Source organism: Mustelus asterias, chromosome X (assembly GCF_964213995.1).
Source record: "Mustelus asterias chromosome X, sMusAst1.hap1.1, whole genome shotgun sequence".
In the NCBI taxonomy this organism is placed as follows: domain Eukaryota; kingdom Metazoa; phylum Chordata; class Chondrichthyes; order Carcharhiniformes; family Triakidae; genus Mustelus; species Mustelus asterias.
Window position 1 is genome coordinate 14,004,110 of NC_135834.1, and position 259,063 is coordinate 14,263,172.

General features: G+C 42.0%; 4 protein-coding genes across 20 annotated transcripts; 3 read left to right on the forward strand and 1 right to left on the reverse strand.

The window, feature by feature from the left end:
• Positions 1-62,000: 62,000 nt before the first annotated feature.
• Positions 62,001-75,121, forward strand: LOC144481965 (lens fiber major intrinsic protein-like). The gene is made up of 4 exons (XM_078201170.1): positions 62,001-62,363; positions 71,363-71,527; positions 72,901-72,981; positions 74,936-75,121. The coding sequence occupies exons 1-4, from the start codon at positions 62,001-62,003 to the stop codon at positions 75,119-75,121; spliced, it is 795 nt and encodes a 264-aa protein (XP_078057296.1).
• zc3h10 (zinc finger CCCH-type containing 10) lies at positions 62,517-102,020 on the reverse strand. Of its 2 annotated transcripts, XR_013495816.1 has the most exons (3): positions 101,957-101,989; positions 64,817-64,890; positions 62,517-64,538 (listed from the first exon to the last, which is right to left on the reverse strand). XR_013495816.1 is itself a non-coding variant. In XM_078201159.1 (2 exons), the coding sequence occupies exon 2, from the start codon at positions 96,823-96,825 to the stop codon at positions 95,623-95,625; it is 1,203 nt and encodes a 400-aa protein (XP_078057285.1). In that variant the 5' UTR covers positions 96,826-96,872; positions 101,957-102,020; the 3' UTR covers positions 92,731-95,622. The 2 variants fall into 2 exon arrangements, 1 of the variants encoding a protein (XP_078057285.1); XM_078201159.1 differs by lacking the exons at positions 62,517-64,538; positions 64,817-64,890 and adding an exon at positions 92,731-96,872 and having other exon boundaries at positions 101,957-102,020.
• Positions 102,021-109,884: 7,864 nt separating this feature from the next.
• On the forward strand, positions 109,885-242,900 carry LOC144481960 (zinc finger CCCH domain-containing protein 10-like). 7 transcript variants are annotated; one of them, XR_013495812.1, is made up of 4 exons: positions 109,885-110,005; positions 110,930-110,996; positions 235,739-235,819; positions 242,568-242,900. XR_013495812.1 is itself a non-coding variant. In XM_078201156.1 (3 exons), exon 3 carries the CDS (start codon positions 114,292-114,294, stop codon positions 115,936-115,938), a length of 1,647 nt encoding a protein of 548 aa, XP_078057282.1. In that variant the 5' UTR covers positions 109,885-110,005; positions 110,930-110,996; positions 114,244-114,291; the 3' UTR covers positions 115,939-120,515. The 7 variants fall into 7 exon arrangements, 3 of the variants coding, with proteins under 3 accessions (XP_078057282.1, XP_078057284.1, XP_078057283.1); XR_013495814.1 differs by lacking the exons at positions 235,739-235,819; positions 242,568-242,900 and adding an exon at positions 191,053-194,860; XM_078201156.1 differs by lacking the exons at positions 235,739-235,819; positions 242,568-242,900 and adding an exon at positions 114,244-120,515.
• LOC144481963 (zinc finger CCCH domain-containing protein 10-like) lies at positions 148,773-226,988 on the forward strand. 10 transcript variants are annotated; one of them, XM_078201161.1, is made up of 5 exons: positions 185,942-189,110; positions 214,981-215,029; positions 217,405-217,483; positions 219,620-219,733; positions 223,322-226,988. In XM_078201161.1, the coding sequence occupies exon 5, from the start codon at positions 223,357-223,359 to the stop codon at positions 224,194-224,196; it is 840 nt and encodes a 279-aa protein (XP_078057287.1). In that variant the 5' UTR covers positions 185,942-189,110; positions 214,981-215,029; positions 217,405-217,483; positions 219,620-219,733; positions 223,322-223,356; the 3' UTR covers positions 224,197-226,988. The 10 variants fall into 10 exon arrangements, with proteins under 10 accessions (XP_078057291.1, XP_078057292.1, XP_078057293.1 ...); XM_078201165.1 differs by lacking the exons at positions 185,942-189,110; positions 214,981-215,029; positions 217,405-217,483; positions 219,620-219,733 and adding exons at positions 148,773-148,856; positions 164,126-164,180; XM_078201166.1 differs by lacking the exons at positions 185,942-189,110; positions 214,981-215,029; positions 217,405-217,483; positions 219,620-219,733 and adding exons at positions 148,780-148,875; positions 164,126-164,180.
• Positions 242,901-259,063: the final 16,163 nt, after the last annotated feature.

Consider the following 259,063-nt stretch of genomic DNA (forward strand, 5'->3'; position numbering starts at 1 on the left):
AGGTCTATCTGTATGTAACGTGCACTGTTATTTCACACCTGTATGTATGTACCGTGCACTGTTATTTTAGGTCTATCTGAGTGTAACGTGCACTCTTATTTCAGGACTATCTGTATGTAACGTGCACTGTTATTTCAAGTCTATCTGTATGTAACGTGCGCTGTTATTTCAGGACGATCTGTATGTAACGTGCACTGTTATTTCAGGTCTATCTGTATGTAACGTGCACTGTTATTTCATGCCTATATGTATGTACCGTGCACTGTTATTTTAGGTCTATCTGAGTGTAATGTGCATTGTTATTTCAGGTCTATCCAAATGTAACGTGCATTGTTATTTCAAGTCTATCTGTATGTAACGTGCACTGTTATTTCAGGACTATCTGAGTGTAACGTGCACTGTTATTTCAGGACTATCTGTCTGTAACGTGCTCTGTTATTTCAGGACTATCTGTATGTAACGTGCACTGTTATTTCAGGACTATCTGAGTGTAACGTGCACTGTTATTTCAGGACTTTCTGAGTGTAACGTGCACTGTTATTTCAGGACTATGTGTATGTAACGTACATTGTTATTTCTCGACAATCTGTGTGTCACGTGTACTGTTATTTCAGGAAGATCTGTATGTAACATGCACTGTTTTCCGGCACTATCTGGATATAACGTGCACTGTTATTTCAGCACTATCTGTTTGTAACGTGCACTGTTATTTCACAACTATCTGGATGCATCGTGCATTGTGTTTTCAGGACTTTCTGTAGGTAACGTGCACTGTTATTTCAGGAGTATCTGAGTGTAACGTGCATTGTTATTTCAGGACTATCTGTATGTAACAGGCATTGTGATTTCAGGACTATCTGTATGTAACGTGCACTGTTATTTCAGGAGTATCTGAGTGTAACGTGCATTGTTATTTCAGGACTATCTGTATGTATCGTGCACTGTTATTTCAGGACTATCTGCATGTAATGTGCACTGTTATTTCAGGACTATCTGAGTGTAACGTGCGCTGTTATTTCAGGACTATCTGTATGTAATGTGCACTGTTATTTCAGGACTATCTGAGTGTAATGTGCACTGTTATTTCAGGTCTATCTGTATGTAACGTGCATTGTTATTTCGGGACTATCTGTATGTAACGTGCACTGTTATTTCGGGCGATGTGAGTGTAATGTGCATTGTTATTTCAGCACTTTGTGCATGTAACGTACATTGTTATTTTCGGTCTATCTGTATGTAACATGCATTGTTATTTCAGCAATACGTGTATGTCACGTGTACTGTTATTCCAGGACTGTCTGTCTGTAACGTGCACTGTTATTTCAGGACTATCTGTATGTAACGTGCACTGTTATTTCAGGACGATCTGTATGTAACGTGCACTGTTATTTCAGGATTATCTATAAGTAACGTGCACTGTTATTTCAGGACTATCTGTATGTAACGTGCACTGTTATTTCAGGACTATCTGTATGTTACGTGCACTGTTATTTCAAGTCTATCTGTATGTAACGTGCACTGTTATTTCAGGACGATCTGTATGTAACGTGCACTGTTATTTCAGGACGATCTGTATGTAACGTGCACTGTTATTTCAGGACGATCTGTATGTAACGTGCACTGTTATTTCAGGACTATCTGTATGTAACGTGCACTGTTATTTCAGGACGATCTGTATGTAACGTGCACTGTTATTTCAGGATTATCTATAAGTAACGTGCACTGTTATTTCAGGACTATCTGTATGTAACGTGCACTGTTATTTCAGAACTATCTGTATGTTACGTGCACTGTTATTTCAAGTCTATCTGTATGTAACGTGCACTGTTATTTCAGGACGATCTGTATGTAACGTGCACTGTTATTTCAGGACGATCTGTATGTAACGTGCACTGTTATTTCAGGACGATCTGTATGTAACGTGCACTGTTATTTCAGGACTATCTGTATGTAACGTGCACTGTTATTTCAGGACGATCTGTATGTAACGTGCACTGTTATTTCAGTATTATCTATAAGTAACGTGCACTGTTATTTCAGGACTATCTGTATGTAACGTGCACTGTTATTTCAGGACTATCTGTATGTTACGTGCACTGTTATTTCAAGTCTATCTGTATGTAACGTGCACTGTTATTTCAGGACGATCTGTATGTAACGTGCACTGTTATTTCAGGACGATCTGTATGTAACGTGCAATGTTATTTCAGGACGATCTGTATGTAACGTGCACTGTTATTTCAGGACTATCTATCATAACGTGCACTGTTATTTCAGGTCTATCTGTATGTAACGTGCACTGTTATTTCAGGACGATCTGTATGTAACGTGCACTGTTATTTCAGGACTATCTATCATAACGTGCACTGTTATTTCAGGTCTATCTGTATGTAACGTGCACTGTTATTTCAGGAGTATCTGAGCGTAACGTGCACTGTCATTTCAGGACTATCTGTATGTAACGTGCACTGTTATTTCAGGACTATCTGAGTGTAACGTGCACTGTTATTTCAGGACTATCTGTATGTAACGTACATTGTTATTTCTCGACAATCTGTGTGTCACGTGTACTGTTATTTCAGGAAGATCTGTATGTAACATGCACTGTTTTCCAGCACTATCTGGATATAACGTGCACTGTTATTTCAGGACTATCTGTATGTAACGTGCACTGTTATTTCAGGACTATCAGTATGTAACGAGCACTGTTATTTCAGGACTATCTGTATGTAACGTGCATTGTTATTTCAGGTCTATCTGTATGTAACGTGCACTGTTATTTCAGGACTATCTGTATGGATCGTGCACTGTTATTTCAGGACTATCTGCATGTAATGTGCACTGTTATTTCAGGACTATCTGAGTGTAATGTGCACTGTTATTTCAGGACTATCTGTATGTAACGTGCACTGTTGTTTCAGGTCTATCTGTATGTAACGTGCATTGTTATTTCAGGACTATCTGTATGTAACGTGCACTGTTATTTCAGGACTATCTGTATGTAATGTGCACTGTTATTTCAGGACTATCTGAGTGTAACGTGCACTGTTATTTCAGGTCTATCTGTATGTACCGTGCACTGTTATTTCGGGCGATGTGAGTGTAACGTGCACTGTTATTTCAGCACTTTGTGTATGTAACGTACATTGTTATTTTCGGTCTATCTGTATGTAACATGCACTGTTATTTCAGCAATACGTGTATGTCACGTGTACTGTTATTTCAGGACTGTCTGTCTGTAACGTGCACTGTTATTTCAGGACTATCTGTATGTAACATGCACTGCTATTTCAGGTCTATCTGTATGTAACGTGCACTGTTATATCAGGTCTATCTGTATATAACGTGCACTGTTATTTCATGACGATTTGCATGTAACGTGCACTGTTATATCAGGACTATCTGTATGTAATGTGCACTGTTATTTCATGACTATCTGTATATAACGTGCACTGTTATTTCATGACTATTTGTATGTAACGTGCATTGATATTTCATGTCTATATGTATGTACCGTGCACTGGTATTTTAGATCTATCTGAGTGTAACGTGCACTGTTATTTCAGGACTATCTGTCTGTAACTTGCACTGTTATTTCAGGACTATCTGTGTGTAACGTGCGCTGTTATTACAGGACTATCTGTGTGTAACGTGCGCTGTTATTTCAAGTCTATCTGTATGTGACGTGCACTGTTATTTCAAGTCTATCTGTATGTGATGTGCACTGTTATTTCAGGTCTATCTGTATGTAACGTGCACTGTTATTACAGGACTATCTGAGTGTAATGTGCACTGTTATTTCAGGACTATCTGTATGTAACGTGCACTGTTATTTCAGGACTATCTGTATGTAACGTGCATTGTTATTTCTGGACTATCTGTATGTAACGTGCACTGTTATTTCAGGACTATCTGTATGTACCGTGCACTGTTATTTCGGGACTATCTGTATGTACCGTGCACTGTTATTTCGGGCGATGTGAGTGTAACGTGCACTGTTATTTCAGCAATTTGTGTATGTAACGTACATTGTTATTTTCGGTCTATCTGTATGTAACATGCATTGTTATTTCAGCAATACGTGTATGTCACGTGTACTGTTATTTCAGGACTGTCTGTCTGTAACGTGCACTGTTATTTCAGGACTATCTGTATGTAACATGCACTGCTATTTCAGGTCTATCTGTATGTAACGTGCACTGTTATTTCAGGTCTATCTGTATATAACGTGCACTGTTATTTCATGACTATCTGTATGTAACGTGCACTGTTATTTCAGGTCTATCTGTATGTAACGTGCACTGTTATTTCAGGTCTATCTGTATGTAACGTGCACTGGTATTTTAGATCTATCTGAGTGTAACGTGCACTGTTATTTCAGGACTATCTGTCTGTAACTTGCACTGTTATTACAGGACTATCTGTGTGTAACGTGCGCTGTTATTTCAAGTCTATCTGTATGTGACGTGCACTGTTATTTCAAGTCTATCTGTATGTGATGTGCACTGTTATTTCAGGTCTATCTGTATGTAACGTGCACTGTTATTACAGGACTATCTGTGTGTAACGTGCGCTGTTATTTCAAGTCTATCTGTATGTAACATGCATTGTTATTTCAGGTCTATCTGTATGTAACGTGCACTGTTATTACAGGACTATCTGGATGTAACGTGCACTGTTATTTCAGGACTATCTGGATGTAACGTGCACTGTTATTTCAGGACTATCTGAGTGTAACGTGCACTGTTATTTCAGGACTATCTGTCTGTAACGTGCACTGTTATTACAGGACTATCTGTGTGTAACGTGCGCTGTTATTTCAAGTCTATCTGTATGTGACGTGCACTGTTATTTCAAGTCTATCTGTATGTGACGTGCACTGTTATTTCAGGTCTATCTGTATGTAACGTGCACTGTTGTTACAGGACTATCTGTGTGTAACGTGCGCTGTTATTTCAAGTCTATCTGTATGTGACGTGCACTGTTATTTCAGGTCTATCTGTATGTAACGTGCACTGTTATTACAGGACGATCTGGATGTAACGTGCACTGTTATTTCAGGACTATCTGTATGTAACGTGCACTGTTATTTCATGTCTATATGTATGTACCGTGTACTGGTATTTTAAATCTATCTGAGTGTAACGTGCACTGTTACTTCAGGACTATCTGTATGTAACGTGCATTGTTATTTCAGGACTATCTGTATGTAACGTGCACTGTTATTTCAGGACTATCTGTCTGTAACGTGCACTGTTATTACAGGACTATCTGTATGTAACGTGCACTGTTATTTCAGGACTATCTGTGTGTAACGTGCACTGTTATTTCAGGTCTATATGTATGTAACGTGTACTGTTATTTCAAGTCTATCTGGATGTAACATGCACTGTTATTTCACAACAATCTGTATGTAACGTGCACTGTTATTTCAGGACTCTCTGAGTGTAATGTGCATTGTTATTTCAGGTCTATCCAAATGTAACGTGCACTGTTATTTCATGACAATCTGTATGTAACGTGCATTGTTATTTCAGGACTATCTGTATGTAACGTGCACTGCTATTTCAGGACTATCTGTATGTAACGTGCATTGTTATTTCAGGACTATCTGAGTGTAACGTGCACTGTTATTTCAGGATTGTCTGTATGTAATGTGCACTGTGATTTCAGCTCTATCTGTCTGTAATGTGCACCGTGTTTTCAGGTCTATCTGTATGTAACATGCACTGTTATTTCAGGACTATCTGTATGTAATGTGCACCGTGTTTTCAGGTCTATCTGTATGTAACGTGCACTGTTATTTCAGGTCTATCTGTATGTAACGTGCACTGTTATTTCAGGTCTATCTGTATGTAACGTGCACTGTTATTTCAGGTCTATCTGTATGTCACGTGCACTGTTATTTCAGGTCTATCTGTATGTAACGTGCACTGTTATTTCAGGTCTATCTGTATGTAACGTGCACTGTTATTTCAGGTCAATCTGTATGTAACGTGCCCTGTTATTTCAGGTCTATCTGTATGTAACGTGCACTGTTATTTCAGGACAATCTGTGTGTAACGTGCACTGTTATTTCAGGTCAATCTGTATGTAACGTGCCCTGTTATTTCAGGACTATCTGAGTGTAACGTGCACTGTTATTTCAGGACTATCCAAATGTGAAGTGGGAAAAAATATACAGATGAGTGCACTTGAAAATTGACTGCCTGGCACATAAACAGTCACCTGGGAAAGAGACATTAAACAGGCACTGACCTTTAGGACAGACAGCCACTTGAGATTAAAACATAAAGAATAGACAGCTATTCAAAGTTAAACATGCAGGAATCAGATCCTGCAGGAAGCCAGCCAGGGCTTGAGGCATTCTTTAGGAAAAGGACAATAGGGTTGGGTAAAGAGATTGGCTGCAGGTGGGATTGGGAATACATAAATGCAGGAAAACCAATTTCTATAAATTACTGTATGAACAGACTGAAACTAAAACTATTGATGGTCACTGACGTCGGAAATGTACCCATCCTATGAAACAATGCGATGTTAACATGCTTATGTCTGTATCTGTCTGTATTTGTCTGTAACAATGTGTTAACGATCGATCACCTACTTGATTACAACGATGTGATAATGGCTAGATGTCCGGTCCATCTATTGTGTAAAGGGTATAAAGATGGACCGCTCCTCTTGTCTCATTGAGAGAAGGTTTGCTGCTTGTTGGTGTCTTTTCTCCACGAAGCTTCATTAAAATAAAACTGTTTTCTTGAAACCTTCAAGCCTGACTCAGTGGTACATTTCCCACAACAATTGGCGTAGTCGGCTGGGATCCTATTACTGGTGTGATCGATTGGTCATGATCAGAGCCGGGGTAGAGATCACTGAATCTGTGAGAGTCAGACAAGGTCAAGAATACAGTTTGCAAGGGGTTAAACATAAGGGGTTAAACTTAAGGGGTATTTGTAGTAATGAGTATTGTTGTATATGATATAGTGATAAGTACTAACTGCTGATAGTGATAAGTAACTTGCTTGTGCTGACCGACAAGAGGACAAGGTAGTGCCTGTCTCAAAACCCTGCCTTAGACCGGCTGTTAAGAGGAGGAACCTCCCACGTGAAGGTCAGGAGATTGAAGTGGGTAAAGAGACACCAAGGGCACTGAGGATTGTGAAGCACAAGTGGCAGAGGTCGGTTAACATCAAACTCTGTAGTGGCGAACAAACGCAGAGTTGCTATCTGATTGCATGAAAGTTTGAAAAGTTGGGAACTGTACTGTCAATGTTGTGAAATGCAGGGGGGAAAAGGAGCTTAATCAACTCTGACCTAAACCGGACTCCGGTGGAGAAGCACATTGCCGAGGTGGTAATAGTGGAAGCCGTGAGTATAACTTGAAACCCTGTAACGGTAGTGAAACACGGTGCTAGCATAGTAATAGTGGCCGGGGGTAGTGAAGTCCCTACGGTAGAGAGCACACTTTACTGGGGAGTAATCGTGGCCGGGGTTAGTGAAGTCTGCAAAATAGCAGATAATGAAGTTAAAAGGGGACCTGCAGGATCTCTCATTGAAGTTTACATGACAGACAGGAAAGAGTTAATAAAGAGAATGCAAAAGGATGGCTGGGATACTTCTCACACCTTAGAGCAGCAGAGAAAGTGGATAGATAAGGAAAAGAGAAACAAGACAAAGAAGATAGGAGTAATGTTAATACATCAGTTAGCTGGTCTAATTGAGCAAGTAGTCGCCTCGACTAAGAAGTGGAGTGAAGATAAAGAAAGGATTAGAGAATTAGAATCGCGAGTGAGGGAACTGGAGAAGCAAAACCAGGTTTTAGAAGAAAAGCAATGGAGAGCGGTGACTGTTCCTCTACTTCCTTCTGAGTCCACACAGCAGGGACCAACCGCTCCTCCAGAGGAGTGGGAAGCACTAGAAGACAACTTAGCGCCAGTCACCTGAGGGGGAACAGATGTGCGACCAAAGGCAACTTATCAACCATTCACCCCAGGTGAGAGACAACAGATAATGGCTTCAGGGCAGCCTGTCCAGCGGGTAAGTGGAGGCAGGTAGCAGGTGGACCCGCTGTTCCTCCAGCATAGGATTATAATGGGGGACGGTGGACACATGCAGTCACCCTAACATCAGAGATAGATGCCCAACAGGCACCCTTCACCCAGGTTAAAGCAGAGATTCAGAGGGTATAAGGGAATGCTCCCACTAACTGGAGCAGAATTACCACAACAAAACAGTTAAAAGGGGAAGGAGCTTCTGAATACGGGGAACGGTTGTTCCAGGTATATCAAGAGTGCTCAGGACAAGGGAACCCAGGTCGAGGGGATCGAGCGTTCATCCAGGCTTTTAAGGATGGACTCTCTAGTGCTCACCAGGTCATCCTAAAAATGGGAGTGATTATGTCCCAAGATTACGATGAATTGGTAGAATGGGCTAGTGGCATACCTGGAGGTGGATAGGAGAGATCTTAGTTTTTGTATTTCAATGTGTTTGTGAGATCTGGTAGCTTGTCGAATGTTGGTGGTTGTTGTTGTATTAGATTGAGAGCAGGGAGCTGTCGAAGCCTGTTTGTTCCTGTGGAGTGTTTGTTGCAGGCAGTGGGTGCAGTGGTTTGCACCTTGGTTTAGCCTCAGGGGGGCTGGGGGAGTGTTAAAACTGTTAAAGATTAAAGTGATAAGATTTCTTGAATTTACTTCTGTTTTTGACTTTAATTACAGTTTGGAAGAAAGAAGAATAAAAGCGACTGTCTTAATCAACGTTCTGTATTCTCTTTAAATGTTTTACTTACATCCCAGTTTGAATGAAAAAGGATGTGCTGTGGAATGACTGTTGGAAGCTTCCATGTGTGTCTGTGTGTGTTTAAACAAAGTGGTTGCGTGGATGTTTTGTTGTTGTTTGCTTTAATGTTTTAATGTTAAGAAAGGATTTAAACCTTGGAAGGAACCATGTGCTCTTTCCTTCGTCTTGAAGTAGAAATTATAAGAGTTAGTTGAGAAGTTAAGAGAAGAAAATAAGTAATTTTGTGGAAAGGTAGAAAAGCAGGAACAAAAGAATGAGGTAAATATATTGTCTATGAGTCAGTTTAAAGTATATCAAGTCAGGGAAATGCAGTATTAAGGTCCGCAGAATATCGCGATTTACGAACGTCAGACAGTTTAGTCTTCTGTAACTGGTTAAAATTATGTACTGCCATCGGAATTTCATGTGCCATCTGTTGTTCAAGGTTTGCCAAATATAAAAACACTACAAAGCTTAAAATCTTGCCAGTTAAGAATCAAACCAAAACGTTTCTAATCAATTAACTAGTATGTATTGTACCTACTTTGATTTTGATTCGGCGCCTGTTATTTTCCTAGAGTGCGGGGGCTTTGATCTGGAGCTCAGTTTAAAAATAGAAACGGCTTGAATTAAAAGGGTTTGGATATCACGGTTACGATGTGTGAAGTGGTATGATTATAGACCCGAGAATAACATCAAATCCTGAAAAGCCTTAAGCAACTTTGTATGATATATTTATATACTATATATTGTGTATCAAATTAGAGATAATGTAAGTGTACATCATATAAAGATTGGAGCTGTATGGCATGTGATTTTAATGGGGAAAGTGATGTCTTTTGATAAGATTACATACAAATGAGTGGATGTCCAGCTGCAGCCAAAACAAAAAGCCAGTACAAAGTGTTATTTAATTCACACTAAGCTTTCTCTGGAAGGGGGATATGTAATTAAATGTATAATGCACTAGCTAAAGCCATACAAACATCGGGGAAAATGTGGACAGAGGTATTGCCCACTATACTAATGAGATTAAGAGCTACCACAAACCGGACAACCGGATTAACCCCTTCTGAGCTAATGACAGGACGGGCGATGCAATTACCAGAAAGCATCATAACAGGTGGGACCGATGTAGGTCCATTAAAAGATAAAATCAGGAGATACGTTCTGGACCTGAGCACCCAACTAAAAGGGATGTGCAAATTGGTAAAAGACAATCAGGAAATAAAAGACGCAGAGAGAGAGCTTGAAATGCTCCCTGACGTCCCAACAGCGGGAAGTCGCGTCCTAGTAAAAACATTACCCGACAAACCAGGGTTTGCACCAAAATGGAATGGGCCATATGAAGTTATAATTAGTGGAGACACCTGTGCCTGTATAGACATAAGAGGGAAAGGTGTCTGGAAACATTGGACACAGCTTAAACTATACAAGGGGACAAATAAATAATTAAATTGATGAACTAACAGAACTGCTTTCCTCAACACAGGCAAAGACTGCAAGCAAGAACGACTGGCGCGCGTGGGTTGATAGATAATATAACTCGTAAAGATTATATGAATTATAGTGTTAGGTTTGATATTTGATCGTTGCGAATATGTATGTAATCGCGTATGTAACTGTACTACTTTGCGTTGTCGTGACTGTAAATTTAACTGGATTGGAGGATAACATGTTTTACAAAGCGCACGTACATTTACACGGGAATCGAACTGTATGTTACCCGTTAGCACAATCGGTAGAAGCCCTATTTGTAGCCACCCCTGGGTGGACCCCTCATGACTTATATACTGCAGATACATCAGATACACCCTGTAAGGGACAAATTGGCAAATATAAAAGAGGTTTACAGGGGAGATGTGTGGGACTTGTAAACCCCACAGATCCTGTGTGCAGGGGGTTCCAACAGGTGGGAGGAAAAGCTTGTTCAGATACTGCAAGCTATCCGCTTTGTTTTACGGGGCAGGGATGGGGATGTGCCGATGCCTTGGTCCCTAAGAATGATGTCGGGTTAATAAGGGACAGTTTACTTGCACTTGTGATGAACAGAAATGTCTGAATATAACCGCGGGAAGACAGTTTATTTGTGGACAATGCAATGGAACTCACGTAAGCTCAGCCAAATGGACATACCCATTTGATACTTACCAAGTGGTGGGATCAAACGGGGAGTCAAGTAAACCGAACAATTGGCAATATGAACAAACTCATAATCAAGACACTAAATGTTACCGAGCTAAGAAGGGATATGTGTTCCTCTGCAATGGTACTTACACGACAGAAACTCCAAACCTCCCAAACCGTTTTGCAGCAGGAACAATCGGACCACTGACTGTTCCATGCCCTCAGAAGGGGCATATTCGGAGGAGAATAGTAACTCGGGCTATCAGCAAAGAATTCTGCGCTGATTGGGAAGCCCCGGGCACAATGCGATCCTCACTGGGACATGGGTTCCTTGGAGCCTTATCTCTGGGGGGGGGGCAGCAGGAGTGATTAGTGCAAAGAATAGGAATCATATTGTTTGTGGACTAACAGTCCTGGGAAACAGCACTTCAAAAGCACTGGAGGCTGTTAACCAAGAAATGGCTGAACTGAGATTATATGCACAACAGACACGATACGCAGTGGACTATCAGTTCGCACAACAAGGGGGAGTGTGTACAATTATAGGCAATAAATGCATAACCCATGTCACAGACGAGTCCTATAACATTACACAGATCATCAATAGCATCAGAGAACAACTTGATAGCTTCAGACAGGGACCCAAGAAAGGAAGTAACTGGCTGGAATGGCTAGTGGGGGGGTCCTGGGAATCTTACTTATTACATGGATTGGTCATACTCATTTCAATTGTAATTGTCTGTTGTCTCATTGTTGGATGCCTAAAAGTCTGTTGCAAGGTGATGGTGACTAGAATTGTGCCAGGAGCCAGTGTATCCATCGAAGAAGAAACCCCGATGAAGATCCCCGAAGACATCAGAAGAAATGAAGAAGGAAAGAAGAAGAACAAAGAATTATACATATAAAACTGTTGGTCGAGGGATTATTAAACTCATAATCCGACCAGAAGTGGGGACTGAAGTGGGAAAAAATATACAGATGAGTACACTTTAAAAAATGACTGCCTGGCACATAAACCGTCACCTGGGAAAGAGACATTAAACAGGCACTGACCTTTAGGACAGACAGCTACTTAAGATTAAAACATAAAGGACAGACTGCTATTCAAAATTAAACATGCAGGAATCAGATCCTGCAGGAAGCCAGCCAGGGCTTGAGGCACTCTTTAGGATAAGGACAATAGGGTTGGGTAAAGAGATTAGCTACAGGTTGGATCGGGAATACATAAATGCAGGAAAACCAATTACTGTAAATTACTGTATGAATAGACCGAAACTAAAGTCATTGATGGCCACTGACGTAGAAAATGTACCCATCCTATGAAACAATGCGATGTTAACATGCTTATGTCTGTATCTGTCTGTATTTGTCTATCACGATGTGTTGACGATCGATCACCGAATTGATTACAACGATGTGATAATGGCTAGATGTCCGGTCTATCTATTGTGTAAAGGGTATAAAGATGGACTGCTCCTATTGTCTCATTGAGAGAAGGTTTGTTGCTTGTTGGTGCCTTTTCTCCACGAAGCTTCATTAAAATAAAACTGTATTCATGAAACCTTCAAGCCTGACTCAGTGGTACATTTCCCACAACAGATGTAACGTGCATTGTTATTTCAGGACTATCTGTATGGAACGTGCACTGTTATTTCAGGACTATCTGTATGTAACGTACATCGTCATTTCAGGTCTATCTGGTTGTAACTTGCATTGTTATTTCAGGATCATCTGTATGTAACGTGCAGTGTTATTTCAGGACTATCTGTATGTAACGTGCATTGCTTTTTCATGTCTATCTGGATGTAACATGCACTGTTATTTCAGGACTATCTGTAAGTAACGTGAACTGTTATTTCAGGACTATCTGTATGTAACGTGCACTGTTATTTCAGGACTATCTGTAAGTAACGTGAACTGTTATTTCAGGACTATCTGTATGTAACGTGCACTGTTATTTCAGGACTATCTGTAAGTAACGTGCACTGTTATCTCAGGTCTATCTGTATGTAACGTGCACTGTTATTTCAGGTCTATCTGTATGTAACGTGCACTGTTATTTCAGGACAATCTGAGTGTAAAATGCATTGTTTTTTCATGTCTATCTGGAGGTAACGTGAGCTGTTATCTCAGGACTATCTGTATGTAACGTGCATTGTTATTTCAGGGCTATCTGAGTGTAACGTTCACTGTTATTTCAGGTCTATCTGTATGTTACATGCACTGTTATTTCAGGGCTATCTGTATGTAACGTGCATTGTTATTACAGGAATATCTGTATTTAACATGCATTGTTATTTCAGGTCCATCTGTATGTAATGTGCACTGTTGTTTCAGGAATATCTGTATGTCACGTGCACTGTTATTTCAGCACTATCTGAGTGTAACGTGCACTGTTATTTCATGTCTATTTGCATGTAACGTGCACTGTTATTTCAGGACAATCTGAGATTAACATGCATGGTTATTTCAGGTCGATCGAAATGTAATGTGCACTGTTATTTCAGGACTATCTGTATGTAACGTGCACTGTTATTTCGGGACTATCTGTATGTAACGTGCACTGTTATTTCAGGACTATCTGTATGTAACGTGCACTGTTATTTTGGGACTATCTGTATGTAACGTGCACTGTTATTTCAGAACTATCTGTATGTAACGTGCACTGTTATTTCGGGACTATCTATATGTAACGTGCACTGTTATTTCAGGACTATCTGTATGTAACGTGCACTGTTATTTCAGGTCTATCTGTATGTAACGTGCATTGTTATTTCAGGTCTATCTGTATGTAACGTGCATGTGTTTTCAGGACTATCTGTATGTAACGTGCACTGTTATTTCAGGACAATCTGAGATTAACATGCATGGTTATTTCAGGTCGATCGAAATGTAATGTGCACTGTTATTTCAGGACTATCTGTATGTAACGTGCACTGTTATTTCAGGACTATCTGTATGTAACGTGCACTCTTATTTCAGGTCTATCTGTATATAACGTGCACTGTTATTTCATGACTATTTGCATGTAACGTGCACTGTTATATCAGGACTATCTGTATGTAATGTGCACTGTTATTTCAGGACTATCTGTATGTAACGTGCATTGTTATTTCAGGACTATCTGTATGTAACGTGCACTCTTATTTCAGGTCTATCTGTATATAACGTGCACTGTTATTTCATGACTATTTGCATGTAACGTGCACTGTTATATCAGGACTATCTGTATGTAACGTGCATTGATATTTCATGACTATTTGTATGTAACGTGCATTGATATTTCAGGACTATCTGAGTGTGACGTGCACTGTTATTTCAGGACTATCTGTATGTAACGTGCACTGTTATTTCAGGACTATCTGTATGTAACGTGCATTGTTATTTCAGTATTATCTGTATGTCACGTGCATTGTTATTTCAGGACTATCTGTATGTAACGTGCACTGTTATTTCAGGACTATCTGTATGTAACATCCACTGTTATTTCAGGACTATCTGTATGTAACGTGCATTGTTATTTCAGTATTATCTGTATGTCACGTGCATTGTTATTTCAGGACTATCTGTATGTAACGTGCACTGTTATTTCAGGACTATCTGTATGTAACGTGCACTGTTATTTCAGGAGTATCTGCATGTAACGTGCACTGTTATTTCAGGACTATCTGTCTGTCATGTGCACTGTTATTTCAGGACTATCTGTGTGTAACGTGCACTGTTATTTTAGGACTATCTGTATGTAACATGCATTGTTATTTCGGGACTATCTGTATGTAACGTGCACTGCTATTTCAGGACTATCTGTGTGTAACGTGCACTGTTATTTCAGGACTATCTGTATGTGACGTGCACTGATATTTCAGGACTTTCTGAGTATAACGTGCACTGTTATTTCAGGACGATCTGTATGTAACGTGCACTGTTATTTCAGGACTCTCTGTATGTAACGTGCACTGTTATTTCAGGACTATCTGCATGTAATGTGCACTGTTATTTCAGGACTACCTGTATGTGACGTGCACTGATATTTCAGGACTATCTGAGTGTAACGTGCACTGTTATTTCAGGACTATCTGTATGTAACTTGCATTGTTATTTCAGGACTATCTGTATGTAACGTGCCCTTTTATTTCAGGACTATCTGAGTGTAACATGCATTGTTATTTCAGGACTATCTGAGTGTAACGTGCACTGTTATTTCATGACTATCTGTATGTAACGTGCACTGTTATTTCAGGACTATCTGTATGTAATGTTGTGGTGAACCATCGTTGGTTCACCACTGGGGTTTGTTACTATGTTACTGTTGGGCTAGGGTGTTGTTACTGTGGGGGTTGTACTATGTTGTTGGGTTAGGGTGTTTACCTGTTATAAGAGTTATCATGGCACATTCCAGTGGGGTCCCGCCTCCGGTGGCGAGGTATAAGACCCCCTGCTCCGGCAGGACCCCTTCAGTCTGAACTGGTGTATTCGTGTTAGTAGTTCCATTGTTACTTTATTAAAGCCTTCAATACCGAAGCCTTGGTTCCATGTGCTTATTGACGCGCATCAATTTAATAAAGTAAACAGAAAACTCACAACTGTGCAACAAGAAGAAAAACAGAGAGTATGGAACAGATTCTAAAACCGGATCGTCTGACACTGGACCCACGTGCGGTCGGTGCAGCTAACACATTCGCCCATTGGTGGAAGTGCTTTGAGGACTACCTGGCAGCCTCGGTAGCTATCACTACGGACAGTGATAGACTCCAGGTCCTCCACGCAAGGGTAAGTGACACGATTTACCTAGCCATTCGTGCAGCTCCCACTTACCAGGGTGCCGTCGAGCTCCTAAAGAAAAGATACACTATGCCACCCAACGAGATACATGCTCGTTACCTCCTCGCTACACGACGTCGGCAGTCGGGCGAAACCATGGAGGATTATGCCAATGAGCTCCTGCAGCTTGCCAGGGGTTGCGACTGCAAGGACGTCTCCGCCGAACAGTATATGTACGACCTCGCCCGAGACGCGTTCGTAGCAGGGGTAGGGTCCTCGTACATCAGGCTTAAATTGCTAGAAAAGGGGAAACTCAACTTGACCCAGGCAATGGAGATGGCCGTGAGGTTGGAGGCGGCGTCGAAGAGCTTGGCGCTGTACCCCGAGGACCACGTGCAGTCAACGTGGTTGGAGCAAGCTCAGCTCCCTCCTCGCCCCGCGAACCCGCGCTCCCAGATCGATTCGACGACGGCGGCAGCTCCAGGTGGCCAGCGATGCTATTTTTGTGGAGGGGCCAAGCATCCACGGCAACAGTGTCCGGCAAGAACGGCAATCTGCAGCCAGTGCGGTAAAAAAGGCCACTATGGCAAAGTCTGCAGGTCCAAACCTAAAAACGGCAGTGTAGCTTGGTCTAAGTCTAAAAACGGCAGTGCAGCTTGTAACCCTCCAGAACGGAGACAATCTCCTTCGGCATCGCAGTACCCACGAGGTCCGACCACGTGCGAATCCAGGACGGCGCCATTGTGGCTGACGGAGGAGGAGGAAGACCACCAGGAGTCGCTGCGCTTGGCGCCCTCGCCCACATGCGATTCATGGGGGCGGCCATCATGGTCCACGACGACTAGGAGCGACCAGCAGGGGTCCTCAGCATCCACATCGGCAGCATGCAGCAGCGACCAGCAGGGGTCCTCAGCATCCACATCGGCAGCATGCAGTGACACCCAGGGGCCAACGGTGGCGTCGATCTCTCTGGATCAGACCAGGCATTACAGACTGGAACATTCTATGATGGAGGTAAAGGTTAGTGGCAGAACTGTGAATTGTCTGTTTGACAGTGGGAGCACCGAAAGTTTCATACACCCTGAAACTGCTAAAAGGTGTGGACTCCGGGTTCTCCCTGCCAAGCAGACAATTTCCATGGCATCACGGTCCCGGTCTGTACCGATCCAAGGACGATGTATGGTAACTCTTGAGGTACAGGGCACAATTTACGAGCAATACAGGCTCCTTGTGTTACCTCACCTTTGCCCGCCAATTCTCCTCGGACTAAACTTTATGGCCCACATGAGGAGTGTGATCCTACAGTACGGTGGGCCACTCCCTTCACTGGCAGTAGGGAATCAGCCGCAGCCTCCAAATTGCCCAAAGCGCCCCGCATGTAATCTATCCACCCTGAAAATTACTACACCATCCCTTTTTAAAAATCTGGTACCTGGCTGCAAGCCCATCGCTACTAAAAGTAGGCGTTACAGCGCTGAGGACCGGATCTTTATTAGATCTGAGGTTCAGCGGCTCCTCAAGGAAGGGATCATACAGGCCAGTGCTAGTCCGTGGAGAGCGCAGGTCGTGGTAGTCAAAAGCGGGAACAAACCTCGGATGGTCATCGACTATAGTCAGACCATTAATCGTTATACGCAGCTGGATGCGTATCCTCTCCCGCGCATTTCTGATATGGTCAATCAGATTGCGCAGTACCGAGTGTTTTCTACCATAGACCTTAAGTCCGCCTACCATCAACTCCCCATCTGCCCAGAGGACCGACAATATACGGCTTTTGAGGCGGATGGTCGTCTATACCAATTCCTCAGGGTTCCATTTGGTGTCACCAATGGGGTCTCGGTCTTCCAGCGTGCTATGGACCGAATGGTGGACCAGAACGTGTTGCGGGCTACCTTCCCGTACCTGGATAACGTCACCATCTGCGGCCATGACCAGCAGGACCACGACACGAATCTCCAACACTTTCTGCGCACTGCATCTCGCCTGAATCTGACCTATAACAGGGAGAAGTGCGTATTCCGTACGCGTAGGTTAGCCATCCTCGGATACGTGGTGGAAAACGGGGTCATTGGCCCTGATCCAGACCGTATGCGCCCACTCACTGAACTTCCCTTGCCCGCTAGCACGAAAGCACTGAGGAGATGCCTCGGGTTTTTTTCGTATTATGCACAGTGGGTCCCCAACTACGCGGACAAAGCTCGTCCGCTCATTAAGTCCACGACTTTTCCACTTACGCCGGAGGCCCAATTGGCCTTCAAGGTTTTGAAGAGCGACATCTCGAAAGCCACGATGCACGCGGTGGATGAATCCATCCCTTTCCAGGTGGAGAGTGATGCATCTGACTTCGCCCTAGCCGCCACACTAAACCAGGCAGGCAGGCCCGTCGCGTTCTTTTCCCGCACCCTTCAAGGCCCAGAAATTTGGCACTCAGCGGTGGAGAAGGAGGCTCAGGCCATTGTGGAGGCAGTCAGACACTGGCGCCATTACCTGGCAGGGAAGCGGTTCACCCTGATCACGGATCAACGATCCGTGGCGTTTATGTTCAGTAACACGCAGAGGGGCAAGATCAAGAACGATAAGATCTTGCGGTGGAGAATTGAGCTCTCCACCTATAATTACGATATTATGTATCGTCCAGGGAAGCTCAATGAGCCCTCGGATGCCCTCTCGCGCGGAACATGCGCCATCATGCAGGAGGACCGCTTGAAGGCTCTCCACAATGATCTGTGTCATCCTGGAGTCACCAGACTCTACCACTTCGTCAAAGCCCGCAACCTGCCTTACTCGGTGGAGGATGTCAGGTCAGTGACTAGAAGCTGTCGGATTTGCGCAGAATGCAAACCACACTTTTATCGACCAGACCGGGCACAATTGGTCAAGGCCACTCGCCCTTTTGAGAGGCTGAGTGTGGATTTTAAGGGCCCCCTTCCCTCAACGGACCGGAATGTCTATTTTCTCAACATAATAGACGAGTATTCCCGGTTTCCGTTTGTTTTCCCCTGTGCGGACACGTCAACTGCCACCGTCATCAAGGTTTTCAGCGAACTTTTTACCCTGTTCGGGTACCCCTGCTACATTCATAGCGACAGGGGCTCGTCGTTCATGAGCAACGACTTGAGGCAATTCCTGCTCTCATTCGGGATTGCCTCTAGTAGAACCACGAGCTACAACCCTAGGGGTAACGGACAGGTGGAAAGGGAGAATGCTACAGTCTGGAAGGCTGTCCTACTGGCACTGAAATCCAGGGGCCTTCCAGTCTCCCGTTGGCAGGAGGTCCTTCCAAATGCGCTCCATTCTATCCGCTCCCTCCTGTGTACGGCAACCAATGCTACTCCCCACGAGAGGATGTTCTCATTCCCTCGGAAGTCGTCCTCGGGGACCTCATTGCCAGCCTGGTTGACGTACCCAGGACCCGTCCTTCTGCGGCGCCATGTGAGGGCTCGCAAGTCCGACCCCTTGGTCGAACCGGTCCAACTCCTCCACGCCAACCCTCAGTATGCCTATGTGGCATATCCTGACGGGCGAGAGGACACTGTCTCCATTAGAGACCTGGCGCCCGCAGGGGACGTAGCAACTCCTGTCGCTCCTATTCCCCCAGTCACGAATCCACTACTCCTCATGACTTCCCCAGACGTGGCGCGGTCAGCACCGGGACCAGTGCATAACACTTTTACTCCCATGTACAGCTTGCCTGAGACTCGGAGATCGGCGCCACCATCATCATCACCACCACCACTACGACCAAACGTTCCAGGATCCCCTGCACCATCGCCTCACCAGGGCCGGCCGGCCCGGGAGTCCTTGAGGGGACAGCCAGACGTTGCTTTGGAAAGAGCGCCACCACAAGCACCTGCTCCGGTTTCGCAACCGGTGTTGAGGAGATCGGCACCTGCTCCGGTTTCGCAACCGGTGTTGAGGCGATCGGCACCTGCCCCGGTTTCGCAACCGGTGTTGAGGAGATCGCAGCGTCGGTGCGGTCCTCCAGACCGTCTGGACTTGTGAATCCTGTGATTTTTCTGTTATTGTCTGTTTATATGACCTGTTTTTCGTCCACCCCGCCACCTTTTGTTCTTAAAGGAGGGGTGAATGTGGTGAACCATCGTTGGTTCACCACTGGGGGTTGTTACTATGTTACTGTTGGGCTAGGGTGTTGTTACTGTGGGGGTTGTACTATGTTGTTGGGTTAGGGTGTTTACCTGTTATAAGAGTTATCATGGCACATTCCAGTGGGGTCCCGCCTCCGGTGGCGAGGTATAAGACCCCCTGCTCCGGCAGGACCCCTTCAGTCTGAACTGGTGTATTCGTGTTAGTAGTTCCATTGTTACACAATAAAAGCCTTCAATATCGAAGCCTTGGTTCCATGTGCTTATTGACGCGCATCAAATGTGCACTGTTATTTCAGGACTATCTGTATGTAACGTGCATTGTTATTTCAGGTCTATCTGTATGTAACGTGCACTGTTATTTCAGGAGTATCTATATGTAACGTGCACTGTTATTTTAGAACTATCTGTATGTAACATGCACTGTTATTTCAGGTCTATCTGTATGTAACGTGCACTGTTATTTCAGCACTATCTGTATGTAACGTGCACTGTTATTTCAGCACTATCTGTATGTAACGTGCACTGTTATTTCAGGTCTATCTGTATGTAACGTGCACTGTTATTTCAGGACTATCTGTATGTAACGTGCACTGTTATTTTAGAACTATCTGTATGTAACGTGCACTGTTATTTCAGGTCTATCTGTATGTAACGTGCACTGTTATTTCAGGACTATCTGTCTGTAACGTGCACTGATTTTTCAGGACTATCTGTATGTAATGTGCACTGTTATTTCAGGACTATCTGTATGTAATGTGCACTGTTATTTCAGGTCTATCTGTATGTAACGTGCATTGTTATTTCAGGTCAATCTGTATGTAACGTGCACTGTTATTTCAGGACTATCTGTCTGTAACGTGCACTGATTTTTCAGGACTATCTGAGTGTAATGTGCATTGTTATTACAGGACTATCTATATGTAATGTGCACTGTTATTTCAGGTCTATCTGTATGTAACGTGCATTGTTATTTCATGACTATCTGTATGTAACGTGCACTGTTATTTCATGACTATCTGTATGTAATGTGCACTGTTATTTCAGGACGATCGGTATGTAACGTGTACTGTTATTTCAGGACTGTCTGTAACGTGCACTGTTATTTCAGGACTATCTGTCTGTAACGTGCACTGTTATTTCAGGACGATCGGTATGTAACGTGCACTGTTATTTCAGGACTGTCTGTATGTAACGTGCACTGTTATTTCAGGTCTATCTGTATGTAACGTGCACTGTTATTTCAGGACTATCTGTATGTAACGTGCACTGTTATTTCAGGAGTATCTGTATGTAACGTGCACTGTTATTTCAGGACTATCTGTATGTAACGTGCACTGTTATTTTAGGTCTATCTGAGTGTAACGTGCACTGTTATTTCAGGACTATCTGTGTGTAACGTGCGCTGCTATTTCAGGTCTATCTGTATGTAACGTGCACTGTTATTTCAGGACTATCTGTGTGTAACGTGCACTGTTATTTCAGGTCTATCTGCATGTAACGTGCACTGATTTTTCAGGACTATCTGAGTGTTACGTGCACTGTTATTTCAGCACTATGTGAGTGGAACATGCACTAGTATTTCCGGACTATCTGTATGTAACGTGCACTGTTATTTCAGTATTATCTGAATGTCACGTGCACTGTTATTTCAGGACTATCTGTATGTAACGTGCACTGTTATTTCAGGTCTATCTGTATGTAACGTGCATTGTTATTTCAGGACTATCTGAGTGGAACATGCACTGTTATTTCAGGACTATCTGTATGTAACGTGCATTGTTATTTCAGGACTCTCTGTATGTAACGTGCACTGTTATTTCAGGTCTATCTGCATGTAATGTGCACAGTTATTTCAGGCCTATCTGAGTGTAACGTGCACTGTTATTTCAGGACTATCTGTTTGTAACATGCAGAGTTATTTCAGCACTATCTGCATGTAACGTGCACTGTTATTTCGGGACTATCTGTATGTAACGTGCATTGTTATTTCAGGTCTATCTGTATGTAACGTGCCCTGTTATTTCAGGACTATCTGTATGTAACATGCACTGTTATTTCAGGTCCATCTGTATATAACGTGCACTCTTATTGCAGGACTATCTGTATGTAACGTGCATTGTTATTTCAGGAGTATCTGTATGTAACGTGCACTGTTATTTCAGCACTATCTGTATGTAACGTGCACTGTTATTTCAGGACTATCTGTATGTAACGTGCACTGTTATTTCAGGACTATCTGTATGTAACGTGCACTGTTATTTCAGGTCTATCTGTATGGAACGTGCACTGTTATTTCAGGACTATCTGAGTGTGACGTGCACTGTTATTTCAGTATTATCTTGTATGTAACGTGCACTGTAATTTTAGGAGTGCCTGAGTGTAACGTGCACTGTTATTTCAAAACTATCTTTATGTAACGTTCACTGTTATTTCAGGTCTATCTGTATGTAATGTGCACTGTTATTTCAGGACTATCTGTATGTAACATGCAGTGTTATATCAGGACTATCTGAGTGTAATGTGCATTGTTATTTCGGGACTATCTGTATGTAACGTGCACTGTTATTACAGGTCTATCTGTATGTAACGTGCACTGTTATTTCAGGACTATCTGAGTGTAACGTGCACTGTTATTTCAGGACTATCTGTCTGTAACGTGCACTGTTATTTCAGGACTATCTGTATGTAACGTGCATTGTTATTTCATGACTATCTGTATGTAACGTGCACTGTTATTTCAGGACGATCTGTATGTAACGTGCACTGTTATTTCAGGACTATCTATAACTAACGTGCACTGTTATTTCAGGACTATCTGTATGTAACGTGCACTGTTATTTCAGCACTATCTGTATGTAACGTGCACTGTTATTTCAGGACTATCTGAGTGTAACGTGCACTGTTATTTCAGGACTATCTGTGTGTAACGTGCGCTGCTATTTCAGGACTATCTGTATGTAACGTGCACTGTTATTTCAGCACTATGTGAGTGGAACATGCACTAGTATTTCCGGACTATCTGTATGTAACATGCACTGTTATTTCAGTATTATCTGTATGTCACGTGCACTGTTATTTCAGGACTATCTGTATGTAACGTGCACTGTTATTTCTGGACTATCTGTATGTAACGTGCACTGTTATTTCAAGACTATCTGAGTGTAACGTGCACTGTTATTTCTGGACTATCTGTATGTAACGTGCACTGTTATTTCTGGACTATCTGTATGTAACGTGCACTGTTATTTCAAGACTATCTGAGTGTAACGTGCACTGTTATTTCAGGACTATCTGTATGTAACGTGCACTGTTATTTCAGGAATATCTGTATGTAACGTGCACTGTTATTTCAGGACGATCTGTCTGTAACGTGCACTGTTATTTCAGGACTATCTGTGTGTAACGTGCACTGTTATTTCAGGACGATCTGTATGTAACGTGCACTGTTATTTCAGCACTATGTGAGTGGAACATGCACTAGTATTTCAGGACTATCTGTATGTAACATGCAGTGTTATATCAGGACTATCTGAGTGTAATGTGCATTGTTATTTCGGGACTATCTGTATGTAACGTGCACTGTTATTACAGGTCTATCTGTATGTAACGTGCACTGTTATTTCAGGACTATCTGAGTGTAACGTGCACTGTTATTTCAGGACTATCTGTCTGTAACGTGCACTGTTATTTCAGGACTTTCTGTATGTAACGTGCACTGTTATTTCAGGACTATCTGTATGTAACGTGCATTGTTATTTCATGACTATCTGTATGTAACGTGCACTGTTATTTCAGGACGATCTGCATGTAACGTGCACTGTTATTTCAGGACTATCTATAACTAACGTGCACTGTTATTTCAGGACTATCTGTATGTAACGTGCACTGTTATTTCAGGACTATCTGTATGTAACATGCAGTGTTATATCAGGACTATCTGAGTGTAATGTGCATTGTTATTTCGGGACTATCTGTATGTAACGTGCACTGTTATTACAGGTCTATCTGTATGTAACGTGCACTGTTATTTCAGGACTATCTGAGTGTAACGTGCACTGTTATTTCAGGACTATCTGTCTGTAACGTGCACTGTTATTTCAGGACTTTCTGTATGTAACGTGCACTGTTATTTCAGGACTATCTGTATGTAACGTGCACTGTTGTTTCAGGACTATCTATAACTAACGTGCACTGTTATTTCAGTATTATCTGTATGTCACGTGCACTGTTATTTCAGGACTATCTGTATGTAACGTGCACTGTTATTTCTGGACTATCTGTATGTAACGTGCACTGTTATTTCAAGACTATCTGAGTGTAACGTGCACTGTTATTTCTGGACTATCTGTATGTAACGTGCACTGTTATTTCTGGACTATCTGTATGTAACGTGCACTGTTATTTCAAGACTATCTGAGTGTAACGTGCACTGTTATTTCAGGACTATCTGTATGTAACGTGCACTGTTATTTCAGGAATATCTGTATGTAACGTGCACTGTTATTTCAGGACGATCTGTCTGTAACGTGCACTGTTATTTCAGGACTATCTGTGTGTAACGTGCACTGTTATTTCAGGACGATCTGTATGTAACGTGCACTGTTATTTCAGCACTATGTGAGTGGAACATGCACTAGTATTTCAGGACTATCTGTATGTAACATGCAGTGTTATATCAGGACTATCTGAGTGTAATGTGCATTGTTATTTCGGGACTATCTGTATGTAACGTGCACTGTTATTACAGGTCTATCTGTATGTAACGTGCACTGTTATTTCAGGACTATCTGAGTGTAACGTGCACTGTTATTTCAGGACTATCTGTCTGTAACGTGCACTGTTATTTCAGGACTTTCTGTATGTAACGTGCACTGTTATTTCAGGACTATCTGTATGTAACGTGCATTGTTATTTCATGACTATCTGTATGTAACGTGCACTGTTATTTCAGGACGATCTGCATGTAACGTGCACTGTTATTTCAGGACTATCTATAACTAACGTGCACTGTTATTTCAGGACTATCTGTATGTAACGTGCACTGTTATTTCAGGACTATCTGTATGTAACATGCAGTGTTATATCAGGACTATCTGAGTGTAATGTGCATTGTTATTTCGGGACTATCTGTATGTAACGTGCACTGTTATTACAGGTCTATCTGTATGTAACGTGCACTGTTATTTCAGGACTATCTGAGTGTAACGTGCACTGTTATTTCAGGACTATCTGTCTGTAACGTGCACTGTTATTTCAGGACTTTCTGTATGTAACGTGCACTGTTATTTCAGGACTATCTGTATGTAACGTGCACTGTTGTTTCAGGACTATCTATAACTAACGTGCACTGTTATTTCAGGACTATCTGTATGTAACGTGCACTGTTATTTCAGCACTATCTGTATGTAACGTGCACTGTTATTTCAGGACTATCTGAGTGTAACGTGCACTGTTATTTCAGGACTATCTGTGTGTAACGTGCGCTGCTATTTCAGGACTATCTGTATGTAACGTGCACTGTTATTTCAGCACTATGTGAGTGGAACATGCACTAGTATTTCCGGACTATCTGTATGTAACATGCACTGTTATTTCAGTATTATCTGTATGTCACGTGCACTGTTATTTCAAGACTATCTGAGTGTAACGTGCACTGTTATTTCAGGACTATCTGTATGTAACGTGCACTGTTATTTCAGGACGATCTGTCTGTAACGTGCACTGTTATTTCAGGACTATCTGTGTGTAACATGCACTGTTATTTCAGGACGATCTGTATGTAACGTGCGCTGCTATTTCAGGACTATCTGCATGTAACGTGCACTGTTATTTCAGCACTATGTGAGTGGAACATGCACTAGTATATCCGGACTATCTGTATGTAACATGCACTGTTATTTCAGTATTATCTGTATGTCACGTGCACTGTTATTTCTGGACTATCTGTATGTAACGTGCACTGTTATTTCAAGACTATCTGAGTGTAACGTCCACTGTTATTTCAGGACTATCTGAGTGTAACGTGCACTGGTATTTGAGCAATATCTGAGTGTAACGTCCACTGTTATTTCAGGCCTATCTGAGTGTAACGTGCATTGTTATTTCAGCTCTATCTGTATGTAACGTGCACTGTTATTTCAAGACTATCTGAGTGTAACGTGCACTGTTATTTCAGGACTATCTGTATGTAACGTGCACTGTTATTTCAGGAATATCTGTATGTAACGTGCACTGTTATTTCAGGACGATCTGTCTGTAACGTGCACTGTTATTTCAGGACTATCTGTGTGTAACGTGCACTGTTATTTCAGGACGATCTGTATGTAACGTGCACTGTTATTTCAGCACTATGTGAGTGGAACATGCACTAGTATTTCAGGACTATCTGTATGTAACATGCAGTGTTATATCAGGACTATCTGAGTGTAATGTGCATTGTTATTTCGGGACTATCTGTATGTAACGTGCACTGTTATTACAGGTCTATCTGTATGTAACGTGCACTGTTATTTCAGGACTATCTGAGTGTAACGTGCACTGTTATTTCAGGACTATCTGTCTGTAACGTGCACTGTTATTTCAGGACTTTCTGTATGTAACGTGCACTGTTATTTCAGGACTATCTGTATGTAACGTGCATTGTTATTTCATGACTATCTGTATGTAACGTGCACTGTTATTTCAGGACGATCTGCATGTAACGTGCACTGTTATTTCAGGACTATCTATAACTAACGTGCACTGTTATTTCAGGACTATCTGTATGTAACGTGCACTGTTATTTCAGGACTATCTGTATGTAACATGCAGTGTTATATCAGGACTATCTGAGTGTAATGTGCATTGTTATTTCGGGACTATCTGTATGTAACGTGCACTGTTATTACAGGTCTATCTGTATGTAACGTGCACTGTTATTTCAGGACTATCTGAGTGTAACGTGCACTGTTATTTCAGGACTATCTGTCTGTAACGTGCACTGTTATTTCAGGACTTTCTGTATGTAACGTGCACTGTTATTTCAGGACTATCTGTATGTAACGTGCACTGTTGTTTCAGGACTATCTATAACTAACGTGCACTGTTATTTCAGGACTATCTGTATGTAACGTGCACTGTTATTTCAGCACTATCTGTATGTAACGTGCACTGTTATTTCAGGACTATCTGAGTGTAACGTGCACTGTTATTTCAGGACTATCTGTGTGTAACGTGCGCTGCTATTTCAGGACTATCTGTATGTAACGTGCACTGTTATTTCAGCACTATGTGAGTGGAACATGCACTAGTATTTCCGGACTATCTGTATGTAACATGCACTGTTATTTCAGTATTATCTGTATGTCACGTGCACTGTTATTTCAAGACTATCTGAGTGTAACGTGCACTGTTATTTCAGGACTATCTGTATGTAACGTGCACTGTTATTTCAGGACGATCTGTCTGTAACGTGCACTGTTATTTCAGGACTATCTGTGTGTAACATGCACTGTTATTTCAGGACGATCTGTATGTAACGTGCGCTGCTATTTCAGGACTATCTGCATGTAACGTGCACTGTTATTTCAGCACTATGTGAGTGGAACATGCACTAGTATATCCGGACTATCTGTATGTAACATGCACTGTTATTTCAGTATTATCTGTATGTCACGTGCACTGTTATTTCTGGACTATCTGTATGTAACGTGCACTGTTATTTCAAGACTATCTGAGTGTAACGTCCACTGTTATTTCAGGACTATCTGAGTGTAACGTGCACTGGTATTTGAGCAATATCTGAGTGTAACGTCCACTGTTATTTCAGGCCTATCTGAGTGTAACGTGCATTGTTATTTCAGCTCTATCTGTATGTAACGTCCACTGTTATTTCAGGCCTATCTGAGTGTGACGTGCACTGTTATTTCAGTATTATCTTGTATGTAACATGCACTGTTATTTCAGGACTATCTGTATGTAACGTGCATTGTTATTTCAGGTCTATCTGTATGTAACATGCACTGTTATTTCAGGAGTGCCTGAGTGTAACGTGCATTGTTATTTCAAAACTATCTTTATGTAACGTTCACTGTTATTTCAGGTCTATCTGTATGTAACGTGCACTGTTATTTCAGGGCTATCTGTATGTAACGTGCACTGTTATTTCAGGACTCTCTGTATTGAACACGTATCGTTATTTCAGGACTATCTCTATGTAACGTGCACTGTTATTTCAGGACTATCTGTATGTAACATGCAGTGTTATATCAGGACTATCTGAGTGTAATGTGCATTGTTATTTCGGGACTATCTGTATGTAACGTGCACTGTTATTACAGGTCTATCTGTATGTAACGTGCACTGTTATTTCAGGACTATCTGAGTGTAACGTGCACTGTTATTTCAGGACTATCTGTCTGTAACGTGCACTGTTATTTCAGGACTTTCTGTATGTAACGTGCATTGTTATTTCAGGACTATCTGTGTGTAACGTGCACTGTTATTTCAGGACTATCTGTATGTAACGTGCATTGTTATTTCATGACTATCTGTATGTAACGTGCACTGTTATTTCAGGACTATCTATAACTAACTTGCATTGTTATTTCGGGACTGTCTGTATGTAACGTGCACTGTTATTTCAGGACTATCTGAGTGTAACGTGCACTGTTAGTTCAGGACTATCTGTATGTAACGTGCACTGTTATTACAGGTCTATCTGTATGTAACGTGCACTGTTGTTTCAGGACTATCTGAGTGTAACGTGCACTGTTATTTCAGGTCTATCTGAATGTAACGTGCACTGTTATTTCAGGACTTTCTGGAGGTAACGTGCACTGTTATTTCAGGAGTATCTGCGTGTAACGTGCACTGTTATTTCAGGAATATATGTATATAACGTCCACTGTTATTTCAGGACTATCTGAGTGTAACATGCACTGTTATTTCAGGACTTTCTGTATGTAACGTGCACTGTTATTTCGGGACTATCTGTATGTAACGTGCACTGTTATTTCAGGACTATCTGTATGTAACGTGCACTGTTATTTCAGGTCTATCTGTATGTAACGTGCCCTGTTATTTCTGGGCTATCAGTATGTAATGTGCATTGTTATTTCGGGACTATCTGTATGTAACGTGCATTGTTATTTCAGGTCTATCTGTATGTAACATGCATTGTTATTTCAGGACTATCTGTATGTAATGTCCACTGTGATTTCAGGACTATCTTAGTGTAACGTGCAGTGTTATTTCAGGACTATCTGAGTGATATGCACTGTTATGTCAGGTCTATCTGTATGTTACGTGCACTGGTATTTCAGGACTATCTGTATGTAACATACATTGTTATTTCAGGACTCTCTGTATGGAACGTGCACTGTTATTTCAGGACTATCTGTATGTCACATGCACTGTTATTTCAGGACTATCTGTTTGTAACCTGCACTGTTATTTCAGGAGTATCTGTATGTAATGTGCATTGTTATTTCAGTATTACCTGTATGTCATGTGCACTGTTATTTCACGACTATCTGTATGTAACGTGCACTGTTATTTCAGGATGATCTGCATGTAATGTGCACTGTTATTTTAGGACTTGATGCGCGATTAAATCACTCGGGAGGCTAGATTGTACCCGCGAAATAAAGGCTTTTATTACTAACAAGAATGGAGCACACTATATACAATACAAGCCCAGACTAAAGGGTCACCAGGCAGTGCAGTGACTTTTATACTTCTCCAGGTAGGCGGAGCCAACTGGAGTGTACCACAGATCAATATCAACAGGTAGAACAGCCCAACCCTAACCCCAACAGTGACAACAGTAACATATCTACAAATACCCATCGTGCTGACCATCTATGGTTCAGTACTCATAGTGGTAACCAACTATGGTTCACCACATTTACCCCTCCTTTAAAACAAAGGCCGGCGGGGCAAAAAAAAACAGAACAACTGTTCATATATTCACAAGTTCAGTCGTATTGGAGGACCGCACCGTCTCTGCGACCTCCTCAACACTGGCGGTAACGCCGGTTCTGGTGACCGTGGTGACCTTCTCTCCAAGGCGGTGTCCAGTGACTCCTCCAGTTCCTCATGGACGGGTGGACCACGAGGTGGCGACAACCTGCTGGACTCGAGCACACCTCGAGGTGGCGACAATCTCCTGGACTCAGGCAAGCTGTACACGGGAGTAAGAGGATTAAGTGGTGGTCCCGATACTGCCCGCGCCGTGTCAGGAGGGGAGATAAAGGTCAAGGGGTCCCTAACTAGGGGTGTGGGAGCGACTGGGGTTTCCAAGTCCCCTGCAGGCGCCAGATCTCTAATAGAGACCGTGTCCTCTCGCCCGTCAGGATATGCCACATCGGCATATTGAGGGTTGGCGTGGAGGAGATGGACCTGTTCAACCAAAGGGTCGGACTTGCGGGCCCTAACATGCCGCCGCAGGAGGACAGGTCCTGAGTACGTCAACCAAGACGGTAATGAGGTCCCAGAGGAAGACTTCCTCGGGAAGGAAAACATCCTCTCATGTGGAGTAGCGTTGGTTGCCGTACACAGGAGGGAGCGGATGGAATGGAGCGCATCAGAGAGTACCTCTTGCCAACGGGAGACTGGAAGACCTTTAGACCTCAAAGCCAGTAAGACAGCCTTCCAGACTGTCGCATTTTCTCGTTCAACCTGTCCATTACCCCTAGGGTTGTAACTCGTTGTTCTACTTGAGGCAATCCCTTTTGAGAGCAGGTATTGCCACAAGTCGTCACTCATAAATGACGAGCCCCTATCACTGTGGATATAGCTGGGGTAACCGAACAGGGTGAAAAGATCCCGTAATGCTTTGATAACCGTGGCAGCGGTCATATCTGAACAGGGAATGGCAAAAGGGAATCGTGAGTACTCGTCAATCACATTGAGGAAGTACACGTTCCGATCTGTCGAAGGGAGGGGGCCCTTGAAGTCCACACTCAGTCTTTCAAAAGGGCGAGTGGCCTTAATGAGGTGTGCCCTGTCAGGTCAGTAGAAGTGCGGTTTGCATTCAGCACATACCTGGCAGCTTCGGGTTATGGACCTGACATCATCCACTAAGTAGGGTAGATTCCGGGCCTTTACGAAATGGAAGAGCCAAGTGAACCCCGGATGGCAGAGATCATTGTGAAGGGCCTGTAATCGATCCTCCTGCACACTAGCGCATGTTCCACGCGACAGGGCGTCTGAGGGCTCATTGAGCTTCCCTGGACGGTACATGATATCATAGTGGTAGGTGGAGAGTTCGATTCTCCACCTCAAGATTTTATCATTTTTGATCTTACCCCGTAACGTGTTGTTGAACATGAACGCCACGGACCGCTGGTCGGTGAGCAGGGTGAATCGTTTTCCCGCCAAGTAATGGCGCCAATGCCGAACGGCCTCCACAATGGCCTGGGCCTCTTTTTCCATCGCGGAGTGCCGAATTTCAGGGCCTTGGAGGGTGCGAGAGAAAAAGGCGATGGGCCTGCCCGTCTGGTTAAGTGTGGCGGCCAGGGCGAAATCAGATGCATCACTCTCCACCTGAAAGGGGATGGACTCATCAACAGCGTGCATCGTGGCTTTCGCGATGTCGGCTTTTATCCCTTCAAAGGCTAAGCGAGCCTCTGTTGCTAGGGGAAAAGAGGTAGACTTGATGAGCGGACGGGCTTTGTCCGCATAATTGGGAACCCACTGTGCATAGTATGAAAAGAAACCTAAGCATCTTCTCAGTGCTTTGATGCTAGTGGGCAGGGGAGGTTCGAGGAGGGGACGCATACGGTCTGGATCAGGGCCAAGGACCCCGTTTTCCACCACGTATCCGAGAATTGCGAGGCGGTGCTTGCTAAATACGTACTTCTCCCTGTTGTAGGTCAGATTCAGGCGAGATGCAGTGCGTAAAAATCTAAGGAGGTTGGCATCGTGGTCCTGCTGGTCATGGCCGCAGATAGTGACGTTATCCAGGTACGGGAAGATAGCCCGCAGCCCATTCTGGTCCACCATTCGGTCCATTGCATGCTGGAAGACCGAGACCCCATTCGTGATGCCAAAGGGAACCCTTAAAAAGTGGTAAAGACGACCATCCGCCTCAAAGGCCGTGTATTTTCGGTCCTCTGGGCGAATGGGGAGCTGGTGGTAAGCTGACTTCAAGTCGATGGTGGAGAACACCCGGTACTGCGCAATCTGGTTGACCATGTCAGATATGCGCGGGGAGGGGATACGCATCCAGCTGCGTGTATCTATTAATGGTCTGACTATAGTCTATGACCATCCGGGGTTTGTTTCCAGTTTTAACTACCACGACTTGCGCTCTCCATGGACTAGTGCTGGGTTGAATGATCCCTTCCCTGAGGAGCCGCTGAACTTCAGATCGAATAAAGATCCGATCCTCAGCGCTGTAACGCCTGCTCTTGGTTGCGATGGGCTTGCAGCCTGGCACGAGATTCTCGAATAAGGATGGTGGGGTGATTCTGAGTGTCGAGAGGCTACACGTGAAGCGCGCTGGGCAATTTGGAGGCTGCTGTGCTCCCACTGAAAGTGGAGGGAGTGGCCCATCGTACTGCAGGGTTACACTCCTCAGGTGGACCATAAAGTCTAGTCCCAGGAGTATCGGATCACAAAGGTGTGGTAACACGAGGAGCCTGAAGTTCTCGTAAACTGTGCCCCGCACCGTTAGGTTGACCATGCAGCTCCCTAGCACGGTAACAGACCGGGACCTCGACGCCATCGAAATTGTCTGTCTGACAGTCCGTACTCGGAGACCGCACCGTTTCACGGTGTCAGGGTGAATGAAACTCTCCGTGCTCCCGCTGTCAAACAAACAATGAATTTGGCGTCCATTTACCTCTATGCCCATCATGGACTTGTCGAGTCTGTGAGGCTTGGCCTGGTCCAGGATGATTGACGCCACCGTTGGGTCTTGGGTGCAACTGCAGGCAGCTGAGATGGTTGATGATGATGACCCCTGCTGGTCGTCTGCGGTCGGTGCCGACCAAAATGGCTGCACCCATGGATCGCACGTGGTCGGTGGTGCTAAAAGTGGCGGCCCCTGCAGGTCGCACGTGTCTTGCGTCTTCGTCGTCAGGAATGGCGGCGCTCTGGAATCGCACGTGGTGGAAGACCTCGAAGACGCTGGAGACAAGGAGACAGGCTCTGGAGAATCACACGCCGCGCTGCTATGTTTGGAGGGTGGTTTGGTCCTGCAGACTTTGGCATAATGCCCTTTCTTCCCACACACGGAGCAAAATACAGTTCTAGCTGGACATCGCTGCCGAGGGTGTTTCGCCAATCCACAGAAGTAACACCGCGGGCCTCCTGGAGCTGCCGCCGTCGTCAGGTCCGAGGTTGAAAGCACAATCGCGCAGTTTTTCGGAGCCGCTGGGTAAAGTTGAGTCAGTGGCTGTACTTGCCACGATGTTCCCACGTGGTCGGTGGGGTACGTTTCTAGACTTCTGGAGGCCGTTTCCATTGTGTCAGCCAATTCTACCGTCTTAGCGAGGTCTAGGTTACCTTGCTCTAGCAGCCGAAGGCGAATATACGATGAGCCGATTCCCGCCACGAACGCATCTCAGATCAAGTCAATGCGCGTTACATACAGATAGTCCTGAAATAACAGTGCCGTGACATACAGGTAATACTGAAATAACAATACACATTATGCTCAGATAGTCCTGAAATAACAGTGCACATTACATACAGATAGCCCTGAAATAACAGTGCACATTACATACAGATAGTCTACTGGGCCGCCGACACTGGCTCGCAGTTGCAGGCTCTGGCTAGCTGCTGAAGTTCGCGCAGCTACTGTCCTGTCGTTTCACCGGGCTGCCGCCGTCGAGTGGCTAGAAGGTGTCGAGCATGGATCTCGTTTGGCGGTTTGTTCTACAGTTTCTTAAGTAGTTCGATGGCCCCTTTGTAGTCTTGGGCATCGCGGATTGATGAGTATACAGTGTCGCTTACCCTCGCGTGGAGGACCCGCAGTCTATCGGCGTTGTTTTGAATGGCTGTTGAGGCATCGATGTAGTCTTGAAAACACTTTAACCAATGGTCAAAAGTGTTCGACGCTCCTGCCGCACGTGGATCTAAAGTAAGCCGATCGGGTTTCAACATTTGCTCCATGGTTTTTATTTTACCAAAATTTTGTTAGTAATAAAATTGATGCGCGATTAAATCACTCGGGAGCCTAGATTGTACCTGAGAAATAAAGGCTTTTATTACTGACAAGAATGGAGCACACTATATACAATACAAGCCCAGACTAAAGGGTCACCAGGCAGTGCAGTGACCTTTATACTTCTCCAGGTAGGCGGAGCCAACTGGAGTGTACCACAGAACAATATCAACAGGTAGAACAGCCCAACCCTAACCCCAACAGTAACTACAGTAACATATCTACAAATACCCATCGTGCTGACCATCTATGGTTCAGTACTCATAGTGGTAACCAACTATGGTTCACCACAGGACTATCTGTATGTAATGTGCATTGTTATTCCAGGACTATCTGTATGTAACGTCCACTTTTATTTCAGGTCTATCTGTATGTGACGTGCATTGTTATTTCAGGACTATCTTGAGTGCAACGTGCATTGTTATTTCAGCTCTACCTGTATGTAACGTGCACTGTTATTTCAGGACTATCTGCATGTAATGTGCACTGTTATTTCAGGACTATCTGTATGTAACATGCACTGTTATTTCAGGACTATGTGGATGTAACGTGAACTGTTATTTCAGGACTTTCTGTAGATAACGTGCACTGTTATTTCAGGAGTATCTGAGTGTAACGTGCATTGTTATTTCAGGACTATCTGTATATAACATCCACTGTTATTTCAGGCCTATCTGTATGTGACGTGCACTGTTATTTCAAAACTATCTGTATGTAACGTGCACTGTTATTTCAGGACTCTCTGTATGTAACGTGCACTGTTATTTCAGGACTATCTGTATTTAACGTGCATTGTTATTTCAGGACTATCTGTATGTAACGTGCACTGTTATTTCTGGACTCTCTGTATGTAACATGCACTGTTATTTCAGGACTATCTGAGTGTAACATGCAGTGTTATTTCAGGACTATCTGTATGTAATGTGCATTGTCATTTCGGGACTATCTGTATGTAACGTGCACTGTTATTTCAGGACTATCTGAGTGTAATGTGCATTGTTATTTCGGGACTATCTGTATGTAACGTGCATTGTTATTTCAGGTCTATCTGTATGTAACGTGCACTGTTATTTCAGGACTATCTGAGTGTAACGCGCACTGTTATTTCAGTATTATCTGTATATCACCTGCACTGTCATTTCAGGACTATGTGTGTGTAACGTGCACTGTTATTTCAGGACCATCTGAGCGTAACGTGCACCGTTATCTCATGACTATTTGTATGTAACATCCACTGTTATTTCAGGACTATCTGTGTGTAACATGCAGTGTTATTTCAGGACTATCTTTATGTAATGTGCATTGTTATTTCGGGACTATCTGTATGTAACATGCATTGTTATTTCAGGACTATCTGTATGTAACATGCATTGTTATTTCAGGACTATCTGAGTGCAACATGCACTGTTATTTCAGGACTATCTGTATGTAACGTGCACTGTTATTTCAGGACTATCTGAGTGGAACATGCACTGTTATTTCAGGACTATCTGAGTGACATGCATTGTTATTTCAGTATTATCTGCATGTCACGTGCACTGTTATTTCAGGATCATCTGTATGTAACGTGCACTGTTATATCAGGACTGTCTGAGTGTAACGTGCACTGTTATTTCAGGACCATCTGAGTGTAAAGTGCATTGTTATTTCGGGACTATCTGTATGTAACGTGCATTGTTATTTCAGGTCTATCTGAGTGTAACATGCATTGTTATTTCCGACTATCTGTATGTAACGTGCACTGTTATTTCAGGACTATCCGAGTGTCACATGCACTGTTATTTCAGGACTATCTGTATGTAATGTGCATTGTTATTTCGGGACTATCTGTATGTAACGTGCATTGTTATTTCAGGTCTATCTGTATGTAACGTGCATTGTTATTTCAGGACTATCTGAGTGCAACATGCACTGTTATTTCAGGACTATCTGTATGTAACGTGCATTGTTATTTCAGGACTATCTGAGTGCAACATGCACTGTTATTTCAGGACTATCTGTATGTAACGTGCACTGTTATTTCAGGACTATCTGAGTGCAACATGCACTGTTATTTCAGGACTATCTGTATGTAACGTGCACTGTTATTTCAGGACTATCTGAGTGCAACATGCACTGTTATTTCAGGGCTATCAGTATGTAACGTGCATTGTTATTTCAGGACTATCTGTATGTAATGTGCAGTGTTATTCCAGGACTATCAGTATGTAACGTGCATTGTTATTTCAGTATTATCTGTCTGTCATGTGCACTGTTATTTCAGGACTATCTGTATGTAACGTGCACTGTTATTTCAGGACTATCTGAGTGTAACGTGCACTGTTATTTCAGGACTATCTGTATGTAATGTCCATTGTTATTTCAGGACCATCTGAGTGCAATGTGCATTGTTATTTCGGGACTATCTGTATGTAACGTGCATTGTTATTTCAGGTCTATCTGAGTGTAACATGCATTGTTATTTCAGGACTATCTGAGTGTAATATGCACTTTTATTTCGGGACTATCTGTATGTAACGTGCACTGTTATTTCGGGACTATCTGAGTGTAATATGCACTTTTATTTCGGGACTATCTGTATGTAACGTGCATTGTTATTTCAGGACTATCTGTATGTAACATGCATTGTTATTTCAGGACTATCTGAGTGCAACATGCACTGCTATTTCAGGACTATCTGTATGTAACGTGCACTGTTATTTCAGGACCATCTCAGGGCAATGTGCACTGTTATTTCAGGACTATCTGTAGGTCATATCCACTGTTATTTCAGGACTATCTGAGTGTAATGTGCAATGTTATTTCGGGTCTATCTGTATGTAATGTGCATTGTCATTTCAGGTCTATCTGTATGTAACGTGCACTGTTATTTCAGGACCATTTAAGCGTAACGTGCACCGTTATTTCATGACTATTTGTATGTAACATCCACTGTTATTTCAGGACTATCTGTGTGTAACATGCAGTGTTATTTCAGGACTATCTTTATGTAATGTGCATTGTTATTTCGGGACTATCTGTATGTAACGTGCATTGTTATTTCAGGACTATCTGTATGTAACGTGCATTGTTATTTCGGGACTATCTGTATGTAACATGCATTGTTATTGCAGGACTATCTGAGTGCAACATGCACTGTTATTTCAGGACTATCTGTATGTAACGTGCACTGTTATTTCAGGACTATCTGTATGTAATGTGCAGTGTTATTTCAGGACTATCTGTATGTAACGTGCACTGTTATTTCAGGACTATCTGTATGTAACGTGCATTGTTATTTCAGTATTATCTGTCTGTCACGTGCACTGTTATTTCAGGACTATCTGAGTGTGACGTGCACTGTTACTTCAGGACTATCTGTATGTGACGTGCACTGTCATTTCAGGACTATGTGTGTGTAACGTGCACTGTTATTTCAGGACCATCTGAGCGTAACGTGCACCGTTATTTCATGACTATTTGTATGTAACATCCACTGTTATTTCAGGACTATCTGTGTGTAACATGCAGTGTTATTTCAGGACTATCTTTATGTAATGTGCATTGTTATTTCAGGACTATCTGTATGTAACGTGCACTGTTATTTCAGGACCATCTGAGCGTAACGTGCACCGTTATTTCATGACTATTTGTATGTAACATCCACTGTTATTTCAGGACTATCTGAGTGCAACATGCACTGTTATTTCAGGACTATCTGTATGTAACGTGCACTGTTATTTCAGGACTATCTGAGTGGAACATGCACTGTTATTTCAGGACTATCTGAGTGACATGCATTGTTATTTCAGTATTATCTGCATGTCACGTGCACTGTTATTTCAGGACCATCTGAGTGTAATGTGCATTGTTATTTCGGGACTATCTGTATGTAACGTGCATTGTTATTTCAGGTCTATCTGAGTGTAACATGCATTGTTATTTCAGGACTATCTGAGTGTAACGTGCACTGTTATTTCAGGACTATCTGAGTGCAACGTGCACTGTTATTTCAGGACTATCTGAGTGCAACATGCACTGCTATTTCAGGACTATCTGTATGTAACGTGCACTGTTATTTCAGGACCATCTCAGGGCAATGTGCACTGTTATTTCAGGACTATCTGAGTGTAATGTGCAATGTTATTTCGGGACTATCTGTATGTAACGTGCATTGTCATTTCAGGTCTATCTGTATGTAACGTGCACTGTTATTTCAGGACCATTTAAGCGTAACGTGCACCGTTATTTCATGACTATTTGTATGTAACATCCACTGTTATTTCAGGACTATCTTTATGTAATGTGCATTGTTATTTCGGGACTATCTGTATGTAACGTGCATTGTTATTTCAGGACTATCTGTATGTAACGTGCATTGTTATTTCGGGACTATCTGTATGTAACATGCATTGTTATTTCAGGACTATCTGAGTGCAACATGCACTGTTATTTCAGGACTATCTGTATGTAACGTGCATTGTTATTTCAGGACTATCTGTATGTAATGTCCACTGTTATTTCAGGACCATCTGAGTGTAATGTGCATTGTTATTTCGGGACTATCTGTATGTAACGTGCATTGTTATTTCGGGACTATCTGTATGTAACGTGCATTGTTATTTCAGGACTATCTGAGTGCAACATGCACTGTTATTTCAGGACTATCTGTATGTAACGTGCACTGTTATTTCAGGGCTATCAGTATGTAACGTGCATTGTTATTTCAGGACTATCTGTATGTAATGTGCAGTGTTATTTCAGGACTATCAGTATGTAACGTGCATTGTTATTTCAGGACCATCTGAGCGTAACGTGCACCGTTATTTCATGACTATTTGTATGTAACATCCACTGTTATTTCAGGACTATCTGTGTGTAACATGCAGTGTTATTTCAGGACTATCTTTATGTAATGTGCATTGTTATTTCGGGACTATCTGTATGTAACGTGCATTGTTATTTCAGGACTATCTGTATGTAACATGCATTGTTATTTCAGGACTATCTGAGTGCAACATGCACTGTTATTTCAGGACTATCTGTATGTAACGTGCACTGTTATTTCAGCACTATCTGAGTGGAACATGCACTGTTATTTCAGGACTATCTGAGTGACATGCATTGTTATTTCAGTATTATCTGCATGTCACGTGCACTGTTATTTCAGGATCATCTGTATGTAACGTGCACTGTTATATCAGGACTATCTGAGTGTAACGTGCACTGTTATTTCAGGACTATCTGAGTGCAACGTGCACTGTTATTTCAGGACTATCTGAGTGTCACATGCACTGTTATTTCAGGACTATCTGTATGTAATGTGCATTGTTATTTCGGGACTATCTGTATGTAACGTGCATTGTTATTTCAGGTCTATCTGTATGTAACATGCATTGTTATTTCAGGACTATCTGAGTGCAACATGCACTGTTATTTCAGGACTATCTGTATGTAACGTGCACTGTTATTTCAGGGCTATCAGTATTTAACGTGCATTGTTATTTCAGGACTATCTGTATGTAACGTGCATTGTTATTTCAGGTCTATGTGAGTGTAATATCCATTGTTATTTTAGGACTATCTGAGTGTAACATGCACTGTTATTTCGGGACTATCTGAGAGTAACATGCACTTTTATTTCGGGACTATCTGTATGTAACGTGCATTGTTATTTCAGGACTATCTGTATGTAACATGCATTGTTATTTCAGGACTATCTGAGTGCAACATGCACTGTTATTTCAGGACTATCTGTATGTAACGTGCACTGTTATTTCAGCACTATCTGAGTGGAACATGCACTGTTACTTCAGGACTATCCGAGTGACATGCATTGTTATTTCAGTATTATCTGCATGTCACGTGCACTGTTATTTCAGGATTATCTGTATGTAATGTGCACTGTTATATCAGGACTATCTGAGTGTAACGTGCACTGTTATTTCATGACGATTTGTATGTAACGTGCATTGTTATTTCAGGACTATCTGTATGTAACGTGCACTGTTATTACAGGGCTTCTGAGTGTAACGTGCACTGTTATTTCAGGACTATCTAAGTGTAACGTGCATTGTTATTTCAGGAATTTCTGTATGTAATGTGCACTGTTATTTCAGGACTATCAGTCTGTAACATGCACTTTTATTTCAGGACTATCTGTATGTAATGTGCACTGTTATTTCAGGACTATCTGTATGTAACGTGCACTGTTATTTCAGGACTATCTGTATGTAATGTGCACTGTTATTTCAGGACTATCTGTATGTAATGTGCACTGTTATTTCAGGACTATCTGTATGTAACGTGTACTGTTGTTTCAGGTCTATCTGTATGTAACGTGCACTGTTATGTCAGGATTATCTGCATGTAACATTCATTGTTATTTCAGGTCTATCTGTATGTCACCTGCACTGTCATTTCAGGACTATGTGTGTGTAACGTGCATTGTTATTTCAGGACTTCCTGAGTGCAACGTGCACTGTTATTTCAGGACCATCTGAGTGACATGCACTGTTATTTCAGTATTATCTCTACGTCACGTGCACTGATATTTCAGGATTATCTGTATGTAATATGCACTGTTATATCATGACTATCTGAGTGTAACGTGCACTGTTATTTCAGGACTGTCTGAGTGTAACGTGCACTGTCATTTCATGACTATTTGTATGTAACATGCATTGTTATTACAGGGCTTCTGAGTGTAACGTGCACTGTTATTTCAGGACTATCAGTATGTAACGTGCATTGTTATTTCAGGACTATCTGCATGTAATGTGCAGTGTTATTTCAGGACTATCAGTATGTAACGTGCATTGTTATTTCGGGACTATCTGTATGTATCATGCAGTGTTATTTCAGGACTATCAGTATGTAACGTGCACTGTTATTTCAGGTCTATCTGTATGTAACGTGCACTGTTTTTTCAGGACTATCTGTATATAACGTGTACTGTTACTTCAGGACTATCTGTATGTAACGTGCACTGTTATTTCAGCTCTATCTTTGTGTCACGTGCATTGTTATTTCAGGACTATCTGTATGTAACGTGTACTGTTATTTCAGGACTATCTGAGTGTAATGTGCACTGTTATTTCATCTCTATCTGTATGTAACATGCATTGTTATTTCAGGACTATCTGTGTGTAACGTGCACTGTGTTGTGGGAAATGTACCACTGGGTCAGGCTTGAAGGTTTCATGAATACAGTTTTATTTTAATGAAGCTTCGTGGAGAAAAGGCACTAACAAGCAGCAAACCTTCTCTCAATGAGACAATAGGAGCGGTCCATCTTTATACCCTTTACACAATAGATGGACCGGACATCGAGCCATTATCACATCGTTGTAATCAAGTAGGTGATCGATCGTTAACACATCGTTATAGACAAATACAGACAGATACAGACATAAGCATGTTAACATCGCATTGTTTCATAGGATGGGTACATTTTCCCTATCAATGACTTTAGTTTTGGTCTATTCAGACAGTAATTTACAGTAATTGGTTTTCCTGCATTTATGTATTCCCGATCCAACCTGTAGCTAATCTCTTTACCCAACCCTATTGTCCTTATCCTAAAGAGTGCCTCAAGCCCTGGCTGGCTTCCTGCAGGATCTGATTCCTGCATGTTTAATATTGAATAGCTGTCTGTCCTTTATGTTTTAATCTCAAGTGGCTGTCTGTCCTAAAGGTCAGTGCCTGTTTAATGTCTCTTTCCCAGGTGACGGTTTATGTGCCAGGCAGTCATTTTTTAAAGTGTACTCATCTGTATATTTTTCCCCACTTCAGTCCCCACTTCTGGTCGGATTATGAGTTTAATAATCCCTCGACCAACAGTTTTATATTTATAATTCTTTGTTCTTCTTCTTTCCTTCTTCATTTCTTCTGATGTCTTCGGGGATCTTCATCGGGGTTTCTTCTTCGATGGATACACTGGCTCCTGGCACAATTCTAGTCACCATCACCTTGCAACAGACTTTTAGGCATCCAACAATGAGACAACAGACAATTACAATTGAAATGAGTATGACCAATCCATGTAATAAGTAAGATTCCCAGGACCCCCCCACTAGCCATTCCAGCCAGTTACTTCCTTTCTTGGGTCCCTGTCTGAAGCTATCAAGTTGTTCTCTGATGCTATTGATGATCTGTGTAATGTTATAGGACTCGTCTGTGACATGGGTTATGCATTTATTGCCTATAATTGTACACACTCCCCCTTGTTGTGCGAACTGATAGTCCACTGCGTATCGTGTCTGTTGTGCATATAATCTCAGTTCAGCCATTTCTTGGTTAACAGCCTCCAGTGCTTTTGAAGTGCTGTTTCCCAGGACTGTTAGTCCACAAACAATATGATTCCTATTCTTTGCACTAATCACTCCTGCTGCCCCCCCCCCAGAGATAAGGCTCCAAGGAACCCATGTCCCAGTGAGGATCGCATTGTGCCCGGGGCTTCCCAATCAGCGCAGAATTCTTTGCTGATAGCCCGAGTTACTATTCTCCTCCGAATATGCCCCTTCTGAGGGCATGGAACAGTCAGTGGTCCGATTGTTCCTGCTGCAAAACGGTTTGGGAGGTTTGGAGTTTCTGTCGTGTAAGTACCATTGCAGAGGAACACATATCCCTTCTTAGCTCGGTAACATTTAGTGTCTTGATTATGAGTTTGTTCATATTGCCAATTGTTCGGTTTACTTGACTCCCCGTTTGATCCCACCACTTGGTAAGTATCAAATGGGTATGTCCATTTGGCTGAGCTTACGTGAGTTCCATTGCATTGTCCACAAATAAACTGTCTTCCCGCGGTTATATTCAGACATTTCTGTTCATCACAAGTGCAAGTAAACTGTCCCTTATTAACCCGACATCATTCTTAGGGACCAAGGCATCGGCACATCCCCATCCCTGCCCCGTAAAACAAAGCGGATAGCTTGCAGTATCTGAACAAGCTTTTCCTCCCACCTGTTGGAACCCCCTGCACACAGGATCTGTGGGGTTTACAAGTCCCACACATCTCCCCTGTAAACCTCTTTTATATTTGCCAATTTGTCCCTTACAGGGTGTATCTGATGTATCTGCAGTATATAAGTCATGAGGGGTCCACCCAGGGGTGGCTACAAATAGGGCTTCTACCGATTGTGCTAACGGGTAACATACAGTTCGATTCCCGTGTAAATGTACGTGCGCTTTGTAAAACATGTTATCCTCCAATCCAGTTAAATTTACAGTCACGACAACGCAAAGTAGTACAGTTACATACGCGATTACATACATATTCGCAACGATCAAATATCAAACCTAACACTATAATTCATATAATCTTTACGAGTTATATTATCTATCAACCCACGCGCGCCAGTCGTTCTTGCTTGCAGTCTTTGCCTGTGTTGAGGAAAGCAGTTCTGTTAGTTCATCAATTTAATTATTTATTTGTCCCCTTGTATAGTTTAAGCTGTGTCCAATGTTTCCAGACACCTTTCCCTCTTATGTCTATACAGGCACAGGTGTCTCCACTAATTATAACTTCATATGGCCCATTCCATTTTGGTGCAAACCCTGGTTTGTCGGGTAATGTTTTTACTAGGACGCGACTTCCCGCTGTTGGGACGTCAGGGAGCATTTCAAGCTCTCTCTCTGCGTCTTTTATTTCCTGATTGTCTTTTACCAATTTGCACATCCCTTTTAGTTGGGTGCTCAGGTCCAGAACGTATCTCCTGATTTTATCTTTTAATGGACCTACATCGGTCCCACCTGTTATGATGCTTTCTGGTAATTGCATCGCCCGTCCTGTCATTAGCTCATAAGGGGTTAATCCGGTTGTCCGGTTTGTGGTAGCTCTTAATCTCATTAGTATAGTGGGCAATACCTCTGTCCACATTTTCCCCGATGTTTGTATGGCTTTAGCTAGTGCATTATACATTTAATTACATATCCCCCTTCCAGAGAAAGCTTAGTGTGAATTAAATAACACTTTGTACTGGCTTTTTGTTTTGGCTGCAGCTGGACATCCACTCATTTGTATGTAATCTTATCAAAAGACATCACTTTCCCCATTAAAATCACATGCCATACAGCTCCAATCTTTATATGATGTACACTTACATTATCTCTAATTTGATACACAATATATAGTATATAAATATATCATACAAAGTTGCTTAAGGCTTTTCAGGATTTGATGTTATTCTCGGGTCTATAATCATACCACTTCACACATCGTAACCGTGATATCCAAACCCTTTTAATTCAAGCCGTTTCTATTTTTAAACTGAGCTCCAGATCAAAACCCCCGCACTCTAGGAAAATAACAGGCGCCGAATCAAAATCAAAGTAGGTACAATACATACTAGTTAATTGATTAGAAACGTTTTGGTTTGATTCTTAACTGGCAAGATTTTAAGCTTTGTAGTGTTTTTATATTTGGCAAACCTTGAACAATAGATGGCACATGAAATTCCGATGGCAGTACATAATTTTAACCAGTTACAGAAGACTAAACTGTCTGACGTTCGTAAATCGCGATATTCTGCGGACCTTAATACTGCATTTCCCTGACTTGATATACTTTAAACTGACTCATAGACAATATATTTACCTCATTCTTTTGTTCCTGCTTTTCTACCTTTCCACAAAATTACTTATTTTCTTCTCTTAACTTCTCAACTAACTCTTATAATTTCTACTTCAAGACGAAGGAAAGAGCACATGGTTCCTTCCAAGGTTTAAATCCTTTCTTAACATTAAAACATTAAAGCAAACAACAACAAAACATCCACGCAACCACTTTGTTTAAACACACACAGACACACATGGAAGCTTCCAACAGTCATTCCACAGCACATCCTTTTTCATTCAAACTGGGATGTAAGTAAAACATTTAAAGAGAATACAGAACGTTGATTAAGACAGTCGCTTTTATTCTTCTTTCTTCCAAACTGTAATTAAAGTCAAAAACAGAAGTAAATTCAAGAAATCTTATCACTTTAATCTTTAACAGTTTTAACACTTCCACAGCCCCCCTGAGGCTAAACCAAGGTGCAAACCACTGCACCCACTGCCTGCAACAAACACTCCACAGGAACAAACAGGCTTCGACAGCTCCCTGCTCTCAATCTAATACAACAACAACCACCAACATTCGACAAGCTTCCAGATCACACAAACACATTGAAATACAAAAACTAAGATCTCTCCTATCCACCTCCAGGTATGCCACTAGCCCATTCTACCAATTCATCGTAATCTTGGGACATAATCACTCCCATTTTTAGGATGACCTGGTGAGCACTAGAGAGTCCATCCTTAAAAGCCTGGATGAACGCTCGATCCCCTCGACCTGGGTTCCCTTGTCCTGAGCACTCTTGATATACCTGGAACAACCGTTCCCCGTATTCAGAAGCTCCTTCCCCTTTTAACTGTTTTGTTGTGGTAATTCTGCTCCAGTTAGTGGGAGCATTCCCTTATACCCTCTGAATCTCTGCTTTAACCTGGGTGAAGGGTGCCTGTTGGGCATCTATCTCTGATGTTAGGGTGACTGCATGTGTCCACCGTCCCCCATTATAATCCTATGCTGGAGGAGCAGCGGGTCCACCTGCTACCTGCCTCCACTTACCCGCTGGACAGGCTGCCCTGACCAGCTGGTGTACGTCTCTCAGGTGTAATTGGTGTCCTACCCAGATTGTGTCTAATTCTTCCCAGAATTTAGTGTTTGCGCTTCTAGTTTGTAATTTACTCAGGGAAGCCATGATCTGCTGTCTCTCACCTGGGGTGAAGGGTTGATAAGTTGCCTTTGGTCGCGCATTTGTTCCCCCTCGGGTTACTGGTGCTAAGTTGTGTTCTCGTGCTTCCCACTCCTCTGGAGGAGCGGTTGGTCCCTGCTGTGTGGACTCATAAGGAGGTAGAGGAACAGTCACCGCTCTCCATTGCTTTTCTTCTAAAATCTGGTTTTGCTTCTCCAGTTCCCTCACTCGGGATTCTAATTCTCTAATCCTTTCTTTATCTTCACTCCACTTCTTAGTCGAGGCGACTACTTGCTCAATTAGACCAGCGAACTGATGTATTAACATTACTCCTATCTTCTTTGTCTTGTTTCTCTTTTCCTTATCTATCCACTTTCTCTGCTGCTCTAAGGTGTGAGAAGTATCCCAGCCATCCTTTTGCATTCTCTTTATTAACTCTTTCCTGTCTGTCATGTAAACTTCAATGAGAGATCCTGCAGGTCCTCTTTTAACTTCATTATCTGCTATTTTGCAGACTTCACTAACCCCGGCCACGATTACTCCCCAGTAAAGTGTGCTCTCTACCGTAGGGACTTCACTACCCCCGGCCACTATTACTATGCTAGCACCGTGTTTCACTACCGTTACAGGGTTTCAAGTTATACTCACGGCTTCCACTATTACCACCTCGGCAATGTGCTTCTCCACCGGAGTCCGGTTTAGGTCAGAGTTGATTAAGCTCCTTTTCCCCCCTGCATTTCACAACATTGACAGTACAGTTCCCAACTTTTCAAACTTTCATGCAATCAGATAGCAACTCTGCGTTTGTTCGCCACTACAGAGTTTGATGTTAACCGACCTCTGCCACTTGTGCTTCACAATCCTCAGTGCCCTTGGTGTCTCTTTACCCACTTCAATCTCCTGACCTTCACGTGGGAGGTTCCTCCTCTTAACAGCCGGTCTAAGGCAGGGTTTTGAGACAGGCACTACCTTGTCCTCTTGTCGGTCAGCACAAGCAACAGTTCCTTATCACTATCAGCAGTTAGGACTTTTCACTATATCATATACAACAATACTTATTACTACAAATACCCCTTAAGTTTAACCCCTTATGTTTAACCCCTTGCAAACTGTATTCTTGACCTTGTCTGACTCTCACAGATTCAGTGATCTCTACCCCGGCTCTGATCGTGACCAATCGATCTCACCAGTAATAGGATCCCAGCCGACTACGCCAATTGTTGTGGGAAATGTACCACTGGGTCAGGCTTGAAGGTTTCAAGAATACAGTTTTATTTTAATGAAGCTTCGTGGAGACAAGGCACTAACAAGCAACAAACCTTCTCTCAATGAGACAATAGGAGCGGTCCATCTTTATACCCTTTACACAACAGATAGACCGGACATCTAGCCATTATCACATCGTTGTAATCAAGTAGGTGATCGATCGTTAACACATTGTTATAGACAAATACAGACAGATACAGACATAAGCATGTTAACATCGCATTGTTTCATAGGATGGGTACATTTTCCCTATCAATGACTTTAGTTTCGGACTATTCATACAGTAATTTACAGTAATTGGTTTTCCTGCATTTATGTATTCCCGATCCCACCCCATCTCTTTACCCAACCCTATTGTCCTTTTCCTAAAGAATGCCTCAAGCCCTGGCTGGCTTCCTGCAGGATCTGATTCCTGCATGTTTAACTTTAAATAGCTGTCTGTCCTTTATGTTTTAATCTCAAGTGGCTGTCTGTCCTAAAGGTCAGTGCCTGTTTAATGTCTCTTTCCCAGGTGACTGTTTATGTGCCAGGCAGTCATTTTTTAAAGTGTACTCATCTGTATATTTTTCCCCACTTCAACTGTTATTTCAGGTCTATCTGAGTGTAACGTGCACTGTTATTTCAGGACAATCTGTATGTAACGTGCACTGTTATTTCAGGACTATGTGTATGTAACGTGCATTGTTATTTCAGGACTTTCTGTAGGTAACGTGCACTGTTATTTCAGGACTTTCTGTATGTAACGTTCAGTGTTATTTCAGGACTATCTGAGTGTAACGGGCATTGTTATTTCAGGACTATCTGTATGTAACATGCACTGTTATTTCAGGACTATCTGCGTGTAACATGCCTGGTTATTTCAGGCGATCCAAATGTAATGTGCACTGTTATTTCAGGACTATATATATGTAATGTGCACTGTTATTTCAGGACTATATATATGTAATGTGCACTGTTATTTCAGGACTATTTGTATGTAATGTACATTATTATTTCAGGTCTATCTGTATGTAACGTGCATTATTTTTTCATGTCTATCTGGATGTAACGTGCATTGTTATTTCAGGATTATTTGTATGTAACGTACATTGTTATTTCAGGACAAACTGTATGTAATGTACATTGTTATTTCAGGTCTATCTGTATGTAACGTACATTGTTATTTCAGGACAAACTGTATGTAATGTACATTGTTATTTCAGGTCTATCTGTATGTAACGTACATTGTTATTTCAGGTCTATCTGTAAGTAACGTGCACTGTTATTTCAGGACTATCTGTATATAACGTGCATTGTTATTTCAGGACTATCTGTATGTAACATGCACTGTTATTTCAGGACTATCTGAGTGTAACATGCCTGGTTATTTCAGATGCCGTCATCTCCTCCGGAGCCTTCAACATGTCATTGATGAAGACGAACATCTCGCCAAGGCCATCCCCACACCCCACTTCTTGCCTTCAAACAACCACGCAACCTCAAACAGACCATTATCCGCAGCAAACTACCCAGCCTTCAGGAGAACAGTGACCATGACACCACACAACCCTGCCACAGCAACCTCTGCAAGACGTGCCGGATCGTCGACACGGATGCCATCATCTCACGTGAGAACACCATCTACCAGGTACACGGTACCTACTCTTGCAACTCGGCCAACGTTGTCTACCTGATACGCTGCAGGAAAGGATGTCCCGACGCATGGTACATTGGGGAAACCATGCAGACGCTATGACAACGGATGAATGAACACCGCTCGACAATCACCAGTCAAGACTGTTCTCTTCCTGTGGGGGAGCACTTCAGCGGTCACGGGCATTCAGCCTTGGATCTTCAGGTAAGCGTTCTCCAAGGCGGCCTTCACGACACACAACAGCGCAGAGTCGCTGAGCAGAAACTGATAGCCAAGTTCCGCACACATGAGGACGGCCTAAATCGGGATGTTGGATTTATGTCACATTATCAGTAACCCCCACAGCTTGCCCCCTGGACTTGCAGAATCTCACTAGCTGTTCTGTCTGGAGACAATACACATCTCTTTAACCTGTGTTTAAAATGCTCCCTCCACCCACATTGTCTGTACCTTTTAAGACCTGGCTGGCTGTAGGGTTTCGCATTCTAATTAGTATTCTGTAACTTGATTTCTGTGTCTGAGCACTGTTTGAGAGCACATTTCCACTCCATCTGACGAAGGAGCAGCGCTCCGAAAGCTTATGGTATTTGCTACCAAATAAACTTGTTGGACTTTAACCTGGTGTTGTGAGACCTCTTACTGATTTCAGGACTATCCAAGTGTAACGTGCATTGTTATCTCAGGACTATGTGTATGTAACGTGCATTGTTATTTCAGGTCTATCTGTATGTAACGTGCATTGTTATTTCAGGACTATCTGTCTGTAACGTGCATTGTTATTTCAGCATTATCTGTATGTAACGTGCACTGTTATTTCAGGACTATCTGAGTGTAACGTGCACTGCTATATCAGGACTATCTGTATGTAACGTGCACTGTTATTTCAGGTCTATCTGTATGTAACGTGCACTGTTATTTCAGGACTCTCTGAGTGTAACGTGCACTGTCATTTCAGGTCTATCTGTATGTAACGTGCACTGTTATTTGAGGACTATCTGTATATAACGTGCACTGTTATTTCAGGACTATCTGAGTGTAACGTGCACTGTTATTTGAGGACTATCTGTATATAACGTGCACTGTTTTTCAGGACTATCTGAGTGTAACGTGCACTGTTATTTCAGGACTATCTGTATGTAACGTGCACTGTTATTTCAGGACTATCTGTATGTAACGTGCACTGTTATTTCAGGACTATCTGTATGTAACGTGCACTGTTATTTCAGCACTATCTGAGTGTAATGTGCATTGTTATTTCAGGACTATCTGTATGTCACGTGCACTGTTATTTCAGCACTATCTGAGTGTAATGTGCACTGTTATTTCAGGACTATTCTTATTTAACATGCACTGTTATTTCAGGTCTATCTGTATGTTTTGTGTTGCAATTTGTCAAGGTATCAGCAAATGCATGCCGTGACAATTATGTTTCCGCTAATTACCTTATTAAAGGCAGTTAATGGTTTTCATTGGCTCAACTACCAAAAGATTATAAATGGACACAGTTGTTGTGGGGCAATTATATGTAAATTGTATCTCTGCCAAGTTGGGTGCAGAATAAGCTTGATGAATGTAAATGACAAGCTGCTGTATTATTGCTGCATCATATTCTGACATTTAATATTAACATGGCAGCAGAGGATGAACATTAATAGTTGGTGATTGGTTGCTGTGAAAGAGGGTTTGTGTCTTTGTTCTATGAAGGAAACAATGTATACTGCTATTGCCAAATTTACAACAGGATGGCGGAAGGAAAATGCAAAATCTCAAACTTTGATTATCCACCGATTTTCAGTGAAACTGAACCATATCAACAATGGAAAAACAAGGTGGAAATGTGGACACGGGTTACAGTTTTGCCCTGGAGGAAGCAAGGTGTGGCTTTGGCTTCATCATTAGTGGAAAAAAGCAAGATTCGTAGTAAAGTATTTTCAGAAATAGAAGCGAATGATTTGAATAGTGAAGAGGGATTGGACCTTCTATTAAAGCTTCTGGATACATTCTGCAAAAAAAGTTATTGGAAGCATATGAAGCATGGTCAATCTTCGATAGATTTAAAAAAACAGATGATCAGTACCTGGAGGAATATATTATGGATTTTGACAAATGATATTAGAGACTGAAAAGATTTGAGCTTGAAAGCCCGGAGCCTGTGTTGGCATTTAAGGGACTCGATTGTGCACATATTTCTCATGTTAATAGACTTTTGGTATTGACAGAGGTTCAATTTCACACTCCTCAACCAAATGGCAACTGCTCTGAAAAATATTTTAAGAAGATAGCCATTTCCAGGAACTTGCTATTGAATACAGGCGACTCTGTGGTCAAGCAAAGGATGGAGGATTCAATGGTGGCTGAGTTTCGAGATTGACAAAATATTAAGCACAGATTCCAATATAAAGATAGGGTTACTGATAGGCATTCTGAAGATGGTCGTACTTTTAGCCAATATGAGAATCGAGACAAAATGTGGGTCTGGGATGGCGACTGTTGACTCTTAAACCCCCAAAATACACGAGGAATGGGAAATCGATGTTATCAGTGTGATTCCTAGTATTATTATACAATGCACTGTCCACAGCAAAAGAATCGTGTTTTTGAAAGAATGCATGAACCAAATAATTACGAGACCGAAAATTATGATGGGGACTGCCATGAAGGAATTGTGTTGATCACTGAGAATTTGAATCCAGTGATGAGTATTTTGACGGCTGATTCATTCAACTGTGCAGTTTTGGATAGTGGTTGCACTTGCACAGTTTCTGGGGTGCACTGCTGTAACTGTTACCTGGAGTCTCTTGATGAGGCAGAGCGGCAGAAGGTCAATGAGTATGAAAGTTCGATGTGCTTCAGGTTTGGAGATGACAACGCACTAATATTTTCCAAAGGGGTAGTCCTCCGTTGCAGGATAGCTGGGATCAGCCTTCTCGGCAGTACAGATTTGGTTTGCAGCGACATGCCTCTCCTGTTAATCAGGTCTTTGATGAAGAAAGCACTGATGACAGTTGGACATGAAAAATGACAGAGCGATCGTGTTCAGGAAAACTGTGGACCTACGTTTTACTAGATCGGGCCGTTACTGTCTGCCGTTAAGGAAACCGGAAATTTCTCAAAGAATCCATGAAGTCTTGTTAACTTCTGGGAAGCAAAATCTCGTAGACAAAAAAGAAGATTGTTTGGAAGTTGCATAGACAGTTTGCACATCCGAGGCCACAAAAACTGAAGGCTTTATTGCGAGGTGCTGGAGCGCTTGATAAAAAATACAATGACCTTATTGAGCAAATTACGGCTCAGTGTGAAATTGTATAAAATATCGGAAGACATCACCGTGTCCTGTTGTGAGCTTGTCGCTAGCCAGGGAATTTAACGATGCAGTGGCATGGACTTAAAAATATGGGACCAAAAAATAGGAGTTTTGTTTTGTTACACTGTTTAGATAGCGCAACCAGATTTAGCATATTCGCTGTAATATATGGTCAGGAAAACAAACCATATCGAAAAGATGACTGAGAAATGGGTGGGAACAGGATTCGGTACACCAGTGAAATTCCTGATGGATGATAATGGCAGGGAATCTGCCAATGAGGAAGTTTGAGGGGTGTGACAATTTAAACATCATAGTTATGCACACTGTGGCTGAGGGCCCGTTTAGTCATGGTGTGTGTGGGAGAAACCATGCAGTGATAGATGACATGTTACATAAAATAGTGGCTGATCAACCAGATTCTTTTGGCCATTTTGGCAACATACGTGTGGGAGTGCAGATGGGTAGATATCAAGGCAGTGGTTTTGCAGGGTGAGCGATTTCAAAGTGAAGTATTTTTGAAACCGCCAAAGAAGCTTCTGAGAGAGAAGGGAAATTGTGGAAATTAAACAAGTGTGTTTATGGATTGAATGATGGATCAAGTCTTTTTCCGTGAGGTCGGTCTTGTTGAAAAATGGGTTGTTTCCTGTTAAAGCCAGACCCTGTGACATTCTATTAGTATAATAAAGAGAGATTAGGATGAATCTTCATTACACACGTGGATGATTTTTTGTGGGGTGGTTTGGTAGAATTTGAAGAATGGGTGATTGATAAAAGCAAGAAGGAATTCAAGATTGGAAGCCAGGCTTCAGGGGCTTTTAAACACATAGGTTTAAATATTAAGCAAAACAAGTCAGGGGTGACATTGCACCAACAATCCTATCTCAAAAATGTTGGTCACATCCCAATAAATCGGGTCAGATCTTCACAAAAAGAGAAGCCAGCGTCCAAGGAAGAAACTGATCAAATGGAGAAGTTTAAATATTCAGATTAGACCTGGAGCTGAGAGGACCGTGATGAAGCATGCCATGGGAGTGGAACATTGAAGAAACTAAACTTGGAGAAATGCACACTCAAGTTCCCGGCCCTGGGCTAATCAGCTGATAGGAGATTGGTCATCTTTAGCAGTGTCCTTCGATTGCCAATCCTCTGGATGGGTTCCTGAGCACCACAGGGTTCATCAGATTATTGGTAGGAAAAAGTGATAACTGTTGTCCTTTGGCTTGGGAAGCCAAGAAAATTAAATGAGCAGTAAAAAGCACTTTAGCTGCAGAAACCCGGGCGTTGGTTGAAGCGATAGATATGGGGATTTACTCATCCAACATACTTTGATTTGATTTATTATTGTCACATGTATTAACATACAGTGAAAAGTATTGTTTCTTCCACACTATACAGACAAAACACCGTTCATAGAGAAGGAAATGAGAGAGTGCAGAATGTAGTGTTACAGTCATAGCTAGGGTGTAGAGAAAGATCAACTTAATGCAAGGTAGGTCCATTCAAAAGTCTGACAGCAGCAGGGAAGAAGCTGTTCTTGAGTCGGTTGGTACGTGACCCCAGACTCAGACTACTGACAGAAATGTTGTACAAGGGGCAAGATGAGAAAAGCATGCACATAGAGTGCTACTTGATAACCAATCCCTGTGGGATAATGTCCATTCAACAAAATGTGTCACTGAACAAAGGCTAAGAATAGACCTCGATAGCATAAAAGAAATGTTAGAAAGAAGGGAGATTTCTGAGATATGATGGATTGACACAAATAAGCAATTACCAGACAGTTTTACAAAAAGAGACGCCTGCTCTAAGAAATTGCTGAGTATATTGGAAGAGGGGCATCTTATGTTATAAGATGGGGGCGGCACGGTGGCACAGTGGTTAGCACTGCTGCCTCACAGTGCCAGCAGTGGACCACAGGGACCCGGGTTTGATTCCCGGCTTGGGTCACTGTCTGTGTAGAGTTTGCACGTTCTCCCCGTGTCTGCGTGGGTTTCCTCCGGGTGCTCCGGTTTCCTCCCTGAAATCTGAAAGACATGCTGGTTAGGAGCATTGACCCGAACAGGCGCTGGAATGTGGCGACCAAGGGAATTTCATAGTAACTTCATTGCAGTGTTAATGTAAGCCTTACTTGTGACTAAAAAATAAACTTTAAACTTAAACTTTAATAACAGAACAGAAACTAATCTTTGTTTAGTAATTATGTGAATATAAAAATAGTAAAGGGAATAGGGGATTTATAATGTTAAAACACATACATTTGTTTCTGGTTGTTTAGATGAAAAATTGTGTTCTTGAATTTTTTTTCTAAAGCAAAGAAAAGGAGAGGAATCTGTCAATGTTGTCAACAAGTCCATGCTGTGACAATTACGTTGTTAGGCTAATTTCCTTATCAAAGACAGGTAATGGTAATTGGCTCAACCTCCAAAAGGGTGTAAGTGGGCACAGTTGGAACAGTTGCTGTGAGGTAATTATATGGAATTTGTATTTCTGCTGAGTTGGATGCAGGTAAAAGACAGGTTGCTGTATGATTCCTCCATCAGATACTGATATTCAATATTAACAATGTGCACTGTCATTTCAATACTATCAATTGTGTGATGTGCACTGTTATCTCAGGTCTATCTGAATGGAATGTGCATTGTTATTTCAGGTCTATGAAAATGTAATGGTCACTGTTATCTCAGGTCTATCTGAATGTAATGAGCATTGTTATTTCAGGTCTATCCGAATGTAATGTGCACTGTTATTTAGCAGAGAGGGCTTCAAACTAAACAAAGAGGGGTGGACGGTTCTGGAGAGGGGATATGTCGGCTTACATAGCAAAAGCACATGGCAGCATTACAAGGCAGCTATTGAGGTAATGATACCCAGAGTGTGACAGGAAGGGACAGAGTCTACAAACTTAGAGAAGCAACAAATAGGGTCAAAATGGGAAAAAATGATAACAAGGCAAAATTACTTAAAAATACTTAAATGTATGTAGTATTCAGCTCAAAATAAATGAATTAACTGCACAAATTGAGGTTAATGGGTAAGATCTTACAGAGATTACAAGGAGATCAAAACTGGGAACTAAATATTTAGGGGTATGTGATTTTTTTTTGTACGGACAGGCAGGAAGGAAAGGGTGGTGGGTAGCTTTGTTAGTATGAGATGGAATAAGTATGATAGCAAGAAATTATCTCGGATCGGAAAATGTAGAATCCATATGGGTAGAGATAAGAAATAATAAGGGGAAGACGGCAACGGTGGGAGTAGTCAATATGCCTCCTAACAGTAGCTATACTGTAGGGCAGAGGATAAATCAGGAGATCACTAGGGCATGTAAAAAAGGCAGTACTTTAATCATGGATGATTAATCTTCTTGTAATATCAAATTGGCAGAGGCAGCCATGAGGAAGAGTTCATAGGGCGTATTCGGGGTAGTTTCCTGTTGTGGATCCAACCAGGGATCAGGCTATTTCGGATCTGGTCATGTGTAATGAAGCTGGTTTAATAAACAGTCTCAGAGTGAAAGATCCCCTAGGAAACAGTGACCATAACATGGTAGAATTTAGCATTCAGTTTGAGAGTGAGGAACTTGGGTCAGAAACAGCTATGCTACACTTAAATAAGGGTAATTATGAAGGAATAAGGATAGAGTTGGCTGGAGTGGACTGGGAAAGGAGTTTAGCAGAAAAGACAGTTGATCAGTATTGGCAGACTCTTATAAAAACAGTTCATAGCTCACAACAAAAGTATATCCCAGTGAGGAAAAAGGAATCTAGGAAGGTGATAAATCAAGCATGGTTAATCAAGGAAGTTAAGGATAGTATTAAACTGAAAGAAAAAACAGACAATGTGGCAAAAATTAGTGGTAAGCTAGAGGGTTGGGAAAGTTTTAAAGACCAACAAAAGATGACCACAAAAAAAAATAAAGGAAGAGAAGATAAACTATGAGGGTAAACTAGCAAGTAATATAAAAACGGACAACAAGAGCTTCTATAAATAGAGAGGCCAAAGTGAACATGGGCCCCTTAGAGAATGAGACTGGGGAAATAATAATAAGGAACCAGAAAATGGCAGAGCAGTTGAACGAATACTTTGGGCGCAATCTTACCAGCCAATCACGTCATACACTCGTTGCAGCAAAGAAAGAGAATTTGGCGCCAAACTGGCATGAACGGTTGGAAAATTTTGGCCTTTGCATCAGTCTTCGGGTGGAAGACACTAATAACATTCCAAAAATACTAACTAACCAAGGAGCAGAAGGGGGGAGGGGGAGGAAATAAAGACAATAACTATCATTAGAGAAAAAGTACTAGGAAAACGAATGGGGCTAAAGGCCGATAAGTCCCCTGGAACTGATGGGTTGCATCCCAGGATATTAAAGGAAGGAGCTACGGAGATAGTGAATGCACTGGTAGTAATCTTCCAAGAATCCTCAAATTCTGGAGAAGTCCCACAGGATTGGAAAATTGCCAACGTAACTCCTTTATTCAAAAAGGGAGGGAGACAAAAAACAAGTAACTATCAGCCAGTTATTTTAACTTCTGTCATTGGGAAGGATTATAAAGGATGTGACAGCAGAACATTTAGAAATGCATAATATAATCAAGCAGAGTCAGCATGGTTTCGTGAAGGGATAATCATGTCCGACAAACTTATTAGAATTCTTTGAAGTGGTAACAATCAGGACAGATAAAGAGGAACCAGTAGATGTAATATACTCGGATTTCCAGAAAGCATTCGATAAGGTACCGCACAAAAGGCTACTTAATAAGATAAGAGCCCATGGTGTTGGGGGTATTATATTTGCAGATGGCACAGAAATAGGTGGGAAGGCAAGTAGTGAGGGTGACAGAGTCTACAGAGGGATATGGACAAGTTAGGTGAGTGGGTAAAAACTTGGCAGATGGAATATAACATAGGAAAATGTGAAGTTATGCACTTTGATAGGAAGAGTAAAGGAGCTGAATATTGATTAAATGGAGAAAGACTGCAGCACAGAGGGATTTGGGAGTACTTGTGCATAAATCACAAAAAGCTTGCAGGTTCAGCAGGTAATTAGCCTTTATCCCAAAGGGGATGGAGTATAAAAATAGGGGAGTCTTGTGAAATTATACAAGTTATACCACACCTGGAACACTGAACAGTTTTGGTCCCCTTTTCTGAGGAAAGATGTACTGGTGTTGAAGGCAGTCAGAGAAGGTTTGCTAAGTTGATTCCGGGTATGGAGAGATTTTCTTATAAGAGGTTAAGTAAGTTGGACCTGTACCGATTGAAGTTCAGAAGTATGAGACATATAGGATTCTCAGGGGGCGTGATAGGACAGATGCTGAGAAGTTGTTCCCCTTGTGGGAGAATAGGATCAGAGGACATAATCTCAGATTAAGGGGACTGCCCATTTAAGACAGAGATTATCAGAAATTTCTTCTCTCATCGACGGTAGTGAATCTGTGGAATTCTTTACCGCAGAGGACTTTAGAGGCTGGGTCATTAAATATGTTCTAGGCTGCGATAGACAGATTTTTAATCAGTCAGGGAATCAAGGGTTATAGGGATAAGGCAGGAAAGTGTTGAGGATTAAGTGTTGATCTGATGATCAATCATGATCTCTGAATGACAGAGCAGACTTGATGGGCTGAAAGGCCTACTTCTGCTCCTATGTCTTCTGGTCTAGGTCTATCTGAATGTAATGTGCACCGTTATTTCATGTATCTGAATGGCTTGTGCTGTAATTACAGAACTCCAACATATTTATTTAGTGCCTATGAAACACCCAGGGTACTTTATAGGAGCATTATAAAACAAAATTTGACACCAAGACACACAAGACAACATTAGGGCAGATGGTCAAAAGCTTGGTCTATTGAGGAGCATCTTAAATAAGGAAAGTGAAGTAGAGAGACAGAGAGGTGGGAATTCCAGAGCTTTGGGTCGAGCCAACTAAAGACATGGCTGCCAATGGTAGAGCAATTAAAACTGGGGTTGCTCAAGAGTCTGGAATTAGATGAGCGTAGATATCTTGGAGTGTTGTGGGGTTGGGGGAAGATTCCAGAGATGGGGAGGGGCAAGGCCATGGAGGAATTGGAAAAGAAGGATGTGTCATGGTGGAACAGTCGCTGAAGGTTGGTATGCAGGTACAGCAGGCGGTGAGGAAAGCTAATGGCATGCTGGCCTTCGTAGCAAGAGGATTTGAGTATAGCAGTAAAGATGTCTTGCTGCAGTTATACAGGGCCATCGTGAGGCCACACCTTGAGTATTGTGTGCAGTTTCAGTCTCCTAGTCTGAGAAGGACATTCTTGCTATTGAGGGAGTTCAGCGAAGATTCACCAGACTGATTCCTGGAATGGCAGGACTGACATACGAAGAGAGACTGGATCGACTGGGCTTGTACTCACTGGAATTTAGAAGAATGAGAGGGGATCTCATAGAAACATATATAATCCTGGTGGGACTGGACAGGCTAGATGTGGGAAGAATGTTCCTGATATTGGGGAAGTCCAGAACTAGGGATCACAGTCTAAGAATAAGGGGTAAGCCATTCAGGACTGAGATGAGGAAGAACTTCTTCACTCAGAGAGCTGTGAACCTGTGGGTTTCTCTATCACAGAAAGCTGTTGGGGTCAGTCCGTTAGATATATTCAAGAGGGAGCTGGATGTGGCCCTTGTGGATCGAGGGAGTATGGAAAGAAAGCGGGAGTAGGATACTGAAAGTGCATGATCATATTGAATGGTGGTGCAGGTTCGAAGGGCCGAAAGGCCTACTCCTGCACCTATTTTATATGTTTCTATGTTTCTTGACCAGCAGCCTGTATGTCAGTGTGCACAGAAATGTTAGGGTAATTGGACTTATTGCAAGTTATGGGCAGCAGACGTTTAGATGTCTTAGAGTTTATGGAAGATAGAATATGAGAAGCCAGCCAGTACTGTATTTTCTTTGATATTCATTTGTGGGATGTGGGTGTTGCTGCTTAGACAGCATTCATTGCCCATCCCTAGTTGCCCTTGAGAAGGTGGTGGTGACTGCCTTGAACCTCCACAGTACCGTTAGGGAGTTCCAGGATTTTGACCCAGCGATAGTGAAGGAATGGCTGATATATTTCCAAGTCAGGATGGTGAGTGACTTGGAGGAAAACTTGCAGGTGATGTTCCCATGGCATCTGCTGTCCTTGTCACAGTCACACAGCATGTCATTTGTGTCAGTTTGGTACTGTGGCAGGGGAAGAAATCTGATTTGAAGGGATTCAAACAAGGAGTTCCGAAAAAGGTGGGAACAGATTTGGGAGGCAACACATTAAAGAAATTGGGAGAGGAAAGGGAGGTTGAGATGTGGTGGTAGTTTGCAAGGACAATGTGGTTAAGAATTTTTTTGAGGAGAGAGTGATTGGCAGATTTAAAGAGAGGAACACCTGGAGAGAGAGAGAACAATGTCCTCCTCTCAATGTAATGTGTAAAACAATACTGTATTTTGTACTTCCAAAATCCCCTGCCTCGATATACAAACACTTTCAAGGCTTCTGCACAGTATGCAAAGCTATATTCACATTAGCTTGACACTACTTTGCATTCACAATCTCCCAAACATACAATGGAATATTTGAATCCATGGCTTGAAATCCATCGTTCGAAGCGTTTCCAGTTGGAGCTCCAAAAAATGAAATTACTTTTTCTGGGCTAATGTATCAAATCCTACTAAATCCGCCAGGACAATGGCAGTATTAACCAGAAAAGTTTCCAATTGTTATGTAACCGTGTGTGTGAGCAAATCCCCGCCTCCCACAACACATCACAGTATTAACCCTGCAAGCAAAGGTGCACTAGATGGTTAATTGCTATTAAGGGATAGGGGTTGTCTGTCATCGATCATTAGCATGCAGGCTTGTTTATTTACATTTTTCAATGCTGAAAGTTTGTGTTATTTGGCATTTTTTGATTAACCTGTTGTTACAAGAATATTACAGTAATTAAAAGAACAGAAATTGTGCCCATAAATATCCACTTGTTCACACCTCAGTATGTACTGAGGATTATTTAACAGAGTTCAGATGGGAGTGTATGTAAAGATTACTTAACAGTTCATAGTGCAGTATGTCAAGATTATTTAACAAATCAAAGATAGACTTGAAAGAGTTGCTTTATATACTACCTTCCATGACCACCTGATGTCTCAAAGTGCTTTACAGCTGATGAAGTATTTACAAAGTTCAGTCACTGTTGTAATGTAGGAAATATGGCCAATTTGCACATTGCAAACTCCCACAAAAAGTCCTTCAGTGCTACACTGGAATGTCAGCCTTCAAATTTGTGTTCAAGTTCTGGAATGGGACTTGAACCCACAATCTTCTGACTCAGAGGCGAGAGTGCTGCCCGCAGAACCATAGCTGACATAAATTCAGAGTGGAGTATATGTAGGGGTTGAATTCCATCCCAATTAATTTCTCCTCAGTTCCTTATTGGATGCATCAGTGACTATTTTATATTAATTGCACCTGGTTTTGAATACCCCCAGAAGTGGAAAGAGCATCTTTACGTCTATCCTATTAAACCCCTTCATAACGTTGATGACCTCATATAGAGAAAAGAAGCCCATGTTCAATTTTCCTGACCATTATAACCTCTTAGCTCTAATGTCTTATTTTAAAATCCTTTTTGCATCTTCTTCGTTGCTTCTATTTTTTGCAAAATGGAGGCTAAAACTGTGCATTCTATTATAAATGTGGTCATATTAAGGTTTTATGTAAGTTTGATATAACTTCTCTGCCTTTGGATTCTATTTTTCTAGAAATGTATTCCAGTGCTATGTTAGCAATTTTATGGCTTTGTTGAGCTGTGATGCTACTTACAACATGAATCTCTACCCTTTCATCACTTTGACCTTCTACCCCATTGGAGTATTATTTTTCAAGGAGCATTTGCCTTTCTTATTTCTCCTGTGACAATGTACCACCTTGCGTTTATCTATATTGAATCTAATTTTCCATTTAAACACCCATTCTGCAAGTTTGTTAATGTCTTCCTATATCTTGTTGCTGTCTTCCTCAACATTAGCTATGCCACCCAATTTGGTGTAATTTGCGAATTTGAATATAGTGCTTCTGATTCCTGAGTCCAAATCATTGACATCAATGGCAAACAGCAGTGGGCTCAGCACCATCCCTATAAAAGACCACTTCCCACCTTTTGCCAATCTGAGTCACTATCTTCATACCTGCTCTCTGCTTTTGGTTTTGTAGCCAGTTTGCTATCCCTCCTGTTACTTGTCCTCTAACTCCATATGTTCTGACCTTAAGTCAACCATGCTGTACCTTATTTTGAAAGTCCAGTTAGATAGTACCCTTGTCTATTCTTTGTTACTACTTCAAATAATTCAATAAGGTTGATCAAGCATGACCTTGCCTTTTGAAATTTGTGGTATTCCTTGTTGCATTTTCATTTTCAAGATGTTTTCCTATTAAATCTTTGTGTATAGGTGGCAATATCTTTCCTATCACCAACATTAAGCTAACTGGTCTGTTGTATCTAGGATTTGTTCCATCTCCCTTTTTGAATAAAGTAACATTCCCTGTCCACCATCCTCTGGCACTATTCTGTAAAATATATATCATATCTCTTCCCTAGCTTCTTTTTGTATGATTGCAATACAATTAGGGGCTTTATCCTTTTTTAAGTTTGTCTATTTTATCAATTATTTTCTTCCTTGCTATCTTAAATGTCTTTATTTTTGCCATTTCACTGTCATTATCTGTGAGTTTATCTTGTGCATCCCTTAATAACCATATCTCTATATCAACTGTTATTTTGCTATTGTGTCTCTGTGGAATACTTAGAATATTTATTTTCACATTTGATCATTTCATTCTGTGGCCCCTGTTGCCTGCCTTGTATTTTTGACACAGTTATCAGGTTTACAGTCGACTGCAGACAGAGGATGCTAGAAATATAAACCATTGGAATATGCCTAGTGTCCTGAGGTGAAACAGTTAAATGCAGTGACAAACTGGACAGGTCCCTCCCCCAGATAATGTTGTCAGATTCAGAGTCCCCTATAAATACTTCATTCTGTGCAATTAAATTTTGGGGGGAACGTTTGAGGAGTCCGGAGACAACTTCATCACTTTTTTATTTTCTGTTTTGTTTTAATAGTCTGCTCTTAGGAAGACCGGGAATGATGTGGGAGCTGAAATCTATCTCCTTTTGGAGGGCAGTCTTTGCAGAGTTTTTTGCCACAATGCTCTTCGTGTTTTTTGGACTGGGCTTCACCATGCGATGGTCTCCGGGCCCCATGAACGTGCTGCTGGTGTCTTTGGGTTTTGGCTTTGTCCTGGCTGCCCTGGTACAGGCGGTTGGACATGTCAGCGGGGCGCACCTCAACCCGGCCGTCACCTTCGCCTACCTGCTGGGGGCGCAGCTGAGCATATTCCGCTGTGTAATGTACATAGTAGCTCAGCTCCTGGGGGCAGTGGCGGGGGCAGCTGTGCTGTATGGGGTCACCCCTCCCTCGGTACGGGGCAACCTGGGGCTCAACACGGTAAATATGTTGGCAAACGTGTACTTATGAAGAAAAAGAAAGTTAAGCTATGAATCTGTGCAAACTAAAATATTAAAGTGGTAAGCCCTGGAAAATCAAAGTTCGAAGAGAGTAAACGAGGCGTTTAAAAATATAATGGGTGCAAAGAGTTTTAAAAGTATCGTTTATTGAAACTATGGGCTTGAGGATCTGAAATATCTTTGAGAATGGATTGAGGTAACATTAACGCATTGGATATAAGACACATTAATCGAAAATCTATACAATTAAATTGCTGTAAAAATTAAACATTATCTAACTAGCAACTTCATGTTTGACAGAAAGTACATTTGGAACGCTGTTCAAACGTTTTTTTGGAAGTAATAAATGCAGGGGTGTTTAAAATATATTTGACTTCAATAGGAAAATAAAGTATCATGGAGTAATATTCCCGCCAGCGTATTAGGAAGGAGGATGTAGGAATTAATGTAGTGACAGGAAAAATAACAGAGTGAACAAGCTCGGTAAACTGGCAAAAAACCTTTCAAAAACAATATTAACGTGAAGTGCCGCCGTTTACTGTTCATTTAAACGGGATTGTTACACTTTAAATAGATATTTGTTTAGTCTACTGTCAGTCAGAGCGATGCATGTATACAATTAATCTGTAAATACAGCATCTCTGCGGTTTAAACACTTTTGAAGGCGGAGAAGTCTTTTTAGGGAGAAAACGAGAATAAAAGCAAAATATTGAGGATGCTGGAAATGAAACAAAATGCTGAATAAACTCAGAAGGTCTGGCAGCAGCCGCGGAGAGAGAGAGACAAATGAACGTTTAGAGTCCAGTGTGACTCTGGAGAAGAGCTATCCTGACTCGAAACGTTAACTGCTTCTCTCTCCACAGAAGGGAGTTGTTGCTCTCGGGAACATTTTCAAGAAGCTTCCGAATTCTGAGTCAGTCTGAACTTTAGGATTTAAACATTCATCCAAAGTTAGAGCCCAGAGCAAGAAAATTAGCGCGGCTTGCCGCCATTGAGAGTTAAACGAAATAGCGTAAATCAATCATTCCAAATGATAAAAGTTTCCCTTTACCTGAAAACCTGTCAAACCACTGCAATAATTGCGTGACAGTCTCAAAAAGGCTGATTCCATATATCCTTGAGCAAGCAATTCCAAGTACACGTCATTTTTGAAATGTAGGAATATTTATCAACAGTTTTCATCTCTGGGGCTATGTATTTACAGTACTCAATTCAGCCATAATTTAAGATTAATTTTAAAAAATGCGGAACAAGAGGCCAGAATTTCTCTCGGTGGAGCTCCTTGGCTGGTCGATCCCGTTTAATTCAGTGAAGTTCATTGAGCCATGAAAATCCCAATGGTCAGATACTGGAAACATTAAGGTGAAATTGGAGAAAACGGGCCATGAGATTTAATGGGAGGGTTACGTCTTGTCTTTGGTTAGACTTCGGTTCCATTTACCGTTCTCGTTTGAATCTGTCAGTTTCGGTATGTATCAAGTTAGCCTTGCATTTAGCAAACTACATCAAAAACCTGGATTTGTGCCCTCCCCCACTTTGTTTCCATGAGCGGTGTCCACTTTGTAGAAAATGCAGTCCAACCCCAGGCTTTATCTCGGCTCCAATGTGACAAAGGGGAAATATGTGCCTAGTATTTAATGGGTTAACCCTTGCAGACCGATGCACGTTTTTCTTTTTACGAACTTATTTATGGAAATTAGAATCAGGAATCTTTCGTGATTTATTGCTTTACAGTGTAAACTGAATATCTGACCCGTCTTGAGACGTTAGCTGGTGTGAGTGGTTCTGAGATTAGCATTTATTCGATAAAGGCAGCCTTAAGTACTCCATCGATGAGATGTCAAACGATAGACCGTTTTCAGGAGGAAGTCTTTATTTCTGCTTCAATTCGTATGCACCATGTTTGAATCTGTTCACTTGTGGTTTGATTTGGAGTGTTGCTTATACCAGGCGCGGTTACATTACTGAGGAATGTTATTTCAAATAAAGGTCTTGTGGGTTAAATGTATCACTTTACAGCCCGGACTTTTAGAGGGTCTTCGAAATCGATCCAACGGTTTATCAAACTCTCGAGTTTGCTTGAGATATTGGAAAGTGTGAAAAGGGAGCACGCGGTGCTTTCCATGTTGTATACATTGGTTATCCTTGTAAATTGCTGGAAAATAAAGTTGGGGATCAAAACAAGAGACAAAAGCAAAGGTTCACTCAGCTGTAAATTCGTGTTAGTTCTGGCGATATAGCGGATTGAATTCAAAGCTCCCTATATAGTGTTCACGTTCGCATTGCGCGTTGGAGTGATCCTGGTGTGGCTCTGGGATCTGCCTGGGTTACAGTGGGGACCTTTAAAGTTTAGTGACATGGTCGCGATGAACAGATGCCAGTAGTTACAGGTAAGATTTTGTGCCTCTAAGGTAGACAGATATAAAACCTTACCGGTCGGCAGGATCTCTGAACACTCCAGTATCACTTCAGAGAGAAGACTCCAATCGTCCAGTCTGGTATCAAGTCTACAAAAAGATATTCGATATGTTGCCCAGGTTTGCAGCATGAATGTTATGGTTCGCTCAGTTGTGGGTATCGGAATAAATTGGGGAAAGCTCATGTTTCAAGCAGAACCACATTGTGTCCACCCTTTGCAGTGCTACAAAGCAAATGTAGTTGAATTCTCCCAGAATAAAGGCTGCAAAACCAATAGGGTCTCTGACAACATCTGGTTAAGGTAAACATCAAATTGTGCAAACAATCTGATCTTCAGAAATGAGAACTCCCCCGCAAACGCTAGTGTTATGTCTCCGTGTCCAGCATAGCCAACAGATCCAATGCTGCTATTTGAAGTTCTCCTTGTGATTCGATCAACATTACACCCTTAAACATTCAAGGAAGGAGGAGCGGCTCACTAACCTCACTGGCACTGGTGGAATCTTGCTGAATGCAAACTGGCACCAAAAACAAACTAAATGGTCACTGATTCATTCCTGTTTATGTGATGTTGATGTGCGCAAAAAACACCAAAGCGGCTTACTGGCCATATTGCTGTTCGTGGGATCTTGCTGTGCGCAAAGCAGACTTGAGTGGTCGTTGATCAGACTTTGTGGGATCTTGCTGTGCGCAAAGCAGACTAGATTGGTCGTTGATCAGACTTTGTGGGATCTTGCTGTGCGCAAAGCAGACGAGAGTGGTCGTTGATCAGACTGTGGGATCTTGCTGTGCGCAAAGCAGACTAGAGTGGTCGTTGATCGGACTGTTGGATCTTGCTGTGCGCAAAGCAGACTAGAGTGGTCGCTGATCAGACTATGGGATCTTGCTGTGCGCAAAGCAGACTAGAGTGGTCGATGATCGGACTGTTGGATCTTGCTGTGCGCAAAGCAGACTAGAGTGGTCGTTGATCGGACTGTTGGATCTTGCTGTGCGCAAAGCAGACTAGAGTGATCGCTGATCAGACTATGGGATCTTGCTGTGCGCAAAGCAGACTAGAGTGGTCGTTGATCAGACTATGGGATCTTGCTGTGCGCAAAGCAGACTAGAGTGGTCGTTGATCGGACTGTGGGATCTTGCTGTGCGCAAAGCAGACTAGAGTGGTCGTTAATCAGACTGTGGGATCTTACTGTGCGCAAAGCAGACTAGTGGTCGTTGATCAGACTGTGGGATCTTGTTGTGCGCAAACATCACTGAAACAGATCATAAATCTCGTCATTGTTTATGGGATCCTGCTGTGCGCAAAACACCAGAGCAGACCAGCCAGTCAGTGATCTCATGGCTGCTCCTGGGATCTTGCTGTGCGCAGAACGCCACTGAAACAAGCTAGCTGGTCATTGATCTAATTTCTGCTTATGGGAGCTTGCTGCGCGCCATACACCACCAAAGCAGTCCAGCTGCCTCAACTGATCTCATGGCTGCTCCTGGGATCTTGCTGTGCACAAAACGCCACTGAAAAACAGACGAGGTGACCATAGATTTCACTATTGGTTCTGGGATCTTGCTATGCGCAAAAGCCCAAAGCAATCGAGCTGATGGTTGGTCTCATTGTTAGTTTTGGGATCTTGCGCTGCACAAACCGCCGCCAAAACTGTGCAATTGGTCAGGACTTTGATTTCCGTTTGTTGAGTTTTATTGTGCGCTAATCACTGGTCTCATTGCAGTTTATGGGGTCTTGCTGTGCCGCCAAAATGAAATGCATTGGTCATTCATCATATTGTTTTTTAGGATTTTGATGTGTGCAAACTTGCTGCGGCTAAGTCTTCAGAGTACTTCATTGTACATGAAGCACTTTGAACGGTCTCTAAAAGACATAAGGCGCAAGATACAATGGTCTCTTTTAAAAGAAGCAGTCCAATTATATCAGGTGTTATCTTTCAGTGTTACCTTTCAGTAAGAAATATTCAAGACGCTTTCAGGATTTGATTTTGGTGTCCTAAGCTTTGAACATTTGGGGATTGAAAGTGTAAGTTGTAAACCTGTATATTGAGAGTCTTTCTTGGCTACCGGAAATAATGGGTGGAGCTTCTCGCCTTCCCCACTTCCCAGGATTCACATGGATATCCACTACCCTTCCATAGGCTACTGCCTAAGTTTCAGATGAGGAGATGCCGGCATTGGACTGGGGTAAACACAGTAAGAAGTTTAACAACACCAGGTTAAAGTCCAACAGGTGTGGGATAGAGGGAAAGTTGGCCGATTGGATAGGTAACTGGCTGTCTGATCGAAGACAGAGGGTGGTGGTGGATGGAAAATTTTCGGATTGGAGGCAGGTTGCTAGCGGAGTGCCACAGGGATCAGTGCTTGGTCCTCTGCTCTTTGTGATTTTTATTAATGACTTAGAGGAGGGGGCTGAAGGGTGGATCAGTAAATTTGCTGATGACACCAAGATTGGTGGAGTAGTGGATGAGGTGGAGGGCTGCAAAGAGACATAGATAGGATGCAAAGCTGGGCTGAAAAATGGCAAATGGAGTTTAACCCTGATAAATGTGAGGTGATTCATTTTGGTAGGACTAATTTAAATGTGGATTACAGGGTCAAAGGTAGGGTTCTGAAGACTGTGGAGGAACAGAGAGATATTGGGGTCCATATCCACAGATCTCTAAAGGTTGCCACTCAAGTGGATAGAGCTGTGAAGAAGGCCTATAGTGTGTTAGCTTTTATTAACAGGGGGTTGGAGTTTAAGAGCCGTGGGGTTCTGCTGCAACTGTACAGGACCTTGGTGAGACCACATTTGGAATATTGTGTGCAGTTCTGGTCACCTCACTATAAGAAGGATGTGGAAGCGCTGGAAAGAGTGCAGAGGAGATTTACCAGGATGCTGCCTGGTTTGGAGGGTAGGTCTTGTGAGGAAAGGTTGAGGGAGCTAGGGCTGTTCTCTCTGGAGCGGAGGAGGCTGAGGGGAGACTTAATAGAGGTTTATAAAATGATGAAGGGGATAGATAGAGTGAACGTTCAAAGACTATTTCCTCGGGTGGATGGAGCTATTACAAGGGGGCATAACTATAGGGTTCGTGGTGGGAGATACAGGAAGGATATCAGAGGTAGGTTCTTTACGCAGAGAGTGGTTGGGGTGTGGAATGGACTGCCTGCAGTGATAGTGGAGTCAGACACTTTAGGAACATTTAAGCGGTTATTGGATAGGCACATGGAGCACACCAGGATGATAGGGAGTGGGATAGCTTGATCTTGGTTTCAGATAAAGCTCAGCACAACATCGTGGGCCGAAGGGCCTGTTCTGTGCTGTACTGTTCTATGTTCTATGTTTATTTGGTAGCAAAAGCCACACAAGCTTTCGGAGCTCCAAGCCCCTTCTTCAGGTGAGTGGGAATTCTGTTCACAAACAGACACAGACTCAATTTACATGAATAATGGTTGGAATGCGAATTCTTACAGCTAATCAAGTCTTTATATGCCCTGTTTGTGAACAGAATTCCCACTCACCTGAAGGGGCTTGGAGCTCCGAAAGCTTGTGTGGCTTTTGCTACCAAATAAACCTGTTGGACTTTAACCTGGTGTTGTTAAACTTCTTACTAAGTTTCAGATAGCAGAGACACAGGCTGCTATTAGTCTTCCAACAACTGGATGCATTATTCACCCATAGTCTGGTGTGTCAACAGTCAAGACACAATCCAAAACAGCTAGGCAGAACTGGCACTAACCTGACATGGATTAATTGTACAATTGGCCATTAGACCAAGGACCGGCTGCAAAATCCATTCAGGCTCTACTGCATATTTTACCACTAGGATGTAAAGGGACCAAGGCATAATCCATCACTAGGACTTGCGCACCTTCCACAAGATCACTGAAAATTACTTGGAATCTATTTTCTTTCCCAAGGATCAAACACGCAGTTCAGCAGCAAGCTTGTAGGATCCCTACCAGATTTAATTACCATAAATAGGACAATTCTTAGAGATCTCCAAATTTGAAAAGTTCAAATAAAATAACAACATAAATACAATTTTGTTTTTACTTCCAGCAATAAGCTACAAATTCAAGTGTTACAAAAAATAATGTATTTTGCCCTTCTATGCAGACCAATTAATAGTTCTGGTAAAACATGGAAAATATGCGTTGCTTCTCAGTCTGCATGCTATCAGGTTGTGTTCAGATCAATGTCGTTTAAAATAAAGCAAATCTAAATATTTACGATTGAGCCTGCAATGTCCCATCTACCTGTTCTGGTGGTTGAAGTGGATGCTAAAGATTCCATGGCAATATTCAAAGAGCAGGGAGTTTCCCCACATCCTGTCCAAATTCTCCCTCAACCAACTCCACCCAGAGCAGATGAACTGATCATTCATCGCATTGTTGTTCGTGGGATCTTACTGTATGCATTTGCTTGTGCAATATGTCGCTGAACTTCAAGGTAGTTCATTGTATCAAAGTAATTTGAGATGTTTTTTGAGGTATAATAAAAGTGTGAGCCTTTATTTTCATATCTATTTTGATCACTTTGGATTTCCAATTCAACTTGCCACTGATTCCTGCAGCAACACATTTGTTAGAATAAAGTGTCTTAATGAGGGGGTAACAAAACATCAGGCATCTCAGGTGTATCCCTCAGCCAAGAAAACAGAATGTGTCAAAATGGGGTGGGTCTCCTGTCGAAATGAGATAACATTGCTGCATGACATACAATAGACAGAAATGTTACTGTTTATATGCTGCAACATAGAGTGCATATGCAAAGAGAGAACTATATATGCCTTACTAATTAATCTTTGACCATCTGGTTTTTACAAACAATAATAAGTGTTTATGGTTCAATTTTCTATTCTTAAAATGTTACATATTGTAGAATGCACAATAGAATGAGGAATGGGCAAATTGTAATGGAGAATAATTAGTCATAATGGACCTTTGATATCAATTGCAAGAAAATGTGATTTTTTAATCATGATTAGACATCAATGCAACCTTTCCTCGAAAATATTTTGTTGCAACTATATGGGTAAATGGAAATTAGGAAGTGGCTAGGATTTCACAGAGGACAGATATGGAAAAAAGTTAAGCATAAAAGTTCTTAGATATTTGGCAAAATCTCATTGTGATTGTGATTTAATTCTAGGATATTATAAGTCTCCTACATGCTGAAGAAAACCCTAGTTTATTATGTAACATATTATTCCAGTGTTAAGTTCACAGGCATAGATTTTTCTTGACAGTTGTGGAAGGAGATCATAATCCAACTCTTCATGACGGGAGGTAGGTTAAAGCATTGTTTTTTAATTATTTAACTTTTCCCCCCCAAAATAAGGCTTTCTTCTCCCTGAAATCATGACCCATTGCAGTTTTAGCTGCAAGGATCTTATATGAAAGAAGTTTGGGGCAGTTTCAATCCAGTTCCACAACTCTAAACTACACCTCGTTTAGCACAAGTTGCCATTCTCACTCAGAGGCCGTGCAAAGGTAGCGTATGGAAAACATTTTTAAAAATTACAATTGGTGTATTACATGGTGCTCTTCTGAGCTTGAAGGTTAATACTATTAGGGCAAAGTAGAGAGAGCTTTGGTTTCACCCAGATGTTTGACGCTAACACTCGTTTTAAAAGTGGAACAGTTCCATTCTCTATCCAGCACCAACATCCCTCAACTTGATAAACACTAAAATTCAAAGTAAATTCTCAGCCCGATAGACAGACTTGTTTAGTAGTGATTTGATTCACAGAGGGGTGGGAATGAGATGTTATGGAGATTGGTGTAAAGAAAACTGAGTGAGCTCAATTCAAGTGGTCAGAATATACTCAATTTATTTTAGTAATTTTAAAAAATTTGTTCTTGGGATGTGGGCTTCGCTGGCTAGGCTAGCATTTATTGTCCATCCCTAATAACCCCTTGAGAAGGTAGTGGTGAGCTGCCTCCTTAACTGCTGTTTTCCATACACTACCTTTGCATAGTCTGAGTGAGAATGGCAACTTGTGCTAAACTAGGTACAGAGTTGTGGAACTGGATTGAAACTGCCCTAAACTTCTTTCATATAGGATCCTTGCGGCTAAAACTGCAGAAACACCCACAGTGCTGTTAGGAAGGGAATTCCAGGACACAGCAACAGTGACGGAACGGCGATATAGCTCCAAGTCAGGTGGAGGGGTGGCGGTGTTTCCATGCATCTGTTGCCCTTGTGCTTCTAGACGGTAGAGGTCGGGGGTTTGGAAGGTGCTGTCGAAGGATCTTTGGTGAGTTCCTGCAGTACATTGATTCTTAATGAGTTAGATCTAGCAATGGTTGGTCACCAAGTCACTTTTCTAAAGTTTGTACTCCTTTCTGCCATGTAGCATCCACTAAATGTTAAAATACCTATGGTTAAGATGGATTTCAAACTCGAGAATGAGCTCGTCCTAGGTACAGAAGGGAAGAGGGAACTGTAGAATTTTGTGGGCCTGTGTGGTTCATTGATTTTGTCAGCAGGCAAACATATTCTAAGACGTGCATAAATATTTCCCTCCCAATTTATTTCTGGTCTATTATGATTTTCCATTTCTCTTTATTCTTTAGCTGCATGCTGGAGTGGGTCTTGGCCAGGGTACAGCTGTGGAGATATTCCTTACTCTTCAGTTCGTTCTCTGTATTTTTGCCACAACTGACATCCGCAGGAATGGATTCATGGGCTCAGCAGCTATCATCATTGGTTTTTCTCTCACTGTGGGTCACTTCTTTGGGGTAAGTCTACAAATTTCTACCTCAACTTTATCAAAAGGACTAGATTTTAAAATAAAGTACAGAGTCAACACTGGGCTAAAAGGTAATGAGCAGTCTCCTAACATCATGCTTGGTGCAGCACTGAGCTATACAGACCAAAAGGATACCCAGTGTGTATGGAGTTAGCCCTTCTTGGCCAGGGCACAACTGAGGTGCTAAAATTGGCCATCAGAACTGCCACTCAACCCTGGACTAGGAAGGGGAAATAAATTACACAGGGCTTATTGCCCTGGATCACTGTTTAGCAACTCATGCTGCAAAGTACACAAGTATGAACAAAGACAAGTATCACACCCAGTTGGTCATTCTACTCGTGTCAGCGTCTTTGGGGCAAATTTGATTGATTTTTACTGTGTCAATCCAAATCCTGATTCTGTTATGTTGCAAGTTCTGCCCATTATTGTACGCCAGACAGATAAATAAACTTGGGAGAAGTTATGACAGAATGGACAGCTGCCAAAAAGTCAAATCTACTGAAAGAATCAGGTTTGATTGGCAGATGGACTTTTCTCCTTTCATACTTGCTCAGCACTGACTGAAATCAAAATGGGAATTAAACTTGATTGTCAAGCGATGCTGAGCTGTAATTAGCACCACAGAATCAAGAGGGTAGAATGAGGCCATTCAGCCCATAGAGTTTGCAATGGCTCTCTGAAAGAACATTGTACTGAGTCCCACTCCCCTGTCTTATCCCTGAAACCTTTGCACATTCTTTCTTTTCAGATAGCAATCCAATTCCCTTCTGAATACCTCGATCGAACCTGCCTCCACCACCCTCTCAGGAAGTTTGTTCCAGACTCCAATCACCCTCTGGGTGAAATACATTTTCCTCACATCACTTTTATTCCTTTTGCCAATGATTTTGAATCTGTGCTCCCAGTTTTGAACAGTTTCTCACCATTTCACTGTCCATCCCCCTCAGGATCTTGAATACCTCTGTCAAGTTTCCTCTCAATCTTCTTTTCTCCAAGGAAAACAGTTCCAATCTATCCTCAATCTATCTATCCCTCAATCAATCTATCCCTGGGATCATTCTTGTGAATCTCCTCTGTACTCTCTGCAATGCCTACACATCCTCCCTCAAGCAAGGCACCCACACCTGGATGCAGTCCTCCAGATGAGTGTGTAATACAAGTTCAACATGACCTCCTTACTCTTGTACTTAATGTCCCTATTAATCAATCCCAGATACTATACGTTTTACTAGCTGCTCTCTCAACATACCCAACCATCTCTAATGACTTGTATAACCACTTCCAAATTGATTAACAAGTATTTTTATTTGAAATTATTTCTGACGGGAATAATACCAGCCTATCTTCTGTTTTCTTCAGCTGTATTACACAGGATGTGGAATGAATCCAGCCCGATCCTTTGCACCAGCCGTGCTTACTAGAAACTTTGGAAATCACTGGGTAAGAACAAATTGAATTCAGCTAACATACTGTGGGCGGCTGAACAAATGTGAGACTGTTATAAAATGCAACAAAACTGCTTGAATCACCAGCCAGTTAACCAGAACACACCAAGTTAGGAACCATGGGGATCTTGTACCCCAAGAACCTTTCAGGAGTAAATTACTCTTCACGCTAACCTATGACCCAGAGTTCCTCAAATACAGCTCAAAGATTTTGATTTATTACAATGAGGACGAGGGTAGTTATTTTATGCAGTTGTGTCCTAATATGCAACTGATTTTGTGCTCAGTTGTGAAGCTCTTTAAAAACTCACATTTAACTACTGCAGTTTAGAGAATGCAGCCAATCAGAAATTTCAAAAGTTCTAAGTCTCGATAAACTAGATAGCAATCCATCTAAATAAAGTCTACTCTTTAGTGGGGCGGCACATGGCACAGTGGTTAGCACTACTGCCTCACAGCGCCAGGGACCTGGGTTTGATTCCTGGCTTGGGCTGTCTGTGTGGAGTTTGCACGTTCTCCCTGTATCTGTGTGGGTTTCCTCCGGGTGCTCCGGTTTCCTCCCACACTCCAAAGATGTGCGGGTTAGGTGGATTGGCCATGCTAAATCGGCCCTTGGTGTCAGGGGACTAGCTAGGGTAAACGCATGGGGTTAAGGGGATAGGGCCTGGGTGGAATTGTGGTCGATGCAGACTTGATGGGCCAAATGGCCTCCTTCTGCACTGTAGGTTCTATGAAATGTCTATAAATGTCTTTAAGCATACTCTCAATTCTCAAGTAACCTGAAAGACAAATTTAAAAGGCTTAATGGTCTCCTCCTGGGCTTTAAACTTCTAAAGAGGAATTTATGTTTTAACTGAAAAAAAGCAAAATTCTCCATAATTCAGCGTAAATTGTCATTAAGTTAGCAATCTCATTTAGAGAATTCATAAAGATACAAAAGTCTGAGGTCACGTACCAACCGACTCAAGAACAGCTTCTTCCCTGCTGCCATCAGACTTTTGAATAGACCTACATCATATTAAGTTGATCTTTCTCTACACCCTAGCTATGACTGCAACACTACATTCTGCACCCTCTTTTCCTTCTCTATGTATGGTATGCTTTGTCTGTATAGCATGCAAGAAACAATACTTTTCACTATGTTAATATATGTGACAATAATAAATCAAATCAAAGAAGCCTGTCATGATGAATGAAAAATCTCACTAGACCACTAAAGGGGTCTAGTAGAAGGTAACCTTCTTTATTAACGTTAAAAAAAAAGTTCTAAAGCAGTGGAAAGGGTAGATGTTATTGTAGAGACTGCACTTGGAAAGCAAGCAGAAATTGGGGAAAATCTTACTTAAGCTGGATGAGGGAAGGAACAAAGGACTGACCTGATTTTCACAGCCACTTCTTTTCAATGTTCTACCAAATTGATGCAGTTACACAGTGCTGTACCATGCCAAACCTGTGTAAAATATACTTAAAATGTTCAAATCAGGATGGCTACTGAACCATCAGATCATTAAGTTCTTATGGTTTCAGTCAAGTTAGCTGATTGCAGCCAGAACATTAAGTATCCTCAAACTATGATGAAAAAAAAATTAAACCAGATATTTCTGTGAATCATGAGGAGTGACCCTTGCATTACCGCCTCGTCCGCCCCAGAATCGGGTCGGGCGTTGCTCGCAAAACGGCATTCTCCGTTGGCCTCAGGCGGGATCTTACGAGTCTCGGGTGGGCGAGGCGGTAAAATTCCGGCAGTGCACAGGATTTGACTTGTCTGTAAATGCTTCCATAGTATAATAGCCTGGTACCTTCATTGTCTACATTTACACACAAAAATAGCCACTTGGGAGAGTTAGTCATAAGCTTTATGAAAATAAAAGATGGAGAGAAAGACCTCAATTCAAATGAGATAATATTAGTCATGACTCAATGTTGTTCTTATTTCTTTATTTTTGCAGGTGTTCTGGGTAGGTCCTCTGATAGGAGGTGCTATAGCAGCACTACTGTACGATTTTATCCTCTTCCCCAGGATGAGAGGTCTCTCAGAGAGACTGGCTATTCTTAAAGGAGCTCATCCCCCAGAAGCTGAAGGACAACAAGAACCTAGGAGCGATCCCATCGAACTCAAAACACAAGCCTTATAAATAGTTTTTAAGAAAGGAGTTTACAACACAAGAACTATCCTATCACCAAGTGACATTGTGAAATTTACTCTGTTGTTACTGAAGGTGTGCTTGAAAGAATATGAATGCTGTTAATGTCCCTGAGCAGTGAATTATAGATCAGAGGCTATATCTACAATTGCTGTACAGACAGGAAGGTATCTGGGGGAAAAAAAAAGCAAATGAAGATTAATTACTCCAATTTGTTCCTAGGATTCTTCAAATTCAGGGGTTTGAATGTAATAATCCACTCATTAATTGGCCAAAAAAAATCCTATTTCGAAATGGGTTCTCAGCATGAGCTTATTTGACTATGCTTTACAACAGTTACATTAAATTTATAACCTGCTTTTTAAAATTGTTTGTTAATTATAGAATCATATGCTTGAAATATCATCTAATGGGTTGTTTTGGTTGAAAAAGAACATTGGTAATTTTTTTTTAAGTCTTGAAGTTCATGAAAAAAAAATGTAAGCAAGTTTAATATTGGTGAAGACCAGCAGTAAGAGTCAGATATAGCTGGTTAAATCTACCATTTGGAAGTAGAATGGATTTTTATGGAAATTCTTTTAACTTGCTTTTTTAAAATGCCCCCCCCCCCCACCCCCACCCAATTCCCCAACATGAACAGGATGCTTACTTTGAAAAAATATTGGTTAAGGAAAAATGCAAAAGAGCAAAGTCACCATGTTGGGGAATTTTGCTAATAAACCTATTTCTTGAATTGTTTTTCTTCCTGGCAAATAGATCATATTACAGCCAGTGCTTTGTCACTCGCAGCACAATTTCAGCCCCTTCCCTACCATGGCAAATATATAAGCTTCTGAAATATTTTTTCAAATATTCCAAATCCAAAATGTAACGGCACCCTCACAAAATATTTACAGATCAGAACAACATAACTCCTTTACCATTATAAAAAGGCAGCAAAATTACTGTGCAACTTGGATGATAATCTTTCAGTAGATGAAAAGTTGTATGTACAACAGTCTGATATTATTATTCTATTGTTACTTTTGCAAATCAAAAAAAAATGCACCACTAAGAACTTCAGTAATTTATTTTAAAATCTCAGATTGGATTTGCTAATTATTTTGCCTTGCCCCAGCATTAGCTGATTTTGAACAATGTTCCCTCAGTTTTGGTATCATGTGCCCATTAGGCTTGAGAGTCGTGAGGATCTGAAATTTGAATATGGATTTCTCAATGAAAGAAGAGTCATTTTTATGGCATGGGTGCCAGCGCTTTTCGTTCTGCTGTGCTTGTTGCTGCACTCACCTGAAAATGGGTAAATTGTTGTCTGAACCAATCTAAATTTGGAACCGACCAAGGCTGGTCGCATCACATTCAAAACCCTCACAACTCTCAGTAAGTTAGCAAAATTCGACATAAATCAGATGAAAAATAAACAGACAAAAGGAAACAAATACATCATTTTACAGCCCCTTCATTTTGGACAAAACACAATTATGAATATTTATAGCTAGGGATGAGCATTTACGCCTTTAGATTTGCAGGGCTGAAGCCAAATGTCTGATGGTTTTAGATGATTCAGAAACCAGAGTTTCACAAGTTCAGAGCAAGTTCTGAATGGTCATAATCATTTGTAAAACTCTTAAGTATATGAATTAATAATGCCACACAATCCATCATTAAAAACTTAGTGTAAACAAAGTTTCATCAAATCCGCTAACAAATCCTTTACTACTTATTTGTAGGGTTGTTTGAATTGTCAATTTAATGCTTGGTATAGCAAGAAACATAACTGTAGTCCATTGGGGTGGGGGGGGGGGGGGGGCAGCAGCAACAACAGCACCTCAACATCCTCTGTGTATTCAAGCCCAAACAAGTGGACAACACTGCAAAAAAAAGTATCTACTTTTTTCCCCCTTGTTGTTGGCCTATTTTTTAAGCCCCAGACTAAAACCCAACATGTTTTGAAAATTAAGTAATCACAACACCAGCATTATTGGGAGTGCAGGCTTTTTAGTGGCGGAGCATCGGACTCCCAACCCCAAGAGTTGCAACTTCAAATTCCACTTTAACATACAAACTCATCTGTCCTCAATGGGTAAGTTCTGTCACTTCTTGCTGAAGCTGCTAGTTGAGACCCGTGAAGGATGTGCAAATATATTGCATGGTGGAGGAAGGGATGAATACTTCTACCTCACAAAGTGCACCTCCCATTAGCCAATCACTGGGACAGCACTGATGGCACCCATGAAGTCGCCCAAACCGTTCTAACCTCTTGGGTGAAGTAAAAAGCAGCAGCAGAAGGAAGTAGGGAGAGGAAAGAAATAAATATATTAAAATAGATCTGATTAGCGTCCAAATTTACACTCCACATTACTTTGTACTATACCTAATAGAGTAAATTCCACTGATAAACCTTTGCCATTTTGTTCCTTATCATGAATTCCTTGGGCTGGAGTGAATGCTAACTGGGAAACAAAAGTGATCAGGGGAATATTTAAAGAAAGTTTAGAGCTAGAGTTGATCAGCATTACTATAAACGGTTTTATCTGTAACATACCTCTGGGTTTCCACATGTGGATTTCTTACAAGCTGTGTGAGATTTGTGCTTTGTGGTGAGGCTCTAGGAAGTTGCTTTTAGAAGGACGAATACTGCCCTCATTCATTTTAGAATAAATATTTCTTCCCCCCCTGCACCACTCATTCCACCGCCCCCACCCCCCCCCCCCCAACCACACACCACCTCCCCAAAATCCTAGTCACTTGAAATAAAACATCAATTTAAACACTGCCACTGTTACTAGGATTAGTTCTTGTATTCATGGGTAAACAGTTTGGACTTTTCTTGCCCCTTTGAGAGCAACTCCTTGCGTGTAAACACTTTGGTCTTTTCAACCTAACTTTTTTGAATTGGGAGTGATGCTACAGTTAACAGTGCATTTTTGTGGTATCATCATTAAGGCAATATCTTTTGAATGAGTACATTTTGAAAAGTGGCACAGCGGTATTCTAATGAAAGTTTACATGAATTCTAATTACATTTGTTGAAGTCATAGCAGATCAAATGGAGGTATATTTAAAATGGCAAGTGAAATAAAACTCTTTGCTCAAAGTACTCGAGATGCAATTAGGGATCCAGGATGCCTCCTAACCTCAATTTGCACTGAATTGACAATGCTTTAACCATCTAAGTGAGTCATTCATTTGAATTTCCTTAAATTGCTCAATGTTTAAACTTCCTTTTTCAGTCTTTGCAGATTGCTTTAGAAAGGAATGTATCTTGTTCAAAGGCACCATCACTGGAGGTGTTTCAATATGGCACACTTATTAAAAACCTGCAGCTTTAACTCTTCAATATGGCCTGTCCATTAAAAATAAATCATATGTGGACCAATTATGACTTAAGCTGTTCAAATATCCCACTACAATAATTCATTTTCTCATCTTCTCGAGTAGGATGTCAAAGGAGTGAGAAGTCTATGAAAAATATTAAACAGACTATACAGATTTGCTGAAATTCTCATGAGCTATGTACGAAAGGTGGTTAATGAGATGCTGCTATAGAATTTCCTCATCCAACCCAGTACTTGGAAAAGAATTTGGCAGTTAATTCGATTGTGTTGCCTGTTGTGAATGTGGAGCATTATTAAATTCAAGCCCAAGTTAAATTTATAGTATGGGATTTTTTGAGTCTTATTTTACTCTTTTGTCTGCTTTTAAAAACAAACCTGCTCACAGACACTTGCTCTTACCCATTATTGCTAAAGTCACCAAATTGGATTTCTTTCTACAAGTTACAGAAACACACTACCAACTCTAAGCACCACACAATTATGTATGTACCAGGCTTTACAATCTATATTACTTTGTGTATATTTTTAGTTGTTACTAGACAAATGTAAAGGTTCAACCTGCCTTCATGTTTACCAGTGTTTGTAACTTGTAGACATCAGCAAAAAGAAAGGAAAAAATAAATCCTACACAACTTGAATTGTGGCATTTTTCCTTTTGAGCCAAGTGGACCACCAGTGAAGTGACTTATATTTGACCCACTTCAGGTACCAACCCCAAATTAGATTGAGGAAGTCCAAAGTCTACACTGGCTTTTGCCAAAAATCAAAAAGGGAAAAAAAAAGATTTGCATCAAATCCTCAATAACGGATTTATATTTTATTCCTTCTACCTCTCCCTCCTCTTACCCACTCTCCACAATTTCCCAGCCTATAGGGTCAGTAAGCAGGTGACCTGCTGCAATTTGTGCATCTTGTCTTGCAACCAACTACTAGAATCTGGGATAACTTCTCAGCTTTCTCTCTCTGTCAAGACATTCTTCAAGAAAATATAATCAAGATCCAGTCTCCAACCACTGCAATTCACTGAGGAATTACACTAACCCCTGGCTCCACTCACAGCTAAAACATCTTTCAGTGGTACTAGGTATTGTCCTTTTATCTCGAGTATCTTGATTTACATCTATTTTGAAGGGATTCATATCAATTTTCTAGTTTGGAATGGAGGGAAACAATCGTGAGGGAAACAAATCTGGCCAGTATCAATCCTAGTAAGCACGAGCCCAAAGATGCTTAGACTGCTGCACAAGTAAGCAGACCTGGTGCTGGAAATAAAAATGTGACACTCACACAGTAGAGCTTGTGTTTATGAGATTGGGAATGGAAGCACATTGTAAAGGGGCCATTCCCCTGCATCTTTCCTATGCTTTACTGGAGTGTAAATGACCAAGATATAGCAACTTAGCCAATGTACTGCCACCCTGAAACCAGCTACTAGCAAGTGTAGGACACTCTATTGCAGGGGTCTCCAAATTACGGCCCGCGGGCCACATCCGGCCTGCAGCCAGTGGGGCGGGACGGGATTCCCGCTGCCGAAAACACTCCCACGTCCGGAACCCCGCCGCTGACTCAGGATCCGGACGCAGGGATGGAAGCCACAAACCGGACATTTTCTGCCGCTCCGCGCGATGTCTGATGGACCCATGGGAATCCCCGCCCTCTTTACCGGCCTATTGTCCAATCAGAGCTGCCGTCCTGTGACTGACAGTTCATTAAACGAATCAGCAATTGAGACATCTGTTATCCAATTGCCGCTCTGCATTGACTGAGTGACAGCTGCTTTATCCAATCCGTAAGCTCCATCTGTCCGAAATGAGCGAGAACAATGACAATGATGGCGGCAATTCAGACCAATTCAGTTATGGAAGGAAAAAAGAAAAGTGGACAGTGAGTGCCGCCTGTTTAATGAAGAATGGGGTGTAAAGTACTTCTTTGTACAAGCAGGTGATAAAGCCTTGTGTGTCATATGCAATGAAACTGTTGCAGTTTTGAAGGAGTACAATGTACGTCGGCACTATGAGACCAAACATGAACCAGGTTATTCCCAATTCACAGGAACACAGCGTTCGGAAAAATTTGAATCAATACAACGCAGGTTGCTTTCCCAACAAGCTTTTTTTACGCAGAAGATAACTGAAAATGAAGCTTTAACCAGAGCCAGTTACAAACTAGCTGATGTGTTGGCTAAAAGAGGAAAGCCATTCACCGATGGAGATCTCATCAAAGAGTGTATAATGGAAGCAGTGGAAGAGTTATGCCCAGAAAAAGCAAATCTGTTCAAAATCATCAGTCTTGCGCCAAATACTGTTGCTCATAGAATTGAGGATATAGGAAGCAATATATTTCATCAAATTGCAGACAAAGCAAGAAATTTTCAGTTGCATTCTCTCGCACTTGATGTGTGTGACACATCACAACTCCTAGTATTCATCCGTGGCATCAACAGTGAATTTAATGTGACACAAGAATTAGCATCAGTGCATAGCATGCACAGCACAGTAACTGGAGAAGACATCTTCAAAGAATTGCAAAAAACTGTGTTAGAATATAACCTGGAGTGGAATAAACTGCAATGCATGACAATTGATGGAGGAAAGAACATGTCTAGGGTGAAGAAAGGTTTGGTTGGACAAATCACAAAAGCTTGTGAGGTTGGTGGATTCTCAAAGCCCATGTTTCTGCATTGCATTATCCATCAACAAGTATTGTGCGGAAAATATGTGGATATGTCTTGCGTTCTGAAAGCTGTTGTTTCAACAGCGAATTTCATTCGATCTCATGGGCTTAATCATCGCCAGTTTTGTGATTTTCTGAAAGAAACTGATTCTGAGTTTGGTGACTTGCCTTATTATACAGCAGTTCGATGGCTTAGTTGTGGAAAGGTTCTATCACGGTTCTTTCAGCTCAGAGGGGAAATTGATTCCTTTCTCACAGAGAAGAATCGACCCAAACCACTTTTATCAAACACTGACTGGCTTTGGAAATTGGCATTTTTTGCAGACGTGACGGGCCATGTGAATCAATTAAATCTGAAGTTGCAAGGTGAAACAAATTTGATTTGTGATCTATTCGCGCATGTCAAGGCATTCAGGGCAAAACTGATGCTATTTCAAGGACAGCTGAAAGTTCATAACTTGGTTCATTTTCCATGTTGTGAAAAATTTCATGAAGAAAGTGAAGCAGAATTTCCTTCTTCATTTGCAACAGAAATCATTAAGGACTTGCAAAAACAAAGAACAATACAGCACAGGAACAGGCCCTTCGGCCCTCCAAGCCTGCGCCGCTCCCTGGTCCAAACTAGACCATTCTTCTGTATCCCTCCATTCCCACTCCGTTCATATAGCTGTCTAGATAAGTCTTAAACGTTCCCAGTGTGTCCGCCTCCACCACCTTGCCTGGCAGCGCATTCCAGGCCCCCACCACCCTCTGTGTAAAATATGTCCGTCTGATATCCGTGTTAAACCTCCCCCCCTTCACCTTGAACCTATGACCCCTCGTGAACGTCACCACCGACCTGGGGAAAAGCTTCCCACCGTTCACCCTATCTATGCCTTTCATAATTTTATACACCTCTATTAAGTCTCCCCTCATCCTCCGTCTTTCCAGGGAGAACAACCCCAGTTTACCCAATCTCTCCTCATAACTAAGCCCCTCCATACCAGGCAACATCCTGGTAAACCTCCTCTGTACTCTCTCCAAAGCCTCCACGTCCTTCTGGTAGTGTGGCGACCAGAACTGGACGCAGTATTCCAGATGCGGCCGAACCAACGTTCTATACATCTGCAACATCAGACCCCAACTTTTATACTCTATGCCCCGTCCTATAAAGGCAAGCATGTCATATGCCTTCTTCACCATCTTCTCCACCTGTGACGTCACTTTCAAGGATCTGTGGACTTGCACACCCAGGTCCCTCTGCGTATCTACACCCTTTATGGTTCTGCCATTTATCATATAGCTCCTCCCTACATTATTTCTACCAAAATGCATCACTTCGCATTTATCAGGATTGAACTCCATCTGCCATTTCTTTGCCCAAATTTCCAGCCTATCTATATCCTTCTGTAGCTTCTGACAATGCTCCTCACTATCTGCAAGTCCTGCCAATTTTGTGTCGTCCGCAAACTTACTGATCACCCCAGTTACACCTTCTTCCAGATCATTTATATAAATCACAAACAGCAGAGGTCCCATTACAGAGCCCTGCGGAACACCACTAGTCACAGGCCTCCAGCCGGAAAAAGACCCTTCCACTACCACCCTCTTTGTCTTCTGTGACCAAGCCAGTTCTCCACCCATCTAGCCACCTCCCCCTTTATCCCATGAGATCCAACCTTTTTCACCAGCCGACCATGAGGGACTTTGTCAAACGCTTTACTAAAGTCCATATAGACGACATCCACGGCCCTTCCCTCGTCAACCATTTTGGTCACTTCTTCAAAAAACTCCACCAGGTTAGTGAGGCATGACCTCCCTCTCACAAAACCATGCTGACTATCGTTAATGAGTTTATTCCTTTCTAAATGCGCATACATCCTATCTCTAAGAATCTTCTCCAACAACTTCCCCACCACGGACGTCAAGCTCACCGACCTATAATTACCCGGGTTATCCTTCCTACCCTTCTTAAATAACGGGACCACATTAGCTATCCTCCAATCCTCTGGGACCTCACCTGCGTCCAGTGACGAGACAAAGATTTGCGTCAGAGGCCCAGCGATTTCATCTCTCGTCTCCCTGAGCAGCCTTGGATAGATTCCATCAGGCCCTGGGGATTTGTCAGTCTTTAAATTCTCTAATAAACCTAACACTTCCTCCTTTGTAATGGAGATTTTCTCCAACGGTTCAACACTCCCCTCCGAGACACTCCCAGTCAACACATCCCTCTCCTTTGTGAATACCGACGCAAAGTATTCATTTAGGATCTCCCCTACTTCTTTGGGCTCCAAGCATAATTCCCCACTTTTGTCCCTGAGAGGTCCGATTTTTTCCCTGACAACCCTTTTGTTCCTAACGTATGAATAAAATGCCTTGGGATTCTCCTTAATCCTGTCTGCCAAGAACATTTTGTGACCCCTTTTTGCTCTTCTAATTCCCCGTTTGAGTTCTTTCCTACTTTCTTTGTACTCCTCCAGAGCTCCCTCCGTTTTTAGCTGCCTGGACCTACCATACGCCTCTCTTTTCTTTTTGACCAGTACCTCAATTTCCCTGGTTATCCACGGTTCTCGAATCCTACCCTTCCTATCCTTTTTAACAGGCACATGCCTGTCCTGTAGCCCTAACAACTGTTCCTTAAAAGACTCCCACATGCCAGATGTGGATTTACCCTCAAACAGCCTCTCCCAATCAAGAGCTGCCAATTTCTGCCTAATCCCACTAAAGTTAGCCTTCCCCCCAATCCAACACCTTACCCTTGGGACACCACTCATCCTTCTCCATCACTATCCTAAAGCTAACAGAATTGTGGTCACTATTTGCCACATGTTCCCCTACCGAAACTTTGAAGACCTGACCGGGCTCATTCCCCAGTACGAGGTCCAGTATAGCCCCCTCTCGAGTCGGGCTATCTACATATTGTTCCAAAGAACCCTCCTGTACGCATTTTACAAATTCCTCCCCATTCAGAGTCCCTGCTCTCAGCGATTTCCAGTCTATACCAGGGAAATTGAAGTCTCCCACTACAACAACCCTATTTTTCCTGCACCTATCCAGTATCTCCTGACATATCCGTTCTTCCACTTCCCTTGGGCTGTTGGGGGGCCTGTAGTACACCCCCAACATAGTGACTGCGCCCTTCCTGTTTCTAAGCTCCACCCAGTCCCACAATTTCAGGAACGATTTTCTGATCTTGATGGAAACACAGATGAAATAAAGCTGTTTCAAAATCCATTAGGCTGCAATGTTGAAACACTCCCAAGTCAGTTTCAAATAGAAATTATTGATCACCAATCAGATGACATGCTGAAAGACAAGTATAAAGAAGGAAATCTGATCCAATTTTATAAATCTTTGCAACCTGAGCAGTTTCCAAATTTGAAGCAATTTGCTTGTGGGTTTGTTTTTGGTACAACGTACCTGTGTGAACAAACATTTTCAATAATGAAGTATGTCAAGTCCAAATATCGAGCAAATTTATCTGATGAGCATTTGAAGTCCATTCTAATAATTGGCTCCTCAAGCTTGAAACCTCAGTTCAGCAATATTTTGAAATTAAAAATGCCGTTCCATCATTCCCATTAATCTTGTGCAAAACTTCATGATTTGTTGGTTACGATTGAAAACTCCAATTGCCAGAATTGTGTAGAAAGGTGCAGACTGGATTTATTTTTGTTTGATCTTTATTAATGGTTCAAGTTTATTTTGAATTTCTTTGCTTTGTTTTACTGAAGTTCTTTCTTGGGGCGTGTTTATTTTTCTTATTGTGTACCACAAAATTGGGCAAATTCTCATTTCAAGTAAACATTTGTAAAATTTCAGTAAATAAAATTAATTAAAAAATGAATAGCCTGCTTTTCTCATCTGCAGTTCAGTAATTGATTATTTTGTCAGAGCGTTTGCTAATGTTTGACATTTTTACTCATTATATATCATTTCTCAGTGTAAGCGCGGCATTGTTTCTTTGTAATTGTCACATTTCTCTTTTGTTCTGAATCATATCATGCTGATTACAAAGATGATCCAAATAAAACTTATTCATTCATTTAAATTTTATTCATTCATTTATAAAACTAATTTTTTTTCTTTGGCCCCCGAAAATGTGTAAAATATACGATGTGGCCCTCGTACTGAAAAGTTTGGAGACCCCTGCTCTATTGCTATGGTTCTTCCACTAACTACTGGCAGTTAAAACTGGAAACAATGCAGTGTATTGCATACCACTTATTAAATTTTGTCAAAAAGGTTTCTTTCCATCAAGCAGGTGGATAGTAGGAAAGGTCATCCAGTAGCACAACTTAGTTGCTTCCCATCCAAAAGCATACTGAGCACCTTCTCAACAGCAACTTGAATTTATGCAGCACCTTTAAGAACCAAGAAAATTACAGCACAGGAACAGGCCCTTCGGCCCTCCAAGCCTGCACTGACCATGCTGCTCGATTGAACTAAAACCCCCTACCCTTCCAGGGACCATATCCCTCCATTCCCATCCTATTCATGTATTTGTCAAGATGCCCCTTAAAACTCACTATCGTATCTGCTTCCACTACCTCCCCCGGCAGTGAGTTTCAGGCACCCACCACCCTCTGTGTAAAAAAACTTGCCTTGTACACCTCCTTTAAACCTTGCCCCTTGCATCTTAAACATATGCTCCCTAGTAATTTACTCTTCCACCCTGGGAAAAAGCTTCTATCTTAACATAGTAAAATATCCCAATGTCCTTCAAGGGAGTTATGAAACAAAACTGAATTCAAGTCAAACCAACATGGGCAACAAAAAGTCAGACTTACATATGTTTAGACACAAGAAGCACAGTCAACTGATCCCTTAGCAGTGACAATACTTGCCTCAAAATGCAACTTCAACAAAACTTTCAAAAAACTCTTCTAAATGTGTGCTTCAAAAATAAATGAGGATTAGACAGGAAGCTTTACTCTTAAATTAAAATGCTCTTTATTGTTCTACATTTGACAGGACTCCATACAAATCAATGCAGAGTCTTTTATCTCATTTTAAACAAAGTATACACTTGGACTGTGCAAGTTCTACTATTCTGGAGACCTGTATCGGTTGAAACATTAACCTACTGCTTGGAAGAATATTCTAAGGGCAAATCACATTTTATTTCAAATGCCCATCACAGCATAGCAAACAATATGTACAATATATATAATCCATTCAATTTACAACAGAAGCTGTTTGCAACACTGGTTTCCATTTTGCTAAGAGTCTTCAAAATATTGAGCCAAGTGTAAGAATGTCAAAATAGTCTGTGCTTTGGGTTCTTACCACTGACAGATCAACTGATTTAGGAGCGGCAGAAAAATAATTGGCTAACTGGGCATTTCAAGTACTGGAAATTGAAAAGGACATAAATGGAGTTCAGATTATAGAATAATGTTAATGTGACAACTTGCCTCTTTGTGAGGAGGTACTAAAGGAGGTGGCCATGGAAATAGTGGATGCATTGGTTGTCATCTTCCAAGATTGCGTGTGTTCTGGAGCAGTCTCAGCAGACTGGAGGGTGACAAATGTAACCCCATCTTGATGGGGTGTCTTTGAGATAAATAATGTAACAGGAGATGGATTACAGGTTGCAACATTCTGTAGCTCTCCATAGCCGTTAACATACTGCGCCACTCAGGAATTCATGATGCAAAACACATTATGAAAAAAAAAATCAGTTTGAAGTTTTAAAATTGATTTTTTAATAGGATATTAAACACCTTCAACTAGGCTCAGAGATTTGATTACAAGCACCAGAAACCTTTGCAAAAACGTTTTATAATTGAAGAGTAGTCATGTGCCACATATGAAAAGAATAAGTAAGCATTGGCATAGTTATGGGCTTAGTGTATGTTACATACGCAGTTATGTTCTGAAAGAGAGATTCTTTCATCTAGCTGATCTTTCTGTTGTACATTGTTAAGCAAGTGGAGGGGTGGCGGGGAAATATGTTACCATGGATAAAGCTCTGGCTAACTAATAGGATGATGTGGAGATGCTGGCGTTGGACTGGGGTAAACACAGTAAGAAGTCTCACAACACCAGGTTAAAGTCCAACAGGTTTATTTGGTAGCAAAAGCCACTAGCTTTCAGAGCGCTGCCCCTTCGTCAGGTGAGTGGGAGTTCTCACTCACACTCGACACTTCACTCGGCAGCACGGTAGCACAGTGGTTAGCACTGCTGCTTCACAGCTCCAAGGACCTGGGTTCGATTCCCGGCTTGGGTCACTGTCTGTGTGGAGTTTGCACATTCTCCTCGTGTCTGCGTGGGTTTCCTCCGGGTGCTCCGGTTTCCTCCCACAGTCCAAAGATGTGCGGGTTAGGTTGATTGGCCATGCTAAAATTGCCCCTTAGTGTTCTGGGATGCGTAGATTAGAGGGATTAGTGGGTAAAATATGTAGGGATATGGGGGTAGGGCCTGGGTGGGATTGTGGTCGGTGCAGACTTAATGGGCCGAATAGCCTCTTTCTGTACTGTAGGGTTTCTATGAATTTCTATGAAGGAGCAGCGCTCCGAAAGCTAGTGGCTTTTGCTACCAAATAAACCTGTTGGACTTTAACCTGGTGTTGTGAGACTTCTTACTGTAACTAATAGGAAGCAGAGTCTGGATAAATGGGTCATTTTCAGGCTGGCAAATTGTAATTAGCAACCTGCAAGACATTTTGTTGACCACTGCCCATGCACAGGGTTGCCAGGCTCTGCTGATTTCCTTCCGTGTAGTTTTGTTTTCCTACTGACATCACTAAAGTGATACAGATGTAATTCACAGGCAAGTGAAGGAAGGAGCATATCGATTGCACAATGACTGTGAGAGTCATCCAAACAAAGCGCTGGCATGGTTCAATTGGCATGCCTCACAAATTCTACATACGCAGACAGCAAAATTACCCTATCCCAGGAGACCGTCTTGGTCACAACACCAGTGGATGTGGGAGGTTGTGTTTTTTTTGTTACTTTTGTACTTTAAGACAAGTGTAAATATTTAGTTTGTTTTTACCATTTGATGTCGATGACTATTCTATTAATATATGAATGATTAAGCATTTCTTATAACTCGTTATGAAATATTTGGCACATATTAAATATTAAAGGGCGACACAAGTGATTAGCAATGTTGCCTCACTGCACCAGGGACCGGGTTCAATTCCAGCCTTGGGTCACTGTCTGTGTGGAGTTTGCACATTCTCCCCCATGTCTGTGTGCGTTTCCTCCGGGTGCTCTAGTTTCCTCCCACAGATGTGCAGGTTAGGGGGATTGGCCATGCTAAATTGTTCTTTCGTGTACAAAGGTATGTAGGCTCGATGAATTAGCTATGGTAAATGTGCAGGGTCACACAGATAGGACAGAGGGATGAGCCTGGGTAAGAAGCTCTTTCAGAGAGTCAGTGCAGATTTGATGGGCCGAAAGGCTTCTTTCTGCACTGTAGGGATTATGGTTCTATTTAATCTTATTGATGGGGTCATGACTAGTGCATATACCCAATTTCATACTTGCAGCCCACTGAGATGAAGGAGGGCCACTCATGTGGCCCACTCACTAGCCTAGGTTGCCTATCACTGGCTTAAACTGTCAACAATCTATATCAACGACTTGGTGAAGGGACCAAATACGCTGTCGGCAAATGTGCTGACGATACAAAGATGGGTAGGAAAACAATCTTTGTGGGTAGGGCGGCACGGTAGCACAGTGGTTAGCACTGCTGCTTCACAGCTCCAGGGTCCTGGGTTCGATTCCCGGCTCGGGTCACTGTCTGTGTGGAGTTTGCACATTCTCCTCGTGTCTGCGTGGGTTTCCTCCGGGTGCTCCGGTTTCCTCCCACAGTCCAAAGATGTGCGGGTTAGGTTGATTGGCCAGGTTAAAAATTGCCCCTTAGAGTCCTGAGATGCGTAGGTTAGAGGGATTAGCAGGTAAATATGTGGGGATAGGGCCTGGGTGGGATTGTGGTCGGTGCAGACTCGATGGGCCGAATGGCCTCCTTCTGCACTGTTGGGTTTCTATGATTTCTATGACAAGTTGTGAGGAGAATACACAGGGTCTGCAAGGGATATAGATAGGTTAAGAGTGTGAGCAAAAATCTGGCAGATGGAGTATAATGTGGGAAAATGTAAGGTTGTCTACTTTGGCAGGAATAGAAAAGCAGAACATTATTTAAATGGAGAGAGACTACAGAACGCTGCAATGCTTGCACATGAATCACAAAAATAAAATTAACATGCAGGTATAGCATTTTAATTAATGAGGAAGGCAAACAGAATGTTGGTCTTTCTTGCAGAGGAGAGTATAAAAGTAGGGAAGTCTTGTTACAACTGTACAGAGCTTAGAGCACATCAAGAGTCGAGTACTGTGTACAGTTTTGATCACCTTATTTAACGAGGGACATTAGAAACAGCTCCTAGAAGGTTCACTAGGCTGATTCCTGAGATAAGACCCATTGGAATTTAGAAGAATGGGGTGATCTTATTGAAACACAAGGGGGCGATTCTCCCATCCCCTGTGCTAATTGTTTAGTGCAGTGGGCTGGGAGAATCTTGCAGCGGGCGACGCGCGGGATTCGCGCATGTGCTCCCGCCGAGATAGCGTCTCCCAGCACTGAATTTCCGACGGTGTCTGCCCCGCACTGGAAATCGGCGGGGAGACGTGGAAATGATTTAAATAATCGTTTCCATATAATTTAAATGCTATTAGTGGGCCCGGGACTGAAGTCTCCAGGCCCGCTAGCCTCTCCCACCCAGCCAGAGTGCTTCACTCCAGCGGAGATTACACTAGCTCCCCACTTTTGGGGAACTAGCAGCCCGACCTCGCTAGAGTGAAGGAGGGGGCATGGGCACCCTGTCAGTGGCAGCCTGTGCCCCCTGGCACTGCTCAAGGGGCAAAGTGCCAATGCCCGGGAGCACTTTGGCACTGCCCAGGCACCCCGCTGCAACTCTGCATAGGGATCGGTGGAGGAAGGAGAGGGGCCAGGAATTGGGAGGGCTGGAGATTGCCAGGTGGGGGTGGGGGTTTGGGGCTGGCAGAGAGCAGGCGTCGCAGGGCTGGCCAGCAATCAGTGAGGCTGTCAGTGCGGCGCTACGTGCATGCGCTGATCTCGGCACTGACAGATTGGCGCATGCACAGTGGCCCGCTCAGCGCGCTGGTTTCAGCCTCTCCAGTGGGGATAGGTTCCACCCCCAAAAATGTAATGATATTCACATCGGTGGCCTCTGTAGTGCACAGTGTGGGAGATTCTTCTCTGAACTCCCACTGAAAAAAAACAGCCTGAGTTACTCCAGTTTTCATGTGGATTCGACACTTAGAATTTTTTTGGGAGAATTCCGCCCAAGATTCTGAGGGGAGGCTTGACAGGGTTGATGCTGAGAGAACATTTCCTTGTGACGGAATCTAGAACTAGTGGGCACAATTCAAAAATAAATGGGTCTCCCATTTAAGACAGAGATAAGGGGGAATTTCTTCTCTCAGAGGGTCGTTACTCTTTGGAATTCTCTTCCTCAGTGAGCAGTGGGTCATTAAATATATTCAAGGCAGAGTTGGACAGATTTTTGATTGACAAGGAAGTCAAATGTTATGAAGGGCAAGCAAGGTGGAGTTAAGACCACAACCAGATCAGCCATGACTGACTGAGCAGGCTCGTGGGGCTGAATAGCCTACTCTTGCTCCTTTTCCTTATGTTCTGATCCATGTAGCTGATGCTGGAGTCAAATTCTCCTTTATAAAGCCATTTTCCAGGAACAGAATATTGTAAAAAATGTGATCAATAATGACAATGACACTACATTCAATGTGAAAATAGTCTACCAGGAATCAGAAAGTCAAATCTGAAAATGTGATGCAGTCTAAGCAAACTACTATAAATTTCAAACTGATCCCAACTTATCTCTTGTGAAGAGGAAGAACGAGACTTATGTAAAGATGAGACGTGAAGACTCAGTTAGGGAGCTTGAGAGTTACAAGTTAGCCAGGAAGGACCTAAAGAAAGAGTTAAGAAGAGCCAGGAGGGGACATGAGAAGTCTTTGGCAGGTAGGATCAAGGAAAACCCTAAAGCTTTCTATAGGTATGTCAGGAATAGAAGAATGACTAGGGTAAGATTAGGGCCAGTCAAGGACAGGAGTGGCAAGTTGTGCGTGGAGTCTGAAGAGATAGGAGAGGCACTAAATGAATATTTTTCGTCAGTATTCACACTGGAGAGGGACAGTGACGAGGGGAGTACTGAGATGCAGGCTGTTGGACTGGATGGGATTGATGTTCATAAGGAGGAGGTGTTAACAATTCTGGAAAGGGTAAAAATAGATAAGTCCCCTGGGCCGGATGGGATTTATCCTAGGATTCTCTGGGAGGCTAGAGAGGAGATTGCAGAACCTTTGGCTTTGATCTTTGGGTCGTCATTTTCTACTGGAACAGTGCCAGAAGACTGGAGGATAGCAAATGTTGTCCCCTTGTTCAAAAAGGGGAGTAGGGACAACCCTGGTAATTATAGACCGGTGAGCCTTACTTCTGTTGTGGGCAAAGTATTGGAAAGGATTATAAGAGATAGGATTTATAATCACCTGGAAAGGAATAATTTGATTAGGGATAGTCAGCACAGTTTTGTGAAGGGTAGGTCGTGCCTCACAAACCTTATTGAGTTCTTTGAGAAGGTGACCAAAGAGGTGGATGAGGGTAAAGCGGTTGATGTGGTGTATATGGATTTCAGCAAAGCGTTTGATAAGGTTCCCCATGGTAAGCTTTTGCAGAAAATACGGACACATGGGATTGAGGGTGATTTAGTGGTTTGGATCAGGAATTGGCTAGCTGTAAGAAAACAGAGGGTGGTGGTTGATGGGAAATATTCATCCTGGAGTTCAGTTACTAGTGGTGTACCGCAAGGATCTGTTTTAGGGCCACTGCTGTTTGTCATTTTTATTAATGACCTGGATGAGGGCGTAGAAGGATGGGTTAGTAAATTTGCGGATGACACTAAAGTCGGTGGAGTTGTAGACAGTGTGGAGGGAAGTGGCAGGTTACAGAGGGACATAGATAAGCTGCAGGGCTGGGCTGAGAGGTGGCAAATGGAGTTTAATGCGGAAAAGTGTGAGGTGATTCACTTTGGAAGGAGTAACAGGAATACAGAGTACTGGGCTAATGGTAAGATACTTGGTAGTGTGGATGAACAGAGGGATCTGGGTGTCCATGTGCATAGATCCCTGAAAGTTGGCACCCAGGTTGATAGGGTTGTTAAGAAGGCGTATGGTGTGTTAGCTATTATTGGTAGAGGGATTGAGTTTCGGAGCCAGGAGGTCATGTTGCAACTGTACAAAACTCTGGTGCAGCCGCATTTGGAGTATTGTGTACAGTTCTGGTCACCGCATTATAGGAAGGATGTGGAAGTGTTGGAAAGGGTGCAGAGGAGATTTACCAGGATGTTGCCTGGTATGGTGGGAAAATCGTATGAGGAAAGGCTGAGGGGCTTGAGGTTGTTTTCGTTAGAGAGAAGGTTAAGAGGTGACTTAATAGAGGCATACAAGATGATCAGAGGATTAGATAGGGTGGATAGTGAGAGCCTTTTTCCTCGGATGGTGATGGCTAGCACTAGGGGACATAGCTTTAAATTGAGGGGTGATAGATATAGGACAGATGTTAGAGGTAGGTTCTTTACTCAGAGAGTAGTAAGGGCGTGGAATGCCCTGCCTGCAGCAGTAGTAGACTCGTCAACATTAAGAGCATTCAAATGGTTATTGGATAAACATATGGATGATATTGGAATAGTGTAGGTGAGATGGGCTTTAGATTGGTTTCACTGGTCGGCGCAACATCGAGGGTCGAAGGGCCTGTACTGCGCTGTAATGTTCTATGTTCTATGTAGCCAGTACCAATTTGGCAATTCCATGTTTATGCCAGTTTTGTTACATTTTGACTCGTTACATAACAGGAATACACTGCACATGTAATATTGCTTATTTTCTCTCATGTATGGTAATGCTGTACTGAAATAAAAACTAGTTTGAACATCCCTTAAAGATATACTGTTTTAACTGCTGACCTCATAATTGCATGGTGGTACTAGTTTGTGATATATTACCACACTGTCATGTCCTTAGAGCGCTTTGTGAAGAAGCAGTTTACATAATTAGATCAAACTCTAAAGGAATTCCCTTTGGTTTGGAAGCGCTCTTGAATATTCATGGTTTGGCAAGTATAAATTGTCTACACGGTATTGTAATTGGGTAAATTTTCAGCCAGAGGGAATCCTGGAAGTTCATAACTACAGTATGAAGAAAGGAGGAATTGCAGGGGAAAGGCTATACAATGATAGGAAAATTCCCCTTCCCACCCACAAAATATAAAAATTGTGGCACAGCTAAATAGTTTTTATAAGTATTGAGCAGGACTTCCAGTTATGTGGGTTACAATGAAAACACTACAAATAAAAACACACTTGCTCAATTAAACTTTGTTTCAATTGTGCAAGATAATTGGTGCTGAATTCCAGATCCCACAAGAACCTGACAAACATCACAGATTTCAAAGGACAGCTACTATATACAAGTTGTAGGCATGGTTAACAGAAAAACAACTGAGACTAAATGTCCTCAATAACTAGTTGATTAAATAGCACAAGTATAACCAACCTTAGGGTTCCATATCACAGTCACCCCTTTTAAAAAAAAACAAGCACCAGAATCAATGAAACTAAATAACCACAGTTACATCAGGGGGGTTTAACAGTGAATACAAAAGCCTATTTTACCATTAACATTGTTAATTGTGTTGCAAGGTCATTTTGTCAAGCTTGAAGAAAATGCAGACAAAATCAATCAGCTACATGTGGATTTAGGAAAGATTTGCACAAAAAGTTTTAAAAATGAATCAGGATACTGGGCTCAAATTCCCAATAGGTTTTACTTCAATTTTCTGCAGTCTTCCATTGATCCTGGTTATGGACTTCCAGGAGTTAATCAAGACATGCATTTTTTAAAAAACATACACCGTATTCAAAAAGCCTTTGAAAGATCTTTTCTGTTTTGAAGACAGCTGGAGTCGGATATCGGTCACTTTTAAAGAAACGGGATAACATTCACGTGCCCAAATTTGTTACAGCTTGGCTCACCATACTTCAAAGGCTGCATGCAAACACTTCCATTCTGGTCCCAAATAAGTCAGCAGTTAAGCTGCCTTAGATGCAATTCCATACATTTTAACCAAGTTATACAATGCTTGTATTTATATACAAATTACAATATTTGGTGTGAAAACTTTATGCATTCCACTTCAAAAAGGATTTGCAAAAGGTTTGCATTTCCTGTGTTGCTGACCCAAACTACATGCAGGAGTAACCATCATTGGCTTTTGTTCTTTAACCACTTTTACCAACCCCACTCTTGATTTCCTTTATTGCCATTAATGCCAAGGAAACAAAAAAACCCTTTGTCATATTTTGGTGAAATCACAGCCTGAGGATAAGTGGTATCGGTGCATCAAGCAGTGAGAGGCTAGATGCAGAGTAACGTTCTCTCTCCACCAGGGCTTGACTTCAATTTTAAAAGAGCTTTCCCTACAGAATCTGTGAGATCCACCCCGACCCCACCCAATTATTCCAGCAAACTGGCCAGAGCAATTTACGGGCAGTTCTGTGTCATAGAAAAGGCCCATCAGAAACTGAATTCAGATTATTTTAACTCAGTTTATGTATCATCCTTGCAGCTGGCAAAGAACAAAGATTTTAATCCCATCGACATGGCAGAATTCGAACAGTCTAATGTTACACACTGGGCATCCAATGTTCCAAGAATGACCAAGTTGAAAGTACACTTCAGGTTCATTCATAAATAAAATTATTGTAATGGCTTTCAAGTTAACTAGACACTTTGGTAAAGCAATGTAACGAGTGACACCAAAATTGTGAGGGTTAAATTGTAATAACTGGATGGTTTAGATTTAAAATGTACTTATATAGCACCCCATCGCATCATCAAAACATCCGACAAAGATTCACCCAGAGAATTACTTTTCGTTATGCAGTAAAATGCAGCAATCATTCAGTGCCAGCAACGTCCACAATAAAAAGATTTCAAAATAATTTTCTTTTGCTTGTTAAGGTCAGGAAAATGTACAATTTCATTTGCTATGAAACATTTTTGCGTCAAGAATGCAAATAGCCAAGCTTGGGAGACACAGTTGGTTTGAATATTTTGCGCAGCACCACAGCCCATTGATTTATTTATTCCAAATACAAAACTTTTTAGAAGTAAATGCTCCTCTGTCATGTGCAGTTGTCTTTGTTATGTTAGGCGACGGATTTACGAAGCTGGCAAGCTGAGCACTAAAACAGGAGAAGTTAAACAAGTATTCAGAAATAACATATAAATGGACTGAAGAGGAATAGTTCAGGCACAAATAGAACTAAATGCTGGATCAGAATTCTATTTGGCTTTGGTGTGCGTATTTATGTAACACACGATATGGGAAGCAACATAGGAATACACAACTTTTTCTCAAGCCTTTGCGTAACTCTTACTTCAAAGATCGTCAGTGAGGAATTGCTGTTATCCTCATACTCTGTGATGCAATTGGATAAGTAACCATTGGAGTGGTGGCATGGCTAATGGTAATTCCTGGCAGTGCTTGTGCAATTGATACTGCCACTGGCGCAACAGAGACAGCCACTGGGGCCATGGAAACTGGAGGTGCCATCCCCTGGGCAATGGTCTGGGCAAGTGCTGCAGGCAGAGAAGCAATCTCAGGATTAAGATGCTGTGCTGTTGGCGCAGCATTGGTAGGTGGCGCAGCTGAAGCTCCAGCAGTTGCCACTAAATCTTGCTGGGTGACAGGTCGTGGTTGAAGTGCTTGGCTGCTCAAAGTGGTGTGAGTCTGCGCTATACCATGGTTGTAATTGGTGATTGCACCCACAGTTGGTGCTGCCAGTGTTTGCTCTGTCGCTGTGGGGGTGGAAGTCAGTGTGACCACCTTAGTTTGGTTACGGAAATGTGCATTTTGCTCCAAAAGTACCTCATTAGTTGCCATCAAATTTGAGATCTGCTTTTTGAGTTCCTCAACACGCTTTCGGAGCATCAGATTCTCCTCCTCTAGGAAGCGATAGTCAACTGGACGTGAATTGGGGATATTAAAATCATAAGTTTCAAATCTCAAGCTATCAACTCTTCGTCGCTTTAGAACATGGTCGTAATCAGTATAGCGATCGGTGTCATAGAGGTCATCGAATGGATCATATCGACGCACTACAGGAGAAAGCACTTGGTCTCTTGACAATCTCTCCAAAGTTCTGTTTTCATACTCATATTCGTCACGTTTTAAATGTCGGAATTTGCACTTAGATCCTCTTTGACAGTCACCTTTCAGGTAGTCTCGGCAGATTGGGACCTCACCTTTTTTAAAAGAGAGGTCAGAAGGTGAAAGGCCAAGACCCATGGCCACTGTAAGGCGCAGGCGTGGGGGAAGCTCTCCTGACTTTTTGTAATGTTCCTCATCCTCCTTTGTACCGTGAATAAACTTGCAGTTAATGCGAGTGCATTCCTTGTTCTGATAGTCATGACAAAAGACAAATTCATTCTTTTTTACGCCCAAGTCGGACACCTCATTAATGTCAGGGTGGTAGAACTTGCAGCGCTTACCACGTTTGCAGACATTGCGCAGGAAGTCTCGGCAAATATCATCCGAGCTGTGGCCAGCCTCGTCATTACCACTGTTAAATAAATTATCTTTATCCGGCATCTTCACAGACTATTTCTGTGCTTCTCAGCCACTGTACACAAAAACATCTGAAAAAGAAAATCAAGGTATATCTTTACAGAGAAGGAGGAATTCGTCCACAAGCTAAGTGTTACTTGAACCACTGCATTTTGTGCTCAGCAAGCTAAGCGATAATTGTGGTGCAAATGAAAAAGGTTTCCAAACTTGTGCGTGCAGTGTCAGCAACAAACATTACGAGCTTAGTTGCACCACATGCTTCTCCACAGTTTGTTTTCACTATCCCAACTTCAGAAAACTATCTCCCACTGTATTCGTGTCACACCTTTATTTCCCCAATCATTGATCTTTGGGGTCCGAGTTGGGGAATGATGAGCATAAATGAGCAACCTACTGAATTGTAGGTTGTTTTGTGCTCTTGATTTATGTTCATTAAGGGCTCTCTTGAGATTTGCCAAACTTATTTCATTTTGGATATCACCACCAGCAAAGAAAGAGAGACCATTTGTTTCATCAGTCTGGGATACGTTAAACCACTGCATCTATAATGCAGGCCAATATAAAATTCTGGAAAAGTATTTTTTAAGATTAAGGATTTTCACTGTGGATTACTTATTTAGATGCAATGTACATGCATGCTTCCAAAAGTATCAGGGAGCTAGTCACCCCATGGTGTTTTCACACACCTACCACTGCTAGAGGTAAAGTGGGGGGTTCAGATTCCAGCATCCGCAGTAATTTGCTTTTATAAAGTGGGGGGTGTATATTTTTCAGCTGAGTAACGATTTCTGACACTGGGAGAGGAGAAATCTGCAAAAAGGAATGAAAAATAATAGTATCTGAATCACAGACCAAGGCAAAAATGTATCTACTTGAAAACCCTTGGCACCCCAGGCTAAAATAAGAAAACCAAAAAGGACAGAGTTCCCATTTCCGATTTCAATTCTGTGACCTCTGCTGGAAAATGTACATCTGTGAATATTGGTTGCATGTAGACTGGGATCAAATGTGATGTCACACTTGGTAAAAATAATTATTGGCAGGCTCATTTACGAAGTCAATGAAAGGATGGGCAAAATGGGCTGAATTGCTTCCCTCATCTGTACTTACTTTGAGATAGCTAAATCAGTGCAAAACATTGTCTGAGTACATTGCAAGGAGCCTTTGCACAGAATACAAATGAGTATTCTCCCATGATGTGGAGCTGTTGTTGCTTCCCCATTTCGGATTGTAGTCAAAACAAGTCAACCCAAGTCTGATCCTGACACAGATCAGCCATTATGAATTCAATGAAATGCATAACATAATTAATTCTGCATTTCTTTTCTGAAATGACTGACTAGAGTGCCTGCAGAGCCTCCACATTCACTCTTGTCAAAATAAACAGCACTCATCAAAATGATCAGACCCAGCAAAAAGTTAAAAGACATAATGGAAAACATAATATCCAAAATTTGCAAGATTTAGCATGACTGCTGCTCATTTCTGGTCTGTTCTGACTGCAATCTATAAACCAATAGTGGAATGCACACCTACAGCAGAATAGAAAATTATTGATCCTTCTTCTCAAATGAGTGCAGGGCAAACACTCTATCCCTTGTAGCATAATATCAACTAGGATGAAAGTTTACCAAAAGGTTTTTCAATATATCATTTTGGAACTGTTAAGTGTCAAGACTGATTAGCCACCAACCCACGCATCCCCCGGCCCCCATTATATCAAAATTACAGGATATCTGCTTTCAATATGATGAACTGCAATTCTAGTTTTGCAAAGAAGAGTTTCAACAGCAGCACTTGTCTGACAAGTGGAACCAATTGGATGCTCATGAACAACCATATTAGGCAGTTCTTGCATGCAAATTTGGATGGGAAAGACAAGTTACATTGATGTTTAGCGCCTTGTGCTGAATCTAGAGTTAAACAGCAAGCCATGAGATCCACAATCAGTGAAAGTATAGAAACTGTTGCCTTTAAAATAAAGCAGCCGCATGAGCATGAGATATTAATGCATAAAACCCATAATAGCCAGCCTGCATTTTGAATAATCTTGCTAAATTTAGACCAGAATTGCTTTGATATAAAGAAGAGAAATCAGAAGCAACTGCACTCTAGAGTACCATTTTTAAAAAAGATAATTTTATACATCCAGATACCTCTCACTCAGCATATCACAAACAGCAAACAAGTTGCACACCACCCAAAGGTGGTAGGATTGCCAGTTTTCAGCCTTTGCCCAACTACCCTTCTTCCACATAGCGACCAATAAAATATCATAAATTGGAAGCCAGTAAAACTAAACAATTAAATGACAACTGGTGCATTGTATCAAGGTATGATCTGAAAATGCCATGTAAACAAATAAACCATTGCACCAGAATAAACTGGCGTGGAATTCTGGAAAAACAGAATTATTGGAAAGACTCAGGGCTCCTCCAATGCTCAAGGGTTTTAATCCTGAGTACTACCAGATCAGCAAAGACAGTTTAGCCCCGGGTATCTGCTGGGTTAGCCATTTCCAGCTCGGGCAGCAATAAGGATGCTACAATTGACTTTAGTGACCCTCAAATTAACTACAGATTGATACACTAACCCTGCATGGCAATATACTGTGCTACAGAATTCTAGAATACAAGCTCACTCCTGCAACTGCTCCAAAAAATCAAGTTTTTAAAAACTCAGTGACATCATCAAGCAAAAGCCAGGATTTGCCTCAGTGTAGGAAGCAGAAAAAAAGAACTGGAAAGCAAACCATTGTCACATACTTCCGAGCAAACAGTTACATCATAGCATAAGCAGAAGCCTGGGGACTTATAATATTGCTGTCCACAACTACCTAATCTCAGAACCATTTGGACTTGCACTGTTTTCCACTAGCCTCCTAGCAAACATCAAACCATCACTTTAGGAGCAAGGAGCAGAGGACAGTGACATGAGCAGAAATTGCAACTTTCCCAAAAGTATATTAAAATGTTTCCACTCTCAGCAGCTCAGGAGAAAAATGCTCCCCGTCATCAAGCACACAACCTATTGGCTGTACTGTTTCTCGTTTGCGAGAGGCTGATACTATAACAGCCATCAACACTGTCAGAGTGATGACATTGTGTGGCTGATTCTATTAAACTGCTGGAAATGTGCCTATGTGGACACGAGGAGGCTGCAATACTCTTCGTGGTCAAATAGCTTACTGGCACTCACCGCTCTGGTTTGCAAATGATGAATGTCCACTTGGGTGAGACACAGGAGTTATCAACAGTTGTGGAACTATAAGACCACGTGAGTCACTATTTTCAGAAAAGAATCAGCATAAGGGAGAAAAAGAAAGTCGTTCAAGAAACCTTGTTACACAATTGTTGTAAAATTTTTCAGTTACCAATTTCAGGATGTCGATTAAGGATTCAGCTTTTTCTTTTCTAAACTTGCATCAGAGCAATTCCACTGGTGACATATTAAGCACATTTTCAAAATTGCATAGTGTCTGAGAAACAGATATTCAGGGTCATTTTCATCCCCGCCATTTTTCTTTTTTTAAATTCTTTCATGGGATGTGGGTGCCACTGACAAGGCCAGTCTTTGTTGCCCATCCCAAATTGCCCCTGATTTGAATGGCTTGATAGGCCATTTAAGAGTCAACTACATTGCTGTGGGTCTAAAGTCACATGTAGGCCAGACCAGGTAAGGATGACAGATTAGTGAATCCGGTGGATTTTTAGAACAATGAACAACAGTTTCACAGTCACTGCTACTGAGACTAGTTTTTAATTCCAGATTGAATTTGAATTCCACCAGCTGCCATGGTGCAATCTGAGCCTGTGTCCCCAGATCATTAGCCTGGGCCTCTGATTACGAGTCCATCTTTCTTTTCCAGACCCACTGTCGAATTCTAGAGAGCTCATTTGCTTTACTTGATAATCAATTTGTCCAGCAAGACCTTGATGTGGAACTTCTCCAACATTTTTCAGAGAAAGTTACACACTATTTTGGGAGTACTATATTCTTATTTAGCTATATTCTATATTTAGCTTTACGCTCTCAACTCAGTCGTGTGCTTACTGGATAACAAATTGTGGATAAGTCAAAACTTTGTCCAGCAAAGAGACCCGATTCAGATCTCACTTGAAGGTCTGAACCCTAACCTGCATTTCATCATGCATAGACTGAAGACTGTGTGGAACCTCAAGTACCCTATTGAACCATAAAACGCATTTCAAACTTCAAATTACATTCATTGCAAAAACCACTTTCACCCCCATGGCTGCTGAACTCTTTGTGTTCATCACTTCCAAGTTTGACTTTAATACTATCCTCACTGGACCCCAGAACTCCATCTTACTCAAACCAGAATCTTACTCTCCATATTCAGTCCCACTCGCTTGCATCGACTTCCACACCTCTCAAAATTCTCATCAACAAATCTCTCCATGGCCTCAGCCTCAACTTACTTTTACAAACTTTTCCAGTCCTGGGTTTCAATTCACATTTTGTTCTTCAAACTTGAACTCCCTATACATCACAATCGCTTTAACCTACCTTTGATAACATCACAATCGCTTTAACCTACCTTTTACAGCGATTGTGATGTTATCACTTACCTTTGCTAACAGAGCCTTTAGTCACCAACATTCATATTAATGAATTTTCTTGTTAGACTCCTTCCACCTTATTATATTTTCCCCCACCCTCAAAATCCTCTCTTCAACTACACTTTGGGTCACCTCACCTAACTCACTGGGGGCTCAATCCCTCCTCATGAAGTTCTTTGGCCCATCAAGGCATTATGCAAGTAAAACTATTCTACTAAAAATGAACTTAAAGCATTTCACCCGAAACCAAGGGTCTCACTGATAGCAAATATTGATTTCTTAGTGTTTCAAATGTATGGATGATCCATGAATTCTCAAAACAATGCTTCTGGAGGTCCGATTTTCCGAGCTATTTACTGTAAACCGCATCGTATAATAGTCGGAAGCTGGTCGAGGATTGAAAGGCTGTCGCGGGATTTCTAGGCCTTAACTTTCTGCTGCGTTAAACAATGGCATACACGCGCAAAGAAAATTAAACCTTCATTCAGAATATTTAAACTATCTGAATAAACAACCGAGAGGATCAGAACGGTTACAAAATGGTCAGGAAAAAAAGGAATATATTTACATACACGGTTCAGCGCCTTCACTCCTCCACGCACAACAAGCATCAAACAAGTCCTCCCAGACAAGAGCGGCTCAGCACCAAAGATGCGATCTCTATGCTTTCAGTCACAGTACGAATGGCATCCACTATTTTAAATTAAACCTGATTTGAACCGAACTCCCCTCCCTCCAAGATAAATGTTCAAATTCAATGTCGCCAACGTTCAACCGTCTCCAACAACACGGACGCGGCTGGAAATCTGAAATTAAAACCAGAATATACTGGAAACACTCAGCAGGTCTGGCAGCATCTCCGAGAAAGAATAAGAACCAAATTTCAGACAGAAACGTTTCAGGTCAGTGACCTTTCATCAGAAGTGAGAACAGGTTTTAACCAAATACAAAGGCAGGGAAGATTAAAAGGAAGGGGGATGGTGGGGTGAGGGAAGATTAAAAGGAAGGGGGGAAGGGGGGATGGGGTGAGGGAAGATTAAAAGGAAGGGGGGAAGGGGGGATGGGGTGAGGGAAGATTAAAAGGAAGGGGGGATGGGGTGAGGGAAGATTAAAAGGAAGGGGGGATGGGGTGAGGGAAGATTAAAAGGAAGGGGGGATGGGGTGAGGGAAGATTAAAAGGAAGGGGGGATGGGGTGAGGGAAGATTAAAAGGAAGGGGGGATGGGGTGAGGGAAGATTAAAAGGAAGGGGGGGATGGTGGGGTGAGAGAAGATTAAAAGGAAGGGGGGATGGTGGGGTGAGGGAAGATTAAAAGGAAGGGGGGATGGTGGGGTGAGAGAAGATTAAAAGGAAGGGGGGATGGTGGGGTGAGGGAAGATTAAAAGGAAGGGGGATGGTGGGGTGAGGGAAGATTAAAAGGAAGGGGGGAAGGGGGGATGGGGTGAGGGAAGATTAAAAGGAAGGGGGGATGGGGTGAGGGAAGATTAAAAGGAAGGGGGGATGGGGTGAGGGAAGATTAAAAGGAAGGGGGGATGGGGTGAGGGAAGATTAAAAGGAAGGGGGGATGGGGTGAGGGAAGATTAAAAGGAAGGGGGGATGGGGTGAGGGAAGATTAAAAGGAAGGGGGGATGGTGAGGTGAGGGGAGGGAAGATTAAAAGGAAGGGGGATGGTGGGGTGAGAGAAGATTAAAAGGAAGGGGGATGGTGGGGTGAGGGAAGATTAAAAGGAAGGGGGGATGGTGGGGTGAGGGAAGATTAAAAGGAAGGGGGATGGTGGGGTGAGGGAAGATTAAAAGGAAGGGGGGATGGGGTGAGGGAAGATTAAAAGGAAGGGGGGATGGTGAGGGGAGGGAAGATTAAAAGGAAGGGGGATGGTGGGGTGAGAGAAGATTAAAAGGAAGGGGGATGGTGGGGTGAGGGAAGATTAAAAGGAAGGGGGATGGTGGGGTGAGGGAAGATTAAAAGGAAGGGGGATGGTGGGGTGAGGGAAGATTAAAAGGAAGGGGGATGGTGGGGTGAGAGAAGATTAAAAGGAAGGGGGATGGTGGGGTGAGGGAAGATTAAAAGGAAGGGGGGATGGTGAGGTGAGGGGAGGGAAGATTAAAAGGAAGGGGGATGGTGGGGTGAGAGAAGATTAAAAGGAAGGGGGGATGGTGGGGTGAGGGAAGATTAAAAGGAAGGGGGGATGGGGTGAGGGAAGATTAAAAGGAAGGGGGATGGTGGGGTGAGGGAAGATTAAAAGGAAGGGGGGATGGTGGGGTGAGGTGAGGGGAGGGAAGATTAAAAGGAAGGTCTTTAATGGGGTGGAAGGCAGAAATGAGTAAATGACAGGTTGCTGGAGGGAAAAATGAGATGGTGATGGAGCGGGTGAAGAAACAAGATGGGACTATTAGAGGTGTGAATGGGAAAGTAGAATCATCACTGACATTTGAATAAATGGTTTTAGGATTTGTTGTTCAACTCAATGGTGAGTCCAGAAGTGCCTAATCGAAAGATGACATGTGGTTTCTTGAGCTTCGTTGGAACACTGCAGTAGGGTAAGGACAGAGAGTAGAGAATGAAAATTACAGGCGAGTGGAAGCTCACACTTGTGGACTGAATGAAGGTGTTCCACAAAGCAGTCACCCAATCTAGGTTTGGTCTCCCTCATGGTGGGTGCCTGGAACCCGCTGCTGGGGTAGGTAGTGGAAGCAGATACAATAGTGACTTTTAAGGGGTGTCTTGACAAATACATGAATAGGATGGGAATAGAGGGATATGGTCCCCGGAAGAGTAGGGGGTTTTAGTTCAGTCGGGCAGCATGGTCGGTGCAGGCTTGGAGGGCCAAAGGGCCTGTTCCCGTGCTGTAATTTTCTTTGTTCTTTATAGAGGATATTGCATCAGGAGTAGCAAATACAGTATACTAAATTGAGAGATGTACATGTAAAATCACTGTTTCACTTTGGAGGACTGTTTGGGCCTTGCACGATGAGGAGGGATGAGGCAAATGTTGCATCTCCCGCACTTGCACAAGAAACTGTCGTTGGTAGGAGGGAGGCTGTTGGGGGGGATTGAGGAGCGGACCAGGGTGTCACGGAATGAACGGTCCCTTTGGAATGCTGAGGGGAGGGGAAGGAAGATGTGTTTGGTGGCAGCATCACACTAGTGGGGGCCAAAATGGCAGAAGATGATTTGTTGAATACAGAGACCGGTGGGGTGGAAATGAGGACAAGGAAAACCCTATCATCGTTCTGGGAGCCAGGTGAAGAGATGGGAGCAAAAGTGTGTGAAATGGAATGTAGAGAGTCGAGGGCCCTGTCCACCACAGTGGTGACGGAGCCTTGCATGAGGAAAAAGGAAGACTATTAGTTAAAAAAGACACAGTAAGGAGCCTCACAACACCAGGTTAAAGTCCAACAGGTTTATCTGATAGCACGAGCTTTTGGAGTGCTGCCCCTTCATCACCTGATGAAGGGGTAATGCTCCGAAAACTTGTGCTACCAAAATAACCTGTTGGACTTTAACCTGGTGTTGTGAGACTACTTACTGTGCCTATCCCAGTCCAACACCGGCAACTCCACATTAAAGAAAGACACACATTGAAGCTCTTTGTCTTGCACTCATTGGGACAATTTTCAAGAACATAAAATGTAAAGGGAACAACAAATAATACTGCATGAGAAGAGAATGCTGACTGGTTGGCAAGTGGATTCTGGTACAGGCATTGTCATGGAGAATACCCCAGGTAACTGCTTTATTTAAATTCAAACCAGGCAAGTCGATGCTGGTAAAGACATTGTTCTGGGGATCTGGCTGTTTCCCACATTCTTTTGTTGAAAAAGGTGCAATTTGTGTCCATGTCCTTTCTGTCTGCAAAGGACATGGCCCTGTATATTAATAAATGTAACTTTTAGCATGCGTAAGTGAGCCATACTGTGAGCCCGACTGATAATTGGTTGCCAGTGTAATTCTTAGCACACTCTGGATTGTTTAGCAAATGTTCTCCAATCACAAAATCACGTGTAATGTTGGACACTATGTTTTGAGTTTTGCAAGCACGGGCTGGTTGGGTACAGTCAATACTTTGCCTGTTTTGAACAGCTGAATGGACATGTTGTTTGATATGATTTGCTGGTCTTTAGGACAGGTGACCTATATATCGAGCATCACACAAGCAATGAAATTCATTTACCACATTACTCATTAGTGTGATAGGCAGAACATCTTTTTGACTTGACGGCAGCATCTTGTTCACGGCGAATACCACTTGTGTTGATACTGTATTGTGGCAGTATGAAAAGGCTGGTGTCATCTGTTGCTCAAATTTTTGAGATACCTTACTTACTCTTCCAGGGTAATTTGAGGTAGACTGGCCACTTTTCAGGACCACAAGTAGCAGCGTTAGGCCCATTCATGAGATTTCACAACATGCAGCGAGCAATGATCTGATCAGGGTAGCCATCTCACAGGATAGCTTTGATGCACCCTGTTTCAGCATCTAGTTTTCACTGTGAACAAATGGCTTGGGCCCTATTTATGAGGTTGCCAATAAAGCCAATCTTATAGCGCGTGGAACTATAGGAATCCCAATGCATATTGATCAGTATAGGTAGGCTTCCAAGTGACGATAGTAGAGAACCCCCAGGCATATTTCTCAACTATTCAAATAGCACATCAAGGAAAGGGAGCTGATTTGATTGCCCCATTTCAAAGGTGAATTCGCACATTAAGCTGTGTAAGGAAGTTCTTGCATGCAGCTGCAGATTCAAATATATTGTCTACATATCGGAAATATACACGAGTTAGGTTAGGTATTATTCCATCAAAGATGCATTTCTCATGAAGCCCAATAAAGATGTTTGGGAAAGCTGGGCCGAGTGAGAATTCCATGGCAACATGACTATTTAAAAAGGAAGACATATCAGCAGCACCGGTATGGAAGTTGGCATCGCCAGAGCAGATCCAAAGACAGAGAAACTGAGAGAATGAAATCGATGGAAGGAGGATATGAGCAAGTGTAGTCAAAGTAGCTGTGGGAATCAGTGGGATCATCCCCAAAAATGACAACAGATAAGTTGAGGAAGGGAAGGGATGAGTCAGAAATGGATCATGAAAGCAAAGGTGGAAATTGGAAGAAACATTGATTAGCTTTTCCAGTTCGGGATAAGAGCAGGAAATGACCCATATGAGTTCCTGTAGCAACATCTTTTATTTAGAGAAAATTAGTGAAACCAAAGGAGATATTGTTCAATGTGAGAACAAGATCAGCCAGGTGGAGGAGGATGGTGGCAGATGAGGACTGATTGGGTCTCCATTCAAGGAAGAAGCCCCAAGACTGTCCTGGTTGGAGACTTGGAGGGATTGTAAATGCATGGTGAAAAGGAGATGGTTAGGGCCTGAAAACAAGAAACTGTTAAAAGTGGCAGAGGGCAAAATAAAATCATGGATGTAGGTGAGATGAGACTGGACAAAAGGAGAAAAAAAGAGTTGAAGTCGGAAGAAATCAGTTCAATGGACAAGAACAGATGAAACGATGAGTCATCAAGGCAGTCCTGTTTGTGGATCTTGGGAAAGAGTTAGAGCGAGCTGTAAAAGTTGGAGGTTATGGAGGAAAGAATTTCAGAGAAGATGACATCAGTAATTCTTGGAAATGAAAGTTTGATGTTTGGTGGTGGAGTCATGGTCCAGGGGATGGTAGGAGAACGTTGATGTTTAGTGTTTGCAAGGTAGAAGTCCATTCGGCAGACAACAACAGTTCCAGCCTTGTCAGCACATTTGATTTGATTTATTATTGTCACATGTATTAGTATAGTGACAATATTGACAGTATTGTTCCATGCACGCCATACAAAGCATACCATACATAGAGAAGGAGAGAGAGTGCGGAATGTAGTGTTACAGTCATAGCTAAGGTGTAAAGAAAGATCAACTTAATGCGAGGTAGGTCCATTCAAAAGTTTGATGGTAGCAAGGAAGAAGCGGTTCTTGAGTCGGTTGGTACATGTCCTCAGACTTTTGTATCTTTTTCCCGACGGAAGAAGGTGGAAGAGAGTATGTCTGGGGTCCTTAATTATGCTAGCTGCTTTTCCAGGGCAGCGGGAAGTGTAGACAGAGTCAATGGATGGGAGGCTGGTTTGAGTGATGGACTGGGCTACATTCACGACCTTTTGTAGTTTCTTGTGGTTTCGGACAGAGCAGGAGCCATACCAAGCTGAGATACAACCAGAAAGAATGCATTCTATGGTGCATCTGTAAAAGTTGGTGAGAGTCATAGCGGACTGCCAAATTTCCTTAGTCTTCTAAGAAAGTAGAGGTGTTGGTGGGCTTTCTTAACTATAGTATCGGCATGGAGGGACCAGGGCGGGTTGTTGGTGATCTGGACACCTAAACACTTGAAGCTCTCGACCATTTCTACTTTGTCCCCATTGATGTAGACAGTGGCATGTCCTCAACTATTCTTCCTGAAGTCGATGACTATCTCCTTCATTTTGTTGACATTGAGGGAGAGATTATTGCCGTCACACCAGTTCACCAGGTTCTCTATCTCCATCCTGTACTCCGTTTCGTCATTGTTTGAAATCCGACCCACTATGGTGGTGTCGTCAGCAAACTTGAAAATTGAGTTGGAGGGGAATTTGGGCACACATTCATAGGTGTATAAGGAGTATAGTAGGGGACTGAGGACACAGCCTTGTCGGGCACCAGTGTTGAGGATGATCGTGGAGGAAGTGTTGTTGCCTATCCTTACTGATTGTGGTCTGTGGGTTGGGAAGTTCAGGATCCAGTCGCAGAGGGTTTGGACCTGAGGGAGTGGAGCGCTGCAAGTTCAAAGGGAGGCAAGTCAAAGTGAGCGAACAGAGCAGTGAAATTAAGATGTCCGGAGTCACGCCAGCAGTTCCGAATGAAAAGAGGATAAGAGGCCAGAGCAAGTCCAGGTGATACAAGAATTCTGGAGACAGGAGAAAATGTCCTTTGAGCAGGAGCAAGATTCCTGGCCAAAGAAGTGAGATTGGAGATGAAGATAATGGGCTGAAGGAAGACAGATAGACAAGAGGAAGGAAAAGAGTGAAGCAACAGAAACCAAACATCAGCACCGTCCACCAAACCTGCCACTCCTCAGCAGGAGGAATCAGCAGAGGGCCAACAGAGGGAATTTCAGCTGGTAAAGAAAACCAATATGAAGAAAGAGCCAAGAAGGGACCAAACTATTTTCCGACCAGCAGCATGAGGTGACTCCCATCCGACACAGTTGACAAGGGCTGCTATTCTTCAGACAAGGAAGAGCAAGGGTGTTAACTTCAGAAGGAGCGGCAAAACTCTAGGGAGCTGAAGGAGGACACACATGGGTGGCACAGTGGTCAGCACTGCTGCCTCACAGCACCAGGGACTTGGGTTCATATCTAGCCTTGGGTGACTGTGTGAAGTTTGCACGTTCTCCCTGTGTCTGCATGGGTTTCCTCTGGGTGCTCTGGTTTCCTCCTGCAGTCCAAATATGTGTAGATTTGGTGGATTGGTTATGGTGATTGGGGGCCTTAGTGGGATGCTGTATCACAGAGTAGGTTAAAGTCCAACAGGTTTATTTGGTAGCAAAAGCCACACAAGCTTTCAAGGCTCTAAGCCCCTTCTTCAGGCTTAGAGCCTCGAAAGCTTGTGTGGCTTTTGCTACCAAATAAACCTGTTGGACTTTAACCTGGTGTTGTTAAACTTCTTACTGTGTTTACCCCAGTCCAACGCCGGCATCTCCACATCATCACAGAGTAGGTGCAGACTTGATGGGCCAAATGGCCTCTTCTGCACTGTAGGGATTCTAAGCTAGAAGAGGTAAGTGGAAATCCCGTTGAAGATAAGAGCAGGACATTCTTAAGGCATTGCTGGAACAGAAGTGGCAGCAAATTAAATGCAAAATACTACAGTTGCTGGAAATCTGAGATAAAAACAAAGTGCTGGAAAATCTCAGCAGGTTAGGCAGCATCTGTGGAGAGAGAGAAAGTCATGATGTGGAGATGCCGGCGTTGGACTGGGGTAAACACAGTAAGAAGTTTAACAACACCAGGTTAAAGTCCAACAGGTTTATTTGGTAGCAAAAGCCACACAAGCTTTCGGAGCTGCAAGCCCCTTCTTCAGGTGAGTGGGAATTCTGTTCACAAACAGAGCATATAAAGACACAAACTCAATTTACATGAATATTTACATCAATATTCATGTAAATTGAGTTTGTGTCTTTATATGCTCTGTTTGTGAACAGAATTCCCACTCACCTGAAGAAGGGGCTAAGAGCTCCGAAAGCTTGTGTGGCTTTTGCTACCAAATAAACCTGTTGGACTTTAACCTGGTGTTGTTAAACTTCTTACTGAGAGAGAGAAAAACAGAGCTAACCTTTCAGGTCTGTGACTTTTCTTCAGAACTGGGAAAAAAGTAAGAAATGTGAGGTTTAAAGAAGTCCAGAGGAAGAGAAAGGGCAAGAACACAAGGGAAGGTTTGTGATAGGGTGGAAGCAGTTGCTGAACGGGTTGCTGTTCACTGAACAATGGCTGCAGAGAGGCTGCGAAAGCGTCTTCTCCGGTTGCTCTTGTCTCGGAGGACCTGAGTCCATGTTCGTTGTACTTGGAGGACTGAGGGGGGAAAAAGGCTTGAACCGCGTAGGTAAATGTGGTTCTGTTTCCTTGAGTTTTGCATATCGATTTAATTCCAGGGTCGGCCGAGTGTAATTGTTTGTTTCTGTAGTTTTACAAACGTGTTTTTTTTTTCCCCCCCCATTTGTGCGCTGGCTGTTGTAGCAATTTGAGTAAATCCGTTGAGGCCTAGAAGCGCAGTTGAAGCCTCGAAGCAAGTTCGAGAACTTTCCGCCACCAGAGCTGTCAACAGCACCGTTTCGCGCGAGTTTCTGACTGACTGCCGGTAGGCCGAAGAAGGAGAATTATTCCTGGGAAACGAGGGACTTCGTCATTATTGTTAATGTGAAAAGCCATAACTGGCTTGAAAGAACGGAATTGTGGACTTGTTATACGAAAGGATAATCCGTAAATGAAAACCTAAATAATGAACGTTTTAAACGGTACACATGCCGGAATTTTCAATTGCCAGCCGCCAATATAATTTTGATTTAAAATTTTCTCTCAAAACATTATTTGAAATCACGCCGTCCCGTTTATTCCATGTTGGAACAGCTTTTCTGTTGGTAGCATGGCCGAGGACCGAACAAGGCTGCTGGCCAGCCTCTGGTGCTTTATCCAAGCACATACACCAATCTTCCTTTTAAACCCGAGCCCAGAATGTTGGCACGCTACACTGCCCCGTGCCCTTCTATGTTTCACTGCCATGCATTCTCCAGTGCATTTTGAATTAATTCAATCAGGTAATTCTGCAATGCTTGAAGCTGAAACCTTCCTGGTTGAGTGCAGTGCCAACCAGATGGACATTTATCCGCTGAGCCACTGTAACCCTAAAAAACACTATGATTCAAAGTAAATGAGTTAAGTTTTTTTTTAAAATCTTGACAATTGGCTTAAAATGATTTCAGATATAACAAGTTATACAATGTTTCTTAATTCCCATCTTCCTCTTTAGGTCGCTGCATCTTTTGCCGTTCAAGAGGCAGAGGAGGAATAAGCAGCAAGCTTTAATCACTTCAAAGGTATGAGGGAGGGAAATGATTCTTATATTTTTTGACCAGATTTCACTTTCCATTTGCAGCTATCATTAGTACCTTACATTCTGAAAAACCTTAGAAATAATCTTGAAGATTCTGATCTGCCCCCTCTGTCCTGCCTAGCCCCTTCTAAAGGTCACAGCTCATGCTGAGGTGTGTGTCCACAGGTGACAACGTTCCTTTCGTGTTTTGTCCAAGTGGTCATTATTAACCCAAGTATAAAAATTGGTAACTACTCAACCATGGAAACACATTGGCAAGCTTAATCGTGTCTTTGCCCACAGTCCATATATGTACTATTTAATGGTGTTCAAGCTAGAACCCAAGCTTTTTGTTTGATTTTAATAATCAAGGGAAGTTGATAATCAAGGCACGGTAGCACAGTGGTTAGCACTGCTGCTTCACAGCTCCAGGGTCCTGGGTTCGATTCCTGGCTCGGGTCACTGTCTGTGTGGAGTTTGCACATTCTCCTCGTGTCTGCGTGGGTTTCCTCCGAGTGCTCCGGTTTCCTCCCACAGTCCAAAGATGTGCGGGTTAGGTTGATTGGCCAGGTTAAAAAATTGCCCCTTAGAGTCCTGGGATGTGTAGGTTAGAGGGATTAGCAGGTAAAATATGTGGGGATAGGGCCTGGGTGGGATAGTGGTCGGTGCAGACTCGATGGGCCGAATGGTCTCCTTCTGCACTGTAGGGTTTCTATGATTTCTATGATTCTATGATACCAATTTTATTCCTCCACAGCTGTCCTGGTTGAGTTAATTCAGTGCAGACTGTGGGTGAACTTGGCACCATGCTGTCCTGTATGGCTACTCAGTACGGCACCATAAGTTTAATTTGCTTACTGAGTTGGTGGTGATGAGAGGCAGAACGGATTGATGTGCTTTTTGACTGGACTGGATTGCTATACATTTTTTTAAAAATAGTCACTGGGTATAGAGTACTGTCCCATTTGTATTTCTTAGGTGAAAAAATAGTTAAGGGATGCTCTTTCCTGCCCTGTGTAGTAACATTTAAAGTGAGTTCAGAAATCAAACATTGCACCAGAAATTGGTTGGGATTATTTGCCAAAATGTTCTGCAAATTTGGAGCAGAACCGAAAGTTCAAAACTCGCAAGGGCACAACACAATTTCAAATCGTATGATGTCTCTTGTCAACACTATCTTGGCAAAAGTGTTCAGTGTTAGTAAGCATGCTGCTCTTGAAATCAGCAAATTTATTTTTTTAAGTTTGATGAACCAAACTTGAAGCAATTTGTCAGATAGTTTGTGACATTCTCACATGGAACTTTGAGGAATTAGAGCAATAGTTTCCACTTTTTATGCAACTTTTACATGTTTTAGATTACTGTCAGTAACAGGCCTGTACTCTGGTAGCAGAAAATAAAATGCAGCAGGTCCTTTTCCTCTTCTCTTCAGTGATGTGCTGCTAGTGCAGAGATCAAGATGACTTTCTAAAAAAAGAAAGGATGAGTTAAATCAAAGCTCATTGCACTGTTCCTTAATCACTGTGAGAATGTAGGAAAAGTGTATATTCAGAGTTTGGGAGGCACCAAAGAAGAAAATTCAGAAGAGCACTGGATTTATATATTAATACAAATTAAAATTTAAAAGCTGTTAATAGAAAAAGAGGGTGAAGACAATTGGCTAACAGACGGGAAGCTTTTCTTGCATCAGGTCCAGAAATATGGGATGCCAGAAGAGTCAACCTCTTTCCGATCCCTTGACAAATGAGAACAGTATTCAAATTTATGATTAGACATACTTTTAATGAAGAATTAAGAGGTGCCGAGGGGATGGCGACAGGGGATTAATGGGGAAGGAAAGGTTTTTGCCATGAAAGAAGCACAACTTCTTGGGAACAATTTTAGAAATAGAGGAGATGATGTAAAATTATAAAGAAGAACCAAGGTTCGGGCAATGAGAAAATGTGGTAGTTGTTAGTTGGATTCGAGAGAGAGAGGAGTTACTTGAAAAATTTGGAGAAATATTTTATTGCCTCATTAAAGGGTGTGAAGGAAGTAGCAATGTGAGTCAAACATTGCAGTGTAAGAGGGATGTGGATTCTCGCATCCACCGCACTTATTTCCAATAATAAAGCTTGCAATGAAGTTGACAATATATGTTGAAGATGGCAAAGAAAATTGGGTTGCTTCTGTTTAATTTTTAAATCGCTGTTAAATTGCAACTTAACTTGATGCTGCTTGTATTAAATACCTATATTTTCCATAAATTGTTTTTATGAATAAAAGTTGTAGTATGGTATAAATGAATCTATATTTCAACATGTCATGATTGTGTTTGTGTGTAATATTGTAAGTTTGTTATTTGGGAATGTAGTTAACAGTCTAAAGTATACCTGTCATAATTTGTTGAAGTAGAAATCAAATACCTGTCTTGGTATTTCTGGCATTAAGTGTTTAAGTCAAAACTGTTTTGTCTTAGTTTCTTTTAAAATACTAGAATTTGAGGGCCAATTCTGAAATGATTAGCTATAAGAATTTTCTGCGGTAGAGTAGGCATGTAAATTCAGTTGTGAAATTCCATGTGAAAAGTCAGAGGTTGAGTAAGTTATTTACACAGCAGTTATTACAATAACGTTTAATTGTTGGAAGACTGAACTCTTGTCTGTTGTGAGCTAAATCAGCACCATTTCTTTCCTTTGTTCTTCAGCATGTTTCTTCAGTAGTTTGTTTCCACTGCTGATTGCAAGTCCCTTTATTTATAAATTCCTACAAAAATTACAACAAGAATTTCTTTTTTCAAATATTTACTATCTAGATAGCAAGAATGATTGAGAAGGACATTATTTTATTGTGCCAGTGTCTTTTTCAAAAAACCCTCCTGTATTGCATTAATATGTTATTTAAAAAGTAAGAAGACAAATTAATGCTTCATCCAGAGGAGGAGAATAAAATCACTGACGACAACTTCTTGATTCCCATGTTATTCTGTGCATGTGTGGATTCTAGAAGTTGCGATCAGTTAGAGGAGTAATGGCAAATGCTGATAATTTTGTCATTGTTACTGTCACAAGATCCAAGTTAAACTAATATTTCTTCTCCCTTGTGTGCTTTTTTAAAAAAAAATTCTTATACCACCCTCTAAAGTATTTTGTAAATTGAATCCATGATGTCAGTGCATCTACAATGTTTTGTGAGAAAGGGATTAACCACAGTTACTTTGTAGATTAATCTCTTGTTCATTGTAAAAGACCTGGCTTCTTTTTCTTTTGCAGTTGTTTATTGAGAGCCTTGGCTGAGTAGCGCAGAAATAATCTGGAAACATGTCCGAGAACGACACTGATAATTTAGTCAACAGCGGCAAATATGAGGCTGGCAAGAGCAAACGGAATGTTTGCCGAGACTTTCTGCGCAATGTCTGCAACCGTGGTAAGAATTGCAGGTACTTCCACCCAGATGATATTGAGGCCACCGACCTCGCCGACATAAGGAACGACACTGATAATTTAGCCAACATCGGCAATGATGAGGCTGGTAAAAGCAAACAGAACATTTGCCGAGACTTTCTGCGCAATCTCTGCAACCGTGGTAAGAATTGCAGGTACTTCCACCCAGATGATATTGAGGCTTCTGACCTCACTGACGTAAGGAATGACACTGATAATTTAGCCAACATCGGCAATGATGAGGCTGGCAAAAGCAAACAGAACATTTGCCGAGACTTTCTGCGCAATCTCTGCAATCGTGGTAAGAATTGCAGGTACTTCCACCCAGATGACATTGAGGTCTCCAACCATACTGACCTAACTGATGACGCTGATAATTTAGTCAATAATAGCAAATATGAGGCTAGCAAGAGCAAACTGAATGTTTGCCGCGACTTTCTGCGCAATGTCTGCAACCGTGGTAAGAATTGCAGGTACTTCCACCCGGACAATGTTGAAGCGTACAATGTAGGTGACATGCGGCATGAGTCAATCTTTTGTCAGTACTTTCAGAATAGCAAATGTACCCGTGAGAACTGCACGTTCATTCACGGGACAAAGGGGGAAGAGAATTACTACAATAAAACGGGAAAGCTTCCTGCCCACTTGCAACAGACAGTGGCTGTGACTTTTGGGCTCTCGCCCTCTAACCTTCCTCTTATTACAAAGGAAATCCCATTCTGCCGTGACTTTCTAAAGGGCAAGTGTCGAAGAGGTTCCAAATGTAAATTTCAGCATTTGAAACGTGATGACAATGATAAAAAAATTGTAGAAACAGTGTCGTCACAAGATAGAGAACTTTCTCCTGAGATTTGTAGATATGATCGTTTGGATGACCTCTATGAGACTGAAAGATGTGATTATGAACAACATCCGAAAAGGAGGAGGGTCGAGGGCCTGCGGTTTGAAGTATTTGATTATAGCACTCCTAGTCTGCGCCCACGTGAATTGAGTTTTTTAGAGGAGGAAAATCATATGCTCAGAAAGCGCAATGAAGAACTCAAAAAGCAGGTGTCAAGTCTAATGCTGACCAATGAGATCCTTCTGGAACAGAATGCAGATCTGCGCAAGCAGGTGAAGTTGGGGATCCTGAAAACTGGGGCTGACCCAACGCAACAACCAACCATGCACACTGTTACTAACTATAACCATAGCATAGTGGAGACTCATACCACCCTGAGCAACCAGACACTGAGGTCACAGCCCATTTCTCATCAAGAGTTGATAGCGCAAGCTAGAGCTCATAATGCTTTGTGTTCTGAAGCTACATCCCAAAGTCCGCCCCGTCTTAGCGCTTCTATCACTGCACCCTATGCCCAGGGGATGGCATCGCCAGTCTCGATGGCACCACTTGCCCTCCCTGCACCAGTGGCAGGTACACAATCAATGCCAGGAATTGCCATGAGTTACACCACCACTCAAATGGTCAGTTATCCAAATGCGCCACAGAGTATGAGGTTCCTCTGTCGTGCAGAAGAGAGTTGAGGTTGGAAGATATTACAAAAGATTTCTGTTTCCTTGTTAAAAGCAAATTACTGCGAATGCTGGAATCTGAAACCAAAAGAGAAAATGCTGGAAAATCTCAGGTCTGGCAGCATTTGTAAGGAGAGAAAAGAGCTGACATTTCGAGTCCAGATGACCCTTTGTCAAAGCTCGAAGGCATAGAAAGTGCAATGAAGCGCAATCACTTTCTGTCTTTTAGCTTTGACGAAGGGTCATCTGGACTCGAAACGTCAGCTCTTTCCTCTCCTCACAGATGCTGCCAGACCTGCTGAGATTTTCCAGCAATTTGTCTTTTGGTTTCTGTTTCCTTGTTGTTGCTTCCCATCGCAATTGTGAAAACTAGGTTAAATATGATCCTCAAAAGAGGGAGTCTCGCCATCAGCAACCGTTTTGCAAAAACAATGAATCGATGAGGATGATTTTTATTCCTGTGTCAAATGGTGAGTGTTGATGAACTCACCAAGGGAGCTGCCAATCCAGAATTGTACCTCAGCAGTAGTAGCAAACTGAAATTAAACCATCCTTCAGTTTGCCACTATATAAGTTGCAAATGTTTTTGAAAAGAAAAGATTAAACAGAAGCCATGTTTTTGAATGCTTTGAAAACTTGGTGTTAGAAGAGGTCTTGATTTTTGTTTTGCTCGCATTTGGTGAAAGCAATGTTTTTGACAGCACATTGCGATACCCAGACCAACTTAAACTCTCCTGCTGCTGCAGTTGGAATAGTTTTGCCTGCACTATGACTGCTCTGTCCGCTCTTGTAAAATTTGTTTCATTCAACAACAAAAAAGTAGCTTTTTAAAGAAAAACTGTGCATGCGCTAAAAAGCTTTGCGCCTGTTCAGCAGTTGACATGTTTTTAAACCAGGATGTTTTTACAGAAATAAAAGTAAATCACTCTTACCACCACCCCCTCCCAAAAAAAAATACACGACTGCTTTGATTGTGGTCAGTGCAGTAATTGGAGGATGTGCGGAAGGTGGCATCACAGATAGCTATCTATTCCTTCTGTTGGAGAAACTGTCCTGTAAGAGAAATGGGACAGTTTCCCCCACTGACTTTGGGGAGTGGGGACTGCAAATCTACAAAAATGTCTACCTTCCTATAAATGCAGCAACAGGGGGCTAACATGACATGCGTGCATTTGAAATAAGATCACTGAAGCACCTTGGGCTAATGACTCCCAACTACTGATGGTCATCAAGCTGTCTTGTTCACAGTTCATCAACTTTGAGTGCTCAAAAGTTCAAATTGTATTAATGAGCTCTTTGTTAAGTGAAAAATTGGTTTTAAGAAATACTGATGGCAAGACTTCCTCTGTATAAACTAAACAAAAGAATCTGCAAGATCAGTGATGGATCAACAGTCCATCAAAACAAATGATTCAGTGGGATACCATACAAATTTCCAGACTACTTACTTTCCTTTTCTCCTCCCAGCAATTTATGAAATTGTCACTTTTTTAGTTATTTACCTATGTGCTTTTAATGGGTTTTTTAAACCAGTAATCTAATGCCACAAATGTTTTATTTTTCCATTTCTTTATTCCAAGATTATGGTTGGGGTTACCTGAAACAAAGTAGGAATAAATTGCTTGTTTTGTTAGATTTAAATCTCTCTGATATTTGCAGACAAACATTCTGTATCTATCCCATCTCAAAGCAGTTATGCATAATGAAAGGTTCATTTTCAGTCATTCATGTGCATTTAGTTGAAATTATTCAATTAACGTACATTGTGGCTCATTTTGTTTTCCTCAAGTCGTCATATTTACATGTTTGCTTTTATGTTTTTGTACAAATAGAGTTCCTGACCAAACCATTTGCTGCTTTTGTATTTCCTGTTTTTTTTCTTTCAAACCTGTACAAGCCCTCTGAAGATTGGACTACAAAAGGTGTTTTTAGAAATAAAATGAGTCCATTCTCATCACAGACTTATCCACTGTAAACCCCCCCACTCCCCAGGATATGAAAGTTATTGTAGAACGCTACAATACTGCAACTTTGTGAAACGACTAAAATGTGTATGTAACAAATATGTATTTGATTTAGTGCCTAGAGCATGGAGGCTGGGTGGTCAGTAACTACTAGATGAGAGCAGCATTGCCACAGAAGATGTGGAGAAAGAATTGCTGGTTGCTCATTTTTTGTCATGACATTGTTGGAAGGTTGAGGCTCGACACTCATATTATTGTGCCATTTCTGTATCTGGTCAGGATGCTCACCTGATGCCACTGTCAGTCAGAGGGTTTCAGGGTGCCTTCCCAATGTACACAGCATAAGTATGGCTGCTTTCTGTTTTTGATTCAGCAGCAAAATCGCAAAGCCAATCAGAGCAAATAAAAAGCATACTTTCATACAGACACACAAAGTACTATATAGACGGTAGAGATGTATATATGACTAAAATATATTTTTGGTCATCAGTAGTATAAATGTATATGTGATGTTGAGCGAGAATGGAATCTGGCTCAGTGTAATGTTTCCTCCTCCCTCGGTTGAATAGCCTGCACTGTCTCGGCTCAAATGAAAGATGATCACTTGGGCGACATACCAGGTGGACACCCAGTTGAACTATACTTCAGCATGATGTCAGGGCCTTTGGGTGGGGAGGATGAGAACAGAAAATTGGCAGAGAAAAAAGAGGGAGGGGAAGACTTGCAATTATACATAGGATATAAAAGAAAGTGAACTGCTGTAAATAATGTAAAATACAATGTGTGTCGTAGTTGGTTGGCAGTTCAGATTTCTACTGTAATTTGTATATGTAGTACATAATTGTGCCCATTTCATTGACCCTTGCTCAAACAATTAACACCATTAGGTATGTCAACAACTTGCTCCACTGCATGATAAGATGGGGCATCTGAGGGAGGTGCAAAGAGAAACAAGATACTTCCAATTGGAGAGAGGTGAATTCTGAAAATGAACCTGTGCCTGTATCCAATTTGTTTAAGGGGGAATAAAATAGCTTTACAGTTTCCTAAATGTTCTGTACAGTTATTAGCTTCAAGATGGTTTTAACTTTTTGCTAGTTTCTTGTTTCCAATTGTTGTATTCGGTACTTTGACTGAATTACAGATTTCTAACTTGTTAAAATTGCACATGGGAGTTTCTATTTATGTAATAGTGGCATTACTTTCAATCAGGGAACCGAGTAGAAAATGTACTGTTGGGGAGGATTAAAGGGCCAAAACCAACAGTCAGGAGTTTGGGTCTGCAACATGGGAAATATGAAACTTTTGAAAATTTTGGTCTCAAAATACAGCAAACACTACTGTTCTGAGCGTCCCTGAGATTTTTTAACATCCAAGTGGAGTGTCAGAATTGTCTAACTGCAACCAGAAAATTCAAAATCCACAGCAATTCAAAATAGGTTTTCGAGGCACTGCTTTTGAAAAAGGTCCATGAAGCATATTTTATCGATTTTAATGCTGATAACTTGTTAGCGTATATAACAGACTGTGACTATTTTGTGACAAAGTTCTGGATGAAGAGAGTTAAGATTTTATTGAGAACCTGAAGATGACAATTGATGTCCAGTATATAAAAATATTACAGACTATATATGACGATGAATGTACAGCAGTGTTCTCACATTGTTGGGATTAAAACTGATTCAGGACCAGAATGGATGAATTCACACTGTTTTCAAACAGAGTCAACTGGATTAGGAAGCCTTGTGTCTTTAGGTGTGTTTTTTCTTTGGAAAATGGCATTACATGTAACCCAAAGTTAATCCTTCCCACTGATAACCTCCAGAATAGCCTAAACTTCCAGTTTACTTTTGTATCTTGCCTAATTGAAATACTGTGGAAATTTTTAAAAATCACGTTTGTGAGAAAATTAAACAAGTTTTCTTCACTATGTATAACTACATTTTGTTATCAGTTCATTTTTTAAATGTTAATATATCTGTAGTGTGTGAAGTATGCATTATTCATTTTAAAATGGCTAGATTCTTTAGAAGGGCAATCTAGTGATCTAAACATTCATAATAGCTCTTGTCAGTTTAAGTACCCATTGTTTTTGGTACCTGTCTTGAGCAAATCCCACCCTTGACTATCACTCAGACATATTAGATTTTAATTTGCCATTACTGAGCTGTCCTATTAGATTTGGAGGAGGATGGGAACGGAATTGGTAGAATGCCCTCCTACGGAAATGTGTCCCGCCTCTTGTTCTGCTTGCTAAAGATTGACACGGATGTTTCATGGAGAGAACATAAGTTTGGACCTACAATCATCCCATTCGGCTATGTTAGTGAGTAAAGCTGCCAAACACAGAGACCAACTGTTTCCCATGTTGAAAATCTGGGACAATAGCTGAAGGATTTGTCCCTGAGCTGCTCTTACATGTGTAACAGTGGCCAGTTTCAGAGCAGTATAAGCAAAGGCTGGGTGAAAGACACCCACTTTTTTATCTGCGGGCAGTGTATGAAGCAAGACGACCTTTTGTTGTAGAAAGACAACCTCTTCCTGAACAAAGGGAAAAAAACCATTGTATTTCTGTTGAATACTAATGTGTGTGGTGCAATGAAATTAAAGTTTCTCAAATTCTTGCTTTTTAGTTTTTTTTCTGATTGTGTTCTCATTGAATTGGTTCAATTGATTTTAAAAATAACAATGAATTTCAAAATATAATTCCATTCAATGAACTAAATCTTTCAGTAAAGTTGCTGGATCTCTTGTGGATTTAAACTTTTGCATCTGAAATTTATAACTTGCACTGGTTCTTCTTGAGCCAGCTTCACAGAATTGTTACAGTTGGCTCATCGTTGGAGCAATTTACTTAGTGCCACACCCCTGCCTTTTACCCATAGCCCTGCCATTCTTGCTTTTCAGATATCAATCCAATTCCCTCTCAGGCAATGCATTCCAGATTCTAAGGTCTCTGCATGAAAAAGCTTTCCCTCATGTTGCCATTGCTTCTCTTAGCAATTACTTTAAATCTCTGCCCTCTTGGTCTTGATCCTTTCACTAACGGGAACATTTTTTCCCCCCTATCTACTCTGCCCAGACCCCTCATGATTTTACATAAGTCAATCAAATCTCCTTTCAATCTTCTCCAAGAACAACAGTCCCAACTTCTCTTATCTACATAACCAAACTTCCCCACTCTGGAACCATTCTCGTGAATCTTTTCTGCATCCTTACGAATGCCTTCACATCTTTCCTAAAGTGTGGCGCTTAAAACTGAACGCAATACTTAATTGAGGCTAAACCAGTGTTCTATACAAGTTTAATGCAACTTCCTTAACTTAAATGGAGCCAAGCAACAATTTATGTGACTGCTTTGTCCCCTTTTGTTTAGCTCCTCCTCACACTACTTGAATTTAGCTCCTGCTTGATTCAGCTGTTGCTTTAATGCTCTGACTGCATTCAGATATACTCCACAGGGCAGTTTCATATAAATGAGGAGGATGGGAAAATGTGGCTGTGGCTCTGAAGAAAATATAACAGCCATAGTTATGAGGTTTTAACTGATCCTGCCTTTGGTCAGATTCCTCCTTCCAGTTTTCTTGGATTAAACTGAAAATAATGGCTATAAGGTTATAAAGCAAATAGCCAGGTTGGAAGCCAACATCAGTCATGTTAATTTACTGCAAAAATTCAATTATGCAGCATGTAGGCATCTATTCATTATTCACAGAGTTTGGAAAAAAAATTAAACCATCATAATGAAGGTGATTATTTTCCCCTGAATGGTCTAAATATGCAATGTTTGTACTGTGTTTTGCTTTTGTATATTGCTGCATTGCCAGTATAATATCACTGGCAATGATAATGCTGGACCAGAGGAATGCTCTAAAGGGTTGATACCTTTCTTGAGTTGCAGCTTTACGTTTTTTAAGCAGGCTGTCGTATATTTCCACCTGATATGGTTTAGTTTAAGGATTGAAATAGCAAATATCCTGATTTGAACCTACTGCAGCTGCAAATTTATTGCTGTCTCTGAATGTTCAATAGCTCCAGCAAGGGGCAGAGCAACTGAATATGAAAATAAATGACACAACTTTGCGAGCTGCAGCGCAAACTACATTGGATGAAATATGATGTGGGCACCTGGAGTAGTGGGGAGGTGATGACCTAGTGGTATTATCGTTAGACTATTAATCCAGAAACTCAGCTAATGTTCTGGGGACCCGAGTTTGAATCCCGCCACGGCAGATGGTGGAATTTGAATTCAATAAAAAACATCGAACTAAAAATCTACTGATGACCATGAAACCATTGTCGATTGTCAGAAAAACCCAAGTGGTTCACTAATGTCCTTTGGGGAAGGAAATCTGCTGTCCTTCCCTGGTCTGGCCTACATGTGACTCCAGAGCCACAGCAATGTGGTTGACTCTCAGCTGGTTCAAGGGCGACTAGGGATGAGCAATAAATGCTGGTCAGCCAGCGACGCCCATGTCCCACCAATGAATGAAAAAAAACGTTATTCAAGCAGATGGGGTTTAGTGAAAACTTTGATAAGTTATGTGAAACTAAACTTGGCCATTACTGGAAAATGTTCCCTTATCTAAGATCCAGATAATGTGGTCTGGTTTCCAAGCCAGAGCTGGCAACCAAAGGAATTCCTCACAACTTTAGGTGTTGGCACCAGGAAGAGAGGCGACACAAGGATAAATCTTTACAGAATGAGTGGTTAGGCTTTGGAATGCACTGCCTGATAGTGATGGAAACAGATTCAATAGTGTGTTTCAAAAGGGAATTAAGTAAATACTTAAAGGAGAAAAACAATTCAAGAATATGGGGAAGGAGTGGAAATTGCTCTCCAAAAGAGCCAATGCAGATGAGCAAAATGGCTTATTTCTCATATTTTCAGCATTTCAGTTTTTTATTTCAAGTTTCCAGTGTGAACAGTATTTCGCTTTTTTAGTGGCTTTTTATGTTGTACCTATGATTCCATAATAGTATGGTGCAAGCTAGAGGGGCAGTATCAAAATAAATGTAATATGGTAGGCATTAAATTCAAATATGAAAGACTTGCATTTATATAATGTCTTTCATGACTTTGTGATATCCCAAAGTGCTTTATGATAATGAAGTATAAATAAGTAAATGTGGGCAATTCAGCAGCCAACTTTGTTCAAGGCAAGGTTACTGTCATAATGACCAGATAATCTATTTTTGGTGATGTTCGATAAGGTGCTGCACAAAAGGCTACTTAATATGATAAGAGCCCATGGTGTTGGGGGTAGTATATTGGCATGGATAGAGGATTGGCTAACTGATAGAATACGGAGAATTGGGCTAAGAGGTATTTTCAGGATGGCAACCTGCAATTAGTGGAGTGCCACAGGGCTCCGTGCTGGGGCCACAATTATTTACAAGATACATAAATGACTTGGGTGGGGGAAATGAATGTACCATTACCAAGTTAGGGGATGACAAAAATAGGAGGGAAGGCAAGTGGAGTGGATGACATAGAGTGCACAAAGGGATATAGACAGGTTAAATGAGTGGGCAAAAATTTGGCAGATGGAATATGGCGTCGAAAAATGTGAAGTTATGCACTTTGGTAGGAAGAGTAAAGGAGCTGAATATTATTTAAATGGAGAAAGCTGCAGCACAGAGGGATTTGAGGGTCCTTGTGCATAAATCACAAAAAGCTAGCATGCAAGTTGGAAAGGCAAATGGATTGTTGGCCTTTATTTCAAAGGGAATGGCGTAGAAGAATAGGGAAGTCTTGCTAAAACTGTACAAGGCACTAGTTAGACCACACCTGGAATACTGTGAACAGTTTTGGTTTAATGTTTCACCTGCAAAAGAACACATCCAATAGTGTGGCATTCCCTCAGTACGTGAACATTCAATCTGGATTTTGTGCTTAAATCTTGCTGAAACCCACGATCTTCTGACTTCGCAGGCAAGAGTGCTACCAACTGAGCCATGGCTGACACTGTTTAAAACAAAATGAAGGGTAAAACCAAGAAATAGAAAATTTGGGATGGGACAATGAACACCAATAAAACATAAATATTAAAACCCTATGTCTGTATGCTCTTCCTCTCATAAATCATACTATAATGGAAACTGCTCATTTCATTGTATTTACATTCTGACTGCTGGTGATGCTCTCGTGCCTCAGTAATGCCTCTCCCAGCGCCTTGGTTTGTTTCTGTTGAGAAACTTGTGATCCAACCAGCTCTATTTCTCTGCTTCCCAAATTCCTATGCTTCACTCTAAAATCAATGCATTAAATACAAATAAATGTAGAATGTCTGACCTAAAAACTGGGATTGAATTATGTCTCTGCATGTTGGTCTTATCAGCCTATAATTCTGTTTCACTTGAAGACTGCACTTAGTCTTGGCTCTATTTTATTGCCACACAAAATTGACTAGAATATATAATTCACGTCCAAACGCATATCCTGCACTACAATTAGCAACTGAGGAAAGCTTCCATATATTTACATATTAAAGACTTACACTTGTGCACATTTCCTGTCTGCAAAATGTTATGTTGTCATATGTTAAGATTTTTGTGTCAACTTTTTCAGTTAGAAATTCCTTTTGTAAACTTGTTACTTTGCTTCTACACTTCCAGTTTTGGTGCTGTATCGTTATGCTGTAAATGCAAGTTTCCTTTGCATTTCACAGCTCCTCAGCTTGTTATTGCGGAGAAACACCTATGGTCCAACCATGTTTAGTTCCCTGCTTCTCAAATGTTGTTTTACTATATAACTATAAATTATATGAAATCCAAATATTGCATAAAATAAGGACATTAAAGCTTGCTCCAATAGTATTCACAACTACCCCAAATCCATATGAACGATCCTAATGACTCCACTATCTTAATACTTTAAAAGTAATTTGTGAAGTGCTTTGGTGATATTTCAGAGGTATAAATAGATGCTATTCAAATGTAGCCTTTTATATTACCGATTTGGTTATTGTTTTTCTCATAAAATTCTTGCACATGGTGTACAATTTATGCCCACGTGTCAGAAGATCAAAGGTTAAAGTCCCACTTTTGAGACTTAAATGGATAATTTAGGCTGACTCATCAATGCAGTACTGAGGGGGGCGATACATTTGCCGGAATTTTACTGTCCCGCCCGCCACGGGAATGGTAAAAACCAGGTGGGATTTTACACTTTTGGGACAAGTGAGGCTGTAAAATCCTGCCCAATTGAGGTATCGGTTTTTGAGGTCCTGTCTGCATTCAGGTGCACCAGGAATATCTCATGTTGCTGACTGTAGAAGAGCTGAGGAGTAGTCCCTGCCCTAGCCAATATTTATCCCTCAGTCATTTAAATATTATCTCACCATTATCATGCTACATTATCATGTGGGATCTTATTGTATTCAAGTTGGCTGCTGTATTTCCTGCATTAGTACAGTGACCAAGTTTTATTGCCTATAAAGTACTTTGGAATGTCCTGAATGGTGCTATATAAGTGTAAATTATTTTACTTCCTAATACGTTGATGTCAACATCTACTAAGTAAATAGTTCTGTGGGAGCTCTAATGTAAAAACTCAAAACCTATGTTTGCAGCCCTGGCCTGATTTCAAACTTTTGTCTCTTAGCCATAACTGCGCCCCCACCACTTCCAATTAGAAATCTTAATCTTTTTCCAACATGTTCCCAGTCCTAACCCAACTCTGTAAAATTTGATTCTCCCCTTCTAAGCTGCTGCCTGCTTTCAAAATATTTTCAAACGGTAAGTTCCCAATCCCGCATGCTGGTGCACACATTCCCAACCTCAAAACTTTGCTTCACTAAAGCTTCCTATCTACAAACTCGGCCCCAAAAGCTTTTATTTTTAAAATGGGTTTGCCTGCCAATTCACTTCAAAATGTCATTACCTACCAATCCAGTTTTCAATTTTTCTTTGCTCATCTAATTTTCCATCAGGCTCACTCTATCATGTGCAATTCACATGGGATCCACTTGTATGCTCTTGTACCAAAAACCTATCTTGGTAATATCTCATTACTGTTTATGGGAACTTACTCTACAAATGAACACACAGGAAGATCTTTTATTCCATGCTTGTCAACTTACTCTTTGCAATTTCACAATTGGATTATCACACTGCAGCAGATTACAGAACAGCGAACAACGCAAACCATTATTTTTGTTATTATATGAACATACAAAGGTGACCGACAGGATAGGATCAGTTGGTCAATCAAGCCTGCCCCACACATGTTGCCTGGAGTATAATGATGATGTGGACTACCACCCAGCAGTCTTGTAAACTCTTGGGAGAGGCAAGGAACTAGAAAAAATCCTCTGCCAATCAGAGAAAAAGTACTCTGGAAAATTGCATTCCAACCACCGTGATTGAAACCAATCCTGCAGATCACTTCATGTGCTTCTTTTGGGACTCTGACGAATGTGTGTGTTCACAATTAAACCATTAACTTTTTACATGATGCATCCTCTGCTCCAACCAAGAACTGGTCCAGCTTCCTTTCAAAGCTCCCAGAGAGTGAGCACACACCACACAACTAGTGAATGAATCCATAGGTTCGCTTGTCTCTTAGTAACGAATCACCACCTAACATCAAGTCTATTCTTACTTTTGAGTAGTTTTAAAGCTTGACTCCAGTCTTCTCAGATCTGTCAAGCTGAAATAATCTATTAATAGAGGCACAATGCAGTCCTTTCATTATTTTGTATATCTGATGTCATTTAACTTGGTTCTGTTCATTAGTTTCTGAGCTAATTTTGGAAATATTCAGGAAGACTCATCATTTACAGAGGGTATTTTTCAAATGCCCAGGATGTGGATTTTCCCTACCAAACTCCAGGTTTCCCATTCACAGTGTTACCATCTTCATGCAGCAAACTGCTGCAACATTCCTGGACTCCGACCTCTATACTGCTAACAGCAGGTACCTACCCCCACCCTAGTACATTTTCCTAACTACTATCTGTCCAGCAATCCATGTTGATTTGCTCAAAAACTGATTGTGACCAGACAGGCAGAAAAGCTAATGAAGAACCAATAACCTGAACAAAACCAACCAGTTGAGAACCAACAAATCAGATCCATGACTTCGCTCCTGGTGAATTTAAAACTAGGTTTGTGAATTTTCCAACAATTATTTAATTGCACTGTTTATTCTGAGAAAAGTGCTGCAATTATAAAATATTTTTAAACAAAGATACCAACAGGAATAGAAATCAAGATTAATCACATCATGAGCACAATTAAGTTAATTTTTAATTAGCGTCCATGATAATAAGTAAAGGCACTTAACAGGATAGATTATTTTGCTTGTAGCTTAAGGATGTCCTCTCTTGGCTGCATACCTAAGCTTAAAACCAGGTTCTTTTAAGAGTAATTGCATGCTCAAAATGGCTTCTTAACTGCATGTTGGGAAATTGGTCTTTTTTTTTGGTTCTGCATGAAATACATCAGGAGCCATCAAGCCAATACTATTGATTACTAGCAGACATATGTGTCTGGAGAACTGATTACTGAGAACACCCAAGTGTTAGAAATAATGTTCATCACAATTGTGTCGCTACTAAACCATGACATCTGATTTTAGCACAGGCATCACTGGTAGATTTTGGCATGCATTTGTATATGTGTTATGTAGCTTGCTGTTCGTTGTTGAAATTAAGTGCCTCTCCTTGAAAGATCTGTAAAGAAAGCTATTCAAAGGAACTAAGCTGGTTTGTCTGTTTAACCTTTTCCTTAATGGGCTCAAAGTTGCTGTTATTTGGTGTGACTTCAACAACTGGTTGTTATTGTTTATTTCTGCAAATGACTCAGTAAATAAACTTGTTTGGTAATTTAGTCTGTTTATGAAAGTGTCTGGTGTGACTGTTATTGCTCATCTTTTGAAAATTTAATCTACTGGAAATCTTGATATGTAATCTTAAAATAAAAAAGTTTATTGTTTGGCAAGAGATCACTATGCCAGATTACTTTGCGCAAAAGATCTCTTTAGTTTACAGGAAATACAGACCTGTTTATTAGAGCTGGCTTTTTTGTTGGACGTGACAAAGTAGTCACAATTATAATCATTAGCAAAGAAGGATGGATTGTTAACATCACATGCTGGTCAATGGATGGAAATGAAATGAAACTAGCAGAATCAACAGTATTGAATATGCTTTATGAGGGTTTAAATAGACATGGACAGAGAGAGGGAATTAGTCTGGCTGTAGAGAAAAAAGGGCAAAAAATCTACACTGTAGTTAGAAGTGCTTAAATTGGAGGTTGCATAAATCTGAAATTAAAACCAGAATATACTGGAAACACTCAGCAGGTCTGGCAGCATCTCCGAGAAAGAATAAGAACCACATTTCGGACAGAAACGTTTCAGGTCAGTGACCTTTCATCAGAAGTGGGAACAGCTTTTAACCAAGTACAAAGGCAGGGAAGGGGTGAGGGAAGATTAAAAGGAAGGGGGGATGGTGGGGTGAGGGAAGATTAAAAGGAAGGGGGATGGTGGGGGGATGGTGGGGTGAGGGAAGATTAAAAGGAAGGGGGATGGTGGGGTGAGGGAAGATTAAAAGGAAGGGGGGATGGGGTGAGGGAAGATTAAAAGGAAGGGGGATGGTGGGGTGAGGGAAGATTAAAAGGAAGGGGGGATGGTGGGGTGAGGGAAGATTAAAAGGAAGGTCTCTGATGGGGTGGAAGGCAGAAATGAGTAAATGACAGGTTGCTGGAGGGAAAAATGAGATGGTGATGGAGCGGATGAAGAAACAGAAGATGGGACTATTAGAGGTGTGAATGGGAAAGTAGAATCATCACTGACATTTGAATAAATGGTTTTAGGATTTGTTGTTCAACTCAATGGTGAGTCCAGAAGTGCCTAATCGAAAGATGACATGTTGTTTCTTGAGCTTCGTTGGAACACTGCAGTAGGGTAAGGACAGAGAGTAGAGAATGAAAATTACAGGCGAGTGGAAGCTCACACTTGTGGACTGAATGAAGGTGTTCCACAAAGCAGTCACCCAATCTAGGTTTGGTCTCCCTCATGGTGGGTGCCTGGAACTCGCTGCTGGGGTAGGTAGTGGAAGCAGATACGATAGTGACTTTTAAGGGGCGTCTTGACAAACACATGAATAGGATGGGAATAGAGGGATATGGTCCCCGGAAGAGTAGGGGGTTTTAGTTCAGTCGGACTGGCTTGGAGGGCCAAAGGGCCTGTTCCTGTGCTGTAATTTTCTTTGTTCTTTATAACAATGGCACAAATATGAGGATCCTCAAAGCCAATACAAAAAAGCCAATACAAAAGCTTCACACAGAAATACCAAGACTAGGAGCAGGAATAGGCCATTCAGCTCCTTGAGTCTGCTTTGGCATTCAATAAGATCATGGGTGATCTGATTGTGGTCTCAACTCCACTTTCCTGTCTGCCCCCCATAACCCTTGATCCCCTTGTCTCTCAAAAATCTTATCTCACTTGGCCTTGAATATACTCAATGACGCAGCCTCAACTGCTCTCTGGGGAAGAGAATTACAGACTAAGACACTTTTTTTAAAAAAGAAATCTCTTCACCCCAGTCTTATTTATTTTATTTGTTAGTGTCACAAGTAGGCTTACATTAACACTGCAATGAAGCTAATGATTTTTAAATGTGAGACTCCTAGTTTATAAACTGTGACCTCTAGTTTGAATCTTCTCCACACGGAGAAATATCCTCTCAACATCCACCCTGTCAAGTCCCCTCAGGATCTTGTATGTTTCAATAAATTCTGTCATTCTTCTAATTCCAGTGGGTATAGACTCAACCCACTCAACCTTTCCTCATAAGACAACCCATTCCTCCCAGGAATCTGTTGAGTGAGCCTTCACTGAACTGTTTCTAATGCAATTATATCCTCTCTCAAGCAAGGAGACCAAAATTGTACACAATACTTCAGATGTGATCTAACAAGGCCTTGTATAGCTGTAGCACACTTCCCTATTTCTATACTCGATTCCCCTTGCAATAAATGGCCATATTCTATTTGCCTTCTTAATCACTTGCTACACCTGCATAACAACTTTTTGTGATTCATGCGCTAGGACACCCAGATCCCTCTGTACCATAGAAATTAATTCAAATAATATACTGCTTTTCTATTCTTTCTGCCAAAGTGAACAAGTTCACATTATCCCACATTATACTCTTATCTGCTATTTGTTTTGCCCACTCGCTTAACCTATCTAAACCTCTTTGTAGATGCTTAATGTCCTCTTGACAATTTACTTCCCTACCTATCTTTGTGTCATCAACAAATTTAACTTAAATTTAGTCCTTCATCCAAGTCATTGATATAGATTGTAAATAGTTGAGGCCCCAGCACTGATCCCTGTCACACTCCACTAGTTACATCTTGCCAATCCATTTATCCCAACTCTCTTATCCATGATAATATGTTCGCCCCTACACTTTGTGCTCTTACCTTAAACTTACCTCATCAAATGCCTTTTAGGAATCCAAGTACAGCGCATCCATAGGTTTCTCAAAGAATGCTAATAAATTATTCAAACATAATTTCCCTTTCACGAAACCATGCTGACTCTGCCTGATTGTATAATTTTCTAAATATTCTGCTGTTACCTCCTTATTAATAGATTCTAGCATTTTCCAATGACATATTAGGCAAACTGCTTTCTGTCTTCTTTCATGAATAGCGGTGTTACATTGGTGATTTTCCAATCCACTGGATCTTTCCAGAATGTAGGGAATTTTGGAAGAACGCAACCAATGTAGCCATCTCCTGCAGCCACTTATTTTAAGATCCTAGGATGCAAGCCATCAGGTCCAAGGGAGTTGTTGGTCTTTAGTTCTAATAGTTTTCTCAGTACCTTTTCCCTCGTGATTGTGATTATTTTAAATTCCTCTCTTTTACCTCTTGATTTACAAGTATTCTTGGGATTTTTTTGTGTTTTCTACTGTGAAGACAGGTACAGAATATTGGTTCAATACTTCTGTCATTTCCTTATTTCCCATTATTTCCCAAATCTTACCGTGAAGGGATGAACACACTTTTGTTGCTCTTTTCCTTTTCAAATACTTCTTAAAAACTCTTGCTCTCTGTTTTTTTATATTTCTAGCCAGCTTTCTCTAATGTTCTAATTTCCCCCTCATCTTTTGTAGTCATTCTTTGCTGGTTTCTAAAATCTGCCCAATCTTCTGACCTACCACTAATCTTCACCGTATTGCATGCTTTTTCTTTCAATTTGATACTATCCTTAACTTCCTTGGTTAGCCACGGATTTTCTCAGAAGACTAAGGAAATTTGGCATGTCAGCTACGACTCTCACCAACTTTTACAGATGCACCATAGAAAGCATTCTTTCTGGTTGTATCACAGCTTGGTATGGCTCCTGCTCTGTCCAAGACTGCAAGGAACTACAAAAGTCGTGAATGTGGCCCAATCCATCACGCAAACCAGCCTCCCATCCATTGACTGTCTACACTTCCTGCTGCCTCGGCAAAGCAGCCAGCATAATTAAGGACTCCACGCCACCCGGACATTCTCCTTTCCACCTTCTTCCGTTGGGAAAAAGATACAAAAGTCTGAGGTCACGTACCAACCGACTCAAGAACAGCTTATTCCCTGCTGCTCTCAGACTTTTGAATGGACTTACCTTGCATTAAGTTGATCTTTCTCTACACCCTAGCTATGACTGTAACACTACATTCTGCACTCTCTCGTTTCCTTCTCTATGTACGATATGCTTTGTCTGTATAGCGCGCAAGAAACAATACTTTTCACTGCATGTTAATACATGTGACAATAAATCAAATCAAAGGACAGTGCATCCTTCTCAAAGAATCTTTTACAATGGAATATGTTTTTGCTGAGATTTATGAAATATCTCCTTAAATGTCTGCCACTGCTTCTCACCTGCCCTACTGTTTAACCGATTTCCTAGCTTACTTTAGCCAACTCTCCTCATACATTGGTATTAGACCCACAGTTGTAACACTCAAATTGAATGTGAAATTCTATCATGCGATCACTGTTGCCTAAAGGCACCTTTACTATGAAGTAATTAATTAATCCTGTCTATTTGCATTTTACAAGGTTAAAAAATAGCCTTTTTGGCACCAGAATGTACTGCTGTAACAAAACTGTCCTGAAAACATTCCCTGAACTCATCTATAGAGCACCTTTGCCAATCTGATTTGTCCAATCAATATGAAGATTAAAATCACCCATGATTATTGCAATACCTTTCTTACAAGCCCCCATTATTTCTTCAGTCTTAGTGTAGCTACTGTTAAGGGGCCTTTAACCTACTCCCACAAGTGAATTCTTACCTTTGCTATTTCTTATCTGTACCCAAACTGATTCTACATTTTGATCTTCTGAACTAAGGTCATCTACTCTACTAATGTTACCTTTAATTAACAGAGGTACCTTACCATCTTTTCCGAGCTTTCTGTCCTTCCAAGATGTCAAATACCCTTGAGTATTTGGGTCCCTGCCTTGGTCACCTTGCAACCAGGTCTCTCCAATGGCTATGAGGCCATACATCTTTATTTCTATTTGTGCTATCTCTTCATCCATTTTGTGATGAATGTTGTGCATATTCAGATACAGGGTCTTTAATTCTATCATTTTACCATTCCTGCAAACTCTGACCTTATCTGCCGGTGCACTTTTAGGTTTATTTGCTCTGTACCTTCCTGCCACACTTTGGTTATCATTATTCTCTCTACCACCCGAATTATATGACTCCGCAGAATAGTGGTCCTCGCACGGTTCAGATGAAGACCATCCCAACAGTAGAGCTCCTATTTTCCCCAGTACTGATGCCAGTCGCCATGATTCGAAACCCATTCCTCCCACACCAATCTTTGAGCCACACTGCTTTGAGTGCATAATCTAGGCTGACTCTTCAATCTCATACTGAGGGAGTATTGCACTGCAGGAGGTACTGGCTAGAATTTTACTGCCCCACCCACCACGGGAATCTGAGTGGGCGAGGGGTGGACCAATGAAAGGTCCATTGACCTTTCGGGCGGGATTTTACGGTTTTGGGACAAGCGAGACTGTAAAATCCTGCCCAGTGTCTTTCAGATCAGACACAAAACTGAAACCCTGCTCTCTCTCATGAAAGTAAAGAAAATCCCAAACATTATTCACGGAAGAGCTATACGCTTCTCCTGGCTGCTCTGGACAATATTTATCCCTCATTCAACAGCACAAAAATTGAATATTTGGTCATTTTCGCGTGCAATCACAGAATCTTTACAGTGCAGAAGGCGGCCTTTTGGCTCATCAAGTTTGCACTGGCTTTCTAAAAGCGCATTCTACCTCGTGCCACTCCCGTGCCTTATCTCTATAACCTGGCACATTCTTTTTTTTCAGATAGCAATCCAATTCCCTTTTGAATACCTCGATCGAACCTGCCTCCACCACCCTCTCAGGAAGTTTGATCCAGGCTCCAATCACCCTCTGGGTGAAAGATATTTTCCTCACATCACTTCTACTCCTTTTGTCCATGATTTGGAATCTGTGCTCTCTGGTTCTTAATGTTCTCTGAGTGGGAACAGTTTCTCACTCTTTACCCTGTTAATACCCCTCACCATTAAGCCTGCTCTCAGTCTTCTTTTCGCCAAGGAAAAGAGTCCCAACCTCTCCAATCTATCCTCATAGCCACAGTTCTTTATCTCTGGAATCATTCTTGTGAATCTCCTCTGTACTCTCCAACATTTTCACATCCTTCCTCAAGTATAGCATCCAGAATGGGACGCAGTCCTCCAGATGAGGCCTGACCAGTGTGCTATACAAGTTCAACATGACTTCCTTACTCTTGTACTCTATGTCCATATTAATAAAACCTAGGATACTATATGCTTTATCAACTGCTCTCTCAACATGTCCTGCCACCTTCAATGCCCCATGTACTGCTGTTTGTGGGCCCTTGCTGTATGCATATTGGCTGCCACGTTTCCCACAATACAACAGTGACCAGTGCTTCAAAAGGTGCTTCGTTCATTGGCTATCCACTTTGGGATGCCCTGAGGTCATGAAACATTAGAAGGACCAGAACACTCCTTCAGGATTGCATTGAAGAGTCAGCCTAGATGACGTGCTCAAGGCAGTGTGGCTATATAACTGCAAGTCTCTCTCTTGTTTAATGGTAAAGAATGTCTGGTGAAATGCAAAAGGGGCCGTTGATTGTTATGTTTGTTGCATGATTTTGCCACTGCCCAAGAGAAACTTATTCCAAAATATAATGATGGGGACAATATAGATTTGTTAAATCTATTCAAATAGCTGATCAGGACCATTACTCAGTGGGAAATATAGATCCTGAACACTGCATGGTCTATAATGACAAAACATGCAAATTTTTTAAAAATTCATTCATGGGACTTGGGCATCCGACGCTGGCTGGCCTGCATTTATTACCCATTTCTAGTTGCCCTTGAGAAGATGGGGGGTGAGCTGCCATCTTGAATCGCTGCAGTCCATGTGCTGTGGGTTGAACCACAATGCTGTTAGGGAGGGAATTCCAGGATTTTGACCCAGCGACTGCGAAGGAACGGCGATATATTTCCAAGTCAGGCTGATGAGTGGCTTGGAGGGGAACTTGCAGGTGATGGTGTTCCTATGTATCTGCTGCCCTTGTCCTTCTAGATTGAAGTGGTTGTGGGTTTGGAAGGTGCTGTCTAAGGATCTTTGGTGAATTGCTGCAGTGCATCTTGTAGATAGTACACACTGCTGCTACTGAGCATCGGTGGTGGAGGGATTGAATGTAGATGTGGTGCCAATCAAGTGCGCTGCTTTGTCCTGGATGGTGTCGAGCTTCTTGAGTGTTGTTGGAGCTGTACCCATCCAGGCAAGTGGGGAATATTCCATCACACTCCTGACTTATGCCTTGTGAGTCAGGAGGTGAGTTACTCGCCGCAGTATTCCTAACCACTGACCTGCTATTGTAGCCACTGTGTTTATGTGGTGAGTCCAGTTGAGTTTCTGGTCAATGGCAACCCCAAGGATGTTGATAGTGGGGGATTCAGTGATGGTAACACCATTGAATGTCAAGGGCGGTGGTTTGAGTGTCTCTTATTGGTGATGGCTATTGCCTGGCATTTGTGTGGCGCGAATGTTATTTGCCACTTGTCAGCCCAAGCCTAGATATTGTCCAGATCTTGTTGCATTTGAACATGGACTGCTTCAGTATCTGAGGAGTCGCGAATGGTGCTGAACATTGTGCAGTCATCGCCGAACATCTCCACTTCTGATCTTTGACAGAGGGAAAGTCATTGATGAAGCAGCTGAGGATTGTTGGGCCGTGGACACTACCCTGAAGGACTCCTGCAGAGGTGTCCTGCAGCTGAGATGACTGACCCTCCACAACCATAACTATCTTCTGATGTACCAGCTATGACGCCAACCAGTGTTTGCCCCTGATACCCACCTCAATGTTTATAATATTATACCAGAGGCATAAGTTTAGATAGGTACAACAGAGCATAATGGTATATTTAACAAATACATATTGGAGATGCAGATTCATAGAGGCAAGTTAGAAGATGCAGTATAAAGCAAGGAGATAAATGAACCTATACTGAAACAGTGGTGTGCAGATGGAGCTAGATTCAGGTGCTGATATGGCAACACTTATTTAGACAGGTACTAATTTTAGTAGAAATATATCAAGTTCTTAGAGGGATTGACGGGGTAGATGCTGAGAGGCTGTTTTGCCCAGCTGTGAAATCTAGAGCTAGGAGACATGGTCTCTGGATAAAAGGGTTGGCCATTTAGGACTGAGGAGAAATGTCTTAAGAGGGTTGTGAACCTTTGTAATGGTCTTGCCTAAAGAAGACCTGTGGGTGATCAGTCATTGAGTAGGTAAAAGATAAAGACCAATAGATTTGATTTATTATTGTCACATGTATTGGGAAACAGTGAAACGTATTGTGTCAGACTCCTATTTATTGACTACAGCTTAGCCTTCAACACCATTATCGCTATAAAACTCATCTCCAATCTCCGTGGCCTGGGCCTCGGCTCCTCCCTCTGCAACTGGATCCTGAATTTCCTAACCCACAGACCACAGTCAGTAAGGATAGGCAACAAAACCTCCTCCACGATCATCCTCAACACTGGTGCCCCACAAGGCTGTGTCCTCAGCCCCCTACTATACTCCTTATACACCAATGACTTTGTGGCCAAATTCCCCTCCAACTCGATTATCAAGTTTGCTGATGACACCGCCGCAGTGGGTCAAATCTCAAACAATGATGAGACAGAGTACAGGAATAAGATAAAGAATCTGGTGAACTGGTGCAGCAACAATAATCTCTCCCTCAATGTCAACAAAACGAAGGAGATTGTCATCAATTTCAGGAAGCGTAGTGGAGAACATGCCCCTGTCTACGTCAATGGAAACGAAGTAGAAATGGTCGAGAGCTTCAAGTTTTTAGGTGTCCAGATCACCAACAACCTGTCCTGGTCCCTCCATGCCAACACTATAGTTAAGAAAGCCCACCAACGCCTCTACTTTCTCAGGAGACTAAGGAAATTTGGCATGTCAGCTACGACTCTCATCAACTTTTACAGATGCACCATAAAAAGCATTCTTTCTGGTTGTATCACAGCTTGGTATGGCTCCTGCTCTGTCCAAGACTGCAAGAAACCACAAAGGGTCGTGAATGTAGCCCAATCCATCACGCAAACCAGCCTCCCACACATTGATTCTGTTTACACTTCCCGCTGTCTTGGAAAAGCAGCCAGCATAATTAAGGACCCCACGCACCCCGGACATACTCTCTTCCACCTTCTTCCGTCGGGAAAAAGATACAAAAGTCTGAGGTCACGTACCAACTGTTTCAAGAACAGCTTCTTCCCTGCTGCCATCAGACTTTTGAATGGGCCTACCTCACACTAAGTTGGTCTTTCTCTACACCCTAGCTATAATTGTAACACTACATTCTGCACTCTCTTGTTTCCTTGTCTATGAGCAGTATGCTTTGTCTGTGTAGCACGCAAGAAACAATACTTTCCACTGTATCCTAATACACGTGACAATAAGAAATCCAATCAAGTATTGTTTCTTGCGCTAAACAGACAAAAACATACCGTTCATAGAGTACATAGCGGAGAAGGAAAGAAGAGGGTGCAGAATATAGTGTTGCAGTTACAGGTAGGGTGAAGAGAAAGATCAGCTTAATATATGATAGGTCCATTCAAAAATCTGATGACAGCTAGGAAGAAGCTGTTCTTGAGTCAGTTGGTTCTCAGACTTTTGTATCTTTTTTCCGATGGATGAAGGTGCAAGAGAGTACGTCTGGGGTGCGTGGGGTCCTTAATTATGCTGGCTGCTTTCCCGAGGCAGCGGGAAGTGTAGCCAGTGTCAGTGGATGGGAGGCTGGCTTGCGTGATGGGACTGGGCTACATTCACAACCCTTTGTAGTTTCTTGCAGTCTTGGGCAGAGCAGGAGCCATACCAAGATGTGATGCATCCGGAAAGGATGCTTTCTATGGTGCATCTGTAAAAATTGGGGAGAGTTGTAGAGGGTATGCCGAATTTCCTTAGCTTCCTGAGAGAGTAGAGGCGTGGGTGTTCTGTTAAATTCAGAAACCCTTTTATCCCCAAATTATCCACCTGATTCTCTGCAAACAACTGTGCAAATGTGTGTAAAGGTGCTTTCCTGCCACTTCCCATTTCCCATCCACTGGGAATTTTTCATCCATTTTTCACCCAAATGCTGGCACTTTTGGCTGGAGGCTCCCTTGCTCATCAGCTCGTCAAAAGAACGATTCAAGGAGACTGTCGCTGGTTCCTGCCTTCTTGCGATAAATCTGATCAATTCTTTATTTTCCTTTCACGAGTTGTGCAAGATCCCTGCTCTACCACTCCTACTAATGAACCAACTGATGACAGCAGTACTTTATGGTAGTAACATAGCAGTTTGGTGTCTTTGTCAGCGGTGAGTCAGTGTGTAGCAATCTCACCCCTGAGTCAGAAGATTGGGGTTCAAGACCCACTCCAGGGACTTGAGTACAAAAATTTAAACTGACACTCCAGTGTAGTACTGAGGGAGTGTTTCATTGTCAGAGGTACTCTCGTTTGGATGAGTCATTAAACGGACCCAATCAGCGCTCTCAGGTAGACCTGACAGTTATTATGACAGGCGGATATGCTTCCTTGAACTTAAAAAAAATGTCACACCTTTTACAACAATGCTCTTTGCTAAGCCGAGTTCTTTAAAGGTTGTGACTTATTTTCTTTTATGGTCCAATTCATGGGTGATTTGAAGTTTTATTTTCAGAAATATAGGTTTCTCACTCACCATCTTCACACGTGTGTGTGTTTTCTTGTTGCAATTGCTTTGCCACCCCCTTTGCATTGTTTCAGTTTGTGTGTTGGGCATTTTATCAGGCACCGAATGTATACCCCATGCGAGATTTGCACCATACTAGATTATCTTTCAGTTTGGATTCTCCCTGTAACCAACTCGATCCTGTTTAAGTGTCCATTATGTCAAGGATTTGCCTAGCAGCAACAGTAACAAGAATTTAAAAATACCTGAAAAGTAGAAATCTGCCTAGCAACAGTAACAGCCAGCATTTCCACGGTCAGGCAAGTCTCTAAGTGATCAGAGCATTCAAAAGACACGAGAGCATCTAAAGATAATCAGGTGTGAATTGTTCTAGGAGTAGAAACAGATTACTTAGATGACTCCTACAGAAATGACTCCTAAATGACTGGGTGATTCAGGGTTATAGAAATGCTAAGCTCCACAAAAGGAAAGCATTTGAGATATATAGACAGCCGACTCTCGAGTTTGAAATAACAAAATGGGAAACAGTATAACTGTTACCCCTCTCAGAAGCAGATGGCCAGGCCACCCCTCAGCCAAAAGCCAGTCCACAACTCACAGCCACGAGGCTAGGACCATTTCACAGCCAAGGGGTTCTGTAACATCTATTACTTCTCAGAGATGCTATAGTGTTGCACCAAAGACTTAGAGCCAAGGCCTTGCAGGAAACCCTCGTAAAGGCAGTTTAAATATCTTCGCTGGACCAAGAAAATACATTTCCCAGATTATTCAGTAAGAAGTCTCACAACATCAGTTTAAAGTTCAACAGGTTTATTTGGTAGCACGAGCTTTCAGAGCACTGCCCCTTCATCACTCACCTGATGAAAGGGCAGCGCTCCGAAAGCTCGTGCGACCAAATAAACCTGTTGGACTTTAACTTGGTGTTGTGAGGCTTCTTACTGTGCCTACCCCAGTCCAACGCCGGCATCTCCACATCACAGATTTGATCACCAGTCCTGTATTGTGTGGTAACTATAAACTCGATTTGACTTATAGAGTTATTTAATATGAATGTTCTTTGGGAAAGGGAAGTCTTAGTGAGTTCAGAAATTGTAGATATATTTTGGAATGAGGGGTAATTTCTATACTGTGTGTGTGTTTAGTTATTCACGTATTTAAGTATCTTTGAGTGTTATAGTCCTTTTGATTGTGTATTTCCTTTTCTTTTAAGTTAATAAGTACTCCTTAATAATTGTTTATACAATGACTGGACTGGTTCCTCACTGGGTTTTACCTGACTTCTAACAATATTCCAAAAATCTACACACCACCACGGTGTTTCAAACTGGGACACCCTCGCAGGTAATTTCACCATGGTTCATGACAATTGTAATAGGGCAAATTTCTATTGAAACAAATGTTGCCAGTAGAAGCTCCAATTTTCTTTCCATCGCATGGCTGACTAGGAATCTCTTCTGTTCTTGGAGCCTGCCGTTGGTGTATTTGAAAGATTTACAGGTTCATGCTCAACTTGTTTGGCAGCAGGCCATATTTTGAACGCACCTTCCTTGGCCATCAAGTCCTGTGGTGGGATTTGAAACTGGAGCTTCTGGCTTAGAGGCAGGGACGCTACCCACTGCGCTGACCTGACTTAGAGTGCTTGATGCTAATCAACCTGAGTTCACTTATAGACCAAGTGTTCAATAAAATTATTAAAATATAAATGCTTGTTGTCTGTTCATGGTCACTGGAGGCAATGAGGTGAGAAAATGACATGAACACTCCCTGGATGCATGAAATGGGTTTGTCATGCAACAATTGAGACTTTTGTGAGCCTATTACTCCTAACAAGGAGTTGATGGTTGCCAATCCTGGCTCAGTGGTAGCACTCTTGTCTCTGAGTTACAAAGTTCTGGGTTTAAGTTACATTCCGAGGCTCGTGTACAAAAATCAAAGCTAACACTCCAGTGCAGTACTGACAGAATGCTGCACTGTTGGAGAGGCTGTCTTACGGATGAGACATTAAACTAAGGCCCCTTCTGTTTGCTTGGGTGGATGTAAAAGATCCCATGGTACAGTTTGGAAGAAGAGCAGGGAAGTTATTTTTGGTGTCCTGGACAATATCTATCCCTCAACCAACATCATTAAAACAGATTATGTGGACATTATTACATTGCTGTTTGTGGAAGCTTGTTGTGTGTAAATTGGCTATGGTGTTTCCTACATTACAACACTGATTACACTTCACAGTGGAGTCAGCAGCTTAGTTGGCTGGATGGCTGGTTTGTGATGTAGAGTGACACCAAGAGTGTGGGTTCAATTCCCGTACTGGCTGAGGTTATTCGTGAAGGCCCTGCCTTCACAATCTTGCCCCTTGCCTGAGGTATGGTGATCCTCAGATTAAATCTCCACCTCAAAGGGGAGAGCAGTCTATGGTCATCTCGAACTATGGTGACTTTACATTTACACCTCAAAAGTACTTCATTGGCTGTAAAGTGCTTTAAGATGTCTGGTGATCATGAAAAGCGCTACATAAATGCAAGTCTTTTCCTTTTAATAACTGAAGCTGAATCAGAATAAATAAGTAGGGAATGTTGAGTAGTTGTTATGTATGGGTGAAATTAAATATGCTGATATCATTTAGAACCTAGTTAAGGTGTTAATTACAACTTAATATTGCCACAAAATCATGGGAGGTTTAAAAGTAGTCCTATACTGACTCATTAATTGGTAATATTCATTTTTTGTTTATGATGGCTGAAAACATAGAGGGATAGACTGGAATTCATGGACCAGGCAATCACTATTTTGATTGCCTCACGCATTCCAAAACCCAATAGGGGAGTTTTGGAAACAATTTCAGCCACCTTTGTATCAGTCCCGAGATTGTGAATCAATATTAAAAGGGCAGAGTAGGGATCAAAGAATGACAGCAATCTTTATGAGTCCCTGACTTTGACTGAGTAAGCTACCCTATGAGCAGGATTATACTCTACTCAGAGATGGGAGATGCTTAATATTTGAATTTAAAGTCTTTGTTGGTCTTCAGAGGTTCTGATTTTTATGTTGCCCATTATTACTTGCTTGCATGTTTAGACAGATTAATGGAGAGTTGGATAGAATGATCTGAGGAGAACCAAACAGTGTTGGGTGAATGCCAGAGTCGAAGACAGAGTGTTAACCAGGAAAGCAGCAGCCTGATTAATTCTCTGAAGATATCTGCTAGGTCTATTGCTGCATTATTTTCATGTGTAAAACCTTTCACATGGTTCCAATTCATTTAAAAAGGTAATAATGTAATTTAACCCACAATGTTTAGAAATAGATAATACTTAGAATGTCTGAACAGATGGTGATCTATGAAAAGGTAGTCTGTAGCAACAAATAAAATGGCATGCGAGTACCCTTGGGAAATGCTGAGGTTAGATGTATGCAAGTGGTCTGTGGAACTGTAAACTGAATGACTCCTTCGCTACAACCACTCCTCCCTGATGCAAATGGTGAGTCTGTCAGTAGTGAGGACAGGAGGATGAAGTGGGCCCGACAATGATGTGTGGGCAGCGTGGAGGGGACTGGGGTGGTTCCAGGTTTGACAGCCTAGCTTGTAGTTTTCTCAGAGCTGACTTCACTGTTCTGTGGTTGGTTTCTGGATAGAGGTTTCTCTATATGTGTCTCACATCTGTCACTAATTAGAATATTCTAATTCTAAGTAAAATTTAGCTGATGATAATCAGTCTTTCTATTTGTCTAAGAAATGTTTAAATTTCATTTCATTCTTTTTATAAAATTAACATTTCTTAAAAAGTGGAAAAGGATTCTCATTAAAATGAAAAAAAGGCACACTGACTTTCTTTCTTTTCCCTCTTCACCTAAAGTAGTTTTGGAAATCTATACTCTAGCTGCAGTGAAGTAGATACTGCTGGAGGTTAAAGGTATCATTCAAGTAACTGGACTGGTTAAATACTACTGATACATGCTGGGCAATTGTCCACTATATGCTCAGATTGCAGAATCAGCTTTCAGTAGACAGAGTAAAGTTTCAGCATTTCAGACGCCCGGAGTCTTTCACATAAAAAATGAAGCTATTAAAAGCACAGGACAATTTAATTGTTAAACATAATCATGTTACTATGAAATAACACAATTACATTTTGTGATGTTTATATTTTGTTTAACACCACATTTTGGACATGGACATTTCAGTTACTAAACAAAAGTGACAAGTAATCTTTTGCTCAAAAAGCATTTTGATAGAATCAATCGGTTCACCTGGGTGGCACGGTGGCACAGTGGTTAGCACTGCTGCCTCACAGCGCCAGGGACCCGGGTTCAATTCTGCCCTCGAGTCACTGTCTGTGTGGAGTTTGCATGTTCTTCCTGTGTCTGTGTGGGTTTCCTCCGGGTGCTCCGGTTTCCGCCCAGTCCAAAGATGTGCGGGTTAGGTTGATTGGCCATGCTACATTGACCCGAGTGTCGGGGGATTAACAGAGTAAATGTGCGGGATTACGGGATAGGGCCTGGGTGGGATTGTGGTCAGTACAGACTCAATAGGCCAAATGGCCTCCTTCTGTACTGTAGGAATTTTAGATCTGAAAGCATCTGTAGAGAGATAATAGAGCCAACATTTCCCTTATGGAGAGGTATGTCTCACTGATTTTGATTTGGTTTGATTTATTATTTTCACATGTATTAGTATACAGTGAAAAGTATTGTTTCTTGCGCGTTATACAGACAAAACATACCGTTCATAGAGAAGGAAACGAGAGAGTGCAGAATGTAGTGTTACAGTCATAGCTAGGGTGTAGAGAAAGATCAACTTAATGCAAGGTAAGTCCATTCAAAAGTCTGACAGCAGCAGGGAAGAAGCTGTTCTTGAGTCGGTTGGTACGTGACCTTAGACTTTTGTATCTTTTTCCCGACGGAAGAAGGTGGAAGAGAGAATGTCCGGGGTGTGTGGGGTATTTAATTTTGCTGGCTGCTTTGCCGAGGCAGCGGGAAGTGTAGACAGAGTCAATGGACGGGAGGCTGGTTTGCGTGATGGATTGGGCTATACTCACGACTTTTGTAGTTCCTTGCGGTCTTGGGCAGAGCAGGAGCCATACCAAGCGGTGATACAACCAGAAAGAATGCTTTCTATGGTGCATCTGTAAAAATTGGTGAGAGACGTAGCTGACATGCCAAATTTCCTTAGTCTTCTGAGAAAGTAGATGCATTAGTGGGCTTTCTTAACTATAGTGACGGCATGGGGGGGGGGGACCAGGACAAGTTGTTGGTGATCTGGACACCTAAAAACTTGAAGCTCTCAACCATTTCTACTTTGTCCCCGTTGATGTAGACAGTGGCATAGAACATAGAACATAGAACAGTACAGCACAGAACAGGCCCTTCGGCCCACGATGTTGTGCCGAGCTTTATCTGAAACCAAGATCAAGCTATCCCACTCCCTATCATCCTGGTGTGCTCCATGTGCCTATCCAATAACCGCTTAAATGTTTCTAAAGTGTCTGACTCCACTATCACTGCAGGCAGTCCATTCCACACCCCAACCACTCTCTGCGTAAAGAACCTACCTCTGATATCCGTCCTGTATCTCCCACCACGAACCCTATAGTTATGCCCCCTTGTAATAGCTCCATCCACCCGAGGAAATAGTCTTTGAACGTTCACTCTATCTATCCCCTTCATCATTTTATACACCTCTATCAAGTCTCCCCTCAGCCTCCTCCGCTCCAGAGAGAACAGCCCCAGCTCCCTCAACCTTTCCTCATATGACCTACCCTCCAAACCAGGCAGCATCCTGGTAAATCTCCTCTGCACTCCTTCCAGCGCTTCCACATCCTTCCTATAGTGAGGCGACCAGAACTGCACACAATATTCCAAATGTGGTCTCACCAAGGTCCTGTACAGTTGCAGCATAACCCCACGGCTCTTAAACTCCAACCCCCTGTTAATAAAAGCTAACACACCATAGGCCTTCTTCACAGCTCTATCCACTTGACTGGCAACCTTTAGAGATCTGTGGATATGGACCCCAAGATCTCTCTGTTCCTCCACAGTCTTCAGAACCCTACCTTTGACCCTGTAATCCACATTTAAATTTGTCCTACCAAAATGAATCACCTCACATTTATCAGGGTTAAACTCCATTTGCCATTTTTCAGCCCAGCTTTGCATCCTATCTATGTCTCTTTGCAGCCTACAACAGCCCTCCACCTCATCCACTACTCCACCAATCTTGGTGTCATCAGCAAATTTACTGATCCACCCTTCAGCCCCCTCCTCTAAGTCATTAATAAAAATCACAAAGAGCAGAGGACCAAGCACTGATCCCTGCGGCACACCGCTAGCAACCTGCCTCCAATCCGAAAATTTTCCATCGACCACCACCCTCTGTCTTCGGTCAGACAGCCAGTTACCTATCCAATCGGCCAACTTTCCCTCTATCCCACACCTCCTCACTTTCATCATAAGCCGACCATGGGGGACCTTATCAAACGCCTTACTAAAATCCATGTATATGACATCAACTGCCCTACCTTCATCAACACACTTAGTTACCTCCTCAAAAAATTCTATCAAATTTGTGAGGCACGACTTGCCCTTCACGAATCCGTGCTGACTATCTCGGATTAATCCGCATCTTTCTAAATGGTCGTAAATCCCATCCCTAAGGACCCTTTCCATCAATTTACCAACCACCGAAGTAAGACTAACCGGTCTATAATTACCATGTTCTCCTTTACGCTTCCTGAAGTCAATGACTATTTCCTTCATTTTGTTGACATTAAGGGAGAGATTATTGTTGCTGCACCAGTTCACCAGATTCTCTATCTCATTCCTATACTCTGTCTCATCATTGTTTGAGATCCGACCCACTACGGTGGTGTCATCAGCAAACTTGAAAATCGAATTGGAGGGGAATTTGGCCACACAGTCATAGGTGTATAAGGAGTATTGTAGGGGGCTGAGAACACAGCCTTGTGGGGCACCGGTGTTGAGGAGGTGTTCTTGCCTATACTTACTGATTGTGGTCTGTGAGTTAGGAAGTTCAGGATCCAGTCGCAGAGGGAGGTGCCGAGGCCCAGGCCACTGAGTTTGGAGATGAGTTTCGTGGAAATAATAGTGTTGAAGGCTGAGCTATAATCAATAAATAGGAGTCTGACATAGGTGTCCTTGTTATCTAGGTGTTCCAGGGTTGAGTGCAGGGCCAGGGAAATGATCCCTGGCATTATTGTGGCAAGTAGAGGTGCTTGTGCATTTTCCATGTTGGGGGAGATGATTGGGATGTAGATTTGATCTGCCCTAATACAGACGATGGTGTTCAAAATATATGGAGTCATAGAGGTTTACAGCATGGAAACAGGCCCTTCGGTCCAACTTGTCCATGCCACCCTTTTTTTTAAAAACCCCGAAGCTAGTCCCAATTGCCCGCATTTGGCCCATATCCCTCTATAGCCATCGTACCCATGTAACTATCTAAATGTTTTTTAAAAGACAAAATTGTATCCGCCTCTACTACTACCTCTGGCAGCTCGTTCCAGACACTCACCACCCTCTGTGTGAAAAAATTGTCCCTCTGCTATTCCCTCTAGTTTTAGACTCCCCTACCTTTGGGAAAAGATATTGACTATCTAGCTGATCTATGCCCCTCATTATTTTATCGATCTCTATAAGGTCACCCCTCAGCCTCCTACGCTCCAGAGAAAAAAGTCCCAGTCTATCCAGCCTCTCCTTATAACTCAAACCATCAAGTCCTGGTAGCATCCTAGTAAATCTTTTCTGCACTCTTTCTAGTTTAATTATATCCTTTCGATAATAGGATGACCAGAACTGTACACAGTATTCCAAGTGTGGCCTTACCAATGTCTTGTACAACTTCAACAAGACGTCCCAAATCCTGTATTCAAAGTTCTGACCAATGAAACCAAGCATGCTGAATGCCTTCTTTACCACTCTGTCCACCTGTGACTCCACTTTCAAGGAGCTGTGAACATGTACCCCTAGATCTTTTTGTTCTATAACTCTCCCCAACATCTTACCATTAACATGTACCCCTAGATCTTTTTGTTCTATAACTCTCGCAACGTCTTGCCATTAACTGAGTAAGTCCTGCCCTGGTTCAATCTACCAAAATGCATCACCTCGCATTTATCTAAATTAAACTCCATCTGCCATTCGTCAGCCCACTGGCCCAATTGATCAAGATGCCATTGCAATCCGAGATAACCTTCTTCACTGTCCACTATGCCACCAATCATCTGCAAACTTGCTAACCATGCCTCCTATATTCTCATCCAAATCATTAATATAAATGACAAATAACAGTGGACCCAGCACTGATCCCTGAGGCACACCGCTGGTCACAGGCCTCCAGTTTGAATAACAACCCTCGACAACCACCCTCTGGCTTCTGTCATTAAGCCAATTTTGTATCCATTTAGCTACCTCACCCTGGGTCCCGTGAGATTTAACCTTATGCAACAACCTACCATGCAGTACCTTGTCAAAGGCCTTGCTAAAGTCCATGTAGACAACATCAACTGCACTGCCCTCATCTACCTTCTTGGTTACCTCTTCAAAAAACTCAATCAAATTATATGCAAATATAATATGCAAATGATATGAATATATTATGTCATATTTCGTAAGAGCAATACCAATGTGTTGCTACTTCTCGAGTTGCTATGGCACTCGGGGATGAGAAGAGTGGGAATGTCATTTCAGAATTTCTTTTATAAAACATTTATTAAAAATTTATAAAAAATGAGGTAATGCATTTTGGAAAGTCTAATACAGATAGGAAATATACAGTAAATTGCAGAACCCTTAAGAGTATTGATAGGCAGAGGGATCTGGGTGTACAAGTACACAGGTCACTGAAAGTGGCAATGCAGGTGGAGAAGGTAGTCAAGAAGGCATACGGTATGCTTGCCTTCATCGGCTGGGGCATTGAGTTTAAAAATTGGCAAGTCATGTTGCAGCTTTATAGAACCTTAGTTAGGCCGCACTTGGAATATAGTGCTCAGTTCTGGTCGCCACACTACCAGAAGGATGTGGAGGCTCTGGAGAGGATACAGAAAAGATTTACCAGGTTGTTGCCTGGTATGGAGAGCATTAGCTATGAGGAGAGGTTGGAGAAATTTTTCTCACTGGAATAACGGAGGTTGAGGGGCGACCTGGTAGAAGTCTGCAAGATTATGAGAGGCATGGACAGAGTGGATAGTCAGAAGCTTTTTCCCAGGGTGGAAGAGTCAATTACTAAGGGGCATAGGTTTAAGGTGCGAGGGGCAAGGTTTAAAGGAGATGTACGAGGCAGATTGTTTACAGAGGGTGGTGGGTGCCTGGAACTCGCTGCCGGGGGAGGTAGTGGAAGCAGATGCGGTAGTGACTTTTAAGGGGCGTCTTGACAAATACATGAATAAGATGGGAATAGAGGGATATGGTCCCCGGAAGGGTAGGGGGTTTTGGTTAAGTCGGGCAGCATGGTTGGTGCAGGCTTGGAGGGCCGAATGGCCCGTTCCTGTGCTGTAATTTTCTTTGTTCTCTCAGCTGCCTCAGCGTTCACTAGCCAAGCCTTGCATTTAAGGCTTGCCACAGCAATTTTCCTCCCTCCAAAGCAGAAAATGAATGTCTGGAATTATTTAATTGTATCAGATTATTTCCCCTTTCTAAAGTTTTTTTATTGACAGGTTCTTCCCATGTGCCTGCCACCCTTGTTTTTCTAAATAGTGGAGGTCGCAGGTTTGGAACGTAATGTCAAAGTTTCTGCAGTGTATCCTGCAGATGGTTCCATATACTGGAGTGTCAGTCTTGATTCTTGGGCTGGCCCAGAGGCAACAGTAGGACCAACTGAGCCATGGCTCACATTTTAATTATCTTGCAATTGAGTCTGTGTCTATATATGCCCTGTTTGTGAACCCAACTCTCCATTCACCTGATGAAGGAGCAGCGCTCCAAAAGCTCGTGATACCAAATAAACCTGTTGGACTTTAACCTGGTGTTGTGAGACTTCTTACTGTGCCCACCCCAGTCCAATGCCGGCATCTCCACATCATCACATTTTAAAGGAATGGATTTAAATAAAGGTATATAACCTAGTTAAATGTAGTAAATATTGAAAATGTAAATCAAATATTGATTTTTAAAAGAGAAATAAATAAAGTGATGGTAGACATCACAGTGCTGTCAATGGCAGCAAGAGGAACACAGATTGCAACATCTCTCCCTTAAATTGGACGGCCAAAAGTTAGGTTATTAAAATAAGATTGTGTTTCCATTTTCATATTTAAAATAGCGGGAACATTTGATTTACTAAATATTCATTTTTTAAAAGTCAGTACACCCTCTATCCAGACACAATCGAAACCCTTGTTCAGGCATCAGACCTTTGACAAAAATAAATAATTCTAATTGCAAAAGTATTTAATGTATTGTGTGCTGCGTTTCCTAAAATGAAAAAAATCACATTTTAAATCCAAATGAGTGCTTTCCATTTGGCAGATAATGTTTGCCATTTACCTAGTGGCTTTTCCCCTTATTGTCCAAGACGCTTGTGTTGCGCCTTTTTCAGTTGGAGTCCTTCTTGACTGGGAGGACCGAGTTTGAAGCTCTTTGTCGTGAAGTTACCCTTGACTGGGAGGACCTGTGTTGAGCCTCTTTGTGTCGGAGCTTGTGAGGGAAGGAGCTGTGCTGTGCTGTATAGGTAAACCCATCCCTGGTTTGTGAGTTTTAATACATGTTACAGTTTCGGATTCATTGAGATGATTCCAATATTTGACTTGTGTACACGCTGTATGGAGAAGATTCATGTTTGTTGGCGGGTCGGGGTCATTTTTATTTGTAGCAGGAAGTCGAGGCCTAAAGGCGCCATTACAGCCTGAAACCCAGCGAGCGCGTTTGAGAGACCCCGGTTCAAGGGCTGTAATTTGGAGGGGCTGGGGTTGCCCAGTCACTTTGTCGAATGATTTAACCGTGAAATCAAATTCTCAAAATAAATTATTTTATTTGTGTTTATTTTCTGAAAGGCCCAATTCGTATCATATTTTAGAGCAATAGATCCTGACGAGGTTCGGGGGAAGGAAGCCGGGTCATTAGAGGCTTATCGTTGATAGCAAAAGTCTACCGAACTTGCTTTTAAAATTTTAGATGACATTTATTTAACAGCTGATCTCCTTTGGCGTTGCTCATGACGTTTTAAAGTGCCTGAGTGTGACTGATTTTCGCTTCTCGTACGTTTTGTCTACTTTCTATGCCTTTCGCTTTGCCCTCTTTCTTTGTATGTTGGTCACACAATTACATTGCCTCTGGTCCTTGATCTCTTTGTCTACTTTCTATGCTTTTTGCTTTGCCCGCTTTCTTTCTTTGTATGTTTGTCTCACAATTGCCTCTGTCCCTTGGTCTCTAATTATATTTTTAAAATTTTTACTCCATCCTTTAAGTTACAAAGCCAGTGCTCAGAATGGACCAGGCAAACCCAGATCTATTCCTCGCTTGCTTCAAAATCCAATTGTGGTACCATGGTTAGCACTGCTCCCTCACAGCGCCAGGGACATTCAGGCCTGGGGTGACAGTGTGGAGTTTTCACGTTCTCCCTGTGTCTGTGTGGGTTTCCTCTGGATGCTTTGTTTCCTCCCACAGTTCCAAAAATGTGCGGGTTGGCTGGATTGGCCATGGTGGATTGCCCCTTAGTGTCGCAAGATCTGTAGATTCAGGAGGTTAGTGGGGTAAATGTGGGCCTGGGTAAGACGCTCTGTTGGAGAGTCGGTTCAGACTGGATGGCCTGAATGGCCCTTTTCTGCACTGTATGGATTCTATGTTTCTAATTGAATCCAATTTATGGACCCCACAGGAGAGAGAAACAAGATCCAAGCTGACACGATTAGGCATTGCACCCCATCTTGAGTTCGATCTGACACTTTATCTTGGCCCAAAGGATGAGAAGCTTGGCTTTAAAAATAAAGGATTTCATATTTTTGAGTTGGGGCACCTTCTCTTGTGTTTTTTGCCTTGTTAAAAGCCCCTCACCTTGGTTTGGTGTTCTTGCTGCCCAGATCTGAGCTCTAGCTTCTCTCTCTCTCATGGAGGTGAATTACATGCTTAAACCTGCAATTGACCATGTCATCCATGCACTCTCGGCCTTTTGGCCGAGATCAAGTGTAGTATCAACATGCTGTGCTTGGTTGAAGTCATTAGGTTACATTTTAGCTTCATTTGAAGCAATTTTTAAAAGCAGCCTTTTGGCGAAGATGCAAATGAGATCAAGCCTTGGAGGAGGAGCTATGTCTACTCCAATCAGCTTGGATCGTGTAGATCAAGCCCACGACAGGAGGTGAGAGCCCTGTCTTGCCAGCTTGGATCGGGAATGTCTCAAGTTGTTGAGACTCTGAATTGGACTTGATTTGATTGAATTGGAATAAAAACAAACCAAAAAAAATCCATGCACTATCCTGGCACAGTTTCTAGCATGTGCTATGATCCCAGTGTTTTCTCTCAACAATAGGAACCAAGGTAAAATAAAACTTAAATACATGTAAAACTAACCATGTTGCAGATTTGAATTAATCAGTTTGGTGAATTTCATTAATTGGGCTTGTTTGCAGACCTTTGAGGTGGCTTTAAAGTTTAAGTTTTTTTAGGTGGAGGGCATTAATTGTCATGGTCTAAAACAGTAAATATACACAGACTACTGTGTACCAATAGAATGGATAAATAATTGCATGTAGTTATTAAAAGGTAATTTTCAGATTTAAATCTGGGTTTAGTTTTAAATCATTGGTCTAGGCTGATTACAATGGTTATTTTGTGGCAAACCCATTTTCAGCTGCATTCATAAAATTGCATCAGGTTACCACTCAAATATATCAAGGCATACTATTGATGCAGCAAAATAACTTCCTAAAATGCTGCCCAATTGCATTGCTTGCAGAAGATTTTGTTTGCTAATGTGCAAATGAATTTGAGCAGAAACTTAAGCAAAAAATTTAATTCTGAAAACCAGTGCTATTTGTGTCTGGATCACTGTCCCAAAGCAGAAACTATGCTCCACTCTTTCTGCCCCCCTCATCCCGTCAAACAGGATGTTTCTCTTAACCTTGTGGTGTAGCCCACAAAATATTTAACTTGCTCCATTGATGACATGAATATGAAAGTGTTGCCAAAAGAGTAAAAACATTCTGTTTCAAGAGCATTTGTTCCAAACCACCTAACTTGAGTTATAGTCATTCCACAGCTTGCAACTTTTTTGGTTGCCCGATTATTTGAGAGTAATAATGAATACAGTACAAAATATAAAGACTTAAAGTTGTTCCTGTTCGTATTCTCCCACACTTGCCAGTTTCATTTGTGGTTTAATCTGTGTTCAGGTGGCTTGCAGAATTTGCTGAATATGGTCGTGGGAGATCAGCTATGCTATTTTTGATTTCGGAATTGTTTCAGAAAAAGTTGGGAGTTCACACTGTCTCTTTTTTTTACACAATAAAAGCCAACTGTTACTTTGCAGATTTGAATGGTTTCCTGGGAGGTTTATTATCTGCAGGAATTCGCCATCAATACATAGGAGTGGAAGAGAGTTCAGGGCTTAGAAACAGCAAATCCTGGCACACACTGGCTGATGTTGAAGCACCTTCTAGAAGCTGTTGCACAATGGGAGTTGTGTTTTTTTTACTGCAAGTGATGTCTCTCAATGTGAGGTTAAGTCTCAGGCTTTTTACGTGTTGGACCACAAATGGAAAATATTAGTAGAGGCAGTTTGAATATACAAGGTACAATTGTAGTATAGGCAAGTTTAATCACTATTATATCATAGAATTCCTCCAGTGCAGAGTTTGCATCAACTCTGACAGAGTATTTTACCCAGGTCCTCTCCCTGGCCCTATCCACAACATGACACACACTTACCATGGCCGAACCATCTAACCTACACAGCTTGGGACACTTAGGGGCAATTTACCATGGCCAGTCCACCTAACCTGCACATCTTCAGAGCACCCAGAGGAAACCCATGCAGACACGGGGAGAACGTGCAGACTTCACACACACACTCACCCAAGGCTAGAATTTAACCTGGGTCCCTGGTGCGGTGATGCAGTAGTGCTAACCACTCTGCTACTGTGCCGTCCTGATGTTTGGTTTAAGATTTTCCTGTTTGTATATTTATTTCAGTGGTTTGCTGTTGTATGAAGATGAAAGCTGAAGCAATTGGGTGTAAGTGTGATGCAAGATTTTAAAATGGCATACTGATGTCTTGGGTGTGATGGATGAAAGGTGTGCTTGCGTGGTGTTCCACATGGGGAATCAAAACCAAATGTAATCTTCAGATAAAGTTACGTTAGAGCAATGGAAATAATTGGGCTAGTGCATGCAGCTGTTACTCTGTCCCCATTTTAAAGTCACATTGGGTTCTTACTGAAGGGAATTGACGGAGATGGGGATAAAGCAGGAAAATGAAGTTGAAGTGGATCAGCCATCATCTTATTGGATGAAGGAGCAGGCTTAAGGGACCCGATAGCGACCTGCAGCTCTTTTTTCATAAATTCTTATCATAAATCCCTGTGCATATTTATACCAAAAACTATCTTGCCACACTAATTACACCCATAGAACCATAGAAAATTACAGCTCAGAAACAGGCCTTTTGGCCCTTCTTGTCTGTGCCGAACCATTTTATGCCTAGTCCCACTGACCTGCACTTGGACCATATCCCTCCACACCCCTCTCATCCATGAACCCGTCCAAGTTTTTCTTAAATGTTAAATGTTTACCACTTTATCCGGCAGCTCATTCCACACTCCCACCACTCTCTGCGTGAAGAAGCCCCCCCTAATATTCCCTTTAAACTTTTCTCCTTTCACCCTTAACCCATGCCCTCTGGTTTTTTTCTCCCCTAGCCTCAGCGGAAAAAGCCTGCTCGCATTCACTCTATCTATACCCATCAAAATCTTATACACCTCTATCAAATCTCCCCTCAATCTTCTACGTTCCAGGGAATAAAGTCCCAACCTATTCAATCTCTCTCTGTAACTCAGCTTCTCAAGTCCCGGCAACATCCTTGTGAACCTTCTCTGCACTCTTTCAATCTTATTTACATCCTTCCTGTAACTAGGTGACCAAAACTGTACACAATACTCCAAATTCGGCCTCACCAATGCCTTATACAACCTTACCATAACACTCCAACTTTTATACTCGATACTCTGATTTATAAAGGCCAATGTACCAAAGGCACTCTTTACGACCCTATCCACCTGTGACATCACTTTTAGGGAACTCTGTACCTGTATTCCCAGATCCCTCTGTTCAACTGCACTCTTCAGAGTCCTACCATTTACCCTGTACGTTCTTCTTTGGTTTGTCCTTCCAAAGTGCAATATCTCACACTTGTCTGCGTTAAATTCCATTTGCCATTTTTCAGCCCATTTTTCTAGTTGGTCCAAATCCCTCTGCAAGCTTTGAAAACCTTCCTCACTGTCCACTACACCTCCAATCTTTGTATCATCAGCAAACTTGCTGATCCAATTGACCACATTATCATCCAGATCATTGATATAGATGACAAACAACAATGGACCCAACACCGATCCCTGCGGCACACCACTAGTCACAGGCCTCCACTCAGAGAAGCAATCCTCCACAACCACTCTCTGGCTTCTTCCATTGAGCCAGTGTCTTATCCAATTTACTACCTCCCCATGTATACCCAGCGACTGAACCTTCCTAACTAACCTCCCATGAGGGACCTTGTCAAAGGCCTTGCTGAAATCCAGGTAGACAACATCCACCGCCTTCCCTTCATCCACTTTCCTGGTAACCTCCTCGAAAAACTCTAATAGATTGGTCAAACATGACCTACCACGCACAAAGCCATGTTGACTCTCCCTAATAAGTCCCTGTCTATCCAAATATTTGTAGATCCTATCCCTTATCACACCTTCCAATAACTTGCCCACCACCAACGTCAAACTTACTGGCCGATAATTTCCCGGATTTCTTTTGGAACCTTTTTTAAACAACGGAACAACATGAGCCACCCTCCAATCATCCGGCACCTCCCCCGTGAATACTGACATTTTAAATATGTCTGCCAGGGCCCCTGCAAGTTCAACACTAGCTTCCCTCAAGGTCCGTGGGAATACCCTGTCCGGTCCTGGGGATTTATCCACTCTGATTTGCCTCAAGACAGCGAGCACCTCCTCCCCTTTAATCTGTAAAGGTTCCATGGCCTCCCTACCAGTTTGCCCTATTTCCGTAGACTCCATGCCCGTTTCCTCAGTAAATACAGATGCAAAAAAACCATTTAGTATCTCCCCCATCTCTTTTGGTTCCATACACAGTGTACCACTCTAGTCTTCAAGAGGACCAATTTTATCCCTCACTATCCTTTTGCTCCTAACATACCTATAGAAGCTCTTTGGATTTTCCTTCACTCTGTCTGCCAAAGCAACCTCATGTCTTCTTTTAGCCCTCCTGATTTCCCTCTTAAGTAGCTTCTTGCACTTTTTATACTCCTCGAGCATCTGATCTGTTCCTTGCTGCCTGTACATTTCATACAACTCTCTCTTCCTCTTAATCAGTGTTACAATCTCCCTCGAGAACCAAGGTTCCTTATTCCTATTTACTTTGCCTTTAATCCTGACAGGAACATACAAACTCTGCACTCTCAAAATTTCTCCTTTGAAGGCCTCCCACTTTCCATTTACATCCTTACCAGAGAACAGCCTGTGCCAATCTACACTTCCCAGATCCCTTCTCATTTAATCAAATTTGGCCTTTTTCCAGTTCAGAACTTCAACCCGAGGACCAGATCTATCCTTATCCACGATCAGGTTGAAACTAATGGCATTATGATCACTGGATCACTTGTCATCACAAGTTGTGCCGAACATATCCCTACCTTTTAGGCCTACCTATAACCCTCCATCCTATTAAGTCCCATGTACTCATCCAGGAGTCTCTTAAAAGACCCTATTGAGTTTGCCTCCACCACTGACAGCAGCCGATTCCACTCGCCCACCACCCTCTGTGTGAAAAACTTACCCCTAACATCTCCCCTGTACCTACCCCCCAGCACCTTAAACCTGTGTCCTCTCGTAGCAGCCATTTCCACCCTGGGAAAAAGCCTCTGAGAGTCCACCCGATCTATGCCTCTCAACATCTTATATACCTCTATTAGGTCTCTCATCCTACATCTCTCCAAGGAGAAAAGACCGATCTCCCTCAGCCTGTCCTCATAAGGCATGCCACTCAATCCAGGCAACATCCTTGTAAATCTCCTCTGCACCCTTTCAATCTTTTCCACATCCTTCCTGTAATGAGGCGACCAGAACTGAGCACAGTACTCCAAGTGGGGTCTGACGAGGGTCTTGTATAGCTGCATCATTATCCCCGCACTCATAAACTCAATCCCTCGATTGATAAAGGCCAGCACACCATACGCCGCCTTAACCAGCTCCTCCACCTGCGGGGCCGATTTTAGAGTCCTATGGACCCAGACCCCAAGGTCCTTCTGATCCTCTACAGTACTAAGAGTCTTTCCCTTTATATTGTACTCCTTCATCCCATTTGACCTGCCAAAATGGACCACTACGCGTTTATCTGGGTTGAAGTCCATCTGCCACTTCTCCGCCCAGTCTTGCATCCTATCTATGTCCCTCTGTAACTTCTGACATCCCTCCAGACTATCCACAACCCCACCAACCTTCGTGTCGTCAGCAAACTTACCAACCCATCCCTCCGCTTCCTCATCCAGGTCATTTATGAAAATGACAAACAGCAAGGGTCCCAGAACAGATCCCGGGCACACCACTGGTGACCGACCTCCATTTAGAAAAAGACCCATCTATACCCACTCTCTGCCTCCTCTGGGCAAGCCAGTTCTGGATCTACAGGGCAGCAGCCCCTTGGATCCCATGCCCTCACTTTTTCTAGAAGCCTTGCACCTTATCGAACGCTTTGCTAAAATCCATATAAACCACATCTACCGCTTTCCCTTCGTCAATGTGTTTAGTCACATTTTCGAATAACTCCACCAGGCTCGTAAGGCACGATCTGCCTTTGACAAAGCCATGCTGAGTATTCTTGAGCATACTAAACCTCTCTAAATGCTCATAAATCTTGTCCCTCAGGATCTTCTCCATCAGCTTACCAACCACTGAGGTTACTCACCGGTCGGTAATTTCCTGGGCTATCCCTATTCCCCTTCTTGAAAATAGGAACCACATCCGCAATCCTCCGGCACCTCTCCCGTCTCCATCGACGACGCAAAGATCATCGCCAGAGGCTCTGCAATCTCTTCCCTCGCCTCCCACAGTAACCTGGGGTACATCCCATCCGGACCCGGCGACTTATCTATCTTGATGCCATTCAAAGATTCCAGCACAACCCCTTTGTTAAAGTCCACATACTCAATCTTTTCAGTCCACCGCAAGCCCGCAGTACATCCACCCAGGTCCTTTTCCTCTGTGAAAACTGAGGCAAAATACTCATTAAGCACCTCTGCCATTTCTACTGGTTCCGTACAGATTTTCCCGCCTTCACCTTTTATAGGCCCTATTCCACCTTCCATCTATGAGAAGATAGTTTAGCAGCCCGTGTGAAAGGTGGCACACTCTGACTGTGCGGCACTCCCTCAGTACAGCACTAGAGTGCCAGTCCGGATTACACAGTCAAATCTTTAGCGTGGGACTCAAACCTACGACCTTCCAATTCGGGCAAGATGGGCACCACCTCAAAAGCGTACACCCAAAATGGCCCCAGCTCTGTCTCATCGCAATGTTTCGCTTCAGAAAAATGCTGGAAACACTCAGTGCCATTTTTCTTTAAAGTTTATTTATTAGGCTGACAACACTGCAATGAAACTACTGTGAAAATCCCCCAGTCGTCACACTCCTGTTCGAGTACAGAGGGAGAATTTAGCATGGCCAATGCACCTAACCAGCACGTCTCTCGGACTGTGGGAGGAAACCGGAGCACCCGGAGGAAACCCACACAGACACGGGGAGAACGTGCAAACTCCACACAGACAGTGACCCAAGCCGGGAATCGAATCCGGGTCCCTGGCGCTGGGAGGCAGCAGTGCTAGCCACTGTGCCGCCCACATCTGTGGCGAGAAAGGGAATTGACATCTCAGGAAGGTGATCCCGTTAATTCTGTCCCTTCACAGATGCTGCCTGACGGCCCGAGTATTTGCAGCAGTTTCTCTTTGCCCTCCAGGTTGCCACCACCCGCAGTATTTTGCTTCTGTTCCTCTGCTTACCTGAGCTGGCATCTTCCTTCTCCTCCAGTCGGAACAAGGTGAAATTTGACCCTGACATTTCTTTCAATTGCCTCCACACCAGCGGCTCTGATCAAAGCTGAAATATAGTCCGAGCACACACAACCTCTTCTGCCGAATCTTCATTCCGGCCCGTTCTTGCACACTATGCCCACTTTGACTATCTCGGACATACAGTATGTAACCAGATTGCCACAGGAAATGGAAGTTATTTACTGAAGGAAATTCAAGGTTGAAACACCTCTATCATAGAATTCCTACAGTGCAGGAGGAGGCCACTCAGCCCATTGAGTCCGCACCGACCACAATCCCACCCAGGCTCCATCCCCCTATGCATTTACCCTAGCTAGTCCCCCGACACTAAGGGGCAATTTAGCATGGCCAATCCACCCAACCCGCACATCCCCGGAGCGTGGGAGGAAACTGGAGCACCCGGAGGAAATCCACGCAGACACGGGGAGAAGGTGCAAACTCCACACAGACAGCGACCCAAGCCAGGAACCGAACCCGGGTCCCGAGGCAGCAGTGCTAACCACCGTGCCACCGCGCAGATACAGGGAGAGCGTGCGGGCTCCACACAGACAGTGACCCAGACCGGGAGTCGAACCCGGGTCCCTGGCACTGTGAGGCGGCAGTGCTGGCCACTGCCACCGCGCCGCCCCATCTGGAGGTTACTTTTGAAGTGCCGCTTGCTAATTTTTTACCCAGCTCCCGAAATTCAGACCACAGGATCACATCCCTCTTTCTACAGATGTCGCTGGTACTGATGTGAATGCTGATTGGAGACCTGGATGTGCTGAGGCGTTGCCTGCACTCCCTGCCTGTCTCCTCTTGACTGACTGGTGGGCTGTCTGTCCCTGCCTACACTTAGGCTGCAGGGTGACCACACCTATAATCGTGCTGTCTTCAAAATAGTAACACTGGGTCTTCCGCATCCACCTGTGAGGACTGGCAAGGCCTCGCTTAAACATTTCACCTGTGCTTCTCCACTGCGGCACTCCCTCGGTACGACCTGGAGTGTCAGCCTTGACTATTGTGCCATAGTCCTGGAGTGGGGCTTGAACCCACAACCTTTTGACTCTGGGTGGGAGTGTTGCCAATAGCTGACACAATGCGAGTCCTGCTCCATCCATTATGTGGTGGTGGGGTAGGCTTGATGGGCCAGCAAGTCTTTCCTCTGTCAATTCTGTATTCCTATCAGGAGATATTAGCCATGCCATTAGTGTCGCTTTGAGTTTATTCTAATCCTATTTTCCAACACTTGTTCTGTAGCCTTGTATGTCATGCCATTCAAGTGCTTGTTCAAATAATTCTTAAATTTTGTGTGGGTTCCCGTCTCTACCGCCCTCAGGCAGAGAGTTCCAGATTCCCACCACCCTCTGGGTGAATAGATTTTTCCTCTCATCTCCTATAAACCTCCTGGCCCTTAACTTAAATCTATGCCCATGATTTTATACACCTCAATCCGGTCCCCTTTCAACCTTCCCTGCTCCAAGGTAAATGATCCCAGCCTATCCAGTCTCTCTTGATAGTTGAAACATTCCAGCCCAAGCAACATCCTCGTGAATCTCCTCTGCACCCTCTAGTGCAATCAATTCCTTCCTATAGCGTGGTGACCAGAACTGCACACAATACTCTAGCTGTGGCTTAACCAGCATTTTATACAACTCCATTATACACTAATAAAGAAAAGTATCCAATATGCCACCTTATCTACCTGTCTTGCTGTCTTCAGAGATCTATGGACATGCACACCAAGGCCATTCTGATCCTCAGACCATTCATTGTATATCCCCTTGCCTTTGTTAGTCCTCCCAAAATGCATTGTCTTATACTTTTCAGGGTTAAATTCCATTTGTCACTGTTCTGCCAATCTAACCTGCCTGTCTACACCGTCCTGTCATCTAACATTTTGCTCCTCACTATTTACCACACCACCAATTTTTGTGTCATTCGTGAACTTGTACCTCCGACATTCATGTTCAGATCATTAATGTACACTACAAACAACCAAGGGATCCAGCACCGATCCCTGCAGAACACCACTGGACACGGGCTTCCAGTCGCAAAAACAACCTTCGACCATCACACTCTGCCTTCATAGAAATCATAGAAACCCGACAGTACAGAAAGAGGCCATTCGGCCCATCGAGTCTGCACCGACCACAATCCCACCCAGGCCCTACCCCCATATCCCTACATATTTACCCACTAATCCCTCTAACCTACGCATCTCAGGACACTAAGGGCAATTTTTAGCATGGCCAATCAACCTAACCCGCACATCTTTGGACTTATAACTAAGCCAATTTTGGCTATTTTTCCCTACAAGTCCCTCAAAACTTTTTGTTCCCTACTAAGTATGTTCAGCTGTTTATTCAAAAACCCTCTTTCTAAAAGTTGGAAATGGTCTATCTCTGCTAACAAGTGTTCATCTGTATTCACAATTCTAATTAATGATGCAGCAAACCAGTGAGCATCTCCAGCAAGAAAAATGCCAACTATCTTTCCTAACTGATGGCATCTCCTCTGCCGCAGTCTTCCACTAACAATGACTTTGTAGTGACCATTGGCCAGAATCCTAACTAAACCAGCTATATCGATGCACTAAATAGTAGAGCAGGGCAGAGTTGGGGTGCTGTTTTGAGAAGTGTCTCACCTTCTGAGTCCTCAAAAGCTGCCCATCTATAAGGCTCAAATCAGGACTGATGAAGTATTCATCACTCACCTAGATGGTGGACCTCAACAGTTCTGAAAACGCCTAACATCAACGGGTGTTGATCAATGCCCTTGCCACTGGACAAGTTCTTCCGTATGATGCACTGCAGCAGCTCACGAAGCTTGCTTTGACAGCACCCTGCAACTTCTGTCACCAAGAAGTACCTGAACAGCAATATGGTAATGCCATCATTGCCCAGCCCCATTCTCGTTCATGCATCATCCTGACTTGGCATATATTGTAAAAGCTCTGTTGGTCACTATGACTCTGCACCAATTTTTACAGATGCACCATAAAAAGCATCCTTTCCGGATACATCACAACTTGGTATGGCTCCTGCTCCGACCAAGACCTCAAGAAACTACAAAAGGTTGTGAACTTAGCCCAGTCCATCATGCAAACCAGCCTCCCACCCATCGGCTTCATGTACACTTGCTGCTGCCTTGGGAAAGCAGCTAGCATAATCAAGGACCCCACACACCCTGGATATGCTCTCTTCCACCTCCTTCTGTCTGAGAACATGTACCATCCGACTCAAGAACAACTTCCCTGCTGCCATCAGACTTTTGAATGACCCTATCACATATTAAGTTGACCTTTCTCTTCACCCTATCGGTAACTGCAACACATTCTGCACCCTATCCTTTCCTTCTCCCCTATGTACTCTATGAATGATATGCTTTGTCTGTATAGCCCACAAGAAACAATACTTTTCACTGTATCCCAATACATGTGACAAATCAATTCAAAGAAAATGGATCACAAAAGCCTGATGGCAACTAGGCGTTGGGCTGATAGGCAATAAATGTGACCATAACAGCATTGTCCACATTCCAAGAAATAATTGAAGAGAATTAAATGTGTTCCATCTCAATTCAAAGTTTTTATATGTTTGGCTCGTACGTAAAATTTCTTATTTCTCTAAAATAGCATGATCCCTGATTCACTGAGATAAAAGCAAATGCTCGGGAGTGAGTGGACAACAAGGTGAGGGCTAATCAAGCTTTGAGGGACTCCTGCTCAGTGCTGCCTGCTTTGATTTCCTTCCCCATAACCCCTCCCCTATCACCTTGCATGCGTGTGCGTAGAATGGAATGCAAGGGGAATCGATAAACTAAAACAGTTCAATGGCTAAAATGTAAAAAATTTTGACCAATGTAAATGTGTAGCATTTTTCACTCTAGCACCCTTCCTTACAAATGCATAACTTTTGACTGAGCAACACCATTGGAGATCTGCGAGAGTAGGATTGAACATCTCTGACTAATTTAATGAAGCTTTAACAGCAGTAGTTTGTCAAATAAGCTCACCTCATCCCTCATAAAATGTGGGATCGGCTTCTTAATAGCAATAAGAATGCAGTGACAGATAAATGATTTGTGGGTCAATTTGGGATGGATTCCAAGCAAGATCCTCCAAGATCCAGTTGAGTATCTTTCTGTTGGAAATCTTATGTGGGTAAGTGACAACTGTGTTATTTAAAATGTTTGTTTTCTTTTTGCTTTGCACGGTGACGAACTTGTCCCAAAACAGAGGGAACTAATGTTTGCGTGTGAAAGCCATTCTTAGCTGAAATGGGTTCATTTTTCTGCCTGTTGCATTGTTTGTGATAGGAGTATATACTTAAATGTGTCAGTGAATTATGACATACACTGTTCGTTCAGAGCCGTGCCAAATGTCAAGCAGGGAGTGATGCAACTTAATTTGGCCACTAGATGGAGTCAGTATACTAATTGGTGTGTGTTTTTGGTGCACTGTTGTATTTCACACAGCTTATTTAAAATGGCCTCCTGTTCAATTGATTTCCCTCCGTGGTCATTTGAAGTTCTTCAAAGTGGCTGGTAATTGCTATTATGGTTTTATTTTCAATAAATTTAAGAATGACAGCATTATGTAAAATAAGTTGCATTTCTGCTGTTTACATAGATTAAAAACAGCTGGCCTCAGCGCATAACGACATGTTTCTGTTGTTTGCATAGATTAGAAACAACCACTCAGCGCATAAAGACGCATAAAAGCCTTAATTAGTCAAATTAAATATGCTAAGCACGTGTTTTTTGCGACTTGACAGGACAATGTGATGGCGGCAAACTTTCTGCAAGTTTTAACAAAAATGCATATATTTCACCTACAGTCCTTGCTGTTTTTATGAAGATGTCTGATTTTTCTGACTCTATATTTTTATGCTCATTTAAATGTTTAATTTTGAATGGTTCATATCCAGGCTTTTGTTTAAAGCCATGAGTCTCTTGAATTCTATTCCACTGTAATTCTGCCTCAATATTGATCATATTATTGATGTTTCCATGTTGCAGGGGAACAAACAGAATTGTCCTCAGCTAATTTAGCTAGGTTCTTTTATTGATTTATTGCCTTCATAAGCGGTGAAAAAGGTAACATTTCCACTTGCCTTCTGGGTTTTTTTTCCCCACAGCCCTGTTAGTGTTGGGATGTGTTTTATTAATTATACTCAAAAATGTTCTATCCATGAATTTTCTTTTGTTGAAGGGTTTCATCATTAGTATAGCCTAGAATGGTTACAGGGTGCTAAAATGGAAAGGGTTTCCGGTGGTCTGACAGGTTATGCATCAGAGTGGTATGTTACCAGCTTAATATCCCCATGGCATCACAAAGCACGTATCAGATTGCTGCTATGTTTCTAAGGGAGGTGTGGTGAAAGTTCTAATTCTCTCCAGTGCGCAAGTCACTATAGCCTTCCAGTGACTGATTAAAGATTGCACTGGTGTTCTTTCCTTGTAGCTCGGTGTTTAAATGCACTGCTTGATTTTTGTATTGAGCCTGATAGACCAATAATCTTCTAAGTTCAAACCCTGACCCTGTTGTTTTTTGCTGAAATTTGAATGGTGCATGTGGGTAGACTACACATGTCTGATTTTTAAAAAAACTCCATATCAATAGAAATAAACTGGGGCACTCCCGTGATGGCTCAGCTCATTTAGAACATGAGTAATTGAGCTATATAAGTTAAGTCCCAATTTTGATCACTGATCTAGGAACATAAGACTCTAGGAGTAGGCCATTCAGCCCTTTGTGCCTGCTTCCCCCCCATTCAGTAAGATCATGGCTGATCTGATTGTGGTCTCAACTCCACTTTCCTGCCTGCCCCTTGAATCTCTTATCTAGCAAAAATCTATCTAACTCGGCCTCGAATGAATTCAATGATTTAGCCTCCACTTCTTTCTAGGGAAGAGAATTCCATGTACTGATGACCCTGTGAGAGAAAACAATTCTCCTGATCTCTGTTGTAAAAGGAAGACCTCTTATTCTTAAACTGTGTCCCATGGTTTGAGTTTCCCCAACAAGAGGAAATGTCCTCCTGGTATCCACCCTATCCAGTCCCCTCAGGATCTTGTATGTTTCAATAAGATCACATTCTTTTAAACTGCAATGAGTTTAGGTGAACCTTTCTTCACAAGATGAGTCCTATATGAGACATGGGAACCTTCTCTGTACTGCCAGCACAATTATATATTTTTTTCCAAATAAGGAGACCCAAACTGTACACAGTATTCCAGATGTTGTGAGTTAGCTGATCTCAGCCATGGTGGCAGTAGGGATGCTACAATTTCTCTCCTGCATTAGGGAGGAAAAAGATCAGGATGCGATCTCATGCCTGACCACTCTGTAATGAATCCATGCAGTGGTCATTGGATTAGGTTTGGCTTTGATACCTCTGCAAGGAAAGGTTGCTTGTTTGGGTCGATGCATAATGAATGTACATCTGGTAGGCACAATATCAGAAAACTGCCGAATCTGATACATTTGTGTTGCCTTTGGGAGCAGAAAGAAGAAATCAGGAGAGGGTGAAAGGCTGAAATTTCATTATTCCTTGTACATATGTCCATGATTAAATTAACAGTGTACTTTAGATTAATGTTTTAATCATTGTGAGGTGGATGAATCAGTTATTTTGTGGATGATTCCCTCTTTCTTTGTAAAGACATGACTTGTTTTTCTTTTGCAGTTCCTTGTTGAGCATCTTGACTGAGCAGCGCTGAATTAATCTATAAAACTGTCAGGTACAGATCATGTAGTCAACAGTGGCAACAACAAGGCTGCTAATAGCATTGATGACATTTGCTGAGACGTCTTGCGCAACCTCTGCATCTGCGGCAAGCGCTACAAGTTTTGCCATCCAAATGCTAATGAGTGCCCTGAACTTGACATTTTGTCTTATGACCTGCCTCAGCATAAAGGCTGAATTCCAGTCTTCCACAGCTATCAGAAGGGTGGATGCCAGAGGCCCAAATGTAAATTATTGCCTGTTAGATGTGATGGGTATAATTATGAAAATCACAGCATGGAAAGCACATACCATTGTCAAGTACATTTTTCTCTATGCTGAGCAAATATTCATGTGAAGACAGTGATTCTTGCTGAGATAGGAATATGGCATCCCAAGTTCACATCCAGTTGATTCCTAATAATTTCAAGAGGACCTTATTCTGCAAAATCTCAATGGGGAATTTCCGACAGTTGTCAAACAATGGCAGTGGGAATGCTGGTTTCCACACTGGGATGCACTTCTCCCAGTAATGTCAAGGAGTGATACTCTGGGGAAAGGGTATGACTAAGGGCTGGATTTTTTTATTACCCTTTCTTGTGCCTAATAAATATATCCCAGTTTCATTTTGATCTCAGCAGCTCACAAGTTTGTAAACTAAGCTCATGGTGAGCATATGCTCATTATTGGCTTTTGTTCACTAGACTTAAGTTGACCAATTTAGCAGTGAGCAAATGACAACATAATAAGAGTACATTGGAATGCATAATTGTGTTCACTCCATTAATTCCACTTCTAGGCAATTGGTGAAATCTTTCTTGTTATCTGTAATGATGGGTTAGTAGTTTTATTTGCTGCAAAACTAGTGACTTTTACCAGCAGCTCATTCTTCATCTTGAGCTGTTATGCAATATATTATAATGTTCTCAAATATTGTTCATAACATGAAGCTTCACATCACCATCTGATGTTTTCAATTTTTCCTGTTTTTGGAACAAATTATTTCAATATATTTTTAAATCCTCTGGAAAATATTCTCCTTGTTGGTTAGAGTCATAGAGGTCTACAGCACAGAAAAAGCCCTTCGACCCATCATGACTGCACTGGTCAAAAACAACCACATAACTATTCTATCCCATTTTCCAGCACTTGGCTCATAGCCTTCTATGGCTTGGCATCACAAGTGCACATCTAAGTAGTTCTTAAATGTTAACAGGGTCTCTGTCTCCACCACCCTTTCAGGCAGTGAGTTCTAATCTCCCAACAACTACTGGGTGAAAAGGTTTTTCTCACATCCCCTCTAAACCTCCTGCCCCTTGCCTTAACTCTATACCCCGTGGCCATTGATCTCCCCACCAAGGGGAGAGATATCTTCCTGTCTATTTTATTCATGCCCCTCATTTTTTACATTTCAATCAAGTCCGTTCCCCCCCCCCCCCCCTCGGTCTCCTTTGCTCCAAGGAAAACATCCAATCTCTCTTCATAACTAAAACTCTCCAGCCCAGATGACATCCCAGTAAATCTCCTTGGACCCTTTCCAGTGCTATCACACCCTCTCCTATAATGTGGATTTCAGAACTGCACACAATAACAGAATCGCTACAATGCAGAAGGAGGCCATTTGGCCCATTGAGTCTGTATCGACTCTCTGAAAGAGCATCTTTGCCCAGGCCCTCCCCTCCGCCCTATCCCCATAACCCCATGCATTTACCATGGCTAATCCACCTAATCTACACATCTTTGGACACTAACGGACAATTTAGCGTGGGCAATCCACCTAACCTACACATCTTTGGCATGTGAGAGGAAACCCACGCAGGCATGAAGAAAATGTGCAAACTCCACACACACGTCACCCAAGGCCAGAATCAAATCCGGGTCCCTGGTGCTGTGACGCAGCAGTGCTAACCATGGTGTCACCATGCTACACAATACTCTAGCTGTGGCCTAACGCAACAACGTTTTATATCATTCCAGTATAAACTCCCTGCCCTAAACTCTCTGTTTTGGGTAATAAAGGCAAGCACCATATACGTTAACCACTTTATATAGCTGCCCCGCTACCTTAAAGGACCAGTGTATGTGTACACTGAGGTCCTTCAGATCTTAGGTGCTTCCTAGAGCCCTGCCGTTCATCATGTATGCCCAAATGCATCACCTCACTTATACGGATTGAATTCCATTTGCCACTGATCAGCCCATCTGACCTGCCTGTCCATATCCTCCTGTAATCTAAGGCTATCCTCCTCACTAGTTATCACCCCACTAATTTTCATATCTGTTCCAGTCTAAATCATTTATATAAACCACAAACAGCAAGGGCCCCAACACTGATCTCTGTGGGACCCCACTGAACACAGGCCTCCAGTCGGAAAAACAACCCTTGACCATCACCACCTGCTGCTTGCCACTCAGTCAGTTCTAGATCCAATTTGCCACATTTCCTTGGATCCCATGGGCTCTTACCTTCACTATCAGTTTCCTATGTGGTGTAGTCCAAGTGGACTCTGTCAAATGCATTGCTGTCCTCTACACAATCAAGTTGGTCAGACATGACCTCCCCTTAAAAAAAAAACCACTCTGACTTGTTGATTAATCCCTGCCTCTCCAAATGCATATTAATTCTGTTTCTCAGAATTGCTTCCAATAGTTTCCCCACCACTGAGGTTTGACTGACTGGCCTGTCATTTCCTGGTTTATCTCTTCTTGAATAATGGCATCACATTGGCTGTCTTCCAGCACCACTTCTGTGGCCACTCAACAGCCTGGGATAGATTTCATGCGGCCCTGGAGATTAATCTACTTTTAAGCCTGCCTGACCACTCAGAACCTCCTCTCTACGTTAATTTCTTGAATTGTACCACAGTCCTTTTCCCTGATTTCTATACTCGCATTGTCCCTCTCACTAGTGAACACCAACACAATGTATTCATTTAGACCCCTACCTACGTCCTCTGGCTCCATGCACAGATCACCACTGTGATCCTTAATGGGCCCTACTCTCTCCCTTTTACCCTCAGGGTACTTGTAAAACAACAAAAGTGATTAGATTACTGATTTTGCATCTGTAACATTTATTTCTTTAAACTTTAAGAAAATGCATGAGAGGCAGAGCGCTTTTCCTCGTAATTTGAGTTAATTTCTTGAAGCAAATGGCCTGATTATCATTTGTGTTGACAGTTATAAAATGTAGATATTCTAATAACTCTCAACCATCAAACAGTGTTCCTCATTTGAATTCAGGTCCTTTCGCCGAGTGAAAAACAAATATTTTGTTGATGGTTTGCTGTGAGACATCTAGTGGTCATGAAAAGTGCTACATAAATGCAAGTCTTTTATTTTGGTAATGAGAATATTTACATTTTAGTACAACTGTGGGGAGAGACAGAATCAATCACAAAACACAGTATTTAGTGAAGGAAAACGCTGCAGGATGTGAGCGCCCCAAAACCAGAATTAACAGGTGCCTGTCGTCGTACTCAACTGCCTTTGCTGCCTGCACAGTGAACCAACTTAGAACCATAGAAAATTACAGCTCAGAAACAGGCCTTTTGGCCCTTCTTGTCTGTGCCGAACCATTTTATGCCTAGTCCCACTGACCTGCACTTGGACCATATCCCTCCACACCCCTCTCATCCATGAACCCGTCCAAGTTTTTCTTAAATGTTAAAAGTGACCCCGCATTTACCACTTTATCTGGCAGCTCATTCCACACTCCCACCACTCTCTGCGTGAAGAAGCCCCCTCTAATATTCCCTTTAAACTTTTCTCCTTTCACCCTTAACCCATGCCCTCTGGTTTTTTTCTCCCCTAGCCTCAGCGGAAAAAGCCTGCTTGCATTCACTCTATCTATACCCATCAAAATCTTATACACCTATCAAATCTCCCCTCAATCTTCTACGCTCCAGGAATAAAGTCCCAACCTATTCAATCTCTCTCTGTAACTCAGCTTCTCAAGTCCCGGCAACATCCTTGTGAACCTTCTCTGCACTCTTTCAATCTTATTTACATCCTTCCTGTAACTAGGTGACCAAAACTGTACACAATACTCCAAATTCGGCCTCACCAATGCCTTATATAACCTTACCATAACACTCCAACTTTTATACTCACTCCAACTTTTATACTCTTGTCTGTCACTCTCTGTCTCTCTTTCTCTCACTCTGCCTGAACTAATCATCTTTTACAGCTCAGTTCCTGTGATCCATCTCCCACGCCAACAAGCCTAATTTCATTAAACTTCTAATCACCCAACATTTCTTGTACAAAGCTGAGGTGTTTTGGATGCCTCCAATATAAAATAAAACCCCAAAGTGCTGTCTGAACTACTGTGTATTTACAGCATTGTGTTTTATTACCCAACTTCCCTTGCTGTGTGCAGCAGAGATGCATAGACATCACAAACCAGTCACAAAAACACACTAACTGTTCAGAGATTATTTGTGCTTGGTCATACTGGTATGTGCCTGGCATCCCTCCACCCAGCACTTGTAGGGTCATGACCGTCCCCCCCCTTTACTGGCGATGGAACCATGAATGCATCAGTGAGTCCCAGCTCACATTCAGTCTGCAGTCTGCAGTCATCGCGGTCTCGGGTTTGCCTTTCACAGTTCAACCATACCCATGGTGATACCAAAAAAAAGAATGTCCATGCTGCCTAACCTCAACTGTAGTGCTGTCAAAGGTGCAGGATCTCTGCCCAGTTCTTCGATGAACCATTGCAACATGTTGTACAAGTCCAGAGTCATCCCCATGTACTGTCAAAGCTCATGACTGCCCCTGAGTACAGCTGCACTTCATTTCTACTAACTACAAGATAACCTATTTCCAAATGCTGCATGCTATATTGCTGTGTATTCTCAGCTTTAAAAGGCAAGGGCTAAAAATTAACTACTTTAAAATGAATATATACGAAATGAAGCCCACCAGTTTTTATAGAATAATAGAGTAAGTTAGGAAATTGAATCCCCACAGCACCAGGGAAAAAAATCCCACAGCAGAATTTCCCTACATGTTTTCAACATAATATCACCAGTGATCCACAGTTTGCAACGTTTTGCATTGATCGTATCCGCCACATCCAAGAGTTTGTCTCACTTGCAAATATTTGGCTCAGATGTATTCATAAAGTGGCAGTAAATTGCAACTGTTGATCAGTAGAATCCCTAACAGCATGGATAAATGGGTGTATTGTTCAGTTAACAGTGGAATTGGTTGGGAGTTGATTGTTTAGATGTGCATAATCATATGAATGGTTCTTCCAGTACTGAATAAATCAAGAAGTTTGGGGCTGCTAAAAATTTATTGATGCAAATTCTGTCAGATTTTGAATCTAATAATGTAAATCAGGATTTTCTGATTTTGACCTCTGTTATAAACAATGGTTATACTTGGTGAAATGTTAATAGGACAAAGTGTGAGCTCCTTAGTATAATGAATATTTCTGGCAGTTATTTCAGTATTTTTTGAGTATCAATGAATCTAAATTTTTTCAGAGTATATTGCTAATTATTCTGGCCATGGATTGGAGTTTTGTGTGCAATACACATGCAATGGAAGCTGCTCTTTGTCTTGACTGAAGTGCTATCCTTGTCTGTGAAAATCAACATATAATATCACAAATTATGATAGGCCTTTTAAAATTCATGTAAAGTCGGAACAGACTTTCAAATGCACCCCATCTCTAAACACACTATTTTGCAAGTAAGAAATTGCATCAGAGAATATATATAAAGGGTCTGTACTAAAAAAAACTATCGGTGCATGAATGCCTGTAAATTAGAAATTTTACTTTGATTTCTACATCCATTACGATTTACAAGCTGGGTTATACCATCTGTTCTGATTCTTGGATTCAGGTGACAACCCACCATTGCAGTACACACTTTCAGGGGCTTGTATAATACTTGGGGCCCAGATAACTCTTTTTTACATGTTGAATTTGTATACTGAAAACATACTGAAACATTTTCCTAGTTTAATCACAGCAGTTTATCATATATACTATAGGGTCACTGTCCATTTAATTTGCCAGTAACGCACTTGCATCTGAGTCAGAACGTTGTGGATACAAGCCCAAACCTGGGAACCTGCACAAAAATGTAGGCTGACGCTTCTAGTACTGTACTGAGGGACTGCTGCACCATCATCTTTCGCATGAGATGTTAAATCAAAGCCCCATCTGCCCCCTCAGTTGGACATGAAAGCGTTTTCACTCTGGGTTTTCGCCTCTCCCTGGAGATCACATGGTCTGGAATGGGGGGGTGGGGGTGAGTTAATAGGTTGTGATGAACAAAGCATCGTAGCTGTGAGGGACAGCTCGGTGGATAGGATATTAGGATGTAGATAGGCTGGAAAATTGGGCGGGGATCCTGGATTCAGGATTCAATCCTGGACCGGGGAGCGGCGCGGGCTTGGAGGGCCGAAGGGCCTGTTCCTGTGCTGTATTGTTCTTTGTTCTTTGTATCCCCCCTCACCCCCCTGCCATGTTCTGGCTGATATTTATCCTCCAATCAGCGATTGCCAAATCATGATCTAGACCCAGCCATTGTCAAAACATGATTTAGACATTATCATTTTGCTGTTTGTGGATCTTTTCCATATGCAAATTGGTTGCTGCATTTCCAACATTACAACAGTGGCTGTACTTCAAAAGTACTTAAGTTGGATTGCACTATATAAATGTAGGTCTTTTTTTAATTTGGGTTCCTTCTGTACATTCAGTCCACCTTAAAATGTTGTCCAATATTTAGAAATGATGTGGAGATGCTGGCGTTGGACTGGGGTAAACACAGTAAGGAGTCTAACAACACCAGGTTAAAGTCCAACAGGTTTATTTGGTAGCAAACGCCAGTGGCGTTTGCTACCAAATAAACCTGTTGGACTTTAACCTGGTGTTGTTAAGACTCCTTCCAATATTTAGAAACACAGGTTCACTTTCCAGTTTCCTCTACACAACCAGTCGGCCAAGCTCAAGTGCTTACCTGCAGGGAAAGAGCACAACATCAGACTATTCTAGAACATCTCTTTACAATGGAATTAAGACGAGCGTAGGTACATTCTGCGAACAGGTAAGCTTTATGATTCTTAGCATGGGGGAGGTTGGAGCACATGTCTTGAATGCAGTTCAGGTACATAGATAGGAGCAGGAGGAGGCCATTTGGCCCTTTGAGCCTGCTCCACCATTCATTACGATCATGGCTGATCATCCAACTCTAAAGCCTAATCCTGCTTTTTCCCGATAACCTTTGATCCCATTTCCCCCAAGTGCTATATCCAGCCGCCTCTTGAATACATTCAACGCTTTGGCATCAACCACTTCCTGTGAATTCCACTGGCTCACCACTCTTTGGGTGAAGAAATGTCTCCTCATCTCCGTCCTAAATGGTCTACCCTGAATCTCAGACTGTGACCCCTGGTTCTGGACTCCCCCACCATTGAGAATATCCTTCCTGCGTCTACCCTGTTTAGTCCTGTTAGAATTTTATAAGTCTCTGAGATCCCCCCTCATTCGCCTGAACTCCAGTGAAAACAATCCTAACCTAATCAATCTCTCTTCATACATCAGTCCTGCCATCCCCGGAATCAGCCTGGTAAACCTTCACTGCATTCCCTCGAGAGCAAGAACATCCTTCCTCAGAAAAGGAGACCAGAACTGCACACACTACTCTAGGTGTGGCCTCACCAAGGCCCTGTATAATTGCAACAACACATCCCTGCTCCTGTACTCGAAACCTCTCGCAATGAAGGCCAACATACCATTTGCCTCCTTTACCACCTGCTGCACCTGCATGCTTACCTTCAGTGACTGGTGCACAAGGACACCCATACCTTGAATCTCAGTTCAGTAAGACATGTCTCATTCAAGCTTGCGTTTTATTAATATAAAATATAACTTGGGAACAACATTTTATTTTCTAGGAATACACTTCAAATTTTGTATTTTCATTCCTTATTCTTTTGCCTATCCTGTTGCTGAAAGGGAGTTTGCGTGGCCTGCTCCCTGTCGCTACCAAGTTATAACTGTCGAAAATCTGCCCCGGTTTAGGACTCTTAATGATATTTCACACACTTATTAAGGATGCTGCTTACATTTCTGTTTTTTAAGACCTAGTTTCTAGATTTTCCTGACTATTTAGGTGCAGCAGTTGTCTGGCATGATTTTTAAGCTGACTTGCTGAATCAGATCTTGTACCTGGGTTTAAGGGTACAATTTGCATTTGAAGTTGACAGATCTCTAAATTTCAAAAGTCCTTTTAGAACTTGAAATTCAGTCAATAAACGTAACATTAATGTTAACGTACAATTTTCTGCTCTCCTTGGAAAATAGGTTATTCCTTGTTGGCTTATTGAAGTTTATCTTTGGCTTGAGTACCAAATTCTATGGATCATTTCCAGTTCGACACCAGACCACTTCTTTAAAACTTAATGTTTTGATTTGATTTATTATTGTCACATGTATTGGTATACAGTGAAAAATATTGTTTCTTGCGCACTATACAGACAAAGCATACCGTATACATAGAGAAGGAAAGGACAGAGTGCAGAATGTAGTGTTACAGTTTTGCTTCTTTCTGACTAATATCTAATGTAGTGTAACTGTTAACACACCTGAGGCTCTAGATCGCCTGATGGCTCAGTAGGTTAGTACATTTCAATTGTGGTAATGACCCATACACACACATTTGATTCTTGGTCTGTGCCGAAGTACCTGATCTTAGCCAGTATGATGCTAAATGGTGCAGATAGTCTAATATTCAAGCTAATCAGCATTGGAGGGAGGGAAGAAATCTTGTCTTGGCTCTGCCTTCCCAAGTTGAATAGCCTGCTCAAAGCAGGCTATTTAAAGAACCATAAGAAGTAGGAGCAGACAGTTTAGCCCATTGAGCCTGCTCCGCCATTTAATATGATCATGGCTGATCTCATTGGCCTGAACTCCACTAACCTGCTCATTCACCATCGCCCTTCAAACCCTTACTAATTAAAAATCTGTCCACCTTCCTTAAATTTACTAAATGTCACGGCATCCACCATGCTCTGGGATAGTAAATTTGTTTGGCTCATCAATAAAGAATAAAGGTGTCTTGGACAGGTTAGCCTAAGGCTACCTGTGCCTGTGGAATTGCATCTCTCCATGGGTGGTCTCCTTCCAAAGAGGAGGGGAGAAAATTTGGACTGGATTAAAATGTGTAGTTTATGAAGCAGGCAACAGATAGGTTTAATTGGAGTACAATGGTAGGAGTCTCCCTGTTTAAAATCACCCATCAAACCATTTTTAATTTTAGATGCACAAGGTTTCTGAGTGTAATTGAAAGAGTTCAGGTGGAACGTGCATAATGGAATTTCAAAATACTGTGAATGATGCAATAAAGCACTTCATTTTCAGCTGATAGGTGGAATTATAATTTTGTTTCCCAATCTAATCCTATATTGCTGTTACTCAACCCTCAAGTCATTCTACTTGTATATCTGGAGCACATTGGATAGCAGAGTTATACCACATAAAAATGTAAATTCACATAAATATAATTCTTAAAATGTGTATATGTAAATATTAAAAGCACATTTAACATCAGTGGGATTAACATTTAGCCAAAGAGTCGCTTGTAGGTTTCTATTGCAATTAGGGTAATTGTTAATCAAGAGTCTAGAGAAGTTTCCAAGACCAGAATTCATAAGTGCACTTCTGAATCATGGGGACAAAAGCTGTATTACTACTGCAAAGATTACTGGTCTTGATACTGATGAGGAAAATTACTGAAGAGGCTTCATCTGGTGCACGAGAAAAGTTTAATAGACATAATAGCACTGCATGTGTTAAAGTGAAATGATCTATGCTTGCTTTGAGATTACACATGGAATGTTACTTGTCAAGTTGCAATTATTGCTTTCAAAATGCTGTTAACTTTTATTCCCTCCTCCCTTCCCGATTAATAGTAATACAGCTCTTGTCCCCATGATTCAGAAGTGCATTTATGAATTCTAGCCTCGGAAAAGTCTCTAGACTATTGATTAACAATTAGCCCAATTGCAATAGAAAACAGCACATTATGTAACTGAATACTTTTAGACTAATATTTGTCTGTGAACATTACAATATTTCTTTACAAATTAAGTAAGCAAACTCTTTAATCTTGGCACTAAACATGTTACAGAATTTAGATAATGCAGTTACAACACAAAACTATTTTTCTAATGCATTACCTGCAGCAGAATTAGTCTTTTGCGGTTTTAAAACAGTTTAAATAAGATCTACCCAATTGTCTTTCTCTCATGGAACCTCCAATTTTTGAAAATAAATGTTTTTCAATTGTGTAATTTATAATCCATTTTAAGAAGTTGACTACAAATAAGAACAGTAAGGATATCAAATTCAGCGCAGAAAATGAACATTTAATTAATCAAGCACTTATTCATTGGTGGTAGCATACTGATTTATTTGATCAATAATCAGGATCAGTGTTCCACTGACTAAAGACTAAACCAATCAAATTCTATCTTTATCATGTGGAATTACAGGAATTTAGTGATGTAATGTGATCCCCAAAACAAGACCGAATCAAATTCTGTCCAGATTATGGGATCATGGGACTTGTTTTGGGGTTCTTATTTTGTGATTTAATCCATTTTCTGTGAAAACCATAAATCAGTGGCTTCATGATGCTGTTAAGCAAATGACAAACCATTCAATGACCACCACCAAAAATGACCATTTTTAACACTGCAGTATAGTAATACATAAGCTGATGAACCTTTATAATCAAATGGAGTGCTCCTTCCTCACTTGCCATCTTCCTTTTGTAGTATTGGATCCCCAAATCCTGGCTCTGATGCACCTGATGAATGTTGTTGTTCTCGGATTTTATAACTCCAGAATTGCTCTTCATTTTCCATGAGTTGTCTCAATTTTTCCATGCCCCCCCCCCCCCCCCCCCAAAAGAGACTCATGATTCTAGTTCATTTAGCAATAATTTTTTGGGGGGAAATTGACTAAGGGACAACACCAAGGAGTCTTTGCACCTCCTTTTTGACTGGGCATGACATGTCTTCAAAGACTGATACTTTCAGGTTATCAAATCCTAGCTTGCATCAGGTTCCACTTGCCCATCACCCATGTGCCCACTGACCTACATTGGTTCCTGGTCCGCCAATGCCAAGTTAAAGTTCTCATTCTTGTTATCAAATCCCTCTCTGGCCTCACTCCTCCTGTAACCTCCTACAGCCTTGATATTTGAACTCGTCCCAATTCTAGCCTCTTGCACATCCCTGATTTTCTTTGTGCCAGCATTGGTGACTGTGCCTTCAATAGCCTCGGCCCAAACCACTTGAATACACTTCCTAAACCCCTCAACCTCTCTCCTCACTCCTTAAAACCTTAATCTTTGGCCTCGACTGCCCTGATTATCTCCTTATCTGGCTCAGTGTTAAATCTTGTTTGCGCTCAAGGTATTGTATAAATGCCACTTGTAGTTATGTTGTCATCGAAAGTCAAATCAGTGATTCAAAATACACATTTGTCTTTTTAAATCTGATATCTATCATCATGTTTCTGTTTGACATCATAAATTGTTGTGCCACTTGTTGATGTCTCGTTCTTTCATTGTTTCTTTCACTCTTAGGGAATTGTTCTGATATGCTTGTTTAACATGTGAATGTATAATATACAGTCTACTCTTAGTTACTTAATTAGAAGTACCTGTTAATCTACATCTGTTCAAAAGTGTTTGTTTTAATTAGTATTTTATTTGAATTACTGCATAATTGTTCTTGCACAAACATTTGAATGACTTGAGGTTGACAGGAGTAGACAACCACTAGCTGAAGTAATCCTAATGTACGCTAAGATTCTGTAACTTCAATGTACGTAACTTTTTTTTTGTTCAGTTGCTAGAAATTTGAAGATGCAACTAACTTGTTAAAATGGCTTGCATTAACAAACTGTACCTTTAATTCTCTACTGAGTTGGCAGTTTGAAATGTTGCCTTTTACTGTTCAGGGCTTTGGGGTCCACCTCTCTCAGCTTGAGGATAACAAAGTGAGCTGGTTACATGAATTAATCCATTTTCCTTTGCAGAATTTTGAAATAATTCATTAACAAATTGCAGATCATTGTCTGACACTGTCTATGTTGCATACATCCTCTTCAGTGATTGACTGCAAAGCATCATGGCAGAAGCAGTCTGTTCACTTCAATCAACCTTGAGTAATAATCAATGACGAGGAATATCTTGCCTTTTAAAATCAAATAAATCAATTCCCCGGTTGTTCTTTTTGCTCTTAGCTGTTAACTGCACACTTAAGGCAATTAGAAATAATTTATTCTATAGAACGAATAATGCCTAGCCACCAGACTGATTACTAGGCTCTCGCTCAACACTTTGTTATCCCTAAGTGACCTTGGTGAAGTCTTTGAAAAATATCAAATGGAAGTGTTCTCGGGATGACTCTTCTTTCATTAGAAACTAGATAATCATCAATGATTGTGTTTTCTCTATTCTAAGCACTGGATTGTTAGTATATTCAGGCCATCCCCTTTCAGACAGTATTTTCTTATCTGGACACATTTGTCGTCATGCTGCTGTGCTTTTTTTACCTACTGCTGCTACTTTGTAGTAGCCGAAAGGTGTTGAGTGAAAGATGAATGCGCTTCCACCTCCTCAATGAAATGCAAATCCTGTAGACTTCTTTGAATGAACACTGTTATGGTGTCATATCTCATTCATAATCCGAACTGCTGGATTCTAGATGGAATCTTCGCAATCTCTTTTGTGTTGAGAAGAGTGACTCGTGGTTTATGGTCTGTTTCAGTTTTGAACTGCAGTCCCATCGTGTCGTCTGAGAATTTCTTGAACACTCATGTTGCTGCCAATGCTTCCTTCTCAATTGTAGCATATCCTTTTTCTGGGTCTGAGAGTGACCTTGAGGCATAGTAAACTGCTCTCCGTTGACCGTCTCTCTGTACTTAAAGTAATACTGCACCCAGACCTGTAGATGCTGCAGTTGGTCGTTCGGGATCGTATTGTGTAAAAGTTTCAGAGGAAATTAAAAGATTTTTGATTCCCCCCCCCCAGTATTTTGCTGGCTGGTCCACATTCCTGTGTTGATTTGGTCTCAACAGCTGTTCAAAGGCTCATTGATCTCTGCAAAATTTGGTGGCAACCTGTCTACTTGGTTGACCATCCCAAGTTATCTCTGAAACTCAGTAATGCTCTTTGATCACCGTTGTTATTTTGGAGGCTTGTACAGTCGACCCACAAAGAACAATGTGACCTAGAAATTTCATCATGGGTTTGATGAATTCACGTTTTTCTTAGGTCTGCATCCTGAGAGACTTTCAGGACTGTTCTAACTCTATGGTCATGCTCTTCTCTTGTGGAGCCCTTTGCAAGTATGTTGTCTGTATGGCATATTACTCCTCCTAGGTCTTCTAGGACTTTGAGTCATTGTTCTTTGGAAAATGTCAGGAGCGGACACAATTCTGAATGGTAATCTTTTGAAGCAGGAACGATGTTATAAAAGAAGTCAACAATCTGCTAAATCTACAGTTTGCATCCAATTTGATGAATAGGGTACTCTTGGCCAGTTTGGCAAGACTCATCCACTGAGACCATCGGGTGGATCTCGCATACCACTGATTTGTTTCATTGAATTAAATCCATGCAGATTATAATTGATCCATTTGGCTTTGGAACTGACCATTCTTGAACATCACTTTGTTGGCATTGTGGCTGATATAACTCCTTGCTGTTGCATCTTCTCAATTTCACCCATGACTTTGTCCAAGAGTGGGTAGGGACTTTCCTCTGTGAAACGGCAAATTGGTTTAGCATCAGCTCTTAAGGTCTTCAGTTTGCCGCAGACGATAAATAATCTTGGAAATTTATTCCTGAATGTGCTACTATAATTCTAATCAGCAACTTCATTAACTTGAAAGATTAGCTTCAATTTTAAGCATGCCTTCCTGCTTAACAGAAGATTCTGGATGACAAATTTTCAATGATTTCTGTATCTTTGTACTTTAATTTTGCTATGTGTTGGCCTATGACTTTCAGTGGCATCCCACCTAGATCCTCTAACTTAATAGCTGTCGTGTAATAAGATTAAGCCATTATACTTTGTCACAAAAGATAGAAACTCCAGTCCCTGTGTCTAATTTAAACTCTTGTGGAGTGTCCATCCACTTAAAATGTAGAATAGAATAGAATAGAATCCCTACAGTGCAGAAAGAGGCCATTTGGCCCATCGAGCCTGCACCGACCACAATCCCACCCAGGCCCTACCCCCATAATCCCTACATATTTACCCACTAGTCCCTCTAACCTACGCATCTCAGGACACTAAGGGGCAATTTTAGCACGGCCAATCAACCTAACCCGCACATCTTTGGACTGTGGGAAGAAACCGGAGCACCCGGAGGAAACCCACGCAGACACGAGGTGAATGTGCAAACTCCACACAGACAGTGACCCAAGCCAGAAATCGAACCCAGGTCCCTGGAGCTGTGAAGGAGCAGTGCTAACCACTGTGCTACTGTGCCGCCCACATATTCTGAAATGGCTGAGCAAGCTTCTCAGTTCAAGGGCAATTAGGGATGGGCAATAAATGCTGGCCCAGCCAGCGATGCCCACATACCAAGAATGAAAACAAATACCTCTATCCATCTGCTCCCCTTCCCTATCTCGCCTTCCTCCTCAATCTTCTCTATTTCTCTCCCTCTTCCCCAATTCTCTCACTCCTATCTTCTCATTTTCCAGCAATTGGCAAAAATTCACCATTCATTATTCACTGAGATAGAGGATAGTGCTTCCTTTCTTTCTTCTTTCCAGAACTTCAGCAGAAAAAGTCCTGGTTGACTCCCTAGTGCAGTACGGAGGGGTGGAAGAGATTACAGAGATAGGAAGGGGACGGGGCATGGAGGGATTTGAAAACAAGCTCAAAAACCTCACTAAAACTAACACCGAGCTTTCCTGGGAAGAATGGGTTATTCCTCAAGTTTTATTCCTGACAGATTGTTAGAGCTGTGTCTCAACAATAGAACTTTCATGAGTGAATGAAAGCAGAATGGTTAATCAGCAGTACTGATTGGAGACAATTCCTTAAGATGTCCATTCCAGCTGATACCAGGGAATTTACCACCTTTCACAGCTTCAGGAACCCAGACACAAAGACAACACTGACACCTGCAACTTGAACTCATCACCACTTTAAATCAAATCAGACTTTCATGCTGCCAGTTTACAGGGGGAAAGCATTCTGTGCACAGCCTCGGGATTTAATCCATTAGAAACTGAATCTAATACAACAGGAATATTATGTTATTGTCAGCTGTGGCTTCGTTAGCACTCACATTCGTCACTGAGTCAGAAAGTTATGGGTTCAAGTCTCACTCCAGAGACCTGAGCAATGAGCCTGACACTTTGGTGCAGTACTGAGGGAGTACTGCACTGTCAGAGGTACAATATTTCAGATGAGTTAAACCAAGGCCCCATCTGCCCTCTCAGGTGAATATAAAAGATTCCATGACTCTGCATTGCATAAAAACAGGGGAGTTATCTCTGATGTCTTGGTCAATATGGATCCTGCAAACAAACTATCTGGTCATTATCACATTGCTGTTTATGGGAGCTTGCTGTGCAACAATTGGCTGTCATGTTTCCTCCATTACAACACTTGTCACACTTCAAAAAGCACATCATTGGCTGCAAAGTGCTTTCAGATGCCTTGTGTTTGTGAAAGATCATATTTAAATACAAGTCTTTCTTTCTCAGGGAAATGTTCTGCTTCCTGTGAACTGGAAATTCTAAACCCATTGATGGAGAAAGTTTACCAGCCCACAGTGACAAATACTCCAGTGTTTATTTTCCATTTCATTTACTTCCCCTAGGAAAGTTACTTCCTGTGGTTCTTCCACTTCATGCATGTGGTGTGGCTTGGAATATTTTTCCTCCTTTTTGCAGGTTTTTATTATTTTAGACCAGCAAAAGGTTTTAAAATGTCCCATTTTTCCATACTTGTGGTTCTCTGCTCTCTGTTGGGCATTCTTCCCGCTTTTGCAGTCTTTTTCTCACCAAATCAAGAGCATTTAAAGATGGAAGTTGGCGTGCTTTTGCCCATTTTCACAGGCTTCTGCTCTGGTGCACTTTCCCTCTTGTTAAATTGTGTCCTTTCTGTAATTTTTTTTTTGCAAAAACACTGAAATATGAATCAAATGCTTGCAGGACTTTGACTCCCTACCTCACTTATGTTATCAATAGTTCCAGCCGTATACAGTAATAATCATTTTGTATTTTGTGCAAACCAGAAGCAATTCTATATCTGAAAAACCTCTCCAGTTATCCCAGTGCTGAGCCAGTTGTTTCGGTGCTCTGGGAGTGTGAATGCCATGCTTGTACCGAGCTCTGGAATAGTTGCTGCTTCACTGGAGTTGCTTCTTGATTCTGGTCTGTGCTCACTGCTGTCTTAGCTTGCACCTGCTGCACCCATGAGGGTCCTCAACTTTTTAGTGACTTTTGAATTTGTTATGTTCATTCTTCAAATGATCTGTTGATTTGCCAGGTCTGTAGCTGCCTCTTGGAATTTTTTTTCTGGGTTTTTCTTTTACTCACTGTCCACTACCATCTTGTTTTGTTGTGTGTTTGGGGTTCTTAGGGGTATGCCTATTCTCCCAAAGTAAGCTGCTCGACTAATTTGTTAAAACATTACTCTTTATTTACAGTTACTATATACATATTGGAACCTCTGCTCTTTTCAGATGTTACTTAATCATGTAGTATATTGTCGTGACATTATTTCATGTGCTTCTGATAACCCTTTCCACAAATGATATTTGATCTTGTGTCCAATGCTGGCAGTACATTGATCTTTCAAATTACTTCTGGTCTTGATCACCCTGTAATTTTTATCTTCATTTAGGTCCATCAGATATGATGTTTACATATACTCCTGTTTCTAATAAAGTAGTATCAAAGTTAATATCGAAGTTCTCAGCCGAGGGCTTAATTTCTAACCCAACACCAAAAACACTGCAAACTGCCGGCTCTAATATAAAGCGCATAACTGTGCAGCCCCCACACTGTCATCGATTTTGAGCTATTGCATCCATGTAAAACTCTGCAAGCTCTTTTTTTACATCATTCGTTTGGCTTCTGCCTGTTCCATAGTTTGCAACATCTTAGTATTTTTCACATTTTATGCATACATCACCCTTTAGTGATTCTGTTTTTTTCAAAAAGGTTTGGTTTTGTCGTCTTAATTCAGTTAACATATTGTTAACATACTGACCAGTGGCTGCACTGTGATTTTCAGTGGCTCCTATTTTATGCATAAGCGTTTTGGTTCAAGTTTCAGATTTATACAAGATTCTTTTAGTTGAAGTTGAAAATACCCTGAATAGTCTTCAATAGAATCATAGAAACCCTAGTGCAGAAGGAGGCCATTGGGCCCATCGAGCCTGCACCGACCACAATCCCACCCAGGCCCTACCCCCTTATCCCTACATATTTACCCACTAATCCCTCTAACCTACGCATCTCAGGACACTAAGGGGCAATTTTAGCATGGCCAATCGACCTAACCCCCACACTTTTTGGACTGTGGGAGGAAACCGGAGCACCTGGAGGAAACCCACGCAGACACCAAGAGAATGTGCAAACTCCACACAGACAGTGACTCAAGCCGGGAATCGAACCCAGGTCCCTGGAGCTGTGAAGCAGCAATGCTAGCCACTGTGCTACCATGCCGCCCAATATTTGGAAAATTGGCCGGAAACAACACCAAGGACAAACAATCTCACCATCTTCAAAGGTCTGTCGCAAAATAAGTAATTAAACATACTATAGGCCTCCAGCATTTTTAAACAATTCCGACCAGCACATTGCAATGGGAAAACAATCCTATTCAAATAGATCAACAATATTCCAAAATATTTGGAAAGTTAAATTAGTCCCAACGATTGCTACTCCATTGTTACAATTCCTAGTCAGTTTACTTTTAGTAATGATTTAATTTCATTCCTGACTTTGGCTATTTCTTCCTGTTGCATAGTTTGTTTTTTAAAAACTCTAACGTTTTTAGGGCTCGTTGTAAATTGTAATACATGAAAAACATTAATTTTCAGTTTTTTTCAGCAGGTCAATTAATGCGTGTTAACCTTTGTTGTACACCGGTTGTTTGTGCCGGTAAGCGGCACAGCTTTTAAACAGGCAGTATGGGGATCTCTGAGCTGTACCTCAGTTAAACTTCCCTTCGAAATGATTGCAGTGAATCGAAAACGTACCTGTGTAAATTTCTCAATTTAATTTGCAGGTTTTTTTGCAGATCAGGTCCACTTCCAGCCGATTTTTAAAAATATGATGTTTACGAAATTAATCTACCATATTTAGATTTTTTTTTACAATTTGCTTCCATGGAGTTATTTTCCTTTCAATTGTTGAGTTACGGTGCATTATTATATTTTCGTTTTATAGTACAGTTTGACAGGACAGTTTGACATCGATCGCTGATGTGGTGGGTGCTATGATTTTAATTGCCCTGCTTGATGTGTCCTGGTGTTCCTTTGTGTTTGTGTTCATGAGGGATCACGGGCGCCATTTTAAAATCGGCTTTCCAGCCTCGCCGACAAAATGGCGCCAGGCAGCCTGTGAAATGACTGTCGGTTAGAATCGCCAATTGGAGGTTCGTCTTCCCCGGAAATTCCCGCCCAGGTCCGCGCTTTTACCTCAGTTATTTCATTGTCGCTTTCGAGCTAGAGGTGTCGGGGTGAGATGCTGGAGGTTTTTGTTTGGCCCTTGGCGCTGTTTCCGGTTAATTGTAGTTTGGAAACTTGGTTACTGCTCCTCACCCCCCCCGCCACCTTCAGATTATGCGTTCGTCCAACTGTAAATTACTGACGACGGAGATTTTACTGTGTTATGAGAATCGGGAGTAGTCGGCAAAGGTACTTGAAAAAGAAAATTGGCCGGAAACAGCGCCAAGGACAAACCATCTCACCATCTTCAAAGGTCCGTCGCAAAATAAGTAACTAAACATACTATAGACCTCCAGCATTATTTAAACAATTCCGACCAGCACATTGCAATGGGAAAACAATCCTATTCAAATAGATCAACAAATGATAACCGACCACCGATGAAAGGAACCGACTACCGAAATTCTGAAATCTTGATCTATAAAAGCTCCATTACAATCTGATTTAACAATGAATGCATCTGATGGCAAGCTGAAATCAGTTCACAATGCAGATATGAACTAGGTTGTTGCAGATTAGCTATCTTGAAAATGTGTATTTTTAGAACGTGTTAGCTTCCTGTTAAGATTTATTAGAAATTTAGTTAAGCGATCAATTACAAGATTGGTTCCAAAGAGCACAAATGTATTAAAATCTCAAGTTAAAATGCTATACTTGTTAGCAGGATTGGGCAGTGTGCTTGGAGTTATGTTGGTTCACGTAAAGCAAAAAAAAAGTAATGTTAGTGTAATTGAGTCATATGGATGAGAGGATTCCTCGTTACAAACTGAGCCGATAAGGGTGACATTAAAGATGTTCAGCACTCCTGGGCTAGATAGTACAGAAAACAGGGTTTCCCAGTATCTAGTTCTTATCCACTTAGCCCTTTCAGAAGTGGATGTACAATTTGATGAGGGGTTTGGACTTGGCTGTAGTCTCCAGGTGGCATCCTGCCCAATATGCCACTAATGTTGTTAGTGTTGTGCTCCTCCTGCCATCTTTGATTTGTTTTCTTCTTGGAAATTTGCTGTGTTCACCCTACCTTAAATGTGAATCCTCGTGTAAGTTGCCATTTATCACCCAGACATTGATTTTATTATAAAATTATGGAAGTTGACTAACTAACTATTAAATGACCTGTTGGCTTTAAAGTTTTTACCTGATCTTTTTTCTGGAGAGAATGCAAGAAGAATGTCAATGTTAAGAATTCAGGCTGCCGTAGATACCGTTTCTGGTTAAGCGGTGCCTGTCACTTCTGAAAGTAGTCCAAACACCTTGCATTTATGGACATTGACTCCAGCTACCCTTTATTTAACTTGATTTTGATTTGATTTAATTCGATTTATTATTGTCACGTATTAGTATACAGTGAAAAATATTGTTTCTTGCACGCTATACAGACAAAGTATACATTGAGAAGGAAAGGAGAGGGTGCAGAATGTAATGTTACAGTCATAGCTAGGTGTAGAGAAAGATCAACTTAATGTGAGGTAGTTCAATTCAAAAGTCTGACGGCAGCAAGGAAGAAGTTGTTCTTGAGTCAGTTGGTACATGTCCTCGGACTTTTTTATCTTTTTCCTGATGGGAAAAGTTGGAAGAGAGCATGTCCGGGGTACATGGGGCCCTTAGTTGGCTGCTTTTCCGAGGCAGCAGGAAGTGTAGACGGTGTCAATAGGTGGGAGGCTGTTTTGAGTGATGGACTGGGCTTCATTCACGACCCTTTGTAGTTTCTTGTATGCTGGGGACCTGGGAATATATCCATGAAACTTAGTAACCTAGACTAGCTCTCCCATGTCTTAGCATGTACTCCTTCAGTTTCTCTGAAAACGGGCTGAGTTAACACTGAGGTGAAGTAGTTTTTTATTTCATTTGTCGACTGCTTTATTCCAGTGTGATGAAATGCACAGAATAAAGAGTCTAATCGGAATAGCCTATTTCAATTTGTAGAACTTATATTTGCATAGCGTTACAGACTGAAAGAACATTATTCCACTTTGCCAGGTCACTTTGCTTAACCTCTCTCCACAGTCACGCAGCTTTAAAGTAGGGTCCTCCTCCTGGAATCTCTTGTCTGTTTAAACTTCCTGCAATACTTTCTTGCCTGATTGCCACTCTGTCTTGTGTTCTGAATTTTAATAGCTTTACACTTGAAATTGTTCTTTTTTGTAGCATTTTAAAGGTCCTCAGATCATCTGAGCACAGTCTGATTCGAACATTGTTGTGGCATGTATGATTTTTGCACTGTCCATTTGATATTTGGAGAAAGATCAGAGAAGCAATTATTGATTTTTTTTTTACATGCATGCAGAAAGAGCAGTTTGAGCCAAATAACACAAATTGATGTAGAGTTTCCACCACTCTGAGATGAATTAAGAGAAGCACACAAGCATATTGGCTTGCATTGTTTTCTTTCTTTCTTTGTCTAATGGTTGATGGTACCAAGGCAATTTTCCAAATATATGAATTGATAGCATTCCATTTTATAGGATGGATGGTGATTTTTCCATAACTCTGATCTTGTTCGATGTTGACAAGAGTTTGGCCCAGCCAAACCTAATTTCCCCTTCCAAACCTAATAGTTACCTTACTCTCTGAGAATTCTGTTGCCATCTTACTCTACTGCCTTTGAGCGATCTTGCTCACATTGATGATTTAATGAATTGGTAAACTTCTTGGCTTGAACAATAATTATTTTATGGAAAAACTTGCACTCACGCTCTTCAAATTGTACATGTGTATCAACGAGTTTCTGACCCAGGGCAAAAGGCCATTTGTTGTGCCTTCCTATGGTCAAGATTAGCAAAAACCAGGATCTAATCTGAGATCTTCCTTGCCTCTGTATGGCTCAAAATTTACTTATGTGCCATTTGGATGGCTTAAATAGTGTTATGAACTTGCAGTCTTTAATTTTTTGAAAATGTACTGTTTTCAGGCCACTGAATTTTTTAAAATTCTAATGATTGGGAGCAGCATCCAGTGCTCAGATTATCAATTCCTCCTCCTTTATCAAACCTTCGGAAGATAGATCATTTGTTAATATACAAGCAGAAATTGCTGGAAATACTTAGCAAACCAGGCAGTATCTGCAAAGATAAACTATGTTAGATTTCAGATTTCCAGTATTTTTCCTTTTGGTTATTTATTGAAAATCATAGTGTTGAGTGCAGAATGGATAATTACAGTTCCTAGTGTCTGCACCAGGTGTTCCACTAGCTATTTTATAGCCATCTACTAGCCATACTTCCAGACCATGGACACTTCTGTGCTATAAGCATGCATGCATTAACCAGGTATAATTCAGAAACTCGACTAGTTGATGTGAGGTGCATTTCAAATCTCATTCCTGAGATTAAATGAGAATGTGCTAACCTACTGTTCTGCTGATCCTTGACACAGCTTTGAATGGGGGCAGGATTTTGTCCTTGGAGGAAATACAAAGAAGGGCAACTAAATTGGGTGTGTTAAGATCTTAAGAAATGAATGTTAATAGGGATGTTTGTACTGCATTAGAAAAAGGTGGTTTTGAGTTATTGAGGCATTTGAGATTTTAATTGCTGTTTCCTACTTTACAACAATGACTACATTTCAAAAGTACTTCCTTTGCTGTTGAGAGCTTGGGTTGCCCTGAGGTCATGAAAGGTGATACATAAATGAAAATTTGCTTGAAAGAAATTGAATCCCAAAATAGTTGGTGCTCGCTGAGTATAAGGAAATATGGATGCACGCTGTGATCAGGAAGGAGGTGAATATGTATTTTGGATGCAACTTTGTGCAAATGTGAGGTAGTTAAATGTGGATTAACCTATCAAACATAATGGAGCCAGTAGAGTTTTGCTTGAGATTTCAGTCACAACATCGATACATTTTTTGAAAGACTTGAGTTATTAGATTTGTGGTCTTGGGGAATTAACTGGATGGATAGCAATATTGTTTTCTAGTCCTGTTTGGAGTACAATGTTCCAAAAGCCTTTAGGACATGTCTGAGGGGGGTGGGGAGGGGAGAGTAATGTATCAAGGATAATTTAAGGTTCAGTAAATCACTTTAACCTTTATTTGGGTTCCTGACAAGACAGAAAATTGACACATTAGTTTTGGTGTAACAAATTAAGAGGATTTATTAAGTAATAAAGCAATACTTAACCATGTGCTAGTTTACAAGTCGCAAATGGCCTTTACTTTCTGCAGCAGCTTGAACACAGGTCAACATTAGTTTTGGTCTGGTCTGACTTTCTACTTTCTTTTCTTCTCTTTGTACTATTTGTTTTTTGAACCCGTACTTCTGTGTGCTGGACCCTTTTGGAGAGCCCTCTCGAGCTCTGGTATCCAGGACCATAATAAAAGAAACATACTGTGGATGATGGAAATCTGGAATAAAAACAAAGTGCAGAAAAAACTCAGCCGGATTGGCAGCATCTGTGGAGAGAGGAACAGAATTAACTTTTAAGTTGAATATAACTTTTTTGGAAATAAGTCATATTTGACTTCTTGTTAATTCTGTTCCCCTCTCCACAAATGATGCCAGACCTGCTGAGTTTCTCCAACCATGTTTGATAAAAGCAATTAACTTGCACCATTCACATGATTGATATTCCATTCACATTTGCAGCAATATACTAACTATATTCTATTCACATTTGGATCAATGAACCATTGATGTACAAGAAACAAGAGTCCAAGGCATACAGATGTTTGGAGTCTAAATTGTTTTTTAACTGTTCCCAAAGGTGTTGCCATTCAGAAGTATGCTGACAGAATAACCATTTAACTGTCTTCCTGACTCTTGTCACGAGACTATACACTTCAGATAAAATTTTATTTCTATTCCGTCTTACCGAATTGCTCTAACATTCTATAAATGTCTATATGCAATCACTGATGTATAACTTAATTATGCAGAGTTATTCACATACCAGTAGTTAACTCTTTGCTTATCAAAAGCTCACACAACAGTTTATAAGGTACAGTCCCTAAAGTTCAGGGCAGGAGGGAAAATATAATTCACGTTTCTCAAAATAACCATGGTCTCCTGGAACAAGGGAGAAACTTGGAGTTTTCCTTGAAATTGGCCACAAGTTTTTCTATTTTTGTGTGTTTCTCAGGAGTTAGCGTTGCAATGATTGGGAAAGATTGTGCACCATTTAAAGGTTAGGGATGAGTATAGATGTGCCTTTCCTAGTTTTGTGAATGACTTGAAACAGGAGGTGAAGGTTAATTTAAACAACTGCACAGTAATGTTTGTGAATTGAAAGTGATCACAGAATTGTCAAATTGAAGTGAAATACTAATTGGAAATGATAAATTGTCCACACCTGAGTATTCTGCATACTCTTTTTGTACTCTTACTGTACTCTTACTCATACTCTTACTGTACTCTTTTTGAGGCCATAGTTTGTACCTTTCAAGTCGTCCTGTTCATTTCACTACCATTTTTGTATAGCTAATAAGAGGACTTGCACTGCCCTGTGAAGGCTAAGCAAGAAAGAAAATCAATGAACGCTACATGCCAGTTGGGAGGCCTTGGAATAAGTTGACTGCCAGCTCTGACTGATATTGCATATGGCCCGACGACACTTAAGGAATTAGATTTAAATAAAGACACACAACTTTGTTAATTATAGCAAACACTGAAAATGGTTAATCAAATGTTGATTTTGTTTTAAAAAATAGTAATGGTAGACATCACAGTGCTGTCAATGGCAGCAAGAGGAACACAGATTGCAACATCTCTCCCTTAAATTGGACGGCCAAAAGTTAGGTTATTAAAATAAGATTGTGTTTCCATTTTCATATTTAAAATAGCGGGAACATTTGATTTACTAAATATTCATTTTTTAAAAGTCAGTACACCCTCTATCCAGACACAATCGAAACCCTTGTTCAGGCATCAGACCTTTGACAAAAATAAATAATTCTAATTGCAAAAGTATTTAATGTATTGTGTGCTGCGTTTCCTAAAATGAAAAAAATCACATTTTAAATCCAAATGAGTGCTTTCCATTTGGCAGATAATGTTTGCCATTTACCTAGTGGCTTTTCCCCTTATTGTCCAAGACGCTTGTGTTGCGCCTTTTTCAGTTGGAGTCCTTCTTGACTGGGAGGACCGAGTTTGAAGCTCTTTGTCGTGAAGTTACCCTTGACTGGGAGGACCTGTGTTGAGCCTCTTTGTGTCGGAGCTTGTGAGGGAAGGAGCTGTGCTGTGCTGTATAGGTAAACCCATCCCTGGTTTGTGAGTTTTAATACATGTTACAGTTTCGGATTCATTGAGATGATTCCAATATTTGACTTGTGTACACGCTGTATGGAGAAGATTCATGTTTGTTGGCGGGTCGGGGTCATTTTTATTTGTAGCAGGAAGTCGAGGCCTAAAGGCGCCATTACAGCCTGAAACCCAGCGAGCGCGTTTGAGAGACCCCGGTTCAAGGGCTGTAATTTGGAGGGGCTGGGGTTGCCCAGTCACTTTGTCGAATGATTTTGGTAAAGGTAGATTTAAGACATAAGTATCCGTCGAATAAAATGCGTCAGTTGGTGCGTGGCACGCAGGATAAAAATCAGCGCTTGTGTGGGGGAGGGGAGGAGAATCCTGTTTAAAGGACGGCTTTATATTTTACATGAAAGATTCAATTATTTCCCCATATTTAAACGGTACTTTTTTTTACAAGTTGTATTTGGAATTAGTTGAAAATTGTTTGAGACGGCTAGAATTCCAATTTTATTGACGCGCTAAATCGCTCGTGTCTGGGAGGACCTAATCGTAATTTGGAGGTGCTGATCCGTCTATGCAAATATGTTTGTTTTCTATTGCCGTTACTCGTCATCCACTTTGTTGCTTATTCCAACTTTTTAAATATTTGGATTGTGAGTTTAATTCTGTGGTGTTATGTATCCAGTTGATTCATGCAGCCGAAAGTTAAGGCCTCGGAGCCTAGTAATCTGAAAAGCTGTGTTGAAATTGGTTGCGTACAATACGGGAAGTGTAAAAAGTACAATCACTCGTGCGGCCAGTACGGAAAATGGGAATGTTAGCCACAATCGGAAGAGTTAACTATATTTTTGGTTTTGCAATATGAGTCAGTAAAAAGGTTACCCCCACCTCGCACCATTTTATCAAGGAAAATGATGTATAGAATTAAACTTGGGTGCAAGTATGGTGACTCGAGTTTGGGTTTTCTTGCTGTTGGATGTACTCTGATGAGAATCATCTGAAGTAGCTCCAAGGAAACCAATGAAGCAGCAAGATCAGCCTGAGAACTATTCTGTGCAACCAGATTAAACTTTGTGATAGGATGGGAAAAGTGCACCCTCAAATTTCTGAAATCAGGTGGCTCTCAGGCCAGCAGGCTCAATGTAATGCTGATTTTCATGGAATTTCAGGATATCCTCAGTTATCACTAAAGGAGCTTGACAGTGAGGGAAGTCTGGACTCGTAAGGTCTTCATGCTGATGAGATGCTTCACTTTAACAAATCACATTTAAGGCTGCATTGCTTGTTTTCTTTTAAATTAGTCTGCTGTAAATATAGGAACACATTTCCTGCAACATTGAGGAGTTCGTGTGCATCCTGGGCTCATTGATACTGTTTTTGAGAAGTCAGCTGAATTGCAAAATTACCTGGGGGTGACTTCACAATTTTCTGCTGTAGAAGTGCGCCTATCCTCTGCTCATTGGTACAGTTGAGGTTGGTAACATGTGTAAGACTGCCCATTATGATGTAGTCTGACACGATTTGTTTGGCTATCTGTATATTGCATTGCTTATTGAGTGCACTCAGTTTACCTGTTGTACTCCTTTCAATAGGAAAAGTTTAAATCGACGCACCAGGAATCGATTTGTTGTGGCATTGTCCATACTATTTTTTTTTAAATGACGTAAATTGGAAAACTTGTAGACAACCCCAAAATATAAAGCAGTGTGTACTTTTTTTGCGCCCATCACACATGTGGATCTGAATGATTCATTTGTGAATTCTGTTTTCTCTCCCCCCCCCCCCCCCCCCCCCACCCAGTTGTGCAAGCACATTGCACAAATTTCTTCACTGCTAGTAGTCACTTGATGATGTTGCTACTGCAACTACTCTGAATTCAATGTTTTATGGAATGCGCAATAGTTACTTTGTAAATGAATCGCTCATTCTCTATAAAGACCTGCCTTTTTTTTTCTTTTGCAGTTGCTTGCGTAGCGCCTTGGCTAAACAGCGCAGAATTAATCTATAAAAATGCCAGATAACGGCACCGAGGAGGCTGGCCCCAGTACAGATGATATTTGCCGTGACTTCCTGCGCAACGTCTGCAACCGCGGTAAGCGCTGCAAGTTCCGCCACCCAGACGCTAATGAGATGTCCACCCTTGGCCTTTTATCTTCTGATCTACCCGTTAATAAAGGTGAGATTCCGATCTGCCACGACTATCAGAAGGGTGACTGTCAAAGAGGGCCCAAATGTAAGTTCCTGCACGTAAAGCGCGACGAGTATGGTTATGAAAACCAAGGTATGGCGCACAGCCAGGTGTTTTCTCCCTTGGCACGCAGATATGACCGCTATGATGACCTCTACTCTAGAGGTTATGATGCTGACCACTATGATGGCTACGACGCCCACATGAAGAGGAGAAGGATGGAGGGCATGGGGTTTGAAGTATACGACTACGGCATGCAGAATCCAGGCGCAGCTGACTACCGGTTTCTGAAGGAAGAGAATCTCATGCTGCAAAAGCGCGTTGAGGATCTCCAAAAACAGGTGTCAAACCTGATGGCCACCAATGAGCTCCTCCTGGAGCAGAATGCAAATCTCCGCAACCAAGTGAAGATGGGAATGATGACTCCCATGACCCCCATGACCTCCATGACACCTATGACCCCCACACCCACTGCAACAGCTGGGAGATTCGCCACCCAGTGACATTGGAGTTGATCACCTGAAAGAGGTGTGACTCAGCTCTCATACTTGTTTGTCACTTCAGTATACTAATAAAGAAACCTATGTAGTTTGTCAGATCTGAGAATGTTGTGCTGGGACTCTGCTTTACAGATACAAATTTACAAATTGACCTATAAAAGACCACAAGCTCAATCGATACAAGGCAGTTTTACCACCACCTACCTTGAATTTATAAATGTGGGGGGAGGGGAAGGGGGAGGAAATAAAAGCTAGTTCAGTCGCTTGAATAACTTCAGGTCAGGTTGCTGTGTTACCCTTTCTAACATTCAGGGGATGGGTGAATGTGAAGTAAGAACAGTATCAAAAATTTTGATATTTGTTCATGATTATACCCCAATTCCCTGCAATGAACATTTGAACCACTTGTAGAATTTGACTTCCCTCCCATTGAAAAAATAATGGGAGAACTTTGAAAATACTTAATGTGTGAGGAGAAGTTGGGTTATAATCCAGTGTTGGACTTGTGCAATTTTCCAAGTGATTGTGAAAATTTTACATCCAGTGACTGGATTGTGGCCCTATGAGTACAGATTTGAGAGTATTCTCTTGCTTTCACACGTTTTGCTTTTCTGAAAACTTGTTGGAAGACTTAAAACATATGCCAGATTTGTCTTTGGCAAAACATAGTGGCTGAAACAGAAGTGAATTAAGTGGAGAAATTGGCCACTAATTTAACCACCTGTACTGCAAAACTTTTGTGTTATAGTGAGATGCCTTGGTGTGTGTTGCAAACTGTAACAGTCTTGGGTACTGAAGGGTTGTATAAGTCTCTATCAATTTTGTTGTCCTGATTTATTTTGTCAGCTAAATCCAACAAATGGAGTATAGCCTTTAATACACCCAAATCATTTTTTAAACATGTAGCTGCCTCCTATCTGTTATTTTGTATGTGACTGACTTTTATGAGAACCAAGTCAATCATTTGCAAGCCAATGACTTAGACCCTGTCTCAAAAGCCACAGGAAGTGAGGCATTTTAATGCTTTGCATAGAAGGTATTGTTGGGTTGGTGGTCCTTTGGTCTATGGAAATCTGTATTGTAGTGGGGTGTTTTTTGCATTGGTGGTGGGAACCCAGGACCACTGCATGACACCTCATGCAGTTTTTCCTGTTACTCTTCTTGCATTGCTTTCTACTTTAAAACTCGATTTAAAATAGTTGAATGAGTGTAGACATTAGTTGCCATATTTTCACTGAACTCTGGTGAACAGAGAATTCTGCCTGCTTTTTAGTAATTCCCCAGCTACTATGCATAAAATTTAACTTTTTCTTGTTGCCTCTGCTGTTCCCATTGGGGCCAGGCATCTTGGTCCCAAGCCTCTGAAAATCTTGATCTTGCACTTGCTGTTGCAGGAAATAAAGCCGACATAAACCTCCTCCTGCTTCTCTTCTCTGGTTCAACTGGGAATGGTGGACACAGACTAGCCCCAACTACTGTACTTCTAATTTCCTTTTGTCCACATGCTTTCATCTCCCTCTACACTTCAGCTCAAGGGATATAATTCAGCCATGTGTTGCAAAATGCAATTCATCGCATTACCACTAGGTATTAGTGATGATGGATATCAAGCTAATACAGCATCTACCAGATATTTTTGGAATTCCTCTTATAGTCCAGGAATATGAATTATTTTAGTTATAACTGGTACACAGGGATGGATGAATCATAGTTTGGTGTACATGTTTGTGATAGGACAAGATAAAAGCTTATTCATCAGACTTGCATAAACTACTCAAGTCATTAACGATTTGTCCCAGCAGGACTTGGCAGGAATCTGCTTATTAATGTATCTGATTTAAATTTGCATGGATTTGACTGTACAGCCTCTTCCAGTTCCTTAAACCACAGTGCTTGAAGTATCGCTCTTGTAGTGTTTATTTTAGATTCCTGCACTGAAACATACTATGATACTATTTATAGTCATAACTGGCATCAGTGGTTTAGGATTCTGGCATCCATCTATCCCTTATTATGGTGTTTGTACGTACTATGTGAGTTTATTTTCCACTTAAAGCTTGGGGTCAAGACTTTAACACTTGACATTTCTTCTCCCCACCCCCTATATATATACATACACACACACACCCGCTCTTACCTAAATATTTGGGAATCACCTAAGCTAAAGTTAACTGTCTGGGGGGAGGGGAGGGAGCGAGCAGTTATTTGTTTATGGCTATTCATCGGTTATTGTTAATCCTTTCCAGTCAAGAAACCAGACATGCAATAGGTTTTTTGGTCTGGTCAAAACTTCCAGACTAGAATGGTTACACCACAATATACTTAATCAACTAGAAGGAAGGAAGTAATCGGATTTCTTGGAGTCGAAGAAACAATGAAATTGTTTTTTCACAACTTACACAGACCCTATTGTAATCATTCACATTTTTTGTACAGAAGAATTGTGATTTGAAGTAGGTTTGATGTGGTCATTAGTGAGGTCTGTGCACCCTGGAGAGTGTGAATGTTCCAGGAAAACATGGGACTATCTTGCAGTTGATAAGTGTACTCCTGTTTGCCATTGATCTGAACTGCATTTTTGTTTCTTCAGTTTGAATTCTGACTTTCACTTGATTGCTAACTAGTTTTAATTTTTTATTTCCGTTTTTAATGTTTTATTACTGTGTTCCCAAAATACATTGTTTCCAACATTGGACTTTGTAGTGAAATGATTGTTGAGATGGGTTAGTAAACACATGGTTGTCTATCTAGGCATGCCAATAAAAATGGGAAATCATCACTGCTTTAGTTGCATCTTATGGGCTGGAAAGGTTTAATGCAACAGTATATGTATAATGTGTATATATTGATTGCTACATGATTCTTTGCTCTGGTTAATGCTTTTCTATGCGATTACATGTAGACTGTTCTTTCCCATGGTTAATTGTTCCACTGATGCAGACCTCCAGGACAACAAAACCTATACAGTCCTAAACTAAGTGTACTTTGTTTAATTGTTGACCTTTTAAAGCAAAAATGTGTTCACCTTCATTTCTATGGAAGTCTGTTGAGTGTATAACAATAAAGCAAATTTTCATTTGTGTATTGTTTTGTATTCCTTGTGTTTATAGGGCACACTTAAATAGCATTGCCTATTTTGGGATGTGATGGTGTAGTGAGATGAAATGCAATCCTTTACCTCTAGACATGAGTTTGAACTCGATTCAGGCCAATCTGATAATGCCAGTGTTTCTAGAGGTGATCGCTCCTGTTCATAAAACGGCAGTTTATATTGGAACTGTTTAACACAAGGGAGAAAACAGTGGCTTTGGCATTGATGCTAAAAGGCTACCACCTACTTTCCACCTCCTCTGCTACTTCCACTCTGACTGTAGTCAATGATTTGATGTATTTTTTTGTGACCTACCTAGGATGGGGAATTCTTTTGTATACAATTTAAAACCTAGGAAGGTTTTTAGAAATCTAAACCATATGAAAGAGATGTTTTGGTAAGTTCTAGCTTAAAGGAAGTGTGGAACAGATGGTGAGCTGCCTGTCCTTTTCCCGATTTTAAACTGGTGTATTCTCTTCAATATAAATTCTATTTAATCAAATCGGGTTATGCCAGGGGGCCAGAAGATAGCAAATGTGCTTCTATTATTCAAAAAAAATCCCAAATCTGGTCATTCAAAACAGGAGGCATCGTAGCAAAGTATGATCCCATCCTTCCTTGACCATATATGCACTTCCATTGAGGTTAATGGGATAGTGTTCAGGATTGGGCACCCAGGCTTTTCTCGCCCTAATCTGGGTTGCTGAGGCTAGTTGGTGGTGGGAGGGTGTGTGTTGGAGACTTATTCCACTATAGCTAAAATTAATGAACTCCAATCAGACTAAGCACCATCCCTGGGAGCTCTGTAATCTGTGTGGCTCCACAGATTACTTTGCTGATATATCAGGGATCCTGATTGTAACTTCAATTTAAAAACAACTTTGTCTATTGGGAATTTGACCCCTGTTTGCCATTTTTCCAATTATACATGCTTAATGAGTTTTATTAGAGCAGTAAATCTCTAGGCAGACGGGTGTGTGAAAAGGTAGCTCACACCTGGTAAATTTATTTTTTCACTATGTTAGGAGATGTGGCTATTTAACTCAGAAAACAATTGAGACAGTAGAGAAGCTGTGATGCTAGTGGCATTGATGAGTAATGGGCGGTTTAGTTGATTAGAGCCTTTTTACTTTTGGGACCAAGGCCCAAGTTCCTTCGAGCTGCTGAATGAGTTTTATAAATCTTTTTTCATTCTTGGGTTGTAGGTGTCGCTGACAAATTGTGTTTATTGCCCATTTTTACATGTGTAACATTGACAAGAGTATGTGGCACAGAAGCAGGTCATTCCACCCAACTAGTCTGGTGTGAATATTCCCACAGAAGTCTCATTTCATCTACCTCATATATTTTTCCATCCTCCTTTTGGAAGCATCTAAGCTATTTGCCTCAACTACATCCTGTGGTAGATGGTTCCACATTCTGCCACCTTTATTTCTCCGTTGGATTTATTCGTAACTATCTTGTATTTATGGCCCCTAGTTTTGGATTCTGCCATGAATGGAAACATTCTCTCCACAGCTACTCTTTCTAGCTCATAATTTTAAAGAATGTTCTCAGGTCTTTTTAACTTTATACCCCTCCTCCCCGGATAGCTGTAATCTCTGTTCTGGTACCACCCCCAAAATTGTTTTTCCCTCCCACTTTCTATGTAACTTGTAACAGAGAGACCAGAGCTCTGCACAGTACATCCTGACCTGGGTCCTAGCAAACTTACAAATTCTATATCCATGGGAATAAATGCCAGTGTGTTAGCATTTTAATTCATTTTCTGACTAGGATTGCTTTTTTATTAATTTGTTCATCTGCATCCTCAGTTCCCGTTTGTTCTTGTACCCCCTATTCCATTTCTTTTCTAACATAGTGCAGGTGAGTTTCGTGTTTTTCCAACCAAAGTACATCACCTAAGTTATCCGTGTTTTAAATGTTTATTTACCACTTGACTGCAAGGTTTCTATCTCATAATTGCAGTTTCCTAAACGTTGACTATACCTCCCCATTTGGAAAAATCTGCAAGCAAAGTTATTTATAATTTACATTAATGATTTGGATTTAGTAATAACAGTTGTTTAAGCACTGATTCTTGTAGAACAGTGGTTTCTACCTTCCTCCAATCTAAATGATTGCTCTTTCTCCATTTTTTTTTTAACAACATTGCACTGAGATATTAACAAAGTACCCTGCTAAGGATGACATTTTTTCCTGTAATGGACATAGGCCAGTTGGGTTTTTATAACTGTTAGAAAATCTTATATTATTTTCCAGATTTTCTACTTATCATGGTGGACCTTTAGTTCCAATCTCCCTTTCTAGTCCTGGAACATGACTTGCCACTGCACACTTCATGAAGTTAATATCCATAAAGAACAAAGAACAATACAGCACAGGAACAGGCCCTTCGGCCCTCCAAGCCTGCACCGATCATGTGTTCCTAACTAGACCATCCGTTTGTATCCCTCTATTCCCAGTCTGTTCATGTGGCTATCTAGATAAGTCTTAAATGATCCTAGCGTGTCTGCCTCAACCACCTTGCTTGGTAGTGCATTCCAGACCCCCACCACCCTCTGTGTAAAATACGTCCCCCACATATCTGTATTGAACCTTGCCCCCCTTACCTTGAACTTGTGACCCCTTGTGTTTGTCATTTCCGAGCTGGGAAAAAGCTTCCAACTGTTCACCCTATCGGTATGTCCTTCATAATTTTTTAAACTTCTATTAGGTCGCCCCTCAACCGAGAACAATCTCACCTCATAGCTAATGCCCTCCCTACCAGGCAACATCCTGGTAAACCTTTTCTGCATTCTCTCCAAAGCCTCCACGTCCTTCTGGTAGTGTGGCAACCAGAACTGGACGCAGTATTCCAAATGCGGCCTAACGAACGTTCTATTTAACTGCAACATCATATACCAACTTTTATACTCTATGCCCTGTCCAATAACGGCAAGCATGCCATATGCCTTCACCACCCTCGCCACCTGTGCTGCCATCTTTAAGGATCTGTGGACTTGCACACCCAGATCCCTCTGTGTCTCTATACTCCTGACGGTTCTGCCATTTATTGTATAGCTCTCCCCCCCCCCCCCCCCCCCCTCCCTGCATTAGATCTACCAAAATGCATCACTTCACATTTATCTGGATTAAATTCCATCTGCCATTTCTCCATCCAATTTTCCAGCCTATCTATGTACTGCTGTATTCTCTGACAATGTTCATCACTATCCGCAACTCCAGCAATCTTTGTGTCGTCTGCAAACTTACTAATCAGACCAGCTACATCATCTTCCAAATCATTTGTATATATATATCCCACAAACAGCAGAGGTCCCAGTACAGTGCCTTGCGGAACACCACTAGTCACAGACCTCCAATCAGAAAAAGACCCCTCCACTGCTACCTTCTGTCTTCTATGGCCAAGCCAGTTCTGTACCCATCTAGCTAGTTCACCTTTGATCCCGTGAGATTTAACCTTTTGCACCAGCCTGCCATGAGGGACCTTGTCAAATGCTTTACTAAAATCCATGTAGACGACATCCACGGCCCTTCCCTCGTCAATCATTTTTGTCGTCACCTCAAAAACTCAACCAAATTTGTGAGGCATGACCTCCCTCGTACAAAACCATGTTGTCTATCGCTAATGAGACTATTCAGTTCTAAATGTGTATAGATCCTATCTCTAAGAATCGTCTCCAACAATTTCCCTACCACGGACGTCAAGCTCACTGCCTATAATTACCCGGGTTATTCTTGCTACCCTTAAATAACGGGACAACATTTGCTATCCTCCAATCCTCTGTAACCTCACCTGTGTCCAATGAAGAAACAAAGATTTCTGTTAGAGGCCCAGCAATTTCATCTCTTGTGTCTCTCAGTAATCTAGGACAGATGCCATCTGGCCCTGGGGATTTGTCTACCTTAATGCTTCCTGAAACACCTAACACTTCCTCCCTTGTAATTGCAGTTTGTTCTAACGGGTCTACACATCCCTCTGAGACACTACCAATCAACGTGTCCCTCTCCTTTGTGAATACTGATGCAAAGTATTCATTTAGGATCTCGCCTACTTGGGTTCTAAGCATAATTCCCCTCCTTTGTTCTTGAGAGGTCCGACTCTTTCTCTGACAACCCTCTTGTTCCTAACGTATGTATAAAATGCCTTGGGATTCTCCTTAATCCTGACATTTTGTGACCCTTTTTGCCCTTCTAATTCCGTTTGAGTTCTTTTCTACTTTCTCTGTATTCCTCCAGTGCTTCATCTGTTTTTAGCTGCCTGGACCTTATGTATGCCTCTTTTTTTCTTTTTGATTAGACCCACAATTTCTCTGGTTATCCACGGCTCTCGAATCCTACCTTTCCTGTCCTTTTTACAGGCACATGCCTGTCCTGCACTCCTATCAACTGCTCCTTAGAAGACTCCCACATGCCAGGTGTGGATTTACCCTCGAATAGCGCCTCCCAATCAACAGCCACCTAATCCGGCTGTAGTTAGCCTTCCCCCAATTCAGCACCTTACCCATAGGACAACACTCGTCCTTTTCCATGACTATCCGAAAGTTTACAGAATTGTGGTCACTGTTCGCCACATGTTCCCCCACTGAAACTTTGACCTGACTGGGCTCATTCCCCAGTACTAGGTCCAGTATAGCCCCCTCTCTAGTTGGACTATCAACATATTATTCCAAAGAGCCTTCCAGGGCACATTTTACAAATTCCTCCCCGTCCGGACCCCCAGCCCTAAGGGATTTCCAGTCTATATGAGGGAAATTAAAGTCTCCCACTACAACAACCCTATTTTTTTCTACACTTGTCCAGAATTTCCTTACATATCCGTTCTTCAACATCCCGTGGGCTGTTGGGAGGCCTGTAGTATACCCCCAGCATAGTGACTGCGCCCTTCCTGTTTCTGAGCTCTACCCACAGTGTCTCGTTACATGATCCTTCCAAATTGTCTACCCTCTGTACTGCTGTAATATGCTCCCTAACCAGTATTGCTACTCCCCCACCTCTTCTAGCCCCTCCTCTGTCTTGCCTAAAACACTTATACCCCGGAATATTCAGCTGCCCGTCCTGTCCTTTTAACCAAGTCTCTGTCACTGCAACCACATCCAAGTTCCGTGCATGCATTAATGCTCTAAGTTCATCTGAGTTGCCCGTTACGCTCCTTGCACTTAAGCAGATGCACTCCAGGCCCACTGAGTTCATCCTCCCCCAGATTGCTCTTCCTCTTAGGTAGCCTTGTCTTGGCCCCATGCTTGTCCCCAGTCTCTACGCTTGCTGACCTAGACTGAGTTTGTAATGGGAATAGATTCTTGCCCCAAATTCAACACTAAATGAATAATACTGAGGTCACTGTGGAAAATGGAAGTGTTATGCCGGTATAGTCAAGGATGCTTGTAAGATTGGCTTAGATAGTGGAGATGGGGGGAAAAACATGGTTCTTTATCTCGCTATGTTGCAGCTGACCTGGAAATGCTCTGTGTCTAAAATGGAAAGTATTTCATTCCCCAGCACACATCTTGATGAGAACAACAATCAATCAGTCAATAGGAAAGTTTGTAAGTGGTTAAATTTATTTTAAAGGCTTTTTTTGGAAAAAAATCCAAAAAGTGGAATAACGCCTAATGATTTGGTGACTGGATACACAAGAAAAATGGGAATTCCCTGAACAGGTCCTGTTCATGTAGCTAAAGAAGTATTTATTTTTGCTGCTCCTTTCAGTGTACTAAAAATGACACACTAAGGTGGAATACAATTCAATTTTGTCATACATAATAAATGTCAATCTTTTGTTACAACTATTGATGCTGTTTCACAGAAAGGCAAGATGTACGTTTGTCTTTTCCAACTTCGTTTTCTCAAGCCTGTGAAGTAAAAAGTGGTTCCTTTCTTCCTCCTTGCCTTTAAATGTTTGCTGGATTGCAAGTGGCAATGGCTTTTCAGTCCCTCTTGCAAATGGTCATTATGTGCAAAACTCAACAGTGGTTTGTAAACCTTAGTTGTTTGGTTGAATGTGCTAATGGGGAAAACGTAAAATGGCTGCTTGCCATCAGAGTATAACTTTTGAAGAAGATGAAACTTGTTCCCATTGCTTCAGCTTATGTTCTAAAACAGCAATGTTGATGGGCAGAAGGACTACGTTGGTGATGGAGCGCAAGCCTCAAAAGTCCTCTGATGGAAAGGTCTGCTTCCTACTGCTGATTGCAGGAATTTCTAACTAGCCTGGTTCCAGGTAGCGCATGAATTGGAGAGTGCTCTACTCTGATCTGTATGGTGCAGAAACTGTTGACAGCCTGGTCTAAAATTCACCATCTACAGAAGCTTTTCAACTGACACTACTGGAATTAATCCTAGTGAAGAATACACTTTTTTGGTTAAATCTGCAAGACTTGTGGCCTTGATTATTCTGAGTACCTTCTGGTCCAGCTCACTTTTCTTGCCATATCTATTGCTCTCTGATTTGGGATAAATTGAGTGAAGAAATGTTATGCTCTGGTACTTATCTATCAGAATATCTCGATGAGTTTGGTGCCCACAGAGAATCTACTTGGGACTCTTCTATGCTTTCCTGAAATCACAACATTAAAAATCATGCAGATGTGTAATTTTTTTCCCCTTCAGCCTGCTCTAATTGTTAATTAGGTGTGAAAGATTTTGAACATATTCACCAATCGTGGATGAACCACATTAAATATTGGCATCAACTGCCATGTTGAAAATCATTTGAATGCGGAACAGTTCTTCACTCCCTTCAAATAAAATACATTTTCATGAAGGTAGTGTCACAATGATAAATGTCAACACTTAATCGCAAATAAGCTGCACAGTCTAGTTGTGCCAGAACTTCAGCCTAATCTTTGCCTTGTTAGAAATATGGATCTGAGCTGAAATGCCAAAGGGGAGGCAGGAGTAGCAGCCTTCAACAGCAAGGCAGTATTTGAATGAGTAGGGGAGTCTGAGCCTTATTAAGTATGAACTGGGGTAGAGGGGATATTGGGGGTCAGTGGAGCTCACCTAATTGATGCAAAGGAAGTTGATAAGTCATTGCATCTACAGAACATCACTGCCAGACGTCTTAAGGGAAGTGTCTGCAACCCAAGCATCTGTCCATGACCTTCCCTCTGCAAATGCCAAGAGCAAAGCTGGGTGTTGCTGGTTGTGTTCAGCTCCATTCACAACACCAGATATGAAGTAGCCTTTGCCTACCTATAGTAGTAGCCACAAAATTTGGGCTTGGGACTTGATTGGCTTTTTACTGGTCTCTATGTCTACCACTGGCCGACTCTGGCTGCAGATAGATACAGTCTACAGAAAGCTTTGAATGCCTGCCTTAGGCTATCATTGAAAACGACAAGAACATCAGGAAATAGGCGGTCATCACTTTCAAGTTTTCCACTATGAACAGGTATTGTTTCCAGATACATATCTTGAAACTCCCTACTTAAATTGTTGAGGGAATCAGTACTGCAAGGACTGCTGCAATCGCGCAAGGACTGCTGCAATCGCACAAGGCCCACCACCTCCGGACAACCAAGGGTGGGCAGTAAATGGTACAGTAGCAGTGTTGCCCATAATCTCAATTGTTTTTAAGGAAGTTGACATTTTGGAAAACAACTGAAGCATCTAGCTCTGAAGGCTGTTCGCTCGCCAAAGGTAAGGTGGATTTGTGTATGGAGGCATTGAGGCTCTTGTTAATATAACGAGCACAGGTATACATTTCATCACCAAGGTGAAGGGTCAAGACTTCTAATTGAGGAAACAATTTGTTAACTAGCCCAAAACTAGAGATGTCATGATTGGGATGATACGAAGTTGGGATGTAAAAGCCTTTAGATATAAGAAAAAAGAATGAGAAGCCATTGTGATCTCAGTATAGTGAAGAAAAAGGGATAAATGACATGCAGGGTTCCATAATGGAATGCAATGAAACTAAAAGTATTTTTATGTTGGCAATATAGGTCACTAAGGCACTGTAGGTAGTAGAGAACTTTTTAAAGAATGATATCATAGAATCCCCACAGTGCAGAAGGAGGCCATTTGGCCCATCAAGTGCACCGACCACAATCCCACCCAGGCCCCACACATTTACTCTGATAATTTCCCTGACACGAGGGTTAATTTGGCATCGCCAATTAACCTAACCTGCAAATCTTTGGACTGTGGGAGGAAACTGGAGGAACCTGATGCAGACACTGGGCGAAAATGCAAACTCCACACAGACAGTGACCTGAGGGTTGGAATTGAACCTGGGTGCCTGGCGCTGTGAGGCAGCAGTGCTAACAACTGTGCCACCCTTTTTTTCATTGGGTTGATTGGGATATGCAGTAGTCGATAAGGTTGGATGTTGAGGGAGGCAGGCCTTTAACATGAGAATGGTAAATATAGAATGGGAGGGGAGCAATTAAATCATTGAAGGCAGATGTATAACCTTGTTACTTTTTTTTTCATTCCAACTAATAAAGATTGACAAAGTGTTAGGCTCATGCTGTCTATGAAGGAAATAACTGCCCAGAATTTATTGAAGAGATTCCAGTTTTGAGGCTAGGGAAATTAAAAGGTCCCGTTCACATTATTTTGTGTTCCTAAACAATAGGAGGTTATTAATGCATACTGTGGATTTAGGTGGACAGATTGGTAGTAGATCATTATGGAGGTCCATATAAAAGCACTTGAAGGCTAATGCACAAGAAGTCAGTCCTTCATCCAGCAAATCTTCCTATTCAGATTTTGTCAACCAAAATTTTTCACTTTGCTTCCTTAGAACATCCCCAGTATCTCTTTTGATCCTTCCATCTAGGCTGATTCACATTCTGTAATCTCCCCTTACGAGAATAGATAAAAAACAGAAAATGTTGGAAATACTCAGCAGATCTAGCAGCATCTGTGGAGAGAGAAACAAGAGTTAAAAGTTTCTAGTCGTGACCTATCAGAACTTGGAATTTGGATGTCAGCCGGGAACTAAACTTCAGTGCTTAAAGGGGATTCACACTAGTTCAATTTACTGGTTTTTAAATTCTGCATATTTTTGCAGACCCTGATCAAAATTGCAAGAAGCAGCTAATACAACAAGTATTTCCGATTTAATGAACCACAATTTTAATTGTAATGCCACAGGATTTGTTGCTAGTGACCAGGTATCTTTAGTTCATAAATGACATGTGACTTGCTTTAGATTCGGTGCTTTTCCCATTGGGGATTCTACAGCTTAATTCAACTCTTTTTTTACAGAAAAGATTAAATAGTTGGAGGAGCAAGAGGGAAAATATACCAAACCATTTTGATTTCATGTAGCATCAGTTTGTGTTTTCAGAGAAATAAACTGGAAAACTATGCCTCAGGTGCTTCTTGGATATCAAAAATCTGCAACCCTATCTTTTTTGCATGCAGCCCTCTCATATGTGAGTGTGTTGTGCTGCTGCTAAGCAATTATCCAATGCCTGGGCCCCTCTGATAGCTGCAGATCTACTTGCCTAACAATCCGAGCTAGGCTAGAGGCTATACGGAGTGGTGAGTTGGCATCAGTGATGTAGGAGCTTTTGTCTTGAGTTTAATCTTTTGATGCAGGCGTTGGGGTCTTCCAAGTATAAGTTCCTGGTGAGAAATGTAGGCTGTGGTCAGGTTTTTTTTAGCTGTTGAGATGCAAGTACAGCAATGGCAAAGGTCTGAAAGTGACCCGAGGCATGTGTGGTGGTAAATGAGTGAACCATCAGGGCATCAATTGTTCTTGTGCTTAAAGTAAATGACAATCAGAAGCGGAAATCCATATCAGATTTTTCTCTTGGCTTGAGAATTCGGTTGCTGTTGGCACCATTAGAGGCACAACAACAGAATGCTTAGGATTGCTACATTTTGGAAAATGGGCAGGTTAAATGTGGGATTGTAGCTTGAATTCTTGCATTTGCTGCTGATAATGCATTGGAAATCTTATTAACATACCTCCACATCAGAAGTCGCGAGTAAAAGTAGGAAATTGTGCAGCGAGTCTAGATTTTAGGACTTTGGGGAAAAAACATGTAGAAAAGTGGGTCTGACTATATTTTCATATGAGCATTGGTTACTTAAAACAAAACCTAAAAGAATAGACCAATTTGGAGATACCAGCAAGATTATGAAGGAAAAACAGCTAAATTAGGGGGCAGTGAGGATAAGCTTGGGTTTTATCCCCCTCTCACTGTGGCCTCCAATCCTCCCTCTCAATATTGGATGTTTCCTTACCGTTCTCCATTTTAAGTGATGTGGGTTGGGGTAATTGAATTTGCCCTAATTTTACATTTTTAGAAAGCTTTTCAGAAATAACATTTTTTTAAAACTTGGCTCTGGTTGAAATATTGGTGGGTGCTCCTTGCTCATAAATGATTCAGTGGGAGTGCTTCTGAGAAGGGAAAGAAATGGGATTTATTTCCTACTTATTAATTCCAAATCTTAGTGCTTCTATTTAGCTCCCCCCCCCTAAATTTCACAGAAATTGAAATTGATACTTTGCATGTAATAACTATTAGTGGGATGATTCCAACAGTTCCTTTTTGTTTGGAAGAGGCTTGTTAATGCCTTTGTGAAGTTGCAATAAATAAACAAGGTGTTTGGTTCAGGACAGTTGGGTTAAATTGGCTTTTGAAAACTCTCTCATCAGTTTCTTTGTGATTAAGTGTTGGGTCACTTTTCAGCAAAATTCTTCTGGCAGCACATCTGTAAATAAATATTTTTATTGGAGAATAATTGGCTACAGCCCTGCTTAATTTTACACACACACACAAGTTATAACTTTACTGAAATTGATGCTCATATAGAGTGCACCCCACCCCAATGTAGTTATCCCGTGAAAATAAACTCTGCAGAATACATTTTACGGTTTTAAACATAGCATTAATAATTGCAGTGATAAAGTGAAAACAATATTGTAAACAATATGCTCCATTTCAGCTGTTAGAAAAGATCAAAATGCAGTACTGCTACTGAGGGGCAAAACGTTGCTGCATATACCCAGATTTTCTGAACAAAAGCAGCTACAGTTATGGCCATGTTCATTGGAACTGGAGTTACTAAGTCTTAAGTTACTAGCTATAATGAAGCAGAGAATCCTCACTCCGTCATGTTATCTGAGGAACGGTGCTTAAACAAAGGAAGCAATCAACATGCTTAAAGGGTTTCAGTCTGGCCTGTTGCCCCAAAGCACCTGAAGCTGTGCAAGATTCTTCAGCTGTTGTTTTGGTGCCTTTTTCATTTCAAATGCAAAGTCAATTGTACAAAATATGGTTCAATGTCTTACAGCCACATTAACGATTTTCAGTTGCCTAATGGTCCCTCTTACATAGCCATGTCAATTTTGCATCAATGAATTGGCTAAATTTAATGACCACAGCTTCCATTGTTCTCGGAACCGCTTAACATTTCGATGCACCAGGCCTTTGATTTCATGTTCTTATCTATTCCTGCCCCCACTTCATACTGTGTATGTTGGATGGAGTTTTATTCTTAAATGAAAGCTACCTGGCATGACTGCTAGTGTTTGCTGTTTTTCATTGTTCAACTAGAAGCAGAAGCTATCTTTTGCCTTCACTACGGTGCTTCTAGGGGTAGCATATGATCATGGGAAGTTCATCTGTATTGACCATTGGGTCTAAGATATAGCCACCAGGCTGTGTAAACAGCCTATGACGTAGCCCTGGTATTTCATTAACTTATTATTTAACAAATGCCTGCTGATGACTCTAAATAACTTCATTATTTAGGGAAAAAAACAATTGCAGATCATCCTCTTGTTTTCTTTATTTCCTCCACACAACTCCTGATTATTCAAATACTTTCCTTTTCCCCACTGCTTGCTAGCAATGTTGATTGCTTCCTTTGTTTAGGCACTGTTCCTTGTCTCCTCAAGCTACTGCTGCATAGCTAGTTTCCCTCGAGGTCCTTGAATGCATCATCTCTGAATGTCTACCTTTTATACTTGCTCGGTCCATAATTCACTCTTTGAATCCGTTTAGTTCAGCTTTTGCCCACACACCATTTAAAATCTGTTCAGTGTCAGTAACAACCCTTGTATAACATCATCGCTCCTCAAATTCTAATGTTGTTCTTTTTCTTGCTAACATAATTGCATAAGCAGGGTTTCTGGTTCCATATGTGTGCTGATGGCACCGTGCCCAACTTATCATCATTGTTGACTTCAACGCCTCTTTTGTAGCATGGGACTGCTAGTCTGACATTCAGTCATACATGAGCCTAAACTTTCTCCATTTTTCTAAAAATTGGCAAGATCAAATAGGACTTGTGCTGTGCCCGCCAACAACTCTCAAGACCCCTGACTGACTTCACCTCCAGCTGAATGCTTAGGTTGAACTACAAGATGTAACATAGCTCTTTGTTTGCTGCCGCCCACTGCTGAAATCCTTTTCTGCACTATCATTACCACCTGACTCAATTTCACACATTCTCTCCTTGACCATTTCTATATGAGATGATTTCTGAAACTGCAGTTTTCATACTGTTCCATGCCAAGTATCGCTTGCTCATTTGTCACAATTCCTTGAAAAGAATCCCCACAACGCCAATGGAAAGAAAACCACTGGACAAGACTTTGCTTTAAATTTTAATGTAACAAACCAACTAAAATCAACATAGCTGAAACATTAACAGGTGATGGATATTATGTAAAATGGTAACTTTTTAGGTAGTCAATATGACAAAGATACTCAGTTACAAGTACTTACATTACTTCCTGCACAAACGTGGGAATATGTGTAAACTCAGTTTTTCCAACTTGGCCTCATTCGTGGGATTTCTCACCTCCCATCCAATTGTTTCAGCTCTTGCATCCACCAGCAGCTGTATTCAATCTGAAGTCTCCAGTTATAATTTCCATAAACAAGGTGCATGTCTATGAACCCCCTCATACTTAGGTCACGACAGTCCTGATGAAACAGAAACCCCAGAGACTCCCTTTTCCAATTCCTTTAAAAGGTCTGGTGGGCTCTGGCGCCACTTCGAGCTGCGATAGGTATTATCTAATCCACCATCCCTCGCTCTTTCTGTATTCCGTGTTCTGTCTTTTCCAACTGTATAACACGCACAGTAACACAATCTTTGCTCTATTCTCAAAGAGACCTGCTTCAACACCAGGATCTGATCAAAGACTGCTAAACAGAAAACTATTCAATTTAAAGACAGCTTTGCCTTGTTTTTTCTTTGGTAGTTCAGAACACTGGGAATTTATGCGGAGATTTATAAAAAACCAGGCCAACCCCCCCCCCCCCCCCCCCCCCCGATGATCACTCACTATGATTGTCCACCTATGAAACTTCGTGTTACTAGTCACGAGTTTCGTGGGTCCTGAGTGGCTGTTGAGCCTGATCCTGGAGCCACATCTTCGACTGCACACTTGGCAGATATTTCAGAGAGGGTTCGGTCCTTGGACTCTAGATCACTGGTATTCCTTTCTCAGGCTCCTCATCCGGGCTTCCTCTTGCTGTCGCGTGTCTTTGAAGAATTGTGTCCCTTCAATCAAGAGGTTCCTCCAAGTAGGTCTCTTCTGAGAAGGATATCCCAGGTGTTGATGGCTATGTTGCATTTCTGGAGGTAAACCTTCAGGGTGTCTTAGTGCTTCCTTTGTCCTCCTTGTTTGAAAGCCGCCTTTGAGTTGGGTGAAGAATTGCTTTGGCAGTCAGGACACTGATCCCAATCACGTGGTCGTCCCAGTGGAGTTCGTTTCGGATGATAATGGCTTAAGTGCTGGTGCTTTTGGCTCCCGTTAGTATGCCTGTCCTCCTAGCAGATGCAGAGAATCTATCTCAGACAGCATTGATGGAACCTCTCCAGGACCTTGTGTATGTGGTCCATGTTTCTGAGCCATATAGAAGAGGTAGGACGACTGCCTTGCACATGAGAGTCTTGGTGTCAGCACAAATGTCACAGTTGTCGAAGACTCATCCTTGGGCGTCTGAAGGTGGCGCTTGGAGATTGGATATGATATTGGATCTCTGCATTGATGTCAACCTTAGACGAGAGGGCACTCTCCAGATGGGGAAAATGTTCCACATTTGGGAGAATTTCTGCATTGATCTTGATGGGGAGACCGATCTTGCCCTGGAGCGGGTTGGTAAAGGACTCAAGTCTTCGTGAGGTTGAGGCAGGAGACCAATTCTTCGATATGCCTCTGTGAAGGTGTGAAGCATAGCTTGGAGACACTTCTGACCGCAGAGACCCCCCCCGCCGCCCCCCACTTCGCTTTACCCTTTGCTTCTTAACTTGATTCCCATGGTAACCCAGATCCCATGGGAATTTCTTGGAACCTAATATCCTAATCAGGAAACGAGTTAAATTGGTTTCAAATTAATCCCCAGCCCAATTTGTTCTTGAAGGGAAATTGCACAAAATAAAATACAGATTTTTCCTAGCATGTGGGTCATTTCATAAACCTGTCCTTCTTTGCAAATCTTTCCATCACCCTACATCTGCAACCTCATTCAGCCTTTCTGGTGCTTTTATCTGATTTGTCACTGCATAGCTATTTTTCCACATCTCTTGCACAAGCTGCTTTATCTTGTGCTTAATTTCCTGGTGGATCTCGTTGTGTTCTAGAAATATTTTCCATTTTGAAGAGCTCATCCTTCAGTTTTCTCCAACTGCACTTTTTCATGCTGGCTGAATTAATGCACATCAACAGAATTAACTTTATGTTCAGTTACATCTGCTACTTTCTAACTTGGTGTACATGGCTGGTGCTTTGCTTTTTTTTCTATTCATGGGATGTGGGCATCGCTGGCTGGGCCAGCATTTATTGCCCATCCCTAATTGCCCTTGAACTGAGTGGCTTGCTCAGCAATTTCGGAGAGCATTTAAGAGGCAACCACATTGCTGTGGATCTGGAGTAGATCATGTAGGCCGTGATGACAGATTTCCTTCCCTAAAGGACATTAGTGAACCAGATGGGTTGTACAACAATCGTTTCATGGTCATCATTAGACTTTTAATTCTAGATTTGTCTTTAATTCAAATTGCACCATGATGGGATTCTTATCCTGACTTCGCTATATCGGTGTTTATGTGCTAAGTTGGACAAGCCACTACAACTTTTGGAAAGATAAGTCCCTATTTATAGACAGACTTAGAATATTCAACAAGTATCCCAAAACAGTGCAGTGTGTGTAAATGATACTTGATAGTGGTGATTACGTTTGGGGGACTGTGCGTTAAAAGTGTGTCTATCCCATTAGTTGGCGTGATAAAAATGGATCCACCATGGAGGGAATTACTCTGACAGTCTCAGCAGCAACTTGCGTAAAGTACCTTTAACCTTGAAATATGTTACAGTGCTTGTTAGATTTTTTAAAAAGTCAGTTAGGATTTGGTGCCGGATGAGAAGCAGGTAGTAGAGTTTTGGGTAAGCTGGTTTACTGAGTGAAGAGAGTGAGAGAGCAGTGGAGTAATGGAATTCAAAGATGATGATGTGCAGATGAATTTTACAAGAGCAGATGGACTAAATTAGGGGTAGAGGAAGGTGATCCTATCCAAGGGAAAATCAATAGTCATTGTAGTGGAGAGCAGAAAAGCTCATCTCCGGTTGAATTGAATGCTGAGGCAGTGAACAGTTGAAGTAGGAAGAGAAGCTATTTCAGTAGCTGCTCCTGGTTCAGTGGCTAGGTAAGAGTGGAACCAAGAAGTACAATCCACCAAGCTAGACGAGAGAGATGTTAGTGAAGGATAGTGTGGGTGATAATCAGAAGATGAAGACGGGTAATGCACCAGTAGTCGCAGTCACAGAGAATGTTAATTGTGCGTGTGGTTGAGGGTGTTTTGATGTGGTGAGAGCAGCCAAGACCATTTTGGAGAGATTAAGGTGGACGTAGCAGAGATGTGCACAGATTTAGGAGGTCACAACACATTCAGTAAATTTAAAGAGGACAGATGGGAGATGGTGGTAATTTTGAAGGACATAGCTTCAGGGTAGGTTTTTAAGAGGATGGGATGTTGAGAGTTTTCAAAAGGTGTGTTTTGTGGAATGGGATGGCACGGTAGTGGAAACATTATCTGAGGCAACCGAACTAGTTGTAATGTCAACTAGTGTGAGACCAAGAGGGGACATTGAGTGGAAATATTTCTTGTCATCCTCCTAAGCACCACTATATGTAAACTGCAGTTTTTCTATCTGCGTCTAATAGTTACTCAGTCCCACTCTCAAATCACCTGCAACTCTAAACAGCCTGCATCTTCCACTCTTTGATTCTGGTCTACTGCCATTCGGTCTTGCCCTATTCCATTACATCATTGGCAGAATCCTTGGTCACTGTCCTGCACTTTGGAAGGGTGTTTCCACGTTTTGCCGCCTCACTTCCCATTTTCAATACCTTCATAATCTGCCTCTTTATACTTTTTCGTCTTCTTCATACTTCTTAGTACTACACTTAAATTTTCTCAAACTTCCATCACTGAACAGTTAAAGAAGAGAAGGAAGCCAGAAGTAATGGTCTTGAAACTGCTGCAACAAAATGCAAACAGAAATTATTCTTTTTCCACCCTACCAACGGACCTTTTATGCCCTCACTATGGATATAATAGGACATTGGTTTATCTAGATTTGGGAAAGGCCAAGATTATAAAAGTGAATAATTCAAATAATTTAATTCTAATGTCATGATATTTAGCTGAGCAATTATTTTGTAGGCTGGGAGGCCCAGCCACTTCAGTTAAGTGGATTGGGGACATCCCAAGGTATTAACAACAAGTTGCTGATTTGGAAGATTTTTAATGTTATTTTGAGCATTGTGTAGTACTATTATACTAATAGCAAATGAAACCTAGGATCCTTTTTAAAGCAACATTGCAAATCAGAAGATGACAATACCCACTTTTTGGTATCTGAGATCTGAAAGACCAGTTGTATCTGGGACTGAGATACAAGATTTGCTGCAAAAGCAGGTTCAGGGACTTGAAATACTGATAATTAGCTGAGGTGCATCGTGTAAATTAGATAATGGGGGGGTTGCCTTGCAAAAATGGGTGGAACAGCTTGCTAAGCCAATCACTTTGAGGCATCAGATAGGGCGGATAGATAGTACAAATAGAATGTGCCCGGCAATTATGGAACTTTGGTAGATGTGTAAGGTCCCAGAATGAAGATTTCTAAATTAATGTCCCTTTATATACAGAAGCACTAAGTAGAAGTGGTTTTCTAAAATGTTGAAGTTTCTGGCACTGTAGTTGTAACATAACTGTCTTGAAATCCTAATCGTAGATTTTGTAGTCCGATGCAAATCTTTCCAGTAGTTCCTGGTCTTGGAAAGAAATTTGCAAATGCAGATCAACCTGTATAATTCCTAGGATTTTGGTTGGAGAGCTATGTTCAATAATGATTAATGCAGCTTTTTGACCATTTAATGCAATTCTGTCTGGACCCACCCCCACCTGATGAAGCTGCAGTCAGTTGTAGTGCTTTTGTTACCAATCTAATTGCTAATTGAATAACAACTGGTACAGTGCACTATTAAATCTACTTCCTGGTCTGTCGAGCAATACGGTATATTTACTCACTGGGCTGCTGCTATTGTGTTTGTAGTTGAATTCTGGCAGCTTGTGTTTCAAACCTTAAGAAAACTTTACAAGCAAATTTTGGATAGGTTTAAATGCCAATTTATATCTCAAAAATGTTATGTTAATGCTTTTAGGTTTGGTTTTATTTGGTATGTTAAGCTGTGGGCATTAGTCATAGAGGTATACAGCACAGAAAAGGGTCCTTTGGCCCATCATGTCTGCGCCGGTCAAAGACAAACCACCTAACTATTCTAATCCTATTTTCCAACACTTGGCTCGTAGCCTTGTATGCCTTGGTATTGCAAGTGCACATCTAAATACTTCTTAAATGTTATCAGGGTCTCTGCCTTCACCACCCTTTCAGGCAGTGACTTCCAGACTCCCTCCACCTTTGGATGAAACAGTTTTTCCTCACATCCTGTCTAAACCTGCCCATACCTTAAATCTGTGCCCCGTAGTCATTGATCCCTCCACCAAGGGGAAACGTTTCTTTCTGTCCCGCGTAATGTTATACATCACAATGATGTCCCCCCTCGGTCTCCTTTGCTTCAAAGGAAACAGCCCCAATTTATCCAATCTCAAGTAAAACTCCCCAGCCCAGGCAACATCCTGGTAAATCTTCTCTGCACCCTTTCCAGTACTACCACGTCCCTCCTATAATGTGGATTCCAGAACTGCACACAATACTCTAGCTGTGGTCTAACCAACGTTTTATTCAATTCCAGCATAACCTCCCTACTCCTAAACACTCTGCCTCAGCTAATAAAGGCAAGTATAACATGCCTTCGTAACCACTTTATCCACCTGTCCTGCTACCTTAAGGGACCGGTGTACATGCACACCAAAGGTCCCTCTGATCCTCAGTGCTTCCAGGGTCCTGCCATTCATCATGTAGTCCCTCCTTGCCTTGTTTGTCCTGCCCAAATGCATCACCTCACTTATATGGATTGAATTCCATTTGCCACTGATCAGCCCATCTGACCTGCCTGTCCATATCCTCCTGTAATCTAAGGCTATCCTCCTCACTAGTTATCACCCCACTAATTTTCATATCATCTGTTCCAGTCTAAATCATTTATATAAACCACAAACAGTAAGGGCCCCAACACTGATCCCTGTGGGACCCCACTGAACACAGGCCTCCAGTCGGAAAAACAACCCTTGACCATCACCACCTGCTTCCTGCTACTCAACTAATTCTGGATTCCATTTGCCACATTTCCTTGGATCCCATGGGCTCTGACCTTCGCTACCAGTCTCCCATGAACCTTGGTGAAGTCCAAATAGACTACGTCAAATGCATTGCCGTCATCTACACACCTAGTCACTTCTTTGAAAAATTCAATCAAGTTGGTCAGACATGACCTTCGTTTAACTAAACCACGCTGACTGTTGTTTAATCCCTGCCTCTCCAAATGCGGATTAATTCTGTTTCTCAGAATTTCTTCCATTAGTTTCCCCACCACTGAGGTTAGACTGACTGGCCTGTCGTTTCCTGGTTTATCCCTTGCTTTCTTCTTGAATAATGGTATCACGTTGGCTGTTCTCCAGTTCTCTGGTACCTCTTTTGTGGAATTGAAAACTCCCTTGCCTCAGTCAACAGCATGGGGTCTGGCCCTGGGGATTTATCTACTTTTAAGCCTGACAGACCACTGAGAACCTTCTCTCTGTCTATGTTAATTTCTTTAAGACACAAAGAAGTAATGAATTTAAACAAAATCATTCAACATGTCACAATATTGTGGGTAGATTGCGAAAGGGAATTTCAATATGTTAGTAGACAGATTTTATTTCTCTGTAGGAGAGAGCAATCCTGAGAGTTTACATTTTAATGAACAATATCTTTTAATTGAAACTATTCTAGACTTCATATGATAGCTGCACAATTTGACTATTTTGTGCCATTTATGCATCACTGCTTACAGTACAACTAAGTTCTGATTATCAGCTGAAGGAAAACAAAGTATGGATATCTTCTTTGAAGAAGCACCTGCTTCAGGAAAAGCATGTACAAGATGCTCTTTTCCTGTACTGTAAGGACACCTTGCTTTTGCTCATGCTAGTTTGTTTTCATTGTCGCATTGCTGCTCAGTAGAGCTGAATTCTTTACGTTTAGATTTTACATTTTGCAAAACTGTTTTCACTTGATTGAACTAAGTATTTTATGAAATGTGATAGTGTTTATGATGGCCACTCATGCTTACAGCACCTATTGATGAAGTACCATAAAAATGAATCATTGTTATGTACCATGTTTCTGCATCCACATAAAACAACACAATCATGTATCACACTTTGTTCTACTTGCTGTGGAAAATTATGCATCAACTGAATGGTATCACTATAAGGGTACTGAATGGGAAAAGTTCATGGGCAACATCGTCAAAGTGAAACGTCTGAAGGGATTGTGTCCATGTAGCTAACCTGTACTCCTGAGGTATATGAAGGATACTTTTATTTGAAGAATGAGAAAGACCTACAATGTAGGTAATATTTCTTTGATTATTTTCTGAATTGTGTTGTATTTTAAGTGAATTTTTAACTGTGTTACACACCTAGGTGGTATAATGTGCCTTTTTTATTACCATGAAAATTAGGTCCAATGGAGCACCTCCAGAGCAGTTCTCAGAACTCTGTAATAAGAAAGTAAGTAGATTTTTCAGTTTTGTGGTTCTGCATTCAATTCACTTAGAGGTGCATATACTTATGTCTCATTCAACCTTTATTTTGATTATTCTGGTCACCTTGCCTTTTGATTTTGGTTTGCCTAGCTGGCGCAGAATGAGGAATGCTGGCAACAGGTGGTGAGTCTTACAGGTTCTTTAAATTCTAGAAATCCTGTGCTGCTTGTCATTAAAAACAACATGGCATGACTTGAACATTGTTTTTAAAAAGAGATACTGATTTTAGCTTAAATTTGATTGTGATTAGTAGTACACATGCTGCAAATTCTGATGTCACCAGTTGTTTTAAAAACACAACACTGCTTCTGAAATTGAGCTGAAACATTCTCTTGTCCTCCAGTGCTATGTTCTTTCAAGGGCCTGTTCGGAATAGTAGCATTCTCCTGATTGCATCTGTTCAGGAACCCGATGGTGAAAGGAGAACTTAGGTAAAAGATGGGCAAACAACTGGCAGATGCAATTCAGTGTAGAAATAGTATCTTTTGAAAGAAAGAGAAAGGAAGTACGCTATAAAAAGTAACATTTTAACAGGAATAGAAGGACCTTGATGTGTGATACACAGGTCATTGAAGGTGGAAGTCCAAGTGAATAAGGCCATAAGTAAGGCAAACAGAATCCTTGACTTGTTAAAACGATTTAAACCTGAAGTCAGAAAGTGATGTTGAATTTGTACAAAACCTTAGGCTATACTACACTTGGAGTATTCTGTTCAGTTTTTTGGCCATGTTTATAAGAAGAATTATAGAAGCAATAGGTGTAACATGGGTTCATTAGAATGTAACCAGGGATGAGGAGATGTGATTATCAAGATAGACTTTTCATGAGTTGGGTGGCCTGTCAGTACGATTGACAATAATGGAACATAACTTTAAGATAATCAGAAACAGAGGTGGGGAGGGGTTGAAAATTTTCAGTGCAATAATGTTGAATCCCCTCAAAGTAGAGTACATACAATTAAATTAGAAGCAGGAGTAGGCCACTCGAGCCTGCTCTGCTATTCAATAAGATCATGGGCTGATATGATTGTAACCTCAATTCCACATTCCAGTCTACCCCTGATAACCTTTCACTCCCTTGCTTAAGAAGAATCCATCTACTTCTGTCTGAAAAATATTAAAGACTGCTTCCACTGCCTTTTGAGGAAGAGAGTTCCAGGCACACTCAACCCTCTGAGAAAATATTTCTCCTCATCTCTGTCCTAAATGGGTGACCCCTAATTTTTAAACAGATTCCAGATTCTCTTGACATGAGGAAACATCCTCTCCACATCCACCCTGTCAAGATCCTGTAGGATCTTGTATGTTTTAATCAAGTCACCTCTTACTCTTCTAAACTCCAACAGATACAACTCTAGCCTGTCCAACCTTTTCCCATAAGACAAACCCACCCAATCCAGCTATTAGTTTCATAAACCTTTGAACTGTTTCCAACACATTTACATCCTTCCTTGAATAAGGAGGCCAATACCAGCCCATCCTTCATCCTTTAATTATTCATTTACGTTCCTTTTTTAATATATTTTCTTTACCAATAATTTGTATATTATTTTAAACCTTAGGACTGGAATAGACTTTTACCACTTAACAGATATTCACCCAACAGCTAGCAACTTTCCCTGTGGTAGAATAAGAACCAATTCCAAACTCCCAAGTATACATTCAGTTCCAAAGCCCCACGTAAATTATTTTGAAAGAAACTTGGGATTGTTGAGAAAACAGGAATATTCAAAGGTTTGGGGTGGAACAGGAGTGGATTAATTAAACAAGGTGAGATTTTCAAGTTTATGGAGAACAAGCAAGAATGTGGGATTAGACTAGGTGGTTTGAGGAGAAAAACATGGGTGCAGACTTGATGGTGCCTGCTTTTGTGCTAGCACATTTTATGATTTTATAGTCGAACACTTGGAATTTCTTTTGCACCAATTTATCACTCGAGTAACAAAACTTCAGCAAATTTACTGAGATTTTTATCAGCCTTTTGGCGCTCTCTGATATTAGGCAAATTGGAAGGTGCACATGCTTTTGTTTCTGTATCATAAACACTAAATTATGCCTACAAGTTAAGAATTTCAGCAGAGCGTAATCAAATTTATGCAATTTTTCTCACACACACTAAATTTATTAAAAATGCGATAACCATGGTGCACACTTTCCATTTGTGCATGATTACTACTAGCACAATGCCCATGAGGCACTACACAGAACTAAGTGTGTATTTGACATGAAATAGGGTTGAAACACTCCATGTACTGAATAGCCTGAAGCACATTACTTTTCAGCTTTGGTGACCTGAAAACTCAGCAACTTGCAAATAATTCTGCTCTTGTTTTTCTCTCAGTACACCTGATCCTTTTATGGACAGTTGGAGCTTTTTGCCTTCCATAAAAACATAAGGGACTTTGTCTCATCGGACTCTGGTGGGTTCCTTTCAGTATTCTTTAAAGTGAAAGCCATACTTGATGCTGTAATAGACACTCAAGGATTTAAGATTTTCATTCAATTTGAAGTGACTTTTGTCAAAATGCAATTTGTACAATACAAGTGAACATAATACAAATGTTGGATTGTGTGTTTTTACTTAATATAAGCTAAACTGTTAACTGTCATTTGAATCCCTGCTTGCAGTCACACTGATGTTTTTGCACTAACGTGGCAAATGGAGGAAAGTACATCTTAATTAAAGCCAGATTCTCTGCTGCTGATTGTTGCTTCTGAGGGTATTAGTAGGGTTCCTTCAGATTTTCATGATGGAAAGTCTGAAGTTTGGCGCTCAAATGTTATATTTAAAAAAACTCTCCCTGCATTTTATTTGCTGTATGATGTTTGTTTCAGCCTTTGAACATTAGTTGCTAAATTTCTTCAAAGATAAAAATGCTGGCTTTAAATATGAATCTAGAGTAACATGGGGTATCTTCAGGCTTTCTGGTTTGTAACCTGCATGATTGTTCAGGAGGATTTACATAATGCTGAATTTTTGGAGCTGCAGCTTTACTTCGCTATCGTATTGCTATTTAAACTGGAAGCAATGTCTTTTTTTCTGGCAAACAACTAACAGCTCTGAAAGCGGCTATAAGCAAAACCAATGCCAATTCTGGATAGCACAAGTCATGCGCAAAGAAAAAGATTTTTGCATTATCCTGGCAAGTAATTAATAGATCTATGTGAGTGGCTAAGATGCAAAAAAACAGTGACAATTCCAGGTACCACGAGTCACGCGCAAAAAAAAGGGAATAATTATAGTGATGTTCTGGCAGCTATGAGGTAATTCCTCTATAAACATGCTTGCTAATCCACTATTTCTGGCAAAATAAAAACAATACCTCAGTAGTGGTGTCAATGATTAAATGACCTCATAAGATAGAATAGCAAACAAAAAACTGAGTGAGTGATTTAGTGCCTGGTCAGATCACTTAACTTAGTCAAATGTTACGTGAGCATGTTCAGTGTTCTCGACAGGAAACCACTTTCAAAAGAAGCACGGGTTGGAGATAGGGCTGCAACCTTTTTGCACAGACTCTTGAACCTGTTTTTCCTTAGACCAGGAGGTTGCTAATTTAACCCATGATTTTTATGTACAATAAATTAAATCCCCCCACTTGTCTTGGATTAACATATAGTATGTAATCTGCAGGAAAATGCCACTCCTGTAATATGCTCCACAAAATGTTAGTCTTGATAACTTGGTGTTTTAGTATTGTTTTGCAACCTTTCTTTCACTGGAGTTCTCTGTGACACTCACATGATTTGATCATTTGTGTGCTGGGTCTGTGAGTCAAAAGGTCCTGGGTTTGAGCCCACTCTGACTTGAACACATAAACTACTCTGACACTTCAGCACAGTACTGAGGGCATGCTGCATTGCCAGAAATGGTTCTTTTGGCTAAGATGTTAAACTGCAGTCCCATCTGCCTGTTCGAGCAAGTGTAAAAGACCCTGGCGCAAAATCTGAGGAGTATGGGTGTTATCCCAGTCTTGTGGGCAACATCTATCCCTCATCAAGCAACACAAAAAGCAGACTATCTTGCCATTTATCGCAATTGCTGTTTGTGAAACTTTGCAGTGCGCAAATAGGCTGCAGTGTTTGTCTACAAAACAACAGTGACTGCACTTCAAAAGCAATTCATTAGCTTCAGATCATCCTGAAAGCATGAAAGGCGCTATATAAATGTAAGTCCTTTCTCAAGGATGTTATATCATGATTTGGAGAATTATTTCACGAACAAGGTTACAGGGAAATGTTGTGTATTGCAATGCTTTACACAACTTGTATCAGATTATTAGAATAATTATGTCATTGTTTCAATTGAGAAATAAGCCGAAAGCTTTTCCATTTGAAAAACTATGATAACAGTCTATCAAAAGGTGCGCTGCAGAAAACGTTCAACATCTCTCCCTATGTTCCCAGTTTTTCAGGCATTTATCGTTTACACAGGCCGCCCAAGTTTTAACAATTTAAGTTAATGGTATAAGGCAATAATTCAGTTAAAGTTGTCATCAATTATTTGCTGTAGCTCCCCATAACTGAGTGACACATTGCATTGGTGTAACTTTCAGCTATGACACTGCCTCTGGACAGTCATACAAGCCATAACCCTCTTACCTTGGAGTTGAGATGGAGGTGGTATGCTGAAGGTGAAATATAATGCCAGTACATGGCAGAAAGAAACAGTAAGTAATGAATTTAGTCCCATGTTTCTTGAGGTGCTTGCCTTGCAGAAAGGCATGAAAGTTACCCTTCTCTGTCAGGAAATGGTGCATGAGGGAGGAAGGTAACAAAATTGGTTATTACATAGGACCTGGAATTAGAGAGCTTTGTTCAAAAGGTTCTATTATAATTCTTTATTGTGTTTTACTAGTAAGTTTCCATCTTGACTGCATGCCCCCATTACCTGCAACTGGGAAAACCGATCAAATTGGAACCGTAACAGGGTTTTATTAATAGAAGGAAAGCTATTCAAAATGCACCCATATAAATAGAGTATTGTGGAAGTAATAGTTCATAGAGAAGTGTTATTAACTTTTTTTTATACTTTGCATATTCTGGGAAAATTTCAGGCTGTCCAGGCTAACTACATCCTTTTTTAGGTTTTCAGCCTATTATGGTGCTGAACCACACCCTAATATTACAATAGTAAGGATAATTAAAGGTTAAAAACAAATTCCTAAAACAATTTAACAAAATATTTTACAAATATTCTTGGATTGTCTTTTAGCTTTTTCTTTCCTTTATCCACATTCTCCCTCGGTGTTATTTTTATTTAAATTATTTTCCATCTAATCCACCCCATCTTAATCAAAGTATTGCGCTTAAGCTTTTTAACTTCTGTTTCTTGGGCCTTGACACCCACATGGAAAGTGGGAGCAAATCCCAATTAAACGACCCTTGCCTTAGAACAGGATTCAATGGCTCTTTATTTTCACAGTAAGAAGTCTCACAACACCAGGTTAAAGTCCAACAGGTTTATTTGGTAGCAAAAGCCACTAGCTTTCGGAGCGCTGCTCCTTCGTCAGGTGAGTGGGAATTCTGTTCACAAACAGGGCATATAAAGACACAAACTCAATTTACAGAATAATGGTTGGAATGCAAGTCTTTACAGGTAATTAAGTCTTAAAGGTACAGACAATGTGAGTGGAGAGAGGGTTAAGCACAGGTTAAAGAGATGTGTATTGTCTCCAGACAGGACAGTTAGTGAGATTTTGCAAGCCCAGGCAAGTCGTGGGGGTTACAGATAGTGTGACATGAACCCAAGATCCCGGTTGAGGCCGTCCTCGTGTGCGGAACTTGGCTATCAGTCTCTGCTCAGTGACTCTGCGCTGTCGTGTTGTGAAGGCCGCCTTGGAGAACGTTTACCCGAAGATCAGAGGCCGAATGCCCGTGACCGCTGAAGTGTTCCCCAACAGGAAGAGAACACTCTTGCCTGGGGATTGTCGAGCGGTGTTCATTCATCCGTTGTGGTAGCGTCTGCATGGTCTCCCCAATGTACTATGCCTCGGGACATCCTTTCCTGCAGCGTATCAGGTAGACAACATTGGCCGAGTTGCAAGTGTATGTACCGTGTACCTGGTAGATGGTGTTCTCACGTGAGATGATGGCATCTGTGTCGATGATCCGGCACGTCTTGCAGAACCAGGAGCACACCTCGTCACAATGGATGTCTCGGCACTCTACACCAGCATCCCCCATGACGATGGCATTGCTGCAACGGCCTCAGTACTCAACGCCGACAACTGCCAATCTCCAGATGCAATTTTACAACTCATCCGCTTCATCGTGGACCACAATGTCTTCACCTTCAACAACCAGTTCTTCATCCAGACACACGGAACAGCCATGGGGATCAAATTCGCACCTCAATATGCCAACATCTTCATGCACAGTTTCGAATAAGACCTCTTCACCACACAGGACCTTCAGCTGATGCTATCCACAAGATAAATCGATGACATTTTCTTTCTTTGGACTCACGGTGAACAATCACTGAAGCAACTATATGATGACATCAACAAGTTCCATCCCACCATCAGACTCACCATGGACTACTCTCCGGAATCGGTTGCATTCTTGGACACACGCATCTCCATCAAAGACGGTCACCTCAGCACTTCACTGTACCGCAAGCCCACAGATAACCTCACGATGCTCCACTTCTCCAGCTTCCACCCTAAACACGTTAAAGAAGCCATCCCCTACGGACAAGCCCTCCGTAAACACGGGATCTGCTCAGATGAGGAGGATTGCAACAGACACCTCCAGATGCTGAAAGATGCCCTCATAAGAACAGGATATGGCGCTCAACTCATCAATCGACAGTTCTGACATGCCACAGCGAAAAACCGCACTGACCTCAAGACAAACACAGGACACAGCGGACAGAGTACCCTTCATCGTCCAGTACTTCCCCGGAGCGGAGAAGCTATGACATCTTCTCCGGGGCCTTCAACATGTCATTGATGAAGATGGACAACTCGCCAAGGCTATCCCCACACCCCCACTTCTTGCCTTCAAACAACCGCACAACCTCAAACAGACCATTGTCCGCAGCAAACTACCCAGCCTTCAGGAGAACAGTGACCACGACACCACACAACCCTGCCACAGCAAGACGTGCCGGATCATCGACACGGATGCCATCATCTCACGTGAGAACACCAGGTACACGGTACATACTCTTGCAACTTGGCCAACGTTGTCTACCTGATACGCTGCAGGAAAGGATGTCCCGAGGCATGGTACATTGGGGATACCATGTAGATGCTACGACAACAGATGAATGAACACCGCTGGACAATCACCAGGCAAGAGTGTTCTCTTCCAGTCGGGGAACACTTCAGTGGTCACGGGCATTCGGCCTCTGATCTTCGGGTAAGCGTTCTCCAAGGTGGCCTTCACGACACACGACAGCGCAGAGTCGCTGAGCAGAGACTGATAGCCAAGTTCCGCACACATGAGGACGGCCTCAACCGGGATCTTGGGTTCATGTCACACTATCTGTAACCCCCACGACTTGCCTGGGCTTGCAAAATCTCACTAACTGTCCTGTCTGGAGACAATACACATCTCTTTAACCTGTGATTAACCCTCTCTCCACTCACATTGTCTGTACCTTTAAGACTTGATTACCTGTAAAGACTTGCATTCCAACCATTATTTTGTAAATTGAGTTTGTGTCTTTGTGCCCTGTTTGTGAACTGAAATCTCACTCACCTGACGAAGGAGCAGCGAGTGCTCCGAAAGCTTGTGTGGCTTTTGCTACCAAATAAACCTGTTGGACTTTAAGAAGTCTCACAACACCAGGTTACTGTGTTTACCCCAGTCCAACGCCGGCATCTCCACATCTTTATTTTCAGCCAATAGAAGGCAAATAATCTAAAGGTGAAGATGGTTACAGATATCATTATGTGCGATTTTGCTGCAATTTTCTCTTGTTAAATACAGAAGCCCACTTCAATAAGTTATATCAACAGCTGATGAGACAACCTAGCGCTATACAGAATGGCTAATATTGAAGCCTCATACAAACTCCTTCCTCAACGCTACTGCTTTCACAAAACAAGGCGGCTAACAAACAGAAAAGAGAGCTTACAATTTGAGAGATTTTTCACGCACTTGGTATAAACTTCTCAGCTAATCCTTGTTGTGTATCCTCGATGAAATCACCTTTTGGGTGGGATTTTTTTTGGGGGGGAGCGAAAATGAACCACGCTTACTTTGTGGTCGGTCCCTTTTCTCTGACATGATTCATTCTTCTTTTGCAGTTGTTTGTTGAGCAGCGCAGAAATAATCGGTAAAAATGGCAGACAATAATGTTGTTAACAATGGCAAAGACGGGGCTGGCCAGAGCACGGAAGACGTTTGCCGGGACTACCTGCGCAATGTCTGCTATCGCGGCAAGACCTGCAAATACCTCCACCCGGATATAAATGAGGTACATGACCTAGGTGTGAAAAAGAATGAGTTTGTCTTCTGTCATTACTTTATGAATAATGTTTGTACCCGTGCAAAGTGCACATTCATACACGGGACAGCAGAGGATGAGGAATACTACAAAAAAACAGGGGAGCTTCCTTTGCATTTGCGTTCCAAGGTGGCTGAAACCTATGGCCTATCAGTTTCTGACCTGCCTTCTGATAAAGGTGAGATTCCAGTATGCCGTGACTACCTTAAAGGTGACTGTCAAAGAGGCTCAAAATGTAGATTCAGGCACTTCAAACGTGACAATTCAGAGCATGATATCAGACCATCACGAGACCCCCCACTTTCTCAGCCTGTGCGTAGATATGACCGATTGGATAATGACAGTGGTATCAATTGTTATGAGTATGATCACCGCTTGAAGAGGAGGAAGTTGGAAGGGTTTGAGTTTGAAGTGTACGAGTACGATCTCACAAGTCGACGGTCAGTTGACTCTGGATACCTGGAAGAGGAGAACCTTATGCTGCGAAACCGGAATGAGGAACTTAAAAAGCAGGTGTCAAATTTGATGGGTAACAATGAGGTGCTGTTGGAGCAGAATGCATTTCTCCGCAACCAAATAAAGGCAGCAATGGTGAACTCCTTGCCCACAACAGCAGCTGGGAGATTCGGCCATTGCACTTCCCCAGGAATTAAAACAAGGGGACTTTGGGAGTAAAATTACTTCCAAAAATTGAAAAATTAGTCCTATGGTTCTAATGAGCTGATTTCCACAATTCTTAACATCTCAGCAGTGACCCTAAATACATCAGACTCTGCTTCCTGTGACATTGGGTGGGGGGATGATGGGTGTGGAATATCCTTGAGGGATGCTATTCAAATCTTGAAACTGTTGTTTATTGCTTCAGTATATTCAGTCAAGGAACATACCAAGCTTCTTGGCAATTTGAAAAGGCCATGCAGGAAACATCTATGGATTTTAGCTGGATTGACATTTGCTTGATGCTGGCAGCAGTCGCTAATTTGAAGTCATTTTGGGAAAAATTGTTACTTGGAAGTGCGGTTGAAGAGCTAGCACCAATGGCGGTTGCTAAAGTATGTCAGCATCATAGGAACTGCAAATCTTTCGCAAATTTTGTTGAAATGCAACTCGTGTCTTAACACCACCTGTCATGCGTAACAAGGTTACTTTCAAGGCTGTACTTCAGGGGAATGTTATCATAGACTTTGTGGTAATTTTGGTTACAATGTATTTGGAATTAGAATGGTGGTATCTGTGCTGCTTTTGAACTGAGCTGAACCAGACTCGAGTATACCAAAAGTAGTGTTCCCAAAAACTCCTAAGTGATAAGTAAGCAAGCTGAAACAGTGTGTGAAACCATAACATAAACCATTACAAAGGAACTCGTATAATGTGACAATACAGTCAAATGAGTATCCTGAAATCTAATGACACAATGCAGTACTCTTTCTTCCCCCCCCCCCCCCCAACCTAAAAGTCATGGCGAACCAAGCAGTGCAGTTGGCATGTAATGAAAAACATTTATGTGGATTATCCCTATGTTGTTCAAAATGGACAGATCTTTTCTGAATAGATAATTGTGTATATATAGCATCTATTTTGGCTTTTTTAAAGCAATCTGCACATTTTGATTCACCAAGCAATTTCCTCACAATCCCTTGAAACACGAGGATCTTTACTGTACTGCTTCTCTTTCTGGCCACCCCACCCCCAACACACTTGAGAACTTGTAATATTATAAATTACAGTGACACTGGCTAATGGACACACTGGATACCAATAATTAAATATGTAGGTACCAGGTGCTCAGGAATTCCTTGCTATCTTGCTCCAAAAAGGCACAAGAAATCGAAGTTCTGGGGTGTATAGGAATAAATGTAATTATTGAGTGAAGGAGTTTATGTAACTGAAATTTGATGTTTTTATTCAGTTGCTCAAATATTGTGTACACTGTACTTGTAATCCAATTATGTTTCATAAAATGGTATCTGGTATTCACAGTTTGGCTGCACAAGATATTGGATCAGCACAAGACAGTTTCTGTATGTTCCCAGTTCTGTGTTGCTAACTAATCTCAGCCTCGTGTAAGGAAATGCCATGCTGAGACAGGAGCAGAGCCTATATGCAAGAAGGCGCACAATGCCATTGTCTGAGAAGTACACTTTTGGAACTGAAACATTCTTTGGGCCCTTTTAGATGCCTTTGGGTGTTTTGAATGTCACATGTATTCAACCTTTTGCTACTTAAACATCAGTACGCTGAAATGCTGTCTTTCTCTCCCCTAAATATATTTAGTATTACGCAGTCTTGTGTGAACTTGCTGCATGAGCTTAGCTGTTTGCCTGAGAGTATTCAGGCATAATTATTAACCACTTTCCAGCCAAGGAAACCTGACCTAACCTTTGAATATATAGAATGACAGCTCCAAAGTGTTATTTTCATGTTGTTTATACTATAATGACTAAGATTTCCAGGAATATTTTGTTTTTTCGCAGATGATAGTCAAATTAGTATGAACAGCAGTATACTCGAGGTGCCCTGGAATTCCAATAAGATTAGTTTCATAAAGCACTTACCAAAACAACAATATCACAGTTTCTTAAATGTGTTTGGTGAGACTGAGACATTAAACTTTTAGTGAGAAAATGGCTATGATGTTCAATTATTACGACCATGTGTTTGTAACATACAGTCTCAATGGTGTTTTGCTTTTCTCTTGCAGCTCTTGGTCACAGTAGTTCTAAAGTTTTAAATTTTACACCATGCTTATTGTGATAGATTAATCCAAAATGAGTTGAGGTCCATTGGGTTCAGAACTTGGACAATTGTGCTTTTATGTACATTCTTTTTAGAAAGTACTTCCATAATATTGTTGTTAATGTTGAATGCATATATCTGAGTTTAAACCATATTTATAACCCTTTTTTGAGTTAAGATTTTTCTATTTAGAATTTGTTTTCTCAACAACATTGCATTCTTGAATTGAATTTACATTCTCTGAATTGGTTAGGCTAGCAAATGCTACAAATAGCGATTGGTCTGGATTTCAGAGGCAGTAGAATTGTTGAGCCTCACCTTTTATTTGTGGCTGGAAAGGTTTAATGATGCAGTATATATTTTAAATACATTATATACTGATTGCTATGGTATTTACTGTCAGTGCTTTTCTATGCGATCAAATCAATATTCTTTCCCAAGGTTAATCTTTCTACAGATAGGAAGACCTTTAGGGTTCCAAATACCTAGGGATTACATCCAATATGTAGAGATCCTACATTGAAATTACAATCCCCCCACATTTGAAATTTAGCCACATCCTAAAAATATAAAATATACCTTTGTTCATGCCTGCCATCTGTTAACCTCTGCATTGATACCTAACTGGGGAGATCCCTCTATCCATTAGTTGTCGAATTGTACACCTTTTAAAAATAGAAATTTCTGAAAGCCTGTTAGTGAGTGTATAACAATAAAATAATTTTTCACACTATTAACTGCATTGTCTTTTTATTTTTGCATGAGGGTAGAATTGGTGTTCAGCTAATCCAGAGCTACTCTTATGCAGAATTGGCTGAAACCCGAATGCAGATGAATTAACTGTCCTTCTGGCTAAGAAATGCCTCGGGACATTCTTCGGTTGGGAAGGACAAGAAATGTCACTGAAATTAATTTGTTGCACATATTCGATTGGAAAGGTGACACTACATAAACCATTGGCCCTGAATAGTTCAGAGCTCAACACATGATTCTGGGAGGTCACTTTTAGGAGAGGATTCTTCGATGATTTAGGTATATTTTGAGACGAGTCAAATACTTAGAAAGTTAGGTGTGTTTAAAAATCTTGGGTGTGACTTTTTGTGTCCCTCAGGTGGGAGATATCCCATTTTAGACACCCAATATCAAGCAGCCCAAGTGTCAGCTACCCAACGGAAACTCATATCATTGTAGCAAATTCACTCATTTATGTTCAGTCATGAAAACTCTATTTGTATAAGTCACAAATAGAGAATTCTGATGACCTTATATGGTGCTGGTGCCCCTCAGATAGAGGCTGTTCACAGGTTGGGGCTAATGAGTATACATTTCTCTCACCTAGCCACCCTCTGCATCTTACTGAATAAGATTGCTCTTTTTAATATTAAATCGGGGTAGTTTGTATTGTAGTTCCACACCACCCATCATCTCAGCTGAGATGGGCCAAACTTATTTTTCATAGAACCATTGCAGGCAAGGGGAAGAAAAGACTTTCATTTTATCAGTTTGAACCGATTCCAGTCCTGCCAAGATTGGAAACTCATTCCATGGATGAGGATGTGCATCTGAAGACTGCATGGTGTAAAATGTCAGTGCAATGACAATTTGAGGAAGATTTATTTCTCTGACACTCTTCTTTACTGCCTGAAGCATTGACTCTTTGTTTAGGTACAGTTCCTAATGCTCCACATGTCAGCCCAATCTTTTCTCCACTCAACATTCACATGTGCAGAATTTCCACCACAGATCTCTGGATAGTGAACAGCAGCCCTAGATGTTACTGCCCTCCTTAATAAAGGCATGCAAAGGCCAATTGCAGCACCCAAATCACTTTGCAGGCTGCAATCAGAGCTCCACAAAAGGCAGGGAACAAACCTGATTAATGTAAGAATTAAATAGTGAGATGCAGTGGGTTATTGCACCTCCCTATTTCAGACATAGACCATTAAGCTGTGTTAACGTTTAAAATGATCAAATTCACTGTTACATTGATTGTTGCCATTTTTTTCTCGCAACAAAAATAATCTGCCTCAGTCTGACAGAAGGTCTGACAGAAGTGGGCGGCACGGTAGCACAGTGGTTAGCACTGCTGCTTCACAGCTCCAGGGTCCCGGGTTCGATTCCCGGCTCGGGTCACTGTCTGTGTGGAGTTTGCACATTCTCCTCGTGTCTGCGTGGGTTTCCTCCGGGTGCTCCAGTTTCCTCCCACAGTCCAAAGATGTGCGGGTTAGGTTGATTGGCCAGGTTAAAAATTGCCCCTGAGAGTCCTGGGATGTGTAGGTTAGAGGGATTAGTGGGTAAATATGTGGGGGTAGGGCCTGGGTGGGATTGTGGTCGGTGCAGACTCGATGGGCCGAATGGCCTCCTTCTGCACTGTAGGGTTTCTATGATTTCTATGAAGGTCCCATGCTTAGAGGTGTTTTCAGAACTCAGTAACCCCTTCATAGTTTGGGATAGATTTTGCTCCCAATTAAATACTTAAATCAAAATAACAGAGCCAGACCATGGTTGCCAATTTTTGTAAACATGTAACAAATCTATTGGTAGTGATTTCTTTCTTAGCACTCAAATCTAAAAAAAAATTGCATCTCACGGAAAGTTTGTGTCTGTAAGATTTCACATTTGCAAAAGCAGCAACTATGAATACTGACAAGCAAGTACGTGGAACTTCACTGTCTCAAAAAAAAAGGTCTAATTTGGGGGGGAAAAAGGCACATCCCACAAAAAATGAGAAACTCAATGGATTTTCCCACTTTCCCTATCATTTAATTCTTGACCACAACACATTTTAGAGACTTTTGGAATTGAAATATTGATTCTCCAACTTGTTCTATTTCCTTTTGTGCACTGTAGTTGTATTTCTTCAGAGGCCTTACTGATCTTATCCCTGCCATGAGTCTTCCCTCTTTTACCAATGTCAAACCTCTGTTTTGCGTCACAGAACTATTTTTGGGGTCGGGCATGTTTGCCTGTGCCATGTACACAAGGTTGCCAGGCCAGGGGAAGTTTTAGCATCCCAGTATCACTTCAGGTAATCTGTTTTAAGGTGGAGGAGGCAAAAAGATAATAGTCGCACAGAAAAAACTAAGCAGCAGGGCTGAAGAGAAGAATGAAAATGTAAAGATGAAAATAAATGAGAATTTAGAGAACAAAATTATACATTTGAAAAGAAGAGAGAAAATGGAGTACTGAGCCAAACTCCAGCAAAGTAGGAAATCAAAGGGTTAAGACTGCCACTTTTTGATGTATTGGTATTGCGTACATGGTACTGGTATAACTCTGAAGTCAGGCACTTTGATAAAGCCTAGAACTCAATGTTGGAAACAGAAATTGGTGTCTTGATTTTATATGATATTGGATAAAGCAAATCAAATTTTAAAATAGCATTGGCCAGCTGTGGCTGTGGGGTGAATCCTTTATTCTACGGCTAATGTGCTTGGGTTGCATGCAATCCACCTTATTCAGCTTAGTTAATACAAGTACATTTTTATGGTTATTTCATATGTATATCTCCATTATTTATGAGAATTCATCTCAATGTGAGCATCTAAACTGTGATTTCTGTAATGAGTGTTTAAGAACTGGCCAGGCTGAGAGGAGGAAGACCACCACGAGAAGGGACAATTCCAAGCTGTTAACTTGTGCACTCGGTCTGCTTGAATCTGGGTTGTTGAAGATGATCTTAAGAGCAACTGCTTTTACTTCAATGGAAAAGACATTCCTATCATTCAGGAACTTTCTTGTGGTCTTCAGTCTTCTATTTATCACATCTCTCTGTTTGACGAGGGCAATAAAGACTCAAAGAATAATCCTACGTATTTATTGGCCGTGGCTGTGCGTTTCTAAGGACTTTGAGAGGAGCTATAAGAACAATGGACACTGTCTTTTCAAAGAGTCAACCTCCCTATGTTGTAAGTTTGATTATTCTGTATTGTACCTTGCCACTCTTTTTGCTTCTGTGTTATTTTGTCTTGAAATAAATCTGGACGAATTGTTTTTGCTCATTTGCAGTGGTCTGGGTGTGGTAAGTGGTTTACTATAATCAGAGTTAATAGTTGGACCTGAGCTATGCTGATTCGCACAAGGCAGAGTATAAAGATCAGCTTCACAAAAGACATTGTTCATGAAAATCATCCAGTATAAAGTCAAGGAGACAAGTTGGTAAAAGTACAAATTGTAGCAATCACCTTCAGGGGCCATCTTAAACTGCCTGAGCTTGGTAACAGGTGGAATATAAATCCAGTCCATGATTATAGTAGCTACTATTAAACATCCATCTTTGTATCTTTTTCTTCATTGGTTAGGTGTCTTTTCTTCTCATTGGCTGAGTCCAGGAACTACTCAGAAACGTTCTGACTCGTGAGAAAAGAAGTCTCAGAGCAGCAAGGATGTGGTAAAAATCTGAAGAAAAAAACATTCCCCTGGAAAGCATCAATAGAAATTAGGCAATGGCCTAGTGGTATTATCGCTAGACTATTAATCCAGAGACTCAGCTAATGTTCTGGGAACCCGGGTTCAAATCCCACCACAGCAGATGGTGGAATTTGAATTCAACAAAAAATATATATCTGGAATTAAGAATTTACTGATGACCATGAAACCATTGTCGATTGTCAGAAAAACACATCTGGTTCACTAATGTCCTTTAGGGAAGGAAATCTGCCGTCCTTACCTGGTCTGGCCTACATGTGACTCCAGAGCCACAACTCTCAACTGCCCTCTGAACAAGGGCAACTAGAGATTGGCAATAAATGCTGGCCAGCCAGCGACGCCCATGTCCCACGAATGAATAAAACAAAATCCTGGATTACTTATTTTGAGAGTTGCATATGTTTCCCTTTCAGTTGACAAAAGAATATTGTGGGGAAAATTAAACTACAAAATCACCAGATGGGTTTGTCAAAACTGGAGATCTCCATAATAATTGGTGTCATCCCAAGATGAGCAATCTTTCATCCTCGAGTGTAACTAAAGCAGGAATTTCCCAAGTTTTATTTTGACCTTTTATGAGCTGCATTATGGATACCATGGAGCCACAAAGGGCTACATATAAAGTTTAAATTCATTTGCATTAATTTACAGATATCATGTTACTGATACTAACCGATTTTGGTGTTCTGATTTAGGATTTATCCGCCACTGAGGTAACAGCGCTGAAAACAGCTATTTCTAAAAGCTGCAGGTATCCAAAATTCAAACAGGACAAACCAACAAGTAAGAAATATTAGCGCAAATAGAGCTGAATTTTGAGGCTGGACTAACCAGGGGGCTTGCAGGTTGCATTTGATCCACTTGCTGTCATTGGTACGTCTCAACATTAATGCCTGCTGTGATGTTTCTGTTCCAAAAGCAAAAAAGGTTGAATTTTGTTACGAACTGCCATGATTCGGTAAGGACAAGAGTCTTTGTGTCATGTACTGAAAGTAACTAACTATTCCAAATAAATAATCTTCCTCTACCCTTTTGCCCTTCCTTCCCTCCCTTCCCTTTTTTTTTAATGATAGTCCCAGGTCAAGATGCTGGGCAGGAATTGGTCCCTGGCCTCTGCTAATATTAAAGCGGCTACTAGGTGGTGCGCGAAAGCAGGAGGATTCACTTAATTTGTTTTCCTTTCTCTCTTTTCTACCGCCCCTGCTCCACCCCCCAACTTCAGTTCAATGCCTCACCCCCATGAACCCAACTACGATTGTGGCATTTCATTTTATAATGATCTGATGTAATTCCAGCTGTGGGGGAAAAAAATGCATATGATTCAACATTTGTCATACAAATATATTGGACGATACATGATCTAATAAGTCCTCTAGGAGCACTGTTCCATAAGAAGCCACTGAGAGGAGCAGGTTAACTGTTGCTCAAATTTATCTTCATTTTCAGGGCCAGAGTCTTGTCTGCTCAGTTAGCCCAACTGAAATCAAAACTTAGCTGTAGGCAATTGAACTGTGGACCCTATCACTTTTAAATAAGATAGCAATGTGCTCTGCTTTACTATCTTATTTCTGTATATTAATATTCTTAAAGCTTTTGTATTTATACCTTTGAAGACATTTTATTTCTCAAGTGTCAATGCTGCATCTATTCATAAATTAATGTGTAAACTCGATAAAGGACTGCCTGATGGTGGTTTACTAGGAGTGCCTTTTCAGGTTGAAGTGTTACAGGTCAGCTTGGATTAGTTGTTACCACTTAGCCTGAATCAGAAGATCCTTAAGAGCAGAGAAGACTGAAGGGGGACGTGATTTAGGTGTGCAAACTTGAGGGGAATAGGGTAGATCGGAAGGAATTTGCGACACAGTGGTACAGTGATTAGCACTGCTGCCTCACAGCACAAGGGATCCGGATTCAATTCTGGCCTTGGGTGACTGTGTGGAGTTTGCACGTTCTCCCCCTGTCTGCGTGGGTTTCCTCCCACAGTCCAAAAATGTGCAGGTTAGGTGGATTGGCCATGCTAAATTGCCCCTTAGTGTCCAAAGATGGTTCTAACATTTCCCCTTAGTAGAGGGGTCAATAACCAGGGGGCATAGATTTAAGGTAAGGAGCAGGAAATTTAGAGGGGATTTGAGGAAAAACCTTTTCACCCTAAGGGTGGTGGGAATCTGGAACTGGCTGCCTGAAAGGGTGGTAGAGGCAGGAATCCTCTCAACATTTTAGTATTTAGATGAGCACTTGAAATGCCATAGCATACAAGGCTACGGATCAAGTGGTGGAAACAAGGATTAGAATAGATAGCTGTTTGATGGACAGCGCAGATATGATGGGCTGAAGGGCCTCTTTTTGTGCTGTAAAACTATGACTCTATGGTTTGAACTCGGGTGTGGTACAGAGGGAGGTACTGCATTATTAGGGTGCTGTCCTTTTTGATTGTATATTAAAATCCCACGGCATTATTTGAAGAAAAGTAGGGAGATAGTCTGGCCTACATTCCTTGCTGAACCAACACCATTGAAAAAAATGAATTGGCCATTCATTCATTCATTGTGTTCATGGAATATTGCTGTGTGCAACATGGCTGCTGCATTTGCTTATGTAATAATACTACCATTCAGAGTAATTCATCCGATGAGGTTTTGGCGCTATATAAAATGCAACTCTTTATTTAAGCTGTTATGCTGAGATTTAAAAATCACTTCAATTATATAACGTTCAGCACAGAAACATTGCTGAAATCTGAAGAATCTTTACTATCATACTACCATCATTAATAATACATATTAAACCATTATGAAACTGTTACTTCTGTGCAGTCTTGTCTTTTTCCTCCAATATTCTCCATTTTATCTTTTTAATTTTTTTGTTTTATTTTTATCATTTATATAAACTGCAATAGAACAGAACATAGAACTGTCTAGTTATAGCCAGTAAATTTACCTGTTTTCCTGTGGCTCTGTGACTTGTCTATTTTGGAGCAGGCACCACACTGTTTAAAATCATCCTAAGGCTGATTTTTTTAGCAGAATGGGAGACAGATCGCTGGAGTCTGATCTGACCGGGTCTGAGTGAAGGATCAAAATTTTGATGTTTTTCAGCTGACTGCTTACGCCAAAAATTGCAAAACTCCCAGCAAGATATTTATTAGCAGCCAAGGTAAGAGCATGCGCAGAAAGAAAACATTTGATCAGTGGAATTCTGAGGGTTAAGCACAAAGAAATAAACTTGTATACCTAACTTATAGCCACAAATGGAAGACAAATTGCTAGAAAAAAGCAATTCAACTTCTCCTGTTTGTAGCTTCTAGCAAATTTAGTGCATCCTTTGGCGGCATTGAACTTAAATAGTGCACTAAGGTGGCTGGCATGTTGCAAGCTGTTCTGCGTAAATCCTTTCACAATAGCGACAAGGAAACTCTGAATCTTGAAGAGCTGCTGGAAGCCAAGTAGAGAAAATGCACTCGTTTGCAAGGTTCAGTGCTTACCACGATTAAGCTGACGCTATGCAGCCCCAACTGGTGGAGCCACCATTTAATGGAATATATTATTGTCTCATGCTAAATTCAGGAGGATTGTGAGAATGCATTAATACATGTTGTGAATTCTGCTGCTTGCCACGTTGCTTGTGAGGAGTTCCTGGTACCTGCTATCTGCATCACAAAGACTTTTTAGCTGTCTATCGCTCCAATTAGTGACTCTTCCATTTGGGGAGGGAAGGGAGGAAGGTAAGCAGGGTGTCAGAAGATCGTTAGTCCTTGGAATTTTCCTACACAGAGAGCAGTGGAGGTTGGGTCATTGAATATATTCAAGGACGAATTTGATGTTTTTATTAACAAGGGGGTCAAGGGTTATGAGGGCAGGCAGGAAAGTGGAGTTGAGGCCAGAATCCGATCAGTCATGATCTTATTGAATGACCGAGCAGGTTCGAGGGCCCAAATGGCCTGATTCTGATATTTCATATGTTCTCCTTGTGGGCTGAATTGCCTCCAAGATAACATACTTGATGATGGAAGATTGAAACCAAGTCAACTGCCTGGTGGATATCTTTGCCAGGCTGACCAACAGTGCTCTAGGTCACAAATGGAAATTGACTAACCAGTCTGGCTCATTAATGGAACTTGTCGGGGTTTGGTCCTTCAGTGGGGTCTGTGATGCTTTCCATCCGGCTCCTACAAGCAAATGCTTAATAGACCGGTGATGGAAAACATACCAGTGTTCCATTTGAGTAAATTGTGCAGTTTCCCAACAGTGCCCTACATACACTTAGGGGCTACTGTGCCTTAGGTTTTGCTAACCTGTGCCCTTTGGATGTGGGTAAGTCGGATGTATCATCAGCTTTTACAGAAAAGCAAGTTAGAGGAGTGCTTGATTATCTTTGTGAAGACAAGAAGTAAATGGAGCAGTTATCATTTGATAACTGAACATTTTATAATTAGTTGAATAGCTACTTTAAGAACTAAGGAGTCATTCTCCATAATGTCTCACCAATGATGGCAAGATCTAGAACATAATTTGATGTCCATAAAAGTATTTAACACTAGCTGTGCTCACATTTTATGGGCTTTTTATATGCTAGAAAGAACATGGACAATGTACGCTCTATGGTGTTTTTCTAATTAATATTCTTCAGATGAGTAATTTTCCAGTGGAACTGCCTTTTATCCACCTGTATAAAGTACCCTCATGTTTACTTTTTTCATGCACAGACTGCTTAAGTATTTTGGGTGGTAACTTAAAAGGGCTGACTTGTGTGCGTGGAAACTTCAAGTCATGCAGTTTAGAGGAAACGTTGCTTTTATATGTTTGTTTTTGTCTGTCAGTTCATAAAACCCGAGTAATATAAGCTTGCTTCATCTGTTTTGCGCTCCATCATCACTATTCCCAGTTCTCTTTCATCCCTCTGTTTGGTTATCCACCTTGCGTTATTCTGCTCTTTCATATCAACTTGAAACATATGCCGTCCTAGCTATTGTACCATTTATCTGCTTCTTGCCACCTTCTTGTATAGATGTCTTCATATTTATACCTCTGTGTATGAATCTTATTTTTCTTTCCAGGGCCTTGACTCGTGCTGGGGTACAACGCCATGGCCACTGTCAGCTATCCAGTACCATGACCAAATGCAAATGTGTGAGATGGTGAGTATTGGCAGGCTGTTTAAACTTAGAAGCATGACAGTACAAATCAATCCTGTCGTCACCCAATATCCACACAGCTCATTTTTTTTTGCATAAGAAGCTGGAACCTTGGCTCCAGCTTTGCCCCTCTTGAATCCATTTTGTGTTGTGTAATTTGGCTGGTGTGTTTGCCTATGTAACAATGACTATGCTTCAGAAGTGATCTATTATTTGTGACGGCCTTCAAACATGTAAGAACATAACAAAAATAGAAGCAGGAGTAGGCTACACATCTCTTCAAGCCTGCAACATTCAATAAGATCACGGCTGATACTCTACCTCGACTCCACCATCCCACACTAACCCCAAATCCCTTGATTCCTTTATGTATCCAAAATTCTCTCTCTCTGTCTTGAGTATACTCAATGCTTGAGCATCCACATCCCTCTGGGATAGAGAATTCACAACCCTTTGAATTGAATTTCTCCTTATCTCAGTCCTAAATAGCCAACTCCCTTATTGTAGGCTCCCCCAGCCAGGGGAAGCATCCTCCCAACAGCTACAGTGTTATTTCTCTGAAGAGTTTTATATGCCTTGACAAGATCATCTCTCGTTCTTCTAAACTAGGGAATGTAGGCCTAGTCTGCTCAAAACTCTTCCAGAACAATTCCTTCATCCTGGAATCAGTTTAGTCAGCCTTCATTGCACTCCCTCTTAAGGCAAGTAAATCTTTCCTTGGGTAAGGAGATCAGACTATACACAGTACTCAGCTGTGGTCTCACCAAGCCCTGATATAATTACCACAAGCCCTTTGTAATAAAGGCCAACATATTATTTGCTTTCCTAACTGCTTACTGCACCTGCATATTAACTTTGATTGTGTACAAGAACACCCTTCAAAAACTAACAGTCCCTATAATCTCTCACCATTTAAGAAAATATTCTACTTTTCTTCCAAAATGGATAAGGTCACACTTCTCCCCACTATATTTCATCTGTCATGTTCTTACCCACTTGCTTAATCTGCACAAAGTTTATGGAGACCAATTTAACCCAATCGTTACCTCGCTCCCTTTGACCGGCCCAATTCCAAAAGATGTCATTAAATCATCTGTGCCTGCCCAAGCCAGATCAAACTCTGAGAATCTTGGATAAAAGCAAAATACTGCAGATGCTGGAATCTGAAACAAAAACAGAAAATGCTGGAAAATCTCAGCAGGTCTGACAGCACCTGTGGGGAGATAATAGAGCCAATGTTTCGAGTCTAAATGATCCTTTGTCAGAACTGGCTCAGCTCTGACGAAGGGACATTTAGACTCGAAACATTGGCTCTATTCTCTCCCCACAGGTGCTGTCAGACCTGCTGAGATTTTCCAGCATTTTCTGTTTTTGTGTCTGAAGATCTTGGTCTCCCTATGCTTGGGCTCTTCTTATCAGCTTGTAAATATTTCAATGCTAAGCTTGAAAAGCATGGTGGCCTTGACAACCAGGTGTCTTGTCTAGAAGTCAAGGCACCATTGTTTCCTCTCCCCTCTGAGTCTCGAATTTTGCTGAGCTGATTATTTTTGGCTCCAATATAGTAGCCTTCCTGTTTGCACACTCAGCTATATTTCTGTTAAATTTGCCTATTTAAGATTTGTTCAATGAAAGTAGTTCAGTATAAGATCAAGTGTAACAACAACATTGAAGTAGTGTACAATTAGACGTTGCATGCAAGTCCGTTCTTATTAATTAGCAAGAAAACCCGAAGCAAAATTCCCCAGGATTCTTACACTGGGGCCTAAGGCAACTGAAGGCACGGCGACCAACGTGGAGCAATTAAAATCAGGGATGCTCAAGAGGCCAGAATTAGAGGAGTGCAGATATCTGAGGGCGTTGGGCTGGAGGAGATTAGAGATCGAGAGGCCAGGTCATAAAATATTAACAAACCCTCTTTCATTGTATAATACCGGATCTAAAATAACTGGCTGACTATTTCCCATTTGGCTTCTCCACATACTGATCTAGAAAACTATCTTGAATGCATTCTATTAACTTGCCTTCCACAGTATTCCAGCAAATGTAGGGGGCGTGGGTTGGTGACTGTAAAATTCTTTCCCATGCCTCTTTAATAACTATTAAATCCAACCCATTTATTACTATCTGCGCTACTAATGCATCTATTTTGTTGTGAATATATCAAACATTCTGCTTTAACTTTTCTAGTTTTCCTGTGTCACCTTAGTCACCAATGCCCTATTACCTTAGTTACGTTCTCAGTCCCTTCCTGATCACTCTGCTTATTTTTACCCAAATCTCTAATCTGCTCGACAGCCTTGACATTCTCGTAGTGCTTTTCATTTACCCATTCCTAAATCTTGAGACTGTGATAAGGTGCATTCTTTTTGCAAAGCTGAACCCAATGTCTCTCTACTGCTCTGCCTGAAATAGGGTGATTGAGCGCAGACTGAAGATGGTCTCCCAGATTTGGCTAAGTACCACGGGGTGCATTTACTCACTGAGCCATTGCATGAGCTCAGCATATTGCTCTGAATGGCATTCCGTGTCTGCTCCAGTTACTGTAAGTCAACAGTGTAACTTCACCAAAATACTGTTGCTATCCTCAGATTTAATTAACAATTAGTCATGTGTTATAGGATTGCCTTGTCAGAGCTTGACATTTACTGATTAAATTCCAATATCCATAAGCGGGTAGCACACATCTTATGATGCCATTTAAATGGGGTTCCTATAAAAAATGGCCATTTCCAGCCCGTTTCTAACCAGAAGGTTTAAACAAAGGAAGGCGAGAGTGAGAATTCATTGATTGAAGACGCTGTTGCCTTAATTATCATTAATAAATATCTAAACTTACCAAAGCTCTCTATCACAAATTGGGCAATTTTCAGGGGGTGAAATTTCAGGAAAGGGTTTATAAGGGAAGGGATTTCTCCCTAATGTTGGCTGTTGAAAAGCAAAGGTCAGATTTCTTACCTCTTTCCTATTTTTTTATTCTTTGTATGGTGCTGATTCTTGCCAGCTGCACAGTTCCACAGGCATGGGCAGCCCTCTTATATCTTAAACAATGGCCACTTTCAATCTGTTCAAAACCTTCCACTGAACATCCTCCCTAATAAATTGGTGGTAGAGCAACTTGTAGTGTTCTATGGAAAATGTATTTTTTATTTCACAACCTCAGGATGCCCCAAAGTGTTTTACAGCCAATGAAGTATAATTGAAGTGTGGTCACAGTGCTAAGAAACACAGCAATGAATTTGCAAACACCAATGAGATAATGACCAGATAATCTGTTGGTTGACAGATAAATATTAGTCTGGACACAAGGGAGAGCTGCTCTTGTACTTACTGTCTCTCCACACATCTTTAAAATTTTATCAAAATGTACCTCTGAACCTTCTTTGGACACTTCCCCAACTTGGTGCCCATTTCTTTATGAAGCACTTGGGGATGTATCATACATTAAATATGTTCTATAAATGCAGGTCATTGTTGAACCATCAGTGGAGTTCAGAGAACTCAATTACATGAACAAATGGTTTGTGCACTCGGACTGTTGGCCTGTGGTCATTGCTCCTGAATCCACATCACTCAGCAAGAAATCAACTTCCAGAAATTGAACTCTGCTGTGAAAATGAAACGATCTGCTGACAAGTGGCACCAATAGGGATTTACTTTTACTTCCCTTCACAACATCTTACAAAAAACAACTTTGAACCATTCCAACTTAAGTTTCACTAAGAAATCTCATCTGCATATGAATCAAACTGAGCTGATGCTTGAGGTAATGATGTAGATGATACTTAAACAGCAGCAGTCTGTGATGCACGAGATCTGATGCACTATATATGGGTCTCAGAGTATGTTTCCTTTTCTTATCAAATGTTAAGATGATCAATCATTAGGAATTAATGCCCCACTCCTGTTAAGAAATAACATTCAGGGTGGCACAGTGGTTAGCACTGCTGCCTCACAGCGTCAAGGACCTGGGTTCAATTCTGGCCTCGATTCATTGTCTCTCTGGAGTTTGCACGTTCTCCCCGTGTCTGCATGGGTTTCCTCCAGGTGCTCTGGTTTCCTCCCACAGTCCAAAGATGTGCGGGTTAGGTGGATTGACCATGCTAAATTAACCCTAGTGTCAGGGGGACTAGCTAGGGTAAATGGGGATAGGGCCTGGGTGGGATTGTGATCGGTTCAGACTCGATGGGCCGAAAGGCCTCCTTCTGCACTGCAGGATTCTATGTCAAAATGACTCCACTTCTATCACGTCATTGTACCTCAGTTGTAGAATGTTGTCGTCTTTGAACTATCAGTTTATCCGGCTTATATTTTTTTCAAACTGCTCAAAGGATTATATTCTTTCAAATAACTACACCCATCAAATCTACAGATGTTTATGGTGTACTCTGAGCTTTGTGTGAGTAGCAAGAGATTTGTTTATATTATGTAATGTCTTAAAATGTTGACATTTTTCATTGAATTAGCTTGACCCAGCTCATTGCTTTCCATCCCTCAGTAAATGCTGAGGGATTGAAATCAGTATTAGCTTTGACTTCCAGTGCGAGCAAAGCTGCCTCAGAGATCCACAGTCTGGAGGTAATTCTTGCTCTGAGCTTTGAACCGAGTGCTTGCACCATGAATTCTTAACCAGTTAAGTGTAGTTTGCAACAAATTATATCGATGTGGTCATTTTAAATAAGATCAATTTATAGCCTGTCAGAAACTCAGGTTGCACATAGACAATTGGGAAGTTTTCACTTTTGGATGGAATGGAACATCAATTGTCTATAAATATAACAGAACTAATTGATGTATCATGGTAATACTCAAAGAAGAAATTAAAATCACAATCGATTCTCCCTGCAACTGCCTGTCTTTTTCTACTAATTCAGAGTTTCCCAAACTGGATTCCGCAGAGCCCTTGGGTTTTCCGTTGAATACATCCAGGAGCTCCCCTGTAGGTCAGGCTGATGTATAACATTTGAAAAATTCTATCAAGCTGTTTGTCCAATCAGAGGCTGGTTTCACCCTGCATTGGCTGCTCATGGGCCCACTTGTGAACCGGGGGGGGGGGGGGGGGGGGCGGCAAGGGAGAGAGGCAGGCAGTGGCGAGATAGGTGGGTGTGTGCAAGAGTCGGTGTGCCATATGAGAATCCAGCTCTTTAGCAGCGCTCCTAATATTAAATAAATTTGTGAGCAAAACACCATCGTGCCTTCTCTTAAAAATGACAAAAGGTACTTTGTTGGATAAGAAAATCTTTTGATTATAATATTTGAATACCATAGAATCCCTACAGTGCAGAAGAAAGCCATTTGGCCCATCAAGTCTGCACCGCGCTCCAAAAGAGCACACTACCTAGGCCCACTCCCCCGCTCTATCCCCATAACTCCATGCATCGGTCATGGCCAATCAACCTAACCTGCTCATCTTTGGACTGTGGGAGGAAACCCACGCAGATGCAGGGAGAACGTGCAAATTCCACACAGAGTCAAACGGGGGTCCCTGGTGCTGAGAGGCAGCAGTGCTAACCACTGTGCCACCATGTCATTTATAAGAAATAGAAAAGTTGTTTATAAATTTGTTTTTGCGTTTGTATCTATTGCACAACACAATTTCTTTTTGCAGCTTAACTCTTCAATATAAAATGAATGTTTCTAGGGATTCCGTCAGTACTCTGGTGATGGATCAAAAGGGTTCCTTGGCCAGAACAGTTTGGGAAACCCTTTACAAATTAATTCTGTATTATTCTGTCTTTCTCCACTCATTTCTATCTCTTTCTATGGATCTCTTTTTTTTCTTTACATTCTCAATTTGTCTGACTCTTTCTCATGCTCACTGAGAGATTTTGAGGGAAGTACGAGTGATCAGTATGTCTCAATTGGCTCAATACTGGTACACCTATTTTCCAAATCAAAAGATTATAGGTTCAAACACCACTATAAACATCATCCCCATAATCTAGATCTGATGCTTCAGTACTGTGCTTGCAGAGTGCTCTCTTCTCCGATGCCTTTTAGCTAAGGGAATAAACCAAGGCCTGGTATGCATGTTCATGTGAACGTTAAAAATCTCATGGCACTTCCTTTTTGATGCAAAGCAAAGATATCTTCCAGTGTCTGCCACCAACTGTCCTCCGCCAACCAACGCCACCAAAACAGATTAAATGGTCAATGATTTCTTTTGCAAATTGGATTCTGCATTTGCCCATAAAACATAGCGACTACACTTCCCAAGTAGCTCATTGGCTGTAAAATACTTTTAAATGTCCTGAGAATTTGAGGAGCACTTATGCAAATACAGAAACTTTCTTTATGCAGAACTGCAAAATTACCTCAATGTTGTAGTTTGATTGGATCGATTCATTTATGCTAATTTACAATTGCTTGTGCATTATGCGATATACTTAATCTGCCTTCAGCTGTATTGACACACGGCGTTTTCTGTCCAGTATGTTGGGTGACTAGATGCCCGAAGAATATGGTCTATGTGGATGCTTTTATTACCTTTAATGTTTCAGGCAATCCAATTCAATAACTCACAACTATCAAATTGCTGCAATCTTTAAGTATGCATTGTTTCCAGTGAATGTGCAACCATTGCCAGTAAGCCCTGTGTGCACATCATGCAGAGTATACAACTGTTTCAAAAACCATGTTTGAGTATGTAACTGTTGATTTGATTTTGTTACTTTTAGCACAATAAACAAAGTACTAAATTTCTGTCTGCACGAGTTGAACACAGTCGTTAACCCATTAACCCATCTCTCATCAGCATTATCCTGGGATTCCAGTGTTTGAACAGAAGTTGGAGCGGATGAATTCAACACCAGTCCCAGAATGCAGCCCCTCAGACTTGTTGCCTGTCAAACAAACAGCCCTTAAGTTGCATTAAGGGAATGGAAGAGTTGAACAATTGTCAGAAAGATACGATCAACTAAAAGTTATGGATCTACATTTATGCAAGAAGTGGAGGCCTAGGAATGGGGAGACTGGGAGTGCAATGGTAAAAGGTCTAGTTTAATTGAGCTCTGACTATTTTCTGATTGATTATGCACACCGTACACCTATTTATTTGAAAAATGTGATTAAAAGAACTATACTTCTCTTTGCCCTTTAAATTTGTCTGATCCCCCCCCCCCCCTTTCATTTCTCTCTTTATTTTGGTCTCTTGTTCTCATTTGCATTCTGTTCTTCACTTTTTATTTCACCACTTAGGGTGGGTGAGCAGGGAGCCAGGAAGCAGTTGGGGCAGGTAGATGGCTGAGTGAGCAAACGGGGTTGTGAAGCAATTGGTGAAGGTGGTCAAGTTAGTGGGCCATGAAGCTCCAGAGTGGGCATGTGAGCAAGCAGACAGTTGGAGCTCTGCATCCAGCTCCCATTTGCTGCACTTGCAACACAGGGTTTTCTCATAACATTGTAAGTATGGTATGTGAGCTAAACATACCTGAACTGCAGGAAATGTACCCAGGTTGGGATAACTTGGGTGGGAAGTTTAAGGAGGCTCTAACTAATTAGCTGAGTTGGGGAAGACATAGATTGAGGTAGATGGGGGTGTCCATGCCAGCTTCGGAACAACTCTGGACAGATCAGGTGTGGCTGGGTGAGCAGGGTAAAATTTAATTTTTTAAAAAAAATGAAGTATCTCCCATTGTGTTGCTCATTGGTGCACTAGGATCACAGATAGCAGCCTTGCAGCCAAAATTATATCGCAGATCACTAAAAGAGGTTAGGCCTCAAAGCCTGGTACTGCTCCTAGCATGTTTTCCTGCACTCCTTGATGATGGTTGAGTGATGGATATGCTGTGTCATGAAATTCCATATTGTGATTCTGCTGATGGCTCACAGTGGGTGCCCAGTTTTCAGCTGCTAGATCTGTTCTGAATTAGTGCCATTTAACACAGCATGATGGACTGTATCCTCAGTGCGAAGATTGCACTTTGTCTCCACGAGGACCACGTGGTGGTAATTCCTACTAATACTGTCGTGAACAGATGCACTTGCAACAAGTAGATTGGTGAGCACGAGGTCAAATAGATTTTTCCCTCCTGTTGGTTCCTTCACCAGCTGCTGTAGGCATACTCTGGCAGCAAAGTCCTTTAGGGCTTGGCCAGATCAGCCAATAGTAATGTTACCAAGTCTCTCTTGGTGATAGACGTTGAAGTTCTCCTCCAAGAATACATTTTATGCCCTCCTTTTGGTTCCCTGCACTCCTGTCCTCCCTTATGTCAGTATCTAACAGGTTCTGCTGATGGATGTTAACTTTATCTTAAACTATTATGTATTTAACAGGTATTGGATATTGATTAGTAATTATACTTGTGTATATAAAGAGGTCAGCCAACACTGAGGAAGATGGTGTTGAGAAATAAACTGCAATAAACAAAAGCATCCTAGTCGTCTTCACAACCAGGCTTGAGAATTTCTCTGACATCTTCCTCCAAATAAATGCTCTTATCTACATCCACAGTCACCATCTCGGTCTTGCCATCTCAGTAACCTCTCTCTTCCCATCAACTCATTCATAGACAAGACTTTATCTGAATACTTCCCTGTATTCCTGTCAACTGGCATTCTTCTTCCTACCCCCACTTCCTTCTGTGACCATCCTGGAAAAACGTCCAAGTCACACTCAACAGCACCCCAACTGTCTCGTTTTTGCTTCTGCATTCTACAGCTGTTGGCCTGCTCAATAATGCCTTTACTTCCACCTTTGATGCTCTTGTCCCGAGTAAAACTCTTTTTCACTCAACTGTTCCCTGATGTGACCACCATGTTTGCTCCCGTGAGCCCAAGGGGTGCACGCTTGGTATAGATCTTGCACAACTGGTCCATTCATCGTATGCTTTGGCTACATCAAATACCATTGGGCCTAGTTCACCTCTGCCAAAACTGCTCACTAATCCAGGATCACCCTGAAATGCAAAGATAACCCCTAGCTCTTTTTTTCCACCATCTCCTTAGACTGCTTGCCGCTGTCGCCTCCAACAAAGTGAGAGGAATTCATGGACAACGTTGTGACTCAGAAAATATCCATTCAACTTTCTCTGTTGCATCCTTCCCCTCCCCTTGCCCACCAAGTTCCTCTTCTCCCCAGGTGGAGCTTTTAGGCCCTTCCCCTGAACATTTTCTTTCTAGTTTCTCTCCAATCTTCTAACTAAACTGCTGACCATCCAATTTTCTTTCCTGGCCTTTGTGCAAGCTGATATTTGGTTTCCCCTCCTCCCTTTCAAACCTGCTATCATCAACACCCCTTTCTTTAAAAAAAACAACTTTGACCCCTCTATCCTTGAATCCGACGATGCCATCTCCAACCTGTCTTTCCTTTCCAAACCCTTGAACATGATGCCTCCCAACTGATGCCCATTTTTACAGCAGTTCCATATTTCTGCATCTCCCATCCAGTTTCTGCCCCTGTCGCAACATAAAATGAGTCAAATAAGATTGTATGTGACTGTTACTGTGATGCATTACCCTCACCCTTCTCAAATGTTTGCAGCCCTTAAAGCAGTTGCTCATGCCATTTTCCTCCAGTGCCTCTCTTCCATTGTCTAGCTGAATGGGACTGCCCTCAACTGCTTCCAGTCTGACCTGTCCATCTGTATCTATAGAATGGAAGTTTCCCTCCCTGCTCCTTTTCGTTTTACCTCCTGTTCATTGAAGATTTATATTTACCCCACCCCTTCTATTATTCATCTACATGCTATGAGTTGAAAATATGATGTTAGACTTCATGTATGAGCTGAACACACACACTTCAAATGTTCTTCTAGCTGGGCTGTCATCTTCCACCCTCCAATTAACTTGCATGCATTGAAAACTACTATCCATATTCTAATTCGTACTAAGCCACCCATCATCCCTATGCTTGCTGATTTACAGTAGCTCCTGGTCTTTCAATGCCTCAAATCCAAAATACATATTCTTGTGTTCAATTCCTCCATTGCCTTGCACTCCCCCTACCTCTCTAATTGCCCCCAGCTCTACATCCTTACCAAGAACTCTGTTCCTCTAATACTGACCTGTTATGCATCCTCTACTCCTTTTAACCCATTAGATGTGGTGATACCTTCAGCGGCCTGGTCCCTAAGCTTGTAATTCCCACCCTAAACCTCTCCACCTCTCTCAACTTGAAACCGGACTCTCGAACCAAACTTTTAGTCACCCACCCTCACATCTCCTGGCTCGTGGAGTGTCTCGGTATATTTACTATGTTAAAGGTGCTATATAAATGTTAGATGTAATAACTTTTACACACTTTTCCAACAGGAATAAATGGATAGCTATCAGAAATATCATCCCTGGTTGCTTCTCCTCTCTATAACTTTGGGATGTTGAGAACAATTGTAATACCCTCACTGTTGCCCCAGCTGAGATGAGCTAACTTGGCGCAAAGTGGTGATTAAACCTGGGATAATCTTGGTTTGTGTCATTCAGTACTACACCAATAATCAGCCATTGTGGCACTTTTCTGTTCGCATGTAACTTCATACTGATGCCAGATTGTCCTTTACCTTATCTATTTATGACAGTTTTCCTTTTTGATTATGCATATATATATATAAAAGTAATGAAGTTTCTATATGTATATTGCATTGTTACATTCTTTTGAAAGTGATTTGAGAAAAAAGGTCCCAGAAGCCATCTTGGGTAGTAGAGTGGTTGATTTGTTTATATATTTTACTACCTTGTGGATGCATAGAAACTGCCCTAATGACTTATTTTAAATAAAAATTTATTTTAAACTTGAGTCCTTATTTTAGTCACTTATAAGGTTGTCATACCACACCCCTGACTGCATGGCATAACAAAACAGCTACACTATGACAACTGTTGAGGCCTCAGTGAAATACTACAGATTAATATCTGTACCCTGGTGCTAAAATCCTTTTTCGATCCATCACAAAACTTCCTAGAGTGTGTTACCCAAGTAGTTGAATAAATAACACTAAAGCATGCAGAACAACTTTTCAGAGTTTCACATTTCACGAGTGACACTGTTGCAGCCATGGAGGACGATGCAGGAAGGAGACAGGGGAGTGTTTATATGGTTTGCTTATGCAGATATTTACAATGTACAAGTGGTTTCATGCAGCCTCGTGTTAAAAGAACAACTTCCAATTCGGTACGTATTAGTGTGCAAAGGCAGATTCTATCTTGAAAGAAAATAACTTGTGGAGAATGGAGATGTTTTCACTGTCGGGGAAATAGGTATTTTTGTCAACAATTTCACCTCCATCTCTCTCTCAACTTTTGACTTTCACTGGGAGTGTACTTCTATTGGTATTGGCAGCCCTCCAGTTCCTCACCTAAGTGGCCAATCATCACGTGTGAGCTGAGATAGTGTTGACAGCTATTCAGTTATGGATAGCAAGTACGAACCTCACCCAACATCATCATGAGCTTGCTTTCCAGCAGGGATTACCGAACAGCATTTCGGACTGCCAAACCAATCTATGCTTAGTCTGGGACCTTGGCGACAAAGTTTAGCTAACTTAGCACGGAGCAGTGAATAGAATGAGAAATATGTCTGGTCTGTATGACCCAGCACATGCTGCATTCACTCTCCAAGCTACTTGAAATTTCTTTGATTAGCCAAAGATTCCCCAATTTGCTGAAGGTTTGACACTTGGCTAGGGCACAGTTCCACAGGTGCTGATACCTCACTTCATAGCCTCAATAGAGCTTCCACCGACTATTCAATTTTGAGAAAATCACAGACGAAGCTAATCTTGACCTTGCCTGACATCAACACACCTACTACACTTTGGCCTGATATTTATCACCTCCCTCTGAGGTGCTGAGGTCAAGTATCCCATAAAAGCCTTAGCCAAGCTCATCAAACATAGTGCAGACCAGGCTTGAGTGGTGCTGGAAGTCTGGAATCAAAACAGAAAATGTTAGAAATACTCAGTAGGGCATGAGAGCACCTGTGGAAGGAGAAACTGAATTAACGTCCCAGGTTGATAACCTTTCATCAAAACTGATGTTGGTATTTGGAGAGATGAGTAACTGTTTAAATCAATTAGTGGGCGACACAATGGTCAGCACTGCTGCCTCACAGCACCATGGACCTCGGTTTGATTCCTGGCTTGGGTCACTGCAGAGTTTGCACATTCTCCTCCTGTCTGCTTGGGTTTCCTCCCACAGTCCAGAGGTGTGTGGGTTAGGTTGATTGGCCATGGTAAATTGTCACTTGGCATCAGGGGGACTAGGGGGACTAGCAGGGTAAATATGTGGGGCTAGGGGATAGGGGCTGGGTGAGATTGTGGTCGGTGCAGACCACAATGGGTTGAATGGCCTCTTTGTGCACTGTAGGGATTCTATGAATAATGGCGCTGCTTGCTATCAGCATACCTACGGGAGTTGAATGCATGCTGGATGGATGTGACGTCCACTGAAGGTGACTGCAGGAAAAGAAGAATGTGATTGGAAGTGATGTTATTACCTGCACTGTGACAGGGATAAGAAGAGCCAAATGTCAGCAGTGCTCAAAGAAAAAAACATGGGCTGGTAAACAGGTAAGGAATGAGGAGAGATACAGCCATGGTATGGTCATACTGCATGTCGTATCTGAACTCTAGGATGTAAATGATTTCCTTAAGCCATTCCTCTCCTGTCACTATGCCTCTGAACGATAAGAAAAGGATTTGCAGAAATACTTTCAAATAATGATTTAGTAATCAGGTAATGAATGACACGTCACTATTTACAGAACAGGCCACAGTGGTAGTAGTATTCATGTGTATTGAGATTAGAATCAACTACTCTGTCCATGCTTCAGTGCAAAAGCACACATGCACACCTCGAAGTGTATCCTTTGTATCTAAGGAGGAACTAAATACCCTTTAAAAGTTGGCAGATGCCAAGCAAGAGTAATGTCTAAAAATAGGCATTGTGATAACACTTGAATTTCACATCATTTTGCAAACATTCCTATAATTTAATCAAATCAGACAGGTTTGTTTTTAGATGATGCTGCTTTTGACCCGAGCCATTACCAAGAGTCACCTGAAACCTTGACCAGACATGGAAATGCCCGAGTTAAAGTTGTGATTGCTGTGGCTCAGGTAGATAACATAGTGTGATCTGTTTTCTAAACATGTTGACCAGCACAAGCAGCAGAGCACTGAAATGCATTGACGCTCCAAAATAACGGTCCTCTGGACTGCCATGATGCAGGTTTTACCCTTCACTCCATAGTGCAATCTGTTGGAACTTTGCCCCATTGAAAAGCATTGTGGAGATGAAGGTGTTGTAATTTGAACACTACAAATACAACAGCTAGTTTACAAATGAAGGGGATTTGAAGCTGAATAAGAAATGAAGGTTGTGATCAGTTAGAGTATAACATGAAGGAAATTGAAGAATGCGCAATTGTCTGCAAAAGAATGGATAGAGTTGGATGTGTATTGAATATAGAGTGGAAAAGAGAATATAGCGAGTTGACAGGCAGACATTCAGCCATCAAACAAAGCACAAAGTGGTTGAGAAGACACTTTTTTTCCATTTATGGAATGGGGGCATCACCAGTAAATTCATCATTTATTGCTTATCCCTAATTGTCCTTGAGAAGGTGTTGGTGACAACCATTTCAGACAGCAGTTAAGAGTTAACCACATTGCTGTAATTGGTTCAGGACAGCAGATTTTTCCCTGAAAGGCATGAGGCAGGTGGGGTTTTTTGACCAAATTAGTTTCATGGTCACCTTAACTGAGTCTAGATCAGGAAGGGGATGAGGTTAGCCCATTGGAGGTTGTGCTGATGCCTGTGATTGTGGTTTGCCCTGGCGAGGGTAAGGAATCAGGATAGCCAATGAGGTTAAACTGAGGCTTTACTTGATGCAATTTTTCAAAGCCATCTTGGCCTTTTGGCTAAGGTGAAGCGTCAGATCGAGCCGGGGAGAGGGTGCAACGTGTCATCCTGTCAGCTTGGATCTTGTTTGATTGAGTCCAAGATGGGTTGCAATATCTTGTCTTGTCAGCTTGGATCTGGTTTGTCCCTTGGGGGACCATGATTGGACTTAATTTGAATTGGCTTTTTTTGATTAGAAATGAAGTACTGTCATGGTGGGATTAGAACTCATGTCCCCAGATCATTAGTCCAGGCCTCTGGATCACCATGGCAGCAACATAATCACAATGCTACTGTGAGCTATGGCTATAACTTTGGTGGATGACCAAATGAAAAGTTACTATTATATGGTGCCAGACCCTGATAGATAAGCTTTGGAAATTTCTATGGCATTGCGAAATATATCACCAAAGTGTTTGAGAGCAGAATTCAGTAACTGAGGTCACAAATAGGGCAGAATGAAGCCTCTTGATGGTGGCTGGAGAGCTGGGAAGTGGCAGTGGGGTAACCTGGTGACCCAGGTAGATTGCCTGGACAGCACCTGAGTTCTAGAAGCCATGAGGAGAGGAAGGCTCCCTTCATGTCTAGGGGACCAGGTAATTGGGTTTATGTGGTCGCAGGAAGTTAGCAATAGTCAATTGAACTCTGCTATCTGGCTGATTAGAGATCAGGAGTTCAGCTCTCGATATCGGAGTGGATCTGGAGCATCAGCTATGCATATTCACTAAATAATTTGCTCCTTTATGTTGAGCTTTTCCTTGAGCATTTATACAGATTTGATGCCAGTGGAAAAAAAGGATCCCTGCTTTATAATTTTTACAGTAAGAAGTTTAACAACACCAGGTTAAAGTCCAACAGGTTTATTTGGTAGCAAAAGCCACACAAGCTTTCGGAGCTCTTAGCCCCTTCTTCAGGTGAGTGGGAATTCTGTTCACAAACAGAGCTTATAAAGACACAGACTCAATTTACATGAATAATGGTTGGAATGCGAATACTTACAACTAATCAAGTCTTTAAGAAACAAAACCGCATGAGTGGAGAGAGCATCAAGACAGGCTAAAAAGATGTGTATTGTCTCCAGACAAGACAGCCAGTGAAACTCTGTGGGGGTTACAAATAGTGTGCCATGAACCCAATATCCCGGTTGAGGCCGTCCTCGTGTGTGCGGAACTTGGCTATCAGTTTCTGCTCAGCGACTCTGCGCCGTCGTGTGTCGCGAAGGCCGCCTTGGAGAACGCTTACCCGAATATCAGAGGCCGAATGCCCGTGACCGCTGAAGTGCTCCCCAACAGGAAGAGAACAGTCTTGCCTGGTGATTGTCGAGCGGTGTTCATTCATCCGTTGTCGCAGCGTCTGCATAGTTTCCCCAATGTACCATGCCTCGGGACATCCTTTCTTGCAGCGTATCAGGTAGACAACGTTGGCCGAATTGCAAGAGTATGTACCGTGTACCTGGTGGATGGTGTTCTCACGTGAGATGATGGCATCTGTGTCGATGATCCGGCACGTCTTGCAGAGGTTGCTGTGGCAGGGTTGTGTGGTGTCATGGTCACTGTTCTCCTGAAGGCTGGGTAGTTTGCTGTGGACAATGGTCTGTTTGAGGTTGTGCGGTTGTTTGAAGGCAAGAAGTGGGGGTGTGGGGATGACCTGCAAGACGTGCCAGATCATCGACACAGATGCCATCATCTCACGTGAGAACACCATCCACCAGGTACACGGTACATACTCTTGCAACTCGGCCAACGTTGTCTACCTGATACGCTGCAAGAAAGGATGTCCCGAGGCATGGTACATTGGGGAAACTATGCAGACGCTGCGACAACGGATGAATGAACACCGCTCGACAATCACCAGGCAAGACTGTTCTCTTCCTGTTGGGGAGCACTTCAGCGGTCACGGGCATTCGGCCTCTGATATAAGAACATAAGAAATAGGAGCAGGAGTAGGCCATCTAGCCCCTCGAGCCTGCCCTGCCATTCAATAAGATCATGGCTGATCTGACGTGGATCAGTACCACTTACCCACCTGATCCCTATAACCCTTAATTCCCTTACCGATCAGGAATCCATCCATCCGCGCTTTAAACATATTCAGCGAGGTAGCCTCCACCACCTCAGTGGGCAGAGAATTCCAGAGATTCACCACCCTCTGGGAGAAGAAGTTCTTCCTCAACTCTGTCTTAAACCGACCCCCCTTTATTTTGAGGCTGTGTCCTCTAGTTTTAACTTCCTTACTAAGTGGAAAGAATCTCTCCGCCTCCACCCTATCCAGCCCCCGCATTATCTTATAAGTCTCCATAAGATCCCCCCTCATCCTTCTAAACTCCAACGAGTACAAACCCAATCTCCTCAGCCTCTCCTCATAATCCAAACCCCTCATCTCCGGTATCAACCTGGTGAACCTTCTCTGCACTCCCTCCAATGCCAATATATCCTTCCTCATATAAGGGGACCAATACTGCACACAGTATTCCAGCTGCGGCCTCACCAATGCCCTGTACAGGTGCATCAAGACATCCCTGCTTTTATAGTCTATGCCCTTCGCAATATAGGCCAACATCCCATTTGCCTTCTTGATCACCTGTTGTACCTGCAGACTGGGCTTTTGCGTCTCATGCACAAGGACCCCCAGGTCCCTTTGCACGGTAGCATGTTTTAATTTGTTTCCATTGAGATAGTAATCCCATTTGTTATTATTTCCTCCAAAGTGTATAACCTCGCATTTCTCAACGTTATACTCCATTTGCCATATCCTCGCCCACTCACTCAGCCTGTCCAAATCTCTCTGCAGATCTTCTCCGTCCTCCACACGATTCACTTTTCCACTTATCTTTGTGTCGTCTGCAAACTTCGTTACCCTACACTCCGTCCCCTCCTCCAGATCATCTATATAAATGGTAAACAGTTGCGGCCGAAGTACCGATCCCTGTGGCACGCCACTAGTTACCTTCCTCCAACCGGAAAAACACCCATTTATTCTGACTCTTTGCTTCCTGTCGGATAGCCAGTCCCCAATCCACTTTAACACACTACCCCCAACTCCGTGTGCCCTAATCTTCTTCAGCAGCCTTTTATGGGGCACCTTATCAAACGCCTTTTGGAAATCCAAAAACACCGCATCCACCGGTTCTCCTCCATCAACCGCCCTAGTCACATCTTTATAAAAATCCAACATGTTCGTCAAGCACGACTTTCCCCTCATGAATCCATGCTGCGTCTGATTGATCGAACCATTTCTATCCAGATGCCCTGCTATCTCTTCTTTAATAATGGATTCCAGCATTTTCCCTACTACAGACGTTAAGCTGACCGGCCTATAGTTACCCGCCTTTTGTCTCCTTCCTTTTTTAAACAGCGGCGTAACATTAGCCGTTTTCCAATCAACCGGCACTACCCCAGAATGCAACGAGTTTTGATAAATAATCACTAACGCATCCACTATTACCTCTGACATTTCTTTCAATACCCTGGGATGCATTCCATCCGGACCCGGGGACTTGTCCACCTTCAGTCCCATTAGTCTACCCAGCACTGCCTCTCTGGTAACATTAATTGTATTAAGTATTTCTCCTGCTGCCAACCCTCTATCGTTAATATTTGGCAAACTATTTGTGTCCTCCACCGTGAAGACCGACACAAAAAACTTATTTAAAGACTCAGCCATATCCTCATTTCCCACTATTAACTCCCCCCTCTCGTCCTCCAAGGGTCCAACATTCACTCTAGCCACTCTATTCCTTTTTATATATTTATAAAAACTTTTACTATCATTTTTTATATTAATTGCTAGCCTAGCTTCATAGTCTATCCTTCCTTTCTTTATCGCTTTCTTAGTCTCTCTTTGTTGTTTCTTAAATTTTTCCCAATCACTTGTTTCTCCACTATTTTTGGCCACTCTGTACGCAACTGTTTTTATTTTAATACTCTCCTTTATTTCCTTTGTTATCCACGGCTGGTTCTCCCTTTTCTTACAATCCTTGTTTTTTGCTGGAATATATTTTTGCTGAGAACTGAAAAGGATCTCCTTAAAAATCCTCCACTGTTCCTCAGCTATCCTACCTGCCAGCCTGCTCTCCCAGTCTACCTTAGCCAATTCATCCCTCATCCTATCATATTTCCCTCTGTTCAAACAGAGGACACTGGTTTGGGACCAAACTTTCTCCTCTTCCATCTGAATCAGAAATTCGACCATATTGTGGTCACTAGACCCAAGAGGGTCCTTCACAATAAGATCCTTAATTCTACCTACCTCGTTACACAATACCAGATCCAAAATAGCTCGTTCCCTCGTCGGTTCCGTAACATGCTGTTCAAGGAAACTATCCCGACAGCATTCTAAGAACTCTTCCTCCATTCCACCCTTACCGACTTGAGTCTTCCAGTCAATGTGCATGTTGAAGTCCCCCATGATTATTGCCGTTCCGTTTTTACACGCATCCCTTATCTGCTTGTTTATAGCCCTCCCCACCTCAACATTATTATTTGGGGGCCTATATACCACACCTACTAGTGTCTTTCTCCCTCTACTATTCCTCATCTCTACCCATAATGATTCCACGTTTTGTTCCTCAGAGCCTATGTCATCCCTCAGTACTACCCTGATATTATCTCTTATTAATAGCGCGACCCCACCACCTTTTCCTTCCTGTCTATTCTTCCTAAACGCCTGATACCCCTGGATATTCATCTCCCAGTCCTGGTCACCTTTCAGCCACGTTTCTGTAATGGCCACTAGATCGTACCCACTTGTGCTGATTTGCACCATCAACTCATTTACCTTGTTCCGAATGCTTCGTGCATTCAGGCAAAGTGTCCTTATTCCAGCTTTTATCTGGACCCGCTTTGATGAGTCGCGAACACCCTCTCCCTCTACTCCCTTATCTAAATTACCGCCTTCATTCACTTGCACCCTCTCCTCTACCATTAATTTTGTAATTCCCCTTACCCCTGCATCCTCCCCCCCATCAATTAGTTCCTTGATCCTGGTCAACTCTTCTAGTTCCCCTCCCCCCAACCTATCTAGTTTAAATTCTCCCCAGTAGCCTTAGCCAACCTACCGGCCAGGATATTGGTCCCCGTGTGATTCAAGTTCCACCCGTTTTTTGTATACAGATCACCCCTGCCCCTAAAGAGGTCCCAATGGTCCAGGAACCTGAATCCCTGCCCCCTGCACCAGTCCCTCAGCCACACATTCATCCTCCACCTCACTCCATTCCTGCCCTCACCTTCCCGTGGCACAGGCAGTAATCCTGAGATTACTACCTTTGCTTTCCTCTTTCTCAGCTGTCTCCCTAATTCCCTGTACTCCTTTTTCATGACCCCTTCTCCCTTCCTACCCACATCAGCGGAACCAATATGTACCGCTACCTCAGGCTCCTCTCCCTCCCACCTCAGGATTTCCGGGACGCGACTAGCGACATCCTGGATCCCGGCCCCAGGGAGGCAGACCACCATGCGAGAATCCCGCCTACCTCCGCAGAAATGCCTGTCTGTCCCCTTCACCATCGAGTCCCCGATTAATACCGCCTTCCTCCTCTTTTCCTTAGCCCTCTGAGTTACAGGGCTGGACTCCACTGCGGAGACACGGCCACTGCTGCTTCCCCCAGGCGGGCTGTCCCCCCCAGCAGTACTCAAGCAGGAGTACTTGTTGTGCAGGGGCAAATCCACCGGGGTGCTCTCAACCACCCTAGCCTTACCCTTCCTGGCCGTCACCCACTTGGCCTCCTCCCGTGGCCCTGGTGTGACCACCTGATGATAGCTCTTGTCTATCACCTCCTCATTCTCCCTCATCAGCCTAAGATCCTCGAGCTGCAGTTCCAGCTCCCTAACACGGTCCCTCAGGAACCGCAGCTCGACACACCCCTCACAGATGTGGATGTCCGGGAGGCCAGATGCCTCCAGGACCTCCCACATCCTACACTGGGAACAGCACACTGGTTTCACACTCATACTGGACACTTTATGTCAAGTAAGACAGTGAAAAGTTAATAAGAGTGTAAGGAAACAAAAACTCACCCCTGCTCGTCCAAGCCCTGTGAGCCAAAGCCCTGACAGCTCACTCAACTTCCCACTCACTCTGCTGCCCGCTACGATGCTGCCCGCTGTATACTTTGGTGCACTTTTAAACCCTCCAAAAACTTCCCCTGGCCTCTCCTGGCCCGACTTCCGGTTTTGAAAAAAACCTCCGATTTTAAACCCAAAATTAACTGAAAAAATAAATAATTAATTACAGTCAGAAAACCCACTCTCTTACCCTCAGCCTGCTCCTGGGAACAATGGTATGATATTCGGGTAAGCGTTCTCCAAGGCGGCCTTCGCGACACACGACAGCGCAGAGTCACTGAGCAGAAACTGATAGCCAAGTTCCGCACACACGAGGACGGCCTCAACCGGGATATTGGGTTCATGTCACACTATTTGTAACCCCCACAGAGTTTCACTGGCTGTCTTGTCTGGAGACAATACACATCTTTTTAGCCTGTCTTGATGCTCTCTCCACTCACGTTGTTTTATTTCTTAAAGACTGGATTAGTTGTAAGTATTCGCATTCCAACCATTATTCATGTAAATTGAGTTTGTGTCTTTATAAATTCTGTTTGTGAACAGAATTCCCACTCACCTGAAGAAGGGGCTTGCAGCTCCGAAAGCTTGTGTGGCTTTTGCTACCAAATAAACCTGTTGGACTTTAACCTGGTGTTGTTAAACTTCTTACTGTGTTTACCCCAGTCCAACGCCGGCATCTCCACATTATAATTTTTAGTCTGTGCTTGAATCTCATGTTGCATCCTGGAGGTAGCTACTGCTCTCGGTGAGGCACAGACATCACAGGTTTAAAGTTGTGTTGATGTAGTGACCAGGAAGCAGATTCTAGTGTGCCCTCCTTTAATGTAGCAGGAAAAGGATCCTGTCATGGAATGAGTAGGGGAAAATGCTGCCACAAGTGTAGATTTAAACATTGCTATTATAGCTCAATAGAACCTGTTAATAAACAGTCATCAGGTAATGGGTGTAGTTGTTGGGACAACAACTCAAGCAGCGAAGTGTGAAGTCGGGGAAAGATGTTAACGGGCCCTCAGTGTCCTCACTTCTGGCTTCCAACTTTGGGGTGGGGTCAAGAGGGCAAGATATGCCAACGGCAAGGCACTCTGTCCCTGCCAGCAGAGGTCGTCGGCTTGGGAGGATGGTGGTCTTTTGGAGAAAGACAGAGGGAGGACTGTGGTCAGGAGCTGGAGCAGCAGTTGAAGGCTGGTGAGTCACTGCATTGAGAAGCTGAGACCATTGACGAAAAGGCAGATCAAGGCCTCTGACTGAAGAACCAGGAAATGGCAATGGGGTGGGTGAACAGCTGCTGGTGACCAAGGCAGATTGCCCACACAGCAGTCCTGAGGTTGAGAAGCCATGTGGAGACAAAGACCCCCCACCCCAACCTTTGCTTCAAATCCTCCTCTTAATCTGTGCAAATTGGCTGTCACATTACGGTACTAACTACACTTCAAAACAACTTTATTGATTGTAAAGCACCTTGAGACAGCCAGAAGTCATTAAAATTTTATTTTCCTCATGGCATCAGGAAAGTATTCTCACCCATACTTGGCATCACTACACTTAGGAGGGACACTCAATGTGGTGATTCGTTTTGACACAGATTTCAGCATAATTCCATGTATTCCTCCATTTGTAACAAATCCCAAGCCCCTGCTTTACTATTTCACGATGTGGAGATGCCGGCGTTGGACTGGGGTAAACACAGTAAGAAGTCTCTCAACACCAGGTTAAAGTCCAACAGGTTTATTTGGTAGCAAAAGCCACGAGCTTTCGGAGTGCTGCTCCTTCATCAGGTGAGTGGGAGTTCTGTTCACAAACAGGGCATATAAAGACGCAAACTCAATTTACAAAATAATGGTTGGAATGCAAGTCTTTACAGGTAATCAAGTCTTAAAGGTACAGACAATGTGAGTGGAGAGAGGGTTAATCACAGGTTAAAGAGATGTGTATTGTCTCCAGACAGGACAGTTAGTGAGATTTTGCAAGCCCAGGCAAGTCGTGGGGGTTACAGATAGTGTGACATGAACCCAAGATCCCGGTTGAGGCCGTCCTCATGTGTGCGGAACTTGGCTATCAGTCTCTGCTCAGCGACTCTGCGCTGTCGTGTGTCGTGAAGGCCACCTTGGAGAACGCTTACCCGAAGATCAGAGGCCGAATGCCCGTGACTGCTGAAGTGTTCCCCAACAGGAAGAGAACACTCTCTCCCCCCGGGGAGTGGGGTAGGGGTAGAGAGGAACCCGGGGGGGGGGGGGGGGGGGGGGGGGGGAGAGAGAGGATCGCGGGGGGGGGGGGGGGGAGGGGGAGAGAGAGGATCGCGCGGGGGGGGGAGAGAGAGGATCGCGGGGGGGGAGAGAGAGGATCGCGGGGGGGGGAGAGAGAGAGGAACACACACCCTACCCGCACCCACCACCCCTACCCCCCTACCCACACCCCCCACCCCCTATGCACCATCCCCTACCCCCACCCACACTACCCCCACCCACCACTACCCCCCTACCCACACTACCCCCCTTACCCCCACCCACACTACCCCCCTTACCCCCACCCACACTACCCCCCTTACCCCCACCCACACTACCCCCACAGTACCACCCTTACCCCCACCCACACTACCCCCCCCACCCACACTACCCCCCTCTACCCCCACCCACACTACCCCCTCTACCCCCACCCACACTACCCCCTCTACCCCCACCCACACTACCCCCCCTACCCCCACCCACACTACCCCCCCTACCCCCACCCACACTACCCCCCCCTACCCCCACCCACACTACCCCCCCTACCCCCACCCACACTACCCCCACCCACCTACCCCCACCCACACTACCCCCACCCACCTACCCCCACCCCACTACCCCCACCCACACTCCTCCCCCCACCCCACCCACACTCCCCCCCACCCCCACCCACACTCCCCCCCACCCCCACCCCACACTCCCCCCACCCCCACCCACACTCCCCCCCCCCACCCCCACTCCCCCCCCACCCCCACCCACACTCCCCACCCCCACCCACACTCCCCCCCACCCACACTCCCCCCCCCCACCCACACTCCCCCCCCCACCCACACTCCCCCCCCCCACACACACTCCCCCCCCCACCCCCACCCACACTCCCCCCCCCCACCCCACCCAACCCCCCCCACCCCCACCCACACTCCCCCCCCCACCCCCACCCACACTCCCCCCCCCACCCCCACCCACACTCCCCCCCCACCCCCACCCACACTCCCCCCCCCACACCCCCACCCACACTCCCCCCCCCACACCCCCACCCACACTCCCCCCCCACCCACACTCCCCCCCCCACCCACACTCCCCCCCCACCCCCACTCCCCCCCCCACCCCCACTCCCCCCCACCCCACCCCCA

Coding starts and splice junctions, on each gene's coding strand:
- LOC144481965 (XM_078201170.1), top strand. CDS start 62,001: ATGATGTGGGAGCTGAAATCTATCTCCTTTTGGAGGGCAGTCTTTGCA. Junction 62,364..71,362: donor GCAACCTGGGGCTCAACACG/GTAAATATGTTG, acceptor TTTATTCTTTAG/CTGCATGCTGGAGTGGGTCT. Junction 72,982..74,935: donor GAAACTTTGGAAATCACTGG/GTAAGAACAAAT, acceptor TTATTTTTGCAG/GTGTTCTGGGTAGGTCCTCT.
- zc3h10 (XM_078201159.1), bottom strand. CDS start 96,825: ATGCCGGATAAAGATAATTTATTTAACAGTGGTAATGACGAGGCTGGC.
- LOC144481960 (XM_078201156.1), top strand. CDS start 114,292: ATGTCCGAGAACGACACTGATAATTTAGTCAACAGCGGCAAATATGAG.
- LOC144481963 (XM_078201165.1), top strand. CDS start 223,357: ATGGCAGACAATAATGTTGTTAACAATGGCAAAGACGGGGCTGGCCAG.